General features: G+C 40.6%; 1 protein-coding gene across 3 annotated transcripts; it reads right to left on the reverse strand.

The window, feature by feature from the left end:
- Positions 1-18,095: 18,095 nt before the first annotated feature.
- On the reverse strand, positions 18,096-230,697 carry MEGF10 (multiple EGF like domains 10). Of its 3 annotated transcripts, XM_046000698.1 has the most exons (28): positions 230,647-230,697; positions 218,516-218,551; positions 192,896-192,997; positions 191,692-191,903; positions 150,274-150,406; positions 142,350-142,451; positions 140,523-140,623; positions 110,261-110,353; positions 89,254-89,500; positions 87,622-87,742; positions 83,466-83,602; positions 76,139-76,351; positions 68,514-68,688; positions 67,160-67,280; positions 66,266-66,429; positions 64,085-64,187; positions 50,532-50,678; positions 48,987-49,121; positions 48,329-48,457; positions 46,452-46,580; positions 43,682-43,810; positions 34,892-35,020; positions 32,506-32,742; positions 30,812-30,939; positions 29,367-29,490; positions 25,201-25,245; positions 23,988-24,194; positions 18,096-22,483 (listed from the first exon to the last, which is right to left on the reverse strand). In XM_046000698.1, the coding sequence occupies exons 5-28, from the start codon at positions 150,387-150,389 to the stop codon at positions 22,302-22,304; spliced, it is 3,414 nt and encodes a 1,137-aa protein (XP_045856654.1). In that variant the 5' UTR covers positions 150,390-150,406; positions 191,692-191,903; positions 192,896-192,997; positions 218,516-218,551; positions 230,647-230,697; the 3' UTR covers positions 18,096-22,301. The 3 variants fall into 3 exon arrangements, with proteins under 3 accessions (XP_045856654.1, XP_045856655.1, XP_045856653.1); XM_046000699.1 differs by lacking the exon at positions 191,692-191,903; XM_046000697.1 differs by lacking the exons at positions 192,896-192,997; positions 218,516-218,551; positions 230,647-230,697 and having other exon boundaries at positions 191,692-192,625.
- Between the last annotated feature and the right edge of the window lie 57,661 nt (positions 230,698-288,358).

Here is a 288,358-nt window from a genome sequence, read left to right on the forward strand (position 1 = left end):
GGAGGCGGTGAAATCTAAGAACCTGTTCTACTATTGCACGAAACTAAATAAATTTTTTAAAGATTTTTATTTTTACTTATTTAAGAGAGAGCAAGAGAGAGCAGAGTTAGAAAGCATGAGCAATGGGGGTGGGACAGAGGGAGAAGTAGACTCCCCATTGAGGAGGGAGCCCAACGCTGAGATCCCTGGACCCTGGGATCATGACTGGAGGCATGCACTTAACCAACTGAGCCAACCAGTACCCCCCAAAACACAAATTTAGACAAGATGTCGTATTTCATTTATCAGATTGGAAAAGGTAATCATGTTTAATGGTACACAGCACTAAGATGTGGGGAAAGTATCACACACCGTCATTGGATTTTGGAAATTTAACGTGCAGGCAAATTCACAGGAATTTGTTCCAATTTGTTCAAAGAAACAAGTAGGATGTCTGAGGTTTTGTTTGTAACAAAAATAGAAACAATGTAAATGGCTGTTCCTAAGACAGCAGTTAAATAAATATGTCGTATCTAGAAAAAGGAATGTCCTGCTGTTATTCAGAAGGAGGAGGTTAATCATAGGGTCATGTGGAAAACTTTTTGAAAATACTATTGGAGGGAAATAAATAATGCTCAGAGTAAGTTCTGTAACAGTGCCGTCTTGTTACAAATGTGTGTGTGCCCAGAAATCTCCTGAAGGACACACACAGAAAAACCGATCACGGTGGCTTCTGGTGAGCGGAGCACTGTTCCAGAGCAGGAACAAAGTTGTTTTTCATCATATGTACTTCTACTCTGATTTTTTTTAACCATGTCCAAATATTAAGTTTGCAAATTTTAAAATTTGCAATTTTAAAATAGAAAAAAATTTTAAAATAGAAAAAAAGAAACAAGAGGGACATCATAGTGCCACAAGGAGCTTACAGGTTACTGAAGGAGACAGACATTGGCTTTAAAATTACAACGTGGTATGAACACTGATAAAACAGATTTCGTGCAGATGGAGCAGAGAGGAAGCGCCTGACTGCAGTAGCTACTGCCTTAAAAAAAAAAAAAAAAAGGAGAAAGGATTGCATAATGGTACCCCCCACTTTTTCCTTCTTAGATCGTTTGCTTCCAACTTCTTTGGAAAAGAGGCCTCATTTTCCCATCTGAAACATGGAATTCTGTTGTGCCGGATTCTCATAAACAAAGGAAGCAAATGCAGAAAAAACCCAAGAGGAATTATTTCTGAATAGAATATGCCATTCTCTCCATGGGGAGGGATTATTCTTTGATACCGTCTTCTCTGATTATTTTTTCCTCCATTTGTCTTTTACTTATAACCATCTTGCAGGCAGGGTTGAGAATCATGTTCCTGGTTTGCAGCTATCTGTGAGCAAAATAAAATTTGTCCCAAGAATTCGGTCATGGACTGCATTTGTGTGGTAAGTGAATTCTCCATCCAGGGCAGTGTCCCTCAGTCCCCTGTGGCACTGGCTTTGCCTGCGTGTAACACCGTGGTGAGAGTGGTGACCGTTGGCACAGTGTGACCTGCCTCCTTGCTTTGTGCATTTCCAGGGCCTTTGATGATGTGGTCCATTGTTAGAAACAAGGGACCACTTCATCTTGACATGGACAAAAGGAGTGAATTACTGAAAAGCTTGAAGGAGTTAAGTTTCGCTCAATAAACGTACAGTCTGGGAAGCAATGGCAGCAATATAATCCTTTAGAGACACACTGATCTTTGGGTTTCTGTTCATTGTCTGCTGGAGTTCAGAATCCCATGCTTGGAGCAGAAAAAAAAAAGGAATGTTTAAATGTATGAAACAGAATAGCTTACATAAGGGGAGAAATACTGTGTGTGTTGGCCCCCATTGGACAGATTACCCTCAAAAGTTTTGGAAACGTCATGTTGAACTTCAAGGCCTTTAATTCTGAAACATACTTGCAACTCCAAAGTCACTGCACTTTTGCATCATCACACAAAGATGCTTGATTGGTTTTCATCTCCACATACTCTTTGTTTCTTTTCCTGCTTTCTTAGAAATGCTTGAGAGTGAATTTATTTTCTATCCTTAGAGCTTATCTCCATTGTTACTAAGAAAAATAATTTCGTGAATTGATCTAGTCAAAGTGAATAGGAAACCTATCCCACTGTCTGATAAATGAATTCTCCCACGACCCCTTGAAGCTTTATAGATGGTAAAAAGTGGCAAAACCTTTGAGCGGGCAATTCATAATGTTTCAGCATTATTGAGCAACCAGCTTGCAACAGAAGCCAAAGGAGAAAGGGAAATAAACAGGGATTTCCAAATTTTATCAGCATTACATTCCACACTTCCAAAGAGGTATGTCACTTAAAATGAAGGTTGTAACCTTTTGTTTTATTTCTCATCTTTTCTAATATTAGAAAGCTTCCATTTCAACATGAAACTTTAGCCCCTTGCTCCTTCTGGGTTCCACTGCTGACAGAATTTAGATGGTGTTAAAAAACCAAGTTACTGTAACATCGTTTTCGCATTGTAACTACCTTCTGAGAAGGCGTATTCCAACAGTACAAAGAATGTAACCTAACCCATGAGTGTTAAAGATAAATTTTAACTTCATATACATTAAGAATTTTGTTCAGCTAAATTTAACTTTAATTCCAAATATCACATGGCAACGACCTCTGAGAAACTCTTCAGACTCAACTACCTACAGATTTAATGCATTCCCTATCATAATTCCAATGGCATTTTTCACAGAAACAGAATCTAACAATCCTAAAATTTATAAACTACAAGAACTCTGAATAGCCAAAGCTATCTTGAGAAAGAAGAACAAAGCTAGAGGCATCACGCTGGCCAATTTCAAACTATATTACAAAGCTATCATCATCAAAACAATATGGTTTGGGCATTAAAAACAGGAGATTAATGCAATCAAATAGAGAGGCCAGAAATAAACCCATACATGTGTGGTCAATTAATTTACAACAAAGGAGCCGAGCACATATAACTGGGAAAGGACAGCCTCTTCAACAAATGGTGTCTAGAAACACCGGACAGTCACATGCAAAGGAATGAAACTGGACTACTTTCTTACACCACGCACAAAAATTAACTCAAAATGGATTAAAGACTCGAATGTTTGACCTGAAACCACAAAACTCCTAGAAGAAAACACAGGTGATAAGCTGCTCTTGACACTGGTCTTGGCAATAATTCTTTGGATTTGACACCAAAAGCAAAGTCAACAAAAACAAAAATAAACAAATGGAACTCCATCAAACTACTATGCCCCTTCTACGCCCCCATAAAGCAAGAACACCCTAACAAAATGAAAATGCAACTTACCAGGCAGAATAAAATATTTTAATCATATATTTGATAAGATGTTAATATCCAAAATATATCAAGAACTCCTACAACTCAATAGTCAAAAAAAGCCAAGTTGATTTTTTAAAAAAGGATCTCAATAAACATTCTTCCGAAGATGACATTTAAATGGTCAACACATGCATGAAAAGGTGCTTGACATCACTAGTCATCAAGAAAACCTGAATCAAAAGCACAATGAGGTATCACCTTCCATCTGTCCGAATGGCTGTTATCCAAAAGATAAGAAATAAGTGTTGGCAAGGATGTGGAGAAAAGGGAGCCTTTGTGCCCTGTTGGTGGGAATGTAAATATGAAGAGAGCATGGTGTTTGCTCAAAAAATTAAAAATAGAAGTGTGCACCCCATATTCAATACAGCATTATTTACCAGAGCCACAACATGGAAACAATCTAAGTGTCAAATGATGGATAAATTAATTAAAAAGCGTGATATATATTCACAATGGATTATTACTCTGCCATTAAAAAAAAAAAAAGTCTTGTCATCTGTAACAAATTGCATCGAGGGCATTATACTAAGTAAAATAAGCCAGAAAGAGAAAAACCAAAACCATGTGATCTTATTTATATGTGGAATTTAACCCTCCCCACCACAAAAAAACAAGTTCATGAAGACAGATGATAGGTTGGTGGCTGCCACAAGGGGACCAAAAGGTATGAACTGGAAAGTTATAAAATACATGAGTGGTGAGGATCTAATGCGGACATGGTAACTAGAGTTAATAATACTGTACTGTATATTGGACAGTTGTTAAGAGAGTAGATCTTTAGAGTTATTGTAAAAAGTGTGATAGATGTTAACTAGACTCATTGTAGTGATCATTCCACAACACATACAAATACTGAGTCATTATGTTGTACACCTGAAACTAATAAAGTGTTACGTGTCCATTATACCTCAATTAAAGGAATCTGGAAGAAAAAAGTGACTATCAGTATATCCAAATTATTTTTTCATAGTTAAACCTGTAACCTATAAAAGCTGTCAAAAGTATCTATGTACTTGCTGAAACATTATAATGAAATTGGAAATTAATCCCTAGGTGTTGTATGCAATAAAAAATGATGCATTATTAATTATATCAGCACTCGGGGCACTCAGAGAATAAAACATTCCTTACTGACATGTTCCCAAGGCCAGATATCTAAGAAACTCTTGAGACGGAAACGTCTCTTTACAATCCATTGCAGTTCAAATGTACGTGCTTGCAGCTGAGCCAGAACTGGCCTGAGCAGAGGCTCCAGGCAAATTGCCATCGCCCTCTCTGACACCTCTCTGACCAGGACCTCTACACATGGGAATGTTTGCTGGGTCACAGAACACGCTTTACATGTTCACAGGCTACCTCTGCAAATTGGGTTACTTATCCATGTGGAGTCTCCCGTTTGAATACAAATCTATGGCAGGAGCTCAGGCGCATCATTGCAAACTTGAAAGAATTCCTGCTCCTTCCTGAGGTTGTCCTGAGGCAGAATTCCACTTCTCATGGAACTCACTTGGTTTCTGACTGAAGCTTTGCTCCAGGAGAACTCAGAGCCCTCTATGGAAAATATCAAGTCATCAAGCACTTGGACTTTCTGCATTCATATTGGCTGCCTCACATAAACTTTAGGATGCTGAGAAAAAACAAATCACAAAGCCATGGGACGTTCTAGCCATGCAGATGTGATAAAGCCTCTCACTCCGGTGTAAGCTCTGAGCTGCAGACTGCTTGTTTCAAAGCCAAGCCCTATCTCACTGATGTGCTGAAGGACTGTGAAAAAATCTTGAGCTTTCAAAAGTGATAAATGACTATTCTCCACTTTCATTTAAGCCGTAGAAATACCTCAAACAAACAAACAAACAAACAAATCCTAGGATAGATCACATATGATGTGGAATCTGGACAAAATATTTTCTGATAGGAGGAACAGAGATGATAACAAGTATTGAAAAATAATGAGACCGCTGAACAAGGGATCCGAAAATAATTGCAACAAAATAGAAGGTTAACTGCAGTATCCAACCCTTATTTCTTTTAGGTTTGTCTTAGCAATTTATGCAACAGTTTGGGTGCCTTGATCATAGATAAATGAAATCACGTATTGCTTAAAATAGAAAGTGATTTATTGCCTGGCAATGTCTTGACAGGGAAGGATTCAGCCATTAATCCATACGTGTTTGGATGAGAAAAACAGAAGAAAAAAAAAAGCATGGAATTGGACAAGTTTGAATGAATTTTAGATCCTTTCAAGCAAATAGGCAGCAGTCAGACACGAATAGTGCAAAAACGCTTGCTTACATTTACATTAAAGACTATTTTAATATCACGAGACTTGTTCTTAGCATTTTAATATTTTAGAACTTTTTATGGATTCTAAGACTAACAAGTACTGACAAAAGGAAGTTGTACTTCTCCTCCTGGCTTTGCCATCACTCATGAGCACAGCTGGTGTGTACAAGGGAGAGAGTCCAGTTTGGACTAGAGGCTCCCAAAGGGTAATGGGGAGGTTTTTTACCACACAGTAGTCCCCACTGCACCCTATGTAGGAAAAACCATGATGGAAAGTAAGAAAAATGCAACTTTCAACGTGAATGTCTTGTGTTATTACAAGAAAACAGCTGACATGCTCATTGCTGACTATTTCCAGTAATACAAAGTCAGCCCACCTAGGTGCGGTTTTGAACCAAGGAGTCAATGTCTTTTGCTTCATCAAGGAGAAACAAAGAATTTGGTATGAATTCTGTGGTGCAACTTTGCACTCCTAATTTTCAGAAATCATCATTTACTTGGAATAAAAATGCTAGTTCTGACTTACCGTTTTGAGTCTGGCGTGTAAAGGGTTGAGACATCACCACTCCACCCGAACAACCACTAGAAAGCAGACATGTGGTCAGAACAACTCCTCTGAGATCCATCAGAGGCGGAGGTCACAGGACAGACCACTGCTCCCCGAGCCGACCAAGCCAGTGGATAAAGACAGTCACATCTTCCCAGTGCAGACACCTGTGCAGGAACCCGTGCCGAGGTAAACACACCTGAACGGCAAGGAGAGCATTGCTGCAGACTCGTGTGGACAAGTCAGAGAGTTTTTAACTCCCACGGACATGCAGTCACACACATCCTCATGCTTTGGTGAGTTTCGCCTCCAGGAGCTTAAACCAGTTTCTCTCAGGGAACCTCAGAGGCAAATCTCCTCCTGCTTAGAGCAAATGAGGGGAAAGAGAACCATTATGAAACGTGCCAGAACGCTTTCTTCTTAACAAGACTCGACCTCAGGGGAAACTCATGAAGTAGAGCCTAACCAGCTGGACTTTCATCAGAGACTAACTGACTTGGGGGAAGGGACATACCCAACACCACCCCCCCAGCCATCCTATCCCACCTAGAAGGAAGGGCAAGGACAGTGATAAGCACCTGTGAAATCCACAATCCAAGGGCACAGGCTCATGGAAAGCTGAGCCCAGTCACAGGACCACAGAACGCTTTCCTCCCCTTCACTCATCACTATGTTCCTGAAAGTCTGTTTACCCCAGTTCCTTTTACCGAATACATCACCTCCACCTTTCAACAAAAAAATTATAGAGCATAGCAGAAAGCCACAACAAAGTTTGAAAGACCGAGTGAGCATCGGAACTAGTCAGACAGGGCACACATGTTGGAATTACCAGACCAGAAATTTTTAAAAAGCTATGAAGAACATGCTAAGGGATTTAATGGAACAGTAAACAAGATGCATGGACAGGTGCATCATGTTAAGCAGAGAGATGGAAATTCTAAGAAAGAATAAAAAAGAAGCGGCAAAGATCAAGAACACTTTAAAAGAAATAAAATGTGCATTTGATGGGCTCATGGTAGGCTGGAGGAAAGCTAAGGAGAAAATCTCTGAGATTGAAGAGTGGACAATAGAAAATCCTAAAACTGAAAAGCAAAGAGAAAAAAGAGATACAAACCACAACAGGCTATAACAGAACTATGGGAGAACTGTAAAAAGTGCAAATATACATAATGGGAACAGCAGAAGACAAGGGAAAGAGAAAAGGGAACAAAACAATAGTTAAGCAACAATGACTGAGAATTTCCCCCAAATTAATGTCACATACTACACCACAGATTAAAAGTTGGGGAAACAATAGACAAGTCAATTGGAACAAGATAGAGATGCCAGAAATATCCCACATAAATAGAGCCACTGATCTTTGGTGAAGAAACAAAGGACGATATAATGATGCAAAGAGAGTCTTCAACAAATTCTGCTGGAAAAACTGGACAGCCACGTAAAATCAATCAATCAATCAATCAATCAATCAATCAATCTAGACACATGAGGGTTGCTGTGGAGTCCGGGGGTAGAGATAGGGTGGGTGGGTTATGAGCATTGGGGATATGTCCTATGGTGAGTGCTATGAATTGTGTAAGACTGATGATTCACAGACCTGTACCCCTGGGGCAAATAATACATTTTATGTAAATAAAAGTAATTTTAAAAAATCCAGACACAGACCTTATGCCCTTCACCAACATTAATTCAAAATGGATCACAGATCCAAAAATAAAATACGAGACTATAAAACTTGTAGAAGATAGCATAGGACGAACCCTTCATGACCATGGACATGATGACTTTTTACGTACATCACCATGGTCTAATCTGTGAAAGTGATCACTGATAAAAGACACATCTGGCAAAGGACTGTAGATCCAAACACACAAAGAACTCTTAAAACTAATCAGTAAGAAAACAAACACATGATTAAAAAATGGACCAAAGATCTTTTTTTTTTCCATCCTCTGACAAAGGCTTTACTGACAACTTTCCATACAGTTAGTCAAAAAATAAAAAAAAATACAGAACACAGCAGACAGTATCTTGACAGACGCCTTACCAAAGAAGATACGCAGATGGCAAATACGTGTCTTCTATTGAAGCAACAACCAGATAAGCACATCCCACTGTGGGATGAAACTGGAACACTGACACCAAATACTTGTGAGGATGTGGAGTAACAGGGACTTTCGTTCACTGTTGGTGACAATGCCAAATGGCACAGCCACTTTCAAAGACCGTTTGGCGGTTTCTTACAAAATGAAATATACTTGCCATACAATCCAGTGATTGCACTCCGTGGCATTCATCCAGATGAATCAGGGACTTATTTCCACACAACAACCTGCATCATGGATGTTTATTGGTAACTGATGTTTATTGGTAACTGACAAACCTTGGAAAGAACCAAGATGTTCTTCAGCCAGCAAATGGATAAACTGTGGTACATCCAGGTAATGCACTATGATTCCACATGAAAAGGAAATGAGCTATCAAGCCATGAAAAGAAATACTAGGTTCATATTACTAAGTGAAAGAAGACAATCTGAAAAAGCTACATGCTGTATCGTTCCAGCTGTATGATATTATGGAAAGGGCAAAACGATGGAGACATTAAAAGGGTCACCGGTTTCCAGGGGCTAGTGGGGAAGGAGGAATGACTGGGAAGAGCACAGAGGATTTTTTAGGGCAGTAAAACTGTTCTGTAGGAAGCTACAATGATGTATACGTGTCATTAAACACTAATCAAAACCCACAGAATGTACAGCACAGAGAGTGAACCCTCATGCACTCTATGGACTTTGGGTCAGAGCGATGTGTCATTGTAGGTTTGTCAGTTGTAACCAATAAATCACTTTGGTGCGGGATGTCAATACTGGATTGTGCATGTGGGGGGCAGGGAGTGTATGGGAACTGTACTTTCTGCTCAATTTTGCTGCCAGTGTAAAATTGCTTTAAAAAATAAGGTTTGTTCATTTATTAAAAGTAATATTTTACTTCCATGAAATTATTCCTGTTTTAAAAATATTTGCCATTTTTATAGCAACATTATTCCAAAAAGGTTAGAAATTTTCCAGAAATTGTATCATGGACATTTTCTTCCCCATCATTATTTCTCTGATGTGGTCATCTGCTGGAAACTCTTAGATGTTACTCATACAGTAGAAGGTACAGTGATTTAAACAGGGCTGCCTGGAAGGTTCATCAGTCGAGCGTGATTAAATCAGGATTGGAAATTACTAATTTATCCTTTCCATGGTTACACCCATGACCCTATCCTGTAAGAATCTACTGAATGGTGAGTCAGCCCAGCATTCTGGTGTCATTCTGCTAATCGTAGGAAATCGTCTCTATGGCTCTTCCTTCTTGATCCTTCTACAATGATAACTTTGATAAATTCATGCTTTGACAAAATATTTCAATGACTCTTAAAGCTGTTTTTATATTATTTTCCAATATTTGGGATTTTCAAATGTTTTACACATTACATGTTATGCCAGTTCTATGGGGAAGAACAGTGTCGATAGGTGTCAACATGTTTTGTTTTTGGGTGAATAAACTAGAGTCAAGTGAAATGAATTAATAACCTTGACCAAGATCACACAGGCATCAAAACTGGAAATCTGTCACCCATCTTGCCAACTCCATATTCCTTCTTGTTTCTATCATTCTCAAATAATATTGATTTAAAGGATGTTCCTCTCAATCCTAGATAGAATCTGTACTCATGATAATAACTTCTACAGCACTGCAAAAATAGACAAGGAAGATAGTAAGGTATAAAGAGAGAAGGTAAAATAAGTAAGTATGGAGATCAATAAAAAATAACTGGGACTCACCATAAAACTGAGATCAGAATTCCTTAAAAATGATAGCAAAATGGGCAGCCTGGGTGGCTCAGTCAGTTGAGCATCCTGCTCCTGGTTTCGACTCAGGTCATGATCCTGGGGTTGTGAGATCAAGCCCCACGATGGGTTTCATGCTCATTGCAGTCTGCTTGAGATTCTCTCTCTCCCTCTCCTTCTGCCTCTCTCCCTGCTCTCATGCTCTCTCAAATAAATCAAATCTTTTAAAAAAGTAGCGAAATGATCTTTGCCTCATAAAGCAATGTCACTTGGAAGAGATGGTGTGGTCTGCATGTGGTGGGATGTAGGGAGAGTGGATGAGTTCAAGGGAAGGTGAGAGGACCCTCACAGATCAGCAGAGAGAAATCAGATCAATAGCTTCACGTTCTATTTAAGAGAGCTACAAGACTTCTTTCCTCAAAGCAATGGCTGTGCATGAGCAACGGTCTCTCCACTTTTGCATACTTTAAGTAACAAGATGCTGTGTACACCTGTGAGTCAAATGTTTCAAAGAAATCCACCACGACCAGGGTATTTGGGTGCTGGCTGATCACACCCGTAAGAGCTGAGGTCACCAGTCAGCTCCGTCATGGGATAAGGGGCCCAGGTCCTCACCCCCTAGCAGGGCACTTGGTGGTTTTCCCAGGTTCCTTTGAGCTTTTCCTTGGACAACTTGTTTGCCCTTAGCCTCTGAACCAATTTATAGCAATCTAAAAGCTCTATTAAGTGGTGAGTCTAGTTTCTGAAAAAAATGAGTAATTCAGGATGTAAACACCCAAGCAAATGTTTTCCTTGAAGTAATCACCTTGGATGGTGACAAGATTATTTTAAGAGACGCTGTCTTGGATTAAGTCAGTCTGTCTATAGAAGCAGTAAAAGCCAAAGAGGAATTGTATTATTATCATCGTCTTGTATTATGTAATGTATAGAGTGACATGACAGTGTTTTAGTACATTATGCTTAGGCATTGAGCTTCTGTTTAATGGCACTGTGGCTTTGTATTTTATGTGCTATTTAAAACTGACTTTTGCTTTGAAAGTGTCTAAAGCATTTAATGAAGAACACGTTCTTGTATTTGTTCATTCAATCAAAATCGTTTCATGGAAACCTACTTTATATATACCAGGTGCTGAGCTCATCAAAGAATCAGATGCCTTCCTAAGAGAAAGGGCACTCTTTTAATAAACAAAAGGACATTTTCTAGTAATTAATTTGGCCAGATGGTTCCTCATTCCAGGTTAAATGGTATTCCCTGCCAGTTACCTTATACTTTTCTCTATGAGGGGAAATAGCAATATTTTGATCCTCTGGATCCTTTTTCCCTAGCCTTTCCCTCCTTTTCTCTAGTCCTTAAATAATCCATTCTCCCAGAGGTCAACATTTCAGCTTAGTCTGTCAAGGTTCTCTTTCAACATCTCAGGAAAGCACGGAAAACTCTGCATTTCCTCTCGCTGTTTTAAAATTACCTTTGTCAAGAGACTCAACCCTCGTTTGTTTTCTGCCAGAAATAAAATCTACCTGCAGTACAAATAAAATATTTGGGATCTTCTTTTTTTTTTTTTTAACTGAATTTGGTGCCACAATTCAAACATAAAGGTCAGCAATTGCTGTGTATCCGTCCCCCTCCCCCGCCCAGCTCCTTGGTGAGCAGAAATATGAAAGCATTTTTTTTTAATTTTTTTTTTAAGATTTTATTTATTTATTTGACAGAGAGAGATCACAAGTAGGCAGAGAGGCAGGCAGAGAGAGAGAGAGAAGGAAGCAGGCTCCCTGCTGAGCAGAGAGCCCGATGCGGGACTCGATCCCAGGGCCCTGAGATCATTACCTGAGCCGAAGGCAGCGGCTTAACCCACTGAGCCACCCAGGTGCCCCGAAAGCATTTCTTTTTAAATCTAGTGTGAGCTGTCCCTTTCTAATGGCCTCTGTTAGTTGGGCGTGCATCCAGAAGTCTCACATGGGTCCTGCTACCCACTTTCCGGGGGAAGGATGCCTGTCTGTGTAGAACTATAAACAATAGGGGTGACAGAGCTTTGTGCATCAGTGTGTTTTTCCTAAATGGCAATTCACAGATCTTCATGCTGAGAGTTCGTATATTACATGGAGCCCAAGACCTTTGAGTAAGGTCACCCCCTCATTCAGCGCTTCCCGCGAAACCTAAGAGAGAAGACCTTCACAGCCGAATAATCAGCCTGAAAATCTCCCAAGAAAGAAGGAATCTGGTTCCTATTGTCTTTCTCTGGTGAAATGAGTACAACAGAGATGTGTGTTAGAGGAGACCCAGCCTATGGTATTTTCAGTACACAGTGTTTACTTGAGCGTATAAACTTGCTAGACTTCGGTTTTTCCAGACGTGAAATGAAAATGGGGGAGAGAAATGTGCTCTGAGCTCCTCCCTTCCGGGCCCTACGTTGTACGCACCGGTGTCAATGTTTTGGTCAAGCTTGAGGACCCCTTGCTTGGATATTTGGAAGTCAGGGTTGTGGTAAAGCTGCACTGAAAGCATTTCATACAGGCTTGTGAGAGCCAGTTAATAAGTTTTCTAGAATTTTGTGAGCCAGCTGTTAGACTCAGCCATTTTTTTTTAAAGATTTTATTTATTTATTTGACAGACAGATCACAAGCAGGCAGAGAGGTAGGCAGGGAGAGAGAAGGGAGGAAGCAGGCTCCCTGCTGAGCAGAGAGCCCGACGCGGGGCTCGATCCCAGGACCCTGGGATCATGACCTGAGCCGAAGGCAGAGGTTTTAAACCACTGAGCCACCCAGGCGCCCCTCAGCCATTATTTTTTAAAAGACTTTATTGATTTGAGAGAGACAGAGAGAGCACAAGCAGGGGGAGGGGCAGGGGAGAAGCAGGCTCCCAGCTGAGCAGGGAGCCTGGGATCATGACCTGAGCCGAAGGCAGATGCTTAAAAACTGAGCCACCCAGGCACCCCAAACCCAGCCATTATTAAAATTGAAGTATATAGGGGCTCAGGTCATGGTCTCAGGGTCCTGGGATCGAGCCCTGCATCGGGCTCTCTGCTTGGCAGGGAGCCTGCTCCCCCCCCACCTCTGCCTGCCTCTCTGCCTACGTGTGATCTCTGTCTGTCAAATAAATAAATAAAATCTTTAAAAAATTGAAGTATATAAACTTACAGTTCAATAATTTCTATTTTTATAAGCAATAAATACTCAAAACTCAACCACCTTAATTATTTCACTATCTCTTACTATTAGTTATGATCTTGAGGACATTGACTTCTATTGTGTTTGTATTGTGGAAATTCTATACGATTTTGTAATAGGGAGCATCATTCCCCAAGTCCACATTCCGTGATGCCATGTTGGTAATTTCAAATCGGCCACAGGGGGAGTGTTTACACCACAGAAATGGAAAAATGCTACAAATCAATGCCTTTTAATTTTTTCAGAGAGCTGATTGTTCAACAGGCTGAGACCAAAGACAGAAGGGAGTCATGAATTTAAGTCACAGAATCAGAATTCTCCCATAAAGGAGACAGCACAGATGTTTCCACAGAGCACATTTCACAAGGCATATTTTTATGTAGGAGCACCTGGGTCATACATTCTCTTTAGCTCGATTCAAGTCTGGTCCTGTGAAGGTGAGAGAAGGAAGAGTCTACAAGGCAAGCACAATTCTAACAAAGTTTAGGTCAGGCCAATGGGGTTCTTTGAGCCAAAATCAACTGCCAAAGGAATCTCTCATGTCACAGAAAAAAAAGCTTTCTTGAGTTGCCCTCCTGCACTCAATCTCTGTGTGAGAGCAGCCTATCTGAAGCGTAGCCTTGGGGCCGATGTGGAGGTAGGCACAGAGACAAGGAGAGAGATGGGCAAGTGCAGGAAAGAAGATGGTGGAAGCTGGGGAGAAGACTGGAGGCCACCAAACGGTGTAACGTGGCTGTGATGCAGGGCTCAGTAGAAGCAAAGAGTGGGTGATGGTGATTATCACAGGTTTAATTAAAATCCACTCCTTTGCAACATCTATTAAAAAATACAATGATATTCTCTTGACATCCAAAATCTCCGGAGCTGGTACTCTCAGCTTTTTGGGTGAAATGTCAAAGACCTGACTCAGGCTTTGAAGGAAAGTAAGAAAATATTTTGCTAGATAGACCGGTTCTTGTCCTACATTCTTTCAGGTCACCAGCTTCCTGAACTTGAAGCTGTCATCATGAATGATGGCAGTGGCAAGATGCAATGGAAGGAGCAACATTTCCAAGTCACCCCAGAAGAATGTCGAGGAAGAGCAAAGCCAGACCCCATTGTCCAAGTAAACAGAAGCCATTTATTCATTTATTCAATCATTTTTAAAAGATTTATTTGTGAAAGAGAGAGAGAGACAGCACACACAGGGAGATGGGAGCAGAGGGAGAGGGAATCCCGATGAGTGCAGAGCCTGACATGGAACTTGATCTCATGATCCAGAGATCATGACCTGAGCCAAAACCAAGAGTCAGACACTCAACAGACTAAGCCACCCAGGCGCCCCGCAATCAATCAATCAATCAGTCAATCATTATTGGATCCCTGTCATCAGCTGGACATTAGTGTTCTCATGATACAGCAGTGAACCATTCAGAAAAGATCTTGCCCTCATGAAGCTTACATTCTAGCTGAACAGACAAACAATAAAGGAATAAACAAAGTGATTAAATAATAGGAAACTTCAGAGATCAAGTCTTGATGAAGGTAATCATCAAGGATGATGATACAGGATGATGATTTCATCCCACAAAAGTGGTTAGGAAAGGTCTTTCTCAAGAAGTAATGATTGAGCAACAACCGTGATTAGAGTTTTCCCTTTCCTGATGAAGACTATAATTCAACTCCAACTATTCTAGTTCCTTCTGGCTCAAAATAATCACATGTCAACTAACACAACACCCACTGATATTGACCTCATTCTCTATCTACCACCTGCTCAAGAGAGCTAATGGATATTACAGATAAATACATTGAAGCAGAATAGTCTTTGCTAGTTTCTTTGTTCCAAGGGCGATTGTTATTAAAAAAAAAAACCACTCTGTAATATTTTGGGGGAAAATAGTAAAGTTTTAAAAATAATGATAACTAGAATCCTATGAATATGTAAACAAGACCACAGGGATTCTTAAAATCTTTTTACTTTTTTTCTTTAAAAATAACAGTTACTCCTTTTATTTTCTCTCAAGACATAAAATGTGCAAAATAAAAAAGTTCTTGCACATTTAGTTTTCTACAATTTAAGCATTACTACCTTGAGTTATTCAATTCCACCCAATTTTGGATGATGCAAATGATGTTGAAAGGTAGTTCATATACAAAATATGAGAGGCCCAGAAAGAACCAACCCCCCCTTTTTTTAGTTACACCTAGGAATTAGATATTTCATCTGAAGCAAAATAATTAATCATTTTGGCTTTGATATATTGACTAAATTATTGTATCATATAAAAATATATTATTGTCAAACCAGATTTACGAGCCATCTATACAAAATGCATAATAAGAAAGATTATCTTTTTCTCATTAATTATAAAATCAGTTTTATAACATAGCTCCAATCATTGGAACATGATGACCAATACTAGCTCTGCTTTCTTTGTAATCCTCTGTAGCATGTCATGCTTCATAGAAGTCAAGCGCAGAGCCCCCAAACATGCCTGTGATAGGCAGTGACTACTGTGACAATCTATTTTGGCTTTCATCGACAATCATTCAGTTCTTTACCTGAATTTCAGGGAAGCAAAATGAAGTTCTATTGTAAACCCCTGGGAAGCTATGTCTCAAATCCTTGATCATGGCTGGAACTGCAGAGGGGACCCTGTTTCTGTCTGTTTTCCTAACAGTCCCCATGTCCAAGCTGCAGCTACAACAAAAGGTTCAAATGTTAGTCAAGCAGTATATTCTCTGTTCTGTGTGGTCTTTAGGAGAGGTTACAAGAAATCCGCTTTTAGGTATTTCAAGATCACTAGTTCTGTGAGCATCTCAATCCTCTGCTAATAAGTATACCACGGCAGATTGCCCGCTGGGTGGCATATGTGGATTTTTCCTTTGCTTTATCACCATTGAAGAGGTCCAGGCCGTAGCTACAGGAGGAAGAGCAGCCTTTCATAAGCCCACAGCCGCGCAAGTGGCAATTTTCTTCCTGATCGCACTTCAGTGATTCCTTCATAGCAAATTCAATGAAGGGTGCTAAACTGGCGTGTCAGTATTTTCAGCGAGTCCTGTGCCCGTCTATCACACAAGCTCCTTTCCCAAAGCCTGGGGCCCTGGGTCTTCCTGATCCATGCCTAGTCGGGGAAGAGGTTTCCCGCAGAATGGAAGGCAGGCTATTTAACGATCTGCTGGTGGGTATTTTTTATAAATATTTAATAAATGAATGAGTTTGGGCAGGTCACCAGGATTTCTCTCTCTCCATATAGTTTTACATCAGTTCTGTTTCATTAGCCCAGTAGGTCCTTTCACAAGTGAAAGAAAGATCTAAAGATCTAAAAGACTCACATTCTGGAAGGGCATCATTTCTAGAAGTTTTCTTTGATTATTTCTTTGATTACTACTCTGCCATGGGACCTTTTCCCCCTTCTGTATTAGCAACTTGTTTCGACGTGGGTGTCCTGGATGAGTTTTCCTGTTTTTCTTGTGGTTGTACTTCATTCTCTGAAACACAAATTCAGCCTTAACTGAATCTCACATTCCTCTACTGAATTTTTAAACGGGGGAACCACTGTTTTCAATTCCAAGAAACTCTCTCTGGTCCTCTAATTCCATCCCTACAAGAGTTTATATCGTATTCTATGAGGCTTTCCTCCGCTTTCCACGTTGGCTCTGCCTCTATAACAGAAGTTTCTTGTCTTTTTCCACACCAGCCTATCTTGCTTCCGTCTGAGCTGCAATGTTCCCATGAAGCGGTTGTGATGTTTCTCTGTCTCTTCATGTGACAGCGTGCTGTCTTTCTACACCTGTGCTTCTCTCTGGTTCTTTCCTGCGTACTGACAGCCAGGGGAGGGATTTTTCCTTTGGTGGTTACCAGTGATCCCCAAGGACATTTTGTGAAAGCCTCTCAGTTCACAAGTCCAAGGAGGGATAGGCTGACCTTAGCTCAACGTAGAAACTATCCCTCTTGAGATGCCATCAGACAAGGGACACTTAGCCTCTCACAACTGTGTCATGCAAACAGAAAATGCTTTTTTCCCTTCCCCCAGGTTGCCTGGCCCTTCCCATGCAGCCGCTCCCATAGCCCACTCCCATCAATTTCAGCAATCCCCATTTATATTTTGCCCCCATTTGCATCTTCTTTCAGGAACTTGGTATCTCACAGTGTGTGGAACTTCTTCAGGTTGCCAAGGTCAGCCCCTGACTTTTTCTGGATGGCCGTATTCTCTAAGATGGGGATGTGAAGCCAGGTCACCATCTTTCCAGAAACCCACATCCACACATTTAAAAAGCATTCTTGGTTCTGAGGAAGATAACATGCTCCTGGAAAATGAAATCATATTATTGCTTTCCTAAATCACCACTCTAGAAATAAAATATATACGGAAATGCATGATAGTACAAAAATAGATTGGGATAAGGTCACACAAATATGTAGCTTTTATAATATTCATTAAATGCTCACTTTTTATTTACCAGCCTCATCACTCATCTGGTTACTATAAAATGGCTCAGGTTATTAGCTAATTTTTCATAATAGTAATGATAGCTAACATTTACCAGCTATCTACTATGTGTCAGGCCCTGAAGTAAGTGTTATGTATGCGTAAAGTTATTAAATTCTCACGAACCCCCTATGAAATAGGTACTATTCTTTCTAACATATTATAATCTAGGAACCAAGGCCCTGGGAAGTTAAGTAACTTACCAAAGTCACACGGCTCATAAAATGATTTATTTCCCTAATTAAATAATAGGTTTAAAATAGCTCATGTATCATATTTTCCTGTATCCCCAACTGTGCTTGGCACTCGGGCCCTCAGTAAACAAACAGTAATTGAGAGAAGAAGCAATGTTTTATTCATATTTGATCTCTAGAACACAGCACTATAAAGTGGATGCTGCAGAAATGTTTTAATTATAAAGTAAGGAATTAACAAGCCACAGAGATTTAAGAAACAAATTCACATAAGATGACCTAAAGCTATTTACAGAGGACTTGACTCTCAGCCACTAACCTGGGTTGCTGGAATCCAAATATGTACAATACATTGCCTCTGTCCTTAAAGAACAAGCAGTCTGAAGGGAAAGTAGATGCTTGAGCAATTAAATATAATAAAATACAATGGTTGTTACATGTCTATATAAAGTGCTATGGGGCTACCAATGAAAAAATACTAATTTTTCAAGTGAGATCATAAGGTTTTTTTTCTTCTCATTAATTAACAATTGAATCACACATAGAAATAAACACCACTTTGAAGTTTTTTTATTAGAAAGTTTATTGCATTAATCTATACTCATTTGGTGATATAAATGACAACGAAAGCTAATACTGACCAGAATTTACCATCTTTGGAAAAGAGAGAGATTTTCACACTGAAAGCATTTTTTGTTTGCTACAATCAGGAAAATTCTTACGTAGTTGAATTTTTTCCTTTTAAAAATATATGTTGCGATTTGTTCATATCAAAAGGAAGCCTAAACTAAATACTGAATGAAAACAGGCAGACCCAGTGTCAGAAAACCCTAAAAGGGCAGTTTGCTGTACATCTTAGTGAAGAAATGAGCACTCATCCACACCTCGTGACTCACACTTGCCCATCTGTATACACTGCCATGACGTAAAGCTTTGAAGATCAAAATATCTATTAAATACTGAGTTGGAATAATAAAGACATTTCCTGAAGATAGAAGATTGGTTATCTAAAAAAAATAACCTTAAGACGCAATTTTTATGACTTCATCTTATTCTAAGTGGTAACTGGACTTCTAATATTGACATGAATTAATAATGTAATACTCCTATGCAACTTTTTCAATACTTATGGTTTAAAACTCCCCAGTAATTGTCAAGTACTGCTGTGGCTCTTTGGATGGTCCACATTTTCATAAAGTGGTTCACATTTCTCACAGCACATGGTGGTTGTGCTAATGGAGTTGGCCGGGACAGGTTATAACTATCTTACAAAATTCTACATTGGCTTTCCTAAAATTGGTGAATATAATTTACCATAGAGATAATGCTAAACATATTAAACTCTCTCTTGGCATAACTACTATAGCATGTGAGAGGAATTTATATCAAGCACTGTAAATAATTATGAAATATTCCTTATCATATAATTCACTATAAGTAACATATTCTCCATATTAAAGTTAATATATAAACTGTTAGTTGGGCCACTTTTGGTGTATTTATCTATAAATACAAACAGTTTATAAATTGTCTGCCATATCTCCCTCTAGGAAAAGAAGAGTTTGGCTGACATTCTGACGTGAATGGGTTTTCCTTGGTATTGCCAAGCATATTCACTGCTCTGACCGATGTAGGATATGAGGAAGAAATTAATCTTAGGGTCCCAAATGAATGAGCTCAAAGGTCATGAGAATAGATTCACGGTGTATGAAGAATGACATCGTCAATAAATTACATTTCATATATCTGCAAGGGTCCAAAAGGTGGCAATTTCGGGGGTGAGGGGCGGGGAACTTGCCAGGTCCTTTTGTCTTTTAATTTTCATTCTGACAAAAGAAGTTCTTTCCTTACCCAAATCTAGATCAAAATATCTAGGAAGTTTGGCTTCTCAACTAGACCTCTCCAAATACACCATGCTGTTTTTACAATCTCCAAAAGGCTCTATGTGTAATTGATGTTTTGAAAAATCTTGAGTGAGCTCTGGTGAGCAAGACTCACCTCTGATACAAATATGGTGTCAGGACAGCATCAATCCTGAGCAGCTGGTCTAGCAGAGAGAATGCACAGGGAGGGATGGCCACGCTCCTTCAGAGTCCACATCTGCTGTCCGGCTTTCTGCTTAAGATGCTCTTGTCTTTGCACAGGAAGCTTTCAGGATTTTGGTGTTTTTTGGGTAACATAATGAGGGAAAAAAAGGTTGTTGTTGTTGTTTTTTTTAACTATGTTGAGAGCATTATGGGGAAATTCAAATGTATCGTGGAGCAATGAAGAGATGCTTCTTAAAAAGAAGGGGGAAAAGATTTTTTTTCTTACCAGAAAGGACTTTTCGTGGCTATTGACCCACAAGTGTCTCAGTCAAATGCCTACTTACCCCCCTAGAGCCAACAGTCAGCCAAAGGGTAACTGTTGAAATGAACCAATTGTTTCCAAGGTGTGTTCCAGGTAATTCAAGATGTCCTTGAATTAACTTTGGGGCTCTTGGCAAGAAACAGCCATTAAAGGAGTGAATGTCCAAGGTGTGTATCATCTCCCTGACCAAACCGTCATCACAGGGGCAGGTATGTAATGTGAACTCACTGGATACCCCAACTTGATAACTGGCAGGGACAATGCCTAGCCGTATGGGTGCACAAAACATATTTGTCAACTGACTCACTGAGACACCACATAGGGTTTCATGTCTTTAAAGATTCACAGCCACTGTTTCGTCTCATGAAGTTGCTTCCTCATGCAGCTTTTCAGACCTTCTGCTCGCTCAGGAGAAACCGGCTTTCTTGCATCACGTTGGCATTCTCTTCAGACAACTACCTTGAAGTGAAAAATGTTAGTGCGTGACAGGTGTGCAAAGGATGAGCATCCGTTCTGGTTTGCTTGGGACAGTCCAGATTTACGCCCACTGTGGATTAAATATTCATAATGCCCTCATTTACACTCATAAGTGTCCCAGTTTGGAAGATCAATTGTGTGATCCTCCCAACGAAGGTCTTCAGTAAGACCAGTCTGTGGTACTCGTTCCATAATGAACAGCTCCTCACTCCCCTCACTCCCCTGGCTTAACCAAGATTCGGAACCCACAGATCAAAAGGAGCTCCATTAATATTAAAAAGCTTCTCTATTTCGATTATAAGCCACTCACCCACGGTTACTTTGCAATTTTAGTAATGACCAATTTTAATAGATTTGATTTATGGATTTTCATCTCCTCCCTCTAAAAGAAAAAAAAGGACAATGCATTTTATCAAGCAAAAAGATAAGTGGCAATAATACAAGAAACAATGAACATATAATATAATTTTTTTCATTAACAATCCAAGCACTACAAAACATAGAATATACAACTTAAAAACAGAAATACAAATTAATGAAAAATGGGGTACATGTCATATTAGCAATGCAAAAGACCAGCTTAAGCATAGTTTCTCTAAATCAACAATTAATAAAAGGAAAGTGCCCTTTTCTCAAATATGCACAAAAATATTCCGGTCACTTCTAGGGAAAAGTTAATCAAAACTTTCTGCTAATTCTATATTACAGCATGTGTTACTAATGGTTTACAAAACCGAAGCGTCTTCTTACACCTAAGATTTACAACCTTTTCCAATCATTATACACTCGTTTAATCCGGTCTGTCAAAAATAAAACTATTTCATTTCCATATTTATGAAATAATTGTTGATATGTTACGGACCTTCAGTGGTGAATATGTATGAAAGGGACAACGATCAGAATGACATCATGGATCAAAAGTGGGCCAAGGGTTCAAGTAGATAACCCTCTGCCAACCACACCTGTATACTGATTCCTGAAATACCTCTACTACTTCTAAAATAAGTCTAATTTTTCATTTCTTCATCCTAAAAAAAAGTCTAAAGTTTTCATATTTAAATGGGCTAACCAATTCTAGAGTTTACTCAAAGTCTCTCCAGGGATGCCACTTGACAGAACATTTCTTCCTGGGTTCCTATTATCCCTATAAGTCTGAGTCCAGCTGAAAAAAATAAACATAAGGACTCAATACTATGCCCCTTCTCTTCTACATGTTTAGTGATTCACACTAGATTTTATGATAACTGCACAATCCTCGGTACAGGTCTGCAATGCAAATGAGAAAGAGAATATTTAAATTTTAATTGTTCAAGCCATAATGCCAATAGCCACCGTACCCCATGACTCCCTCCCAAAGACCTCTGCGCAGTCATGCGTTCAGCCCAGATTTTATAGGAAGTCATGCTTCACGAGTGCAGTTCTAACGCTTAGAAGAATACGAAGTCACATTGATCTCTCCTTCCGAGCCACCTGTACAAGGTGGACCTACGGTCAGTCAGCCTTAGCTTTGAGCTTTCTGGTTCGTGTCCAACAGTTGCCTACCAAGTAGATTAACATTCACCTAAGGTGGCAAACTTGAGATGGAGAAGAACCGAACTGCAGTTCTGGAAACTGTTACAGCGGCTACCGAGCAGTCCTTTGGTGTCATTCACTGCTGCTGCTGCTGCCGCTGCCGCCATCCTCTCGCTTGGGGGAGGGTGAACTGTCTCGGACTGGCAGCAGGTCATAATGGCAAGGGATGTGACTGTTCTTTGGGAGGTCGTATGGATCCTGGGTGAGATGCCCATTATTGCTGAATATTCCTTGGACAACACTCACTGTAGGTTCTGTGACAACCAGGGACACATTAATTTATCAGCAATGGAAAATTTTAAAAAGAATAGAATGGCATTTCTTGCAAATCTCACACAGATAGGAGGAGCACTTCTAAAAATGTAAAGAAACGTTATTTTAATGAACAAAGGAGGGTTTTATAATGACATTGAGGTGGCTACTCTACATCTGTCAGACCAGCTGATGTGTACAGTGGAGTTCTGAACAAAAAGGTGCCCGCAGGGCTGGGATGAAGACGCCCAGGGTCTAGACAGAAACCCTGGCTGTGAATCGTTGTCTGAAAAGCACTTTGTAGAGAATCTAGTCCAAACCATTTACCCCATAGGTGAGAAGACTGAGGTCCTTCCAGGGTAACTCAATTCATGGAAATACTTAACAAGGTGACTTTAGGACTCAGGACCCTGGCTCTCAGTTGAGTTCCCATGTTAAAGTGGTAGGTTTACCAGACGGTGCAAAGGGGGATTGTAACTGACTTTAAAAAAATAAATTTGGGGGGGCACCTGGGTGGCTCAGCGGGTTAAAGCCTCTGCCTTCAGCTCAGGTCATGATCCCAGGGTCCTGGGATCGAGCCCCGCATCGGGCTCTCTGCTTAGCTGGGAGCCTGCTTCCTCCTCTCTCTCTCTCTCTGCCTGCCACTCTGCCTACTTGTAATCTCTATCTGTCAAATAAATAAATCTTTAAAAAAAAATAAAAAAATAAATTTGGGTCACTATATCTCCCATTAAAAAAAAAAAGCTGTCTTAATTCTTTAAGAAGTTATCTTTTCAAGACATGTCTGTGACATAAATTAATTACTAGCAATTGGAGCTAAATTAGCTACTTCATTTATAAGTTAATAAGTAATAGAGAATTTTTTAAAGTTTAAATCATAAACTTGAGAGAGACACAGAGGAAAAAAAAAAAAACTAAAATACATAGCCCTACTCTACCTACCCAGTGACAGCTCTGATGTGTTTCAACTTTCCCCAAATGGTATTTGTAAGGGGCAATCAAAATAATTCTAATTTTAAATTGAATTCTTATTAATTTCCATCCCATTCACATCCAAGAATATTACCAATATATCAGAGAAATTTAAAAGTAAAATGTTTCCATCCTGCTAAAAGCATTAATGTAATGAATATGCAACCAGGAAGTAGAAACACCTGTTTCATCCCCTTGAACTATTTGTTTAGGCTAACTCCACACAAGAGCTAATGTGAGACATACGCTATTCCACAGGTGTGCTCAAATAGTCACTATGGTTACAAAACAAAAGATGGACAGCCAAGTGAGAGATAAAGAAAATTTACTTAATTTTGCTAAATGCTATTTTCTTTTCCCTTAAAAATTTATTTGACACCAATTAATATGGTCACTGAAAACACAGGTTGCTTTGAAAATACAGACCAGTGTCTTCAATCATGTTTTTAAGAACTATTACTCTATGCTCAAGGACTTTAAAACTGTTTTTAAAAATTCCTATATTAGGTTCTTTCTTTGGTTAGGGGAACTCACCAACTTCATAGACATTCTTGTTGGCTGAAGTTGAGTTATTGATCTCTGCATAGGGGGAATCTCTCCGTGCTGGTGACTTCATCTCCACATAGCCACACTCTGAGTTTTTGGGGATAAGTACAGGTGGGTCTTTAATAGTGGCATATGGGTTTTCAGAACTGCTTAGGGAGCAGTTACTTGAATTATATTCAGAATTCTTTCCCAGATCTGTGAAGAGAGATGGGGGAGAAAAGCAAATGCTATTGCAGGGACATTAATTTTTCTCTAGGTGGTAATATACTCAGGTTACTTCTTTCTCTTTGTAGCTAGTTTTTTATAATTATATATACCAACAACAACACCATACATTTTCCACCTGTTTTGGAGACAATCTGCTTTAAAATTACCCATCCATAATTTTTAGTTCCTCTTTCAGGTGAGTATCAATGTAAAACATTGTGGATTTGATTTCGTTTTTGATTTTGTTTCACACTCAAAACTAATTCCATTCTAATTTACTAATAGGCTCTGAATTCTCAGAGGCTTCAATCAAGAAACCACCTGTGGATGTCCCTGGGAGCACAAGAAAGTTCTATCATCGTGGTGAGGGAGGCCTTTGTGACGTGCGTGAGACTTCCTTGTAAAACCTCAGGACTGGGGGGCGCCTGGGTGGCTCAGTGGGTTAAAGCCTCTGCCTTTCGCTCAGGTCATGATCCCAGGGTTCTGGGATCGAGCCCCGCATCGGGCTCTCTGCTTGGCAGGGAGCCTGCTTCCTCCTCTCTCTCTCTCCGCCTGCCTCGCTCCCTACTTGTGATCTCTATCTGTCAAATAAATAAATAAAAATCTAAAAAAAAATAAACCTCAGGACTGGGCACATGAAGTTATTCATGTAAAGATGCTGAGCTCTTGTTTTCCTTGCTATTTCCTTTTTCATACACTTCTCTCTCTCCGTAAGTCCTATATCTTTTCCAAAGAAATATGAGTGTTTTCCCAGCAAATGGAAACCTTTGTTCCCCCAGACTTATGCTCTAACACCACGCACCTAAGGTCACGCTCTTGACCTCAGTCAAACATGTCTGTGTATCTGGTGGTGTAATTAAACACACCGACAACTGACCATTTTCTCTACACTGCCACTCTTGCTTGTTTAACCAATTATTTCAGTCTCTGATATAAACTGTTTTTAAAATTATGATTCTGATAGATGTATTTCTTCCTTAAGTTTACACCATACCTTTCAAGGATTTTCCCATATAGCTTCTGTCAAGTCCAAAAGCTCCTGTGATAAAGAAGAAAAAAATCCCCAGTGAGATCTGGAAACAAGAGAAAACCCATCTAATATTCCAAGGTCCTAGATGGTTTGGGCACCTACGATCTCCCCACTGCAAGAAATAACCAAGAGTGCGGCTTTTCAAACCTTTGTTACCAGGTTGCTCATGCTTGATATTTTTAGCACTTAGAATTTAAAATACACATATATATCATTCAGATCATCCTCCTACTCATTTCCAGTGACTTTGGGAAAGGCTGATCAGTACAGGTAGGAAATAAGGCATGGGTGAATTGGTATACTTGATTCAAGGTCGCACTGTGGAAAGGACATAGCCAGGGCTAGAACTGAGACAAAGGACTTCAATTTCATCACTCGCTCACCATATGACTTTGAGCAAGATGTTCAGCTCCCTCTCTGTCAATTTTTTTTTTTATCTCTAAAATGAGGAAAACGAAACCTGCTTTCCAAACAGGGCTGGTGTGATCATTAGTGAACTAGACCGCGTGAAAAGGGGTCCTAAACTCTGAGGTGCTGTAAAAATGAATGGTAACACAGAATGTGTCCTACAACCCCCAGCTTCAGTTTACATGGAGGCATTCCAAGGTCTCTTCCATGATCTTTTAAAGAAATATTATAGCCTTACATTAGAAATAGAGAGTAATGACTAATGACAAATATTCAAATAAGTAGGAGAATGGCTAGGGGACGACCCCCTGCCACTTGTGCATGTGTCCCTTAGAGTGGTAGTTGACTCAAGTTCTGATGTCCTGGAGGACACACTTTTGTGAAGAAGGAGCATCCCTTAAAGGGAGTGGGTGTGTCTAATATCGTGGGACAGGACATAGGAATGTCCTCTTTTCTCAGAGAATATTTCCTCTCTCTTGGGTCTGGGTTGTGAAGCCTAGCCATGCTCCCAGCTGGTGGGAAAGGTGCCCAATTATGCAGGGAGGTAGGATGAGGATGAATAGTGATTTAACCTAATCAAAGTAAGCTCTGGCCTTTGCCCTTAGTTCCTGGGAGGGGATCTCTAAGTCCTTGGACTATCCCACCCAGTAACAGTGTTTTTGTTTACCTGGGGCCTAGGACTACACTGGGTAGTGTAACAAAGAGATTTATGGGAGGGGGTTTGGGCCACTTCATGTCAGCTCCATCTCCAGATGGGCTGGTCAAAAGGTCAACCACATGGGCGGTCAGCCATGTTGACCTTACCAAACTCTCATAAAAATTCTAGACACCAAGGCTGAAGTGAGTTTCCTTGGCTGGTAATAAACACTTCATGCATCTTGTATATACTGTAGCCAGGAAAAGTTAGCAATTTCCATGATTCCACTGGGAAAGGACAACTGGAAGCTTCTGGCTTGGAACTTTCCTTGACTCTGCCCACTGTGTCTCTTCCCTTGGCTGATTTTCACCTGTATCCTTTGGCTGTGATAAACTCTAACCATGAGTATAACAGCTCGCAGGGAGTTCTATCATTCTTTCTGCCAAATTATGGATCCTGAGGGTGGTCTTAGGGATTCCCAGATCTTTGTAAAGGGACCGCATGAAGAAGGGTAGGACCTGTGGCCTCTGAGAACTCCCTATGAAAGATTCACTTAGCTGTCTCCAGACTTTAGCAAAGTCTTGTTAGCTGTCCATCTTGATCTTAGCTGTGTAACGGCTAGCATTCCCCCAAGAGGCTCAGGAGAGGAGCAGCCTGAGGTGGAGAGTAAATTAGGGAACAAGAGTGGCACCGTGACACCAGCATGCCTGCCAGGTTCTCTCTGGAGGCTGTTTTAATAAGGGAGCAGGCGGGGTTCCTCATATAAACTCCCATTTGTTCCAATCCCTGGATAGATGCTTTCAAATGCTTGGCTTAATCTAATTCATACAACAAGTCACAACATGATCACTATCTCTATGCCACAAATGAATGGATCTTCTTCGTGGGGGTGATTAGCCCAGTGCCATATACAGAACCAGGAGTCGACCTCAGGGCTTTTTGTGCCAGGTTCAGAGCTCTTTCAGACAACATCACAACAACTTCTCCATCACGTCAAGCACATCCATAGTGTGCTTTTCAGCATCCATAGTGTGCCCTATCCTGTCCATTGTAAGGGAAGACCTTTTCTGGCCAACAACTATAAAGGGACATTAAATGTAGAATTGCTCTTGGATGGAAACTCATGAAGGAGACCCAGGATTTCCAATGAAGATGTTACATTCTCAGTCTGGTGGGTCTTAAGGAGACAAAAAGCAGAGAAGTTTGTATGTTACCACTGCAGGGACTGGGTCCTAGAGTTAGGACCACATGTAGCAGGTGAAAGTGGAGTAAGAGAACTTTTCCCTCATTAGTGCCAGCTAGTACTTTGCTGATATCAACTCACATATTCCTTGGAGCCACAAGAAATCCCTCTGATGTTAAATGATTTGACCGATAAGTATACTGTGAATCTGGTATCTAAATAATTTGACCATGTTCAGAAATGCACAGCTATTTGATAATGTGGATAGAGAATGCAGACAAAAGTTAAGAATTTGTATTTGTTTTCCTACTTTAACATTTACATTTCTACAGTAATAGGGGATTCCGGAGCACATACGGACTGGTTCCTCTATCCGGCTTAGGTAATTTGGCATATATGGTGTTCTCAGAAAGAGTGGAAGATGAACTTTGAGACCTGGCTTTACCCTCTTCCTTCCATGAAATCCTGCGCAAGAAGTTAACCTCTCTGTGCTTCCCAGTTTATTCCTCTAAAAAGCAAGATTCACAGAAGGGCCCATCCAGTAAGGTTGTCAGATTCAGCAAATAAAAACAAAGGAAGGACATTTCAATTTGAATTTCAGAGAAACAACAAATAATTTTTAGGGTAAGTATGCCCCCAGCAACTTTTGGGATATATTTATACTAAAAATATTTGTTGCTTACCTTAAATTCAAATTTAACTGGGTTTTCCTGGCCACTCCACCATCAAATAAATACAAAAAAAGGTTTGCTATCCATAAGGTGAGCACATATCAGTTACAGATTCATCAAGCACCTCCCTGAAATCAGGGGCAATGGCTTGGTAATGGCACAGTTCACTCAGTGGGGTATCACAGCAGCTCTTTAAGGCTGGCCCAGGAGGCCTCATCCCCTTTCCAGAAGGCCCACAAATCAAGACTGTTCTCATAATACATCGACATTATTTGCCTGTTTCACTCTTGTTCTCTCTCAAGTGCATGGTGGTTGTCTAAGAGCAGCACCAAGCGTGGGATCACCAATGACTGAATGGAGAAGCAGATATGAGAATCCATCTTCTCTGAAGCCAGATGTTAAAGAGATCCAACAAATGTAAAACAGTGCCACTCTTCTCACTAATTTGTTTTTGTTTCAGAAAATGTGGGGGTTTTTTCATAAAAATGTGTTTTACATTATCATGAAATTAATTACTGTTACTATAAACAAAGCAATAAATAACTCTTTTAAGTGGTCTCAGTTTTAATTTGTAATGTGGTATCAATAGATATAACCCATATTGAAAGAAGCTCTTCAGAGCTCCTGATAACTTTCAAGAGTATGAAGCGGGTCTGATTCCAAAATGTTTGAGTAGCACTGACTATATTCCTGTTGATATCTTCATTTCCTCACCTAAAGGGGAAGCAGCCCTCAAGTATGGGTACCCCATATTAAAAGACAGCAAAGGGGAACACACATCCTGGTACCAGCCTGACAGGATTCAGATCCCAGCTCTATCATTTAATAGGCTTTAAGACTTTTCTCAGGGGACTTAACCTCTTTTTGACTCAGTTTCTCAACTGTTACATGGACATGATGATGACACTAACAGTACCTACTTATCAGAGTACTTGCGAGAATCATGTAAATTAATATATGTAGAGTTAGAATGGGAGCTACAAGCAGGCAGAGATTCTCATCTCTCTTTATCAATTCCTGGCACACACTAGGACCTTAATAAATGTTTGTTGGGTAGATAAAGAACCCAGGACATTAATAAGCCCCACACAGGCATTAGGTATAATTCTATCATTCTGTTTTTTTCATGCATATTTCCAATAGATCTCTTTGGCACATCATAAATCTATGACTATCTGAGGGGACTAGAAGATAAGGGAGCTTGTTGAGGATGGATGTTGGGAGAACTTGCCAAGCTCATTGAGGTAGCCGCCATGTTTCCAGTCTGCTGGCAGTGTTCCCGTGCAGTCCGCCACTGGGCCTCTCTTCCCAGGATTCACATTTTTCAGATTTACAAATAGCTGATTGTTCTTCGACTGTTAAAAATATAAACCATCAAGATGTAAAAAGAGAACATAGCATAGCCCAGCGCAGTGTTACAGATGTGGGAAAGGACATCTGGGGCATGGATCAAGGGCTGGTTCTTCAAGGAGGCCACGCAAGGGAACAGAGGTCATCATGGGGTGGGAATTAGAGGGCAGTAGGAGTATCCGTCCCTCGGCACCAACTATTCCCCTACTGTCTCAAATTCTTCATCTCCCTTAGTCACTCTGTGCCCATTCAACTTTACTTGAGTTAAGGTACATGGAACTTTGAATTTAAAAAAGTTAAATTCTTGGTTGGAGCTCTCCTGTCAAACACTATGATTTTTTATGAGTCACCAGTGACTCTGAGCCATTTTCTTAGCAATAAACATGAGGATAAGATTATGTACTTCGCCTCCTTCCCTGAATATGTAGGAGAACAAATGCAATGATGAACATGGAAGTCTCAAGGGAATGGGAAGGGCTATTTAACTATTAGGGGCTATTTAACTATTAGGCGCCATAATTAAAATCCAGCAGCATTAATTTAATTGCAATGGAATTAATTTGACTAGCTTGGTTTTTGTCTAGCAGAGAGCCAGAATATGACAATGGAGATTATAAATATAATTTGGGAAGTCAGAAGGAAGAAATGCTTGGAATTTCCAAGCGTCCTCAAGGAGACTGGGGGTGAGGTGAGTGGTATGGGAGGAGCAGTCCTAGGCGTCCACCCTCTCTGTGTACTTATAAAATGAGGAAAACAATCACTCTTGAGTCATAGGATCGATGTGAAGATGAAATGAATTTATATTTGCAGATTGATTAGAAATGCTTGGCACATAGTTTCTATTTGATCATTTTTGACCCACAAAAAAGCAATTTCCTGTGGTTCAACCTAAATCAACACATGCAGCTGTTTTTGTGAAGAAAGGACGGGGGACCCGGCAGGGCACGGGAAGACAGGTGGTCTGAAAAGACAAAAGAAAGGACCCAGGATGGAGTCTGCTAAGGTCAGCTCTGAGACATCATTTTAAAACCTCAGGCAATATCAGAAACATTATTCCAAAGGCTTACACCGGAACCAGTACAAATTGGAGACAAGGAGACCATGACTCATGCTCCAACTGCCTCCCTCATGAACTGGGGAGCTCTGTTTCAAAGTGAATGTAACTCCCCACCACCCGGATTTGTCACCAGTAAACTTGAGATTCTAATATGCACTCAACCAGGTAAGAGATGTAAAGTGCCCAGAGCTGCAGCCCTCCCTCCATGCTCCCTCCTATCCTTTCTCTTCCCTGCCCCACTTCAGGGCCTAGGAGTCACTTCCTCTCACCTTAGTGATGGTCATCCTGTCCCTGTTGTTGACATGAGGGGATGTGGCGCACTGGGTAAGCGTGTGATAACTGGGGTTGGTGAAGTAATGACTGTTGGCGCTTCCCCCATTGCTGTGGGGAAGGGTTTCTGTAAGAAGAGAAGGAAACGGTTAAGGTGACAGGCTCCCCTAAGTCTGTGTGGATCAACGGGAAGCAAAATAATCAGAACAAATGTTTGTACCGCTTCTATATTACAGGCTGGGCTGAATCCCCTCCTGCCCAGCATATGCAGCAAAGCTTCTAGAAGCAGCAGGTGCCTGCCTTCCTACCTGCTTCCTGGAAAACCGTGCAAGTGTCCTCAGACAACTCCCCTTCGCCTGGGAAGCCATCACTTTGTAGCTATGTCTGCTGGAACTTGCCTCTTTTTTAAATCTTTTTTTAATCTTTTAGACCCTATAGTTCTTGCCATAATATTCTGTGCCAGAAATGCACTATGAAGCAAATAAGCTGCTTTAGGTATTTCCCCTAGAATCAGTGTATATATAAACATGTAACCCATCCTACAGTAATTGTCTAAAATAACAAATTACTTTAAGTGTATAAATTCCTTAATTTAAGTGGTTTCTTCTCCTTCTCCTCCTTCCCCTTCCTCCTCTTCTTCTTCCCCTTCCTCACTACCTCCTCTTCCTCCTTCTTCCTTTTTTTCTTCTCCTTCTCCTTCTTTGGAGAGAACAAGCATGGGCAGGAGTGGGCTGGGAGGAGGGGCAGAGAGAAAACCTTAAGCAGACTCCATGCTCAATGTGGAATCTGATGTGGGGCTCGATCTCCCAACCCTGAGATCACGAACTGAGCTGAAATCAGGAGTCACCTAACTGACTAAGCCACCCAAGCACCCCTAAGTGGTTACTTTCTCTGATGAAGGAGCATGTCACTTAAAAATTTACATTTCTGGGTACATGTGACAGAAAGATTTTATTTATTTATTTTTTTTCTTAAAGATTTATTTATTTGACAGATAGAGACCACAAGTAGGCAGAGAGGCAGGCAGAGAGAGAGAGAAGAGGAACCAGGTTCCCAGCCAAGCAGAGAGCCCGATGCAGGGCTCGATCCCAGGACCCTGGGATCATGACCTGAGCTGAAGGCAGAGGCTTTAACCCGCTGAGCCACCCAGGCGCCCCTAGAAAGATTTTAAAGAGTTTTCTTACAGAATAGCTTTGATTCTTGCTAATATGACAAAACTGTTTCTTATATAAGTTTGTTGCCATGTGATTAATGATTTGTATAGGCCCGGGGACAGGTTAGAAGGCACTCTTTTAAGTGCCCAGGTCCAGGGACAGAAGACCTGATTCTGTTCCCTGATAAGCTCCATGACCTTACCAAACTTATGGGTGCCTCCTCCTCTCCGCTCCCAATCCCCGACATATAACAAAAACTTAGGTGCCCAGCAAAGCTTCCTCCCGGTTGAAATTCCCAAAGTCTAAAGCAACTCCATAATGAATCCAGTTTAAAAACCCTCATGGAAGAAGACAGTGATGATTTTGCTACCATTGACCTCTACGGCACCTCCGTAACAATGTATCTTTTCCAAACACAATATTTGCTCAAGGCTACTGGACAACAACAACGGAGAGCCCAACCACATGCCCCAGTTTCAAAGAACCAGGATGAAACCTTCCTTCTCAAGGAGTAAGATGGCCCTAGGGACCAGTCTTACCTGAAATGGCATAGTCTGCATTCATGACCCTCAGAGCAGGGGTGTAGGTAACTGCTGGCATGCTCGATTCCTTTCCCTTCTGCTTCTGTCTATAAACAATGAACAAGGCCAGCAAGAAGAGCACCACCAGCACAAGAATGATGATGCCCACGATAGCCCCGATCTGGTAGGAGTCAGCAGGAAGAGCCGTACTGGTCCTGCTTAGGCTGTTCAGGTTTCCAACTATGATGACACCAGCTAGTGAAAGGAGAAGACAAGATCTGAGTAAGGACGACAAGGTGCCAGCCAAACGTCTGAACTCAATTTACAAACTTCTCCCAGTGGGCTCATGCTGGGACATTTTCAGTTCATGAAAGGTTAATTTGGAAACTTTAGAAGTTGCAGGAAGGAAAAATGAACATTCTTCATTTGCAGATGTTGTTGGCTGGTCTGTGCCCAGAAAAAGGCTGCTCTATGCCTCAAAAATGGGACTGGATTTCCAGAACCCAAAGACTTCACTGTAGGATTTGGGAGCTTCTCGCATAAACACTAAATAGACACTCAGACCAGACTAGGAATTCACTGGAGGTAATAATTTATCTAGTTTTGTTTTTTTTTTTACCATGCTTTATTTCTTAAGCAAGAGTAAGCTTATGAAAGGCTAACTTCTACATGCCTCAACCGCCTAAACTTAATTTTATGTCTATCCTTAGCATTTCTAAGAGTAATTGTCCTTCCAAGCAAGGATAACTCCATTATAAATCTGGTCCAAGATGAGAGTCCGCCTTATCCTAATTTCAGCGGGCTTTTTACCCCGGGAGATACTGCACTATGCAGTTATTTTCCATGACCAAAAGGTCTGTCCCAGTTAACACCTGACAACATCGCCCTAAAAGCTTACTTATTAAAATTTAAACTGTAGTTTTACATAATTCTTTCTTGAATTCAGCCTATTGAGGACAGAAAAGATATGAACCATGAGTCAAGAAACTGGGTGTCTAAAAAAAAAAAAAAAATTGATCCAGAGGGGCTAAATTTTTCTTTAAGCACTTTGGCTGGAGTTTTACCATCTAACTTTAGAGGAGGAAACTGGCCCCAAAGCAGGTGCTTCCAGCTCAAACATCCGTATAACTTTATGATTCTGAGGGTTACACTTCCTTATTAGACAGCCTGCCCCAGAACACAGAACACGGAGGCCAGGGACGTGTGATCACAAGCCATGTGTATTAATGATGTGATTGTGAAACACAACCTCCTATTATTAGGACAAATACAAATCGCGAGCATGTAGAAGTTACCTAATGAAAGGAAATGAATTAGGAATGCCTAGGTAGTGCACAATTTCAGGGGAGGGCACCTACAACGCTAGAGTCCCTGAGAGTGTTATCTCCTGAAGACAGCCACACAAACCAGGAGCTCTCTGGGCACCATGCTTCAGAACCATCAGAAGAAATTTCTCAAAGGCCCTGTAGTTTTTTTTTTTTTTTTAAAGTTAAGCATATGCCTATCATACGAGCCAATCGTTCTACACCTATTGATTTACCCAAGACAAATGGCACTGTATCTCCATACAAAGACTTGATACACTATTGTTCATAAGAACTTTACCTATAATAGCCCCAAACTGGAACCAATCCAAATGTCCACCCACAGGTGAATCAGTAAACAAATTATGATACACCCATGTAATGGAATGCTACTCAGTAATACAAAGAACTGAAGTACAGATATATACAACCATATGGTTCAGTCTCAAAATGGTTATGCTGAGCAAACGAAGTCAGACAAAAGAGAGAACGGTGCGATTCTATTTACATGAAATCCTAGCAATACAAACTCATCCGTAGTGACAGAAACTTGTTCAGGGGTTGTCTGGGGCCTCGGGGTCAGTGGTGGCAGGGAAGGGCATGAGGTAATATTGGGGGGCGATGGCTGCATTCACTATCTTTACTGTGGTTGGGTTTCATGGGTGGATATGTCAGATCTTATCAGGTTGTACATTTTATGTCATATACATTTTTGTGTGTGTGTGTATATCTATCTCTAATATAGTAGCATACACGTGTTGCTTTTCACAGATTAGTTATACCTCAAGAAAGGTGAAAACATTTGCAGGCACAGTGGAAAGCTCATGAACTTTGGAATCAGACAAACCTGGCATCTAAGCCCTGACCTACATATAGCTATGTACTCCATATTAGCTGTGCAACCTTGAGTAAATTACTCAGCCTCTCTGAGCTTTAGTTTCCTCACCTGTAGGACAGCAATGATAAGGCATCCATCTGGCAAGTAAATAACCAGCTGTGCCTTGCAGTGTCCCAAGCCCATTTACATCAGATAACGTAGGTGCAAATACTTAACACTGGCTACATGGTGGTTACACATTTCAAGGCATTAGTGTCCTTACCTTGATCACATCGTGCCCCCTTCCAGCCTGGGCTGCAGTAACAGGTGCCAGTGATGTGGTCACAGGTGGAGTTGTTCAGACAGTCACATATCTGGCGACAGCCATAGCCATACGTTCCTGCAGGGCACTCTGAGAAGGAGATGGAAGTCCAATGTAAGCTCGCCAGCCTTGGGCATCTGGGCAAAAGGCTGTCTCTTATTACATGATCCCATGTGTCTAGAGGGCAGAACTTCCAGGGGATCCTTGTGCAGGTAGAACTACCCAGGGAGTCCTAGAGCTGACAGGAATTCTCTGACTCATGGGGGGACTCACAGGCCAGGCTGCGCGGGGCCAGAGACTGAGCTCCTCGCCACAGCTCCTGACTCCTTCAGCATTTATGCACCCACTTCTCTTATGGGTAAGTAGACACTCTGTAGAACCCAACGGAACTGATGAAGACATCTGCCAGGGCAATCTGAGCTGACCCCACTGGGCAAAATGGTGGGACAGAAGACTGAAGAGTATAAACCAGAGCTGAATCCTTGAGAACATGAGCAGTTTACTGAAGGCTCAGCAATCCTCCTACCAGCACATTGTGACTTGGATTAGCTGGGAGCAGGGGACAAAGGAGGGGCAATTTTTGTTAATTTCTAGGTAAGAACTTCATTTACTATAGAATGGCTCAAAATTGGGATGTGCAGGTTGAAGCCTGAGAGACCAAAATGAAGAGATTTTTAGGATGCACTTTTAATAAGAGCTGGGTATAGGTTTCAAAAAAGAGTATAAGCATGTCAGGGGAGGAGTCAAGATGGCGGAGAAGTAGCAGCCTGAGACTACATCAGGTAGCAGGAGATCAGCTCGATAGCTTATCTAAACATTGCAAACACCTACAAATCCAACGGGAGAGCGAAGAGAAGAAGAACAGCAACTCTAGAAACAGAAAATCAACCACTTTCTGAAAGGTAGGACTGGCGGAGAAGTGAATCTAAAACGACGGGAAGATAGACCGCGGGGGGAGGGGCCGGCTCCCGGCAAGCGGCGGAGGAACGGAGCACAAAATCAGGACTTTTAAAAGTCTGTTCCACTGAGGGACATTGCTCCAGAGGCTAAACCAGGGTGAAGCCCACGCGGGGCCAGCGTGGCCCCAGGCCCCGCAGGGTCACAGAAGGATCGGGGGTGTCGGAGTGTCGGAGAGCTCGCAGGTATTAGAACGGAGAAGCCGGCTGCAGAGACAGAGCCGAGGACTGAACTCTCAGCTCGGGGTTACCTTGAACTGGTCGCAGGCTGGGTGAGCTCGGAGCGCGGCTGGAGGCTGGGGATACGGGAGTGATTGGGTGCTGTCCTCTGGGGGCGCACTGAGGAGTGGGGCCCCAGGCTCTCGGCTCCTCCGGGCCGGAGACTGGGAGGCCACCATTTTCATTCCCGTGTTCTGGAACTCTACGGAAAGCGTTCAGGGAACAGAAGCTCCCAAAAGCGAACCCGAGCCGATTACTTAGTCCGGCCGCCGGTAAGGGCGGTGCAATCCCGCCTCGGGCAAAGACACTTGAGAGTCACTACAACAGGCCCCTCCCCCAGAAGATCAACAAAATATCCAGCCAGGACGAAGTTCATCTATCAAGGAGAAAGCAGATTCAATTCCTAAGACAGCAGAGCAATTCCAGAGGAGGAGAAAGCAAAGCACGGAACTCATGGCTTTCTCCCCATGATTCTTTAGTCTTGCGGCTACTTCAATTTTTTTTTCTTTTTTCAATTTTTTTTTTCTTTTTTCAATTTTTTTTCTTTTTTCTTTTTTCTTCTTCTGCTGAATTTTTTAAAACTTTTACCCTTTTCTTTTTTTAACATTTTTTGACTAGTTCATCTAAATATATATATTTTTTCTTTCTTTTTTATATTTTTTTATTTGTTTTATTTTTAAAATTTTTTTCTTTTTTCTTTTTTTTTTCTTTTTTTTTTTTTTTCAGAACCTGTTTTTATCCCCGTTCTCCCCCCCACAATTTGGGGTCTCTTCTGATTTGGTTACAGTGCATTTTTCCGGGGTCTTTGCCACCCTTTTAGTAGTTTATTTGCTCCTTCATATCCTCTTATCTGGACAAAATGACAAGGCGGAAAAAATCACCACAAACAAAAGAACAAGAGACAGTACCGAAGGCTAGGGACCTAATCAACACAGACATGGGTAATATGTCAGATCAAGAGTTCAGAATGACAATTCTGAACATACTAGCCGGGCTCGAAAAAGGCATGGAAGATATTAGAGAAACCCTCTCTGGAGATATTAAAGCCCTTTCTGGAGAAATTAAAGAACTAAAATCTAACCAAGTTGAAATCAAAAAAGCTATTAATGAGGTGCAATCAAAAATGGAGGCTCTCACTGCTAGGATAAATGAGGCAGAAGAAAGAATTAGTGATATAGAAGACCAAATGACAGAGAATAAGGAAGCCGAGCAAAAGAGGGACAAACAGCTACTGGACCATGAGGGGAGAATTCGAGAGATAAGTGACACCATAAGACGAAACAACATTAGAATAATTGGGATTCCAGAAGAAGAAGAAACAGAGAGGGGAGCAGAAGGTCTATTGGAGAGAATCATTGGAGAGAATTTCCCTAATATGGCAAAGGGAACAAGCATCAAAATTCAGGAGATGCAGAGAACCCCCCTCAAAGTCAACAAGAATAGGTCCACACCCCGTCACCTAATAGTAAAATTTACAAGTCTTAGTGACAAAGAGAAAATCCTGAAAGCAGCCCGAGAAAAGAAGTCTGTAACATACAATGGTAAAAATATTAGATTGGCGGCAGACTTATCCACAGAGACCTGGCAGGCCAGAAAGAGCTGGCATGATATATTCAGAGCACTCAACGAGAAAAACATGCAGCCAAGAATACTCTATCCAGCTAGGCTATCATTGAAAATAGAAGGAGAGATCAAAAGCTTCCAGGACAAACAAAAACTGAAAGAATTTGCAAACACCAAACCAGCTCTACAGGAAATATTGAAAGGGGTCCTCTAAGCAAAGAGAGAGACTAAAAGTAATAGATCAGAAAGGTACAGAGACAATATACAGTAACAGTCACCTTACAGGCTAATAATGGCACTAAATTCATATCTCTCAATAGTTACCCTGAATGTTAATGGGCTAAATGCCCCAATCAAAAGACACAGGGTATCAGAATGGATAAAAAAACAAAACCCATCAGTATGTTGCCTACAAGAAACTCATTTTAGACGCGAAGACACCTCCAGATTTAAAGTGAGGGGGTGGAAAACAATTTACCATGCTAATGGGCATCAGAAGAAAGCTGGGGTGGCAATCCTTATATCAGATCAATTAGATTTTAAGCCAAAGACTATAATAAGAGATGAGGAAGGACACTATATCCTACTCAAAGGGTCTGCCCAACAAGAAGATCTAACAATTTTAAATATCTATGCCCCTAACGTGGGAGCAGCCAACTATATCAACCAATTAATAACAAAATCAAAGAAACACATCAATAATAATACAATAATAGTAGGGACTTTAACACTCCCCTCACTGAAATGGACAGATCATCCAAGCAAAAGATCAACAAGGAAATAAAGGCCTTAAATGACACACTGGACCAGATGGACATCACAGATATATTCAGAACATTTCATCCCAAAGCAACAGAATACACATTCTTCTCTAGTGCACATGGAACCTTCTCCAGAATAGATCACATCCTGGGTCACAAATCAGGTCTCAACCGGTATCAAAAGATTAGGATTATTCCCTGCATATTTTCAGACCACAATGCTCTGAAGCTAGAACTCAATCACAAGAGGAAAGCTGGAAAGAACCCAAATACATGGAGACTAAACAGCATCCTTCTAAAGAATGAATGGGTCAACCAGGAAATTAAAGAAGAATTGAAAAAATTCATGGAAACAAATGATAATGAAAACACAACAGTTCAAAATCTGTGGGACACAGCAAAGGCAGTCCTGAGAGGAAAATATATAGCGGTACAAGCCTTTCTCAAGAAACAAGAAAGGTCTCAAGTACACAACCTAACCCTACACGTAAAGGAGCTGGAGAAAGAACAAGAAAGAAACCCTAAACCCAGCAGGAGAAGAGAAATCATAAAGATCAGAGCAGAAATCAATGAAATAGAAACCAAAAAAACAATAGAAAAAATCAATGAAACTAGGAGCTGGTTCTTTGAAAGAATCAATAAGATTGATAAACCCCTGGCCAGACTCGTCAAAAAGAAAAGAGAAAGGACCCAAATAAATAAAATCATGAATGAAAGAGGAGAGATCACAACTAACACCAAAGAAATACAGAGAATTATAAGAACATACTATGAGCAACTCTACGCCAACAAATTGGACAATCTGGAAGAAATGGATGCATTCCTAGAGACATATAAACTACCACAACTGAACCAGGAAGAAATAGAAAACCTGAACAGGCCCATAACCAGTAAGGAGATTGAAACAGTCATCAAAAATCTCCAAACAAACAAAAGCCCAGGGCCAGACGGCTTCCCAGGGGAATTCTACCAAACATTTAAAGAAGAACTAATTCCTATTCTCCTGAAACTGTTCCAAAAAATAGAAATGGAAGGAAAACTTCCAAACTCATTTTATGAGGCCAGCATCACCTTGATCCCAAAACCAGACAAGGATCCCACCAAAAAAGAGAACTACAGACCAATATCCTTGATGAACACAGACGCAAAAATTCTCGCCAAAATACTAGCCAATAGGATTCAACAGTACATTAAAAGGATTATTCACCACGATCAAGTGGGATTTATTCCAGGGCTGCAGGGTTGGTTCAACATCCGCAAATCAATCAATGTGATAGAACACATTAATAAAAGAAAGAACAAGAACCATATGATACTCTCAATAGATGCTGAAAAAGCATTTGACAAAGTACAGCATCCCTTCCTGATCAAAACTCTTCAAAGTGTGGGGATAGAGGGCACATACCTCAATATTATCAAAGCCATCTATGAAAAACCCACCGCAAATATCATTCTCAATGGAGAAAAACTGAAAGCTTTTCCGTTAAGGTCAGGAACACGGCAGGGATGTCCATTATCACCACTGCTATTCAACATAGTACTAGAAGTCCTAGCCTCAGCAATCAGACAACAAAAAGAAATTAAAGGCATCCAAATTGGTAAAGAAGAAGTCAAACTATCACTCTTCACAGATGATATGATACTATATGTGGAAAACCCAAAAGACTCCACTCCAAAACTGCTAGAACTTGTACAGGAATTCAGTAAAGTGTCAGGATATAAAATCAATGCACAGAAATCAGTTGCATTTCTGTACACCAACAACAAGACTGAAGAAAGAGAAATTAAGGAGTCAATCCCATTTACAATTGTACCCAAAACTATAAGATACCTAGGAATAAACCTAACCAAAGAGACTAAGAATCTATACACAGAAAATTATAAAGTACTCATGAAAGAAATTGAGGAAGACACAAAGAAATGGAAAAATGTTCCATGCTCCTGGATTGGAAGAATAAATATTGTGAAAATGTCTATGCTACCTAAAGCAATCTACACATTTAATGCAATCCCTTTCAAAATACCATCCATTTTTTTCAAAGAAATGGAACAAATAATCCTAAAATTTATATGGAACCAGAAAAGACCTCGAATAGCCAAAGGAATATTGAAGAACAAAGCCAAAGTTGGTGGCATCACAATTCCGGACTTCAAGCTCTATTACAAAGCTGTCATCATCAAGACAGCATGGTACTGGCACAAAAACAGACACATAGATCAGTGGAACAGAATAGAGAGCCCAGAAATCGACCCTCAACTCTATGGTCAACTAATCTTCGACAAAGCAGGAAAGAATGTCCAATGGAAAAAAGACAGCCTCTTCAATAAATGGTGCTGGGAAAATTGGACAGCCACATGCAGAAAAATGAAATTGGACCACTTCCTTACACCACACACGAAAATAGACTCCAAATGGATGAAGAACCTCAATGTGAGAAAGGAATCCATCAAAATCCTTGAGGAGAATGCAGGCAGCAACCTCTTCGACCTCAGCCGTAGCAACATCTTCCTAGGAACAACGGCAAAGGCAAGGGAAGCAAGGGCAAAAATGAACTATTGGGATTTCATCAAGATCAAAAGCTTTTGCACAGCAAAGGAAACAGTTAACAAAACCAAAAGACAACTGACAGAATGGGAGAAGATATTTGCAAACGACATATCAGATAAAGGGCTAGTATCCAAAATCTATAAGGAACTTAGCAAACTCAACACCCAAAGAACAAACAATCCAATCAAGAAATGGGCAGAGGACATGAACAGACATTTCTGCAAAGAAGACATCCAGATGGCCAACAGACACATGAAAAAGTGCTCCACGTCACTCGGCATCAGGGAAATACAAATCAAAACCACAATGAGATATCACCTCACACCAGTCAGAATGGCTAAAATTAACAAGTCAGGAAATGACAGATGCTGGCGAGGATGTGGAGAAAGGGGAACCCTCCTCCACTGTTGGTGGGAATGCAAGCTGGTGCAACCACTCTGGAAAACAGCATGGAGGTTCCTCAAAATGTTGAAAATAGAATTACCCTATGACCCAGCAATTGCACTACTGGGTATTTACCCTAAAGATACAAACATAGTGATCCGAAGGGGCACGTGTACCCGAATGTTTATAGCAGCAATGTCTACAATAGCCAGACTATGGAAAGAACCTAGATGTCCATCAACAGATGAATGGATAAAGAAGATGTGGTATATATACACAATGGAATACTATGCAGCCATCAAAAGAAATGAAATCTTGCCATTTGCGACGACGTGGATGGAACTAGAGCGTATCATGCTTAGTGAAATAAGTCAATCGGAGAAAGACAACTATCATATGATCTCCCTGATATGAGGACATGGAGAAGCAACATGGGGGGGGGGGGGTAGGGGGATAGGAGAAGAATAAATGAAACAAGATGGGATTGGGAGGGAGACAAACCATAAATGACTCTTAATCTCACAAAAGAAACTGGGGGTTGCTGGAGGGAGGTGGGATTGGGAGAGGGGGAGCGGGCTATGGACATTGGGGAGGGGAGGCGAACCATAAGAGACTATGGACTCTGAAAAACAACCTGAGGGTTTTGAAGGGTCAGGGGTGGGAGGTTGGGGGAACAGGTGGTGGGTAATGGGGAGGGCACGTTTTGCATGGAGCACTGGGTGTTGTGCAAAAAGAATGAATACTGTTACGCTGAAAAAATAAATAAAATGGAAAAAAAAAAAGAGTATAAGCATGTCAAATTTAAAAATCATCCCCAAATACGAATGTTTTCTGCAAAGTGGGCAGCAGGGGGCAATGTGCTATTATTATTGGAGTTCTCAGTCAAACACAGTGTTTCTGTTTACAAATGAGCATCAGGAGGGGTCTCCAAAAATAGGAACATTCTGATTGGATGTTCTAAGTAATCACAGAGGGACTTAAGCAGCTTTTTAAAAATAAGACCATAACCAGTCTGGCTTCCAAGGGAAAGTCAGTTTAGAGCCTCTTCTGGTTTCTGTGCGTATATGTATGTGCACATACGCTTAGACATTTATACACACAGATGCACAATATTTACATACACAAGGGGTATGCAGGCAACTGTGTGACTCAGTATGGGTTTCAGGATGAGATGAATACCAGTAAAAAACTCAAATTGGGCCATTTCTGTCCAGGCTGATTCCAGAGGTCACTCCTGCTATGTACTAGATAGGAAAATATGCAAAAATATTCCTAGGGTTCAGCACACCAGACCAAGACAACCTTGCCGTCCAGGGGTGTTGTGAGATGCTGCTGGAGTGGAGAGAGGGTGATCGTTTATTGCCAAAGACCTGCTATGCTGATCCACCTTTCCAGGCCACACTGCTCCTACAGCCATGTAATCTTTGATGCATCCTTCCCAGGAATGCCTCCTCTGATAAGCCACAAAGGTCCTGCCCCCTTTCCTGCCATCTATGACACAAGGGTGAGCCCCATACAGCTCTAAGACCCTATTTATCCATTCAAAATATCGAGTGAAAGTCAGAGGAAAGGAACAATAGACTACTTTGAAATACTCAGTCTAACACTAATTTTCTTATAACCCTACAGATGCACAGCTGTAGGGGAAGAAATGGCAAGACGAGGATGTGTAATTGCAACAGAGCATGTTCTTCTGGAGTGGGAGTCTTTACAACAAGAAGTTTTAAGGCAATCTATTGTCTTGAAGGTCGGAAAGACTAAGATGAGAAGTTGCTGGGGGAAACAGTATAAAAATACCATGTAGAGAAGGCTATCAGAAGGGGGGGCCAACGTTTGCATGGACCTGGTTCTACACCCCCAGTGGGACTGGGAGCCCACCTCCCTCCTGTGCTCTCAGCCTGGCCCCAGAGAACGCACTCTCATCCAGGGTGCGACCCAGGCTCTGTGTCTGCCATGAAGAAAACCTGACTGGCTCGTAAAGTTCTGAGCAGCATCGTTCCAAAAATAAGCAGGACAGTGAGAGTGAGAGCCAGGGTGAACAGATGGAAAACTTGAATTCTGTCTTCATCCTTGGAGCCGCACCCCCTCCACCCAGAGCACTGATTACTTACCCAGAAGAAGTCTGAAGGAAAAGACAGTCAGCAAGGAACCCCAGGTGGCCAGGTCTCTGGGAGGGGAACGGTCAGCTGGGCTGGGAAGTGACCAGCCATCGGTTTAGACAACTTAAAAGTTGCAGGTCCTGCCTTCATATTCTTAGGCATGCAGGACAACTGGTTCTAGGGGGAAATACCACCTGGATGTGTCACACTCTCATACTCACTCTGTTCACAGTGCTTCCCCATGAAGCCAGTGCGGCACGTACACTGCCCGGAGATGTGGTCACAGTCAGCGCCATTTTGACACTGGCATATCAATGCACAGTCCTTTCCATAGAAGCCCAGAGGACATCCTGCGAGGGAAGGAAAGACAGCAGAGTCAGGAGGCTGCTGAGGGAACCAGAAAGATGCTCTTGCTTCCACCTGTTTGTGTTTAAACCTGAAGGATGCGGAGCCACTGGAGAGTGAATAAAGACAATAACACAGATCTCAGCTTGTCACAAAGGCTTCTGTGAAGTCCCAGGATGCTCCTGCAAGGAGGTCATAATTCATGAGCGGGAAGCAGAACAGATCCACACCTGACAGTTTAACCCTTACTGGTGCTCCCAGAGACGAGTGTCTTCTAGGAAAGCATGCTTTCAACCCCATGGAGGTATGGGGGCCTTTCCTTGTATTCCTTCCCTCAGCTACTAGACTCCCAGACTCAAGTGCCATGGACTAAAATGAATAATTTATATGAAAATCACACATATGCTTTTAGTTAATAGTACAGAGTCTCTAAGTCTGCTGTAGCTCTGTCCCCTGTATCTGTCACTAACTTAGACAATACTAGCTCCTTCATCAGAGGTGTATGTAGAATGCTAAACTTACAAAACAAAACTAAACCCCTACCCTTCATAGGGGTTTCATAGTGCCTTCGTAGGCACTTTGTAAAAAAGCAACAAACTTTCCATTGGTGCATGATTTGCAAGACACAAAGCCTGCAGGGCCTTTGGACTAAGGATAGGCGCTGGCCCTGCAGGCTGTCACAGGCCAGCAGCTGACACGCAGGGGGGTTTCAGGGATCCCTGGCAAGCTTCAATACAGCCTGCGTCTAGGGTCATTTCTAAGTACCACACGGGATTTTTACTTTCCCTTTTTCTCAAGAGAGGTTTTAATGAAAGTTCAGCTCTCAGGAAACAGAGGCACAGCACAGAGGTCAGCTTGCAGGGACAACGATCACTGCCACGTTTTTATTCAGCACCTATTCTGTGCCAGCTGCTGTTTTCCATGTGTCCGCTCACTGAATCTTTACGGTAGTCCCACCTATAAACCTACAAATGGGAACTAAGCCCCGAAGGTCCCCTCAGTCACAGAGCCAGCAAGCAGCATGCTGGCCGGGCCGTGATACAAACGCAGGCAAGACTGGCTCCAGACCCTGCGTTCTGCCCACCATCTTCTGCTACGTCCACTTAAAAAGCTCCTCTGATTGAGGTAGACCCAGATTTTGGAACGATAAATAATAACTTATAAGCACTTCTCCCTAACAAGCTTGAAACCCTTTCTGCATACAATCTTGGCAGACTATGCTCAAGATAAGCTCTCTCCTTGCCAGCTCTTCCTTTCGAATCATGGCTCAAGGTCTACACCCACTCCCATAAAGTTCCAAAACACTTTTTCGGCCTCTTCACTAATTATATCCCCTAATTAGTATTCAACAAGAAATGCCTAATTTCGGACCCATCTTTCCTTCTCAGCTCATTTCTGCAACTTAAAATTCTTTTATTATTAAAAATGTTTTAAAAGAATAAACTATACATTTTTATTAATAATAACCATAATATGTGCTTTCCTGTCTTGTTTCCTTCATTCATTTGAAGGCAAGAGGGCAGAGAAGAGTCTTTTTTCCCCCGACAGTGCTGAGCTGTGGAGTGCTTTGCACAGTACAGGCTATGAGGGCAAAAACCTCATACAAGAAGAAACAATTAGGACACTATGGGATATAAAATGGAAAAAAGAACTAGTGGCTCTTAGAGCAGCCTGGTGGCACCATGTGGAAAGTTGTCAGAAATGTGAATTCTCAGGTTCCACCCCCGCCCCGGTGACTCAGGCACTCTGGGAGCAGGGCCAGCTGTCTGCGTATTGAGCCCCCCGGTGATTCCGAAACTCACTCAAGGCAACCTTCTCCAAGAGCACGTGTTAGGTTAGGAAGGGAGGCTTGTCATCTTCACTGCCTTCTAGTCACTGTCACTTACCCTAACCTTTGTGCTGTTGGAATACATGACAGGGTATACATTCATGGAACCACTATCCCAATGTGAAGAATCATATAGAACATTTTCATCACTCTCCATGCACCTTCCTGATCAATTGACAGATCGATTTGTTTTTGATCTTCATATAAAAGGAATCACATGCTTGGCACCTGGGTGGCTCAGTCGTTAAGTGTCTGCCTTCAGCTCAGGCCATGATCCCAGGGTCCTGGGATCAAGCCCTGCATCTGGCTCCCTGCTCAGTGGGAAGCCTGCTTCTCCCTTCCCACTTCCCCTGCTTGTGTTCCCTCTCTCGCTGTGTCTCTCTCTGTCAAATAAATAAGAAAAATAAAATAATAAATAATAAATAAATAAATAAATAAAGGATCACATGGTAAAAACAGTAGATGTGTGTGCATACACATATACATGTATATGCACAGACATGAACATGTATGTACAAACGATAGGGAGCTGGGTGCCTATAAACAGGGTCTGGTTGAAGGAGAGTTGGGAAAGGAGCCACACACAGCCACATCCAGCAATGCTTCATCCTGACACAACACGCAGAGAAGACCTGGACCTTGACAGCATCTAAACACACAGAAACATTTAAACATCTAGCAGTCATCAGGGTAAGACCCTCCAACTCCAGAAGTCCCAGCTGAGCTCAGCTCAGGTGCATGGAGGGCGAGCTGGCATCCTCCTTGGGTGTGGCTCCCCCACCCCCACCCCCAAGAGCCTCAGAAGGCCGGTTGCTTACTCTGGGTGCAGTAGAGACCCGTCCAGCCAGGCGTGCATTTACATTCACCATCGTAGGCGCTGCAGAAGGCCCCGTTGTGGCAGTTGCATGTGTGGATGCAGTTTGGGCCCCAGTGCGCAGGTGGACAAGCTGAAACCACAGCACGCATGGAGAGTTCCGTTAGAGCCTGGGGGTCAGCACCCAGCAGAGAGAGCGCCATCCTCCCACCCCATCTCCTAGCATGTGAGACGTTAGCAGTGTGCATCAGGACTCAGCAAGCATGCTGCTCCGGATCCGCCTGATGCCCGGAGGGCAATGCTGACCGCAACAGCAACCGTCCCAATGGACACTGTATTTGTGGGCTGCCTGCACAGTAAGGTGGGCAGAGCAACAATCATCTTGAGGGCACAGATTTTATTCCTTAACAAATACATGCATATTGGGCTCTTATGCGCCCAGCACTGTTCTAGACACAGAAGAGATAGCAGAGGATAAGGGAAGACCCAGAACACCCTCTGAAACCTTATGTTTTAGTAGGGGAGGCAGGCAGGCCAACGAACCAGCTAACCAACCAACCAGCCAGCCAGTCAACAGAGAAAACAGTGGCAGCAAGTTCTATGAGAAAAAAAATAAAATGGGGTAACGAGGGAAGAATGGCCAGAGCTACTCCTTCAGGGAAGGCTTCTCTGAGAAGAGGACATTTAAGCAGAGGTCAGATGGGCTAATGATGGGACTTGAGAGAAACTAAGGGACCCACTGTCACATGAGTCATGAACTCACCCCTCTACTCTCTCTAGTGAGAGATTTGTTTTTAAACTGTACAGTTTAAGGTTTCAATTATATGTAAGCACCGGTTTATTCATAAAAACTCTTCATTGGATGATGCAGAAATAATAAAACAGAATCATTGGGGGTCACCGACCAATGAAGAGCAGTAAGAACTTCAGATAAAGTGTCTGTGAAATTGTATAACATATGGGGTAAAATGATTTGACTTACCAAAAACAAACAAAGCCCACAAAACCCCTTTTTGTTTATACTAATGCTTCAAGAAAATAAACTGCTTAAAATGAGGACCACCATTACGGGGCGCCTGGGTGGCTCAGTGGGTTAAAGCTTCTGCCTTCGGCTCAGGTCATGATCCCAGGGTCCTGGGATTGAGCCCCATGTCGGGCTCTCTGCTCGGCAGGAAGCCTGCTTCTCCCCCTCTCTCTGCCTGCCTCTCTGCCTGCTTGTGATCTCTCTCTCTCTGTCAAATAAGTAAATAAAAATCTTTAAAAAAAAAAATGAGGACCACCATTGGATCTACATGAGACAATGGATGTTAGCTGAGGCCACTGTGGTGATCATTTCACGATATGTACACAACAAACCATCAAGCTGTATGCCTTAAGCTTATTCAGTGATATATGTCAATTACTTCTCAATAAAACTGGAGGGGGAAAAAAGGAGGACCATCTAGAATTTAAATTTGGTTATCCAGTATGGAATATGGCCCAATAAAAATAATATGTCTGAAGTAATTTTACAAAATAGAAAAAAAAATCTCCCATGATTATGTGCATCATTTTTGCCCAAGAACAAGGAAAAATAAATAGCTGGAACTTGAGGCCTGATATAGAACTGAGAATGGACTTTCTGAGTACAATACCCGCATTTCATAGACAAAGAAGCACTGAAAAGTGAATAAGCAAAATGTTACCTATTTAGATTCTAAGACATCATTTGGATTTAACATTGCATAGAGCTCTTAATGGGGAATAAAGCCACTTAAAATTAAAATAAGGTATATTATAATTATTCATATATTATTTCCTGATTATAGAAACCCTCATACTTCCATCCTAAGGAATGTGGAAACAAACAGATACACATGGTTGTTCTCGAACAAGACTCACGTTGAGAGCAGTCACTGCCAATCCAACCTGGGTAACACTGACAAGATCGGTCAATGGGGTTACAGGTTCCATTGTTGGTACAGGTACAAACTCCAGCACAGTTTTTCCCAAATCTGCCACTGGGACACACTGTGAATAAGTTACAGGGTTAGTAATGCACAATTACATCTCAGCTCATGGAACTCCAGTTTTGGGGCAGGAAACAACTTTGAAGGTCATCCACCCAGCTTCCTATTTACTGGCTGCCTCCACTCAACAGCATCCCTCATCTTGAATGGGCTCATTTTAAGCAGACACATGAAGCCAAAGATTCTTAGGAAGGCATCCCAAACCAGGAGACATCACATTTCTACAAATCTGACTTCATGCCGGCTCACTCAGGGAGCCAAAACCCTTCTTCCCTCTGTTGATTTTGTATGGGAGGCTGTTTCCAGTTAATACCAAAGAGTAGCACAGCTCAGAGAATAAAGAGATTCTGCCGAAGCAGGAAGCCAGCTTTTCAGAAGTTCCTAGTCATATCTACAGAAGTTGCAGACACAGCGCACCAGAAGGCATGGAGAGCTAAGAGCGGAAAACGAGTCCTCAGGCTCCCCCAAGGGCAGACTGTATGTGGTTCGTCCACCACCGCACGCCTCTCCGAAACACTCGCACACCTTACCTTCATTGCAGAGGGCACCTGTGAAGCCAGGCAGGCAGTCACAGAGGCCCGTGATGTGGTGGCATGGCCCACTGCTGTGCACACACTGTGGGCATGTCTGGCTGCAGCGATGCCCATAGAAACCAGGGGAACAGACTGAAAATAGATCAGAAATCAACAGTTTATCATTCCTGGGATATGTGTCTCTCAAATTCCATATCAGCCTCCAGTTCCAATTAGAGGTAAAAAAAAATTTTTTTAAACAATATTGAGAATTTTCCAAGTATAAAATCACCACCATGGAAGGAAGAAGGGTACTCTCTAATAATGAAAAGAAACCACTAGACTGGATTGCTTGAGGGCAGGCAAATGTCTCCGTCCTCTCAATTTTCTCACTTATGGTCCTACTTAACTCAAGGCATGACACAGAATGGAGGCTTGAAGAATTTTTGTGGAAGAAACAAATGAAAGGAAACTCAATTCTAAAATACCCCCAAAATACTCTCAAGCCAAGTGTCAATCCTTTATTCTTTAAGAGTCATTACTGGCAATAAATAGATATCCGGTCTGCATTTATCTTTCTATCTATCTATCTATCTATCTATTTTAAAGATTTTATTTATTTGACAGACAGAGATCACAAGTGGGCAGAGAGGCAGGCAGAGAGAGAGGGGTAATCAGGCTCCCTGCTGAGCAGAGACCCCGATGCGGGCCTCGATGCCAGGACTCTGGGATCATGACCCAAGCCGAAGGCAGAGGTCCAACCCACTGAGCCACCCAGGCACCCCTCCAGTCTGCATTGAAAGGATTGTTCCTCCTCAATGTGATCCAGATAAATGATGGTGATTGAGAAGGGAGCAAGCAAAAAAAAAAAAAATGCTACATAACTAAGTCCTTCTCAAGACATTCCTTGAATTTAAATACAGGATGAATGCATACAGCGAAGAAAAAAAAAAGTTATTTAAAAAGTAGGATAAGGTATCTTAAAGTCAAATACTCTTTTCTTGATTACAATTACTAAAAAATGTAGTAAAATCTTATGGATCCCTTCCTAACTTCAAATCCTATTGACCTATGTCAACAGCCCCATTTTTAACTCCGCAGTGCTATTTTCCCCACAACACTGGCTGTAAGTCTAATAGCACGATGTATGATTTGCCGCTAGGTTTGGCTGATGTTGACTTCTGGTAATTGAGGTAAGGCCAATGCCAAAATTGCTGAATCAAATATTTACAGGTCAATGGATTTCTGGAACACCATTTGTAAGATTTAAGGCAGGATCGAGAGACATATCCCGATGATAATGCCAATGAGGCATTGAAATCATTACTGAGAAGGAATGGCTCTAGCCCCATCTGTTGGGCTCATCCTGAAGGCTGGAACAAATAAAGCTCTTGGGGAGTGCTATCAAGGACAGCCCTTCGAGAAACAGGGAGACCTAGTATCTCTCCTCTCCCTCGCCCTGACTGAAACAGAATGGCACCATGCGCTGAGAGGTAGGACAGAAACCGTAACTCCTGGGGCCTAAGAAGGGAAGGCAGACATCGCCCCTCATGAGACACTTACTTCTCTGACAAGTGGTGCCTCGGAACCCCGGCGCACACTCACAGATGCCGTCGTCTGGGGAGCACGAAGCCCCGTTTTTACAGTAGCAAGGCAGAGAGCAGTTGGGGCCCCAGCGCCCCTCAGCACACACGCTGTCACAGTGGACACCTGAAACAGCGCACACAAGCGAGGCTGAGTGAGAGGCAGTGTGGACAGGTGCCTCGGGGATGCAAAGTCCAGGACAAGGCGCACGGTTACGGTCCCCAAGCTGAGTGATCCCAGGCAACCATAAGCGGGCATGGCATAGGGTTTAAAATTCACTTACGTACATCAGTACATCATCATATTGTGTAATCATTCATTGCGTCACCATAACATTAAAATAATCACAGGATGATTTTCTATGGAGTCATAAAAGAGCATAAAACACCTTTGTTATACTGATTTTCCTCTTTTAGGAGGAGGGAACAAATGGGAAGCCCAAGAGTTCTATTAAAAGCAAAATTTATCAAAAGTATTTTATCATTGAAAACTTCCTCCCCCGCCCCATTCTTCATCTTTACAGAGAAATGAACAAAGCATAGAAAGAGAAAGAGAAGTAAAACAGTGGTTAAATTGTTTTACATAAAGAGAACCTTCCCCCTGGAGCAGACACCATCTTAAAACATTTTGATGATACATTGTACAGGATGGAAAGATACACTCATCTGTGCCACTAAATTCCTCTTTAAAAATTTCACCTTACACCAGGCAGATAAAGGCAGAATATCACAACTGATGCTATTTATAGCTGTTGTCTAAGTTATTGATTATTAGGATACTATATGTAGGTTTTTAACTCTCACCCTGGGAACAGAAACTCTAGAGCTGCTCATGAATGAACAAATGCCTAAAGAAAAAAAAAAAGACTGGGGGGAACCAAAGTCCCCCAAATAAAAAATAAAACCAGTTTTGTTTTTTTTTTGAGGTAAATAGAAGTCTCTTTGGTATGTTTGTCTTTGAAATACAACAGGCACCTCTTTCTTGTAAGTCAGAATTCTCCGCAATTCAAAGACATGCTCAGTCCTCGGCTCTGTCTTGGCAGCCGGCTTCTCCGTTCTAATAGCTGCGAGCTCTCCGACACTCCGACACCCCCGATCCTTCTGTGACCCTGCGGGGCCTGGAGCCACGCTGGCCCCGCGTGGGCTTCACCCCGGTTTAGCCCCTGGAGCAATGTCCCTCAGTGGAACAGACTTTTAAAAGTCCTGATTTTGTGCTCCGTTCCTCCGCCGCTTGCCGGGAGCCGGCCCCTCCCCCCGCGGTCTATCTTCCCGTCGTTTTAGATTCACTTCTCCGCCAGTTATCATATGATCTCCCTGATATGAGGACATGGAGAAGCAACATGGGGGGGTAGGAGATAGGAGAAGAATAAATGAAACAAGATGGGATTGGGAGGGAGACAAACCATAAATGACTCTTAATCTCACAAAACAAACTGGGGGTTGCTGCGGGGAGGTGGGATTGGGGGAGGGGGAGCGGGCTATGGACATTGGGGAGGGGAAGCGAACCATAAGAGACTATGGACTCTGAAAAACAACCTGAGGGTTTTGAAGGGTCAGGGGTGGGAGGTTGGGGCAACCTGAGGGTTTTGAAGGGTCAGGGGTGGGAGGTTGGGGGAACAGGTGGTGGGTAATGGAGAGGGCACGTTTTGCATGGAGCACTGGGTGTTGTGCAAAAAGAATGAATACTGTTACGCTGAAAAAAATAAAATGAGAAAAAAAAAAAGAGAAAAAAAAATAAATAACAACAAAAAGATATTGGAAAACCAAAAAAAAAAAAAAAAAAAAAAAAGACATGCTCTCTGCATTGAGAAGCAATGAGTTATAATTAGTAGTGAACCAGCGATGGCTGGCTTGAGACCAAGGGAAAACACAGGAAAAACAAGCACGTACACACTCAGGGACTCCAGAACGCTGTCAATACCCAGCACCAAGGAAGCTGAGAAAGGCATGTTTTGTATTACAGTTTTTGCTTCTGTGGCCCAAACCTTAAAACAGGTGCAGCCCCAAACTACAACGTGAACATGGCTAATTGGTACACAGTCATTTCTGCCGAGCCTTAACTCCGCTTTGGACAGTTCCTGTTTCTCTCCTTCCAAAAGTCTCCCCCTTAGTAAAGGCTGCTAAGTAGTCATGAAAGCGTACAGACCTCATTGTGTCTAGCTTGACCCAATAATCAAATAGATGATTATTTGAGCTTGCACTGCAGGCTGAAGGAGATCAGACCTGTTATAAGCTGACCAGGGTTTCGGGGTTCCCTATAGAATAAAATACAGAATTTGGGCCCATTGTGATTTTTTCCCTTGAGTTCACGAACATGTGATCTTTTTTTATTTCCCTAAAAACCCCTTTTGAAAAGCTAAGGTGGAATGACATGCAAATGCTCTGCTCACCAAATGTGATTCACCAGCTATAGGGTTGTATCTGGTGTTTTGGCTGACAAGGCAAAACATCAAACCTTCTGAAGAATACACCACTTCAAAAGGGGGCTGCAAACCTAAATTTTGTTTTGTGAGTCTGAAGGAGATATCAACAAGGGTAACCTGTTACAGGCTTCAGTCTGTTCAAATTCAGGTCCTGAGATCTGACCATAATGCAGAACTCCTATTTAATGGCAGCTAGGCTGGGGACACCCACTTCACAGATACTAAGACAACCCTGATGGTTTGGGTTTGGAGCCATTCATGCAAATCCCAGTTAGGATTTTTGAGATGCGGAAGCTGAATTAATCTGAAAATCATCCTGAAAATGAGTCCTCATTTTTGGCACATTGTTGTGGGGTGGGAGTTTGAGGAAGGGGGGGATTTAGCCATTCATGGTGATTTGGTTCATCAGCTCTTGCCAAATCTCCCCTTCATATCCAATAAATGCAGTGTAGCTGGAATGGAGCACACTTTAGGTCAAAATTATCTGTCACTTTTTTACATTATAGATGATCATAATTTATATATGACTTAGCACATTCTCAATCAGAGCATGTTAAGAGAAAATGACTCCAGGGCAGATTGGCAAATCTGAATAAAGTGATCCTTTATTTCATATCTGACTTGTCTTCCCTAATAGGTTTGTCCAGCTGGATAACATAACCATCTGTCATAATCAACTTTATCGAGGTAATTTTCATAGAGTAACAGGGCCCACGATATAGCAAAGATATCCATTACAATGATACGCTTGTTTCACATGATTTACCCATGATTTCATTTCCAGAGAATCACAGGGAATTCTAGAGATCATCTGTCAAATCTTCTGTCTCCAAATGTATAAGCATATTTCAACAGAACCCAGCGTACTTTTTAAAAATCTTTATTTCAGGATTGCAAATAAGTCTTTCCTTAAAAAGTAAATTATAATAATTCTATTACCAACTTCCCCTAAAAATCAATCCCTTTTCTTTTTCTCTACCATTGGTAAAAATAAATCATCATTAAAAAAAATAAAAAATAAATCATCATTTTTCAGATATTAATGCTTAATCTATTTGTAGACTTTGTATATTTGAAGCTGCAATTTTTCCTCTTGCTGTCCCATTTTCTCCCTTTGCTACTCATCCTCTTCAGAGCTCTGTGCCCTCCTGTTATCTTTCCCTTCATCTTACAGTCAAGAAAAGAGAAGATAAATTGATTATTGTTGTGTTGTTACCTTCTCCAGAGAATACTTATATTTTAAGGGAATATACATGTAAGGAGCCTAAGAAATAAATCTCTAATTGTGAAATATCTATCAAGCAGTGAGGCTCACAGGGGATGCAACTGGGTAAGTGCTTCTCTAGGTTACACTAGGTACACAGCTACTGATGTGATTTCTGTGTAAAGGTATTCCTGCAGTAAACTTTTTTTCAGGATAGGGAATTCTAAGTTTGCATTAACCATCTTTTTTTAGTGTGTGTGTTAATCCTAAATTATTTCCATCGATTTCACCTCAGTCTTTGCAAACTTGGCTGGTGTTCTACAAGACATTTTCCTGTTTCCTTTTTTAATCAAAGACAGAAAAAAAGAATTCAACTTAATCAACATTCAAGGGGTCCAGTGAGCTATTGGTTTACTGGTAATAGGTTCTCTAAGAAAGACCTCCAGCTGTAGAATGATAACGGCCCCAGAATAAGCCCGTTAACTCTGTCTGGGGATCACAGTCAGAAAAGGAAATGGCTTGTGAAGGTGGACAAGGGTTCCAAGCTAATGGAATGGTGTGTACAAGACCCTAAAGTCCAAGGAAGTACCCAAAGTTGAGGACAGCCAAAACGGGGGTTGGAAAGAATTGGAAGGTCTCTGGGAAGCCAGTTTGCGGCATGCAGAGAAAGCCAAGAACGCCATGCTGTGGAGTGTGAGTTTCCCCCTTGGGGGTGACAGGGACGAAACTGACAATTAAGTAGGAGAAGCACATAATTAAATTTGTGGTTGGCAGGAGGGCAGAAGACAGTATGAGGAGGATGAGCCTGGAAGAGAGAAGGCCTGTGTCAGGTGGCTGTTGTAGGTCACACAGGTTAAAAAAAAAAAAAAAAAAAAAAAAAAAGATATGCATGACAAGGTCTTAAACTAAGTCATTGGCATTTGGAATCCAGGGAGGATAAATTCCAGACAAACATAAGAGAAATTGGAGATGAAATATCTGTACCTGCCCCCCACCCCATATTCCATACAGGGCAATGAATGACTTCTGGCAGCTCCCTGAAAGCGAGATGGGGATTTTGCTCCCTACAGTGTTAAAGATGTTATTAAAGATGGTGTTAAAGATTTGTTGAATGCATCAATCAGCAGAGTTCCGCTTTCCACCATGATATTCAGAACCATTTTCCAAGTGGGTGGAGCAACCATACAATTCTCTCTTTCCCGAAAGAAGTGATGAGAAGCACAGGCAAACCAAGAAACCCAGCGTATTTCTATTCTGTGTGCCTAAAATGGTGACCTTTCCCATGGGGGGGGGGGGGTGGGGTGGGCGGTGGTGGTGGAAGTGTCTGCCTTGCTGATTTTGGAGAAGACAGACCTTCATGAGCTCAGGTCTGTGGTCCGTGTTTTTTAATGTTAGCACAGATTACAAAGCAGAAGAATTATGCAGGCATCTGGAAGAAATTCTTTTGGAAGGTTTACTAAAGAACAGATAAAGGCTCTAATAGGAATTACTTCATAAAGCACCTCCCTAAGGTATTTGGAAGAGGGGACAAAACGGGAAAGGGGTATCTTTAAATTTGCAGAAATCTCTGGTTCAATGGAAGCATTTTTTTTTTTCCTGATAAACCTTCTAACGCTGATAAGGCGATCTGTGAGGGACTGTTTTTGCCAGGACCAAGGACAAAGAGCTCTTTGATAGCCTTCCCAAGTTGCTAGGCAATGGCTGAATGATCGTGATAAACTTCAGCTAAGCAGCTCTAAAGAAATGTTCGTGCATTTCATGCCTGATGCATTATGCCGGCAGCCTCAGTGTGAAACCAGCATTCACAAGGCATTTGTGATCGCATGAATGCGGTAAAAGAAATCATCTGGGGTGTCAGTACTTCTCCCTCTCAGAGATAGAACCCAAACTCCTCATCTTGCTAATTGTTCATATTCCTTCTGCCAGCACTGCAACCTTTGGGGGCATGAGTGAACGAAGGACATGATTTCAATTCAGTGTCTGGTTCCTGAGCAACAAGCTATGAAACACATATTAGGATGAAGAGAGAGATTTGTTAATAATCATTGGGCTTGATGATTATAGAAGAGAAGAACCACAGTATAGAGTCATAAGACTTTTTCTGCTTTCCTAATCCCCTTGCTAACAAAGCGGCCACTTACTGTTGGCGTAGAGACGTTATTCATTGGCGTCTCCACCGGTGCCCATGCAGGGTCGGCCTGAGAGGACGTGAGCTTCTGCAGGCTGGGGGCTGGCAATGCTTCCCCGTCGTGTTCCCGGTACCACCCAGCACTGTGGCTGTGCACAACTCGGGAGACACTCGACAAAGGCTTGCTAAATTGTTCTATTTGGATGCATGAATTTTAAAGATGGATTTTTTTTTAAAAAAGGATCTGCTTTCTAGGGATGACCAGGTTGAAAAAAACATCTTGAAAAGTCCTAGAAAGCATCGATGTTTGGATTTGCAGCTGCAAGACAAAAGCACCAGAGAGCATGACCTGCCTCACCCTGGACCCCCAGATAAAAGCAAACAGGACAGACTGCTAGACAGATGGGGAACTCGGGGAGCTTTGGCTGTTTCTGCAGCCTTTCTTTTCAGAACACAAGCCCCTTCCTCCACCGTCACCTCAGGGACCCCACATTCTGCGTTTGCAGAACTCCCTCCCCACAAAATCACATAGACAGACCTACAAGGGCTCCTGCATGAATGCTGTCCACCCTTCAGTACCCTGGTTGACTGGGTACATGCGTGTTAATTAAAGCTCATTTGTGCCTGAATTTGGACTTTTATGTTACTGCACCATGAAAGGTAGTTTCCCCCCTTACTATAATAACTCAGGTGTTATTAAGCCACATGAGAGATCACTTTGGGACAGATCAGTACCTATGGTAGCAGTTCACTTGTTCACCTGGTCCTACTTGGAGTGTTTGGGGAAATGCACAGAGGGGGCCATCCTTTGGGAGAGGGGCTGGGACCACTACAGGCTTAGCTGTGCTTGCTGGGAAGAGCCAAAAAGCTGGGCTCAGGGTGCTTGGATAGCTCAGTGGGTTAAGCCTGTGCCTTCAGCTCAGGCTGTGATCTCAAGGTCCTGGGATCGAGCCCCACATTGGGTTCTCTGCTCAGTGAAGACCCTACTTCCTCCCCTCTCTCTCTGCCTGCCTCTCTGCCTACTTGAGATCTCTCTCTGTCAAATAAATAAATAAATTCTTAAAAAAAAAAAAAAAAGAAAGAAAGAAAAGAAAAGCTGGGCTCTTCTCAGAAACTTTCCTCCTTCTAACACACTCCTCCTGGTCAGACTCAGAGAATCACCCCACCTCTCCTGCTATTCTTCTTGCCCCTGCTACCCTCATCCATGGTTGCTAGTTCCTCTCCTTTTCCCACCACTCCTAGAGGTTGACTTGGTATCCTAATCTCTTTTCTCTTAGTTTAGCATTTAACTCCACCCCCCCACCCCCGGTATGAGTGTATCCCTAAGCCTTCTGCCACTGGTTACAAGGCTTCTGTCACAGAAATGCTCCCTGGGACCCCTCCACCTCTTCAATAGTGAGAGTAAAAAGGCATAGCAGAGGCCAGTCTACAGGCTGGTAACTATGCCCACGCATGGGTCACCAGTGCAGCTTTTGAAATGACAAACGAGGCCACCACGTAAAGTTGTGCAGGCTGTATACTGCACAAGAGCCCCGGGCCACAGAGCAAAGGGAAGACAAAATCCACCTTGCCCTTGACCTGCCAAGAAGTGCAACCTGAAAGATTTCCAAATCTTCTCCAAATTAGTACAAAAGGTGCTTTATGGGCTGGCAATGGCTCCATCCCCCTCCTCACTCACTCTCCAGGTTGTCATTCAGTAGGTGTGAGGTGGGGTCGGGGAACACACAAGTTAAAAATATTCCCAGGTGACAGTGATCTTAGCCAGGGCTGGGAACCAGGCTGGAGACGACCTATGTCCCCACACAGCTGGCATAAAATCTTGATTAGCTTTCAAGCTCAGTGAAGAGGTGTTCTGGCTGGCTGAAGTCAAGGCAGAAAGGAAGAAAAAACATCAGTGTGTTTCTACTGTTTTGGAAAAATATTTATAAAGCATATTACCTCACTACTCTGGAAATACACATTCACACACACACACAACTAATTACATTTCATTGACATCCAGGACTTTAGAATAATCATTTTGAAAAGCCAGTCTCATTTTATAGCAGTGTGCATGTGTGTGCATGTGTGTGCCTGCGTACATGCATGTGTGGGCTCATGTGTACATGGGGAGAGGTGTGGGAGAAGGCGCCCAGGACGCAGCCTATATTTTGGACAGTGTTTCATTTTCCCGAACATTTTTTTTAAACTGCAATCTGCCTCTTTTTGATAAAATACTCAAATGGCTAAAAATAGCTATATAGTAAGGTTTTAATAACTATATATAATAAAAGTGCCTCTCTTCTTTTAATGGTACATTTCTTTTGGAAATAGCACCTGGGATATCAGAGGCAACTTTTGCTTTGGGTAATCGGTATGGCAGTACCTTTTGAAAACCTGTTTTAGAACCAGGTAAAATGGAACAGTCGATGATAGAAATAGAGTCTCAGTTCCTTTAGTAGAGAAAGACAGTCCAACGTCAGAAAAGAGGGTAAAGTCAGGAGGAGTGGTGGATGAGCCCCACAGTGAGAAAACAAACTGATTTCCTTAGTGTATCAGGTTAGTAGATGATTTCCTCAGTTGAGGTGTGTCATTTGCTTTTCAAAGATTTTATTTATCTATTTGAGAGAGAGAGAGTGAGAGAGAGCATGAGAGGGGAGAAGGTCAGAGGGAGAAGCAGACTTCCCGAGGAGCTGGAGGCCCAACGCAGGACTCAATCCTGGGACTCCAGGATCATGACCTGAGTGGAAGGCAGTTGATTAACCAACTGAGCCACCCAGGTGCCCGAGGTGTGTCATTTTCTTTGTAAAGAGGAATAAAGCTCTCCCCACCCTTATCTCTGGTTCTAAAAACAGGTCTGATGAGCATCCCCCCCCTCACTGTCCTTCATGACCTTGCATTGTTGGTGACCCTGTGCCTTCTTATTGATTTGTCAGGGGAAGAGCCCCGTTAGACTCTTGTTGTTAGACTACACCAAAACCTCAGTGTTACCCCCAACGCTATTACCCTGTCCAGTGATACCGCACATTTCAGCTACAGCACCCTCAGCAACAGGGAGGAGAGGAAACGGAATCATTGACTTCCCCAGACTGATGCTATTTATCCACCCTGGCATCTGGTATCCAAATGCAAAGCCAAGGCTTTCTTATGTGGAGAAAGATTCTTCTGAGGTACTTCCTCAAAAACAAGTTCGCTGATGAAAAATTATGAGTCTATCCAGTGTTGACAATGAAATGGCGTTCTATGTAAATAACACAGAGTCCCCTCTTCTTTCCTCTTGGGAATATGAACCAGTTCTTGGTCCAATTGGTGGAGGGCTTTTTGGAATGTTCGTAACCTGCTTCTCCTTGATGTACGTTTGCATATACCTAGTGTGTACTGTGAATGTGGGGAATGATTTCTCTTTAAAAATTCTTGGGGTGGTCTTAGATCCTCAGAGATCAACAGCCTCCACAGAAGACCCAGAGAAATGAGACAATGGGGCCATGAAGCAAAGAGACAGGGGGCTGATAAGTAAAGAGCAGCTTGAAGCAGCAGAATGTCTTCCCCTTTGGAGAAGCAGACCAGTCACAGATGGACAGAGTATTACAAGATTATGCTGTGTGACAAAGTCACTGCATTCCCGCAGGAGCTCCATAGGTCTAAGGCCAGATGGGGTAATTTGTCTTACCCCACGACCCAGACTGTGGAATGCAACAAACACATTTTCTGGCTGGCTTCAGGCCAAATCATATCTCCTGCTTTTCTCATGTAGACGCGAGTATGCCTTTCACAGTCTGGCTCTAAATCATCAAAGCAGGTAGATACTTGAGCAGTGACTGGTGTGTTCAGGAACACCTCACATTTCCTCTATATTCATAAAACAAAAGGAGATTTGGTGGAGTGTGGTCCAAAACAAATGATAGGGCTTTTCTGTTAGAAAAGTTCTGAATTTGCCAGGGGGTTCAAAATGCTTTCACTTCATTGTGGTGATGGAGAACTTAGTACTGGTCATTTTATTTGAAGAGTTCAAGCATGCTAGGGAAGTCACAAAATATGGTTTACTCTTAGCGTGATGCAGTTTTAACATTTAGTAACTGAGAGCACATAGAAACATGGGGAGGTGGAATTTCATGCTGTGAGGTCAGAGTTATCTTAGCTTTGGCAGGTCAAGGAGAAACTGGAGGGCAGAAGAGTCTTTGTGTCTGTGGGTAACTCCTATTGACAGGAAATAAAGTCCATTACGCCAGGCTTGGTCTGCTTCCCAAGGTAGCTCTCAGACACAGGAAATCAAGCACATGACAGTTCATCTCAGTTTACTCCTGTCAGAAGCCAAAGCAGCTCTCAACAAATTCCAAAGGATTGAGAGACACTGACAAAGAGGTCACTGATGACATTTTCTATTCAAGGATCTGAAGACATATATTGCCAAGTTAGCAGTAATCCCCATATTGATCTGTAGACTCATTCCTCATTAAATCCACCTTGCTTCTTCATAGGAATTGATATGCTCACCCTAAAATTCATATAGAAATTCAAGGGACCCGGGATAGCCCAAACAATCTTGAAAAAGAAGACCAAATTGGAGGACTCACACTTCCCATATTTCAAAACTTTCTGTAAAGCTATAGTAATCAAAACAGTATGGTACTGGCATAAGGATATGTATCAGTGGAGCATAAGTGAGAGTCCAGATATAAATGCCCTCACACATGTGGTCAGTTGATTTTTTGCAAGAGTATCAAGACAATACAGGTGATGGGCGGGGATGAGGATGAATGATCTTCTCAGGACATGATGCTGGAACAAATGGAAATCAGCATGTGAAAGAATGAAGTTGGACCCTTATCTCACACCATATATAAAACCAAACTCAAAACGGATCAAAGACCTCAATGTAAAATCTAAAACTATAAAATGCTTAGAAGAATACACGGTACAAATCTTTGTGACCTTGGACTAGCCAATGGTTTCTTAGATTTGACACCAAAAACATTAGCAGCAAAAGAAAAAACAGATAAACTGAACTCCGTCAAAATAAAAACTTTTTTCTGTGGAAACAGACTCATGAAGAGAGTGAAAAAAGTAACATACAGAATGGGAGAAAATATTTGCAAATCATATATCTGATAAGGGACATACATATAAAATACATAAAGAAATATTCCAAGTCAATTATAAAAATACAAAGTGACCCAATTAAAAAATGAGCAAAGTCTCTGAGTAGATAGCAGAAATACAGATGGCTGGGAAAAGATATACAGATGGCCGAACTAAATACAGTAGATGTTTAACATCGTCCTTTATTAAGGGAATGCAAATCAAAAACTCAATGCAATAACATTTCACACCACTTGAATGGCCAGAATAAAAAAGACAGATAATAAAAATTTTTGGTGAGGAGACAGAAACCTCACACATTACTGGTGGGAGTGGAAAATGGTACAACTGCTTTGGGGAACAGTGTAGCAATTCTTTAAAAGATTAAACCTGGAGTTATCACACAACCCAGCAATTCCACCCCCAATTTATGTTCCAAACTTACACATCCACAAAAAACTTTGTACGTAAATGTCCTTAACAGGATTTTTCAAAATAGCCATTAAGTGGAAAAAACCTAAATGCCTATTAACTGATGAATGTACAAATAAAATGTGGTCTACCTGTACCATGGAATATTAGTCAGTGGTCAAAAGGAATAAAGTACTGATAAATCTCCAGTAGGAATGAACCTTGAAAACAAGCCAAGAGAAGGAAGCCAGTAGCCAAAGACCACATATTGCATGAATCTATACAGTTCAGAATAGGCAAATCTATAGAGACAGAAAATAAATTAATAGTTGCTTAGGGTGGGGTGGGGGAGGTTGTCCAGGTGAGTTGGGCGTAAATGGAGAATAACTGCTAATAAGTACAACTGGAATTTCTTTATGAGGTGATGAAAGTCTTCTAAAAATGATAGTCATGATGGTTGTACAATTCTTTGACTATACTAAAAACCACCGGATTATACAAATAGGTGTATACACCTATACAAATAGGTGGATCTATGGTATATCTTCCTCTCTCTCTCTGCCTCTGCCTGTCTCCTTATATACAAATGCATACATATAAACATATGCATATATACTCTCTCTCTCTCCCTAGGTATGTATAGACACACATAAACATACACATATACACATGTGTACATATATGAAGAGGTTGCAGGTTATCAGCACTTAGCACCACAGTCCTCTCATATAGTTCTCAGAAGTCCTCATCCATGCTCAGAATTAATCTCAGCCTAACCATCCTTTCTCTCAGCACATTTTGGAAGAAGTCTGCGCACAGTCTGGGCAGTCATGACGAGAGCTGGAGATGCAGTGGGAGGGCATTAGTGCAAACCCTGTCTCTCCCATTTACTGACCCTGGGGCCTTGATCGACACTCAACTTCTATGTGCCTCAGTTTCTTCATCTGCAAAAAGGACAGAATGATATTTTCTATCTCACAGAGTTGTTGCAAGCCTGCTGTAACCATTCAAAAAACACTATTTATTTTTATTTCTCTGTTCTTATTTTTATGCTTTTTTGCTAAGAGTTAAGATCACCCTGACTCCGTAATTTCCTAAATGTCCCATTTCTGGCATGGAGGCATAAGATTCTCCTCTGAAAGACACATCTTCTCAAAACATAAACCATCACTACAGAGGACGCTTGGCTTGTTACTACCAGTTTCTCTTAGAAGACACGTCAAAATAAAAACAACAACAAAAACAAAAAATAAACAAAAAAAGAAGGTAAGTCAAAAAAACATTTTGGGAGATAGGGAAGCACCATCAGTATGGAAATAGTTGTTTCCTACAAATCTCCCTCTCTTCTCTGAATATAGATACACGTATATTTAGATATAAATACAACATATACAAATACACAACCAAACACACACATACACAAATGACTAGGAATGAGAATCTTAAAAGGGAGTTTGGGTGCATTTAACCACCTTAAATGCACCCAAGTTTCACAGTACTTGACTCTCAATTGGCGTATTAGTAGCCAACATTTTCTTTTACTTTCGGAAGAAATCGCTCATAAATAGACCCAGTCTACTCATCCTCAAGTTCAATAACTTTCTTGGTGCATTTCCATTTGTAATTTTTCTAAATAAGTATTTAAAATTCCACTCACTTTGTAAGGTTTTGTTTTTGTTTTTTAGAATAGGCTTGACTTCATGAAAGACATGAAAAAAAAGCAGGACCCCAATTTGCCTGAGCATTCAGTGCCCTCTCCCGAGTCTGTTTATCATGAGCAAAAACAGGGTTCATTTTCTAGTCTGATAAACTTCCTAGCTGGAACCGTGAAGCCCTATAAATAAGGAGAAACCTCCACCTTGTAGCTACAAAATTGATATTCAATCATACTATGAATTTTTATGACCTAAGTATTATTGTAAGAAAAAGAAAGTTTTAAAACTTTCATGTCTAGCAATGAATATTTTAATATGGCATATTAACCATATTAATATTAATATTGAATATTTTTGCTTCACCAAGATGAACTTAGTTATGTCCTTATGGTTTCTTTCCATCATTCTTTCCTCAGTGCTCCAAAATGTCACAGAAGCCTTGTTAGGCCCTTCAAGCCATTCACACGTTCCCAGTTACTGAATTAGGTCTCGTACTGATATCTCTTGGGTAAAAATGTGACCATTTTCACCAGCGGTTTTACCATTTCTTCTTCCCTGAAAAGGTGACCTGTGTGTGCTTCTCTAAAGCAGCAAGGAACAGCACTGGGTATAAGGTGGCACGTTTCCCATTTCAAGTAGTGGTCTCTGGCTCACCTGACCATCCCGGGAGGCAGCGGCAGTGGCCCGTCGTGAAGTGACAGCCATCTGCGTGGCTACAGTCACAGCGCTCTGCACACTTCAGCCCGTACGTGCCATCCTGCGTGGAAGACAGCGACGAGGTCATGGAAACCCACAGTGAGAGATGATGGGGACCTCGGTCAGCAACCTCAGATCCAGGGCCCTCCTCTCCCAAGCACCTCTCAGCAACACACATTATAATCCCCTTTTGCCATCTCTGTCTTTCCCCAAATGCAGGCAGTGGTGTTTTAAAATCATTCAGACTGTAATTGATGTCTAAGGTAACGGTTGGTCCTATGAATGGTGAAACCAACTGATATGCACACATGCAAATATATGTAAACATACTCATTAATTAAGAGAATCTTTTGTGTCTTATCATAAGCCACCACTCATAATGAAATAGTCTTTTGCTCCTGAAGATTTTTATAACGTGTTCCTTGTAGGGCACGCTACTCATTAAGCTCTTAAAATTAAAAGAAAATCATAGCTCTAATTGAAGTTCATTTCTGCAAACTTCCAATGTGATACAAAGAACCATTAGGAGAAGTGAAAATCTTCAGTTGCTTTCCCCAGTCAATACCCTCTTTTCCATGAGGAAATGTCAAGGACATGAGTATCATGAGTATTCTGATTCGAGATTCCAAGGAAGGCTGGCGTACTTGCTGGCACGCACTCCCCCCTGGTCTGTTCCCAGGCCTGAACGTTTTCAGGTGCCCATCCGTTTCGGTCCAGCAGAGACGACACCCTTCATGCATGCAATCGTTTAGTTTGTGGGAAAGGAATGGAAAGCTCTGCACTTAGCAACACTGCCCTTTCATGCCAGGTCCTGATGAACTGAGGGAGGACGACACTATAAACCTTCAGAGGGTACATAGCTATCCAGGGCAATGAAGCTGAAAACCAGCATAAAACAGGTGGTGGGTATCTGAGAGCATCATCATTTGACTACAATTTACTAAAACTAAAAAAATCAAAAAATAAAAAAAATTAGGCTCCACTAATGTTTGCTGGGGCTTTGCCACCATATGAGCCACTTAAACCAGCAGTGGACTTCCGTGAATTTTCTAAAGCATCTTACATACACACACACACACAGGGCAAGATTGTGCCAGGTGCTTTGGTTTACCTACCATCAGATTGTGAGTGAAAGGTGCTCTTCGAGCCCGTCACAGAGCACTGATAATTTGTTCACTGGTGGATGAGAGGCAGCAAAGCTAACTGAACTCTTTCCCAGGGGTTTGGAGGGTACATGAGAGCCCAGGGTGGGATCCTCACTAGTTGGGAAATGGGTTGTACTTGATGAAGTGGAAGCCCAGGGGAAAACGGCTCCCACCACAAGGGGCCCAGTTCTGAGGGTCACAGTGTCATCTCGCCTTCTCTCCTGGGGGCGAGAACGCACATCACTGAGCGAACGCTTAATGGCTTAGGGGGAAAGAAATGAGATAGGAAGAAAGAGTCATGAAAAAGAGGGCAAGAAACAGGCCACGGGCTTCAGAGGAAGAAAGGGAAATCAGCACGTTACTACAGAACATGTGCCCCACTTGCAGCCTCTGTCGGCCTGCAGTGGGACAGGGTTTGAGATTTACAGTTACGACTGCCTCCAAAGTAGGTCAGGGCAGTGGAGCCCGCATAGAACGAGGGAAATCTTTAGAGATTCTTGTGACTCGAGATGCACTGGTGTTTAACAGATGGCTGTTTCTAAACTTCTCACCACCTCAATAAGCATTTCTGCGACACTGGTCACCAGCCCCTTTCAATCCTCTGCCATTTTCCCGCCCTAAGACGGAAGGATTTCCATGATAATGGAGATACAATATTTGGAGAGTTGACAGGCAGACGGCTGGGTGGTTGACTGGCTGCCACGGAGACATGGGGCTATAGGAACGGGGGAGGGGGGCGGCGGGGGGAAACCAGGCAGAGATGAAGGAAAAGAAGGGAGTGCTTCTTGCAGAGCTACCTAACCAATTTCCATGTCTATCCCTCTTCTGATCTTATGTCCAATTTGACTTCAAAGACCTCAGTTCTTCTGAGGGTTTCATTGGGTTCACACATGCATGCCAGACACTGGGGACATTTCAGCAGTGAGCAGACACTCTGCCCTCAGCAACCCCCCGACCCCATGCCTTCCCAGCTGGGGCGCTGGCTCTGTCGTACCTGGCAGGGGAGCTCACATTTCTCCCCACGCCAACCAGGTGCACACGTGCAGGTCCCATCTTGGGTGTTGCAGGCTCCGCCGTTGAGGCACTGGCAGGTCAGGTTACAGCTAAAGCCCCAAGTGCCGCTGGGACAGCTGATGGAGCAGTCCACACCGTGCCAGCCTGCAGCAACAAGAACGCCAGAGCGTGGAGGAAACAATGGTGCACATCAGGGCCCCCAGGCCCAGCACAGAGAGCAGGGGCGCTGCCGAGAGGCGCCTCCATCAGCAGCGACCCAAGTACCCAGAATCCATCTGTGCTGTATGATCGGTCAAGGATGCCAGGAGCAAGAGGCACTGCTGGGTACTGGGATAAGAGAGGGAGCAGGGGCACCTCCAATGTGTGGCGACAAGCCATGCAGAATGCCGAGTGTCGCTCTGGTCAGGAAAGTGAAATATTTATATGGGAGGTTAAAGGAAGGCTTGTGTTTGAAAGAGCAACCCTACATTTAAAGCAAACCCAGTGGACCATGGACATGAGTTTCCAGGACCCTGCCTGTTGCAGCAACTAGAGATAGACACATTTGCCCTTTGCCTAAAATTGGCGCTTGGCTGCATTTCTTGGTGTGACTCCAGGCCAATTTCGGGACATGGCTGTATTTCTGCTTGCTCACTTTAACCGAAAGCCCACAGACTCCCAGACTTTGGGAGCTGGCAGCAACTTCGGAGATCCTACATGAGTCCCTTTCCTTGGCTCACAAATGTAGGAGAGCCCACCCTGGATGAGGGGCTGGCTGAGATTAGGCGCTGAACGTTGGCATCGATGGAGCTAGAACCCTAGTGTACGTTTCTTCCCTGTGACTATAGAAGGTAACAGAATGAAGAGCAAAGAAAAGACTCATTCAGCCACTTACCTGCCTTGCAAGTACAAGACCCATCTACAGGTGAACAGAAAGCATCGTTCTTACAGCCACAGAGAGAGGAACAGTTTATTCCGTACGTTCCCAGCGGGCATGGGATAGAGCAGTCAATGCCCTAGACAGGCACAGAGAGGAAAAGGCATGCAATTTTACTGCATGAAATAAGGCCAATACAAACAAACAAAAATACATTTTGGCACTGCTAATTATATTCCCTGTCTAATTTTAACACTTGTATTTTTTTTAATTGTTAAATGTCCTCAGCATACAAATTTCAAAGATTCAAGGACAATGCTAGCTGGCCTGCTTAGGATTCAGTATTAAATGGGACTCAAAAAAGCCTGCTGCTTTCATGAGCTTCCCCTCCTAGCAAATACAAAAAACCCTTGTCCTTGCTCAGACAAGCAGATACAGAACAATAAACTATCAATTACAGCCAATAAATAAATAAGCATAAATATAAACTATACATTAAATTGCAATGCTTCCTAGCCTTCTTTGAATAATATGTAAAATGATTAGTGGGTGAGGGAAAGCAACACAACACATACCACCTACAGCATGATTCAATTTATTATCTGACAATAAGCCTAAAACATAGAAGTGGATTATCAAGGATGGCTGGAGGTCATCTTCTTTAAAAACAGAAGAGACTTGGGGTGCTGGGGTGGCTCAGTTGGTTAAGCATCTGCCTTCAGCTCAGGTCATGATCCCAGAGTCCTGGAATCAATCCTGCCTTGGGCTCCCTGCTCAGCGGGGAGTCTGCTTCTCTCTCTGACCCTCCCTCCTGCTCATGCACTCTCTCTCTCTCTCTCTCTCTCTCCCCCTCTCAAATGAATAGGTAAAATCTTTAAAAATAAATAAAAAGAAAAACAGAAGAGATTTAACACAGGCTAAACGAAGGGCTCCACCAAAGAATAGTGATATAGATTAGAAAAACCTGTAAAGATCCCCTCAACTCTGAGTCTTTATTACCTACTCACCCCACATTTAACACTCTGGAATAATTATCAACATCTTCATTGGTTAATCCTACCCTCTTTCAAAGGAGAGAAAATAATCAAGACTAACCCATTTTCCTTTATTTTTTTCCCCCATTTTCCTTTAAAACAAAAATTCCTAACCTGTAGTTCAGGAATCCTAGAAACTAGGTAAAAATCTGCTCGGTGGGCGCACGGGCAATAAGGTACTTCCTTATGTTTCTTATTGGTGCTTTTCATTCTCTATCTAGGTAATGATGTGACAGATCTCAGCACATTCCCTGTACTTGAGGAAAGGTCCTATATGGGACACGGTGTCATAACGCTCCTCATCGTACCCCGCGTCGCCTTCCTCCAGAGCCACTCACTTTGAATCCCGGGGCACAGGTGCACTTCCCAGTCACACTGTCACAGTCAGCCCCGTTTTGGCAGTTGCAGATCTGCTGGCAAGCTTCCCCAAAGAATCCAGGAGAACACGTCTCATTGCAGTAGAGTCCTGACCAGCCCGGCTTGCAGGCACACTCTCCAGACATGGGGTGACAGCTGAGAGACACGGATGAAAGGAGAAAGTCACTCCCGGGTGAACATGACACCCAGGGCCCATGCAAATGTTGCTTCAGCCATAAGCAATGAATGGGTGGGTAATTCCATGCACAATAATTTAAACTTCGTTCCCAGGCTTGCTATGATTTAATTAATTGGCTGAAACCCGACTGGTACCACAGAAATGCGGCGTGAAATCGGCATCATGCTCTAACCGGAAGACTATTACAATGGCCTCCTTTTGTCTGAAACTCATTATAATCTTCATAAGTTGAAAGCACTAATTCAGCAGTAGGTCCCCTAGATGAGAAGGTTTAAAGAACGATTCTGTCCGGTGCACGACACCAAAGTGATGAACCAGGGTTTTATGTCCAAGGAACTCCAAAAGCAGTGGACCTTCCTTGCCTGTTTCTGTTCTCCATACCTGCTGGCAGAGCAGCTGTCTCTACCTGAGGCAGCTGCCGCAGGGACTGGCCAGGCAGCCAGCTGTCACTCTGGAGCAAACGGACGCATCAGCTGCGCTGGGAGGCACGCGTTAGTGAGGCTGACACAATAGGACACTCTGTGGCAGGCAAAACACATGTGCTTCTCACCACAGGAACATCTCAACAATCAAACTGGCTCTGCTCACAATCGTAAGGCTGTGAAAGACCGTCTCTTCCTTCCCTGGTGGAGATAAACCCTTCCCGGTAACTATAGCCCACAGCAGAATCCACTGCCTCATCCAGAACTTTGGTAAGGGACTCTCATCTAGAGACAATCCATGGACTTTCAGTCTTAGAAAGAATGATTTGGGGGAGAGGAGGAGACTGAGATCGCACAACAGCTCTCGCACTGCCTGGGTACCTTAGTGAAAGCACACAGCCCCTCAGGCCTGAAGTCCTAGTCTGTCAGGGGCAGGTCTCAGCCACACCCCTGTGGGGAGGATGGCTTGTTCCTCAGCGGCAACTAACCGCCCACAGGCAAAAGACGAGGCATCCAGACAAGCGTTATTGAGGGAACACGCTATGAAGAAATACCCAAGTATCACTCCATATTTAACATGGTTTCTTGGGTATAGAAGATTTGGATTTGAGGGACACCTGGATGGCTCAGTTGGTTAAGTGTCTGCCATCAGCTCAGGTCATGATCGCAGGGTCCTGGGATGGAGACTAATGTTGGGCTTCCTGCTCAGCGGGGAGTCTGCTTCTCTCTCTCCCTCTCCCTCTGCCCTTTCCCTCTCATGCTCTCTCTTTCAGGCTCTCTCAAATAAAGAAATAAAATCCTTAAAAAAAGAAAAAGGTTTGGATTTGAAAGGCAAGGGTTTGTCTTGCATCTCCTTAGACCTATTCAGTTCTATTCGTCTGCTCCCAATCCTTGAGCAAACACTGGGCACCTTCATCTCAAACTTAGGCCTGTCAAATACCGTGTCTTAGTTCTTCTGGTCCTTTGTTCCTCCGTGTTTACTCTCAATCACCGCACTGGAGCAGTGGTACCACCAACCACTCAGCTGTTTAAACCAGAAACTTCAATAATTCCTGGGAACTCTTCCCTCATTTTCTATATCCTCTTTATCACTAGGACCTAAGAGCCGGCCTCCACCCCCATATCTCTGTCCACACCTTCACCACACTACCCGACACTGAGGCTGGGAAACCAGGCTGGCCTTCTGCCTTGCAGCCTCTGCAGTCACTCAAGCCTTATCACCTAAAAAGTAGATGCTCTCCTATAATTCTCATTAAAGATCTTCAAAAACTCCCCACTGCATTGGGAATAAAATCTGTGCTGTCTAACATAGCTATAGTGACTGTGTTATTTGTTGTCTAAACCAGGACATTTTAAAGAGTGAAGAGGGAGCTTTTAGGACTACAGTCCCTAATCCAAAGAGTCCCTGTGACCCTAGACATCAAGTTGCCCTAAATGCAGCCCACAGGCCATTGGTACCTGGCCACTGCCTGCTTCCCAACCTGTCCTCTAGTCATTAGTCTCTCTTTATTACCATGCTCAACAGCAATGGACTTCTTTTACTTGGGAAAAGAACTGAATGTTGCCAATATAAGGGCATCACGTGGGCTATCCCATACACCTAGAAGACTGCTTCCCCATTCTTCGCCTGGGCATCTTCATTTTACCCAGGTCTTCCTTCCATTCTAGACCTCGAGTTCCATGAAGACAAGAATTCGGCATGTTACCTGACCTGTCCCTGGCCCACAGTGGGCACACAGCAAACACTGAATGCGTGACAGAAAACGGCAGTTGAGGCACAGAAGATTCGGACTCTGAAGTCTTGCTTTCCCACGTGGATCTGCTTACCTCCCTGAGTCACCCAGCCACTCTGATGATAATCGGTACATCTGCACAGAAAGGCAAGATTCGCCCTAGATTTCGTTTTTATTTTTATCTTTTTAAAACATTTAATTTATTCATTTGAGAAAGAGAGAGAGAGAGCATGAGAGGGGAGAAGGTCAGAGGGAGAAGCAGGCTCCTGATGGAGCGGGAGCCCGATGTGGGACTCGATCCCGGGACTCTGGGATCATGACCTGAGCTGAAGGCAGTCCCTTAACTAACTGAGCCACCCAGGTGCCCTAGAATTCGTTTTTAAAATGTCAGAGTTGTGGCCGAAAGGGACCCACTCTGAATTACAAGGCATACTCACTGACGTGACTCTTCTGGTGCTACGGTAAGTCAACATAGGCGCAAGCAGCTAGCGTTGACCGAGCCCTGAGTATGTGTCAACGTTATGCTCAGGAATGTGTGTGCACATTATTTCATTTAATTCTCACAACCCATTCCAATTTTGGGGTATCATCCCACTTTATAAATCAGGCAAGAGGGGCCTAGAAAGAGTAATTTATTCAAAGCCCAACACAGGTAGTAGCAGAATCAAACCCGGACCTAGATTTATTGGTTTGTTTTTACACCAAAGAGAAAGGAGGCTTGGTCGCAGCCTGCTAGGAAGGCTAGATGTGAAGAAGAATGGCTAAAATATAGGACTTAGCATCGAGCAATGGGTTAGCAGGACCAATAAAAGCCTTTATTGTGAAAAAGCAGAGACAAATCTAAATTTATTTCAGGAAGGTCCTACATTTGAGAAAGGGAAAAGAAATTTTTTTAAAGAATTTATTTATTTATTTGACAGAGAGTGAGATCACAAGTAGGCAGAGAGGCAGGCAGAGAAAGATGGGAGAAGCAGGCTCCACGCTGAGCAGGGAGCTCGATGTGGGGCTCGATCCTAGGAGACCCTGAGATCATGACATGAGCCGAAGGCAGAGGCTTAACCCACTGAGCCACCCAGGTGCCCTGGGAAATGAAATATTTCAAGCGTGGATTGGTTAAAGTAGTTTGCCTTACTTTGACATACTATAAAAAAAAAAAAAGGACATCTTTTAGTAGAAAGTATTACTTTACATTAAAAAGGAGAAAATCCTATTCCCGGTGTAGACACAAATGTTAAACAAAACAGACAATCTGGAGATAGGGGAATTGACTAAGCTACAGGCAGACACAGAGATTGATATTCAACACCCCCCAGTGAGGATTAGTGCAGCACACTGGTTCTCTGATTGATTGGCACCGAAATTAGTATTCTGCAATTTGTAATTAGATATAGGAAGCCAGAGCACTTTGGAAGCATTTGATGGGTTCTCTTGCAGGCAGCTTAATTGGTAATGAGATTTACGTGTTGATGTTAGAGGCGGATTGGAGGTTGAAGGGTAACACACTCCTACTCATTTTCTTTCTAAAGAACAGATTGCTCTGTGTATATGAAAATAGGATTACATACACATAGGAACACCTATCACTTTGTACACATATACAACTAGATATAAACATTCAAGTCAGTTTTTCAGTTTAAGAGTTAAATTATTACATGAGTCTGATATTGGCTAAAATAGAACAAGTCATCGAACTTCCTTTTGTTCATTTCCTTAGGTGTTATTAATGCTCAAATGTAATGACAATTACATGGCATTTGCAAATAGGCACATCCTGATTGCCCACAGCTATTAAATGTCCTTATTAACAAGAGCTACGGTACATCTCCCATGTGGATCTTTTTTTTTTTTTTTTGAAGATATTATTTATTTATTTGACAGACGGAGATCGCAAGTATGCAGACAGGCAGGCAGAGAGAGAGAGGGGGAAACAGGCTCCCTGCTGAGCAGAGAGCCCGATGTGGGGCTTGACCCCAGGACCCTGGGATCATGCCCTGAGCCAAAGGCAGAGGCTTTAACCCACTGAGCCACCCAGGTGCCCCTCCCATGTGGATCTTAATAAATCTCCAATTTTATTTTGCTGTTCAAAACCATTTCCACTCTAAGAGTTAGTTTTTGGCTGAAAATTACAGATCACAGTGAAAGTCTTTAGGGTCGATAGTAATACTATGATCGAAGACATGAGGGTCACTTATAATTATATTTAAATTCATTTCAACCTTATGATAGATTGTAAAAGTAAAAATGGCTCCAAATTCTCCTATCAGAAGGTGGAGTGTTTTGAAACCATAGCTGGTTGTGTGACCTGCTTCGTCCACAGGGATGATAGCAAACACAACATAGCCAAAGGTTTGAAACGTGTTTGCATGTTGGCATTTTGCTCTGTGTCTTGCTGCTTTGGGGAGCCAGACATCCTGAAAAGAAGCCCAGGTTAACATGTTAGCTGCTAAAGACATGTGGCTCATGTGCCCATCATGACCAGCCAGATGCTGGACAAGTGAGAGGAATTCTAGAACCACTCTACCTCTAGCTGGTCCGCCAGCTGAATACAGGGAGGAAAGCGGAAGAACCACCAAGCTGGTTAGACTGTTAGCTCTAACAGTCAAGCAAAAAACCAACTGCTAATAAATAATCAACTTATACCACTGTCTGCGGTGTTTTAATTTGTTTTGTTTTAATGCAGCAAAAGCTAACAGATACAAATCACTAACCCAGATATGTGGTTCCATTATCTGTCAATATGTACACCCATATAACTAAATATTAACCCAAAGACAATATAAACTAATAGTCTGCATTGCATAAGTTATCTCAGTCATTAAAACGAAAAGTTTTAGGGTAAATACACATCACGAGTTACATAATAGCAAGCTCCACTTGCTTGATTAAATGGTGAAATGAACAAGCTGGATTTTCAATTAAAACAAAGATTTGGGCCACCTGGGTGGCTCAGTGGGTTAAGGTTCTGCCTTTGGCTCGGGTCATGATCTCAGGGTCCTGGGATTGAGCCACACATTAGGCTCTCTGCTCAGCAGGGAGCCTGCTTCCCCCCCACCCCCGCCACCTGCCTCTCTGCCTACTTGTGATCTTTGTCTCTGTCAACTAAATAAATAAAATCTTTAAGAAAAATACAAAAGTTCTATGCCTTTTGGTTCAAAGGAATCTTGTGTTTCTAGGAATTTCACATTTAAGTTTAGGGTACTTTAAGGTATAAGAACCAGGGGGATGGCTTCAATTATGAATTCAATAAGACAGAGTCATTTCATCAATACTGAACTAGTTTTAAGAGAAATCTGCAAAAGCTAATTTTTATTTTTTAATTTTTAAATATTTATTTATTCATTCATTTATTTACAAAAGCTACTTTTTATTTTTTTTTAAAGATTTTATTTATTTATTTGATAGAGAGAGATCACAAGTAGATAGAGAGGCAGGCAGAGAGAGAGAGAGGGAAGCAGGCTCCCTGCTGAGCAGAGAGCCCCATGAGGGACTCGATCCCAGGACCCTGAGATCATGCCCTGAGCCGAAGGCAGTGGCTTAACCCACTGAGCCACCCAGGCGCCCCCAAAAGCTACTTTTTAAAACTAGCTTTCAGGCAAGCATTTCCTAGGTTAATTGTTTTTAATCTGATTATTTGTTATACATTATTAGACAGATTTTAGTTTTCCTTTGATCCATGTGATTGCCAAATAATTTCCCATACTTCTTTGGTAAAGCATACATGCTTAGGGACATGTGACCTATGTCAAATATATCAGGTATTGGTATCAGTCAAGTCACTGTCCACGGGGCCCTTGCCAATATTGAACATGGTACCTAATTCTAACAAAACCCACATTCTCTCTGTGCCCCTAATACTTTCATAACACAGCTCCTTTCTGCAGGTTTATTAATCTATTTGATGTCAGGCTCATACAATGAAACAGCACTCTGATATTAAGAAGTTCTTAGCTGTCACTACGCAAGGCTTACCTTTTGCTGAGACAAGCCTTAAACACTTGCAGGAAAGGTAGCCAAACTCATGACTTATCCCTAATCCTGCCAGCTCCTTAAACACTGGAGAGTTAAAAAAAACAAACACAATCCTGCAGAGATGATTCATTTTCACTCCCCAAATGTTTACTTAACCTTGTCACATAAAGAGTGGCAATATTTTCCAATGAAGAAAACCAAAGTTGATTAAAGCAGCTTGCAAAGTTGCTTGAGATACATTAAGAATTCACTTCTTTGATATGTCCCAGTAAAATGTATTCCAAGCATGCACACATGGGCTTACGCACATGCATACATGTGTGTGCGCGCACACACACACAAAACCTCTCATAGTACAAAGTCCATTTTTTTGTTCCTAGCAATGGTTTAAAGAAGAGACCAACCACGGGCTTCTGTTTACATTTAACTTTTGTGCATTTGAGAATTGACAGGGCCACAAGTTTACCTTTTAGAAGCACAAATGAAGTAAGAGCTGTGCTGAATGCAATTAAGAAATTCTTGTAACATTTGAACTGCTATACAATGCACCATATTTTTGTCAGACCCAACTTTTCCAGCAGTCTGCAAATGAGGCCCAGAATTCTAAGTGATATGTATCTGGTCCTTGGGGGATGGAGAGGAAGAAAGGGGGTGGAAAGGTATTTTCAGGGGCAGACAAGGTACAGCAGGGTGGGTGGGAACCATAGTTTCCTGTTCTTAAATTCTTCAAGAGATTTTTGAGCTAAAAGACCCCTGTGAGTTTTATGTCAGAGTAATCAATTCTGAAAACATATTTGACATATGACAGCCACATGTGAAACACTTCTATAAAACTTCCACCGGTATATTTCCTCACTACACAGATGTGCTCTCAAGTCAGAGATGCTGCAGCGAGAATCCTTTTTTTGTGCTATTTTCACATATGAAATTGGCTTAACTCATGTCTCTCATTGCATCTTTGCTTCTGAGGGAATGTCACAGAATCCCTCTCTTAGGGCAATGTTCTACTAACCCCAGCAAATTTAATTTTTGGCAATGGCCATTCATCGAGACTAGAACTTAATATCCACACATGACCATCTGCCAGTTTTAATGTTTCTAACTTGGACCGTCACCCACGAAAGAAAGAAGTTGTCCATGTACTTGGTGGTTCCTCCAAAGGATGACCCAGGGGCAGAAAGGTCTCAGGGTGGGCATCTCTCTGGCAATCCATCCTTCCAAAGAGTGGACACTGACGTTCAAATGTTAATAGGGCACATCCTTCCAAGGTAGCTGACCCTCACCTGTGAGTGTGGTCCAAGTGGCAGGGACACCGCTTGTCACATTTGATGCCGTAGAGCCCTTCGGGACATAGGCGTGCCTCACAGCGCTCACCAGCAAAGCCTGCTTCGCAGAGGCACGAGCCGCTCACGTGATAGCATTTCCCTCCGTTGACACACTGGCAGGTCTCAGCACAGCGAACTCCATATGTGCCAACGGGACACTCGTCCTGGCACCTACCAAGCGGGGGTGGGAGCAGAAGACAGATTATGTAATGCCATGTACAAACACACAGTTGATTCCAACAGGCTTCGTAAAGTAGAAACTGAAGGTGCTTTATGCATTTGTTGTGTTTTTAGTGACGGCCCCAGTATAGGTATAAAAGCAGGAAGCTGCATTACTCTGGCCACAGGTAGTAGTAATAGCCACATGACCTATTCAAAGGAATAAACAAACAAAACAAAAACAAAAACAAAGTAAAATCATGAACTTGGCATAGGAAGCCTGTTTTATACCTAGTGTTTTGCTTGCTAAAGATATACATACATGCATGAATATACATGCTGGAAAGTTACCAGGAGATACCAGAAGAGAGAGAAGAGTGACTGCTCAGATGAGGAAATTAAAATGCCTGCTTTCCCTGTTTCAAAGAGAAAACTTTGTAGCAAATTTCAAGCAATGTTAATTCTCTTGGCTTTCATGGTGGCTTTAATATTTAATCTTAGCCACGTGGCTGCTTTTTTTCAAAGCTGAATGGAAATAATTGCTCCTCATTTAGAAAGTTATATATTTAATGAACAAAGTCCTCTTTAGATCTATTGCAACCAGGTTTCTTCAGTTCCACCTGGGGAACTCTTGCCAGGGGTTGTATGGACATGTGGAGTTTCCTAGTACAAAAAAAATTTTAAGGGGGTTACTATCCCCTGTTTATTAGAAGGATTGACAAATGGCAAGGAAAAAAAAATCAGGTCTCAAAAATTCACTTTATCTTTTAAAAAATGACATTAGAGTCATTTCTGGTGCCAGAGGAAGGACAGGCTCTGGATAAGCTGGATCATGTAGGCAGCTAAGTGGCTGGAAGGAACGGTGATGGAGAAGAGAAAATTATCATCACTCCATAGAATGCGTGACCAGTTGTCAGGCCAGCCAAGTTTCGTTTTGACCTGGCAAGGTGACTTCACAGAGCCTCCTGCAACAGAAGGAGCACTTCCTGCCAAGGGAGAGGGAGACGGGGTCTCATCTAGCCGAGCGCCTGCCATAAGGACGGTACACTTTGTGGGTGGGAATCAGCAGACACTTCCCATGTGGCTCTCAAGTCACGCCAGACCCATGGTCAGAAATGTAGGTCAGCACTGCATTTTTTCAGATCAGAATCATACAAGCAGCAAGTGCATAATAATGAATTCAAGGATATCTGAAGGCAAGAGCAAACAGGCTGAAAAGCAAACCTTTTCCACAAGGCTTGGCATATTTTTAATAATAGGGTGTGATTAGTAACAATATCAAGTTTGGATTGGATTCTACTTAAATGTAGAAGCTAAATCAGGTCTCCGTCTGCCCTCCAACCCCAGCTCTTTGACTCTTTGGCGGTCAACCCAGGCTGTAGCATATCCTTAATGTGATAGAGACAAGAAAAGGAGCCTCTTGTAAACTTGGTTTCACCCGATGCTTAAGACATCTTTAAGTGTGTTTGTCAAAAGGCAAAATCTTCAAATCCACTGCTCAACTAACCATTAGCAAAGTTCTGAAGTAACCGCCTACCATATAGCATAAAATCAGACGTGTGCTTTAAAATTACGCCGGAGTATACCTATTTTTAGACCAGAGTATTTTTAAAAGGTACTCTATTTTTAACTTGTAAGAAGTCTTAATAAGCCAAGTCACTTAGTTTATTCCTCAAGGACGTAAACTTTAGGGAAAGAAATGCCGAGGTGCAGTAATTGGGCCTCGTCATGGATTCTGTTAAAGGCTGGTAAGAACTCTGCAGCCTGTCTGTCCAGATTTTCTTGTGATTCAGTACCAAAAGGAAAAGATAAACAAGGTAAAATAACATTGCTTTCTCTCTCTTGCATGCATGGGAAAACAAATCCAATTGTTAAGCTTTGGGATCCACGATTTTAACTTAGTAAAAAGCTTAGCTCTAAAAGTGGGTGAACCGAGTATAGATCGGAAGCCTGGAAAACCGTCTGCTGCCAAATGACATGGAAGCGGTGTGTATATTTTATCCTATCTTGGCAGGGACTTCCTTTTCTTTGGGAAAACAAAATCCATAATAGCTGGTCCTGACCCATATTTACTTTTCAAACCTGTAATAAAACCTACTACTAGTTCATATTATAAATGGCAAAAAGCCATTTGAATTTGCCTTACTAAAGTAGCCACCGTGTAAAGCTTGGTTCATATTCTCATTTCTTTTTCACCAAAGTTGCACATGTAAGAAAACCCTGTTTATAATAGTTATGTCTACTTCCATCTACCAAACCAAGGTAGTAGGATATGGTTCTAGCAGTAGACTTTTTCTATCTCAAACATAAAAGCAGGGGCACCTGGGTGGCTCAGTTAAGCATCTGCCTTTGGCTCAGGTCATGATCCTGGGGGTCCTGGGTTTGAGTCCCACATTGGGCTCTCTGCTCAGTGGGGAGTCTGCTTCTCCCTCACCTTCTCCCTCTGCCCTCCACCTCCAGCTCATGCTCTCTCTTTGCACATGTCCACTCTCTCTCAAATAAGTAAAAAGAAAAAAGAAAAAAATAGCAATCATAAAGTAGCTTATAGATTTCAGGTTAGCGGACTTAAAGGCCTCTGTCAAACAGACTTATCTCCCTTTTTGGCCCCTTTATCCAAAAAGGGCATCATTTCTCCGTGAATTTTATACCTTAATGTTGTTTATGTGGTCCCAGGCAGAACGACAACAAAAAAGCTATCCTAGGAATTAGTAAAAGAGGTAACAGATTTTCTTACAAGTGAAGGCAGAGAGGCTGATAAAGATAGAGCAAAAAATATCAGCCACAGTGGAAATAAGGAAATTCAGAATATATGTATATATGTGTGTGTGTGTATACATTATATATAAAATTATATATATACATATGTATTTATCATATATATGAATATATATGTATATATCTCAAATATAAAATGTATATATATTTGTTTTCATTTATTATTCTTAAAAATTTTTGTTTTTGAATAATGCTCTGGAATTGGGAAAAAGATGGATAAGCTTTAAGTAGAGATAATAAAATATGACACCAATTCCCCAAACCTATGAGGTTCACAGGCTTGTTTTAATATCATTTCGACTACTATGATACATCTTATTACAAATGGATGGAGAAGGAAGTGAGTTAGCATATATAAGGGGTGGCAGCTCCTTCCTGCCTGGTCCTTCTGAGCATGTCCCTCCCCAGAGTGCCTGGAATAATTGGGCCAAACCATGATTTAGTGTGAAAGAATCGTATTCCTCATTAAACCTGGGATCATGGATCAGTTGCTTGCCTTTTGAGCATCTGGAAGTGCTGCTCTGGGGGAAATATACAAAGCACTGGAAAACAGCCAACTTTTCCACAATCCTAGACCCAGGAAAGTTCTCCCAGTGGAGACCAATGCTACGTCCCCCCAATTCCTGTCTGTCATTTCTGACTTTACCTCCTTTGACTCACTTTCCTTCTTCACTTGCAGGTTCTACGGAACACAGATGTGGCCAGACAGTCCCACCTTTGCTGGAACAGGGAGCATGACAGAGGCACAGATCTCTCCCTCTGGCTCACTCTTGGGGAACACTAGCTATGAGCATGGGCCCCAAAGGCCTGAGCAATTCCGTGGAATCAGCGTGGAGAACACTCTTTTAACTCTTTCAGAGGAATTTCTGGGAGGCTCTGGAAATCATCCTCTCTTCCTTCTTGCCTGGCCAGGCCACAGTACATTTTCCCACCACAATGTCCCCCCAACCTTTCCGCAAACCCCCAAGACTATTATGTGGGCATCCCCTGGGCTGCTCTGCCTGCTTACAAGGTGTCTGTTTTGTTTGTTCTGTCTTTACTCTGCCTGGGAAGGCATCCCACATCCTGGGAAGGCTTTGCTGGCGGCAGCCTGTGGTGGTACCTGCTCCTTCCGGCAGCAGAACTCTGGTTTAACCTCGGGGATCAAGTTCTGCTGACTTCTCAAAACAGGGAAATGCCAAGACCCCAGGCCCTCAAAGCTGCCTTCACCACACCTCTTGCCACAAACTGCCCCATAGCTACTCATTTTTCCCTACCATAGTGACAAATGTGCATGTTGTCAGTGTGTGTGTGTGTGTCTAGAACCCAGATGGAGATGGTATAATTGAAAACAGAAATCACATCATCAGTTCACTGGCAAAACAAAAGTTATCAGAACAACAACTCAAGGAGAAGTTCCCTCTTCACTTTCCCTTGTCTTTCTTTGGCTCCTTGCCCTCTTTGCCTTAATCTAAAATTCACCTGGAAATCAGCTGTTACTCCCCTTCCCTGCATTCTATATATTTTTTTAAATTTATTTGACAGAGAGAAATCACAACTAGGCAGAGAGGCAGGCAGAGAGAGAGGAGGAAGCAGGCTCCCCGAGGAGCAGAGAGCCTGACGCGGGGCTCGATCCCAGGACCCTGGGATCACGACCTGAGCTGAAGGCAGAGGCTTTAACCCACTGAGCCACCCAGGCGCCCCTAAGCTCGCCCAATATGTTTGTTGTTTCTGTGTTGCCTCAAAGTTGAGCCTTAAACTGTGAGGGGACAAGAAAAAAAATTAGACAGCTGATCCTTGAGTAACACGGTTTGGGAAGTACATGTCCACTTACAGATTTTTTTCTTCATACATACAGTACTGGAAATATATTTTCTCTTCCTTGTGATTCTCTTAACATTTTCTTTTCTCTAGCTCACTTCATTGTAAGAATACAATATATAACACATATAACATACAAAATACGTGTAAATTGACTGTTTATATTATCAGTGAGGCTTCCTAAATAGTAGGCTATTAGTAGTAAAGTTTTGGGGGAGCCCAAAGTTACATATGATTTTTAACGCACTGAGCCACACAGGTGCCCCCCAAAGTTACATATGATTTTTGACTGCATGAGGGGTCAGTGTCCCAAAGCACTGAGTTTTTCAAAGGTCAACTGTATTTAATTTTTTAGGGCCCTAAGATATTAGACAAAAGTATTATTTGGGATTCTGAATAAGATAGTAAGTTCAGAACTCATCTAAAAACATCTATCTAAAACACAACCGTAAGCCAAGATGTAGGTCACAAAAACTTTCTAAGAAGTCCTATAACATATTACATGGGGTGCCTCAGTGACTCAGTTGGTTAGGTGACTGCCTTTGACTCAGGTCATGATCCTGGAGTCTCAGGATTGAGTCCCACATTGGACTCCCTGCTCAGCAGGGAGTCTGTTTCTCCCACTGACCTCCCTCTCTTTCTCTCTCTCTCAAATAAATAAATACAATATTTTAAAAATATATTACAAAGACCAAGCTCTGAAGGGTGCTGTGATAATTTATAACATCCAAAAATTAAAGGTAAAATACATAACTAGATTAACAAAAGATGAAAAGTCTTAATGAAGTTAAACAAATACTACTAAGAGAAGTTCTTAAAAAAAACAGGGATTAAAAAAAACACTTAACAAGAAGTTCACTAAAAACCAGTAACAAACATGAAACTACACTGAAGCCATTTTCAATAAAATTAAGATAGGAGTTTCTGCTTTGACCTCTATTCGTCCTCACTGATTTAGAAGCTTAAATTAATGCAATCATTTCAAGAAAGGAAATAATCATTATAATACTGAAAAGCAGAGACAAGTACCTTTTTTGATAAATGATGAAATAACTGGTGTTTGCTAAACATAACATCAGAATTAATTAAAAATTTTGGTGGAGAGGCTAAATAAAAAACACTCAGGATCAAGTTTTTCTTTATCTTGAAGTAGCCAATTAGAAACAGAAATGACATTTTTCCAAAAAATACAAATTAGAGATAAAGTTAACAAGAAATTCTAAGTTGAGAGGTGGCGGGGGTGGGGGGAAACCATGCTACAGTATCTTAGTAAAAGTTAAAAAAAAAAAAAGATCAGAACTTTGGAAAGAAAAAAAAAAGGACGGAGGAAGGTTGAAGAAATACTTAGGTCACAGATCTCACTAAAAAATAATGATAGCTAATTTTTATTCATTTCCTAGACATCATTCAAATTGATAATCGCTGGTATTTACACGGTTCAGGGAAATTACTCAACTATAATAAGAACTAATGTTTGTAAGCTTCCACACTGCTCTAACTGCTTTAATGTACTTATTCAATCTTGATTCAACTCCAGAAGAGAGTAAAATTATTATTTGAGTATTAGCAATAAGGATGTGTCAAAGGACACAGGTTTCAAAAATCTTTGTTTTGAGCCAGCATAGTCCCCTACCTCTCCAAACTTTTTTCTCTAATTTTACACACACATCCACTAAGCCTGGTTAGCTGGTCTTTCAGGATGTAAGACATGAAAGAGCAAATTAGAAGGCGCAACATGAGCAAAACCATCTAGGGTAACACCCTATTATCTAATATGAAATATGTCAGTGTCTGGAAGAGACACACGAGTACAGCCACACATTTGCTCTTATTTCACGTGGGACTGGAGAGCACTAGCAATCCCATCGGATCTTCCGCAGTCACGCCGCCCAGGAAAATAACTGATATTCTTAATGGAATACTGAGTCATAAGACCATAACTCTATGCCCCACATACTTGCTAAAGACAACCAGGTACACGTCCAATTTTGAAATAAATCTACCAAAAAATGTTTAAAATGTATTTTGATCTTTGAAGTGGCTGTCCAATCGCTCGACTGTTGAACCTGACATACTCACCATAGATTCTGGATAGCTGATACTTTTTAATCTATGTTTTGAATGTTTCCTCTATATCTTCAATTCACTATCGTCTATGGCTCACTTTCTTTTTTTTTTCAAACATCTTTTTTTAAAGATTTTTTATTTGTTTATTTTATAGACAGAGATCACAGGTAGAAAGAGAGGGAGGCAGAGAGAGAAAGGGGGAAGTAGGCTCCCTGCTGAGCAGAGAGCCTGATGTAGGCTCGATCCCAGGACCCTGGAACCATGACCTGAGCCAAAGGCAGAGGCTTTAACCCACTGAGCCACCCAGGCACCCCTATGGCTCACTTTCTACACACTGAGTTGGGAAATAATATATCCAATGCACTGATACTTTATAGATATCTCTGGAATGCTATAGAATAGTCACAGAGGTGTTCCCTGGGCTCTTCGAGCTTTCCTTTCACGCCATTACGAGCAGTCAGAGAAAGATGAGACTATCCCTTACCGTTCCCCTGTGTATCCTGGACTGCAATGACATTGGCCTGTGGCAGCATCACACGTCCCTCCGTTATGGCACTGACATTCTTGTGAACAGTTCTTTCCGAAGCGACCCTCGGGGCAAGGCTGACCACACACTGTGCCCTGCATTCAGAGAGACTCGGAAAATTACATGGGCCTCCAGCCAGGGAAGAGCCAAAGGAGGAGGGAAAGAAGAGAGGAAACAGAAAGGAAGGAAGGTGTAGGGGAACAGGGCTGCAAGAGAATTAGATGAAGGGGATTTTAGAACACACGCGCTCTGTTCATTGTCTTTAAAATTTTCGAAATTTCAAATGAACTTATTTACATAGGAGGCCAAAACTCAAGATACATTTGAAGATGGCAGAATAATCTTAAGAAACACCCATATTAAAAAACTGAAGGTTAAGATAAAGTTACATGAAATTATTATGGTAACCTCAGGAATTTATAAATCCTCCTAACCGTTCTTCCGTGTGTCCTTACATGTATAATAAGTCAACAATACTTATCGAGCATCCATTACAGAAACAGCAACATCTGGTGCAAATGAAATATCCAAATGCTTTACCATATGTTCTAAAGAAAATATACATTATCAGTGGTTTTATGTCTTAAGGTATAATGGAGCATGAGATGGAAATTTTGTGTACCTGAATTAACAGTAACATCACCTAAGACAGTTGTCCTGTAAGAATGAACCCAGACATATTATTTCAGAAGAAAAACACTTTTATTTTCAGCAGGTTGAACAAACATTGCTGGGCCAAGATCAATAGGAAAGCTTATTTCCTGGGAAGAAAAATCAGAGAGTAACTTGGACATGTCTCCTCACCCTAGAAGCTGTCCATCTTGTCATGCGCTATCATTATATTTATTCCAATCCTATGTTTATAGGAATAAGTACCAATAGGTCAATGAAATACTATGATTTTCTACTTCACTTGGCTATATAACTTGGGCTTGTAGCTTATCATCTGTTTATTGGAGTTATTGTTAGCACAAACAACATATCCCAAATAACAGGGATTTTTAAACGGTTTTTTTTTTTTTTTAACTGTTGCAAGCTGTTGCTTTGTCCTCCTTCTCCCTAAAAAAAGGCAGACTGTGGGCACTCTGAAATTGGAGGCTAGTGAACACCAGATGGTTTTGTAAATGTTTATTCTGGATAGCGTAAGAAAATACATTTCCTCTAACTCCTGGCTACCCACAAAGGCAGTTGGTGTGCTAATTAAGTCTCCTCTGGTGGTTTTTAGCTATCTACAAACAGGGAAAGTTCTTCCACAGACTCTTGGAACCAAAAAAGCCTTTGAGAGATGATTCAGACCAATGCCTCACTGAGAATCATCTATGTGTCAGGCACAGAGCTAAGCTCTGAGAATCAACGATAAGGTCAAAACCTTTAATTTGTTCACAATGTGGTGGTGGGGGATAAATGCAAAAATAGCTCTAATCCCTCCATTCTAGCACAACTATCAACATGCCTGAAAAAATAGTGTGCCAAGAGTCAGTTTGCAATAAGCTGGTGTTCTGGTCAAAGTTCTCATTCTCTCAGGTACTGAGTCTGGCCGCATTTGTAAGGGTCCCACATCAGCTTCAGAAATGCTATGGAAATACTGTTTATGAATAAAGATTAATGTGAACAAATAGCTTTAAATGAGACATTCCTCTCCTGAGTTGAAATACACACATGTGTATGTGTAAAAGGAATATATATTCATCTTAGAAAAGCACCTAGAAAGACAGCACAAATAAAATGTTGTAGAGAGAAGTATAAGTTAGGAGCTAAGCTATGCAGATTGAGAAATGACCCGAAGCATTCAGTAAGAAACTTCTGTCCAGGTGGGGGGCCCGGAGTATAGAGAAAGCGGTAGAGAGGAGGCCCCAGTGGGCTGATGGGTCCATCCACCCAGTTACTGGGACTCACTGTCTGAGCCTGTGATTGCCACTATCCTGCATCATAACCACCCCAATCAAGAAGAACGCTTTGGTCTCAAGATGAGACAACTCTACCGACAATGTCTGTACACCAGTACTAAGAATGCTTACAGCTCTTCATCCAAACACAGAGCTCTCTGGACACTCTGCTGCCCCAACAAAAACCTTCCCTTGCCAAGGACCAAACAATGGCTAACATGGCAAAAGAGTGCCCACAACAAATGAAGAACAGAAGGAGTCAAATATAATTTAGTATTTCTACCTTGAGCAACTAAGAAAGAAATGCTGGTTTTAACTAAGACTTTTAAAAATCCAAAAAGGAGTAGCCTTAAGAAAGGCCTGGGTGTGTCACAAGTTTGTTTCTATTAACACTGACTTTGCTGGGTTTACACTCCTCAAGAGCTCCCTTGTCCGCCTATCTCAGGCACTCAATAAAAGGCCCCCTCACTCTGACTCCATTCCCTCATGGAGTTTCTCCAGGCTCTGCTTCTAGAACCAGACCTTGTCTCACCTGCTTACCTCTCTAACTCTCACCTTGGGTCTGGTATTTCTTTTCCACTTTTTTCCATGGCCCTCACACCTTGCGTGATCCCTTTCTTCCCATGATTCTTACCAGGAAGTGGACTCCTATTCTCCTTTGCTTCAGGACTACCACAAGGACATTAGCAGACCCATTCCATCCCAGACTTGGCTCCTAAGGCTCCAGTTTGGGTGGAGCCCCATCAGATTGTGGCTTTATGTGTACAGGTCATCTAGGTTGGGGGTCTAATAGGACAGTGACAAATATGTGTCTGGACTCAGGTGAGAGAAGGTCAAGATTTAGAAAAATCACAGGATGACTGTTAAAGGCATGAACTGGGTGAGAGTTCCAGAGATTTATAGGGAGAAAAGAGAAGAAGAATAAGACTGAAACCCAGGAAATACTGTAATAAATCAGTATGTAGAAGAAGGAGGTTAGGAAAAAGAGATCTTCAGTAACAGAGGTAGAGGGTTAGCAGAGGCACGGAAATATTATGAAGGAGGGAAATGGATGAGCAACGGGGTCGTATGTTTTGGCTTAATCAAGCAGTATGAGAACAGAAGGGTCATCACTGGATTTGGGAACTCAGCTTCACTACAGCTCCTGGAAATAGCAGATAATAGTGAAATTTCTTAAATTTTGTTTGTTAATGAAGGAAATCGTCATTGGTCATTCGTTCTCGTGCCTTCAAGCAGATGTACGCACAAACCAATGCCAGTAAGGATCAGCACCATTCCCAGGTTTCAGAGAAATCTGATTAGCAAATCAGCTTTGACACTGAGTGCGTCACATAACACCAAGGCTATGACATACTACATGAGGAAAGTGTGACATGGTCCAAGTTTGGGAAATGTGGTAAGTGACAGCTCCTCTTGGATTTTCATGCTGAAGGCTTTGAGAAACTCTGTAATACTTGGTAACTGGGTTTGCCTCAATGTGTCTCCAAATGCACATGACCAGATAATTTTTTCATATATGACCTATTCCTTTGAGACTAATGATTTCAAAGGACAACAATGACCCATGGAACTTAATTATAAAGACAGTTATAGACATATTTCATTTTATTCTGCTTTGCTTTACCGTGCTTCACAGATATATTGTTTCTTATTCTTTAAACAAATTGAAGGTCTGTGACAATCCTGAATCCAGCATGTCCACTGTCACCATTTTCTAACAACATGTATTCCTTTAGTGTATCTGTGTCGTATTTTGGTAACTCTTGTTGATATTTGAAAAAAGAATTCATTATTATTATGTTCATTGTGGTGATCTGTGATTAGTGATCTCTGATATTACTACAGTAATTATTTTGGTATGTACATTGGTTTTTTAGACATAATGCCATCATACTCTTCATAGATTACAGTACAGCACAGCATAAAACAACATTTATGTGTAAGGAGAAACCAAAAAATTAATTTGACTCACTTTGTTGTGATTCCACTTTATTGCCAAGGTTTGGAACATCATGTTTTCCATGAGGACACTTAGAGCATGTCAAGATTTAATCACCTTCTGCCTGAAGATTGACTGAAGGACACCAGCTTTGAAAAAGGTCAGCTATCTCCAATTTTGCAATCTATAACCATCAGGGTAACTTTCCTTTGTGCTAAAGTCCTCCATGTGCATTTTCACTTGAGCATCGTGAAACAGGTGACTTTGGGAGGGGAGGAAGGGAGCTTACCAGCCAGCCGGAAGGACAAGAGCATTCTCCAGTGACATGATGACAAACTCCTCCATTTTGGCAGGGGCATCTTTGCTCACACTGTGGACCATGCTTGCCAGGGGGACAAAGATCCTCACAGCTGAGGAATTGATGTGTGACAAAGGATATCGTTATTACCCAACCACAAGACCCTCAGGTTCACAGACTCAACAGCGCCCAGGGACCTGAAACAGACAAGCTTCCTCTGCTCAAAATTCTTCATTTCATTAACATCAAAGAATGAATCACATTGGCTGGAAAGGTCTTTGAGGGATGGTCTAGACCTTTCCTTTCTTTTGGGTTATTTTCTAATGAAACTATTCCTAATTTGAAGAGAATGTTTCCTATCTAAGAGCACCGAGGATGACTCTTCTCAGCCAAACATTCCTTGGTGACAGGAACTTTCCATGCAACTAGCCTAAAGCCTCTGTGTGATATCCGAGGTCTGCTTTTGTTTGTGGGTTTATTCCAACCTCAGAGGAGGCTGAAACATTTGCACATCCCCTGCTTTGTACACATATTCTTCACAATCAATTTTTAGCATTTCCTTCCTGAGCCTCATGATTTTCTGTGTCCTTAACTCCCACCCTTTTCCTATGAATGAACCTTCTTCTTTAAGCCATTAATTGCCTTGTTTGCGCTCTTATAAAACTGCTCCAAGTTTCCCAAAGCCGTATTCAATTGTGGCCTTGATTAAAACCCATAAAAGCAATATTAACAATTAAGTAGTTTGAGATGATCATTCATTCTTCTGAAAATGAGGGCTTTCTAGGCTAATGCAGTTTTTTTCTTAAGCTCTACTTTATAGCTGTTAATACTGTTGGCAGGAAGTATTTACCTAATCAGCCATATTTTTTCAAGTTTTAATTCCATGATTTACAAGTGTAATTTTCTCAGTAAGGGAGCAAGATTTCTCTATTTCCTTTTTTTTGGGCAAATTTTGCCTCTTATTCTGTTTACTGATACCAGCCAACTGAAGAAAGTCCCTCACACAAAATAAAGTAGTGGAGGTTAAGAAGTTGCATCAATTATATCCAGAAAAAATAAAACTATCTGTGTGCATGTATCCTACAAAGATCTGACACATTTCTTTTATGCTCACAGAGCAACGTATGTATCCACAGGCATTAAATAACCCAGTTAACCTTTTATCGTGGATTGTCTCAAACATCTTCCCCTTTTTCTCTTTTCTATGGCACTGAATCCACCCAGCTTTATTCGGCTAATTAGCTGCCACACAGAGCAGAACAACATGGACCATTAATAATAAATGTAATTGTGGGGTAATTAAAGCAGAACCTCAAATCTGCCCCAACTCCCCTCCCTCCCACCACCAATATTACCACTCAACATAAAGCCTGGTCCTCTCTATCTCTGCCTGGCCAGAAGGAAAACATGGATGGTGGCCATCAGACTTGGGCTGGAGTCTGAAGTTCAAGGAACATCTTAGAGCTGTCACTGCTGATCTCCCTGCTCTGTGCCCAGAGCCCGCCCTTTCAGTGACTTCAGGCAGCAAACAGAAACAGGAGCCCAGGAATAGGGAGGGGGAAGCAGCATGAATGGAGAAGGTGAGCAGGACTGTGCCCTGCTGCTTCTCGGCATGTCACTTACAAGGCTCCAGTGTACCCGGGTGGGCAGCGGCATTCCCCCGTGACGTGGTCGCACGTGGCGCCATTCTGACACTGGCATCTCTGGTGACAGTCATTACCGTAGGTGCCCTGCTCACAGCGGTCCTCGCAACGCCAGCCCCGGAAGCCTGCTGCGCAGTGGCAAGCCCCCGTGATGGGATTGCACAGGGCCCCGTTTTTGCACTGGCACCGGCTGCTGCAGTGGGGCCCCCAGTGATCACCATCACAGGCTGCAGGGGGAGAAATGAGAGAGGGCATCAGAGGATGGATGGGGCAACGGCAAGCTCTTCAAAACCAGCTTTCCTCTGCTCTTGATGAGAATGGCCTAGTGATCCCTTCATTGCCAGTCCATGGCTGGACAGCAGGGCCCTGGCACCAGCCCAGGTTAAGGCCTCTTAAATGTGTGCAGCACTAAACGGATCACTTCTAGTTACTCCATTGCTGAAGCAGGGCTATGATTTCCAGCTTGATGCCTTTGCTTAGCCTGTTTCCAGCACCTGGAGTGTTGAGTCTGATGTGGTGACAGGAGGATGTAAGAAGCATAGAGGGAGAGGAGGCTGGCTCCCCATATGGGAAGGTTCAGCTCAGGCAAGGGCTTGAATGCATACGGAGGAGTTGGAGTGCATCTTGTGAATAAGATATTGGTCATAAAGGATCTTTTTTTTTTTTAAATGATTTTATTTATTTATTTGACAGACAGAGATCACAAGTAGTCAGAGAGGCAGGCAGAGAGAGAGGAGGAAGCAGGCTCCCCACTGAGCAGAGAGCCCGATGTGGGGCTCGATCCCAGCACCCTGAGATCATGACCTGAGCCGAAGGCAGAGGCTTTAACCCACTGAGCCACCCAGGCGCCTTGGTCATAAAGGATCTTAAACAAGGAGAGACGATGTAGGTTTGCATCTTAGTAAGGTCAGTGGGCTATAGTCTGGGGAAGGGGCAGGAAGGAGCTCACAACAAAAGGCAGGGAGAAGGGCAGGAAAAATAGAGCAAATCAGGATGTAAATGAGATTCAGGGACCTGACCTTGGGCAGTGGTGGTGAAGACCAAGAGGGGTCATGCAGGCTGACCTACTGGGAAGCAGACTGACCCCGCTGTACGTCTAGACCAGAGCAATCCAAAGGAAAACTGCTGATCTGCTTTCAAGCTCAGTCAAAAGATGCATGGATTGGGAGGTAATCAGAAAAAAACGGAGAGTAATTGATTTGACCACTGAAATTCATTGACTTACTTAAAAAAATAAAACAAACACTTAGGTCAGCAAAGAAAAATGACAATAAACATGATTTCAGAGTTGTGAGATCAAGTCCTGTGTGGAGTTCGGCACTTCCTCTCCCTCTCCCTGCCCCCATCCCCCCACTCCTCCCTGTCTACCCACTCACACATGCAGGAACTCAAGCACACTCTCTCTTTCTCTCTCTCCCCAAAAACCAAAAAACCAAACAAAACCAAAAAAGCAATAGCAGGCATACGAAACCAGTAAGACAGTAACAGAAAAGAGCATTGAAGAGATAGATTTAAAAGTATAGTTCCAAAGGAGAGGAAGAATGGCTGCAATTCAAAATGAGCCGGAAGAGGGGAGAGGGAAAGGAAAACTCCTCTATCCCAAACATCCTAAAAATTATAAGGGGTGATGATAAGCCAAAACCAACTCTTAATATTCATTGCCTAGCCAGCTGCCTATTTATTTATTAATTAGATGCTATAAAAATCACAAGGGAAGATGCGCTCGGCCTGGAGCTCTTAGGATAAACTGCTTTTGTGCCTGCTTCCCTCTCTCTCTCTCTGCCTGCCTCTCTGTCTACTTGTGATCTCTCTCTGTCAAATAAATAAATAAAATCTTTAAAAAAAAAAAAAAAAACAGTTACATGTCATAAAAATTTTGTAACCTCAACATATCTAGAATGAACTATTGGGAAAAAAGAGAGAGTGAGAGAGAGAGAAATAAAACCAGGCACACAGGAAAGAACTTATTAGACATGCAGGATTCATCTTCCAACAGTAGAACCTACCTTCTATTTCATAATATCAAAAGGTTTAAGTGAATAATTTTGTTTTTAATCAGTAGGGTTTTGTTCTCATTAGCAATTTAATAAACATACTTTAACACAATTAAAAACAATGAGAGGATTAGGGGACCTAAACCAGATCAAGAAAGCAATTACCTGAGAACTCACAATCTTCTTTCACAGAATAAGATTAGGTAGTAGTTTAAGATTTAAGCCTAATTGTTATTCATATACTTGCTTCTTTATTGCCTATGGATGGGGTCAAAGAATTGTTTTTCAATTACAACTCTTTCAATTAGAATCTGTCCTTTTAAAAAAAAATTACACTGTATTTTTTTTTAAGATTATTTATTTATTTATTTATTTGACAGAGAGAAATCACAAGTAGAAATCACAACTCATCAGACTCCTGGCTGAGCAGAGAGTCTGATGCGGGACTCGATCCCAGGACCCTGAGATCATGACCTGAGCCGAAGGCAGAGGCATTAACCCACTGAGCCACCCAGGCGCCCACACTGTATGTTTCTTTAAGTGCCCTCAGATATCCCAGGTCGAGAAGAATTTCTCCTGTTTTTATGGGACACCCAAGTAAGTTACAGAGTCCTTCATAACTCGTTCCCTGATTCATCTGTCCTAAGAGTAAGGAAATCTTCATTCCATGTAAGCCAAATCTGTTATCGTGGAATCTGACCCTTTTTCATTCTGTCTTCCTCATGGTCTCTCGGACATGGTTCATCGCTGTTGTCTGTACTAGAAATGATCTTATTCCGAAAATGTGAATGCATCCTTGACCTTGCTCTTTGCAGGCTAACTACTCCCTCAATAATTTTTACTCAATTTTTTAAAAAGTCTGTTCAATTTCACTCATTTTCTTTGCTCAACTCTCCCTAAAGTTTTCATATTTCTCTCAACTTCTGGGAATCTCAGATATTAAATTAAATATTCATTTTTTCTTAATGTATCATGGCAGATTAATACAATCTTAGCTAATAAAACTACCTTGATAAGGACATCCAAATTGTGTCAGAAGCATTTAGAAAGCAACAACCAGGGGCGCCTGGGTGGCTCAGTGGGTTAAAGCCTCTGCCTTCAGCTCAGGTCATGGTCCCAGGGTCCTGGGATTGAACCCCGCATGGGGCTCTCTGCTTGGCAGGGAGCCTGCTTCCTCCTCTCTCTCTGCCTGCCTCTCTGCCTAGTTGTGATTTCTCTCTGTCAAAGAAATAAAAATTAAAAAAAAAAAAGAAAGCAACAACCATGATGGTATAGAGTTCCTTTTCCCCACAGTGACACTGGGATAAGGGTGGCCTGGAGCACATACATTTTATAGAATGTGTTTTACAATATCAGAAGAGTGGTGGGAAGAAGTCAAGGTACTAAGGGTACAGAACTTGTCTCTCTTCTTCTTTGTGCCACATTTCCACATCCCATTCAACAATTTCTCTCCCAGAGGAGCAGTCAGGCAGAGACCACTTCTATTTTCTTGGGGTTAGATAAATGCAAACTACAAAAAAACAAAAACCCTTAAGACACCTCCTTATGACAGAAACGAGTTCATAGCAGAAAATGATAACTCTCAGCATCAAAGAAAGTGTTTCAGGCTTTTAAGGAAATACTATCGTGCTGACATGGTTAATTTCCTGGCTCTGTCTAAGCACTGTGGCATGCTTTGAAGTGACAGCTTCTCTCCTTGGGGCTGCGTTTCTCTAACAGGCCACTGATACATGGGCCTCACAGTGTGAATACTGGGCATCAACATAAGCTGTGCTGAGGGAAAAATCCACATACAAAAGTATACAGACAAATAAGCAGGAAGTAGAACAAGTCAGACACGGAAGCCTGGCTTGAATTTAGGCATCACTGGGACTTCCTTTTCTTTCTTCGTGTGTCATATTTCACTACTGCAACACATCCATTTTTACAGCTTATGACACAAAAGCCTGATTACTCCAAACACTAGAATATGTTGACTGTCTAGACTAGAGGTAGAATTTGTTTCTTTGGAATGCCAAGGTTGACCAGTTATCCTGAATTCATGCACTGTGTTTGAAAAGACTGTTTGGAGACTCTGAGGTCAAATCAGTTCACATTTTTTACTTACTACCTCGATCTAATCTCAAGGGCCAAGTGGTTCACTCCCAAAGAAAAAGTGACTGGGTTGGTTACTCTCACTGACAAGTTAAAAAAAAAAAAAGTAGTTAATATTAACATGGCAATAGATGGGATATTCTAATAGGAAAAGGTATATGAGCAAACTTTTAGAACAAACTGAAAAGAATCCTAATACTCATAAGGGACTCGTTTTCAGCTTCTGGTTTCATCTCTTGTTGAGTTGTGCTAACAGCTACAAGTGCGCTCTAGACAGAGTGTACCCAGATTCATACAGCTGTTTCGGGGGTCTTAATGAGGGTCTCAGGCAGCACAGATAGCAAGCTCTAATAAGCTCTCACAATAAGATAGAAATAAAAGGAAGCTTAAACTACTGTGGTCAGAAGTACAGGGTCCATGCTACAACCCTCAGTGACAACTAGTGGAACACTGGGTCCTTGCAAGACAATGGGCTCACCCTAGATCCCTTATAGCAACAACTTCCAGTGACACCAGTAACCACAGTTTACATCTTCAGGCTGAGTACTGAAATTCACTCTGTTTATATCTCTCAAGGGCCCGCCATGTGCCAGCCATGGTACTAGGCTTAGAGTTCAAAGGAGAATGCTTCTAGAAGCTTACAGGTTACCAGCAGAGGCCTTAAGTTCTTAGACAATAAAATACCCCGTGAAAAGCCATCGAGTAGGAATATGGATGAGGTACAACAGAAAACACAGGGATGACCTGTAACCAGTGTTGTTGAACTGTGAAAGACTTTCCAACTAAAATGATGTCCAGGCTGAGACCTAAAGGCAGAGTGTGCCCTACTTAAGTAAGGGATGGGGGATTTGAACATAGGAAGAGGGGCAGTGGAAAGGGAGGAAGCTACAGGAGGTACTACATTCAGAGAGAATGATACATACAACAGTCACAAGGCTTTGAAATGGCAAATGCCCATGAATGCCTGCTTCTGCTACATCATGACCACTATCATCTTCCTGTGTACAACAAAAGTAGTAAGTATAGAAATAAGCAGACATGAAGAGATGCCCTCTCCTTTCATTGGCCCTCACCAGTTTTCCAAGCTCAGCCCAAAAACCTCTGTCCTTCAGGTACATTTTTTTCAGATCCAATCTGAGATGCTCTCTGAAAAAGACATCGGTATATATTTTCCATGAAACTCATCTTGCACTCAGATCGCAATTTTTATATATGTTTGCCCTGTTCCCTATCAAACTTGAATTTCACAGGTGTTAAGACACACTGACAGCTTTTCTTGATCTCAGTCATTGCCAACAGAAACCTTCACCCTGCCACATCATGGGAGCCACCCAGTTGATTCTGATGGTTAGAAGCATTCTGATTTCAGGGATATTAAACTAGGAAAAAACTGTGTAGCCTCAGTCAGGAAGTAAGGTGCCAACAAGGATAAGCCTGATATTTACTGGGATAGTGATAACCTCTCCCTTTTCTGAAAACTAGCACTCACATGCATATCTATGGGAGAGTAGATTACCACCTCTGTTCTACACCTTAATCTAGAATGATGTATCAAAAGCTCTTCAGTCATAAATTCCTCTTCAGAGACTTTTCCAACACCAATAAACATATGGGTGTAAACATAGTAACAATTCACAATAGTTCACTCATTAAAAATATTTACGATGTGCCCACAGATACCTATCTAAGCCTGAATACAGATGAACCCTTGCAATGGCCCTGTGAAGTAGATACTAATGTAGTCCCTATTTTACAGATGAAAAAATGGAGATCCAGGTGACTTTTGTTCACCTGGTACATGGGTAGTAAACAGTGAAGTCAGACCTCCTGTCTTCAGTCTCTTTACTAAACTACTATATTTTACTCCCTCCAAAACTATCATGATGTTTAATCGCAGTACTGTTTATATTTATAGTAATAAAACTGACAAAATCTAATTTTCTAGTAATAGAAAATAGTAAAAAGGAATTGGTAGAATCACATAATGGAATATGACGCATCAACTAAAAGTGACATTAGAGAAGAATATTTAAGGAACTTAAAAGACATTAGCAATATCTTAATTGCAAAAAGTAAATTTAAAATGATGGGCACCGTATGATCCAATTTTAGCGATACATTAGAATGAACCAGATGAAATTGCTATTAATTTAGGTTAAAAAAGGCCAAATATCAGCAATTTAATATGGCTGAACCTAATACCTGGGAAGGAGGGGAGAAGAGAGAGAGCATGACAAAGACAGAAAGAGAGGCAGACAGACAGATACTAAAAAGGCTCTATGGTCAAATGGTACCAGAGTACCAAATTATACTCTGGGTCTTAAGAATATGCTCGGTTTTTCTATTGCTCATTTAGATTAACCAGATTTTCTAAATTTTTTTTTGCAATCATTGGATATTCTTTTGTCAGTAAGAGAAGAGTATGCAGAAAAATCTTTTGAAAGGGTTCGACCCACTGAGCATTTCTATTGTGCGAGCTTCTGTGCTCCATGCTTTATCGCCTCTTTCTAGTCATCACAGCAATTACAACAGGGTTTGTATCATTATCACATTCAGCACACAGAGATATTTAGGACGAGACCATGTGGGTAAAATGTCCTCAAACACCTGGCTGGTCAAGTGGTGGCATCAGTATTAAAAAAATCCAGGACTTATCGTGAGTGCTGTGAAGTGTGTAAACCTGGCGATTCACAGACCTGTACCCCTGGTGATAAAAATACATTATATGTTTATAAAAAAAAAAATTGGAAGGAGAGGCGAACCATAAGAGACTATGGACTCTGAAAAACAACCTGAGGGTTTTGAAGGGTCGGGGGTGGGAGGAGGTTGGGGGAACAGGTGGTGGGTAATAGGGAGGGCACGTACTGCATGGAGCACTGGGTGTTATGCAAAAACAATGAATACTGTTACGCTGAAAAAAACAAATAAATTTAAATACTGAAAAAAAAAATCCAGGACTTTCTGTGAACAAAAGTCCAAGCATTTTTCATGCGGCCATGCAGCTCCTAAAGGAGTGAAATTACACATTTTGGTTAAACAGAATATCCCACAATTTCATCAAATATGATTCTTTGAAGCAGAGCAGCAAATGATAAGACCTTTCACTGAGCAAGCCTATGGGGTCAATAGGGGCACTGAAAATAGGAAATGAACTCAGTCGTGAGAACATAGGGCATTTCTTGAAGAGAGAATAAAATTAAGGAGATGTCAGATGTGAAGAGCTTCTGTGAGTTGATAATGACTCTATGCAAACAAAAAAGCCAATAAACTCACTGTGAAAACAGTGATGATATCATTCGCTTTAAGAGCACACCGGACTGAACACTAGACCCACATGGCGCATGGCCAGAGGTCAAGGTCTGTTTGGTGAACGAATGAAGATGATCATGAATGTGGAGCACTATGACTTTCACAGGCAAACAAACCTGTTAAACCATCTTAACACTTCTGGGAACATTCTTCCCCCCTGGCCCACTTTAAACCCTCAGTCCAATTTCCCATCGAAAGGACACTTAAGAGAATGAAGGGGTTGTAAGATACAACAAGCTGCAAACATTTGTCAGCATTATGCAGCTATTTTCTTCAAATATCACAATAACTCAATGAATAACTCATTCCAACATTTCATGTGCAAAATGGACTCAGTTGGTAAATTGCTAAGTCACTTACCACGCAAGTAGTGAACACAAGCGAATCACCCAAACCTGTCAATGCCTCCAAAGCTGTGATCTTGCCCCCAGACCACATGCACCGTCCCGAGCAACTGATGGCCATCAATTACAAAATCTGGTATCAGTCAGTGCACATTCACTGCATCTCCTGATTTTTAAAGGAGAACATTCTAAGACAAAAGTCTCACAGATGTTTGAAGGATAATTTTTTTTTTTTGCCTAAAAGTGGTATTTCTCAGGCTTTAAAGTGTTAACAGCAGCACCATCAGAATGGTTTTGATATGGAATGTCTCCACATGTCCACAGGCACACATGTGCTGACAAAAACAAGGCACTGGAACATTCTTTGAACAAATGGCAGACAGTTTAGTAAATCTCGTGTCTTTGTGTAGAGGAAGAATAAGAAAAGGAGCACAACGAGAGATAAACATAAATTCCAAGTTGAGAGATGCTCTGGAGGAAAGAACAAGGGCATATTAATATATTGCCTCAGCCTAAACACTCCTCAGTAAGAACAACAACAACAAAAAGGAAAGGATAAAGTCATTTTTCCCTTAGAGTAAGGAGTAACATTTACCATCAAGTTCACCTTGTTACAAAAGTCATCAATCACTGGCTGGCTCAAGGAAGAGCATAATCACCTAGCATCAGCAGACCTGAACCCTAGCAGACCACTGTCACTTCATAGCCATAGAACCTTGAGCAAGTCCCCAACCTCGGTTACACTTAATTTTCTCTTTGCCACACGGGAATGATAAAACATACTAATCGCACAAAAAGTACTTATTGGTATGTGTGACACAGCACAGATCTTGTATACCAGAAATTTTATTCCATGATTGGCACACTGGAACATCCCACCCTAAGAAAAAAGAACACCCTGGAAAAACATCCTCCAGCTGTACATAAAGCAAGAATAACAGGTCTGTTACTGGTTCATAGTATTTGTTTGTCTTGCATGAATCATTCATGACAAAAAGGACAACTTAGGTCTCACAATGTGAATTTCAAAAACAAATTGCCCACTAACTCTACAAAGTGAAAAACAAGCTCTGGTATCATCCCTTTCAATCGTTTCCCTAAAGCCAACTGGAAAAAGCTCAGCCCCACAGTGAAACCCAGTTGTTACGTGACATCCTATTCTTAACTGCCAACCAAGAACTGGATTTAGAAATTTCCCCCACTTGCAGATGATCAGTGTGTCCAGAGGAGTGGCCTGTACGTAAAGCCCAGAAATGTAAAAAGAGAAATTGAGAAAGAACACATGAACTCCTTAGTAATCCTCCCCTTAGCACGAAGAAAGAGGTGGTCACAAATAAAATCTGGACGATCTTGCCATATTAGGAGGCACCCATCCCACTGACTTGATTTTGCCTCAGCTTATCTATGCCCACTGAGACAAAAGAAGAAGCGTTCAAACGCACTTTGAACTTTAAGACACTTTAAGACTCTGAAGCAACCGGCTCTAAATTACCGAGAACCACAAAAGTGGCCAATTCTGTTGAACTTGTATTAGGTCTATAGAAATCCTAGATGAAATGAGCAGTCCGTGTTTGGTTTCATTTTATTTTGGTTTTGCTGGTCTTGGCTTAATACCTCCACCCAGTATTTCCTTAATACCTCTAAGGAGTCAAACTGTGGAACTATAAGAGGTTCGAGAAAGTTGTGGATACACCTCTACCAAACACTGACAGCAGGATAATATTGAATCTTGGAACCCAGCTTTATCAGAGGGAAAGTGATGTCAGCTTATAATACATAACGACCCTCACCAGGGTTGCTGTTCGAAGTAAGACTCTTTAAGCGTTCTTAACATTTAAATGTCAAGCACCTGTTAGGATACAGCAGTCAGCTACACTGACTTGAAAATATATTTTTATGTGTCATTTTGCTGTGACGTTCTCAACTGACTTTAAACTTAGGAAAATTTGGGACCACAGAAGAAATAAATAGGGAGGAAAATTCAGCCCTGTATATCCTAATATACAGACAAAGCACAAGGAAGTCACTTTCAGGAAAATCTCTCTACAGAACAAGTATCTTTCAGAAGGGACCAAAATAATCTTCCACAGTCTCAAAGCACAGAAAAACATGGTTCTTCTTGAAATATACACCCTTTCTTCCTAAGCTTCGGTGCCCCTCAGGGCCTTTTATCTCCCTGTGATTTCATTCCTTGTGCTTCAGGCTAACAAGGCGGTGGTGTGTCATTCCCTTTGTTAATGTAGAAGAAAAGATCCTCATTCAAAACATCAAGTGCTTCAAAAATAAAACAACTTTGTAAAGCTTCTCCATCCATGAAGAAGAACAATAAAAATGTATTTTCCAGATCCTCTGAAGGCACTAAAACCCCATGTCCTTCACATGTCAAAAACCCCACTGGAGAGCTGACAGAGTGCCAACCATCACTGTGGACAGCCACCCAGTGCTGTTGATATTAATATTACTCAGTGGCTGAGAGAAAACCTTTATTCTTCTTTTTAAAAAATGTTTGTTAAATGAATTTCCAAAGCATGAAATGTCATTTTAGAACTTCAGCGTATGCTTATCTCAAATGATGAAGCAGAAAAAAAGGCATGAATGTTTATTCTTTAACGTGTCTAAATATAAATGTTGATGGCTCTCAATGAGAGCCTGTTGATGACCCTATTCACGGTGCGGGAAAATCTCAGGGATATACATGGTAGGCTGGGATTAATTAAGTAAAGCATTTGGGGGGATTACATTTATTCACTGAAGTCAAAAGAATAGTAAGACCCAGGAGCCGTTGTGGGGTGTCTTGCTTTATCAAGTCTTGTCATGTTTTCGTTCTTTTGGTCACATATTTTTTTCATTAAAAATGGATGAAGCCTCTTCTACGGCTACTAAGTTCAGTTTGTTGAGCATGTACTACTTGCTCCTGCCTGACATGGTCTACAGCCAGATTTCTTTGTCTCCCAGGAGAGACTGGTCCATGGTGTGACTTATCACAAAGCACTGTGTTAAGTGTTGCAGTACCCAGGATGCTCAAGGAGCACAGAGGGTCTGTGTTATGTGTACTGCGCCTCTGGGCAGAGGAGAAAAGGGATGGGGAGAAGGCTTCCAGGCAAGGCGGCTTTAGGTAAGCACCACAGGCTAATTACTCGGGATCACCACTGTGCATCTAATTATCTTCATTATGGATGTGGGGGGTCAAAGGGTGGAAGCTCAAATGTTTGCTTAAAATCCCACAGTAAGGAAACTAGGCACCCAAATCATGCTACCTGGATGGTCTCAAAAATTGAATACAGATTTCTAGAAGAGAAAAATTTTTGACTATAGGAGACTACATGTAATACTATAACAAAGGATCATGACACACAACCTAGAATTAACTGTTGTGAACGTGGCCTCACCTCTGCTTTATCATTTGATGCAAGAAATAAAGCATGACAAATAAAGTCCCTTTTGCCTTCTTGTGTCTGGCTCCCAATTCTTTCCCTTACTCCATAACCCTGATCACGATTTTAATGTGCGTCCTTCTAGCCTCTGTGTATCCAGAAATAATACATTGTATCATTTTATGTATTCATTAGTTTAACATAAAATGTATATAACACTGTACATCTTGCTTTTTCCACCCAGTATTATGATATTGAAATCTATTAATATTACTACATCTGCTAATACAGAGGAATACTATATATCAATTTATAGCAAGGAACAGCTACACAGAATTCCTCTATATTAATATCCTCTAATAAATTGATCTTTTCCTTTAACCACAGCCATTTGCGGTTGTTGCCAAATGTCCACAGTTACAAAGATGCAAAGAATATATCCCCAGTACCTAAAATCAAAAGTTTCTAAAAGGTATATGAAACAAATTATGAAGAAGTAGAAGTAAAATTACTGGATCATATGGTGTATGCAATTTAAAATTTTACTCTAGATGCTGTGATGTGTGTAAACCTGGCAATTCACAGACCTGTACCCCTGGGGATAAAAGTACATTATATGTTTATAAAAAAATAAAAAATATTTAATAAAAAAATAAAATTTTACTCTAGAGACAAATTGCTCTGAAGTTATTCTGCCAATTTACCCTCATGAGAGCAGTGTATGGAATCTTGCTTTCACATCCTTGCCAACACATGGTATTGTCAGACTTCTTAACTTTGTCAATGTGATGGCAAAAAATGACATCTTGCTCATTTAGGATGCATGTCACTGATTATTACAAAGAGAATCATATTCTCATATGCTTATCATCCAATCAGATTTCCTTGCCTTTAAATTATTTTACTATATCCTTTGCCTAATCTAAAGTTGAAGGGTTTTTTTTTTTCTTATTGATTTGTGGAAATTCTTTACAAATTCTATATGCTAATCATTTGTTTTATAATTGCAAAAATCTTTTCCCATTCTTGCTTCTCTTTTAACTTTTACTTACAATATATTCTGTCTTGAAGTTTTAAACTTTAATGTAGTCTAATTATTTTAAGCACTAATTTGTAACATGGATAAATCTGATTTTCACAATACTAATTTAAAGCTCCTTGAACAAAGAGACAGAGCCTTTTTCATCTCTCATGTCTTGTTTTTATATCCATGACTATTCCTGAAATATTGATGCCTTCGTTCTTCCCTTCCACAAATATGTATTGAGCATTACGGTGTACCTAGCACTGTGTTGGATGTTAAGTGATAAATTAGCTAAATAGCAGTGAAAAAAAAAAAAGACAAAATTTTATGAGGCCGGCATCCTAGAAAGAAAGACAGAGCAAAAGCAAAAGAAAAAAAAACAAGTATTTTCATTAAGTGCCATAAAGAAGTTAAAAAGGAAATACAATCCAGAATAATGGAGAATCGCCTTCATATATGTATGTATGTGTATGTATGTATATATATATATATATATAGTTTGGAGCAAGCTTCTCTTGGTGGTGGTGGTTAGGCCAAGGCCTGAGTGACCCAGAGAAGCCAACCACGTCAAAATCTAGGGGGGAGAGGGGCGCCTGGGTGGCTCAGTGGATTAAGCCGCTGCCTTCGGCTCAGGTCATGATCTCAGGGTCCTGGGATCGAGCCCCGCATCGGGCTTGCTGCTCAGCAGGGAGCCTGCTTCCTCCTCTCTCTCTGCCTGCCTCTCTGCCTGCTTGTGATCTCTCTCTCTGTCAAAGAAATAAATAAAATCTTTAAAAAAAAAAAAATCTAGGGGGGAGAGTATTCCAGGCTGCAAAAAGTTCAAGTGTAAAGACAGAAATGAAATCAACATGTCCCATGAGAGGAAGGCAGAAGTCAGGCAGTATGATGCCTGGAAGGGGAGTGGGATGACAAGGGATTGGGGAGATAGGCTGGCACAGGTCCAAAAGGGCTTTGGCGATTATTCTATCATGGGAAATATGGGGAGTTCAGAAAACGGAGCAGTATTTGCAGTTTTCCAAGGTCACTCTGGTCTCACTGCAGAGAACGGATCCCAGTGGGGCCCAGTTAGATGTAGCAGCGAGGAGACTCTTGTGATCACCGACCAAAAGCAAGTAGTGATGTGCCTTGGAGAGGGAACAGCAGAGATGGTGAGAAAAGCTTAGATTTTGTTCAATTTTGAGGTTGAACCAAGATTTTCTGATAAACAGATGTAGGTGGATATTATACACAGTGAAAAAAGGAAAAGGAAAAGCAGACAAATGAATAAATGATGTAGAATGGAGTTAATGACATGATAGCCCAGCCTGGGGTTTACAGCTGCTGCATGAGAACTGACTGGCGCGTCAGTCAGTAATGTCGATAGTGTTCTCATTATGCTGCAAGCAACATAAACCAGACATGAATCACCTGGGAAGGACATCCAGGGTCGAAGGTTGGGAATAATGCAGAAAACTACACCAGGGCTCGTCTGGGGAGCCTCCTGCCAAGCAACCGTGGACAGAGAGAGGCTTCTGCTAAAGAGGGGGGTGGCCCCCAGGACTAAACAAGATGTCCACAATGAGCCTTCCCATCCACTGTCTGGTCCAAACACTGCACTGATTTGAAGAGGTCTGGGGCAAGCTGTGTTTGTCACACAAGGAATTGCAAGGGAGGACCATTTCCTGAGCCAGGCGTGGGGCTGAGCACATCACAGGTATGGTGCCAGTCAGTCCTCATGAGCATATGAAGTTAGATACTCTTAACTTTATAGAAGCCTGAGGACCATGAGACTCAGAAACAGCACAGAAAGGACTGCGGCAATTCAGTTCCAAGGGGGTTTGGAGGAAGCAGGTGGAGGAGGTTCTCTGGCCCTCCAGAGAGAAACCAAGAACAGCCTGGATTTCAGACTCCTTCGGAAAGGCAACATCAGCAGCTTGTGTTTGCGACCTCTATCAAAATATCTGGGCAGTCCATCAGTGAAATTGCCTTCAGGCGGCTGTGATGAACCATTCCCTGCCCAGTTCTTCCCACCTATCATCAACGCCTTGTCGCCCTCCCCCTTCCCCATGCCAGGGACCCCGAATGATTTTACTCTTGCTCTTGCTGCTCCATCAACCTGATCTCACAAGTAATTCTGACAGCGTGGTGGGTATATTAATGACTCTCTGTGAGCATTGGGTTCTGAGTGTCTTCTCTTGCCAGACACCATCAATCTGACTATTGTGTCCAGTCCATAGAGCTTTACAGTAGAACTTGCTGGGGAATAAGTCAGCTTTTTGTGTCTTATGATTTTTGGCTTGTAATATCCTTCAAATGGATTCCCCGATTGGAATATCCCGCAGGCAAAGTCTTATTACTTACCCTGTGCTGCACAGCGTGCATGCTTTATATAAAAGGTTATCAGTGTTCTTAATGCTGCACCTGAAAAGGTTTCAACTTGTCTTGCCTCCGAGGCATATTTTTACTACCTCCAAGTACATTTAACCAGAAATGTTACTGGTGACTAAAGAAGCCCCAGTTTGGAATTTTTTAAACCAAAATTAATTTCCATGTTTGCCTCTACTTGGTACTAAAGTCAAAAGCCTGCGGGACACGCTATTGAAAGCTATTTGCTGGCTGCTAGTTGATTTAGGGCTCCCTCTTGCATTCTGGAAGTGCCCTATAGCCAGAGGGGAAATATATTTCTTTATAGATGTTTAGAAAATCATCAACAGGATTATACAGGTTGAGAGAACAAATGTGTTACTGCTACTCATACAGAAGGTTTAAAGGGTTTAAAGACAAAGAAAGGTCTCAATGATTACAGGTATGAGTGAACAAACTCACATGGTAGAAAGGGATCGTGAACAGAATGTGCCCAACAGTCTGCATCATACAAATGAGGAAATTAAAAACTACAAACGAGTCCATCCAAATGGGTGCCATTTAAAATTCACCATCTCTGAGACAGTGCCCTCGATACCTCTCAGGATATGCATTCTAACATTTGTCTGGGGCTGTCAGCCCCTGCCTCCTGCTCTCATTCCCCCCAGGGCCCTGGACCCTGGTTACTTTCATTAAACCTCCCTTCCAATTGCAGGAGTCGCCATATCTTCATGGTTAAAATGACTGGCTATGAAGGGGATGCGAGTGTGTCTCCACCATTCAGTAGATGTCAAAATTCAGGCAAGTCATGTAATTGTTCTGCAGCTCTATTTCCTCATCAATAAAACTGGATCAAGAATTGCAATCATCTCACTGTCTGCTGTGAGTATTAAATGTAATGTCTATCAAACCCTTATAGGGAATCCAGGCACGTGCTTAGAGCTCATTAATGCAGAACTATTACTGTCATCGTCATCAACATGACCCAACTCCTGCTCCTCCTCGGTTCAGCACACTGTCTCTACTCCTGCGTTTACAAAGAGAAGAAAGGTCATATACGAGCTCCCTCGAGCTCTCCTTGCCTTTGCCCACTAGCACCCTGATACTAGAAACCTCTTGACATCCTGCTGGCCACTCTTTCCTCCTCCTGCTGTACCAGTTCTCACTCCCATACCCAGCTCCATTCTTGGCTTTCTCCATCCACCTCTTCTGCTGACACTGTGCTCTTCCTCAGGATGAGACATTTGCACTTCTGTCCACCTGTCTCAAAGCTGTGAGCTCTGTGAGGCCCCCACTGCTCCACGCGCGTTTCCTTATTGCCAGCATCCAGTACAGTTCCTGGCATCCAATAATCACTCAATGAAAGTTCACACCATGAACACGTGAATGACCTTCACAGAACCATGCAGTTCATTCAATCTAATTAAATAGAACAACCATTTACTCCGCTTCAACCACACACCAGCCACAATGGTGGCTAACGAGATTAATAACACACAATGCTTGCCTTCCATGAGTGGTTTATCATCCCCTGAAGGAGGAAGAGGAATAGGGGATTGATGGAGGGACAGAGAGATTGATGGGGGGAGGAAGAAAGACAGCAGGGAAGAGGAGGGTAGAGAGAGATGGAGGTAGGCGAGATTAATGGTATATAGGCTAGGGTATGCATTAGGCTGCCAATAAAAGTAAAATACGAGTGTGTGTGTTTTTTTTTAATCATTTAATCAAATTTAAAAAGAAGTAATACGTCTGAGTTTAGTGAAATAAATCATGATTTCACTCCAGGGGAACAAACATTGTACAGTCCTCTGACACACCTGAGAATTTTTTATACAGAGAATACACTGAGACCCAGGAAGACTGTATATCAAACCCAGGATTCCTTTCCTCCACAGACAAGGTAAACAGTCAAATCAAACCTCCAAGGGAAGTCTTTGTAGCCCTGTACATGTGAAAGTACCTGTTAGCCCATTTTTCTCCCATGTATATTAGGAAAGAAAAAAAAACCCAGAGAGATAGCTGTGGGCGACCGTCATCGATTTATTACCATCTGCTTATTTTAGGCTCTTAATAAAAATAAAAAGAGTTATTCCTTTTTTTTAATTAAAAGAGTTATTTTAAATAAAAAGAGTTATTCTTCTGGCTGAAGTGAATGGTCCTGATTATCGGGCAGAAACTGGGCTGTTACTACATGACAGAAAAAAGGAGAACCATGTCTGAAAGCCAAGAGACTCTGTGGGTTTCTAAGAAATACTTCCATGGCCGGAAGTCAACGGTCAACAGACAACAAAGTTGCAGCAAGTTTTTCCATGGTGGTTCCAAGTGCTAGCTCAAGAGACTGGTGCAGAGCAGGGGGCCTCTCTAGCTCCAGCTCCTGCCACACAAGCAGAGGGAGGGAGGGGCTTTTCCAGCATCTGGCCACAGAGCACCGCCATCTTGCATGCTGCCCAGTTCCTGCAACAGAACCAGCTTCTCCATCCCAGCTCATTCCAGGCTCCCGTAGCATGGGCAGCTTCCCAGCACCCCACTTCTCCATCAACAGGAAAGTCAGCAGCACCCATCAGTCAGCAGCTTCCCCTGGCAACCTTCTGGGGCTTTTCTGTAGCAGAGAGCTTCTGAACAGACACTCCTCCATGAAAAGCTTTCCCAAACACCTTATAGGGCAGAATTCTAGCAAGTTCCAGAGGGCAGATGTCCATCAAGTTCTGCTAGAGTAGTATTATGCAGCCTCTCGCTATTCAGTGAGCTGTGGTGTGCCTTCCCTAATGAATCAGAGCCTTAGGGGAGATTCCTTTTGGGTATCCAATCTCAGCCCCGGAAGTAGTGGCTGCTCCTTAAATCTGCTCTTCCTGTGTCCTTTCAAGTATTATGAATTCTACTAACCAGTTCTTCATTACTCCAGTCCCTTGGTACTGTTAATAATTGTTCATCAACTTTCCCTGTCCAAGTTACTGTGCGTCCCAGGAGCAATGAGCATACCTGGCAAGATTCTCCTTTCTAAATGCCATTCTCCAATGGAAGTCTAAGGCTGAGGCGGAAAAACACACTATGGCCTTGGAGTATCCTATAGTACCAGTAAAGGAAGGAAGCGCTCACTAAACAAAACAAATAAACAAAAAACAGACCAAAAAAGGATGGGGGCATATCAAAAGGACACAGAGGTGCAATCTCCAAAGCAGAAACAATCTGAACAACAAAATCACATATATTGGCCTATAACCCAAAATTTCATATAAATATCTCTGAGTCCATACTGACACAAAGGTTGAATAAATGGGAGTAAGACGAATCTTCCTTACAGAAGAATTCCAAATAACATATGTAAGGACTCCCCCTCAAAGACATGAACGTAATTCCTGCCCTTCACCCTTGAGGGTAGACTAGACCTAGACTTGCTTCCAAAGCATAGACTAGGAAAAGGGAAAACAGTAACTTTTGTGGCGAAACATGGTGTACACTATGCATCAGCTAATGATGAAGGTTAACCAAGTGATGACATCATCAGTGATGTCACATGAATATTATGATACCCTGATACGATGTGATAGCAGAGTATTTCAACTCAACAGTATTCTTTTCAAAACCTATAACCCTAGTCTAATGATGAAAAAAAACACTAGACAAACAGAGATCAGGGGACATTCAACAGGATACTTGGCCAGCACTCCTCAAGATTGTCAAGATCAGGAAAAGCCAAAGATGGAAATTGTCATAGACCATAGGAGACTGGGCAAACATGACAATGAAATGAAACATGGTGCCCTGGATTGGATCTTGGAACAGATAAGGGACATTAATGGAAAAAACAATGAAATCCAAGGTCTGAAGTTTAATTAATTATAATGTACTAATATTGGTTTCTCAATTTGACAAACTAATGGTAAGATGTTAACAAGAAGAAAACTGGATGCAGATATAGGATAACTCTCTGCTATCTGTGTAACTTTTCTATAAATCTAAAATTGTTCCAAAATAAAAGGTTTGATTGAAGAAAATTTATTGTGGTTTCTCTCTCTTGATGGAACCCTGACTGATGCAAGTACCTAGTCTGATTATCAAGGCAATCGTTCTATAGACCTAACAAACAGCATCCAATGTCTTCATAACCATAATCAGAGAAGGGGGGAGCAGAGAAAAGGAAACCTTGAAAATGAGGTCATTTATTTTGTTTAAAGATTTATTTTAGAGAGAGAGAGAGCCCGTGTGCTTGCATGAGTGAGGGGACAGGCAGAGGGACAGAGAGAGAGAATTTCAAGCAGACTCCCTGCTGAGCACAGAGTCCAATGGGGCTCGATCCCAGGACCTGAGTCGAAATCAAGACTCAGATGCTTGACTGACTGAGCCATCCAGGCACCCCGAAATGAGGTCATTTAAACTGTGCTCCCTAGTAGATTATTCAAGTATGCTTTTTGTTTCAAGAACTACTTGGTTTAGAGTAATTAAATGACACAACTTCTGATAAGTGGTATTAGAGGAACTGCTGCAGACAAAGCCAGGTAACCATATCCAGTGCTCCAGCTCAGAAGAGCATTTGCTTAGTTGTTTGAACAAAGTGTCAGAAATGTTTTTCTCAGAGCATCTTGAAAGACCTCAGTTATCAGCCTGTGTTTACTTATGCTTTGGGTCATTACAGACCCCAAGGTTGTAAAGAAGAGATAAAACACTGCATCAATATCGTATTCTAGGATGGAAAGAACACGTGTCTTCAGAATTCTAGAGGCTTCATTCAAAAATCAGTAAACTCTAAAAGCAAGCAACAAGTTATTTTCTAGAAAGTCCAAACTCCAAAAGAAAGCAACAGTTTGTTTTCTAGAAGGCCTGAATCAGTTCTGGACAGCCTGAAATTCATGTAGCATTTTGTTTTCTGCACATAAGCACTCAGCAGTCTGATTTCTCAGCTGGAGGTGGCTGCGGGCTCCTTGGGACACGAACTCTGAATGTGGCTACAACCATTCTATCCCACAGCTTACGTGCCCTGGCATTAGGAACAAACCTCACTTCTCAAATGAAGAATACATCCACTCCTTTCATTCCTGCGAGTTTTTAGAATAATGTTATTTTTCTTCAAAATGTGTAGGCGCAACTGATTTTTAAGGTGGAAAAGTTAATGAAAGAGACATTGCATTTGAGGTCAGCCAGCCAGAAAAATGGCTGTGAGCCAAATCCCACATCCCAAACATTTTGCCTCCACGGCCTGTGAACAAAATGCCCACTCTCCTCCTGATCTCCAGCAGAAGCAAAACAAAACCCCACAAGACAGTTATCCATTGGAATTGGAAGCCTTTCAGGGGCAGAAAGACACACACACACACACACACACACACACACACACACACACACTCCCTGTTTAAGACACAATAAAAAGGCTCTTTCACACAGAACATTCTGTGCACAGACAGCACAAGGACTACCCCTGGAGATGCTGTTTTTGGGATAGCCAAGAGATCACAAGCCTAAAACAAGCAGTTCTTACAAGATACACAGTAATCTACCTGGTTCCAAGTATAAGCAAGAAAAAATTCTTAAAGCCTGTTTATCTAGTCGGCTTGAAATCCCTTTGGACTAGTTGGGGAAAATTATGCAGTAGAAATGGGGATGAATTTGTATTGTCATGAGATCCTGCTGATTTCCTTTCTCTCAAGGTAACATTTCATGCATTAAAATTCAGTTGCACTCGGACTCCCCCTCACATTTTTCAAAGCAAAAAGCAGTACGAAGAAACAGGAAGTTTCCACAATTACACGCGCAGCAACGAGTTAGGCAGAAAACTAGTTTTAACTGTGAAATTCAGAAAAGCAACTGTATTACATGACATTCCACTGCTTAATCCTCTTAATAAAGAATATGAGGTTTTAAGTGCAAACTGTTTACAGTCCAAAATATTATGTTAGAATTATAATTATATACCATATATACAAATTATATACCATATTACAATTTGATTTAATATCAAAATGTTCATGAATTTTCAGTTATTACCAATATTTGTCCTCCATATTTTCTGAGTATCATTATTTGCATCTCAGAATTCAGAGGGAAATAAATATATTAAGCATTGACCATATCAATTTTACTTCTGACTTAAAGCCAACAAGTGATACATTTTAATCACCAAGGAAGAATGCTAGATAAATCAACATATAAACATAGCAGTTAGGACAGAATAGTTATGTAACCACAAAACTGCTTTACTGAACTAAAGAACCTCAAGTCTGGACCCTACTCTGGAAAACATATTCATGTTTACAGATGCATCAGCATCAGATTTTTAAAATCTCCTTCTTTCCAAGTACTTTTCTTTATCCTCAGTTAACAACATATACTGTTATATCAGTATAACACATATACTGATTTAATAGAAACTGTATTCCTGAGCCGGACTGGGAACCCACACCATATTCTGTACAGGGAACAAGAGGGAAACCAGTGGTTCAGGATAATCGGCAGACAAGGGAGCCCATACAGAAAAACACGCCAAGACAGACAAGAGCAGGTGGAAACTTACCACTGGAGCAGTTGGTCCCACCCCAGCCAGGCTCACACTGACAGGTGTTTGGAGCAATGCAGCGACCGTGGACACATTTATCAGCACAGTGGGCTGTCAGAGAGAAAATCAATCAAATAAGGAAAGTTGGCACAAGAAAAAAAAAAAAAAAGAAAAACCAACAACACAGCTGTTTCACATCCCAGTCTCAAGTATCACTTAAAAACAACATGCATGCTTGATAATTTCCTTCAATCCATTCCTTGGCCCTCTCCTAGTCTGCTGTGTGACCAAACAATTCCCCTTCTTATTTTGAGATCACCAAAAAAATTCCTTCATTTCTACTATCTAACTCTACTTCATGCCAAATTAAGAAAGAAGTTCCAAGAAAAACGGCCTAGCCCACATTTTAAAAAAATTGTCAGTGATTACCCAGTATACCCTCTTTGTTTCAGGAGAAGCATATGTGGATGTAGCAACAAACCCCAAAGCAAGATATGAAGACTTGAGAGGCAGAGTAAATAGAGGGGTCTTCCCCTCACATGACACCTTCACTGGAAACAAGAGTCAAATTTCTCTGAGCACATGTCCCTCACAACTATGACACGCAGAAATAGACACCCTTTTTCTATTCACAAAGATATTCAAAAAAGGTCACCGAGGTCTTTAGGAAGTAGTCAATCTCAACTTCTCTTTCATTGGTGAATATGTCGGGCGTGACCCACCCATGGAAGTCAGGTTTATCACTGCAAACGTGAGCGGATGAGTTGTCTGAGGATGTCTAAAGCAAAGGTCCAGAGCCCCACAGAAAGCAGCAACAAATACATACCTTGCTGAATGTTAGCACTGTCTTCAGTGTTAGCACCACTCACTTTAAGGACACAGTCTTTTAAGTACCCGGATATAAGAGTAATTGGGAGAGCCACAAGGCATAGTTGGGAGTTCAGCTATTCCAAAATTCGATGGAAGGATGGGATAAGGTATCCTATGCTTCACAGATAAGTTTTACTAATGCGTGTCTTATTACAAAAGTTAAACAAATTTATTGTCTACACGTGAAATTCCAAAAAACAAAATAAACGTTTCTCTGGTTCCATCAACTCAACATTTCTGTTACCTAGATCCTTTCAGGAAATTTTCCCTATATATTTCTCTCCTCAAGGAAAAAAAAGAATCACAATATTTTTCAATTTTCCTTTCCACTCACTCGATGTAATGGTAAAAATCTTCCCCTGCTGTTGAATATTCTTTTATGTGATTTAGGCAGTGTTGTATGAATACAGTTTATATTGTGTATCTATATTGTATCTATAATATATATACCATGATATATATTTTATGTACATATTTACATGTATGTACATATTTGTGTGTGCATTTTATATATTACATATTTTCTGGACCAAAAACAATAACCACTTCTAAGGACTTTATCAAAAATATTAGATATGAAGAGGGTGCCTGGGTGGCTCAGTGGGTTAAGCCTCTGCCTTCAGCTCAGGTCATAATCTCGGGGTCCTGGGATCGAGACCCTCATCGAGCTCTCTGCTTGGCAGGGAGCCTGCTTCCCCCTCTGTCTCTGCCTGCCACTCTGCCTACTTGTGATCTCTCTCTGTCAAATAAATAAATAAGATCTTTTAAAAATATATTAGATATGAAGAGATATAAGGGAAGGCATTTTAGATGAAAAGAAAGCACAAAGAAGGGGTAGAAAGAAGTCAAATGAGAATGAGAAGATCTGCTTGGGTGCAATGTTGGGAGCAATAGCTTTGAAAAGATACAGAGTTTGAAAACCAAACTAAGGTTTTAAGACTTTACTCCGAGAATTAACAGGGAGTACTCTAATGAAATATACAGAATTATTACAACAAACCATCAGGTAGAGGACACCACAAAAGAATAAACTGACCATAAACTTAAGGGAATTAAAGGCTCACTTCCTTCACCAGAATAATTATTTAGCCCCCAGGCCATTTGGTGAGGGATGCCAGGCCAAGTGAATTTGGGACCTTGGGCCATAGTAGAGGTTATGGACACTAGCATTCTAAGGAGATGCTTAGCAACTCCCCAGTAGTTGATTAAGACCATCATACATTGGGTTGTAATTAAAAGCAAGATCAGCCTGTAACATATGAACACACTGGCTTTGTAAAGCCTGACTCATGCAGTCAGTTTAAATCAATACGTGCCAACCTCAGGATCCACTGCCTCCTACCATCTCCATGCATGTGTTTGACACTGTAGATGTGCTATTCATTTGTAAGGTCATAGCTCCGTACTATTCCTTAAAGTGTAGCTATGCACATACAAGCCAGCAAACTACCACAAATGGAGCATGGAAGGGTCAACTAAATGCCACAAAAAGCTCAGGTCGATGGTACAGAGGGCATATTCTGGACCACACTATGTTCTATGGTAGCACGCACACCCCCAGGACACTCCCACCTTACCAAGAACATTGGTGTCCACTGTGATATGTAAATATGAAAGTGTTTTGTCTCACTTGTCTCATCTACTCATGGCATCTGTTTGCAACATAATTGCAAACATAAGTCTTCAGACCCAAATTTACCAATTTCTTCTCATTCAAGACACTAAAACTAAGTAAAACTCTGTTCACATATCTCGAGAAGTTTTTAAGAGTCGATATTATGAAAGAAGTTTTGTCTGATACTGTGCATTTAAAAGAAAACACAGAAATTGCATATGGTTGTTGAAGAAAAAAGTGTCCCCCATCTCCTCAAATTTCAAATTTTTGAGATTGCTGGGTCATCATACAAATGCTCTCATGTTTGATTCCTGATGGGACAAATTTTGTGTTTTATGAAATGAACACTGAGAAGTCCAGTCAATTAAAATAAATAAAACAAAAATCTTGTGACAGTAATTTATAAATCCAGATTACTTTTATAGAAGCCTCAAACTAACATTTAGCCAAAGTCTGGAGCAAACTGTCAATAGATAGTTAGCACCAAACAAATTCATCTGTAAATTAATGAGAAACTGGGAGGGAGACTCTGCTCTCCTAACGATTTTTTTCTTAATTAAAGCTAAAGCCAATGGAATTGCCTCTGAGCATTGAAGCCTCAAGTCAAGTAATTAACTAAGTGATGGGGAATATTGTTGGTATAGATTCCAAAGGGAAAGAACACAAATTCTACAGCCATACTGCAGAATCTTCCCACAACATTAGACTCTCACACAAGGGCCATGTGTGCTCCATGTCCTTCCTTATCCCACCAGCTTGGACTCCCACATCTAGCAATAGCCTTCACCAAGTAACAGCTAAACCAGCAGGAGCAAAGGGAGACATCAGAAGAAAAGAGAATAAGCCATAAAACTCTATGTCCTTTGGGGGAACCCTCTTACACTGTTGGTGGGAATGCAAGTTAGTGCAGCCACTTTGGAGAACAGTGTGGAGATTCCTCAAGAAATTAAGAATAGAGCTTCCCTATGACCCTGCAATTGCACTGCTGGGTATTTACCCCAAAGATACAGATGTAGTGAAAAGAAGAGCCATCTGTACCCCAATGTTTATTGCAGCAATGGCTACGGTCGCCAAACTGTGGAAAGAACCAAGATGCCCTTCAACGGATGAATGGATAAGGAAGATGTGGTCCATATACACAATGGAGTATTATGCCTCCATCAGAAAGGACGAATACCCAACTTTTGTAGCAACATGGACGGGACTGGAAGAAATTATGCTGAGTGAAATAAGTCAAGCAGAGAGAGTCAAGTATCATATGGTCTCACTTATTTGTGGAGCATAACAAATAACATGGAGGACATGGGGAGATGGAGAGGAGAGGGAGTTGAGGGAAACTGGAAGGGGAGATGAACCATGAGAGACTATGGACTCTGAAAAACAACCAGAGGGTTTTGAAGGGGCGGGGGGGTGGGGGTGGGAGGTTGAGGAACCAGGTGGTGGGTAATAGGGAGGGCACATACTGCATGGAGCACTGGGTGTGATGCCAAAACAATGAACACTGTTATGCTGTAAATAAACAAATAAAAAAAAAACAACTCTATGTCCTCAAATATCTCAATTTGCCAAATTGCAGGAACACTCACTATGGTATATGTATGGACAAACACAGACCCTCCCCCAAGGACATCAGTGGACCTCGATGCCTACCCTAGTCTCATCTTTCCTCATTTAGCTTCAGATGCCACCTACTCCAGGGTCCAAGCTTCCATAACTAACAAACTCCATGCGAGAAACCAAAGTAAGATAAAGACATTGATTCTTCCTGTAGAAAATCCCAAAGTGATTGAGAAAGAGAAAAGGAACAGAGGTCCCTCTTAACAAATGTTTAATCACTTATCACTTAGATTTCAAGAATAGGTACCAAAAAAAAAAGAATAGGAACAAAAGACCCATCGTAAGTGTGGTTCTTGCATCCATGGAAAACAGTCACTTTATTCCCTCTTGAGGTCTTTTCTTCTTATTTTTAAAAGGGCAGTTATAATCAGGAAAATGCTAGCAAAAATGACCTATCCAATATGATTTATTTTTCACACCTCCCTTCAAGAAAATCATCACATTTCATATTCTGAGTTTTGGGTCGTCTTTTTTAAAGACCAGATGTAAGCTGAATCTCTGCACCCCCACTAAATGCACTGCTGGAGACACATGACTTGTGAGTGGCAGCCAAGGCATCTTCTCGCTCAAGAACTGGCAGGCGGGAGACACTGATGAGAAGAACATGCCCCATCTTTGAAGTGAAAGCTGTGCACAGCCTGTCTGCCTGATGGACAGGTGAGGACTGACATGATGACCCCAGGATCTTCTCTAATTAGGCTCCTATTTCAGCCTTAGTTCCTAAATCCATTTAAATCCCATTACTAGTGCGATGGACCTCATTCCTTTCACTTGTAAATACTTGGCTTTAATACCAAGAGCTACTAAACTATACTCAATGGTTTTCTCTTCTGCCACATACATTTCACTTTGGATTTACACCTAGGGTATGGAAAAAAAAGTGGGCAGACTAAAGATTCCTTTATAAACCAATTATATCTCCTAATACAATAGTTACTGTTGTTCTAATGGACATAATGTCATCAGTTCATTTAATCTGAAAAATGTTTCCATGATCCAAGTATCTCTTAAAAATAACTGTCTGGTGGAAACACAAACCTTCCAGCTAACCTCACCTGAGAAATTCCTTTCATTCTAATATTATAAATGAATATCATAAGTCACAAATCTTGTTTTCAGTCTTTATTCTGAGTTGCTACAGAGGAACATACATTTTTAGAGGTAAAGGTGCCTTTACTGAACATAATCACCCCATTTTTTTCAGACAAAGAAACCAAGGGTAGGAATATGGGATGGTTTTTCCAACATTCATAGCTGGTGTTAGAGGCAAAAGAAGGATTAAACTCTAGTACCTGACTCGCAGTACACCAAAGCTTATGATGGGTCTTAAGAGAGGTGGGGGGCAGGGGTGGAAAGGATGGTAGAGGTAACGCTGGACCCCGTACTGGGGCAGCTGAACTAGACGGCTAGGAGTTGTAACTTAGAAGATTACAACAAGGAGAGTAGACTTCTAAGATAAACTTTATCTACACCATATTTTTGTTTGAGGCCAACTATATAGTCATTACAAAACTCTAATTACTATTACAGTGTTCAGGTGCAGACAGGAGTAATCTCATTTTCCTATATCTAAACATTACATTGCAACCTACCCCACTGTGTTTGTTTAGAAAGGGGAAGGGAATTCTCTTTCTTTCAGTTTAATGTTTACTGATGTTGCCGGCACACTGTAGGCACTACTCTGGATACAGAGACAGCAGACCAGGAACTCTCCCTCTGCAGAGGAAGTCAAATACAAGTGCCTCAAACTCAACGGACCCAGAGCAGAATGCAGGGGTATGAGCAAAATACTGTGAGACCATATTAAATGATTCCATTTACATGAAATGTCCTAAAGGTAAATCCATAAAGACAGTGCATTAGTTGCCTCGAGTGGGGAGGGATTGGGTGTGAATGTGGTTAACGGTTACAGGGTTTCTCCGAGGGCATGAAAATGTTCTAAAATTGATTGTGTGATGGTTACTCAACTCCGTGAATATACTAAGAACCACCAAATTGTATACTTTAAGTGGATGAAGTATAAGGCATGAGAATTATATCTCAATAAATCTGTCAAAAAAAAAAATACTACGAAGGCTGCAGGAAAGAGCAGTTAATTGCAACTGAAGTGAGATCAAGGAGGTTCTCCTTAAAGAACATCTTAAAGGAGGAAGTGGACAAGCTTGTATTACAGTTGCAGGAAAGAATGGCTAACAACAGCTGTTTCATACTCCCTTCTCCTTCCATCCATTCCCAAAGTTGCAAAACCCCACTGCTTGGGATCAGGTCTCTTGTCCCACAGCCACCACTGGTCCACAAATGACCTGCAGAGATGGCTGATAAGTCATGGAAAGTAAGAGAACATGGGGAGCCCAGAAATCTGCCTTTAATAAACATAATTAAAAAATACTTACCTCAAATTCCTGTTCCCTCCATTCCTAATAGGGCTTCCATGGCTCTTAAGGACAAGTACAATGAGTGCCTACTAGTAGTGTCTTTGGCAAACATCATGAATTGTATACCTAATGTCTGTTCTTCCTTCCATCCCACTTTCACCAGGGACAATGATGTGACCAGCAATAAACTACATTTCCCAGCCCTTTTTCTGGATTGAAGCATCCAGGTTGGGGAAGACAGTATAGGGGACAGATTTAATTAGTAAGTGTCATTCCCCTTCTTTTTCTCCATTCTGATGCCTGGGATGTGGACAAAATGGCTGAGTCTGCAAATATCATCATGATCTTGAAGGAAGGGCCCAGAGAATCATGGAACCCTTTGCTCTGTATTCCTTGTATGGATGAATACATGCCACGAGTCAACTACTTTCAGACTTCTCATTACATCAAGACAATAAACCCTTAGTATGTACATGTCTCTATTTTTCAGGTATCTATTTATTGTAGCCAAAAATGATTCCTAACTAAAACTGCCCTTTTGGGAGATTTATCAGGTGAGTCAGTTCTTCAATTAAAAAAGTAAAAATAAAAATAAGAGAGCAGAAAATGATTATCTCGAAAAAAGCTGAAAAAGCATTTGGCAAAACCCAATATCCATTTCTGATAAAAATTTTCTGTGGACTGGGAAGAAAAAAGGAGCTTTCTCAACCTGATAAAAGACAAATATGAAAAACCTACTACTAATACAATAAAATAATGGTAAAAGAATGAGTGCCCCCCCACACATATAAGATTAAGAAGACAAGGAAGTCAGCTCTTACAATATCTATTCAACATTACAGTAGAGACTCTAGTAAGTATAATAACACAATAAAAAAGAAATAAAATAAAAGAGGTAAAACTACCTTTATTTATAGATTATGTAAACATGTCTATGTATGTAGAATATCTGATGGAATCTACAAAAAAGTTAGTAAAAATAATAAGAGTTTAAAAAAGTTACAGATAAAAAAGTACAAAAATATATTTCTATATATTAGCTAGCAATAGACAAGTGGACATTGAAATTTTAAAAAACACAATAACACCAAAAAAAGGGTGAGTGACCAAAAATGTGAACATATACACTAAGAATTAACAACACTTCTGAAAGTAAAGAATTTAACAAAACCATCAATCAATTTGAACCTATTTGACATTTACAGAACTCACTCCACACAACAGCAGCAGAACATACATATTCTCTCCAGAGGTAGACCTTGTTTATAAGCCAGATGATTTAATATTTTTTAAAATATCAATTTTCTTCCAATAGGTCTATGGATTCAACACAGTAAAAACCCTAGCAGTTTTTCTTGTAAATATTGACAAGCTAATTTAAAATTTATATGTTAATACAAAGTGTCTACAGTGGCCAAACAACTTTGAAAAAGAAATACAATACTACTTGATCTAAAGATGTTGGTATAAAGATAGACAAATAGATCAGTGGAATGGAATTCTAAGTCCAGAAATTAATTTACACATGTATGAACAATTATCTCTTTACAGAGGCACAAAGTCTGTAAAAGGGCCTGTAGAAAGGCCTCAGTGAAAAAGAAACAACACTGGAAAGACTGAATATCCATAGACAAATAAATAAATGTGGGAAATTACACAGCATATACAAAAATTAACTCCAACTGAATCATAGACCTATATCTATAAAACCTGTAGAAGAAAACAGAGGAGTAAACTTTTGGGACCATGAGCTGGGCAAAGGTTTCTCAGATATAACACCAAAAACACAGTTTGCAAAAGAGCAGATTAATGAATTTGTCCAACAAAATTAAAATTTTTGCTCTTCAAAAAACATTATGAGAATGAAAAGATAAGTCATAGAATGAAACTAAGTTTTTAAAAAACTATTGTCAGATAAAAAGCTTGTATCCGGAATACATAAGGAGTACTAAGAAAATAATCAGTACAATGACAAATAAATAAATGGGCCAAAGATTTGAACACTTAATTCCAGAAGATGTATTAATGGCAAATAAGATCATGAAAAGATGCACATTATCATCACTCACCAGAACAGCGCAAATCAAAATGACAAGATAATACTGCACAGCTATTCAAACAACTGAAATTAACAGGACTGTGTTCACAGTTGGCAAAGCGGTGGAGGAACTGCAAGTCTCCTACATTGTTAGTGAGAAAGTACAATGGACAACCACTCTGGAAAAGTTGGGCATTTCCTTAAAATGTTATATGAATGTTTGGATTATTTGTAGTGTTTGGCAATTACAAATAAAGCATCTCCGAACATTTGTGTATAAGAACCAAATGATGCAACCACTCTGCTCCCAGATTTGAGACAAGAGAAATAAAGGTCTATGTCTATCCATACCAAGAGCTTGCGTTCTTTGTAATTGCCCAAAACAGTCTGTAAACACACAGAAAGATAAATAAATGGTGGTAGGTCCATACGGTAGAATACTACTCAGCAATAAAAAGGAATGAACTAATGAGACACATGACCATATGGATCAGCACCAATATGATTATGCTGAATGCGAGAGACCAGACATAAAACCGAACACAACATACTGTGTGATTCTATTTCTATAGTTCTCTAGAAAAAACAGACTAATCTAGAGTGACAGAAAGCAGATCAGTGGGTACCTGAGGAAGTGGGGGACAGGCAAAGTGGATGGAAAGAACTATAAAGGCGTGTGAGAAAATGTTTGTGTGTGATACATATGTTCACTATCAGGACTGAGATGGGTGGTTTCACAGTTGTAGACAAGAAATGCGTGCCAATATCTACCACATATACACTTCAATTTGTAGTTATTTTCTGTCAATATTACCTCGGTAAAGCTGTTAAAGACAACAACAAAACAGAACTAAAGTGTGAGAAGAACTACCAACGTAGGAGAGAAAGACCTCTCCACAGCAGGCAGGTTTTAAAAAACCTGAAGGAACACTAAAATAGTGTACATGCTTGGCAATTTCTGGAAGAATCTATGGTCATTGATGGCTGGGCTCTGTGAATGCTTATGAAGGTATTGGCTTAGAAGCTCCCAAGAAATAATTATTTGGAGGAACTTCTTACACTAAAAACTCACAATGTAATAGTCTACAAACTTTTCCTCTACCATGTGAATAACTTCTACAGGAAGAAAAAAACATTTGTGTTGAAATAGACTACTGTAATGGATCCCACACAAGGGACTGAAACGCCATCTGTGGAGTACATAATCCTATTCATTTGTTTGAAAGAGTTTTTAGCTCAATTCCACACACACACACAGGCATTATCTATTTTGGCCACGACCTCCCATTGTCTCTTTAGATTAAATCAGATTTAAGTCATATAAGTAACAGGATCCTAATGGATCATACTTTCAAGAAGTTAATAAGCACTGGAATAAACTCTAATTTTCCTAAGCATGAATTTACCACAACTCAGCCTACAACCAGTCTGATGAGACAAACTCCAACCTACTTCAATATGAGAAGGATTTCAAAATCATCAGCATACAGTTTAGAGAAGAAACCAGAAGGAGAGCACCTTCATTTGTGATCTATCATTTCCCTCCTGGTCCTGTCATGTGGATGTCTGTGGGGAAAGCAAGATGATTCTACAGGAAGTGCCATACCAGGCTCCTCTGTTTTTAGAAAGGCATTCCTCTTGCTTCGACCACTCTCCATGGAGCCACGGAATTTTTGCACAAATACTCTTTCCCACAGCATGTTTTCTGCCACATGGCATTTCCCCTAGTCCGCCCTATTTCATCTCAGTGTCACTCAGTTCCAGACACTTTGCTTCTGGTTAGCCAATACATCTGAATCACACGTTTGTAATAAAGGCCAGCTCTAGGCAGTTAAGAGGGCAATGGGTGTCAGAGTTATGGTAGCTGCTTTTCCCATTCAGTGTTCTCACTCCTCCTTTCTCCTTGGTGGCAGTCCCTGGACACTTACTTTTAGACTCTGGTGTCCTCATGTTCTTTCTACAGCCTTGTCTCCCCTAGCCTGGCAATAAATGGAGTCTTCATAGCCAAGGGTCGATGACTAATAATAATAACAAAGGTTATCTCCTTGTCAGGGACATATTTGCATTTCAGGATCGAAGACTTAAGCCAAATATATAAAATAAGTGGTGGAACTTCTTCAAAGAGAGGAGGATCAAGGAAGGGAAGAGAAAACTGGCAGCAGGACCTTTGCTACTAGAATGTCCCACGAAAACCAGGGACATGAACTCAAATGCCTCCTGAAGTCATGTGGGATCAATGAGGAGAGTAAGCAGGTCAAATAAGGCCCGAGAATATTGAGAGAGCATTTGTTCACGTAAAAGGAACAGTTCCAGGAGGTCAAAAGGAATACACTTCCTATTATAAAATAAGTGACAGCATGGTGACTCTACTAATAATATTGTATTGTATGTCTGAAGGTTGCTAAGAGTAAATCTTAGACATTCTCATCACAAGAAAAAAAATATTTGGCCCTTATGTGTGGTGATGGATGTTAACTAGACTTACTGTGGGGATCATTCTGATATATATATATAATAATGGTGTTATATACCTGAAACTAATATAATGTTATATGTCAATTATATCTCAATTAAAAATAATAAAAGGGCAATAATAAAAGGAGCAGCTCCTCCTCAATGGCTCTAGTCTCCTGCCACATAATAATATCAAGCCAATGTTACCAATTGCCTGTTTTTTCCACAGAAGAAGAAAGTCTCAAGTTTCATGTTAAATAAAAAAAAAAATGTAAAACACTCTGTGGGCCAAATCAAATATGATTATACATCAGGTCATCCAGCCTGCGGGTCTGCCCCCTCTGGCACAGACTACTGACCTGCTTTATGAAAAGAGCAGTGATGGTCCTAAAAGTGTTTGGAATAAACAGCTTTTAAGTTATTTAACAGACGGCATTTTTAACATAACTGTCCTTTTTTTCTTAGTTTTTGCTTTTGCCCTCGAATCAAATCTATCATTTATATAGCTATTTTGAATGTAATATCAAGATCAACTTCATAGGCATACTCACTGATGACTTTATATTCGGTGAACAATTGTTGGCCATGAAATGTCTGTGTTAGTAATCTTCAAAGCCTGGAGGAGAGGCCCCACGAATGCTGGCTCCGATGGTGAAGCCAGGAAATAAGTACATCTTCTATGTCATGGTAAAGGGTAGAAGGTCTGCTATATCCTCTCATGACTCAACCAAGTATTTCCCTTTCTTGAATTGTTAAAACAGATATTAAGATTATACTCTCCCTCAAAAGCAATTCAGCATCTCCCCCAGGGACATAAAAAGCACCTTTATGGGAGCTATGGGATTCAGCGCCATACTCCAAAGGACCCAGGTGTCTTGCCCACCCATGCATCAGTGAGTAGACATACAGACCTCAGCCCCAACTGTGGACCCTGCGGTGGCCCATGAACTGTCTCCAGTCCATCTTGGCCATGGTCCAGAAGCCCCTGAAGAACACTCTCTTCAACAATCACCCATGGATGAGACAGCCTTTGTGCGAGACCAGCTCCAGCACATCATTGAAGCAAAAAAACCCCAAAATGCAAGTGTGGACACAATGGAGAGGATAAGAGGAAGAGTTGTATTTTACTCATCACCCCTCCCCCAGGACAGCACAGCTCAGTGTCACAAGGGCCCTTCTCTGCCTGTGATTTCTCATGCCAGGGAAAGAGAGAGTGTGGGAGTGAGTGTGCAGCTCCCCCAAATATGTAGAACTTTGTCAGAGAGGCCCATTTCTGTCTTGTCATATCCAGAGTATAGAGTTGTGACCTACATGACTGGGGAGAGGGAAGAGGCTGGGAGAGCAGCAGATAGGAATCTTGGAGGACATTAAAGCAATGTGGATCCTACCATCAGCGTTTCACAGTTCACCAAGAAGCCCACCCATGAGCCACTAGGAATGCCCAGCCTGTGGATTCTCCTAACTGGCCCATGAACACTTCCAACACTTCATGTTCCTCAAACCACTCCCCACACAAACTCTGTGTCCAGCTCTCTGTGTATGCTCTCAACGGTGGTAAGAATGAGCTTTGGCAGCTGGCTAATGAACATATCCAGAAAGTCAGCCCAAATCTGTGGGCCAAGGAGAGACTGTAAGCTGGAGCTTTTTTTTTTTTTAATTTCTTTTCAGCATAACAGTATTCATTGTTTTTGCACCACACCCAGTGCTCCATGCAATATGTGTCCTCTCTAATACCCACCACCTGGTTCTCCCAACCTCCCACCCCCCCCCCCACCCCTTCAAAACTCTCAGGTTGTTTTTCAGTGTCCATAGTCTCTCATGATTCACCTCCTCTTCCAATTTCCCTCAATTCCCTTCTCCTCTCCATCTCCCCATGTCCTCCATGTTCTTCGTTATGCTCCACAAATAAGTGAAACTATATGATAATTGGCTCTCTCTGCTTGACTTATTTCACTCAGCATAATCTCTTCCAGTCCCATCCATGTTGCTACAAAAGTTGGGTATTCATTCTTTCTGATGGAGGCATAATACTCCATAGTGTATATGGACCACATCTTCCTTATCCATTCGTCTGTCGAAGGGCATCTTGGTTCTTTCCACAGTTTGGTGACTGTGGCCATTGCTGCTATAAACATTGGGGTACAGAGGTACAGATGGCCCTTCTTTTCACTACATCTGTATCTTTGGGGTAAATACCCAGCAGTGCAATTGCAGGGTCATAGGGAAGCTCTATTTTTAATTTCTTCACACTGTTCTCCAAAGTGGCCGCACCAACTTGCATTCCCACCAACCCTCTTACACTGTTGGTGGGAATGCAAGCTGGAGCTTTTGCTCTGCCTTGGGAAAGCAAAAGAGAGCACGTGGCCTGGTGTGTTCTAGAATAGAAGGCATGCAAGTTTAAGAATTCTACCACAAGAGGGAGCAAGAAGAGAGAAGCAAACACATCAATAGAGGGTCTGAGAAAGCCTCAGAATCTCTAGCAGGGCTGACAGAACACATTGTCTTCTAAAGTCAGTTAGTAAAGACTGGAGAAGGTGAAGGTACAAATGTGAAGGTAACAGTAACAAAGACTTCAAGGAACATTAAATATCAAGGGAACATGATGCCATCAAATGAACACAGGAATCTTCTGTAACCAACCTCAAAGACACAAGGAGAGCTGTGATTTACCAGATAAAGAATTCAAAATATCTGTTAAGGGAAGCTCAACTAGCTACATGAACAAAAGACGAATTCACTAAGATTAGGAAAACAATATGCAAACAAATAAGAAGTTTAACAAAAAATAATTGAGAAGAACCAAGTCGAAATTCTGACTCTGAAAAACATAATGAATGAAATGAAAAATACAAGAGGGCACAAAGAGATTATTATATCTATAATATATTTTATATAAGCCTCATGGTAATCACAAAGCAAAAACCTACAGAAGATACCCAAAGGGAACAGAATCAAAGGATACCACTATGGAAAATCATTAATTCACAAAGGAAAGCAGCAACAGATGGACAAACAGAGGGACAAAGGGACAAAGCAACTACCAAACAGTCAGAAAACAAGAAGACAGCATTATTAAGTCCTTACCTACTGAAAAGTACTCTAAATATAATGGATAAGTTCTCCAATGAAAAGGCACAGAATGGCTGATTTTATTTTAAAAGAAAGAAAGAAAGAACGATCAAACCATATGCTGCCCAGAACAGGCTCACTTCAGCTTTATGCATACATACAGGCTCAAAGTGAAGGGATGAAAAAAGATCTTCTAGCCAAATGAAAACCAAAAGAAAATAGGGGTACCTACCTATACTTGTATCCGAGAAAAGAGACTGTAAGCCAAAAGGGGTAACAAGAGAGAAAGAAGATTACTATATAATGTTAAAGAGGTCAGTTCATCAAGAGGATATACAATTGTAAATACATATGCACCCAACATAGGAGCATTTAAAGATATTAATCATATGCCAACAGATATGAGGGAGAAATAGACAATAATATAATAATAGTAGAAGAACTTCAAAATCCTACTTTCAACAGTGGATATATCAAAATCCTACTTTCAACTGAAAATCAATATGGAAACGCTGAATCTGAAGTAAACTTTAGACCAAATGGACCTGAAACAGACATATAAGACATGTTTGTCCCAATACAGCAAAATAATGTTCTTCCCAAAGGCATATGGAACATTCTCTAGGATATCAAATGATAAGGGTTACAAAAACTAGTCTTAGCAAATTTAAGAAGACTAGGATCATATCAAGTATCTTTTCCAACTTTAGTGGGTTGAAAGTAGAAATCACTAATAGGAGAAAAAGTAGAAAATTTGCAAATATGTGGAAATATAACAACATACTTCTGAACAGCCAATCAGTCAAAGAAATTTTTTAAAAAATTAAATTTCTTGAAACAAACCAAAGAGGAAACACAACATATCAGCACTTATGGGATGTAGCAAAAGGTGTTCTAAAGGATAAGTTTATAGTAATAAACACAGACATTAATAGAATATCTCAAAAAAACAACCTAACTCTACAAATCAAAGAACTAAGGAACTAGAAAAAAAAACAAAAATAAAAGGAACCAACTAAGCCCAAAGTTAACACAAGGAAGGAAGGGATAAAGAGCAGAAATAAAAGAAATAGAGACTGAAACACAGTAAAAAAGACTAACGAAGCTAAGGGCTGTTTTTTTTTTTTTAAGATTTTATTTATTTATTTGGCAGACAGAGATCACAAGTAGGAAAAGAGGCAGGCAGAGAGAGAGGAGGAAGCAGGCTCCCTGCTGAGCAGAGAGCCCCCATGTGGGGCTTGATCCCAGGACCCTGAGATCATGACCCGAGCTGAAGGCAGAGGCTTTAAGCCACTGAGCCACCCAGGTGCCCCAGGGCTGGTGTTTTGAAGAAAAGATTATCAAAATTGACAAATCTTTAGATAGACTACCTGGGAAAAAAGAGAAAAGCCTCAAATAAAATTAGAAATGAAAGAGGAGAATGCTTCAATTGGTAACACTGAAATAAAAAAGATCACAAGATGCTACTATGAACAATTATAAATCATCCAACTGGAGAACTGAGAAGAAATGGATAAACTCCTAGAAACATAAAACTTAACCAAAAGTGAATCACGAAGTGAATCTTTTTTTTTTAATATTTTATTCATTTATTTGACAGATAGAGATCACAAGTAGGCAGAGAGAGGGAGAAACAGGCTCCCAGCTGAGCAGAAAGCCCGATGCAGGGCTGGATCCCAGGACCCTGGGATCATGACCTGAGCCAAAGGCAGAGGTTTTAACCCACTGAGCCACCCAGGCACCCCTCATGAAGTGAATCTTAACAAACCAATCAGAGTAAGGAGATATAAAATTTTCCAACAAAGAAAAGCCCAGGACCAAAAGGTTACCCTGGTGAATTTACCAGACACTTAAAAAATTCATGCCAGTTTTCTCAAACTCTTCTCCAAATTTGAAGAAAACACTCCCAAACTCATTTTACAAAATCAGTGTTATCCTGATATCAATACCAGATAAGGACACTGCAAGAAAACTGAAGTATCAACCAATACCCTTGGTGAATATAGAAGTAAAAATTCTCAGCAAAATATTAGCAAGGCAAATTCAAGAACACATGACAAAGATCACATACACTGTGCAAAAGGGATTTATCCTTGAGATGCAAAGATGGTTCAACATTTAAAAAAATGTGATATACCACATTAATCTAATGAAAGGTAAGTTGAATGATCATCTCAATAGGTGCAGAAAGAGCATTTGCCAAAATAAAGCAGCCTTTCAGGATATAAACTCTCAACCAATTGGGTATGTAAGGAATGTAGGTCAACTTAAGAAAGGCCATATATGACAAGACCATGGCTAACACCACGCTCAATGGTAAAAAGTGACATCTTTTCCTCTAAGATCTTGAACGAGACAAGGGCACCCACTCTCACCACTTCTATTCAACTTAGTCCTGGAAGTGCCATCTAGAGCAGTCAGGTCAGGAAGAGGAAAAAAAGGCATCAATATTGGAAAGGAAAAAGCAAAACTGTCTCTGTAGATAATATAATCTTATATAAAGAAAAATCCTGAAGACGTCACCAAAAACAGAACTAATCAACAAATTCGGTAAAGTTACAGGATACAAAAAACCAACCACAGAGGAATCAGTTTCAGTTCTGTACGGTAATACAAAATATCTGAAAAAGAAAGAAAGAAAACAGTTCCATTCACAATTAGCACCAAAAACAATAAAGCACTTAGGAATAAATTTAACCAAGGAGCTGAAACTTTTGTACACTGAAAACTATGCAACTTTGATGAAAATAATTTTAGAAGACACAAATAAGTGGAAAGATGTCATGTTCATGGATTAGAAAGATTAATATTGTTAAAATGCCCATAGTACCCAAAGCCTATTCAATGCTCTCCTATAGCTTCCCAATAGCTTTGGAATTCTAATAGCATTTTTCACAGAAACAGAAACAACAATCTCAAAATTCTTCTAAAACCACCAACCACCCCTGAAGAGCCAACGCAGTCTTAAGAAATAAACACAAATCTGGAGGCATAATTCTTGCCGATTTCAACTTATATTACATAGTTATCATAACCAAAGTGGTATGGTACTGGGACATAGACCATTGCCACAGATTCGAGAGCCCATAAGGCATAGATGGTCAATTAATATTTGATGAGAGAGCCAAGAATACTCAGGGGGGTGGGGGAAGGAGAGTCTCTTAAATAAATGGTGCTAAGAAAACCAGAAAATTACATGCAGAAGAATGACATTGGACCCCTATCTTATGCTACTCACAAAAATTAATTCAAAATGGATTAAAGACTTAGACATAAAATCTGAAACCATAAAACTCCTAGAAGAAAGCACAGGGAGCGAGTGTTGTGATTTTTTTTTTTTTTTTTGACAGGATGCCGAAAGCAAAAACAATGAAAGCAAAAATAAGTAAGTGGGATTACATCAAAGTAAAATGCTTCTGCACAGCAAAAGAAACAATCAGCCAAATGAAAAGTCAACCTACAATATGAAAGATAGTATTTGCAAATCTTGTGTCTGATAAGGGGTCAATATCCAAAATATATAAAAACTCATACAACTCAATAGCAAAACCCAAACAATCCAAAGGGTACAAATTTGCAGAAACAAGTTCTGGGACTCTAAGGTACAGCATGACAACTATAGTTAATAATACTGTATCATATAAAGAAACTTGCCAAGAAAAGTAGGTCTTAAATGTTCTCACCATGTGCTCAAGCTATGATTTCAGGGTCGTAAGACCAAGCCCCACATCCGTCTCCATACTTAGTGCAGAGTCCGCTGGAGACGTTTTCTCTTTTCCCCCATGCACTCTCTCATGTCTTGCAAATAAATAAATCTTTTTAAAAAATCCTCCCATCACAAACAAGAAACAGTAATTCTGTAAGATGATGGAGGTGTTAACTAACCCTATTATAATCATCTTGTAGTACATGCAAGTGTGTCAAATTATAATGTTGTACACCTTAAACTTGCATGTCATATGTCAATTTCAGGGAGCTGGGAAGAAAACCCAAGAAATTAAAGATCCAAAGAGTCCCTGATAAGTTAAATATGTATAATTACCAGTCTAAGGTTATACAAAAGAACACCAAATTCCTTATAGCATTGTTTCCCAAATAAGTAGAGTCTGAGAACTATCAGTTCTATGAGGTTGTTGGGGAAGAAAAGTGGGAGTGGGGGTGGAATTTCATGGCCAAATAAACTTGAAACTTTACTCCAAGCATTTCCAGAGCCTTTACAAGACTGTCCTAAATCTTTGAGAAAGGGGACCAAACACAAGGCATTTCCCAAACTTACTGGATAATGCAACAGTGAGTACTACAGGGTGGGAATTTAGTAGCTCACACTAGGGGCATATAACTACAGATAACACCCAGGATCCAAATTTCTGGAAACCTACTCTCTTCCTTGGATCAACAGATGGACTTTACTTGAGGTGGCAGAGTTCTTTTGTTGCCCCCCAATTATATGTTAAGTACAATAGATCAATCTAGTTGCTTCTGAGCTTAAACATCAGTTTGGTGGCTGTGTTTTTAGACTTGCTCCTACAGCCTTTGTCCCTCCGATGTGCCCAAGAGGCCAGGGAAACTCATCTTCAAATCATGCTGTCCTCTGCGGTCTACCTAAGAAGGCTGTTTCTCTCTGCGGTGGTTCTCTTGGAGCTATAGCTGATTTCTTTCAACCCTTTCAGAATTACTCATCAAGACAAAAACCACCTCTGGAACTTGGGATATTGCTGCAGCTTATGGGAAGAATAGTGTTCATGCAATCCTGCTTATATTATTACATGACTCCCCCTCCTTTGGCAGCTCGGTGTGTGGCCCACAGGGATGTATTAGGTTTACTACTGGTTTATTTGTAAAAGTGTGGACAGCCACTATCCCAGAGAACAAAAATGCAAGTTCTGTCATCATCTGGCCAGGTCAATGTTTTGTGGTTGGTCATTTAAATCAATAATTGATTTAAATGTGTTTTTTCAATTATTTTAAAATGACTTTGCTATAAAAAGATCTGAGCCACAGTACAATAAAAATTGCTTCTCAGTTCTGAGATTTTTCTGTTAACTATTACCTATCCCTGTAAGGAGACCATGTAAATTGTTAGACCTATGAGAATTCCACCTGTTCTGCAAAGGCTAAAATTGCAGGAACTCATTTTCTAGAGATAAGGCAAGGATTTTTCATTGCTTCCCTTTGGCCCTGCCTCCATGGGACTCTAATGTCAGATTTTCTTAAGTAAAAATAAATGGGCAGCAGACATGATTTCCATCTGTTTGGGCAAAGGTTATCCTGAATTCATGGTTTATTATTATTATTACTATTATTATTAAATCCACGGTTCCTCCTTATGAAATCCTAACTAGTGAACAAACACTGACCATCAGTAAACCAATAAAGATTTCTCTGCATTGTTTATCAGGTCTGTTATCTTTACTACTAGCTGAGGCCAAAAACCAAAAGTGGAAAACTGAAGTTTAGGTTCCAGGAGATGTGTGGGAAAATTGGAATTTCTACTGGTGAAGAATGTGGACAAAGGACCTTTCCCAGTATTTAGTGATAGGTTCCTCTGCACCAAGTTGGGCTCCATAGCAACGGAATACAGGGTCCCTATGGAAACATGAAAAAATCCCCAGCCAGTGGCAGAAAGGGTATCATGAGTAGGTATATTTAGAAACATACCATCTGACTACTGTCAGTTCACGATCCCTTTGGCTAGCCTAACAGGATTGTCTTGCTTTTATCTGGACTCAGAAGGGTCTGCTTAAGGGTCTACCAGCCACAGTTGTTGGAAATATTTGACAAGATCACAACTTTATTATTAATCGAGTCTGTGAGAGTCTAGGAAATCCACAGTACAAGGCTCAAATAGCCTTCAGCATCAGGGAGCTGTTCCTCTCTCCTTAAGGTCTCACTCTGCCCCTCTAAATTCCCTATAGAAACACCCAGCTCATCAATAAACAGCCCTCTGTCAAAAGCAAAAACTTCACAGCCTGAACAAGGTATCTTGCCCTGTACTCTAGTTCTTCACATTTTGAAAAATCTGAGCCCAAAACTTTGCAGCAGCAAAAGACCGAAATGACATGAAGCCTGACTGAGGAGTTTCCTGTGTTCTTCCACAAACTCCAGGTGAAGGAAGTAAGGATCCACACAGCAGCTCTTCCCAAAAGCCTTGCCCATTAGGACAATTTGCCCAAGCCTGCATTCCCCTCTCCTCTCAGACCCTCCTACAGCTGACACCGGGCAGAATGTGGCTGCTGAGTCTCTTTTTCAATTCCGTAAATAAAATTGCTGACAACATAACCCTGAGTTAGTCTGGCAGATATTCCAGTGCATGAAGAGAAAGCTCGCTCTATTCCTGGGGACAATAGCAGAAACAATGGTATATGACTTCATGGTTCAAGGGGGAAGGTGGTATAACAGGAAGCTATGGCCAACTGCATGATTCAGGAACCATAAATGATATCCCCATGACTCCAGAAGTACAAAATGTCACAGAATGCTGCTTCGGTCTACTGCAGCTACGGCAAGTGTAAGGCACTCAGGCCACCCAATGACAATGACAGACATCACTGATGAGTCACTCTGTTCTCTCTTAGCACTTATGTGGCCTCGGAATCCTGTTTTTGTTTTGTTTTGTTTTTAAGATTTATTTGTTTATTTTAGAGAAAGGCCGGGGGAGGGACAGAGGGAGAGAGAATCTCTAGCAGACTCCTTGCTCAGCATGGAGCCCACGTGGCATTTGATCTCACGACCCTGAGATCACAACCTGAGCAAAACCAAAGTGTTGGATGCTTCCCCAACTGTGCCACTCAGGTACCCCCCGTCAGAATCCTTCTAAACACAGTGTTCCAGGTCACTGCTTCTAAAGGATGATGCCCTCTCCCAAAAGAGAAGGTTTTTGTTGATTTCAGTTTAGCATAATGTAATATTCTAGTACAAAGACAGAAAGAAAGAAAGAAGGAAGAAAAGAAAGAAAGGAAAGGAAAGAAAGGAAAGGAAAGGAAAGGAAAGGAAAAGAAAGGAAAGGAAAAGAAAGGAAAGGAAAGAGGGGAAATGTATGGGTTGTGTTAAGTGCCACCTATGTGGTCTATCTGCTTCCTGGAAGAAAAATAGTCCTGCATGAGTGAGCTATAGATGTCTTTAAGCCCTTAACCCCAAATTTGGTATAAAACCCATTGTTTACTGAAGCATGACATTCAAACAAGAATAAAGTACATTTGCAGTAATTATTTTTTTATATAAACAGCAACCACAGTTCTAGCCCCTTATTCCCCTACAACCAGTTCTGTTTTTCATAAAATTGGCCAAGTCAAAAATCAGCTGTGAATATTCATTCACTGCTATGGTAATCAATTGTCACACTGGTCTCTACTAAGAACAGGAAATCATATACTGTTCAGTGTGTGGGAGTTAAGGCTTCTTGTTTACAGTTCCAGAGTTCTCTTAATGAATGCCAAAGACATGCAGGGCACATCCATGGGAACTGATCTTCCACCATCAGGGTTGGTCTACGAGGCAATAGAGTGGATGACCCAGTCTTCCTAGGTCTTCCTCACAAGCCACACTGCCTATAATGCCCCCATTACAGCTTTAATTTGAACTTAGCACTTGACCTTCCCCATCTAACAAAAACAGAAAGGCAGAGTTAAGTCCCCCACAAAAGGAGACAGGTCTCAAGATAGTCCCTTCTTTTGCAGGAGCATCCAGCAGGACACTGGGCATCTGAGGCAAAAGCATGGGAGCCGGCCTGGAGAAGGGAACCCTGGCCATGTCCTTTGTCCATTCTCATGCTGCCCCAAGCAGCTCGGCTCAGTCCCTAATTGCAGTCCCTGTCATCAGTCAAGGTGAAACCTAGGACATGGGAGTGAGAACATAAGGCCAGCCTTGCCCTGGAATTAACCAATCCTTCCCACGGAGGGAGAAGCATCAACTTCCCACTCTGTGGCTGCTTTTCCTGTGGGATTTTCCTAGTATCATGAACTGAAATCTATAGGAGAGTCCTACTTGCTAAGAAGTCGGTTTCAAGTATGTGTTTGGAAATCAGTTGTATGTACTCCAAACACATCATCCTGAAATTCCAATGTTGGGAATAATGGTAAGACCCTTAGAGCTGTCTCAAACGCTCATTTATTCCACAACTGTGGCACCATAAACATCGTGAGTCTGGATCTCAGCTTCTTTCCACGGACCAGCACACCGCTGCATTTAGGCTTGGGCTGCTTCAAGCTGCCCTTCCTGCCAGAGGACCATAGACTATTCCTCTTTCCTCAGTGCTCATGGAGGGAGCTGCGGGGAGAAGGTAAAAGGCCACCCTGGCTCCACACCATCCCTGGAGCTGCCAACAGTTAAGGTCTTGGGAAAAGGGGGACCTGGGGAACTCTGGGGTGAGAAGGGAAAGGATGAACAAAACAGTCTCACTGTAGCCCCTAGACTATGCTCATCCTTGGAACCAAATTACAAATTGCTAATAAATGTATGTTTCTGGAGAGAACACCTTCACTGGTACTTATGGGAATGCATAAGAAGGCAGATACCATTTTCCCCCAACAAGCCGAAAGCAATAGTATTATCTAGTGTTGGTGAGGATATGGAGAAGAGGATATCTTCATATACTTTTAGTGGACAAGCAAGTTGTTACAACCTGTTTGGACAGCAATTTGGTAGTTTATATCATAAAATCTTAAAATGTGGCTCAGATGGCTCCTGTATCCTCATATCCATTATTTCCTTCCAACAAAAAAATATTTTTACTGGGTCCTTGACCATTCAGAATTAAAATGCTCTTGCAGGTCAGGGCATACTGTGACAAAGTGGAAATGGAATGTGCTTACTTTTCTTTAAAAGAACCTTCTTTAAAAGACAGCTGGAAATATTGGGTGGCTCAGTCAGTTAAGCGTCTGCCTTCAGCTAAGGTCACGATCCCAGGGTCCTGGGATTGAGCCCTGCATCGGGCTCCCTGCTCGTTGGGGAGTCTGCTTCTCCCTTTCCCTCTGCCTCCTCCCCCTGCTCATGCTTTCTCTCTCAAATAAATAAATAAGTAAAATCCTAAAAAAAAAACCAAAACAAAACAAAACAAAAACAAAAAACAGACAGCTGGCATTGCCATTTGCCCCTTCTCCCATCTCTTCCATCCATTGCTTTGGGACCAGGATAGATATGTGAAGATCCACAATGGTATATGAAGATGAAGCCTGCACCCTAGAGATGGTGGAGCAGAGAAGTAAACATTGCTTAAGACTCTACTCGGTTACCCAACTCTAGGCTCCAATGTGAGAAAGAAACAAACTGTTATCTTATAGCTGAACCTGATCCTTAGTGATACAACATGCATGCCTTTTGTCCCAGAATCCTATCTAATTTATCTTATGAATCACTCACAGGTACAAAGTGAGATACAAACTGATGCTCATGCATCCACTAACTTATTTCAGTGTCTAATAATCGGATGGGTGAATTGGTAGGTAGATAGGAAGGAAGGGAGAAAGGATCAATGAGGGAGGCAAAATAATGAGGGAGAAATAGATGTTAATACATAATCTTGGTCAATTACATTTGACCACTACATTTAGGTGAATTTGTGTTACTCATCTTTTCACTTTAGGAACAAGACCAAAATTCTAAATTAGGGAACCGCATGGAATATATATACATAGGGGTGGGGTGTTTGAGAAGATGGAAAATGCAAAGTATCTGGGGACTGCTGATCTATTTATAGAGGAAACTAATACCCTGGAAGAAGAGACACACAACTGCCACTCTTGTAAACTTCAGACTATATATGGGACCAGCATCAAGGCAAGATGGAAGAGCATGAACAAGATGACCTGAGAGGTTATGACTTCACATTCAAACATAGCCACAAGATTTGCAAGATGCAATCAGATATAATTTTAATATTTACAAGAGATAGGTGTCATAAAATATGAAAAAAAAATGAAAAGAAATAAATCATAATTGTAGCAATTACCATAGTAAAGTTAGGCCAAAAATACATTTATATATTTTAATGACTAAGTAATATGTCAAATTCAATCAAACAGGGACACCAACTGGGTTGATGGTTCTAACCTAACCTGAAAAATAGGACTAGGACTTGATAAGTCTCAAATTTCAGGAATATGGACAATGGGCTCAGTATCTTCTACCAAGGTAGTAATCAAGGACAATGTTGCCTGCTTTCAAAAACTTCAGAAAATAATACAAAGGAATATTATGTAGGCTTAGGAAAAGAATTTCTAACAAAGGGTACAACATGGATGAAGCTCGAGGACATGATACTCAGTGAAATAAGTCTGTCATAAAAGGACAAGACTATATAATTCCACTCACATAAAGTCTCTAAAGTAGCAAAACCCCAGCAACAGAAAGAAGTTAAAAGGTGGATGGCCAAGGGCTGGATAAGGGAAGAGGGGGAATTAAGATTTAATAAGTATAGAGTTTCAGTGTTAAAAGATGAAAAAGTTCTAGGGATCTGTTGCATAACAAAGTAAATAAACAATACCACTGAATAATACACTTAAAAATTAGGAAGATGGGAAATTTCATGCTATGCATTTTTTTTACTACAATTGAAGAAAACAAATTAATTAATTAAAAACTTAAGCAAACTGAGAAGATACACCAAAATTTTTTTGTAACGGTAAAGCAAAAACAAGAGATGACATAATTATTTTCTTAGGGGGTAACTAACTATATTTCAGCCTTGTGAATATTTTAAATTCAATAAAGAAATGTGTGAGACAATCAAACTCTATAATGTTTCTTCCATTTTAAAAGCATAAATTCAAAAAAAAGCATAAATTCCATTTTAAAAACTTGATAGTGTTTAAATTTGTAAAACATTAGTTAGAAGCCCTTCATTGTGTTTGTAAGAGTTTGTTAGACTGATGAATAGAACATCCATAGGCTGAATTTGGTATAAGAAACACCAGGTTTTTATATTCATAACTTTAATATATCAGATATCTCATGCTATGGATTAGAAAAATTAATATTATTTAAAAACCCAAAGCACCAAAGCCACCTACAGATTCAACACAATCCCTATCAAAATTCCAATGATATTTTTCATGGAAACAGAACAAACAATCCTGAAATTTGTGTGAAACCACAAAAGACCCCAAACAGCCAAAGCAATCTTGAGAAATGAGAACAAAGTTGGAGGCATTATGCTTCCTGATTTGGAACTAGAGTAATCAAATTAGTATGGTATTGGCATAAAAATAGACACACGAGATCAATGAAACAGAAGAGAGCCCAGAAATAAACCCATGCATACATGGTCAATTAATTTACGACAAAGGAGCCACAAATGTATAATGAGGAAAAGACAGTCTCTTTAATAAATGGTGTTGGGAACACTGGACAGCCACATGTAAAGAATGAAACCAGACAATTGTCTTTCATCACACACAAAAACAAACTCAAAATGGATTAAAGACTTGACCATGATACCGAAAGCATAAAACTCCTAGAAGAAAATACAGGCAGTAAGCTTCTTAACATCAATCGTAGTTGTAAGTTTATAGATATGATACCAAAAACAAAGGCAACAAAAATTAAAATAAACAAGTGGGACTCCATCAAATTAAGAAGGCTCTGCACCACAAAGGAAATCATCAAGAAAATGAAAAGCAACCTACTAATAAAAGAAAACATTTATAAATCATAAATCTGATAAGGGGTATCCCAAGTATATAAAGACTCATACAACTGAATAGAAAAAAAAAATCATATTAAAAAGTGGGCAGAGGATCAGAACAGACATTTCTCCAAAGAAGACATACAGGTGGCCAATATGAAAAAGTGCTCATCATCACTAATCAGTGGGGAAACACAAATCAAGACCACGAAAAGATATCATCTCCACTTGTTAAAATAGCTATTATCCTAAAGACCAGAAATAACAAGTGCTGGCGAGGATGTGGAGTAAAGGGAACCCGTGCACTATTGGTAGGAATGAAAGCTGAGAGAGCCACTGTGAAAAACAGCAGGGCGGTTCATCAGAAAATTAAAAATAGAAATACCATATGATTCAGCAATTCCCTTTCTGGGTATTTATTGGAAGGCAACAAAAACACCACCTCATAAAGGTATCTACACCCCTATGTATATAATAGCCTTAATTATAAAACCCAAGAGACAGAAACAACCTAGTGTCCATTGATGAACAAATGGATAAAAGAAATGTGATATATAAATACAATGGAATATTACTCAGCCACAAAAGGAATGAAATCTTTAAAAAAAAAGAGTGGATAAAGAAGATGGGGCACACATGCGCACACGCACACACACACACACACACACACACACACACACACACACAAGTACACACACAATGGAATATCATACAGCCAAAGAAAAGGACGAGATTTTGCCATTTATAACAACATGGATGGACCTACAGAGTATTGTGCTCAGTGAAATCAGTCAGAAAGAGAAAGATAAATACCAGAGATTTCACTGTGTATGGTATCTAAAAAACAAAATGAATGAATGAACAACAAAAAAGTAAAATCAGACCTATAAATACAGAGAACAAACTGATGGTTGCCAGAGGAAAGTGGGTGGAAGGACAGGCAAACGGGTGAAGGGGAAAGGGACATACAGGCTGCCAGTTATGGAGGGAATCAGTCACAGGAATAGAAGGCACAGCGCAGGAGATGTACTCAGTGATACTGGAATTGCATTCTATAGCGACAGATGGTGGCTAAGTTTGTGGTAAGCAGAGCATAACGTATAGAGAAGTTGAATCACTATGTGAATCACACCTGAAACTAACATAACACCATGTGTCAACTATACTCAAATTTGAAAAGTTAACAGATAACAAAAAATCATGTCTACACATACATGTTACACACACCACAAACCTATATACACATACAATGTACAGACAGACACACACGTACTAAATCCATTTCATTCCTCTGGGCATTTCTTCATTAACATTTTAATTTCTCTAAATCAAGAGTAATTAAACACAAGATTAGGCTAGAAGAGTAACCCTGGAAGTTGAATAAACGTAAAAAGTTTATTTTTAGGAACAGGTGAAAACCTCATCAAGAAATCATAGACATCATCACATCTAATGATATTTGCCTTATGGAAATTTTTCCAACCATTTTTCCCCACCCAGATTCCAACACCATACACTATATTTTCTGATTCGATTCTTCCTGCCTAATGACATAATCTATCTTCTGAACACACTCAGAGTATACTCTGCCAACCAGCAGCTTCTGTATAGTCTGAGTCTAGGAGATATGCTTTGTCGTTGGCAAGAGGAAGGAGGGGGTGGGAGGAAATGGGAGGATGGAGCTGGCTCTCCGGAAGGAGTTACTCCAGCTACCTGAAGGAAACTTCTTTTCAAATGCAAGTATGTAGTTGCATGAAATCGTCCTTTTTTGTCTTCTAGGAAAATTTACTACCAAAAATTAAACTAAAATTATTACTGATTCCTGTGTTTCTATTCCTTCTGGTAACTGAAAACAGTTAACAATGGTGACTACGCTAGGTGCCCAACAGCAAAACCTAACTGAAAAAAAGAGAATCCTGTGTTCTCTCCTCCTTCCCTATCCACAAGGGTGACTCACTGGTACTGGCTATTGAGGGCAGAGAAGATTGACCCGAGGCATCTCCAGGAACAAGGAAGTAAGGGAAGCTTGAGTGTCCTCTGGGGTTAAGCTATGAAATCAACACATCAGAGTGGAGAGATGCAAAATACCCTTAAAGAGACCAAATAACTCCCAGGCCTCTGAGACCAGACAGAGAGCTGCTTAAATATATTAACATATCTAAAAGAGAAATGTTTCAGTCTCCAGGGGCAGTTGATTGGTTGAAAGGCTTAGAAAAAGAAAAATTTTAGAAGCAAATGCTAGAGATAGCCATCCAAGCAGTCAGGAGGACATCTTGCAACCTGCGGCCTAGTTTGAGATACAGGAAAAGTTATTTTTACCATTATAATATTCGGGTATGATGGGGTTGAGGAATTGCCCGGCATCCTGAGATGGGCCGCAGTACTGAACGAAATGACAGAGGTGCTGGGTTCTGGAAGGCACGGACCATGAAGCTCTAAACACCGACCGACCCTGCTTGGATCCATGGTCTCACACCAGCTTGCCAGTAAAATCTAGCTTCCCATGTGCGAGCCTTCAAGGAAAGAAGGTATGACCAGAAGGTAGCCCTCCAGGCTCTGTGTCACTTCTTGACTTTATATGCGACTTCTGGCACATGGGTAATAGAAATGAACCTTGGGAGATAGAACCACTCCTTTACTGTACTGACCATTGTTCTTATAAGTTTGAGCCCCAGCATGGGCACCAAGATAATGCTACCCTGAAGCTTCTGGGTAAAGTGGCTGTCTGAGACAGCTGAGGTCCACCCCCTACCCCTGTGCTCCTGTGTGCACTCAGGGCTTTCCTTGGAAAATTCCCATCAGCCTGGGCCACAGAGATCAGTTAGTGATTATCCTCCAAGATGTTTGATTATAAACATGTAATTTTTCTTATTCAGCATCCTTATTAATCAAAGACATGCAATTAAGAAAATATTAGTAAAGGGAAAATTGGCACAGGGATAAGAAAAAGCAATCCCACATAAAGTGGAAACACACCAAACATCTGAAAAATACATGTATACCTCTGACCCAGCAATTTTACTTCTAGGAATTTATCCTTACCTATTCATTAAGGGGATGAACAAAGATTTAACCACAATAATGTCTTCTACAGCAGTTCATAATAGGTAAAACATGGAAATCACATAAATATTCAACAGCTGAAATTTGCTAATAATCTATAATTCAGTAACACACTGACATTTGCAATATGTTACAGAAGTACATTTACTGACCAAGAAAGATATTCACACTGTATTTTTCTTTTCTTTTCTTCTCTTTTTTCTTTTTTCCCTTTATTTTCTTTTCTCTTTTACTTTCTTTTCTTTTTCTTTCTTTTCTTTCCTTTTCACTTGTTACATTTTCTAGTTTTTTCTGTGAACATTTATTATGACATAGAGCCCCAGCTCTAAATCAAAGCTGAGGAACTGCACCCGTTCCTATAAAAAAAAGAATCCAGGGGCACCTGGGTGGCTCAGTCAGTTAAGTGGCCAACTCTTGATTTCAGCTTGGGACATCATCTCAGAGTCCTGGGATTGAGACTGGAGTCAAGTCCTGCATTAGGCTCTATGCTCAGCAGGGTGTCTGCTTGTGGATTCTCTCTCCCTCTCCCCCTTTCCCCTGTTCTCTCTCTCTCTCTAAAATACATAAATAAAATCTTAAAAAAAAAATAATAGAATCCAGTCATTGGAAGAAAGAGGACACATATACTATCCATTTAAGTCCTCTCTGCACTTGAGATCAAAGGAGTGTCAAAGAGGTATAAAGGGCTTCGCCAAAGTCACCCAGGGCTACATTACCCAGCTCTTTTAAGCCAGGATGTGTCCAACCATTCCTAATGTCTTCAGTTTAGAGCAGAACCTTGTCTCTCTCGATGCTACTCAACACCAGTGCCTCAGCTCGGAAAGCAATGCTGCCCCTCTAGCTGTGTGTGGAGCCAAAATATTTGAATACACCCCTTTCTATTGACCTCTCTTCTCTACATCCTAAACACAATGGAAAGAAACCTTAGTTGCAAACTTAATTGCACATGAAATTCCACAGTCTTCTAAAGTGCATCATAAAATCTCCAACTTCCCCTGAAACATTTCAGAATTAATTGGTGAGATGGGGGGGGAGACAGAAAATGACAAAGAAGAAGGTCTACTTTGTGACCCAGACTTAGAGCTGTTTCTTAGTGTGAAAGCTCCTCTGCTTTTTGTAAGCGTCATCATTCTGTGCACCAGAAAAGAACACAGTGGCCTCTCAGAAGCTGCCTCGGGACTCCGGTCAGCTGCTGCGGGGAAGTCCTGCCTCTGTTCTCTTCTGTGACCTGAGTCTAGTGACTCCTTGACCAGTTTCCAAAGAGACATTTATTGCAAAACGGTAATTAACACTGAGACATCCGGCCTTAAATCATCCTTCTATAACATCTATTTTCTCCTCAAGAGACACTCATACACTCATGTGGAGATTTTTGATAGGACAGAGGGACAAAGCAATGCTTCTCTCATTCCGTAGACCAGGAAAGTAGCAGCCAAGGGCGACAGGGAATGGTCCAAGCTGCCCCACCTACCCGGGCCTCCCTCTCAGCTGCCATTCACAAGTGCACACCAGCACTGGGAAACACAAGCTGCCCACAAGGGGATAAATGTCTTACTTACGGACACACATTTCCCTGCTTTCATAAAATCCAGGACAACACTGGGATTTGCGCCTATACATAGTCTTCTCCCCATGCCGGTAGGCTGTCCGATAACTGATTCTGCATGGAAGGAAAAAATCACATTGTTGCTTTTTTGGACGGGCAATTTGATTAGGAATAAGGAATTTATATTTTGATACAGAAGAGCTATTAAATATAATAAAGGTATGAAAAGCGAAGTATTCCAAAATAGGTAGAAGGAACAGGTATTACATGTCTTGACCAATATTACGCTCTTATCTTTTTGTTTAAGAATTTATTAAAATTGCCCATTTAGTCAACCTATACTTTATTTTAAGGGATCAGAAGTTTCGTGACTTTCCTATTTCACTTATCTTGAGATACCTTGGAAAGTATTGATTAATTTCAGATATGATGAGGACATGGGTGGCTCAGTCAGTTAAGTGTCTGCCTTTGGCTCAGGTCATGATCCCAGGGCCCTAGGATCGAGCCACATGCAGGGTTCCTTGCTCGGCAGGGAGCCTACTTCTCCATCTGCCCACCCCCCGCTCATGCTCTCATTCTCTCTTTCAAATAAATAAATAAAATCTTTAAAAATAATTTCAGATATGACACTGATCTAATTATCCTTTACTTACATATGTTTTAAAAGAAGAATTCAGAGAATTCCTTGAAAAATCTATGACAATGCAGTCTCATCCCACTATAAAATAGAAGGTTATAGACAAACGACCCTCATTTAACTAAAGCTTCATTCATTCACTGATTTATCTATACAACACATGTTTACTGAGCACTTACTCTATTCCAGGCACTACTCTGGGCACTGGGGAAATAACTCATGATGAGCAAAAATATAAAGCCTTGCCCTCAAGGAACTTATATTCTACTGGGGAAGACAGACCTACAGGACTTAAGTAAGATCCATATTAAACAAATAAATATGTCATACAATGACTGGTAATGATTATATGGTGTGATGAAAAATAAGGCCTGAGTAAGGGAAGAGAGTGGGCAGGAAGGGAATACTTGTTTAGATAAAGTAAATAAGGAATGTCTGAAAAAATAATATTAAGCCTAATGTTTAATGCAGCATAAACCAACAGGTGTCATATTTAGACCCATGACTCACACCACTGAAAGCATTTTACAAATAAAAGTAAGGTATTACAGTTCCCTTCCATAGTAACGTTAATACTTAAGGTGTTTTCCTTTTCTGTTTTCACATTTATAGAAAAAAATTATGTGCCTTACATTGAGGTCACATTTAAGTTGGTCTAAGGACAACTGGATGACTCAGTGGTTAAGCATCTGACACTTGATTTCAGCTCAGATCGAGCCCCTCATCAGGCTCTGTGCTGATGTGGATTCTGCTTAAGATTCTCTCTCTCCCTCTGCCTCTCCCCCCAACTCCCCAATGCATGTATGTGATGCACTCTCTCTCTCTCTCTTAAAAAACGATTAAGTCTAAATTGAGTCAGATAATCAAGTAGACACATATGCTGGAATTTGAGTGTCTCGGTACCTAGTGATGTCCATATTCAAGAGGGTCTCTCCCATTTATGCACCACACAAAAGCTGCATGAATTCTTGCTAACCAAAGGATGGTAACTAGTAGACACTGTCTCTGTAAGCTCCTCAAGGGCACAGAAACAATTTTGCTTTTTCTATATAACTCCTATGATTTGGAACAAGGCTAGGATAATAGCAAGCACTCAATAACTATTCATGAGACGAATGGACACATCGTATCAAATATTTAATTTTCCGCACTACAGTCCTTCCCAGTTAGCCAAACTCATAAATACACCTGAGCTTTGATTACCTGTGCCGTGTGCATTTAAACCAGTTCAGAATGTCAGTGCAGCTAGTGTAGTAGATCTGATCAAAGGGATGTGGGTAGGACTCCTGCACAGTCACTGAGTAGCTGAAAAAGAAGATAAGGAATCAATATTTCTTATTCTTACATTCATGATATACCACGTATATAAAAAAAAAAATCAGAGGCTAATTTGTCTTCATTTGTGACTCCACGCTGACTTTTAATAGAGAATGTTTCCAGGTTTCCATTTGAACCAGAGCACTGAAAGGACCAATATTAATGGTACACTTAAAAGACAAGAGTTCATGTTCTAAATTGCATAAAAGGAATTCTCTTTCCCATTCACCATAAACTCTGATAATTCTACATGATTTATAGACATGATTACAGACATGATTGCCACATATTGTTCTGTATTTAATTCCATCCCCTCATCCCAGACATGCAGGGTTAATCCAGACCTTTCACAGGAAGTTTTCCATCTAAGTCTGCATGCAAATAATAAGCACGGAGACCATGTGAATATTTATAGTGATACATTTTGGTACTGATTCCGGAAAACCAGAAAGAACATATTTCTCAGGTTGGAACTTGAATTAATTTGGTTTTGTGTGCCTGCCCTAATTCTCAGGCACTGGGAGAATATATGCAACCTTTAAGTAAAAACTACAAAGTCTCTAAACATATCACTGAAACAATTAGCCTGAAATATACATATCCACGGCCTGCTGCTACTTAGCCTGGTTTCGAATACCTTTTCACTAACAGCTTCTTGTTAAAGTAAAAACATGCAATCCTAAGGTTCTGAGAATGTAGGTGGAAAACATCCATAAAACATAAAGAGCATTCAGTGTTCAATGTCATCGTTCTTTATTTTAAAGCAGTCCATTACAGATTCAACGGCTTAGAGTTCCTGCCTACAGGAAAACCTGGAGAATCCTCTTGGCTGAATAAATTAATCCTCTTCTCTTGAACAGTCTCAAAGATTTTCATTAAAATCTTTAATTCACACTAGCAAACAGAACGGGCCACAATAAAGGACTCACTTGCAGCAAATCAATAGACCAACTTCATTACTAGGAGCTATCGACTAGAGGATGTACAGAAGGAAAGCGGCCGAAACGTCAGCATGAAGAATTCAGGTTAGTCACACAGTACAACCTTCTCATTTGAAAAGCTATGTGGTTAAAAAAAAAAAAAAAAAGGAAAAGAAAAGCTATGTGGTGCTGAGCTTCCCCACAGGGGGATTTCTTTCTCTAGGTAGCCTCTATTTGCTATTCCGCACTTAGGCTTCAAAAGGAAATCCATAAAATAATCATACTGTTCACACTTTTGTGTATTTCTTTCTTTGGATCATCGCAACTTGATTTGTAGGTTAATTTCAGGATGCTCCACAAATCTTACACAGATGCAACAGGCCCTACTGAAAAGATCACTGGATTAGCAGAAGACAGGGTTATCCTCATCGGGTGTGGAGAAATTCGACAGCCGTCAGCAGATAATTTTACTCCCTGGGTTTTGAGTATCACACTTTAAAACCAGAGAATCACAGATGGTCTTGAAGATCCCTTCCTACTTGGCATTCTGAATTTCTTACATACATTTTAGGTGACTATTTCCTTTTCTCTTATATGCCACCTGAGGCTACCCCAAGAGCATGTTCCAATGAGTATATGGGATGCAAATGAGAGGTCTCTATTAAAATATAAAGGTTCTTGGAATGAATTATCACAATAAGGTATTTTTTTGTTATATTAGTCACCATACAGTATATCATTCGTTTTTGATGTAGTGCTTCCATGAGTCTTCGTTTGTGTATAACACCCATGTGCCTGCCTTAATACCTACCCCACTCCCATCCAAAACCCTCAGTTTGTTTTTCGGAGTCCAGTTTCTCATGGTTCATCTCCCGCTCCAATTTTCCTCTCTTCACTTCTCCTTTCCTTCTCCTAATGTCCTCCATGTTATTCCTTATGTTCTACAAGTAGGTGAAACCATAGGATAATTGACTTTCTCTGCTTGACTTATTTCACTCAGCATAATCTCCTCCAGTCCCATTCATGTTGATGCAAAAGTTGGGTGTTCATCCTTTCTGATGGCTGTGTAACATTCCATTGTATATATGGACCCCAATGTCTTCTGACCTCTAGCATGGTTCTGAGGTTCAGATTAATGCAAATTCCAAGACTTTCTCACCAATTTCTTCCCTGCCTATCCAGCTTCTTGTAAATAACTGAATCTCGAGGCCTGGAGCGTTATTTCTCCATTCCATTTTCAGTGCAGAGCAAAGTGAATGAATGTTCTCTGCATATAGGTATAGTCCTGTATTACCCACGAACAAAGCAGCTACAGTCCACACATGCTAGAGGAGTGAAAAAGAAACCACCCGCAATCCAGGCCAATTGGGTGACAAAAATATTCTACCAGGCTCTACAGCACTAATTAAACAGAACTAAATTGGTTTGTTAGAACTAAACTTGATGCATTATTCCCATAAATTGGATTGTTAGAACTAAACTTGATGTATTATTCCCATAAATTGGTTTGTTGGAACTAAACTTGATGCATTATTCCCATAAAATTCAAAGGCCGTGTTATGATGGTTAAGGTCTGTCTGCCTTGGTGAGCAGAAGTGATAATCAACAAAGAGGTCCTGGCCAAACACATCCTATTTAATGTGGACAGAAGAATGGATTCCATTGGCCAATGCATTCCATAGGCAAACACGAGAAAAGCTTTCACTAATTTCTAGCGGTCTGGAGGATTGCTTAAAGGAGAGAAGATGCTGAAATATATGATTTTTTTTCTCTAGCCACTTGCTGCTCACTAATAGCACACATCTGAGGGAGGCTTCTCTGGTTTTAGGACAGAAAAAAAGCTCTTCTCTAGAAAAGGGTCATCAAACAATTTAGGATTCCAATTCAACAGTTATTTGAACATCTCTGCAATTCCCGCCCCCAAAGAGCTCTCAAGAGGGGCCAGCCCATAATGGTAGAAATAACACAACAGGGCTCTGATAGAGAAATACATAAACACGAAGACAAAATGTACTATGCTTTGTGCATTTCTCTTCTAGCTTGACTCCTCTGATTCAGAAGGGACTGAAAACTAATTTGCACGTTGGTCACAAACAGGCTTCTGGTGAAGTCTATGGAAGAAGGGCTTTAAGGCTTTTCACACCAAATTTCCTTCCTATTGGTTTTTTTTTTTTTTAAAGATTTATTTATTTGACAGATAGAGATTACAAGTAGGCAGAGAGACAGGCAGAGAGAGAGGAGGAAGCAGGCTCCCAGCCAAGCAGAGAGCCCAATGCGGGGCTCGATCCCAGCACCCCGGGATCATGACCTGAGCTGAAGGCAGAGGCTTTAACCCGCTGAGCCACCCAGGTGCCCCCTTCCTATTGGTTTTTATACATTCTTTTTCTTTTCCACACAATCTTGCTCTCCCCCACCCCTGCCTGCCATTTTTAATGGTATTCTAATCACACTACAGAATTTGGAAAACAATATTTTTAGGAGACAGAGAATTCTCTGACTCTTAAATAACCACCAACAGCATTTTGCTGGCTTTTCTATAGCCCCCAGGGGTTTTTTGGCTTTTTGTGTTGGTTTAGTTTTTCGGCTTTTATCATAACATAATCACACTATGCACATAATTCTGAAAATTACTTTTAAACTTGAGTGTATCCTAAGCAGGTTAGTAAATAGTGAATATTCTTCAAATTATGACTGCCAAATACTCTGTAACTGACTATACCTGATTTGCTCAATACCCACCTACGGTTGAAGAATTAAAATGTCACTTTTCAAGGGGCCACTTTGTGGAGGCTGTGTGCTTGCATTATGAAGGAAAAGATCTCTGAGGGCAGGCCAGCCTCCTCTGGGTCTTTATCACCACTTCCAAGCTGCTGTTTGAACATAATCAGTGCCTCCCTCTGCTAACCGTCCACACCTCTGGGTTCCTCATCAGCTGCTCTCAAGTCAGAGCAGGAAGGAGCCTTCTTGACTGTCTAGTCCGATCCTGTTTTTATCACAAATGTGCAACCCTGAGCTCCCTGTGCTAGCAGTCAGCCTAGAGCCAGCACTAACACCAGGTCCCCCAGACACCGTCCTGACCCATGTCACCTCTCAGATGTCATCAGAACATCTGAAGCTTCTGAAGCAGACAGCGGGTGCCAAACTGTGGTATAAAGGGAATCTGATCTCAATTCTACACTATTTTCACCATGGAGATGTGTAACTCTTCACCTCCTGCTTGTGTGCTTAATCTTCTCAAAGACACTGAAAACATATCATCACCAGGATTGAACCTATTAAATATCATCCAGGGAGAAGCCCCAGCAAGATTTAATTTAAGGTCAAAGAAGGGGGCAGGGGGAGGGAGAGGGAGGGCGGGGAGAAGCCATCATCACTTGGCCACATTCCAAAGTGGTTAATTACATTCTATCTGCCAAAATGATCTTGTTACTTTAATCAGATATGGTAATAATCATCATTCCTTATCTCTGCTCGCTTCAGGACTCGTTGCTTCAATTATTACCACTTCTGTGTGCCACCTCCCAAGGGAATGGGCCAAGAATGGCTTCTCTTCTCTTGTGCCTTCTTTACAGAAACCCCAGTAGATGCCGACACGTAAACTCACAGACCAGGGAAAGGGGATGTGGAGAGGGAACAGATAATTCATGGAATTATCAGTTTCTGAAAGGCTGCTGCATGGGATTCTTTTAATAACAAGCACCCCTTGTGTATTTTAAGTGATTTCATTTTCCTTAATTTCATTTTCTGTACGATGTCTAAGAACCATAATTGCGGCATTAAAACGAGGCCTACGGGGCGCCTGGGTGGCTCAGTGGGTTAAATCCTCTGCCTTCAGCTCAGGTCATGATCCTAGGGTCCTGGGATCGAGCCCCGCATCGGGCTATCTGCTCCACAGGGAGCCTGCTTCCTCCTCTCTCTCTGCCTGCCTTTCTGCCTAGTTGTGATTTCTCTCTGTCAAATAAATAAAATATTAAAAAAAAAACAAAAACAAAAACAAAAACAAAACGAGGCCTACTTTTATTTGAAAATAAATGATTCAGCAGGCCTGGGGCAGGGCCCGAGAGTCTGCATTTCTGACAGGCACCCAGGTAGGGCTCAAGTCACAGCCCCACAGACTACACTGGGAGAAGCAAGGCTCTGGTTGAGTCCATTTGGTACAGGTGGGGTTGAGATAAGGTAAGTCTCCAATAAGCCCTACTCAGCGCTACCACCAAAAATTCTGTCCTTGACATTCATCCTCTTCTCCCCATTTCCATTCAAGCCCCATTTCAGGTTTTGAAAATACAGAACTTGTCACCTTCACTCTTGTTTGATCATTTAAATTTATACTCCTTTCTCCATTCTTATCACAACCATCGTACTTTCTTTTACCTTTCTTCCAAGAATCATTACCTAGTGTTAAATAGGAAATGTATCAATAAGAAGAGTATGGCTGTCAATCCTTCTTTCTAGAAGGTCATAGAAAAAAATACAGTCGGGAGAAAAAAATCTCTATCATGTCCCTAACTCTTTCACCCTCATTTTCCCTTTAGTAAGTGTTTTAGAGGTCACTCTAATCACTTCTGCAACAGTGGAGATGTATGAGGTTTAAAGACTCCTGTGCCCCTTGTCCATCCCCTCCCATCCCGTTCCTCCACTGGTGTCCATATTTAGCCATTTCATTGTCTGTCAAAAGGTGAGTGAATTCAATCAACAGTTATTTATCCAGCACACGCCCTAAGCAAGGCAGGGTTTTAGACCCTAGAAATTATCCCTCGTGAACAAAACGTGCAATTATGTGTTGCTAAGTTTTGTTGAATAATGAGGAAGGAATCAGGATGAAATGTGCATGTATGAGTGGTTGCTGGGTTACCTGAAGCCTGGCTTCTTTTCTTTTTCTAGCTTTTTCCTCAGGGAGTTCACCTGCTTACGTCTCATCGTGCTGGAGACTCCCAATTCTGTGCTCCAAAACACTACCAGGCCCATTTCTCAAAGCGATCTTAGGAACATGACAAGGCAACTGCACTCATCTCTTCCCTCTCAAATCAGTATTCTTCCTTTTCTTTTTTGTATGTGCAATGACACCTCCAGGTTTTCGCAGAGCAGGTTTTTTTTTTTTTTAAGATTTTATTTATTTATTTGACAGAGATCACAAGGAGGCAGAGAGGTAGGCAGAGAGAGAGGAGGAAGCAGGCTCTCCGTGGAGCAGAGAGCCCGCTGGCTGCTGGGCTTGATCCTAGGACTCTGGGATCATGACCTGAGCTGAAGGCAGAGGCTTTAACCCACTGAGCCACCCAGGTTCTAAATCTCACCTCTGCTGACTCCTACCCATTCTACAATCCATGTATGACCAAGACGTGTTGATTCTTATCTCACAGTATCTTCCGAATATGATTGTTTCCTTCTATTCCAAAGGGTTCATCCTCCCACAAGTTCTACCACCAGTGGCCCTCTCCCTTTTTGAAATGTGATAGGTGCCCATTCTTATATTCACTGATTCACTTTTAATTGCTTCAATGGGCATTTATTATGCACTTGGTGGCTGAAATGTTTATGGGAGGTGCTATGATGACTGTAAAGATAATTAATAAAAGGTCCTTCCCCTTTGATTCTATATAATACAGTTAATACCGCAGATACATAGATCTTGATTACATGTACATATTTCCTCTACAGCTTAAAGTTTCCCAGTGATAAGTAACTCCATGGATGGATCAGAGAAGTGGGATTCTGTTACCCTGATTGTAAGCCTGCACCTAGACATGGGGAAGCTGTCACTGAAAAAAATAATGCTGTGAGTGAGGGACCAGAGTGCCCCTACAATAACATAGCTACTGGGCCTGAAAGGCTCTGGGTGTGCTCATTTGACCTGTGCTGATGACAGTGACAGGAATGTGTCCCCTGTGTTGTACTCCCGATGGTGCTGAAGAGAACAGGGGAAAGAGACAGAGAGTTTGATGAAATGGCTCATACAGCTATCAAAACTACCTATTACTCTAGAGTGCTCGAGCGGACTAAAAGGGTGCCACCTTCTCTCTGGAAAACTGATATTTGCAAGGTGACCTGTGGCTAAAGATGCTTCCAGAGAAATGCAAGTAGCACAGTAGAGCGGTATAGACTACACTTGACTATACTGCGGTAGCGCTAGATGGTTTGTCCTATTTCGTGTTCCAAACAGGACTCTAAGCTCTCTGACAATGACCTATTGTGTTGTCCTGCCTCTGCATCTCCCACTGCACATTGCCTTCATCTGCATACGACATCATCTGCTTTGATGTGATCTAGTCTGTCTTGCCTTCCTGCAGTACTGTGCTGACTCTAGATCTGTTGCTCAAGACCCTCGGCAGTCTGCACGGCACTGGCTTCAAGCCACCTTCCATTCCTAGAACTCCATTCAATCACTGCTATCCACTCCGTCTTATTCAGGTCTCTGAGAGCGTCTTAGCCAACACTACATCCATACACCCTCGCCAGTGCTTACAGAAATCGTGTCGCCCTTTTCAGGCCACATACAGCCCAAACTTTTTGCACTACACGTGCCACCCTTCAGTACATTATTTCATATTGTCCTTCACCACTCACCCATTGGTTCCCATGCATAAGTCCAGCTCCCCCAGATTATTGCAAAATAGACTGAGAGCAGGGAGATGTTTGGGAGATCATGTGAATGGAGCTAGTAATATTCTCCCTGTATGCTACAACTACTCCTGTGTTAGAATCAATAGATCAAAATTTTTTTACTTTATATGCCACAAGACAAGGTGAATAATACTAATTTATTATTATAACTACTGGTATTTACATAAAAGTAATTTCATAATCTCTTCTCCCAGAGATTATATCAGGTTGATAAGGCCAATATATAAAAAATAATCAGAAATTATTTCTCAGACTACTTTCAAAATGATTACCTTTCCCAGTGGCTGCACACGTTAGGGTCTTCAAGATTCAGTGATGATGCTGTCCTGCTCCAGAGGCATAACGAGAAACAGATAAAGCTCAGGCATGGGTTCAAAGAAATAACCATTTTGGGGGAAGAAAAACCTACAAGAAAACAAAAATCCAAATTAGAGAAGCATGAAAATGACCCAAACAGAATTCTTTTCAGTACAACAACCATTCAGAACCGGTTTGTCACTAAGGCTGAACCACAATCACAAGCCATGTGTTTAAATAGAAGGGTCACCAGATTTCATGGTCCAAGAGAGAGGTATTTCTTGTGTTGTACAGGGTGGTCACCATTTTGTAAATTACAAAAATGTGCAAATCATCATTAATTGCCACCACAACAAAAGCCCTTCTCATCCATGCCAACCAACATTAAAGGAATCTTCCCAAACAATTCGGAGCAATGCAGGCTTCCAGACTCTCTCACCAGGCATATTTCCCTTCTGGAAGAAGAGGGCTCACAGAAGAATCTGGCCTCATTTGTGCTGCAGGGTAAAGGATGAAACAGAAGCTCCATTGACTCGAGAGAGGCACCTCAGGCTCAAACTGAGATTCATTCAATAATCCATTCCCTGGGCACTGAACGTCTTCTAGGTCTGCTCTATCCTAGGCACTGTGCAAAAACTGGGCATCAAATACAGTATGGTTCCTGCCCCTGGCCATTAAGATGTGTTTAATTTCATAATCATGATGTTCATTTCTTACATTTAGTGCTTCCAATTCCCCATCTGCTCAACAGAAACAAAACCAGCTATCTTACAGAAGTTTGTTTGCAGGTGTACAGAAAAATGTGTAAGTCTGTTTAGAGGTCTGTGTTAGAGAAAACCAACCTGGTGTTCTTGAGAGAAAGAAGGAACACAATGGAAAAACAAACAGCAGCATTTTTGCCAAAGAGGCCCACAAAGGAGACACAAGATGAAGGAGAATGTTCCACGCAGAAGGAATCAGAGGGGAGGCAGGGTCAAGCACACTTTTGGGACCCCAAATTAATTCAGCTGAGAAAGAGACGGGCATATCACAAAGGTTTTGTACACCATTACCAAGTCCATGAACTTCACTGGGGGATAACGCAGATGCTGCAGGGAACAGAGCAAATCTGAGAGACTTTTCGGAGTTGGAATCAGTAGAACTTGGTGACTGAATATGGGAGTAAGGGAGAGGAGTGTTTGCTGGAAGAGCCCCATGGATGGAGTGTTGTGCCTTTCACTAAGATGAGAAGCACAGACACCCTCCCCTTTTGGGAGGAAGAAGCTTTAGTTCAGTTTTCAAGTTTGAGATTCCCAGGAAATACTCACATGAAGTCATCTGCGGCATTTACTGAACACCTACTATGTGCCAGGATTCACCAGCTCGGGTGTGTCACAGCAGGCATAACCTACGCCTGAAACTCACACCCATCTCCTCACCTCCAGGAACTTACCATTTAGTCAGAAGGAAATGCCTAATTGCCACACTTAAATAAAATGACTTTATGTAATCTTTGTAAAAATGGACATGGAAATACAAATAGCTGATCCATTTACTACTTAAAAGGAGAACAAGTACTAACCTGCCTAGGAAAACTAATAACAATAGGTCAGATTACATGACCGAAACAGTTATTTTCCAGATGAGAGCTGGCATTTTGAGAAGTTACACTAACTTTCTACACCACAAGGGGTGGAACCAAATGGGAGCAAAATTTATTCAATAATGACCTTGTAGTTTAAAAAGATAAGTATATTCAGATGCCTGGCTATTTCAGTTGGTGGAGCATGGGACTCCTACTTAAAAAAAAAGAAAGAAAAAGAAAAAGATTTATCTGAGAAAAAGAGAACGCACGTGTGCATGAGAGCTCTTACTCATGAGTCAGGGAAGTTGCAGAGGGAGAGGATCTCAAGCCGACTCCCCACTGAGCAGGACTCAAACTCAGGACCTTGAGGTCAAGAGCTGAGCTGAAACCAAGAGTCAGACACTTAACTGACTGAGCCATCCAGGCACTCCAGAGTGTGGGCCTCCTGATCTTGGGCTCATGAGTTCAAGTCCTACCCTGAGTATAGAGATTACTTTAAAAAGAGGGAGTTAAATTTATCTTCAAACAAACAATAAATGACAATACCAGCAAAAACCTAACCTTAGGAAATAGTTTATCGTTCAAATTCAAGACATTAGATCACGTGAAGAAGTACTCAGTCCTTTGGAATCATGGCTGTTTATAAGGATAAGTATATCAAGTATATCATGACAAGTCACCTGTCTCTAACTGCACAAAGGCTAAAACTAAAGACAACATTTGCTTTAGAATAGGGAAATAATATCATGAATGTGTAGGACAACGAAAAGATACTGCAAGCCACTAGGAGAGGTTGTGAAATCTTTAAAAAGGGGAGTTTCCATCATCACAAAATATATTCTAACACAAAAAGCATAAATGGGAGGCCAAAATAGGGCTTAAAAAGGAATTCAAATTATCGGTGTTTGTCATGAAGTTGTAAAAGCTGAAACTCAACATTATATAACCAAAGAAGTTTTTCCACCTAACAGGAGTGACCAAGAGTGATGATGATGATGGGAAATAATTTCCTGACTGATTGCTAGGAGCCAGGCCCAGGGTGGAACCTTTTATGTGCATGATCTGTCCAAACCTCACAGCCATTTACCAAAGAAAAAAGTGTTTTTATGATCCCCATTTCACAGTTGAAGACATGTAATATACTGCTAATATTTTCTTCATTCATCAAAAAAAGCAAACCTCTAATATACTTAGTTGTAACAAACAAGCATGGCAAATATCTGTCTCATTGCTTTATCTACCTCAGGATAAGCGTTTTGTTGCAGCGAAGTGTGAAACATGTATATTAACTTTCATTCTCTCCTCAAAGACAAAACGAGTGCTAGTCAGCAGTAATCTGCCATCTACTTACCAACAATTACCCCAAATTGGAAAGTTTATATCATGAGTCACCATCTTAGACTCAAACCATTCATTTTCCAATTAGAAATGTTTAGTCTGTAAAGTTAGAAATTGCTGCAAGCAATGAATCAAACTGCCAAGAAAAAGAAAAAAGGCTGTGTGTTTTTCTTTAATGTACAAATGTTAATGTTAATTTTTTCGAAGCCTTTCTTGCTTTGTACTTGATGTGAAACTCTATGAAGTCTTTGACCTCTCTATGAGGATGGCAGGAAAAAAAAAAAGCAAAGTTTAGTCATCTCCCCTGTGCTTTTGAAATTTGGCATAGAAAAAACCTAACTGCATTGCCAAGTTGCTGGAGGTGTTTACAGAAGGGAAAATATAAGGACACTTACAAAAATGTATATATACATCAGCGGGTCTTATTCCCAAAGGAATTTCCAAGTGAAAATAAAAAAATTAACCGAGTTCTAGAATAATCTGCATTAGAGCATAAAACATCAAAAGCAAAAAGAATTGCTAGACCCAGATGCAGGGATCATGCAACGTCACATGAACAGGTTAAAACCCTTTGAGAAAATAATTCAAATGTTATATACTGTGGAGGGATTCACAGACATGTCAACGAGCTGTAAAAGTCTATAAAATACAACATTTCGCTATACTCAAAAACACAGATGCTCCTTCCTTTTGTTCTGTCTTGTTGAATAAAAGACACTGAGAGACACAACCCAAATAAGAAGTATACGGGGCATTACATATACTCTTTCCGTCCTTTATTTGTTTTCTTCTATAGGTTTCACTGAGTAAAATGCACGTACCGTTTTTCCTTTGTATCTACCCTGAAGGAAGCAAGTTCGACACATTTTCCTCCCCACTTCTCTCTTTTAAGCTGTGCCATCTTGTCTTACACTATAATCTTCCACTTTGGAGCACAAATGAAAACAAAACACAATCTTTAAAAAATAGAATTATTTCCATTGGGAAAAAAGTAATACAGTGGTGATTTGCTTCATTGAAACAGACATTTGGAAAATATTCAAAACTCTAAATGGAGAGTTCTGCTACTCCCCACCCACTCAGTCTTCATCTTCAAATAACTTTCGTTATGGTTCCATTTAACAAAATTTAAAATGTTAAAAAAAAAAAAAGAGTCATTTGCATGAACCCCCTAGTGCCAAACTTGATTGCATTCCATATCATTCACTTAATTATTATGGAAAAATCAAAACAGAAAATCAGTACAACTGATTAGCATTGCTAAAGTGCTCCTATTAGAAAAAAGAAACACAGCAGGTAGAATTAACTCTTGCTGTCTACTAGGAAGAGAGGCTTTGCTTGGTCTCACAAAAACCGCAATAAATAATCAGGTTGAATACAGTCCTTACAGTGGATGAATCTGGGTTCTGATGATAGGGAGCAGTTGATCAGTGTATTAGGGAGAAATAAGTAACGGGGCGTTGACTTGCTAATTTATTTTTGCAACAACAGAGAAATAAATGATGCCAGACAATCCTTTCTGCCTTTCAAATCTATTTCCTTCCTAGAATCATTAAGAGCACTGATAGAAATAACTTGGGTGCCCTCACCCAGTTTTTTCTCAAACTCATTTCCCTAAAGTCATCTCACAGTTTTCTAAGCGAAAATAAATTTCACAATTAAGAACAGTCACATTTCGGGGCTCCTGGGTGGCTCAGTGGGTTAAAGCCTCTGCCCTGGGCTCAGGTCATGATCCCAGGGTCCTGGGATCAAGCCCCACATCTGGCTCTCTGCTCCTCAGAGAGCCTGCTTCCTCCTCTCTCTGCCTGCCTCCCTGCCTACCTGTGATCTCTCTCTCTGTGTCAAATAAATAAATAAATAAAATCTTTAAAAATTAAAAAAAAAAGAATAGTCACATTTCCACAACCCCCATCCCTAAATCACCCCATCACGTTATCAATAAATAATAGACTAGCTTTTCCTCAGAAAGGCCGCCCAAGTGGGGCAGAAGGTATGCTGTGTTCTTCCTGGAGCTTCAAGCCTATGAATAGAGTATCAGAGCTCCAGCTCAGGGGTACCAAAGATGTCAGTGCTTACTCATGTCACTCTTGATCTCAGAGTCCTGAGTTCAAGCTTCATACTGGCGGTAGAATTTACTTTAAAAAAGGCAGGGAGCACGTTTTGCATGGAGCACTGGGTGTTGTGCAAAAAGAATGAATACTGTTACGCTGAAAAAATAAATAAAAAGGGAAAAAAAAAATAAAAAAATAAAAAAGGCAGGGAGCACCTGGGCGGCTCAGTGGGTTAAGCCTCTGCCTTCAGCTCAGGTCACGATCTCAGGGTCCTGGGATGGAGCCCCGCATCGGCATCGGACCCTCTGCTCAGCGGGGACCCTGCTTCCTCCCCCCTCCCTTTCTCTGCCTGCCTCTCTTCCTACTTGTGATCTCTATCTGTCAAATAAAGAAAATCTTAAAAAAAGAAGAAGAAGAAGAAGAAGAAGAAGAAGAAGAAGAAGAAGAAGAAGAAGAAGAAGAATGCTACTGATTGTCCTGAGAACAACGCCAGATGAGAATTTCCACAGAAACACTACTTTGCAGATAAAAAGAATCCAGGAGGCACTGTTGTGACTTTTGTTTTCACGATCCAAAGCTAGTTACTCTAGTAGCATATGACTTAAAGCAAGCATAACTCTATCTGAAGCAATGCAAGTACTAGATATGTTGTGTGTGTGTAAAACCTTGTGTTATTTTGCTCACATCAAACACCATAACACAGATATTCTTCTGAGTCACATTGAGTCATCTTACATGAGCGGTCACACAGCATTCTTTAGGAGATTTTAAGGATATAAGATACATGAGTGTGGCTATTAACACCAAAAAAAAAATTATTAAATCCTATACTACAAACTTATAATGGTTTTATAAGCAACACACACACACACACACACACACACACACACACACACACACAGACATACACACACATCCCTAAATGTTAGCAGGAAGTTGAGTGTTTCATACCAGTTTTGGCATTCACTAGATACTTCACACCAAACAAGAACTAGACAAACCCCGAGGATGCCAGGCGCTGGGCACCCTGAGGAAGCTTACCAGCCACATGAAGAATGGCCACAAACAGACCATTTCAATACAGCACGATGCCGGCACAGTTAAGCCTAGAAGAGGCTGTTGTGGGAACAGAGAGGTACAGTCTCATAGACTTAACCTGCCGACTCCACATGTATTATCTAGGTGGCATTAAAGGGTAGTTTGAGGGGACACCCTGATCGCCCACATGTCCTCAACTTTTGGTAGTACTACAAAACACCCCTATGACTCCCGCCCCCAGGAATGGAAAATTCCACAAACAATACTCACTAAGGATTGAAGCTCAAGCAACTGTGGGGACCATGATGACTTATAAGGCATGGTCTCAGCCTCAACAGGTCCAAATCGACTAGGGAAGGAAAATTCTAAATAAGCTATTATTTGCCAAACGAGTTGACATAGAAATAGATGACCAGGGTTTTAAGAGGAGGAAAAAAACCAATGTGAGAAAGAAAGTTTCATAAAAGAGGCCGAATATGAACAGAAGCATTCAAAAGAAAAAGAACTAGAAATCACTGAGTATCTACCTCATGACTTGCACCTCACATATGTAATCTCATTGGCTGAGATTAAATGTTTCACTTGAAGACCAACAATTAGAACAGAAGAGATTTGAACCAATCTGGCTGATGACTACAACATCTGTGATCAGTTCTTGGCATCACATCCGGGTAAAAGGAAGCCTTGAGTAAATGAAAACCATGGCAAAGGGCCATGAGGCAAAGAGAGAAGTGGGAGCCAAGACTTGCAGTTGGAGAGCAGGGGGACTTGTAAGGAATCCTGAGAGGCAGGGCTAGAAAAGGAGGCAGAGCTCAGTGATAAGGGTCTTGAGCACCAGGCTAAGGAGCTCATATGGTTTTATCTTGCCTGCAGTGGGATACACTGAAGTCTTTGAGCAGGGCACATTATTAGATGAAAGAGATGTTTTGGAGATTAACACAGAGAGGGTGTGCAAAATCCAAAGAAGGGAACAGGGACTGGGGGCAAAGGAAGGGGTGCAGGTTTGTGCATTCAGGGGTGGGGTGGAACTGCCCTTGGAGGGTGGGTAGACTAAGGGAAGTATGTGAGAAACCAGTGGAAGAACTGGTGAGACTGGGAGAAGTTATAGAAAATAGAGTCAATTTCAAGGACAGCTGGTGGCACCTGGGTGCCTCAGTCAATTAAGTATCCAACTCTTGATCCCAGCTCAGGTCTTGATCTCAGGGTTGTTAGTTCAAGCCCCACATTCCTGCTCCAGGCTGGGCATGGAGCCTAATTAAAAGAATAATAATAATAATAATAATAAAATAAAATAATACAAAATAAAAATTAAAAATCTAAGAAAACAAACTTCTAATGTTGATCATGAAAAAAAGAAAGTAAAAATACCCAATATCAGAAATACAAAGAGAGACATAAGAACCGACTCAAAAAAGATGTTTGGGGTGCTTGGGTGGATCAGTCAGTTAAGCAACTGACTCCTAATTTCAGCTCAGGTCATGATCTCAAAGGTCCCAGGACCAAGCCCCACATCAGGCTCTGTACTCTATGTTGAGCATAAAGCCTGCTTAAGATTCTCTCTCTCCTTCTCTTTCTGTTCTTCCCCACCCCTCAGCTGGGCACTCTTTCTCATTTAAAAAAAAAAAAAAAAAGGACAGCTGCTGTGGCTTAAACCATTATGAACTGCACTTCTATTTGCTTGGTTCAGTCTACTTATCTCTTTTTGGTGAAACAATACCTCTCTTTTTTATAAGAAATTATAAGAAAAGAAATTTCAAACACCACTTCTTATTCCAGGGTTCAGTGAATCAAATCATCTTGATTTTCTTAAACTTCTCATGACTTAATATTCCTCAATAACATTCCCACTCATTCTTCTCAATCTGGAGTCCTAATTTATTTGGCCTGTCCACAAAAAAAAAAAAAAAAAAAAAAAAAAAAAAGTGCTCTATTAGCCCTATTATAAGATTTACCCTTTCTTTCTTTCCTTTTTCAACAACTATGCCTTGGCAACCCTAATTATACCCCAGGGTTGTAGCCAACCTCCAGGCTGACCTCCAACGATCCCTGCCTTGTGTCAGACCCTTTCTCGATGAACAGACTGTGAACCAATAGGATACGGCAAAAATGACAGTGTAACTTTCAGACCTACATCATCAGAGGCAACAAGGTTCCCTTCTTGCTTTTCGGACCGCCAGGAAGCCAGCTGCCATGTCATTAGGACACTCAAGCAGCAAGGCGAAACTCACGGAAGGTATCCCACCACCAGCCATGTGAGTGGATCCTGCAGCCCTGCCAAGCCTTCAGGTGACCGTAACCGCTCCTGACGCATACTATGGCCTCGTGAGATCCTGAGCCAGGCCACCAGCTGAGCTTCTCCCAATTTCCTGACACACAGAAACTGAGGTAATGCAGCAATAGAAAACCACTACATCTCTATTTTAATATGTCTATATCAAAATATCTTGTTGGACTTCCAAAACGCTCTCAATAATGCTCACAATTTTGTTGGTGTCTTCAGGAGCATCAAGCAGAAACCACCTGCAAAGATTCTAAAATCTTTTCTCTGCATTGTAACTCCTGGCAGGAGCCTCTTGACTTCTAATTACAGTTTCAGTTATTTTGCTCTGGGAGGCAAGACCTAGAGATGCCTGTGCTTTGAGGTGTAGCTGCTGCTTTTTCACACAATGTTGTGTCCTAGATTATCCTGCTGCTTGCCCTTAACCATTAGCATTTTACTACCTAGAAGAACTGACCTGCCTCATGATGACCAGGAGTTCATCATGTGCTCGGTGCTACTGGTCACTTACAAAATATTAAATGAACGGATTCTAAACTTTTCTCTGGGTTGCTTTTTCAGTTACAAATAAATGTTCTTTTTCCTTTCCTGCCTTTGAACTAGCTCTCCATGATTATCTCTGATAATATATATAAATTGTATCTGAAGTAAATACATAAAAATTTATTGATAGAAATAAAATATATGTAAAATAAATAAAATTTAATTATTGTTTTGCTTTTAGCTCTTTACTCTGAAACAATTTCAAATTTACTTGAAAGCTGTAAAAATAGAACAAGACTTCATCCAGACTCACTAGCTGCTAACATTTTGCCACATTTACTTTACTACCATCCACTTACACACACACAAACCTTTAACCATTTGAGAGTAATTTGTAGTTTGCCACTATCCATTTACAAACACACACACACACACACACAGTTAACCATTTGAGAGTAATCTATACATGAAATTTTGCCCCATGCCTCTAAATACTTTAATGTGCATTTCCTAAGAACAATTCATTCACACATGTAAATGCAGTACAATTACCTAAATGGAAAAAAGTTAACATTGATGCAATACAAATGGAAAAATTTAATATTGATGCACAATTACTATCTAATCTAGACCTGATTCAAATTTCATCAACTATCCTAATCATGTCATTATTTTAATCATCTTTCACACAGTCGTTTTTCAAAGGCTTTGCTGAAAAACAGACAACTGTTCTTTCAATCAGCAAACCCTGGCAAGGGCAGTCGTTGCCCTCAAAGAGTTTACAGTCGAACAGGAGAGTAGTATGATGTCTATGATAATGACAAAGCAACGTAAAATGGGATTAGGGTCAAAGAGGGTTACCAAATAAGTATGAAGAATTGAGAAAGTCTTCCCAACTGGTGCGTAGACATAAGAGAAAGCAATGTTGCAGGTTTTGCTGATTAGATGGAGCAAGGGAGGGTGTACCCAGAAGAACTACTAGGAACAAAGGCATAGAAAGAAACTTCCCAGAGGGAAAGGCAAATGGGCTAGATTGTCTGGAACATAGGGTGGAAAACCAAGTGAGTGAAAAGGAGTTTTAGAGCCATGTCAGGAATGGCGCTGAATATCATGGTTTAAGATTGACCTGAGGTAAAATATCCAAACACCTCATGAGGCCTCAGGGTTTGAGAGAAATGAACTAGAAAACAGAACTTGATCAGCCCCAAGAAGAAAGGGAGCCCTTCTGTGTTTTTCCTTCTTTTAACCAATAATATGGATTGAAGAAGCTGACCATCAGGTTTGACCAGTCCCCTGACATAATACTAGCAGGAAGAAAATCCAGTTGTAATAGAAGGATATTATCAGAATCTTAAGTCTTTTCTTGCACATGGTGTCAGAGGTGGATGGAGACAGGAATGGGAAGCCTATGTAGTTGCAGGGTCCCTCTCTTGGGAAGGTCCTTTGCAGTAATGCATAGAGCTATAGTAGGAAGGATGACGACACTCATTCTGCCCCTATCACTGGCATGACAAGGGCCACCCATATGTCACCTGGTCATCTCTGGGTCATTGTACTAACACTCAGTTCCTGAGATACTATTCAGGCACAGCTGAACAATTCAACTCAAGGCTTCCTTTACCTGAAGGATATTTCTTACATAAGAAAACACAGAGGAATGAAGACTCTATGAGGGAAAGAATATCTATGGGACCAAGATTTTAGAAAATTTTCCTATCAAATGCATCTGTCCAGTAAGGAGGGATACACACACACACACACACACACACACACACACACACACACACAGCATTCCTCTATTTTTAATATTTCATGAGAGACCAAATAATTTATATTTGTAACAGTCTTTGGCTTCCAAAAGTTTCCACGGCACTACACATATCTTAGGGTCCAGAGAGCTTTTTTACTAAAAAAGAGAACAGAAAGTTAGAGTTTAAGGACTTATGGGCTTCAACCAAAATCCTTTCATTTTTATGGAAGAAATAATTGGAGGCCCAAGTTGTGGTGACTCAGCTATATCACAAAGTAAGTTTGTGAATGGTCCAACACTAGAAACCAGAAGTCAGGCCTCCTAATTTCAGGCAAATCATCTTCATCCAGTGAAAATGCCACTTTTTTTCTAAAATAACACTCTACCTTTACAATGGAGCAAGAACTTCTCCTTAAATGCAAATTCATTAAAAACTAGATCCTCCAAGTGACTAAGCTATCTTCTGGCCAACACTGAGAACCTGAATTAGAACATACAAAAGGTAGGGGTGCCTGGGTGGCTCAGTCGGTTAAGAGTCTGACCTTGATCTCACTTCAGGTCTTGATCTCAGGGTCATGAGTTCAAGGGCCCTGCTGGGCTCCATGTTGGGCACGTCGCCTACTTAAAGGAAAAGAAAAGAAAAGAGAAAAGAAAAAGAAAGAAAGTACAAAAGGTATTTCCATATTCACACTGTACCAATGTTGAAAATAATTAGGAACAGCGGGACTCAACTGACATTCTTCCCAGGGTTGCTCAATTCAGAACCACAAATCCAGACCAGGATACAGAATGACCACAGACATGGCTCACAACAGGCATGGCCACAAAAGAGTCTGGACACTTTCATCCTCATGGTTTTAAGCCCACATGGTCAAAGGCTTTGAAGAGTTGAGGCAAAATGTGAGGAAATGGCTGAAGAAATGTAAGTAGGCGGAAGAACATAATTATTCGAAGTTGCGTTTGGCCCAGACATTAAGGAGAAAATACTTGGGCAGCCTTCCCTCCCACCTCAGCTTCCTCACCAACTGCATATATATGTAAATATGAGAAGCCACAACCCAAACCCCAACTTTATGACTCTTAAAATAGGGCTTTGTTTTAGTAGATAAAGTACCACATGCTGAAGTAGCAACACCACTTCCTGTGGTATCTAGACAGATCTTTTATTCACAAAGTGACCCTGTCTGACCCTGAATAATGGTTCAAGAACAATCTCATATTGATAGGAAATTAAGGGCCATCCCCCATACTACTTTCTTCATTCACATTATACATCATTCTCTCTTCTAATGTCCCTGCATCTCTGTACTTATCTTCCTCTGCCGTTTTTAGGGTAATTCAGGATCTGTATGCCATGGGGACAGGAAAGTACGGCAACCAAGGAAAATTCTAGTGTGTTTTGGCATCAGACTCTGATCAATGTCAGGTCATTTATCTTCTCTCTGCTTTACTTCCCTTTCATAAATATCAGCCAGGAAGGCAGCTTGAATGGCAAACAAACTTATAAAGAGAGTTATAGTTTCCCATTTGTTTTCTTTACAAAATTCCAGAATGCCTAAGTTTCATCAGCTTTTGTATGAACATAGCCTGTAGCAGGAAGGTGGTCCAATACTCTTAATTTTACAAATGGTGATACTGTGATCCAGAGAAATTCAGTGTATGCCCAAGGTCACAAATCTCTTTCATAAATAGCTTCTTCTTAGGCTAATTGGCCCAAAATTCAAGATCCTGTCAGTGTGCACAATATTATGAATTGCTGCCCACAAAGATAATCAAGACATAATTACACTTTTTTTCCTGTGGCTGACGCCAGTCTTAATAAAATATAAATATACAAATTATAAGTCCTAGAGTTCTTATAAAAGTTTAATACTAAAATATTGATGAAATGCCCAAGACTTTCATAAGGTAACTTACAAATGCTCCTCTTCATATCAAGGAGGAGGAGCTCACAATGAATTTTGTCTACTCAGTCTGTGCCTCGAAGGAGCAAATTAGACATGAGCTTCATGGTCGTTCTGCTGGGGGTATAGCTCAGTGGTAGAGCATTTGACTGCATAGTCGTTCTGCTAATGGCTGTCACAAAGGAGCTGATGAAAGATAAATGGACACCCCCAATTTCTTCACTGCAATGATGCTTTTTGGTTTTCTGTGGTATTTTGGTACCCAGAGCAATACCTAGCAGAGGGAGGCTAAATGGATGAATGAATGAATTTAATGAATATATATGTATAGACATATGTATAGACATATGTATATGTATAGAATAGAATGTATAAACAGGAGTCATATATGTGGACTTGAACAAAGAATTTTAAAAAATCTTGGATCTAGTAAGACCTCTCGAGTCTAGCAAGATCTGGAATTGGTAAATGTGACAAATAAAAATCTGGTGAAGAAATACATATTTCAAGTCATGAGTTTTCCAAGAATTAATCATTTTTATATACCATGAGGCAGTTGCGCATCCCTTGTGTACTTTAAATCACCCTAAAAATACTTATCTTTTTTTGTTTTTTGAAAGTTTCGGGGTAGGGAGACTTTGACCTTGTTAATTTGAAATAGGGCAAGTTTACAACTTTTATGGGCATTTTAGAGTTTTGTCTCTTATTCTCAGCCAATTACACTTGATCTGCTTTTTGGAAGTGTTTTTCAGTGCTTGCCTCAGCAGCACATGTACTAAAATTGGCAGTATTTTCCATTAATTTATTTTTCATAATTTTTCAGGCATCAGTCAATGTCCCAGTGGAAAAATTGTTGCAAGAGTTGTCATCTCTTACCTCCTTTATTTATCTTAAAGATTTGTATGTCTATTTTAGAGAGAGAAAGAAAGTGAGGAGAGGGGCAGAGGGAGAGGGAAAAAGAGAATCTCAAGGAGAATCCTTGTTGAGCATAGAGCCCTACAAGGGGCTCGATCCCATGACCCTGAGATCATGACCTGAGCTGAAATTAAGAGTCAGGAACTTAACCAACTGAGCCACCCAGATGCCCCTGACGTCATGCATTTATAAGCTTTGTATATTGTAGGATGATTTTACTTTTTTGGACATATCATTTGACCCCTTTATCTGCTTTCAAAAGTACTTTTAAAATCATTTTCAGTGAGTGATGCCAACTGTACCTACTAAGTATGATCGTACTCTTAAATGATCACTTCTATATTTTAGCAAAAACTTCTATTAGGAGTGAAGAAATGGCCAATTGTTGGTTGACTCTTCCTGAAAGGGACATTCAGTTTTTTTTTTTTAATATTTTATTTATTTGACAGAGAGAAATCACAACTAGGCAGAGAGGCAGGCAGAGAGAGAGAGGAGGAAGCAGGCTCCCCGCAGAGCAGAGAGCCCGATGTGAGGCTCGATCCCAGGACCCCGGGATCATGACCTGAGCCGAAGGCAGAGGCTTTAACCCACTGAGCCACCCAGGCGCCCCCGGGACATTCAGTTTTAAAATTTCATTTTAACACAGAAATATGAAATAAAAAGTTGAGAAATATATGCATCTGTCATTTATCATTCATCTACTTTACTCCCAGTTCTAACTGGAGCAATAAGCAGGTAGATAGCATTGGTCCTTTAGTTTGACTTTTTATTGTAAAGATAAAGTAGGTTTTATTAATAGCGAGCTTAAAACCAAAGTCTAAAAACACTAACTTCTGAATAGCTTTTCAGTTTGATTGATTTATTCTTTTTACCAATTCAGTTCCAGCTGGTCCTCCATGCTGCCCCCAATTCTGTCAAAACACAAATCAGAATATCACACATCTATACTTAAAAGTTTTTTTTAGAGATTTATTCATTTATTTTAGAGAGAGAGCAAGAACGGGGGTGGAGGGGTGGAAAGGCAGAGGGAGAAAGAATCTCAAGCAGACTCGATGCTGAACCCAACTCTGGCTCAGTCTCTTAACCATGAGATCATGACCTGAGTCGAAACCAAGAGCTGCATGCTGAACAGACTGTGCCACTCAGGTGCCCTTATACTTAAAAGTTTTTGCAAGCTTTCTTTTCAGGAAAGTCCAAACTGGCATTTCTTCACTCAAGATCCTCTGAGTCCAACCTTATATCCCAGAAAGTTCTGGCATGTACGTATCATTTCTATCACCTCAGCAGTGCCTGGTGCCTGACTTTACCAGTTACCCTTCAAGAAGCAAATGCCACCATAGAAGTGCTCCCAGGCCAATCTAAACATCCTTCCTTATTCCCATCCGCCTGGTGCATCCTGGGAGTAGATGACATCGACTTTTTCAGACTAGAAAAGCACGCTATTTTATTCAACATTGTCTTATTCATGTCTCTACCAGCTGGTAAATTCCTTCATGTCAAAACAATACATTGGTCACTCTACATGTTCCTACTACAGATGAGGGGCTCAATAATATTTCTTGTCTACTGACTGAATGAATGAATGAATGACCCATGGGAAAGACAAAGCTCAGAATACATAAACCAGTTGCTCTGGATTTTGAAATATTTTTCTCAATATATAGGTGGGAAAATGGAAGGTCAAGATTGTCCCATTTAATTGCTAAACAATACCACTGCAAAGGAAAATCCCAGAGTTGAAAAAAATGATGACAATACTGGGGATTATAAATATAGAAAAGCAACAAAAGCTTTGCTGGAAAAATATGTGGTTCAGTGAGAGAAAAAAACTGATGCTGTTTCATAAGAGAATTCTATGGATACTTTCAAGGGCTTAATTAGTAGTTATTCTGTACATTCACTGAAAACTGAAGGCTTTCTTTTCACTGGCATTCCTGTATTCTCATTAAGTGGCTCTCCTCTGATATGGCTACAGTTAGTCCTGTTTTTAGGGACCGTATTCATCTCAGCTATGGCCACAGGGAAGTGACCATGAGCATACACTGGTAGACCAAAGGGATGGTCCAGGATGGGCTGAGAGTCAGGCAACAGAAGTAACAAAGGACGGTACAGGAGTCAGGGAGAAAGGAGCAATGGAACAAACCTTGCAATAGCAATGTTTTACTATGCTAAGAAGAAAACTTTCAGCCTCACAGCTGAAAAGCACAATTCCTAGGGTGCATTGTGTATGCTAGTATAGGGACCCAGCTCTGCAAACTTCTCCAGAAAAACAATGTCTGGGAATACCCTAGAATGAGCCCCCACTTATTAGCAGATTATTATAGTCTACAGTTAACTACAGGACTGCCTTTCTTCATGTGTTCATGAAATGTAATATAAAAACAAGCTAGAAAAGGGCAAAGAATGTCTAAGGTTATTTAAAATATATTTTTGAAATATAGACAAAAGGAAAAGGAAGGGGTTCCTATAATTTTAAGGCTTAATTTTGAAAAACAACTAAGGTCTCTGATGGTCTTCGATGAAACTCACAATGTGATTGCAAATAAAGAATGTTTCAATGTATCCAAATATACGTAAATGTCTGTACATTACCTAAATGAGGCAAGAAAACAAAAAGCACAGGTAGCCATAAATACGTACGAAGTATAATGTTAAGAATAAATAAATAAATAAATGACATTAACATTAAATATTTAACATTAATGTTAAATAGCAAACATTAATATTAAAATAATATTAATTATTTATAACATTAATATTAAAGTAATTACAGGTTTCATGGTGAATAACATCTCTGCTTTTAAGCAAATGCTGGTTAACTTTTAAAGGGCAATCTGAACCAGAGAAGCTGAAAGTATCTGAACTAAAGGCATGAGCTCTGAAGTCTGCAGAAACACAGGCCTAATTTGCGACATTTTGTTTAATTTCTTTCCTTCTTCCATTCTTGCTCTTTTTAAAATGTCATTTCCCTTTTGCTTTTCTTATAAATCCTCTTCCTTGACACTTTTTTAAAATTTCAAAATCTCTAAGAGCTGCATCTTCACTTTATCATAAATAATGGAAACTACAGAGAACAGAAAGCAATCCAGTTTAAGCTGACCCCATCACACTGAATACATTCATTTCCTTCTTACGAAGAATCAGTTCCTATAAACTGTATCACTGTCATTTGTTCAAGGTTTTTAAACTCTCTAATCATTTCATTTAAAAAGGAAAACTAAAACCTAATGGACTTAAACTGCCCGTGAAGACCATCTCAATTGAAGAATCTATGGAGGGTGGAAATGGTTTCTTGCACAGATTATATTTTTCCTGCCCTGCTAACTTTCAAGGGTCTATGATTCATTTCTGTAATTCCCTTGGGTCAACATGTAAGCCTCACTAAGTGTTTGAAATTCAAACCATTACATAAGCTTCCTGTCAACTTATTTCTCTCTCTGCAATAATTTATGCTCTCATTAAGTATCTAGTTAATGATGTGTTGGTGTGTTGGGACCTGAGTAAAAATATCCTTTAGTCTTCTCCCTAAAAACTGCATAGAAACCTCCAATGGAACTAAAGCTGCACATTCTTCATCTGATGTGGATTTGTTACCCGCGGCTGCAGGTTCGTCTTCAGCGTAGCCCATCCCCCTCCTCAGCTATAAACACCTTGAAAGCAAAGCCCGAGTCTTGGTCTAGTCTTCTCCCGCACTCGTCCCTGATTACCACCTCTCTTCACATCTATAAGAATATAATAGATGCTCAATAAATGGTTGTTAACCAAGCTAGATCAAAACTTGGGGCTACAGAGCATAGAACACTCACATCATGGCGGGCAGTAGTCTGAGAGATTAAAGGGCAATCAGGGATCACCCTCTGTGAGTCATGGGCAGCTGACATGAGTCCAGAGGTTTGAGGTGAGAGACCGATAACTAAGGGTAGGAAGGGAAACAAACACCTCAACTGGGAGCTGGAGGGGGCTTTGAGAAACCTTGCCCCCCAGGAGATGGCACTTCTGCTCAGGGCTGCTCTGACTTGGCCAAGTTGCCACTTCCTCTAAAAGGCCTATCCACTAAGTTACAGAAATAGTTCCCCAACAAGAGAACTGAAACTAACAAATGAGCTCTATATTCCCAGAAGATCTTGCTGTTCTTAGGAAAAACAGAAGAAAACTAATCTGATTCTCATGTAAAGAAAAGCTTTGATTGGTCCACAACTGAATAATCCTGACCATAGCATCTTTGTTTGAACCTTGGGTCTTTCCTACTGTATCTTTGTTGTTGTGTTTTGGCTTTCTTTTCTCTTTTTATTTATTTATTTATTTATTTAGAGACAGAGAGCACATGAGCAGGGAGATTCGGGAAAGAGAGAATATCAAGCAGACTCAGAGCTGAGTGCAGAGCTGGAGGGGGAAGCCCCGATCTTACCACCCTGATATCATGACATGAGCTGAAATCAAGAATCCAGTGCTCAACCAACTGAACCACCCCGGCACCCCTGTATCATTGTTTCTTAAAACAAATTCTAATGTGGTAAAAATCTGACTCTAAACATGCCTGCTTTCATATTTGGTAAGAACATGTTTGACACCAATGATGGAGAATGTTGCCTTTATGGATAAAAGTGCATTACAAATATTCGGTGTCAGATGAGTCAACAAAGAGGAAGTAACATTCAAGTCAGTATACCTTTACATGTATATATATGTACAAATGTTAAATATATACAAATTACAAGTAGGTCACGTTTATGCTTCATTAATATACGAATTGAAATTAAATCTTGATTAGGCTCTACAAATCACCTGTTTCATGTGGGTCAGATTAAGAGCTACATTTACGAATACAGTCAACTAGAAATTCTCTTGGATATATCCTGAAAAACTCAAAATTATGCATCAGGAGTCAAGGAAATGAATCAATATCTTTAGAAAGTGGGAGCCAGAGCCTTTTGAAAATATTTAAAACAAAATGTCTGCCCAAATCTCTATGCCTATAGCCATTTTTTGGAAACAAAAAAATTATCTCCAGAATATAAATGCAGCTTCCAAATCTATACTACCCAATGGAGCCAAGTCAGAAATGGGCAGAGCACTTGGCTCTTTCCCAAGAGTGCCCCAATCACACAGAACCAGCTCTGAACAATTCAGAAGAGCTCAAGAGAATTTTTCGAGCCATGTTCTCTCACTATTAAGGACATATATTTTTTCTGCCTGTCCCAGGTCATTAAACTCTTAGATTCATTTTCTTTAATGATGAGCCAGACTCATGTTCATCATTAAAAAAAGAAAGAAGGAAAAACAACCTTAATGAAGACATTTGCCTTAGAAACTGTCACAATCAAAGACAGACCTTTTCAGATGTAATTAAACTTTTTTTCCCCGATAATTTATCCTATTAAAATATGGTAATTTACCATGGTTTCAGGTTATCTGAAACCTTTCTAGGATTGAAAACCAAAGTTAATTTCTTGCTCTAAGCAGTATAATTTGAACCTAAGAGAATCAGGGGCATTTTATATTCACACAAGCACATAGAAGCTAAACCTTTTTCTATGGAAGGTACTTGAAGGAATCTGATTGTGCCCCTGGAATCTTCACATGCTTTGGTGCCAGAGTGCAAAGGGCACTACAGAAAGAACAGAATCGTCCTCCCCCAAACTAATCCACCCCTTCCCTGGCGGCACCGTGGGCTGATAAGGACTTAGGAAGAAAGCCCTTGCAGCGATGTCATTTTTGACAATATCGGTGGGCCCAATTCAAAAATCAGCGTGATTGGAGGTTTAATGAGGCACTTTGTTATTCCCTGCAATAAAAAACAGAAAAATAGAGACAGAGTTCTTCAGGCTTAATTACCACATCTGTTATTAGGCACTTTCCCGTGATTGACTGGAGTGTATGTCGGACACCGTGCCAAAAAAGCCTCCCCATAAAAGCAGCTTCCCGCTCACTGCATGAATGGCACCGGTCTCTGTTACAACCAGGATTTCCATGGCAAACAAGCAAAGCTTGGAGCACACAAGCCCCCGTGCCAGCTGAAGGCACTTTTTCCCGGTGCCAAGGAAACTGGTCACAGGGCCTAGTCGGCTTGCCCTGACTTCTGCTCCTCTCCCTCCTTCCCTCCACCCCACTTCCCTGCAGCTTGTGACATACGGGGCACTGCTGGGGAGGCAAAGGAGCCAGGGAAGGCGATCAGGGTCTGGGCTTTCGTTTTGTTGGAATGCCTACTTGCAGACACTAAAGTTGGGGATGATCACTCAGTTAGTTACACTGCAGGAGGAAAGTACTTCCCAGCTTCTGATGTCATGATGACATTAAAACACACAGCGCACAGGCAGCACCAAGAAGCGGGTATCTCAGGATCCCTGGCCCTAGGAAAAAACCACCAAATTTGGCTTTTAGGAGCATCTTGTTCTGTAGCATGCAAATCAGAGGAACTTATTGCCCTCCTTCCTTGTCCCCAGGAAAGCTCATCACGGATATCTTCCAGTCTGAGCATACAGGCAAGTGTGATCTACTCATGAAACTGTGGCTCCTTTGAAAAGGGTTGCACTTTTAAAAAGTTCCATGTTTTAAAGGTGCAAAAATCCAGACACCCACAACTCAAGTGACTGTGCAGGCAGCAGCAGTGTGGGGAGAGTGACTAGCACAGATAAGCCCTCTTCAGACCAGACCACAGGACAGCCAGGAATGTCAGAGCAACCTCTACCCTGAGCACGCACCAGGTAGGGACACACAACCAACGCCTAGAGTAAACAACAGCCCAGTGCTCCAGAAAATGTGACATGTGGTTGCAGCAGAAGTCAGGGGAAAATACTAGAACACAGATATCCTGTAAAAACATTCTTCTGGAACAGACAAGTGAAAAGAAGAAGGCCCAGGAGGCGTTCTCTCTCCGGATGGAATTTGCTCCTCGAGGATGAGATTGTATAAATGTACGATGCACTTCCCAGTTGCTGTTTTCTACCAAGCAAGATCGGTGGCATTTTGGATGCATGGCTCCTGTTAATGGTGATTTGTGCACAGAATATAACCCCAAAATAATAACAAGTAAAGTGTGAGAAATGAGCAAGCAGGGAAAGGATTTTTCTGAGCTATTAGAAGAGTCTTACCAGCATTTAATAAGAATAAAAGGAACATACAGTGTTTTCTAAAGAGAATGAACACTGATAAAAGCCATTATCTATACACTTGGAGAAGTGTCTATGGAACAAGTTTTTCAGTCCTCGGGATACAGACTGGAAGCCAGTTCCCTAGAGGTTTGCCTCTAGAGCCTGCCTTATTTTCAAATAATCTTTCCAGCCTGAGGAAGGCAAAAAGAGCTTCAGAAAATAGAATTCAGCCTTCTCAGACAAACGGCTGTCCAGTTTGTTGTCATACACTTCCTGCCGGCCATGGTTACCACAGGGCCCTCTCATATTCCCCAGACTTCTTAAATCTGGACTTTCTCTCCTCAGCCCATATAATATACATGACTGAGGCTTTTTTCAAACTAAGCCTCACTCTCTTTTTTCTTTATCCACAAGTGAGCCTTTGTGATCCGTTGAGAAGAGAAAAGAGATGGGTAGAGCATGGCGGAAGTGAAGTCAACCAATTCTGAAATTATATTAAGGCCCACTGCAAACAAAAGAAGAGCTATTTCCAAGCAAAATTCCCTCAAAAGAAAAATTTCCACAAGTCATGGTTTTTGTGGTATTAGAGAAAAAGGAGCTATATGTTAAAATATCTAAAAGCAAATTGGCAATGATCTCTTGGGTATGATACCAAAAGCACAAGCAACAAAAGGAAAAAAAAAAAAAAACAGACACATCAGGCTTTGTAAAACAACAACAACAACAAAAACTTTGTGTGTCAAAGGGCACTACTGATGGAGTGAAGAGGCAACCCACACACACTATTTGCAAATCATATATCTGATAAAACTCTAGAACATTAAAAAAAGACACCTATACTCAACAACAATAAAATAAGCAGCCTAATTAAAGGCAAAGGGCTTGAACAGTTATTTCCTTAAAGAAGATACTGGAATGGTCAATATACACAGGAAAAGATGTTCAGCTCCCCTAATTATTAGGGAAAGGCAAACCAAAATCACGAAAAGACAGCAGTTCCCTCCCATGGGTATGGCTTATGATCAAAACACAAAACAAATAAAACCCCTAAAATGACAAGTGTTGGTGAGCATGTGGAGAACCTGGAACCCTGTGCTTTGCGGGTGAACATGTGAAATACTGCAGCTGCTGTGGAAAACAGTACAGCCGGTCCTCAAAAACCTTAAAACATGGGATTACCACATGATGCAATAATTCTACCTGTGGGCATATATTCCAAAAGAATGGAAAGCAAAGACTCAAACAGATTTGTACATCAAGGGTCACAGCAGCATTATTCTTAATACCCCCAATGTGGAAATAATGCAGATGTCTACGAGGGGATAAATGTATCAATAAAATGTGGTTATATACATATGATGCCACATTACTGAGCCTTAAAAAGGAAGGAGATTCTGACATGTGCTGCGACATGGATGGACCTTGAGGACATTATGCTAAGTGAACTAAGTCAAAAGGACAAATATTGTGGGGCCCCTGGGGGCTCAGTTGGTTGAGACACTGACTCTTGATTTCGGCTCAGGTCATGATCTCAGGGCCATGAGATGGAGCCCAGTGGCGGGCTCTGTGTTGGGGGTGGAGTCTGCTTGGGATTCTCCCTCTCCCTCTGCTCCTCCCCCTGCTCATGCTCTCTCTTTCTCTCTCAAAATAAATAAATAAAATCTTGAACAAAAACCGACAAATAATGTATGATTCTACTTATATGAGATATCCATAATGGTCGGAATCATAGAGTCAGAAAATGGAAGTGTGGTTGCCAGGGTGGGAGGCAAAGGGGAAAAAAATGGAGAGTTGCTGTCTAGTGGGTACAGAGTTTCAGTTCGGGAAAATGCAAAAGTTCTGGAGAGGGAGGGTGGTGAGGGTTGCATGCTGTGTGAATAGGCTTAACACTGGAGAACCCTACCCTTAAAAAGGGTTACACGTTAATTTACCACAATAAAAAAAAAAAAAAGGGAAAAGAAATATCTAGAGTCAGCCAAGTACTAAGAAGTTACAGATGTCTGCCGAAGAGATAGGGGGCTCCTGTTTGCTTCTTTTTATTACCCATCTGCATGATTAAAACAAACATTCACACATTCTTCCACGGGCTCATGCTCGGACCTGTAATCTGGTAGAGAGAACCCGAGGCAAATGTCAGCAAGAGTAATGACAACAGTGTAATCCTCTCTTGGCCCCAGACCCATCCCCGGGGGAGGGAATATCACCTCTCCTGCTCTCCCCGAGAGCTGTAACACATACAAAAATTTCTCCAGAACCCAGACTCAGAAACTCAAAAAGCGCCATCTCACTATGTCTCAACTTGAGGCAAAGAGAAACCAAAGGGCACCAAACATCCCAAAGCCACTGCACCAGGTCAGAGTTCTGGCTCTCTGCGACTTGTTGGCCTGAATTCTGAATTGATTGTTTGACTTGGAACGAAGGCACGTAGAGGGCTTGACTTGTGTGTACTTCTTACTTTCCTAGAGATGCTCTAAGGAATTTGAGGTTTGGGAGGAACTTGCCTTCCTCGATTTCAGTTCTGAATTCCTCACCTTGGATTTTCTGGGTCACAGTAAAATGTCTTTGCTTTGGGGTTTGAGTCTCCCACCCCTCTCACGGCTGAAGAAGTTAAGGTTACACAAAACAACGCCTTCTGGAGTACAGAATGCAGCTCTCAATCCCCCCTCTGGCAGGTACTCCCTCGGACCAGTTGTTATTTATAATACCTATAAGGAGAAAGGGGCTTAAAAGATCAAGTTTAATCAGCACGCTGCACTTGCCCACAAAGCAGGCCACAGCTGTACCCCGGCTTCTGAGCAACTGCTCCACAAGGAGACAGCAAGACCTCTGTTGTCCTGCGGGGTCCACTCAGGTCACAGCATGTGGTGCGGATTAGAGAGTCCCAGTCCTCTAGGACCCAGTGGGGCAGAACCCTCCCCAACCAAGGCTCTGTGCCATCACCTGACTCTCTTCACGGCCTCTTGGGGACCAGGAGCAGATACCAGATTTCTCAAAATGTATAAAAGCTAATGATTTCTTTCTTTCTTTCTTTTAACGTGTGTGTCAATTTTTAAAAAGAGAGAGAGAACACTTCATTTTTACCCGTTCCCCCAAAGACCTGTCATAAAGGAGTAGAAGCAAATGTATCCAGAGGAGAAGGTTTGGACTCGGTCTGAAGTTAGCTAAATTTTGAGACTTCAATGAAGTTACGATTTAAGAGGCAAGAGTCCCACACGTTGGTTGGAGGCTGTGCCCTAACCAGGAGCCGACAGAGAGGAGGAACCCGCAGGACAACAGCTGTCCCAAAGTTTGTCCTCAGCTCCTGCAGTCCACAGAAGGGAGCAGTAAGGGTAAGCTCTCTCTGTCACAGTTGTGCTTCTTGCATTTGGTGTTTAGCTCCTCCGTCCAGCTCCGTGGCGAAGCTGTGGCTCTGCTCTAGGGGCGCTAGGCAGTGAACCCTCACGATACAGGAACACTGAAGGGAATCCACTTTGGAAAGCTCTCTTCCCATTTCAAGGGGAAGCATAAAAGTTAAATATTCTCTGAGTTTTGTCCTAGGCTGCAAATACCACCAAAAACCAGATCCCAACTGTGTTCCAAGATGCCAGCTTCAAAGAAACCTTGGCCAATGCTGGCATCAAGATCCCTACCTTTGGTAATTCACAGAGTAATACCTATTGTTCACCTAACACTCACCTTTTATTGGACCCTACAGTGGAAGCCTGGGGGATCATGTACCCTAGATCCTTCTCTAATGTAAACTCCGAGCCCCAAATGGAGACAAGACTCATTCTCCTTTCCTTTCTGAGTCTCCCAGATACTCCGTCTGCTGTTCCCTGCCTGTCACTGACACTATGCAATAAACTCTGTTTCTATTTTCTCCGGCTTGCACCTGATTTCCATCCTAGGTGAAGCCAGGGACCCTCTTGGCTGCTTTTGGGGGACCCTCCCTGGTTCCTGGACCCAGCCTGTCTGCATCACTCACCTACCCTATTCTCACTTGCCCACTCAGTGGCACCCACACACTGCAGACACAGCCCAAGAGACTTCCTAGTCAAGTTCAAGCAGTCCAAACAGGACTTTCTAATTTCCTCGTCTTATAAATAAGGAAACACACACAAAAGAGTATTTTTTTTTAAGCTGCCAAAGATCAAACAGAGGAACAGCTAGATCTCAAGACAAGATTTTTAATCTTCAGATAAGATATTCATTTCACCACTGGGACTACCTAACAGAGTTCTAGTGGGAAAGTATGCTCCCTCACTCAAAAAACGTTTATTTCTTTCACTGAAGAGTATGCTAAAAAATTAAAAATTTTATGGATTAGCGACACTGACCTTAACGTCTGCATCACTTCTTTTTTTTTTTTTTTTAAGATTTTGTTTATTTATTTGACAGAGAGAGAGATCACAAGCAGAGACGCAGGCAGAGGCAGCGGAGCGGGGTGGTGGGGGGGAGCAGACTCCCTGCTGAGCAGAGAGCCCGACTCGGGGCTCGATCTCAGGACCCTGAGATCATGACCTGAGCCGAAGGCAGAGGCTTTAACCCACTGAGCCACCCAGGTGCCCCTGAATCACTTCTAATGCTTTTCATTGGCACCAGATTAGAAAACACAAACATTTACCTGACATTGATACAATTTTAAAAGTGGGCAGCTACACTCATGGGTAGTACTGGAATTTCATGCTTGGGGGATTCCATCAACCTCCCAGAACTCAGCATAAAGCACACTGAATGAAAGACTTGAACTGGATCAGGGGTTCCTGGGTGGCTCAGTCAGTTAAGCATCTCCCTTTAGGTCAGGTCATAATCTCAGACTCGTGAGGTCAAGCCCTACATCAGGCTCCCTGCTCAGCGGGGAGTCTGCTTCTCCCTCTCCCTCTGCCTCTGTGCTCACTCTCTCTCTCTCTCTCTCAAATAAATAAATAAAATCTTAAAACAAACAAACAAACAAACAAACAAAAAACCAACTTGAACTGAACCAATGGAGTGAAATGTCCCAAAAGTCACTCTCTCCTTAAATCATTTTCTTCATCTGGACTTCTTTTCCCTAACCATAGGCTCCCCACTGGGCCTTGGGGATCCTTCTGAGGTGTGACACACTGACCGCCCACAAGCATCTTCACTTTCCTGAGCTGCTCAGCTGCCAACAATGGCTGGGCAAAGAAAAAGAATGGATGGGATTGCCATTGTGCATGGCTTACTTTCTGTGGGCATAGCCACCAGAGCCAGACAGAGGCCTGGTCATCTCCCCACATACCAGGGAGCACACCATGGAAGAAATGGCTACAGTATACCCTGAAGGGGTTTTGCGCTGCTTGGGGTCTGAGTTGTGATAGGTCCAACTCCTAGGCAGAGATTGGGAAGCTGCTTTTGTTTTAAAGAATGGGTTCTCAGAAGTCAATGACAAAACTTACCTGGTTTCCACAGCCCTTTCTTTACTCACTGACACTTTGCCCTGAAAATCTGCCTGTCAGGCCATGGTTGCCCTGCTTCTCAGCAGTGGAGCCTGACACATTCACCATCAAAGGAAAGAGCGAGAACATGTCAGCCCCTAACACATAAAAACACTGTGGTCTCTCGTGTGTGCCAGTGAATGAAACTACATGTTGCTGGACTCTAATCTCATGGTTCCATTTTTACAAATAGTTACAACGGCGCCAAAAAATGAAAAATGCTCTTCCAAATTCTCTGGCTAGACAGGAGTTTCCTTAGGTCAAGCTATAAGAAATCCTTCTTGGATAGAGACTTAATATCTCTCTGTCTGCCACACCTGAACTCAGACAAATTGAGAAAGATTGGAGTTTGGTCCTCTAGAGAGAAGGCGACCCATAAGCACATGTTTGAAATTCTAAAAGCAAATTGAGGGGATCGCTTTCAGAAGATCTCTGGACTTCGTAACAATGCAGTATCCTCAGCCAAAAACAGCTATGCTGGGAGGTGACAACTGAACCCAGAGGGTTAGCTTATGGGATGATCACAACCATAAAAATTAAACTCTCCAGAAGTGATGGGCTGCAGGGAGGCCCTCTGAATGGTCCCCAGAGGTTGTACAAACAAAACTACAAGGCATCATTTACATATTGCCTTGAAAGGAAGGCAAGGATTTTTTTTTGCCCCCAGCCCTAGCTTGGCAGAGCTTGACATCATAAGCTTTTTTGTTTTTGTACTGAAGGCGGAAGTAAATTGCCTTTGTTCTAGGCAGGTCTTCACCAAAATAAAAGTAGACCATCTGGCCAGCTCTTCTGAGGAACCCTCTGGACCTGAACCCATGGCTGGGCTCAGATGCAATCATGGTCCTTCCTGGCGGAGGACCTCCACTCCTTGGTGTGAGGAACTGCCTCGTCTTTCCTAGTTGAGGCCAGGGGCTGCTTTGCTGGCACGTCCTCCATTATTCACCCTCCCTCATAGCCTCTACCCTTCAGTCCTGCTGCATTCTATTAAAGAGTAGCTAGGGGGTCAGTGGTTCAAAACCCGAAAATCTAATGGAGAAATTGTGTGGGCTATTCCCTTGCCTCCTGTTCTCCTAACAACAGTGTGCACTCCTCATTGACTATTTCCCTGCTGATAAGGGGAAAGACTGGGTGTCTTGGGGAAGTTTTAATCAAGCAGTGATGCTCCCTTGCCATCTTGCTGGTATATGGCAGGTGACAAAGTCAAGATTATCCACTGGAATGAAGATTAGGACTGTGGGTCAGGTTCACTTTTTCATGTGAACATCCCTGTTCTGTACAGTCCTGTTCATGTAGTTCTGAATAATTTTGAAATTAATCAGGCCCACAAGGATTTAAGTTCTTAGTCTTTTTTTTTTTTTTTAAGAAAAAAAAGAAAAAGTCAGCATGTCCAGGGTCTGCTCAGACTGCCTTAACAAAACACCACAGACTGGGTGACTTACCAGAAATGTATTTCTCACAGTTGTGCAGGATGGGAAGTCCAAGGAGAAGGTGCTGGCCACCTCAGTTTCCAGTGAGAGCTCCCCTCCTGACTCCCAGATGACCTCCTCCCTGTGTTCTTAGAGGATGGGAATGAGCTCTGATCTCTCTTCTTCTTTCTCTATGCTATCAGCTCTACTGGTTAGGGCTCCACATTATAACCCCATTTAGCCTTTATCACCTCCTCATGGGCCTTAGGTCCAAATATGGTCATACTGAAGGATAAAGCTTCCATATATGAATTCAGTCCATAGAATTATACTTGACCACTTGGGGACTGAAAGGTAATTAATACAGTTCTTATGGGCTCAAGGAGCTTAAAAGCTAGAATTCATTTATTCTAGAAATAGAAGGGCCTTCAAGGTCTATGCCGTCTCTTCCCATAAGCTCCAAGGATTCCTTCTAGACATACTCCAAGAATGTGTCTCCTGAAAGGTGGTTGGCTATTTCAGTCTGCTTCTCAGAGGGAGGCACAGAGGAACAGAGACCTGAGGTGGTCTGTGGCACTTGTCAAATTAAATCCAAACTCTGGTGGAGTCTCCAAAAGGAGACCTGAGGTGCTCAGGTCTGCAACAGCAACCACATTCTGCATCACCAGACTCCTAATGCTGACAGGGGAGCACCGCTCAGACCAACAATGTTCCTAAAGGCTTCTTAATCTAGAATGTAGGAAAGCATTATCTGGAATATTGTGCCCAAGCCAAGATCAAGATTGTAGTTTGTTAGAGGGAGGAACTTTGTTGTTTTCCTGAAGTATGAATGTAGGGTTTGTATACTAAGTAATTTGACAAAGTCAACCTCCAAGATAGTATGGCATCTTAAAGACCTTAGACCTGAGATGTCCCACAGCAGGTCTCTGCAAGACCCTCTCTGGAATTAAAAAGAGACATGACCTCAACAAATCCTTGAGTTGAAACTAATCAGATACAAATAAACAAATAAAACTTACTGAGCATCTACTATATGCCAGATAGAGTCCTTTACATTCATTATGTCAGTAGACCCTCATAACGGGTCTATGAGAAAGCTAGCATTATTACCCCCACTTAACTGATAAAGAAACTGAAGTCTGGAGTAAGTGGTTCAGGGTCATATATCTAGTAGACATTGGGACAAACCAGTACTTAAATCCAGGAAATATGGTTGTAGAACCCACACTCAAAACCACTCCATGACCTGGGCATTAACTTTCCAAGTATGTTCATCCACAGGATGTAGCAGTCAGGGCTTGAAATGTATACCAGAGTGCAAATCCAAGAGGGCAGGGACCTTGTTTATCTTGGGTATCATCCCATTCTGACCAAGGGAAATCACATGGAAGGAAACAGGTGCTCAATAAATACTTACTAAATAAAAAAAGAACAGATTATGTGAGATTTCATGAAATTACTGTACTATCCTCTCCCACTGTCTTCTAATTTTTATATGATTTTCTCCTCCTATCATCACTGGTAATCTTTTGCTATCCACTGCCAGATGAATTTAAGCTGGTTTCAAAGATTTTCAAACTTGTCTCCAACATACACCTCCGACCTCATGTGTTGATACTCCAGTATAAGACACTCCCCTCTGGGCACCTCTGCCAGCCCTCACCCCTGCCCCTCCCGCTCTCACCCTGGCCACGTGCGTTTCTACCAACTGGGGTACTTTCTCAATCTTTGCGGATTATATGAAGCTCATTCATCACCTTCTCTCAGGTGAAGGTGTGAAGCCTTCTCTCATCACCCAAGTCACAGTGCTCTCTCACTCTCCTAAGAAGAATTCACCTGGAACCTATCACCTGCTTCTTCTTCCTTCCCTGTCTTCACAGATGGAGGGTAGGGGCCATGTCTGCCTATCAGAATTAGAGCCCTGCCCCAAAGAAGACTTCTGAAATGCAGACATGGCTGTGTTTAATCTGGGTGTCAGTTACATGTGGGTGTTCATTTGGTGAAAATGTGTTAAGCTGTTCAATTCTGTTTGCATTCTTTTTTGTATGGATTTTATACTTAACGGGCTCAAAAAATTTGTACAGCCTATATTCTAAATCTAAAGTTTACCATAGAATTAAAGCTGTAGCACTGATAGAGAACAGTAGACTTTGGGAATGCCAACTGTGTATAATTTAGATCTTGGTATTCTCCCCAACACACAAAAGGCTTAACTCAGACACATCAAGAGCAGAGACTGACAGACTGATGCAGATACATCTCATTTAAATGCAAAACACCTACTGATGTGTGTATTTTTTTAATGAAAGTCAAAAAGATTTCATTGAGTTAAAATACACGTGACAGGGGCACCTGGGTGGCTCAGTGGGTTAAGCCTCTACCTTCGGCTCAGGTCATGATCTCAGGGTCCTGGGATTGAGCCCCACATGGGGCTCTCTGCTCAGCAGGGAGCCTGCTTCCTCCTCTCTCTCTGCCTGCCTCTCTGCCTACTTGTCATCTCTCTCTGTCAAATAAATAAATAAAATCTTAAAAAATTAAAAAAAACCACACGTGACATAGAACTCACCATTTTAAATACACTGTGCAAACATTACCATTACCTAATTTCAGAACATTTTCATCACCCCAGAAGAAAACCCCATATCCATGATACAATCACTCCCCATTTCCTCCTCCCCAGGCCCCTGGCAACCACTAACCTACTTTCTGTCTCTATGGATTTGCCAATTCTGGACATTTCGTATAAATAGGAGTATACAGTATGTGGTCATTTGTGTCTGGTGTCTTTAGCTTAGCATCACGTTTTCCAGGTTCATCCATGTCCTTGATAGCATGTATCAGATTTCACTCCTCTTAAAGGAATGAGTAATATTTCACTGTATACATACATGACGTTTTGTTCATCCAGTCTCCAGTCAATAGTCAGTGAAAATGTGGGTTGTTTTCATCTTGTAGTTACTGTGATTAATGATGATACAAACATTTGTGCACACATTTTTGTTGGAATGCATTTTTTAAAGATTTATTTATTTATTTTAGAGAGTGAATGTGCACAGTGGGGAGGGGCAAAGGGAGAGGGAGAGAGAGTCTGAAGAAGCTCCCTCACAACCCTGAGATCATGACCTGAGCTGAAACCAAGAGGCTCAGTCAACTCTGCCATCCAGGCGCACCTGGAACATTTTCATTCTGCTGATCTCCTACTATAAGATAATACTATCTTCATGAAAAAAACATTGATGCCTGTGGATAAATTTAACTGTTGCATTCCAGAATATTTTAAATTTCTTATAGCTTATATTTTGGGTCAGAAACTATTTTCTAATGTCCATATTTAATTAAGGGGATCTTACTTAAGCCCTTGGATGATTCTTTCATAAAAGGTATATGCAAACCTTATTCCTATTAGTTATTCTTCCCTCTTTAAGATTATTTGGTGTTAAATAGTGATAACTGATATTGACGGAGAGCTTACTATGTGCCTACCACTATGCTAAACATAACTGTCTTCGAAGTACATACTGTTTGTCCTTCCCAGGTGATGGAAGGAGGCTTGGAGAGCGTAAGTAGCCTGCCCAGGGTCATGAAGGTCCAAGGGGTGGACATGGGAACCTGAGCCAGGTTGTCACATGTCATATGGTAAATGAGACCAGCCAGGACTAGATTCAGACCATCAAAATCTTGTCTCTTAACTCATGACTTTAATCACACATTTGTGTAAGTCCATAGTTAACCTTCAAGTCCAATACCTAAAGGAAGTGTACAGAATGGATACGTACACATCTCACAGATGTACTAGAACCATTTCAAAGCCAAGAACTCCAAGTTCTCCTTAAAAACAAAACAAAACAAAACAAAACGAAAAACTCCTGTTTTCTCTGTTTGAGTATACTAGCTCCCTATTGTAACAGCAAGCTAGAATGTTCTACAGGCATGATGACCCACACTGGTGATGGTTGATGTCCTCTAAATGGAACAAGGACCACAGGCTGTTCTTGTCCAGAAGTGTCCCCTTGCTTATGGCAATGCTCCTTTAACGGTATTGCTCCCGGAGCTCACTGTGGTGCTCAGGAGGAGGTGCTCAGAATAAGCAGAGAGAGGAGCCCAAGGCCCCACACCTCCTACCACTAAGTCTCAGCAAAATGGGAGAAAAAAAATAAAAGCATTTCAATATTAGACTTCAGGGAAGATGTTATCTAAAGACTCAGAAAAAAATGAATAATGTATAGAGTCTTCTTTGATTTTTCCTGACAGATTACAATGAAGGAGGTGAGTAATGGGAGTGAGATTTTGTAGTTGGCCAACTTGGAGGGATGCTCGTGTTTTAGATTCTCAAGAGCGGGGCTCCGCTGACACTTTTGATTTCTTAGGCACTGGATTTGCTGCCTAGAAAGGTAAAAAAACCAACTGGGTTGGTTTTTTTAAAAAAATCAACTGGGGCTGGTCCATTGCTTTCTGACACTGGGCTCTACCAACTGTGGAAGGAAGGGAAAATTCATGGATGTTTAAAGCTCCAGGCCTTCCCAGCTCCACCAAGATCCAAATTATACAACAGCTGGGGTTCCCAAAGTCCACACTTCTCTATCACTGCTACAGCTTTAATTCTACAGTAAACGTTAGAATTTAGAATATAGGCTTTAAAATTTTTTTGAGCTTTTTAAGTATAAAATCCATACAAAAAAAGAACACAAACAGAATTGAACAGCTCAACACATTTCCACTAAATGAACACCCACATGCAACTGACACCCAGAATAAACACAACCATGTCTGCATTTCAGAAGTCTTCATTGGGGCAGGGCTGTAATTCTGATAGAAAACGAAGCCCCATGCAAACACCTCATGCCTAAAAAAGCATTGAGTGCAACCTGGGACATAACCACAATAAAAGACGACCGTATCGCCTCCCTATTTTTTCCAAAAGTTGTGTCCACGACGTTCAAGCAGAGCACTGTACTCATCCCTCAGAGCACTGAGGAATGAGCCTTTCCAAATCACAGGAATGGAGCCAAATGAACAGCCTAATGACAACAAAGTGAAAATTAATTAACTCATCAGCAGCATGTTTAACACAATCCTTTTGCCACCTACAAAGAACAGTCTTGTCTTCCCCTTCAACACTTCAAAGGCACCTATCTCACTGGTAAAAGCAAATATCCACTCAGTAAAGTATAAACAAACTGCAAGGGGAGCAGAGGGGAAGTCTAATGAAGAAAATAAAGCCACTTGTCTCTCTGCAATCCACTTGCTTCTCCTTCTTTAATGGATTTACAATGATAGTCTACCATCAAGGTGCAATGATAGACTTAATTACAAGGAGCTCTAAGTGACCTCAAGGAAAATCATATATGGCCCTCTCCTGGGTACAAACCTCCTTCAGCCTTATCCTCCCAGTAAGGAAACCTCTTATCTCAGAGACGAAAGGATCCCTACTGGCCAATGAGTACCAACTGCCTGAACACTCTTTGTAAATGGGCTCTCCACAGCCCACTATATCCAAAAAAGGCTTTCCCCATTTTTGCCCCACTCAAGGCTATATCCCCTGCCTAACTGGAAAAAAAGAGAGAGAAAGAAAGAGAGAGAACAAGGAAGAAAAAATAGCCACCTACAAATATGCATAGGAACCAGGGAATAAGTTCCCTTTTGAAGGAAACTTAGAGTCAAAGGCTGAATGAATAACATACTTTTTCATAAAGGGAGTAATCAGACTAAATGAACGACCCTGTGCGAAAAAGACTGTGACCTTTGCTGAGGCTATGACCTTGAATTTGAATCCCAGGATACAAAGAATGTAGCCAATTGTTGAGCTCTGGATTAGATCTTTACAGGAAGTTTGCAAGCCTTTTCCTCCAGGGCTAGAATCCAGTTTGGAAGTTGGGGGTGGGGGGTGGTATTGAAGTGATTTCTAGGGAATCCCCCAACATCATAACTGTCTAAATAGATCCATAATTTGCTAATGGAATTAACTGTATTTTAACCTCAAAAAAAACAAAAACAAAAACAAAAACCACAAAATTTCTCTGCTTCAAATCTTAATCTGAATCTAGATTTGGAAGGATTAGGAACACATCATGATATACACAGTAACCATACCCTGGAACAAAGAATCATTCTATGAGGTCATAGGCCTTATGGCCTTGTACTTTCAGACCAAACACCTGTCTTTGATGAACCTGGGGAGAACAGGCAGTGAAAATGTGGACAGAGAGGTCTTTTTTATTTTTTCAAATCAATAATAAAACCCTGCAGTAAGCCAGTGGAACGTACTCAGAAACAATACCTCATTGGCCAAAGATCAACTGGGAGTTCTAACAGACTTATTCCCCTAACGCCACCTCTCACGCTCCCAAGCCAGATTAATGGTGCTTCCACAGAATTACTTTCTTCCTTCCCAAATCCTACCTCGGACACATTGCTGCAAGTAGTTTAACTGTGAAAGGCCTTGACCTCCTTTCTTTGTCTCTCTGATTCAAGTGTGTCTGTTTCCTTGGGGCTACCAAGCTCAGTTGGATGGCTGGCCAGAGCTGAATGTAGCATCAGCCAACCGCAGAACAATGGGCCCCTTTCTCTGGCTGTCACATGAACAGCGTTATGTTACAGCCATTGTCCCTGCAAGCAGAGAGGGAGAGGCACGGGTTCTCACAGACCAGCTATTCTCCCTGACCCCCTCTGACCAAGTCACTAAAATATCTTACAAGAAGAAGAAAGAAAAAGCAAAAAGACTTGGGCCTGCTGAACGGAGCAACAGAGCCCTAACAGAGATTTCAGGGCTGTCCATGGACCACCTGGTTCAGAATACCTTGTCAAAAATACACCTCCCGGGGCCCCACAACACACCTACCAAGTCCAAATCGTGATAGGCGGGCCAGTATTTGCTGGTGAGTCTCAGGCCTCTGTTTGAAAACAGGCTGCACAGACCTTGCTAACCTCACTCATGGCCTGAGTGTGCATGTCTCTCTGCTCAGGAAAGGCACAGAAGATGGGAGATAGCTGATAGCATGTGTACCAGATTTCAGGGTGGGGGACACATCAGGAGAAGACGGGTGAGAAGGATCAGAATGATCACGGCATGGAAGAACGTGGAAAATGAGACTGGAACTTTAAAAAAAAAAAAATCACTGGTCAAAAGGGAATAGGCATTGGAGGGGAGGGCCAGCAACAAGAACAAAGAGGGAGGGGCAGCAGAAGTTGCAGGAAGACCCGGAAGCCATCTAGCAGAGGCTGGAGCCTTCAGAAAAAAGATGGACAGGAAAAAAGCTCCCTGGGTGGTACAGACAGACATAGGGGTTTTGTATTTTTCATTTTAAATAATTTAATTGTTAAATAGTAACCAATTAAGGCATATAAAATGGTTATAGGTAATATATGATAGTTAAAACAATAATTAATAATCTAAATGGTTTAATGGCTTTAAGTTTTAAGATGGGAACTTCCTTCACAGTCCCAGGCCTTAAAGATCAGCCACTCAGAGCGACACGTTGGATGATATTTTACGAAGTGAAAGAGAGAAGTGATATCTGGATTTCTGTGGACAACTTCACGTGAAAAGAGATAGTACAAGAGTGGGGCAAGGGAATCACTAAACTGAAGATCTTAAGGGAAAGTATGAATTCAGATCCAGGTGATGCTAGAAAAACCATATCCCCTGACCCCACCCTCCACCCCCAAGAAGCCCCAGAGTTTTTAACTGAATTCCATTTCCTCATTTTGCACCTTCTCATGGAACAGGGCTCCATTTTTTATATGAATCCCAGAGATGCCCTAAAGCACATCTGCTTTATGTAATGAAATGGTAGCATCGTAACCTGAGGGCTCCTCTTGCGTACCTTGTGCCGTGGGAGCAAGCAGAATCTTGCCCTAGAGCCCCTGTGTGGCTACCACGAAATGATTCTTGTTATGAATCATTCATTGTTATGAATGTTATCTCACCACTCCTGTAGAATGGTTTAGCCACTATTGCTTGAAGATGTCTTGCGAATGTCAAGCCACTATTGCTTGAAGATGTCTTGCGAATGTCTGCAGCCACATGTTTGCTGAGCTCATTTCCCTGTCTAAAATGTGCCATAACCCAAATCCTCTCTCTTCGAGGCCCCACCATGCCAGGAAACCTTTGGTGAACACAACGAGCCCTCTCTGTCTCCCAAATGAACTTGCAAAGAAGCTCTCAGAACTGCCCACTGGCCCCTTCTACACCCAGCCTCACCCAGTCAGTTGTATTTTTTTTTTTATCTTGTTTATTTTTAAGGCAAGAATCTCGGTAATTCCATATAATAATCATCCCTATGCCCTATACACCTAATAAATAATGGATGGGCAAAAATAAAACTCAAACCCATTTCTTTTTTTAAAGGACACCAAAGTCACATCTTGTCATTAATTCCTTGTCCAAAAACATAAAGTACCCTTCTGAAGCTACCAGTGGAGGTAGATATTTTAAATTCCTCATTTTCATTGCAGAATTAACCCCCTGGGCCCAAAACAAAGAGTTTATACTTCTGTTTTGCTCCCAAAGGAAAAAGGTAAATTTGTGTTTTGGTTTTCAATTTGCCATCAAAAAAATTTTTTTTTCAAGATTTTATTTATTTATTTGACAGACAGAGATCACAAGTAGGCAGAGGGGCAGGCAGAGAGAGAGAGGAGGAAGCAGGTTCCCCACTGAGCAGAGAGCCTGATGCGGGGCTCGATCCCAGACCCCTGAGATCATGACCCGAGCTGAAGGCGGAGGCCCAACCCACTGAGCCACCCAGACACCCCCGGCAAAAAAATTTTTTTAAGGAAGACAAGAAAGTCTTCACCAGAAGGTGTTTAAAGGTACATCGTGGGATGATCACCTGTGATGAGGTCTGAGAACAAACCAGATCTGTGCCACTCATCCAGACCAGCCAGGATGTTCATGACAAAGCGCGCAGTCAGCCTCTAGGATGGGGCCTCCTTGCTTTCAAAGATAAGATGTTTTCAACAGATGCTAATATCCTGCACATGTACCTGTCAAGATGAGGCTTCCCATGCTGAAATACCGTTTTCTTTGTTTTCGAAGTGGGGGGAAGAGTACAATTTATTGCCCTCTGAGTAGGAAATTGAGGTAGTGAAAATGCTTTACATAGTTTCTTTATCTAAGAGCATAAGTCACGAGAAACAAGACAAGAGAGGTAATCACTCGACATGAAGCTCCATTGCAGCAGGATACATGATCACATTCACACTTTCCAGACTAGCTAATGGCAGAGTACGCATTATCAAATGACATCCTTATGATGACCCAGAATTTTGCAAATAAAGTTGTATAAAGTAAAACAACACCAGTTTCTACTTATTTTCTCCCTCATCATATGAGAAATCTTCTGATCAAGTGCTATAAATTAATCTTCTAATTAATTAATTAAACCGTTTTTTAAAAGAGTTAGAAAGGCCACCATGAAAAATCATCTTAAATTGTGAAGAAAGGAGAGACTAGAGATAAATACAAAACCTTGGGAAATTCAGATCAAATGAATGATTCAGACCAAGTGTACTTACAGAGAAGTACACTCAGCTGCAAGCTTAAACTCAGGTAGAAAAAGTTCACTTTGGAAACAGAACGGAAAAAGAAGACACATCAACAACAGACAATGAATTTTAGTTCATTCTTAAAATTTAGCTAATTTTGAATACCGAATACTAGTTACACCTCCTCGAGAAATAAAGAGCATGGGCAGGTCTTATACTATTGCTTTATCTGAAGTCCAAAAATCTGGATGTTGATACTCCGCGTGCTGATGCTGCTACCTCACTGCCCTACCTCACTGGAACTTTCATGCAACAGCCTATGAATGAATACGTTCTGTGGTTTATTTTATGGTGAAGCTGTCCATGAGCTAAAACTTCAACTTTTGCAACAACCATCACTGTCACCACCCCGTGATGTTTATTCACTCGTTGAAATTATTTCTATTATTTATTTCTATTATCACAAAAATGAGTGGGAAATGAAACAACTAAAAACCTCAAATAACAAAGCTAAGTTTAGGGTCTCGTAAAACTTAACGTGAGACAAAAATGCAGGTTATTAGGCATGCCAAAAATGGCAAATATTTAATCTGAATCAAGACATTTATTGAATTTAAACAGATCAACAGTTGTTCCAATGAGAAGGAAATCACCAAAATTACAGAGATTTCAAAGAAAGAAAAATTAAAGAAAGGAGTGAACACTGAAAGCAGAATATAAATGGCTAAGTAGAATGAGATATTTGGTAATATACATAGCACATAGGGCCAGCATCCCTATAAAATGTAGGGTTTTGCACCATCAATATCTGGACCGTTTTTAAGAGTGCACCCTGTACTAAAGTAGGAAAAATAGTACTAAGTCAGTCACCACATTTATGATCAAATATAAAAACAAAGACAGAGGTATGTAAAAATTGACAAGCACAGGGCAAAAGTTCTTTATTTTATTGGCATTAGCACTTCCATCCCAGTGCGCCAACACTGTCATACACGACCAGAACCATCCCAAAGGTATAATAAAATCAGCTCTTGGATTACAGTGCTGCCATAGTGTTGAACATGTAACATTAATTCAGTGGCACAGAGTGTTTCATAAATCTTAGGATAATCTATCTTACCCATTTAGCTCTCTTACTAACTTTGCACACTATGTCTAGCCAAATTGTAAATTCTTGACTGGCTTCTCCACAGCCCTGAGTGCACATATCCAGACCATCCCAAACACTTCGTGTGCTCGGGAAAGTCAGCTAGTGTTCATTCATTCCATCTTCCCTGCCATTCTTTAGGCATTTATCATGTAACTATGATGTGCCAGCCATGCAGATGAAGGCTTAAAATAAGGAATGGTAAATTCACCAATCAGTTGCCCAAACATCCAGATCACAAATACAGCTGACATAATATAATAGATGTCATATGAAAGCCATCTGCAAAGTAGAGTAGCAATCACAAGAAATAGCACTAAGTTTATCAGAGAGAACTGCAAAAAGCTTCAGAGGGTGGGTCTTATTTGACCATGTCTTGGAGGATAAATGGGTAGGAAGTTGATTGGACTGAAAAGAGGAGCAAAGACATCTCTGGCAGAGAAAATAGCACACAAATAGGAAGTAAAGGCAGGTAATGCATGCTTTTAGGAAAAGGAACCAGATCAAGATTACCTGGAGGCCAGAGGAAGAAGAAAGTAGAAGAAACAACCCAGAGAAGATGTGCTGTCTTGTGCATCATGATAAAGAGGTTAGGCTTTATGGTGTTAGGCCAATTGTGATCTCCACCAGATTCATTTAGGGATCTGCTTCAGTGCAGATATCGGGCCCTTGCATCTCGGGTGGACCCTTGGAATCTGTATTTTCAGTAGGTACCCAGTGACACTGTTGGTCACCATCTGAGAGCTGCCAAAGATGTTTAAACAAGGTGAAGACATGATGAGACTTGTATCTTAGAAAGATGCTATTAGACCAAACAGACAATCGCAAGGAAGGTAGATTCAGTGCTACTACATGAGCCTGTGACTTGGGTTTGCAATAGGGAACTTGCAATACCGCACACTTTCCCATAGCCCCCAAGACTTACTGGATCTGAATCAAAGTGAAGGGGGCCAGGATTTATATTAGATTGAACTGTATGAAATTGCCATTTTCTGTAGGTCAAAAATGGTCAAATTTTGGCAATTTCTCACAGTTTAATGAAAGCTAAAAATTACTAATGAAATACAAGCAGAGCTAAATACTTTTCCTTCTTTTTATTAATTATCAGTGCCATTACCCACTTGATTAATATGCAATGATGGAAGTGACAGAATTTATATACCTAAGACAATGTTAAAAGAAAAAAAGGTTAAAAAGCAATAACTGATGAACTAAGGCAGTTAATCTAAGGATTGTTAGAGACAGAAGGAACCCTGGAGATTATCCAGCTCATTCAACCTCCCTCCCCACAAATTTACACATGATGAAACTAATGGGAGAAGTAACTGTGCTGGAGGTTATACTGAATATTTTGTTCAATTCCTCAGTGGTATGTTCTCCTCATTTTAACAGATCTTGAAATCATTATAGCTAAAAAGTATTTGGGATTTAATTCATGGAGAGCTAGTGTCACGTGATGCCCTCAAATGCTTGGGGTGGGGGGAAGGGGAGACAAAAGGCAAATACTTATGCATTTTAAAAATGAAGCCAACGGGGGCGCTTGGGTGGCTCAGTGGATTAAGCAGCTGCCTTCGGCTCGGCTCAGGTCATGATCTCAGGGTCCTGGGATCGAGCCCCGCATCGGGCTCTCTGCTCCGCAGGGAGCCTGCTTCCTCCTCTCTCTCTGCCTGCCTCTCTGCCTACTTGTGATCTCTCTCTCTCTCTCTGTCAAATAAATGAATAAAATCTTTAAAAAAAAAAAAATGAAGCCAACGAACTTAAATAACATGGAACCTAGATCAGTGCTTGAAATGCCATAGATGCTTAATAAATATTTATTGAACAAATTAATGATGGACCTCTAAGACATAGGTTAAAGGAGGTATATTAATGCAGGGCATTTCTAAGGCAGTATGCAGGGTGTAAAGTGAGTGTAGATTTCCCACCTGCCAGTCTGTCTCAAGCACCTGTTGGCACCCAACCATCACCCCTTCCGTAAAACCCCAGTCCTGACGCATGCACCCTTCTTTCTTCTGAAAGGATCCTAGCAGAAAGCAATACAAAGATCATGTGTGAGATAAATCTGGCAACACATCTTGTCCTGGCGGGACTGAAGCCCACATGAGCACAGCCTTCAAAGCTCAGCTCAACACAGATAACAGCTAACACTTAGCTATATTACAGTGATGCAGTGGTTGATAATGTTAGCTATTTCCTCATCAGAGTAATAGCTAACTACCTGCCAGGCTTTTAGCACTCTATGGGCATTGACTCATTGAATCTTCTTCACAATTCTGACAATAAGAAGGATTATTATTATCATTCAGATTCTACAGATGCAGAGAGAGAGATCAAGCAACTTGCCCCAGATCACACAAGTGGAAAGTGGCAGGGTTGAAGCTGACCTCAGGTTGCCTGCTCCCAGAGTTCACCCTCTACAAAACTCTTTGATCTTAGAGCTGCAAAAAAAAAAAAAAAAAAAAAAATACTCTGCAATGGGACCCTTTGGAGCAGTAGTGTCAGGAAGATGGCACTTTTGTATAGAAAAGATCAGATCCTAATCTTTTCATCCATATGGAATGAAAAGTCATCTTTAGTTGAGAAGACCATATACAAAGTGAGACCCAGGATATAAAGGAGAAAGACAAGAAGAGTCAGCAAGGAATGTGATTTTCCTCTGCCTAGGAGCAGCACAGATTTCACTGCCTAAGAAATTTTTGGCTAATAAAACCCCAAACTTTAAATTTCCCCTAAGAATTTGGGTCCTCCTATGATGATATTATCTAAAGAAACATCAAATAAATGAGGACACTTCATGCACTGGGGGTACCATCCTTAATTCCAGAAAGAACTAGAGAGACAAAAGGTTTCTCTTAAGCCAGGGCTAAAAGTCCTAGATCAAAGTTATTTAAAGGACTAACACAAGATAGATCTTTCTATGACTTGAAGAATGTCCCCTCCCAACATTCCCTGAGGAGCGTGGCATTGCAACTAGGAAAGATCCTTCTGATCTAAATCACTAGACTTGCTCCCCACACCGTTAAAGGACCCTGAGAACACAGGAAGGGGGAGCATCCCAAGTCTGTGCACAATGTGAATATCAAGTACTGGAAAAAGAAAAGTTTGGAAAACAAGTTAAGATCCCAGAGAAGTAAAGCTGGTCTGGAAGAAAGGGTCCTGCTGAAACTGCTTTTCATTCTCAGTCTGATTCCACTCTCCTCACCTCCCTACATCCAGCTTTGACACCGTCAATACAGAAAAAACACAGAGGAGGCAATGCAAAATAAAATGTCTCTCCAGGAAAAATACTCCAAGAAGTTCCTATGCATCCCCAAATAACAAGACCAAATATAAACAGTAACAATAAACCATTGAGAAAACGTAAACAACCCAGCCTGAGCCCATCCCGCCTCACCTCACGCTGCCCCCGTCTCCCGACAGAAGGAAGAAAATGCCCCCAACCCATAACAAACCGGGCAGCATCCGGCCAAGGTCCCCTGGCTGCCAGAACTGAGTTTGCTCAACTCTTACCCAGGTCCCAGGATCCTGAGATTTGTAGCGCAACCCTTTCTGCTCGGTTTTCAACACCACGCCAGCCAGCCAGCCAAGAAGCAAAATTTGTTCCAACAGCGCAGTTAGCCTCCAAGTAGCGTCCCAGAAGAGAGCGATACCTGGGGGTCTCCGTTCAGGTTCCAATGTGCACAGGCGGGAAAGAAGGCCGGTCTCGGCTTGTTTCCAGACCCCTAGTTTTGCGCACGGGAAGAGTACTCGCTGAAAACTTGAAGAACGTTTTCCTGGTCTGGCTGGAGATGCTGGAGGAGGAGCGGAGTAACCCGAGCTGGGGCTGGGATGCGAGCAGTTGCCGCTGCTGCAGCTGCTGCCACCGGGGCAGTGACCGAAGGGGGGTGTCGCTTGGCGCCGCGCACTCCCTAGTGCCACCGACAGGATCCTACCCGCCCGACTCCTAAGCCCCGATCGCAGGTCGCCCCTGCCCGGAGCGGCTTCCACCGCCCAGAAGTGATCCCAGCAAATAGCCCGGTCACGAAGTTGGCAAACTGTGAGGTCACCGCAAGAAATGAACCAAGGAGTGGTGGAGAGAGTGCCCCCGCCTGCCTTTAGTGAACGCCCCCGCGCCAAAGTCCCTGGGAGGTGTTCTAGACCCTCTCTGAGGACTTGGGGTACTGGGGACAGCGCCGGAGTGGCCAGCTGGATGGACGGCACGTCCCAGGTGGTGCCAGGAAAAGGAAAGCGAATGTGGGACGGAGAAGGGGTGGGTGACCTAGTGGTGCCAGAGTGTGCGATGGCAACAAAGTGGTTGGGAAGGTGGAGCGAGGAACTCGCGGGGAGAGGGGGGGAAGTGAGGGAGCCTGCTTTACTGAGGCGGGGCAAAGGGAACTCCCAGGACCGTCAGAGAATCTTTCCAGGCCCTCCACCAGGCCTCGCGCAGAGATTTCTTGGGGAATGGCTCCCTCTGCCGACTAGCCAAGGAGGCCCCGGGAGACAAATCACAGAAAGAATAATGAAAAGGTTTTTCTCCATTTGTGGGTTGGCCAAGACATGAATTCTGCAATCTGCTTCTCCAACTGTCCACCTTCTTCTCTACCAAAGAATTTCCCCGCTCCCAAACAACTGAAGCAGCACAATCTCAAACTCCTGGACAATTCTTATAGTCAGCTGAATTCTGTTACCTCCCACCACCACCACCCTCCAGAAAAGGCTTTTGCGCCATACTCACGTCAGACGATCTCCTACCAGGCTTCTCTTGCTTACATGAATATGAACTCTTTCTTTTTGGAGAAACCTCAAATACGTATGTGTCTCCAGTCAGTAACAGCATCTGCAAATAGTCCATACTCAAGATTATGCTTGAATGAATGGCATAAGCATACATACATCACCATCCTCCCAGGTCACCCCTGGAAATTCCCAGGGGAAGTGTGCATTTGTTTGTTTGTTTGATTGTTTGCCAGACATTATTGCCACTTCTTCTGGCTAAGGGCTGCTCCATTTTTCCTTGGGGGACACTCCTGCCACACTTAGTTCAGTCTGGATGAGAAGGTCTGTTGGAAAGGTTCATCTTTTCCAGGTTCAAGAACCAGCACCTGGCCTAAGCTTGTCCCTTTAGACCTTCTCTGCAGGAATGTGAATTTTGATCAGAACGGCTCAAGGACCAATAAATCTAGAGCTGATGGACCAGATGACAGGGTTCTAAAGATTGGCCATTAGCTCAAGTCACTTAATCCCCAAAGCTACCCTGCTTTATGTTTTAGGAAACCTGGTTGCTTCACTGCCTCTTTTTTTTTTTTTTAATCAACTATATTGAGACATGATTTACATTCAATGTGTTGTGCTCATATTAAGTATATGGCTTGATGAGTTTTGAGTAATATGTACATGCATGGAGCCACAGTCAAAATAATGAATGATCCCATTATGCCAGAAAGCTCCTTTGGGCCTTTTTGAAGTCAGTTTCCCACACACCACATCATCCCAGTCCCCTGAGCTGCTTTCTGTAACTACATATTAATTTTGTCTTTTCTAGAGTTTCTAGAATGGAATCACATAATATGTATTTCTTTGTGTCTGGCTTCCTTCACTGAGCATAATGTTTCTGAGAGTCACTGATCTTGACTAAATCAGCAGATTGTTTCTTTTTATCGCTGAGCATCATTCCATTGTATGGGTAGACCACGATTTGTCTGCCCATTCACCAAATGTTGATGGACATTTGAGTTGTTTCGAGTTTAGGCTCATTATGAATAAAGCTGCTAGGAACACTGCTGTACAAGTCCTTTTGCAGACATATGTCCTTTTCCTTATTTCACAGCAGTGGAATTACTGGTTTATACAGTAAGTGTATAATGACATAACAGTTATCCAAAGTAAATTTATCACCTTACATTCACACCAGCAATGTATGACAGTTGTTTTACATCAACAGTTGGTACCGTCAGTCTTTTTATTTCAGCATTCTCCTGGCTATACAGTGGTATCTCGTTATGGTTTTAATTTACATATTCCTAACGACTAATGGCGGAATATTGATCTGTATTATTATTTTCTCATGATCGCTCTGTCTGGCAGGAGGTTCATCAATGTTTTTAAATTGATCTAAGTATTTTCCAAGCCTCTCAACCAAGAAACTAGTGCCCTGAAGGTCTTTGGCACAAATTATCACTCCAAAGCCTCCTGCCCACACTGGCATTCCAATTCCCTCTTTACTACCTTGGCCACAGCTTGTGGGCAGCCTGGAAGTTTCCTGTTGAGTCCCTGTGTACTCTACACCTCCCCACCCAGGTTGCCTGTGAACTAAAGGGTGTCTACTGAAACTCTGCTCCCTCTCCAGGACCCTCTGTGGCTCATCTGTGGTCCAGAGCATTCCTCGGTGCTATTCCAGTGCTATTCCTCTCTCTGCATGCTCACACTACCTGTTACTAGTCACCAGGGTTTTGCCTGCTCTCCAGAGGGTTGCTTCCTGATGGCTAAGAGACTTCAGAGCAGCTCTAGCAAACCAGCAAACTTCTTTGCTATCCAGTATATACTGAAATATACCTTCTCCAATGAAGTCTAAACCCTTTCCAATTTTATCCTTCCTTAAGCGCTTTCCTGGCTCTAGAGTAACATGCAGAATTGTCGTATCATCAGTCGCTTTTCATCAGAGTCAATAAGTCTCCATATTAAAATGCCCCTGTTTAACTGACAGTGTGGCTTCTATTTTCTGATCCGACTCAGACTGATGCACTGTAATAAGGCTTGACCTTTTGGGGTCTCTTTTTGGATGTTCACTGAAGACTATTCTCTCTCCACTCTGCTTATCAGTCTGGCAAGGGCTCTGGGAATTGTTCCGCTTTCAGTTTCCTGATTGGTATGTACTTACTCTCACACCGTTTTATCCCATTCATCATGGCTTATTATTCAGCAATAGAAGGACCCTATGCAAATTTCTGTAAGTCTTTCTTTGTATAAATCTTTCCTCTTTGGTGCACTGCCCTCCAAAATCCAGTCATGTCAACCTCCCTGAATTCCACTCTCTTGTGCTCCCCTGCACTGTAGGCCAGGAAGCAGCTCGTCAGAAAGCCAGAATGATTCTGGGGTTCGTTGCATTTGCTTACCATTTCTCAGGATCACAGTCCTCTGGCCCAATGTCTGAAAGCAGGTTGTTTTCTTGTTTGTTTTTGTTTTGTTGTTTTTTGTATTGTGTCTAATTTTTATTTGTTTAAAGCTGGAGCCTAAGTCCAGCCAGGCTAGTCCTTTATAGCCAGAAAAGAAAGTTCTTTTCCTTTACTTTTAGGAGCTATTCTTAGAAAAAAAAATCTTCCATCTGTTTTCTGTGTTTTTCTATGTTTTTACTTATTTTGCTTGAGTTGGATAGAACTGGTTTTTACTGCTTTCATCCAAAGACCTTCGAATGATACATGTGCACTATCCAGAATGAACACACAAAGCATTTCAGACCAAGCCTTGAACAACCTGGATTACAGCAAGACTTTTACTGACCTTTATTCTGAACTCTATAGCATTATTAACAGTATTAACAGAAGTTTTATAGACTTTTGGTGGTGGTGGTGGTGGTAACTATACTATTCTGTTAACAGAATTTATAATCTACTAAAATTCCAATTATGATTCCTATTTGCTATTAAACCTGACTTTTAAAAATATTATTTATACAATTAGTTGGGACTTTCATAGTAATTTTATAGGACTACTCATTTTGTCCTTTGAAATTCCATTTTTCTATATACTGTCAATCTTTAGAATTCGAAATCTTGATGGGGTTAATTATTATCCTAGAATGTTAGCTAACCAGCTCAAAATCATGAAATTTGAAATTTGATCAACAAGCCACAATACTCTTTAGCAAATACTGATTAAACATAAGAAAAAAGGTAAAATTCAAAGACATACTCTAACAGAGATGCTATTCTCTGTTTATATTTATTCTCATCTTGTAGTATGTCATTCAACCACTTATAAACACTAAACTCTATTATATCCAGACCCTTTTCTTCATCAGATACACAAGGACTTCACATGATTTTTTTTATTACCTTATAATTGCGGATGTATTCTCATTCCTTTAATTTATTTGTCTGGTAATACTTCCCATAAAGGAAATCAAGTCAACCTAGTAGTTTTACCTCTTAGCAGACAAGCTTCTTATACTCATGACTTCCGTTCTGTAGTGCTCTCAATCATGTCTTTAAATCTATGATTTAAAAGCTTCCTCAGTTACAGCAATAGAATAGAGGTCATAGAATTACTTCCTTCCCATTAAAAAAGAAGAAGAAAAAGAAGAGGGCACGTTACAGAGCATTAATTTATAGATACAGCACAACACATTTTTTTACTTCACCCAATCCTAACAACAGGAAGTATGTCTCATAATTGCTGTTCTACAGAAAATGAAGACTCAGAAAAATCAGTTAACTTATTCATGCTCACCTAGCTAGTAAATGGCAAAAGCAGGTCTGATTTCAAACACCATGGTCTCTCTACTGTTCAGCCTGCCTCTAACTACATCTACCTCTTCTAGTCTCCTGATAGCCCACTGCAGCTCTCCTCATCTTGCCAGTGTGCTATGTTTACTTACTTTCACCCCAACGGACTTCATAGGGTTGATTTCGAGTCTTTGCTCAGGAGTCTTAGATCTTGGGTATATAGAGCTTCATTCCCCTCTCCCCAGTACCAATACAAGCCAGATGGAAATAGATTGTACCTTTAATCCTAAGACTCAGCCAAAGGATGAGGAGAAACAGCAAAGTGGAGTTCTGGTCTGATGAGAGTTCCCTCAGACTCCCTCTCTTCAGTCTCTTCCTGTTGACCTAGATTTTCTTTACACTTTTTTTTTTTAAAGATTTTTTATTCATTTGACAGAGAGAGAGAGAGATCACAAGTAGGCAGAGAGGCAGGCAGAGAGAGAGGGGGAAGCAGGCTCCCTGCTGAGCAGAGAGCCCGATGCGGGGCTTGATCCCAGGACCCTGAGATTATGACCTGAGCCGAAGGCAGAGGCTTAACCCACTGAGCCACCCAGGCGCCCCTTCTTTACACTTCTTTATGGAGGATGACCCCTGTTCATCTTTTTAAAAAGATTACTCTCCTGGGGTGCCTGGTTGGTTCAGTTGGCTAAGTGGCTGACTCTTGATTTTGGCTCAATCATGTTCTCAGGGTTGTGGGATTGAGCCCTGTGTTGGGCTCCATCCTGAGCAGGGAGTCTGCTTGGGATTCTCTCTCTTCCTCTCCCTCTGTCCCTCTCCCCACTCCCATGTGCTCTGTCTCTCTCTCACTAAAATGAATAAATAAGGGTTGCCTGGGTGGCTCAGTCAGTTGAGTATCAGACCTAATATTGGCTCAGGTCATGGTCTTGGGTCATGGGATCCAGTCTCATGTCGGGCTCTGGGCTCAGCAAAGAGTCTGCTTGTCCCTCTCCCTCTTTCCCCCATCCACCTGCTCTATCTCTCTTAAAATAAATAAATACAATCTTTAAAAATAAAATAAAATGGGGGTGCCTGGGTGGCTCAGTGGGTTAAGCCTCTGCCTTCAGCTCAGGTCATGATCTCGGAGTCCACGGAGTCCACGGAGTCCTCGTGATCTAGGAGTCCTGGGACCAAGCCCCGCATCCGGCTCTCTGCTCAGCAGGGAACCTGCTTTGCCCTATCTCTTTCTGCCTGCCTCTCTGCCTGCTTGTGATCTCTCTCTCTCTCTGAAATAAATAAATAAAATCTTTTTAAAAATTTAAAAAATGAATAAATCTTTTTAAAAAATTACTCTCTTTTTAAGATATTGGTGGGAAGAAGGGATGAGACGGGACAATACACAGGAAAACTGTATCTGCAGCCCTTGACCATGAATTAGAAGTTAGGGGCACTTTTCTTTCTCCCCTTATGTAAGATGTCTCCACAGATGTGAAGGATCTTGGTATTCTTAAGGAGATGGGAACAGTGGGATTAAAATTCCACCTGCGTATTCCCTTAGCTTAGTGTTTTTCAATTTTTTTGTTTTCACTTTTTTAAAACTTTGCCTGTTATGCCTAAAAATCACTTTTCAGCTTTATTGAGCTATAAAACCTATAACACTGTCCAAATTTAAGGTATAGAACCTGATCATTTGAGACACTTTTACATTGTGAAATGATTACCACAGTAGGGTTATTTAACACATCCATCATGTCACATAATTACCATTTCTTTTTTGTGGTGAGAACATTTAAGATTTACTTTCAGCAACTTTCAAATATATAATACAGTATTGTTACCTATACTCACCATGCTGTACATTAGTTACCCAGAACTTATTCATATTATAACTGGAATTTGTTTCCTTTGACCACATATCCCCCACTTCCCTTACCTCCTAGCCCTTGGCAACCACCATTCTATTATCTATTTGTATGAGTTCACCTTAATTAGAATCCACATCTAAGTGATATCATACAGTATTTGTCTTTCTCAGGCGCCTGGGTGGCTCAGAGGGTTAAAGCCTCTGCCTTCGGCTTGGGTCATGATCCCAGGGTCCTGGGATGGAGCCCTGCATCGGGCTCTCTGCTCACTGGGGAGTCTGCTTCCCCCTCTCTCTCTGCCTACTTGTGATCTCTGTCAAGTATTTGTCTTTCTCTGACTTATTTCCTTAGCATTGATGCCCTCTAGGTCCATCCATGTTGTGGCAATTGCCAGGAATTCCTTCTTCTTAGTGGCTAAATAATATTCCATTTTATAGATATACTACATGTTCTTTATCCATTCATTTCTCAAAGGACATTGAAGCTGGTTCCATATCTTGGTTACTGTGACCAAAGCTACAGTGAATGTGGGGGTGTAGATATCAGGGTCCCAATATCACTTCATCTGGATATATACCAAGAAGTGAGTTTGATCAATCATACACTAGCTCTACTTTTAATCTTTTGAGGGAACTCCTTACTATTTTCATAATGACTAAACCAATTTACCGTCCACAAATAGTGTACCTGCCTCTCGTCCACATCCTCACCAACATGTGTTGTGTCTTAACTTTATAATAAAAGCCATTCTGACAGGTGTGAAATGATAGCTCATTGTGGTTTTGAAATGCATTTGCATTTCCCTGATGTTAAGTGATGTTGAGTACCTTTTCACATCTGTTGGCCATTTGTATGTATTCTTCAGAAAAAAGTCTATTCAGGTCCTCTCCTCATTCTTAATGAGATTATTTGGTTGTTTTGTTTTTTGTTTTGTTTTGTTTTGTTTTGTTTGCTTGCTCGTGAGCTGTGTAAGTTCCTTATATATATTGGACATTAACTCTTCCTGAGATATGTTTGCAAATGTTTTCTCATAGTCTGTGGGTTGCCTTTTTATTTTGTTGACTGTTCCTTTTGCTGTGCAGATTTTTAGTTTGATGTAGTCCCACTTATTTTCATTTTTGTTGCTTATGACTTTGGTGTCATATCAGAAAAATCATTGCCAAGACCAATGTCAAGGAGTCTTTTCCCTGTGTTTTATTTTACGAGTTTTATGGTTTTGGATCTTATATTCAAGCCTTTAATCCATTTTGAGTTAATTTTTGTGAGTAGTCTGTTATGGGGGTCCAATTTCATTCACTTGTGTGTGATTATCCAGTTTTCCCAACACAACTTATTGAACAGACTGTGCTTTCCCCCCTTTTAGTACTTCTTGGATCCTTTGCCAAATGTGAGTTAACCAAATATTCATGGATTTATTTCTGGTCTCTTCTGTTCCACTGGCTTATGTGTCTTTTTACGCCAATACTATACTGTTTTGATGACTTTATGATATAAATTGAAAAAAATCAGTAAGTGCGATGCCTTCAGTTCTTTCTCAAAAATGCTTTGACTATTCATGGTCTTTTATAGTTCCATACAAATTTTAGGATTTTTTTTCTATTTCTTTGAAAAATTCCATAGGAATTTTGGTGCAGATTGCACTGAGTCTAGACGGTTCGGGCAGTACAGACAGTTAAACAATATTAATTCTTCCAATCCACGAACATACATTTACTTGTATCTTCTTCAATTTCCTTCATCAGAGCTTTAGTTTTTAGTGAACCAATCTTTCACCTCTTTGGTTGAATTTTTTCTTAAGTATCTTATTGTTTTTAATGTTGTTGTAAAGGCAATTATTTTTACATTTCATTTCCAGCCATTTCATCATTAGTGTATAGAAACACAACTGATTTTTGTATGTTGATTTTGTATCCTGCAACTTTACTGAATTTGTTAATTAATTCTAAGTTTTCTGGTGGAGTCTTAAGGACTTTCAATATAAGGTTATTTTATCTGCAAACTTTATTACATGATTTTATTACTTTCTGACTGGATGTCTTTTATTTGTCTTGCATAACTACTCTAGCTAGAAATTCCAGTGTTCTGTTTAGTAGGAGTGGTAAGAGTAAGCACGTTTTTCTTGTTCCTGATCTTGGAGGAAAAACTTTGAACCTTTCACCTTTGAGTATGATTTTAGCTGTGGCCTTGTGATATATGGTCTTCAGGTTGAGAATTTTTATCATGAAAGGATGTTGCATATGGTCAAATGCCTTTTCTGAATCTACTGAGATTATCAAATGATTTTTATCTTCATTCTATTAATGTGAGAGATCACATTTATTAATTGCATATGTTGTAACATCCTTGTATCCCAGTGATAAACCCCCCTTGCTCATGGTGTATAGTCCCTTTAATGTGCTGCTGAACTTGGTTTCATAATATTTTATTGGGAATGTTCACATTTATTTTCATCAGGGATATTGGTCCATAGAATTCTTGTCCTTATCTAGCTTTGGTATCAGGGTAATGCTGATCTTGTAAAAGGAGTTTGAGAGTGTTCACCCTCTTCAATTTTTTTGGAAGAATTTGAGAAAGATTAGAATTAATTCTTGAAATGTTTTGCTTAAATGTTTAGAAGAACCCACCAGATAGTCCTGGGTTTTCTTAGGAAAGTTTTGATCACTAAATCAATCTCCTTACAGAATATTGGCATGTTTGGTGTTATTTCTTCATGATTCAATCTAGGTAGGGTGTACATTTTAGGAATTTATCCATTTTTTCCGGGTCATCTCAATTGTTGGCATATAATTGTTCATAGTACCTTCTTATAATCCTCTGTATTTCTGTGGTATCAGTTGTAATATCTTTTATTTCTGATTTATTTTTAAGTCTTCTCTCTTTTTTTTCCACAATATGCTAACTAAAAGCTTGTCAATTTTATCTTTTTAAAAAGCTAGCTCCTAGCTTCACTGATCTTTTCTATTCTTTTCTGGTGTCTATTTTATTTATTTCTGCTCTGCTATTTGTCATTTCCTTTCTACCATTAACTTTGGGCTCAGTTTGTTCCTTTTTCCAGTTCCTTGAGATGAAAAGTTAGATTAAAAATTTTCTTTTTTCTTAATGTAAGTAAGCATCTATCACTATAAATTTCCCTTTAGAACTGCTCTTGCTGCTTCCCATAAAGTTTAGTATGATGTGTTTCCATTTTTGCATTTCAAGATTTTTTTTAATTTCCCTTTTGATTTCTTCTTTGACCCATTTGTTGTTCAGGAGTGTGTTGTTTGATTTCCACACACGTGAATTTTCTAGTTTTCCTCCTGTTACTGATTTCTAGTTTCAAACCACTGTGATAACAAAAGATATTTGCTATGATTTCAATCTTAAATTTACCAAGACTTGCTTTGTGACTTATCATATGACCCACATGCACTTGAGAAAAATATGTAGTCACTGCTAATAGATCGTATATATATATATATATTTTTTTTTTTTTCCTTTATGTCTCTTTAACAGTAGGCTGGAACTTCTCCAAAGGACTCTTCTGGACTTCCCAAGGACTTTCTCATCTGTGGGTGACTGTCTAAATCAGTCACCTGGACCATGGCTGTGTGGGGCTAATACAAGTTCATGGGTCACCTGACAGTCCACATTCAGGGCCAAGGTCTGCCTATTACCTGATGCACAGGTGGGCAAGACTCTTCACTGGTCCTTCATGATATGGTGCTGGACCCTACAGCTCCCACAGTAACTTTTTCCCATGGATCGATGCCAAAATTTTGTTGATGGTGGGCACATGATGAGGAGGGTCATACTGGCCATCTTGCTGACATTTCTCTCTCCAATTTTTTGTACGGTGATCCACAGTAAGAAACACATTTTTCATGATGACCAAATTCATATTTTCATATACTTGGAATAAGTTTCACGAAACAACACTGACTCACTGTATGCAAGGTCCTCTGACATTCTCTATTTTAGTGCTTCTCAAACTTTTTGTTTTTAAAGATTTTATTTATTTTTTTGTCAGACAGAGAGAGTACACAAGCAGGGAGAGCAGCAGGCAGATGGAGAGGAAGAAGCAGGTCCTGCTGAGCAAGGATCCCCGATGTGGGATTCAATCCCAGGACCCTGGCATCATGACCTGAACCGAAGGCAGATGCTTAACCAACTGAGCCACCCAGGCACCCCGTGCTTCTCAAACTTTAATGTGCATGTTAATCAGCTAGATATTTTATGAACATATGATTCTGATTCAATATTTTGGGCAGGCCTACATTTTAACCAACTCCTATGTGGATGTTTCTGTTTCTCAGACACACCTTGAGGACCAAACATCAATTTCATTTTATTTAAATGTGAAATTACTTTTATGACTCTTGGATGTATCTGGACTGCTTCTGAAAGCACTGCTGGTCTATTTCCTGATATAATACTATATTTTCAGAAGCTCTTGAAACAATATGCCTATCTGGGATATTCTCGTAAAAGTAGACTTCGTGTGGGGTGGTATTGCACTTGGAAGTAGTTCAACAGGAAATCTGCTTCACCTTTCACACACCAAAATCAGAAAATGTTAGAAGACGTGGGTATCCTTCTGACACTGCTTTTTAAAATTATAACATTTAGCACAATAAATGCACCTAATTCTGAATAAATAAATCTATGCAATCTGCATGAGTACTCTCATCTCTGTATGCAAAAGGAAAGTTAGAGAAGATGATCAGAAGGGACTGTGGCAATGATAGGAGTATTTTCTGACCTGCCCCCTTGCCATTTCCTGTGGTGTGATCTCCTTTTGTTTGCAGTATGAATGCTTGCTGTGTCAGACAAGATTCTTGTCCTCAAGCAATAAAAGTCAACTCTGACTAACCTAATAAAACAAAACTGGGGGGAGGCCATTAAGGGGGTCCAAAACAGATGGGAAACAGTGAGACCTAACGGCAGAAGCCTGTGGAACTGGAGTCCCAGCAAGGCCTCAGGAAGAGCCCAGATGCTGGAGGTCTCATCACCAACACCTCCAGCCCTGGATCCTGATGAGGCAATTACCACTCCATGGAATGGGATGTTGCTGCCTCCCCTAGTTGCAACAAGAAATCTCTACTGTCGCAGTTTCCGAATCAAAGTCTAGGGCACGTGCCCCTCATTGGCTGAGCCTAAGTCACATGTCCAAAGTCCGGTTGCAAAAGTGTCTGAAGAAGCAAGTGGTTGTCCTTTGTGTTTCTATCCTGAAAGGAAGCCTCTTCCTAAAATCAAGTCTCATAAGCTGGATTACTAATAGCCCCTTGATGCTTTGTACAACTGAGGAAAATGCACACCTCTAGTCAACAAAATTAGTCTTCCCCTTCTCCAGTGATTCCAGGCCACTGTCAGGGTTTGGGAGCAGAGCATGCTTGACTTTTAGCTCCAATGGACCACTCTGTGGGAGTCTTTGTGCAGAGCACACAAAGAACGCTTGTATGCAGTAGCACTGTTAAGGTGAATGTTCATCCAACACAGAAAGGGGGTGTAGCTGAGATAACGGACATATACTAAAGGAATATACCCAGCTTAGAAATATGGCTAAGTGGTCATGTGCATGTAGCTTGATGAAGACCAGTGGAGAAATGCTCTCATGAAACCAAGACAAGTGAACAAAATCGAGGCAAAAATTGGACTATGGTGAGTCATGACTTAATGGAAACTGAATCACCATCACTAGGAGAGTCTCTCTTCACCATGTATGGAATTTGGCTTCCAAGGAATGGAAACACAAAGCAATATTGGCCCAGGGTGGGCATATCTGATTCATAATGCAGAATTACTAGGAACCATTAAAAATTTAAATTGATATAATATATTGAGATTGACATCAACTCCCCTCCTGGTTCATGAAATAACTATCTTACACTTAACACAAGAGGAGAATATTTATGAGAAAAAGTTGTATATTTTCATGCTAAAACAAATAATCATTTGTTCACAGTTAAAATAATTGAATATCTGAAAGAAAAGGTATTATTTTAATACTATATAATAATCTATATAAAAAGCTTTTTAGCCAATTTCCATTATGAAATTAAAAGTAGATATTCTTAAGTTATTCCTATTTTTTATCCTGAAAATTACAGAAATAGTAAAAATAAGAAAACTCATCAGGTCATTCCATACTGATTAATCAGGCCAGGGGGGAGTAGATGTGATTCAATTAAACCCTCCTGCCTCAGATCAATTCCACATGCATGTATTACACAATGAGTGCTGCTAGGCTGGTAGATTTTACACATAATTATGTCAGGAGTGCCCTTCTACAGTGGAGTAGTGGATTGAACGTCTATTTGGAGACAAATGACGACAGACTAGAAAGAGGCATCTGACACAGAGTATTGACAACTTTTCCAAACTGTGTTCTAAACTGCAACAGAAAAATGAGACCATAGTCACGCAGGATCAAAGAAAGGTTTTCTAAAGTGGGAGGTATTACTGTTTTTGTACCTTGTTGGCAATTACCCAGTGGAAAATAGTGCCCCACTAGAGAAAAAGTGCCTCTCTCTCTCACTAAGAGTTCCTGGCTATTAATTAATTAATTAATTAGTTATTTTAGGGAGAACATGTGTGCGAGTTGGGGGTAGGGGGTGAAGGGCAGAGAGAGAGAAAGAGAATCTTGAGCCGGCTCTACACCCAGTGCTGGTGGGGCTCCACACAGGGCTCCATCTCACAACTCTGAGATCATGACCTGATTGTCTGAGGCAATGGAGCCACTTAGGCGACCCTGGCTATTTTAGCCACCATCCATCATGAGAACTTTTCATCCAGCAAAAGAGAGACTCTGTACCCATTAAATATTAACTCCCCCATTTCCCTTTCTCTTAGCCTCTGGCAAATACCATTCTTTCTTCTCTCTATCAAAGTAACCATTCTCGATACACAGGTAGAATCACATAGTACTTGTCTTTTGGGGACTGGTGTATTTCACTTAGCATAATATCCTCAAGGTTCATCCATATTGTGGGATGTGTCAGGATGTCCTTCCTTTTTAAGGCTGAATGGTATTGCACTGTATAGATTTCCATACCTGATAACCACTCATTTGTGGATGGAAATTTGAATGAAATCTATCTTTTAGCTCTTTTAAATAACACTACTATGAACATAGGTTTACACATATTTTTTAGAGACTCTGCTTTCAATTTTTCAGGATAATTACCCAAAGGTGGAATTGCTGGATTATATGGTAATTCTATTTTTACTTTTCCTAAGAACAGCAATCTTGTTTTCCATGTGACTGCACCATTTTACATTCCTACCAATGGTTCAAAAGGGTTCCAATATCTCCACATCCTGCCAACACCTGTTATTCCTGCCCCACCCATTTTTTGATAGTAGCTATGTGAGGCGGTTTGTCACTGTGGTTTTGATTTGCATTTTTTTGACATTGGGTATCTCTGCATGTGCTGTTGGTAATCTGCATCTTCTTTGGAGAAATGTCTATTAAAGTTCTTCACCCAGCTTTTTCCCCCCCAAAATTGGTTGTTCTTCTTAAGTTGCAAGGGTTCTTTGTATAGTCTGCTATCTTCTTGCTCACTCCATTCTAGACATACTAATCTCCTTTCTTTTCTTCAAAACACCAAGGATCATTCCCCCTTAGGTCCCCTGCTACTCCCTCTCACTGACAGTTGTGGCTTGTTGTTTCATCTCTGTCATTTCTAACTCAAATAGTGCCTTCTCCTATCAAATATTTCAACTCATCCTTGCCCCTGCAACATACCTAATCCCCCTTTAAAATGTTCCACATTTTAGGGCACCTGGGTGACTCAGTCGGTTAAGCATCTGCCTTTGGCTTGGGTCATGATCCCAGGGTCTTGGGATCAAGCCCCACATCAGGCTCCCCGCTTAGTGGAAAGCCTGCCTCTCCCTCTCCCTGCTGCTCCCCCACTTTGCCGCTTGTGCTCTTTCTGTCAAAAAGGTAATAAAATCTTTAAAAAAAAAAAAAGACTACACATTTTTCTATTCCTTCTAATATCCTATATAATCTACTTACTCATTATGTTTATAGTTTGCTGTCTTTCCCCCATTAGAATATAAGCTTTTCGAGGGCAGGGATATCTATTTTGTTTACTGATATATCTCAAGCACCAAGAGATGTCCTTGTGCATACTAATGTCTCAAAAATAGTGAATACATTTTAAACATAAGTTTTGTAAATCAGTAGAGCATTTTTATTTTCCACTTGGAACTTATCTTTTTTAAGTAGAAAATTATTTTAAGAGCAGAGACTCCTCAACATGAATTTCTTTTCATTCATTTTACACATCTGCCCAAACCACAGAGTTGCACAAATACAGCTCTCAGTAGATTCTGTCTTATCTCTCAGATTATAACTATCTCACTCTTGCAAGAAAGGAAAAGGAGGAGGAGATGAAGATAAAGAATTAATTAATCAAAGCCTTTAACTTTTCTGAAAACCCAGGGAATTTTTATCAGCCTCCTCTGTTATTTATCTAACATAACTCTCTGGAATATTAATATTAAATCCTGAGATTTGCAGCTTTACATGGCCATGAGGTATTCACACAAGGAAGTGCCCCAAAAGAGTCTTTCCTGATACTTGTTGTACACTAATTCACTTCAGAGCTTTCACATTCAGGAACAACATTCACATTAAATCAAGAGAGGACCCTTTCACTAAAATGCAGCACTTTATAGCTTTTTCCATGATACCTTAAGAGGACAGCTACATTTATATGGCATATTGGGATCAACAAGGGATCAGAGCCCTTTGCAAGGCTCCTCTGGTGACCCAGCCTGCTTAGTCACCCTTAGAGCAGTGGGAAACCCACTGGGGGAGGAGCTCTGCTAGGCAACGTGATATCATAAGAAGTTAATTCTTAGCAATGGTAAGTGAAATCAATCCTTTATGATAAACAATTTCAAATTATTTCCTTCACCAGATACTCTAACAAACATACCGTACTCTCAAACTTTCAAATCAACAATCCTTTAAATTTTTAAAATAAACATTTCAATCTAATGAGAAAGCTCCTCACCTCTTCTGCGGTATTTGTCTGGTGACACCCAGCACCCATTCCCCACTGCCCCACCGATCTTTGAAAACTTTTCTATCTCCCTTACATTGCAGAAGCTGAAAGCCTGAGAGGTAGGTTTCTCTGACACCCTCGCCAGCATTCTGAATGCATTTTTAGGCTCTGCCTTCAAAAATAAACTCAGATAATCCTGAAAGACTGCAAGGCGGCCCAAGTCATTTTTCCTCTTTCTCTGGAGCAGTAGAAGGCATAGCATGGGCCTTTCCAATGTGAGTTTCTGAAGCAGCTTCTGTTTCCCTTCCCATTCCCTCCATCTTGGATCTATGAAGTACCAGAAGATGTACAGGAGGTTCCTACATGTTCAAGACTCTGGCAAACAGATCTTCCATGGTCATGCACCAAAAAGTTAGTGGTGGCCCGTTGCCTAGGCTTCTTCAGCCTCTGTAATAGGGCGGTGAGCACCTGAGTCCTTGTACAAAGGCCTCTTAATACAGCATTTTATGTTCTTCCCTGAGCCATGAGTGAAACATCCTCCTAAGGAAATCTAGATGCTCCACTTTTTGATATAAGACATTTAACAAACATACAACTTTCACTTTTGTTTTTGGTAACAGATATGTTAATATTCTCTAAACTTTTTTCTGATCTATTAAGTAGGATGTAGTGGCTAGCAAAGGGTTCTCTGCTCATGTTTTAACAGGCTCCCATGCTTTAAACTGCCTATATACTAACAAAAGGACTATGGTTTCTGCCCCAAGGGCTTTTTAGCTGAGAGTAAATTAAAGAATACCAGGTTTTAATGTTCTGTTTCTGCATTACCCAAAACATATAAGCAGAAAGTGAAAGGTGGTGGGGGGTGAAACTCTATATGAAAAATCAGGCTGACAGAATGGGAGAAGATATTTGCAAACGACATATCAGATAAAGGGCTAGTATCCAAAATCTATAAGGAACTTAGCAAACTCAACACCCAAAGAACAAACAATCCAATCAAGAAATGGGCAGAGGACATGAACAGACATTTCTGCAAAGAAGACATCCAGATGGCCAACAGACACATGAAAAAGTGCTCCACGTCACTCGGCATCAGGGAAATACAAATCAAAACCACAATGAGATATCACCTCACACCAGTCAGAATGGCTAAAATTAACAAGTCAGCAAATGACAGATGCTGGCGAGGATGTGGAGAAAGGGGAACCCTCCTCCACTGTTGGTGGGAATGCAAGCTGGTCCAACCACTCTGGAAAACAGCATGGAGGTTCCTCAAAATGTTGAAAATAGAACTACCCTATGACCCAGCAATTGCACTACTGGGTATTTACCCTAAAGATACAAACATAGTGATCCGAAGGGGCACGTGTACCCGAATGTTTATAGCAGCAATGTCTACAATAGCCAGACTATGGAAAGAACCTAGATGTCCATCAACAGATGAATGGATCAAGAAGATGTGGTATATATACACAATGGAATACTATGCAGCCATCAAAAGAAATGAAATCTTGCCATTTGCGACGACGTGGATGGAACTAGAGCGTATCATGCTTAGTGAAATAAGTCAATCGGAGAAAGACAACTATCATATGATCTCCCTGATATGAGGACATGGAGAAGCAACATGGGGGGGTAGGGGGATAGGAGAAGAATAAATGAAACAAGATGGGATTGGGAGGGAGACAAACCATAAATGACTCTTAATCTCACAAAACAAACTGGGGGTTGCTGGGGGGAGGTGGGATTGGGAGAGGGGGAGCGGGCTATGGACATTGGGGAGGGGAGGCGAACCATAAGAGACTATGGACTCTGAAAAACAATCTGAGGGTTTTGAAGGGTCAGGGGTGGGAGGTTGGGGGAACAGGTGGTGGGTGATGGGGAGGGCACGTTTTGCATGGAGCACTGGGTGTTGTGCAAAAAGAATGAATACTGTTATGCTGAAAAAAAAAATAAATATTATTAGTATATTAAAAAAAAAAAGAAAAATCAGGGGCTCTTTCTAGAAAAAAAATTGTCAATGAATTTAAAAGGGAAGCAAATATTCACTACCATTTAACTATGTAAAAACAAAAGCAATCTTTAATGTGGCCATTACACCAAAACAAATTACAAACAGATAAAAGATTTAAGCTTTTAAAGAAATGATCCATTAAAATTCTAGAAGATTGCCTCAGTAACTATTTTTAAAAGTCTAGTTTAAGAAAACATTTTCTGAGTGTGACATCAAAGGCCAAAATTGTTAAAAGAAAGTTGGGTTTTTCAAAACTATTTTCATTCTGTTTCAAATTAGAAACAATAGCACCGATTAGATAGATAGATTTAACTATTGTTTACATTGTGTCATTGTTGCTTTAGCTCTCTGTTTTTTATTCTGTCATTCCAGTGTAAAAGAAAAACGTCAAAATTTTCCTCCTAAATGCTTCAGCACAGATCTCCAAAGAGCTGGACTCTAGTCTAACAAGACCACAATATCTTGATTACACCAAACAAATCTGACAATAATTCCATCATGTCATTTAATGTCTAGTATCTAATATCTCTCCCCCTTCTTTTTTGGCCTATGACACTGGCTTTTCTGAGTTCGGAGTGGTTTTCGTACAGAAGATACACATGCTACACTGACGATTTCTTTTTTTTTTTTTTAAGATTTTATTTATTTATTTGACAGAGAGGTCACAAGCAGGCAGAGAGGCAGGCAGAGAGAGGAGGAAGCAGTCTCCCTGCTGAGCAGAGAGAGCCCGACGTGGGGCTCGATCCCAAGGTCCCGGGATCATGACCTGAGCAGAAGGCAGAGGCTTTAACCCACTGAGCCACCCAGGCGCCCCTACCCTGACTATTTCTTAATAGTCTTATCTCATATGACTTAAGATTGTTAGATTCCATTCTGACAAAAGGGGGAAATTGAGGTGGATAGTCAGAGCTGTCCAACAGAACTTTCTACAATGACAGACATGTTCTATGGCTATGCTGTTCATCATGGAAGCCACGGTCATGTGGATATTCAGCAGTGAAAGTACAGCTCCTGTGACCGAGGAACTAAATTTTAATTTAATTTTAATTAGTCACTTTAAGTTTTAAATTTAAGCAGCCACATGTGGCTAGTGCCCACCAAATCATTTGTCTAACATAAAAGTGGATACGACATGGGGCACCTGGGTGGTGCAGTCAGTTGGGCATCTGACTGGATTTCAGCTTGGGTCTGACCTTGGGGTCATGAGATTGAGCCTCATGTGGAGCTCGTACTCTGCATGGAGTCTGTTTGGGTTTCTCTTTCTGTGTCCCTCTGCCCTTCCCCCACACTCTCTCTCTAAAATAAATAAATCTTTTTAAAAAAATAGGTATGATGTACCTATGTCCTGCCTGTACATAGCAGTTATTTAATAAACATTGGTCTTCTTCCCCTTCAAATACATACTTTTCCCCATATTTTCATTTTTCCCAATATTTTCATATTGACTTAAATGAGGCTGTATGTTTGACTTTATGGTGTGAATAAAACCTTTTCAATAGCAGAGAAGTAAAGGCTTTTGTTGACTTCAGGAAGCTTCATGATCAGCACCAACTGCTATAGTTACCTGATATATTCATGATCCACATTTTTTAAAAATCTCAGAAATAGTGGAGTCATTCAGCCACCTATATCTGCTTCTTTAACTTATATACATAAGGCTTAAGAGTTACAAGTCACATTTCCTGATATAGCCAACCCTGTACATTCACGTTCCTTCCAAGTTGGTCATAGTGTGGTTAAGATTAGTTAGGCCAAAAAAGGATAGTAGAATTCAACACCAAAACTCTTACCCCAACTTAGAAAAGGGATCTCTTTTTCCATGGGATTAAAGCTTTAAAGGCTGAAGCCAGAGCTCCTGAGAGCCTGCCTGACAGCGAGCACAATATAGAGAAAGGTAGAAATGAAACCTAGAGAGAGAGAGTTCCTCTTGGTTCCTGAATGCAACCACGCCTGTAGCAGGCAATGTTGAATGAGGAGGATCTGGTCTCTATGTGACAGTTTGTGAGCTGATAAATTACTTGGTTTTCCTAAGCCAATTATAATAGTATTTCTTTTGGTCTTTTGTACCTGAAAGGGTGCTGTCAAAATTTAACAACCATGAGAGCATAGAATTTAGAATCAGACAAACTGGATTCTAATATATCTGTGATCCAGTGTACCCAACTAGAGATCCTGGGATAATTATGCCTTCCTCTTAGGCCTGTCATGAACACTAGATGAGACAGTATGATGGGCATGTGAAAGACCTTCTGAATACGCTAGTTTCCATTTTTTTAATTTCTCCCAGGACTGCAACAACATCATACTCTTGAATCCTCACACACTGTTTCCCTTTTCTCTCCATCACTTAGAACTTTTCCATTTATGCCCAGATATAATGTGAACATTAATTAAGAACTAATTTTAATTTGATTAAAATTAGAGAGGGTCATTTCCTACAATAGGTGATGGAATGTTCCCTGTCTAGTTTTATGACAATCAGTTCAGGAAGTGATCATATTTGTCTTTGAAGGTAAGATGGACTCAAAATGATGGCTGTGAATTTGTGTTGCTCTTCAAACTCTATTCTTTTCTAGTTTCTGTCATCCAGATAATGGGGATTTAATCTTGCACAGGCTTTGCTCATATGGTGGTTTCCTTTGCCTTCTTAAATGTAACCATGTGTAGAATCTCCTCTATTGGCATGGAAGATTTACTCCCCTTTTATAATCATACTGGATTTAAGTTAAGTAGTTTGATAATCAGACAGAATATAATTAGCTAATCATTTACAGGATTACCTAGGCTAAAAATTGACACAGTAAAATACAGTAAGCATGTTTATGCCCATCTGAATCCGTGCATTAATAAAGGTGATCAGATTATACAATTCAAATGAATTTCTAAGAAAATATCCCTGGCACAGAGGATTAGAAATATATTTAAGCAAAATTTAGAATTCAGGAAAAGCAATCCCACAGCTTACTTTCCATTATTTTTTTCCCTTCAACTAAGCTCTTAAGCTGAATAAATTAAAGTCTCCAAGATGTTTAAACAGTTCAGTCTATATTAGTATACTACAGTTTATTGCAGAATACAGTTGTAAAACCATTGCCAAGTTGCCCCTAATACCTGTATGGTCATAACTGGAAATCTCTGCAAAGGCATCAATGTCCTACTTACCTATTAATTTTAGGTCCTTATCTATAATTACTTATCTCCTCCTTAAGAATCTGTCTCCCTTCCCCAAAGTCTCATCACTGTCTCTGGAGCTCTGCATCACATTCGTGAAACCATATTCCCAATCTGTCAGACAAAATGCTGCTTTCTATAGTCTAATAGTGTATCTAAAATAATCTCTTGTACCTTTAAGATTTTTTTCACTTTTAAAAAGCAAAATGTAGCTCTTCAGAACAAAAGCACATGAAACAGAACTATCTGGAAAAGTATATGGCTGGGTTTCTCTTAGACTCAATTTTAGAATTGTGTGGACTGGGAAGAAAGAGGAACACAGAAGAGGAAAATAGAATAAAGTGAGTTGAGCCCTATATTCTCTATACTTCTCAAGTTATAAGGGTGTCAAAATGATTCTAGACAGGTTTAGGATCTTTGAATCAAAGGATACTTGTAGCCTGCTTTTCCATCTAGACACCAAAGAGACAGCAAATCCTCAGAAAGGCTGATGTTAAGTTATTTGCTGCATACTATGGGCTAGTTCCCACCTGTCTAAGTTCTCCTTCTCCCAGGGGCTACATTTCCCAGTCTCCTCTTGTAGGAAGATTTCAGTTCAGGACCTGCCAGTGGAAAGAATCTGCATAAGATTAAAGTAAGATACTGGGACAGCTGGGTAGTCACATGCAAGAAAATGAAGTGGGGCTCCTACCTCAAACCATATGCCAGAATTAACTCAAAAAGGATGTAAGACCTAAGGCTATGAACTAAAACCATAAAATTCTTAGAAGACTACATAGGGGTAAATCATCATAATCTCAAATTCCACATTTTTATATATGACACCAAAAGCACAAGTAGCAAAAGAAAAAAGGAACAGATAAATTAGACTTCATCAAAATGTAAAACCCTTATGCACCAATGAACATTATCAAAATGTGAAAAAACAATCCACAATTTGAGTGAAAACATTTGCAAATCGTGTATCTACTAAGAGACTTGTAGCTAGAATATATTTAAAACTGCTACAGCTCAATAATAAAAAGACAAATAATCCAATTAAAAATGGGCAAAGGCTCTGAGGAGAGATTTCTCCAAGAAGATACACAAATGGCCAGTAAGTACAAGAAAAGATGCTCAACATCATTAACCATCAGGGAAATGCAAATGAAAACCACAATAGGCTACCACTTCCGACTCAGTAGGAAAGCTTATCATCAAAAAACAAAACAAAATAAAACAAAACAAAAACCCATAATCACAAGCACTGGTGAGGATATAGAGAAATGATGGAAACCTCATTGGGTTGGTGCTGGTGGGGATACAAAATAGTGCAGCCACTTTGGAAAACAGGTTAGCAGTTCTTCAAAAGGTGAAACTTAGATTTACCACCTGACCTAGCAATTCCACTCCAAAGTCTCTGCCCAACATATATACATTCATCAAAAACTTGTACATGAATGTTCATGGCAGCATAATTAACAGCTAAAAAGTAGAAACAACTCAAATGTCCACTGACTGACGAATAGACAGATAAGATGTGGTCTATTCATACTGTGGAAGAATATTCAGCAATAAAAACAAATGAAGTCCGGATACAACATGAATGAGCCTTGAAAATGTTATACTAAGTGAAAGAATCCAATCACAAAAGAACACACATTATAAAAATCTATATAAAATGTCCAGAAGAGGCAAATCTACAGAGACAAAAAGGAGATTAGTTTATGTGCAGAGTAGGGGAAGGATGGGGGAGGGAGGGGAGGATGACTAGAGGGATTGGGAGTGGGGTGAGGGGGTGATGCCTGAGGAGAAAACATTTCTTCAGGAATAATGAAAATGTTCTAAAATTAATTATGGTGGTGGATGCCCAACTCTGTGAATATACTAAAGCCAATGAATTATATACTTCGCACACTTAAAATTGTTCAACTGCATGGTATATAAATAAGTAATCTTTTTTTTTTTTTTTTTTTTTTTTTTTTTTTTTAAGATTGAAGAGAAGAAAGAAGCCAGAGCCACACCAGGCTTTGGCTGTAGAAGCAGCATGACCTTGCAACAAGGGCGCTGGGTCTGCAGGGGCAGAAGACCAGCTCAGAGCAGAGCAATTCGGGCTTAGACAGGTGAGCTCTCCTACAGGGGCAGGGGCAGCTTCCTGGAATTCCTGAACATTGACTAATTCCATCTAACCCCCTTGTTTTTCTCTCTCCTACTCCTTCAAATTATTTTTGCTGCTTAATTCCCTATGTTAATCTTGTTCTGCTTGAAATTTCTAGAGGCGTTTCTTTTCCTAACTAAATCCTGGCTGATATTATTTCCTAGAGAGAAGCTATCCTCCTCATTCTCTCCTTAAAAAATTCCAAATTTCTTCAGGTACTCACCCCTTCTCCACATAGTACCTTAGGAGACTCATTTCTAATCTCATCTTCTGGGTTCAACCTGATTTTGGTCTAGCAGTAATCCCATTCCTTTTGCTAAAAAATAATTCAAAAATAAGCGTGTGATTATAGCACTCAATGTTAACTAACTGGAATTAAAACAAAAATTTCAATTAAAAAAGGGGAGGGGGGAAGAGGCATGTGATCCAGCCACACCAATAAGAGGAAGAAGATTTTATCTGAGACTTCTAGGAATGCTGTAGTTCATTCTGAAGAAAGAAGCCTGATACGTCAATTACATACAAAAGACAAAGCAGTAATTTCTGCAAGCGGCAATCATACAACCAAGACACGAATCCATTTCAACATGAAGATCACAGGCAGAGGGCAGATAGAGAGACAGAGAGAACCCAAGCCTTTGATTGCATTTTTAAACTGTTGGATCAGCACACTTTGAAGCTCACCTCACCTCTTGACTCCTTATATGAGCTAATAAGTTGTCTTAAGGCAATTTGAGATAAGTTTCCTATTGCTGGAGGGAGCATCTTAATTTATGTTCTGAGACACCGTGAAGTGGCAGTCCCTCTATGGAGATAGGGCTTGAGGTAACTCCCCAGTCTCCCACAGCCCCAGAGTGGCAAGAGATATCATCTAGATGGTATCTCCAAACCCTGAGAAATTTAGCTGAGAGGCGGCTGTTAGACTGGGAGGGGCCTTGCAGCCTGAAGAGGAGATAAAGCAGCATGACCATGTAAAACCAGAAATGCCATAGGAATGTGAACATCATGACAGGAGGGTGATGACAACCAGGACCCAGATGGGTTGCTCCATCACAGTGAATACCAGACAGGCTAGAAGACAACATGCAGTTACACCTTGTCCACTTGACAACTCAGTGTAACTTTAAGCCTTTCGCCAAAGCCCTGAAAGGATAATGCATTGCATAAGTTAGTTTTCCACCACCAAAGAGGACAGAAGCTCAAAACAGAGACTGTTGGATCATAGAAAAATGAAAGAAGTTATGGGTGGCGAAAAATCATAACCCTAAACGGGTACATTTCAATTATGCAGAACTCATTCTTCGGCCAGTGGGTGGCAGGAGTAGCATGATTATATAGATTCCCATCCTTATCTTGGATTTATCAACCTTACCCACCATGGAGGATCACGATCAACCTTAATCAAGTCCTCTTTCCACTGCCTCCTCTCATCTGCAATTGTTCAGAGCTCAAACTCACATCCTCGCAAATGGAATTTTATTGCAGTGGCTCTTAGGTACAATCCTGACCAGAAGGCTTATGGTAGAACATTGACCATTGGTCACTCTCTAGGGGCCCTCAGCCCCACTTTGTCTAAAATATATATATGTATGTGTGTGTGTGTGTGTGTGTATACACATATATAAAACAAGGTAAGAGAAACTCAGAAAAATGGCCATAATTTGCAGCCTTATCCCTTCTTCCTTGCATGTCTTTCAAAGTCATATTGTTCCAAATTTGAGGCAAAGAATAAATTTTTAAGAATTCCTGATGGATAATAATCAAGTTGAAGTTGCTCTAACTTGGAACATGAATGTACTTACAACTCTTTCTTCTGATTAATTTTGTGCATTTAAATGCCACAAGGCTTGTAAGAAGCCGTTATTATGATTTCACTTCTTGTTTCTTAACTTTCTTCTTCCTCACTTCCATTCCAGTCCCTTAAAACCAATCTCATTTCCTCAACGTTGCCATAGATTACCCCAAGGAGAGATGATTGATGTCAACACAAATGTCATTTGGTCCCTATGCTGAGATGAAGAAAATTTTCCAGTTTTCATTCCAGAGAAAAGGAAATTCGCTGTGCAAAGCAAGAATGCTGAACACAACTGGAAAAGGAAAGTTAAATAGCATATCAATGGGTTTCTGATTCCTGTTATCAACCTTCTATTAAAAACAAATTTAAACCCACTGACTTGCAGAAAATAATTCCATCTTCGTATTTCACGACTATGTTAATGATATTCTTTAGGGAAACATTTGATTGGAAATGTTACTGGAATAGCAGAAACAGATCTAATTTTTCAATGAATTCTTAAAAAGTCCTTTTACTTTATGTGCTGGTTCTTACAGCTTTAAAAATTGATGAATAATATATAGCAATTATGTACGTACCTATTACTGATAAATTTAAATGAGAACTATAGTTATTCTGTACCTTGTCACCAAAAACTTGAGTTTCTGCCTAAGTCTGTTTATTAAATACAAATCTTTCATGTAATATTTGAAGGTTTATTTTTAATATTTCTACCAAATGTCGGCTTACAATCTTGGAATTAGACCATGTGTTATGGGTTACCATGTTAGCTAAAATGTTTGCTATAAAAAACTGTGCATGTTTATTTAAAATTACAAACCAGATTTGTCAAACAGATTGGTTTTACCCACCAACTTAATGAGCATGAACCCTCTGGGGCACTACCTGATGTAGCTTGAATTATTTCAACCTGTGTAGAAGGACTGGAGGAGATTTTCTTAGCACTAACATTTCTTAACTTTTAGAAACGGGCTTGTAAAGACGGATTTGAAGAAAGGGTCTAACAGATTAATATCAAAACACAATGCCAGTGAGAGTTTCTAAATGGCAGGAATGGATGGCCACAGAGTCTTCTGGGCATCACTGGGGGGAGGGGAAGTCAAACACATCTCCCACGGGATGCCAGTGGTTGGTGTGAGGTGGAGTGGCCAAGGTGACAGCAGTTTCCTCTAGTGCCACGTAGTCAGTGGCAGTAGCATTTCTTCCCTAGGTGATTTCCAGGGCACAGTTCCCTGGAACCTACTAGAGGAAGTGCTCCCCCCAAACAAGAGTGTAAACCATGACAGTGGAAGGCACGGCATCCAGCAAGCAGGAGCTCCAAAGTCAGCACCAGGAAAAGGAATGTTCCTAGGATGACCATGAAGGGGAAGCAGCTTTGCTGTTCTGGCAAAGCTGAGCAGCAAGTTCAGAGAGAAACTGGTCCACTGTGATGTGGAAGGATGATCCAGAATACAGTTTCAAGCAAAACTTAAATTCTCAGGCTTTTCTCAAGTGTGTGATGGAGTTGAGAAGTTTTTTGTTTTTGTTGTTTTTTGTTTCTTCCTCCTCTCTCTCTCCTCTCCCTTGTTCTCTTAATTCTGTCCATTGTATCAATAACAAAGCAAATTTAAAAGTAGACAATTATTGGAGCACCTGGCTGACTCAGTCGGTAGAAGCATGCAACTCTTGATCTCAGGAATCTGAGTGTAGAGTTTACATCGTCATCATCATCATAGTAATAATAATGAGGAGGAGGGGAGAAGAAAAGCAGTGATTAACTTCCAGAAAAGCAAGTTGTTCATGAAGGGAAAGCATAGAATACTGTGAGACTCAGACATACTGCTTATAACATTGAACATTGATGGAATCAAAAATATTGTTGGGGGGAAGAGAAGCTGAAACATGTACACATTTGTAGGATGAATATGTGTCTGTGGGAGAGAGTCTGATTGAGGTTTGAAAAGTAGATCAGAGAAGTGATTATTACCTTTTGCAGTAAGAAGAGAATCGATCATCTCCAAAACTGAAAAAGGAAAAAGAAACTTGATTAGCAGAAAAATCCTCTTGTTGAAAAATAAGAAAGATACAAACACCAGTAAAAACTGCACAAACGGGGCCCCCTGGGTGGCTCAGTTGGTTGAGCAACTGCCTTCAGCTCAGGTCATGATCCGGGAGTCGGGGAATGGAGTCCCACATCGCATCAGGCTCCCTGCTTGATGCGAAGTCTGCTCTCCCTCTGACCTCTCCCCTCTCACACACACACTCTCTCTCTCTCTCAAATAAATAAATAAATATATATATATTATATATATATATATATTTTTTTTTTTTTTTAAACTGCACAAGCATTGGGTACTATTGACTTGGAGAGTGTGAATCAAAAGCTGGGAAGAGTAAAGCTGAGGATTGCTGTTATAAGCTAGCAGAACTCATCATACTTAAAGTAAATATGTATAACTTTGACAAAAATAAAGACTACAATTTTAAATAAGAACAATTTCTAAATCTCAAAATTATACCACTATTTTCACTAGAATTCCATTGAGCTTATAAGTGAGTTAGAGATAAATGACATCTTTATAATTCCACATATTTCTTTCTGCAAAGATGGTTGGACTTTTTCATTTTTTTTTAAAGATTTTATTTATTTATTTGATAGACAGAGATTGTAACCAGTCAGAGAGGCAGGCAGGGAGAGAGAGGAGGAAGCAGGCTCCCTGCTGAGCAGAGAGCCCGATGCGGGCCTCAATCCCAGGACCCTGGGATCATGACCTGAGCTGAAGGCAGAGGCTTTAACCCACTGAGCCACCCAGGCGCCCCAGGACTTTTTCATTTTTATCTTCAGAGTTTTATCATTTTCTTGTAATGGGTCTTGTGCGTTTTCTGTCATTGGTATCAAGGCATGTTACAGTGTCATTTGTTGGTATGAATGACATGTTTTCCCATTGTGTAACTCTTGCTAATAGATTTTTTAAAAGTGCTCTATATTTTTTGTAGCTTACTTTACTACACACTTCTCTAGTATTTTTTTCAACTGACTATCTTTAGTAATTATCATTGGATATTCCAATTTTCCTTCCCCATGCAGAGGACTCATTTGTTTCACCAATTTATCGCATGGGCTCTAACTTGTTGAGTGCAGCTTTAATAATGGAGTGAGGAGGTGTATTGCTTTCAAGTGGAATAAAAAGACTTCTAGTGTTTCCTAACATGAATAATGTTTTCTACTGATTTCAGACAGAAATTTTATCATCTTTTTATTCTCTTCCTAATACTTCCCCTGTCTAAATACTCCTTCATACCTTAGCAAATAGCATTTGTTTACTTGTCTGTTTTCCCCCCTACAATGCGTGTTTCTGATGATACGGATGAGCGTCTGATTTTATCCCAGAACAGAGAATAATGCCTGACTCTACAAATTTGTTGAATGAATGTATCAATCCATGATGTACGGGTCACCCCCCTACATAGTCAGATGTTGCTTTGTCTCTTTTAGCCTACGAGAAAGATTAATATCTGCCATACGGTTAAACCACTTTTGCATTTATGGACTACACATTACTTCATTGTGGTGTACTAACTGGATTTCCTGGTATTTTATTTTAAATGTCTGCATCTATGCCTGTAAGTATGAAATGTAGGTTTGTTATGGGTTGTCTTTATTGGGTTTGGTTTCAGGATGCTGGCCATACTTAAATAATTAAAATACTGCATGTGTTTGCTCTATAATTGTTTTAAAGTAATATGGATTAGCTCCTAAATCAAGAGTACCTGCCCAGAAAATACTCTGCATCCTGGTGCTTGAACTTCTTCAGTCATTAGCGTTCTATTATGTTTCATTGTTCTTTTTTATTCAAGATGCGTGGGAGCATGTTTTCATTATAAAATGTTAAAACTGTACCTAAGTGTAAAGACTGAAAATGTGAGGTTCTATGTACCTTTCCAACACAAGCCCAGAGATATACTTTTTTTTTAACCTTCCTTGAAACGTTTCCACTAATATGTTGTAAAAGACATAAAATATACAGGGGCATATAGCTAGCTCCACTGGCAGAGCATGTGACTCTTGATCTTCAGGTTGTGAGTTCAAGCCCCATGTTAGGTGCAGAGATTACTTAAAAATAAAATCTTTAAAAAATATGAAATATATACTTCATCCTTTTTAGTAGTTGTGTGATATTCAACATTATGGCTTTACCAGAAATTATTTAACTGCTCTTCTAACGATCAGTATTTGGCAGTTGCCCCTTTTTCACTATTATAAACAATCCTGCTATGATCATTTTCACACAAACCTTTAGTCCATGCTGATTCTCTAAAATAAAATCCTCAACATGGAATTGCTAAGATGGACAGCTTTTATGTTAGTAGATACTGGAAAAATTGCCCTCCAAAGAATGTTTTGTCATCTTAACCTCCTACCAGCAGAGTATCATTTGCCACATCCTTACTAACCTTAGGTATTATCAAGCTTTTAGATTTTTGCTTAATTTGATAAGTAAAAATTCCTTAAAATGTATCACATTACTTTACATTTCTCTGATTACCAATGAGGCTGAACATTTTTGTAGAGCTTGTTGAATATCTATACTATTTTTCTTATCCATTACTTATTTTTTTTAAAGTAAACTCTAAAAAAATAAAAAATAATAAAAAGTAAACTCAATGTTCAGTGTAGGGCTTGAACTCACAACCCTGAGATCAAGAGTTGCATGCTCTACTAAGTCGGCCAGGTGCCCCCACTGCTTATTCTTCTATTAGAGTGTTTATATTTTCCCTATTGATTCGCACTGATAATAATCCCTTATCAGCATCATGTAAACATATTCCCAGGCTGCATGTTATCTGTTAATGTTGTTTTTATTTCTTTTTAATTTTTGTGTATTTATTTTATTTTTTTAAATTTCCTAAATGTTGTTTATTTATTTGTGAATTATTTTTTTTTATTAACATAGAATGTATTATTTGCTTCGGGGGTACAGGTCTGTGATTCATCAGTCTTACACAATTCACAGTGCTCATCATAGCACAAACCTACCCAATGTCCATCACCCAGCCACCCCTCCCTCCCACCCTAAATATATCATTATCTTCCTTTATGACTCTCATGTTTTATATCTTGCTGAAACAGGATTTCTTCATCCCATGCTTATGAATTCTTTTTTATACCTTCATCTAATCCCTTTATGTTTATTTTTTTGGATATTGGGCAACATGTGTGTGTAAGTATATTTCTTCCAAAACAAACAACTCATCACCCAACTCATCACCCCAGGTGTATTTCTTTCAAAATTGATAACCAAACTTCACCTTGATTTGAGAAGTAAATCATCTTTTTCCTACTAATTTGTTTACCATCTTCATTATTAATAGCAGCTAATATTTACATAGGTCTGACCATATTCCAAGCTCTTTTAAGTGCTTTTTCTTTTTTAAAAGATTTTATTTATTTATTTGACAGACAGAGATCACAAGTAGGTAGAGGAAGGCAGAGAGAGAGAGAGGGGGACGCAGGCTTCCCGCTGAGCAGAGAGCCCGATGCGGGACTCGATCCCAGGACCCTGGGATCATGACCTGAGCTGAAGGCAGAGGCTTAACCCACTGAGCCACCCAGGCGCCCCTTAAGTGCTTTTTCTTATTTAATCTTCTCAACAACCCTACGATATGGGCGGTAAAATGGTCCCCATTTTACACAGAAGCCAACTACGACAGAGTTTGAGTAACTTAACCAAGAATGCATAGCAAATATGTCTTGGCTTGGGATTCAGTGCTCTTAACTACAATGCCAAATGCCAGTGTACAGACTCCTGTTTCTAAATTCTACACAATCTTTATTCATCACTATTTCTGCCTATACCTGCACCAACCCTATACTTCTACAACTATATTTTCAAATGTGTTTCAATTTCTGAAAGAGAAGTTAGTACAATTTCTTTCTTCTCAAAGTTTTGCGGGCCATTACTTGCCATTTTTTTCCTGTCATGTAACCTATAGAATCAGCTAGTTAAGTTTCATATATAATGAAAACAACCTGAGGGTTTTGAAGGGTCAGGGGTGGGAGGTTGGGGGAACAGGTGGTGGGTAATGGGGAGGGCACGTTTTGCATGGAGCACTGGGTGTTGTGCAAAAACAATGAATACTGTTACGCTAAAAAAATAAATAAAATGGGAAAAAAAAAGAATTGCATTACATTTCTAAATTAACTTGAGAAGATTTATATCTCAAAAATAGTGGCTTTCCATTTAGGAAGGGACTATCTGCATTTGCTGGATCATTTTCTTTTCTAGAGCTTTATAATTTTCCACCCATGAATCTTATATTTTTGTTAGGCATTTTGTAATTTTTCTTTTCATTGAGAATAGGTTCCTTTTTTCTCTGTTTTATTCTTTAACACATTATTGATAATATATAGGAAAGCATTGATTTTGCTATGCTAATTTTGTATCTAAACCTCATATTGAATTCTTTATTGATTCTACTAATTTTTTCTTGATTTCTAAGACAATTTCTTACTTGCAAATAACTATACCTGTGTCTTTCCTTTATAATATTTATATACATTATTCTTTTCTGTCTTACTGCATTAGTTAGACTCTCCATTTTAAGTTTCAATAGCAACAATGCTGGGAACAAATTTATCTTATTTCTAACATTAGGACAAATGACTATAATGTTTTATACCAAGTATTTGCTTTTGGTTTATGCTAACCTTTATCAATTCAAAAAACTTTCCTTCTATTGCTAGCTTGCCAAGAGTTATTGTTTACTTGTTTTTATTCAAGAGTGATGATAGAATTTTAGCAAATGCGTTTTTGCCCATATTGAAATGTCATGAGTTCTATCCCCTTTGATCTATTTATATAATGAATCACATTAATGGATTTCCTTGTGTTGAGTCATCTTGCATTAATAATAGTTCTATGTGCCAGGAGCTATGTTAAACACAGTGATTAGATGAATACGCATTTAAGACTGTTGTATCTTCTTGATGAACTGACCTTTTTTTTATTACGAAATGTATTATTAACTAGAATATTTAGTGCATTGTCAGTCAATGTAACTATTAACATGGTTGCATTTAATTCTACCATCCTGTAATTTTCTTTTTATTTGTCCCATCTCATGTGTGTTTCTTTGTTAGTACCTTTCTGCCTTCTTGGTCCCATAAAATATTTTTTAATACTCCATTTTATTGCTTCTTTGGTTTCCTCTGTGTGTGTGTGTGTATGTGTGTGTTTTAGTGATTGCTATAGTGATTCTAGTATACATTCTTAAGCTTAGCACAGTCTACTTCTACTTATTATAACATCTCATGTAGAATATAAGAAACTTCCAAGTGAAGAATTACATTTAAACCCCCTGCAACTCTTAATGCTATGGTCATTTGCTACCATTACATATGCTAAAAATACAACAGTGCATTATTATGTTTGCTTGAATCAGTCAATTATGTTTAAAGGAAGTTCAAAGATAAGAAAATAAAATTCTTATTTATGCACATATTTATGATTCCCAATTGTCTTTATTCCTTCATCCTATCCCAATTGTCTTTATTCCTTCATCCTATCATTCTAAATTTTATCTTTAGCCCAACAAGCTTTCTTTGGCATTCCTTTTAGTGTCATGACTACTATCAGGCTATATTCTATCAGGTTATATTTCTTTCAAAATATTTTTTGACCTTCATTCTTTTTTTTTCCCCCTTTATTTGTTTATTTACAGCATAACAGTGTTCATTGTTTTGGCATCACACCCAGTGCTCCATGCAGTACGTGCCCTCCCTATTACCCACCACCTGGTTCCTCAACCTCCCACCACCCCACCCCCCCCCGCCCCTTCAAAACTCTCTGGTTGTTTTTCAGAGTCCATAGTCTCTCATGGTTCATCTCCCCTTCCAGTTTCCCTCAACTCCCTCTCCTCTCCATCTCCCCATGTCCTCCATGTTATTTGTTATGCTCCACAAATAAGTGAGACCATATGATACTTGACTCTCTCTGCTTGACTTATTTCGCTCCGCATAATTTCTTCCAGTCCCGTCCATGTTGCTACAAAAGTTGGGTATTCATTCTTTCTAATGGAGGCATAATACTCCATTGTGTATATGGACCACATCTTCCTTATCCATTCATCCGTTGAAGGGCATCTTAGTTCTTTCCACAGTTTGGCGACCATAGCCATTGCTGCAATAAACATTGGGGTACAGATGGCCCTTCTTTTCACTACATCTGTATCTTTGGGGTAAATACCCAGCAGTGCAATTGCAGGGTCATAGGGAAGCTCTATTCTTAATTTCTTCAGGAGTCTCCACACTGTTCTCCAAAGTGGCTGCACTAACTTGCATTCCCAACAACAGTGTAAGAGGGTTCCCCTTTCTCCACATCCTCTCCAACACACATTGTTTCCTGTCTTGCTAATTTTGGCCATTCTAACTGGTGTCAGGTGGTATCTCAACGTTGTTTTAATTTGAATCTCCCTGATGGCTAGTGATGATGAACATGTTTTCATGTGTCTGATAGCCATTTGTATGTCTTCGTTGGAGAAGTGTCTGTTCATATCTTCTGCCCATTTTTCGATATGATTATCTGTTTTGTGTGTGTTGAGTTTGAGGAGTTCTTTAAAGATCCTGGATATCAACCTTTTGTCTGTACTGTCATTTGCAAATATCTTCTCCCATTCCGTGGGTTGCCTTTTTGTTTTGTTGACTGTTTCCTTTGCTGTGCAGAAACTTTTGATCTTGATGAAGTCCCAAAAGTTCATTTTTGCTTTTGTTTCCTTGGCCTTTGGAGACATATCTTGAAAGAAGTTGCTGTGGCTGATATCGAAGAGGTTACTGCCTATGTTCTCCTCTAGTATTCTGATAGATTCCTGTCTCACGTTGAGGTCTTTTATCCATTTCGAGTTTATCTTTGTATACGGTGTAAGAGAATGGTCGAGTTTCATTCTTCTATATATCGCTGTCCAGTTTTCCCAGCACCATTTATTGAAGAGACTGTCTTTTTTCCATTGAATATTTTTCCTGTTTTGTCGAAGATTATTTCACCATAGAGTTGAGGGTCCATATCTGGGCTCTCCACTCTATTCCACTGGTCTATGTGTCTGTTTTTATGCCAGTACCACGCTGTCTTGGTGATCACAGCTTTGTAGTAAAGCTTGAAATCGGGTAACGTGATGGCGCCAGTTTTGTTTTTGTTTTTCAACATTTCCTTAGCAATTCGGGGTCTCTTCTGATTCCATACACATTTTAGGATTATTTGCTCCAGCTCTTTGAAAAATACGGGTGGAATTTTGATCGGAATGGCATTAAAAGTATAGATTGCTCTAGGCAGTATAGACATTTTAACAATGTTTATTCTTCCAATCCAAGAGCATGGAACAGTCTTCCATCTTTTTGTGTCTTCTTCAATTTCTTTCATGAGTGTTCTGTAGTTACTCAAGTACAGGTCCTTTACCTCTTTGGTTAGGTTTATTCCCAGGTATCTTATGGTTCTTGGTGCTATAGTAAATGGAATCGAGTCTCTAATTTCCCTTTCTGTATTTTCATTGTTAGTGTATAAGAAAGCCACTGATTTCTGTACATTGACTTTGTATCCTGAATTGCTGTATGAGTTCTAGTAGTTTGGGGGTGGAGTCTTTGGGGTTTTCCATATCAAGAATCATGTCATCTGCGAAGAGAGAGAGTTTGACTTCTTCCTTGCCAATTTGGATACCTTTTATTTCTCTTTGTTGTCTGATTGCCATTGCTAGAACTTCTAATACTATGTTGAACAAGAGTGGTGAGAGTGGGCATCCTTGTCGTGTTCCTGATCTCAACGGCAAGGCTGCAAGCTTTTTCCCATTGAGGATGATATTTGCTGTGGGTCTTTCATAGATAGATTTTATGAAGTTCAGGAATGTCCCCTCTATCCCTATACTTTGAAGCGTTTTCATCAGGAACGGATGCTGGATTTTGGCAAATGCTTTTTCTGCATCAATTGAGAGGACCATGTGGTTCTTCTCTCTTCTCTTATTGATTTGTTCTATCACATTGATTGATTTGCGAATGTTGAACCAACCTTGTAACCCAGGGATGAATCCCACCTGGTCATGGTGGATAATCTTTTTAATGTGCTGCTGGATCCTGTTTGCTAGGATCTTGTTGAGAATCTTAGCATCCATATTCATCAGTGATATTGGTCTGAAATTCTCCTTTTTGGTAGGGTCTTTGCCTGATTTGGGGATCAGGGTAATGCTGGCTTCATAAAAAGAGTCTGGAAGTTTTCCTTCTGCTTCAATTTTTTGGAACAGCTTCAGGAGAATTGGTGTTATTTCTTCTTTAAAAGTTTGGTAGAATTCCCCAGGGAATCCGTCAGGTCCTGGGCTCTTGTTTTTTGGGAGGTTTTTGATCACTGCTTCAATCTCATTACTAGATATCGGTCTATTCGGGTTGTCAATTTCTTCCTGGTTCAATTTTGGGAGTTTGTAGTTTTCCAGGAATGCATCTATTTCATCTAGGTTGCTTAGCTTATTGGCATATAACTGTTGGTAATAATTTCTGATGATTGTTTCTATTTCCTTGGTGTTAGTTGTGATCTCTCCCTTTTCATTCATAATTTTATTTTTTTTGAAAATTAAATTTATTTGTTTATTTTTTCAGCATAATAGTATTCATTGTTTTTGCACAACACCCAGTGCTCCACGCAATACGTGCCTTCCCTATTACCCACCACCTGGTTCCCCCAACCTCCCACCCCCGCCTCTTCAAAACCCTCAGGTTGTCTTTCAGAGTCCATAGTCTCTTATGGTTCGCCTCCCCTTCCAATTTCCCTCAACTTCCTTCTCCTCTCCATCTCCCAATGTCCTCCCTGTCATCTGTTATGCTCCACAAATACATTCATAATTTTATTAATTTGGACTTTCTCTCTTTTCTTTTGGATCAGCGTGGCCAATGGTTTATCGATCTTACTGATTCTTTCAAAAAACCAGCTTCTAGTTTCATTGATATGTTCTACTGTATCTCTGGTTTCTACCCTATTGACCTCTACTCTAATCTTGATTATTTCCCTTCTTGTGTGTGGAGTTGGTTTGATTTGTTGTTGATTCTCCAGTTCTTTAAGGTGTAGAGACAGCTGGTGTATTCTGGATTTTTCAATTTTTTTGAGGGAGGTATAAATGTGTTCTAACTCCAAAATCTGAGTCATTCTCAGGATTGCCTTTGATTGTCTTTTTACTTTCTTTCTTTTTTTTTTTTTTTTTTAGTAGGCTCCATACTCAGCATGGAACCCAATGTGGGGGACTTGAACTTACAACCCTGAGATCAAGATGTGAGCTGGGATCAAGAGTCTGACACTCAACTGACTAAGCCACCCAGGTACCCTCAATTGTCTGCTTTTTAAAATCTTGATTATGCATTCAATTTTCCTGCTTCTTTGCATATGTAGTGATTTTTTAAATTGTATGCTGCATGTTATAGGTGATATATTGTAGAGCATCTGGATCATCTTGTTTCTCATTTAAAGGTGTAATGTTTGGTTCTGGTCAGCAACTGCATAAATGCTTCACTCTCTTCATCTTTCAGGCCTCATTTTATGCTCTGTTTGGGCAAATCAACATTGATTTTTGACCTTAATCCTAGGATATGTTCTTACTCTTTACTCTAAAAGACTGGCCTTTCTGTGGTCTCAACTGAAGGTCCGGTGGGCTCAGTAAAGTCTTTCTACCATAGCTGGATCGCAATTTCAATTTATTTTGGCATGGCACGGCATGACTTCTGGCATTTCCATTCATTTCTTAGCACCACAGGAGCTGCTGTCTTGCAGAATCATGAGGTCTTACAAAACCTTAACCTATACAGGCAAAGCCCAGAGTAGCTCCTAGCCAAAGAGCTGAGAAGAATCCATACATAGACTTGGGAAACCTCTCTTCTGTAGATCTCATTTGTCTCTGTCGTTCTATACTGTGAATGTCACCTGCCTTTTCATCCCCTCTGTTGCAATTTTTGCCACCCTTCTATATGACTTGATGTTGTTCACTTGGGGTCCACTTTGTGGCAAATTCAGGAAACTGCCCCCAGACATAAAATCAGATTGAATATGGCACTCACCTCATTTATTCCCTGTCTTGCTGAGACAATAGTCTTGCACGGTCTGTCTTCCAATGCCTAAAAGTAACCACCTCACAAGTTTGGTTCGGTTTTATAGAACAGTAAATCCAACAGCAGCTACTCCACCCTGGGCTTGAAATAAACTTGTGATAGAGCAGGACACCTGGGTGGTTCTGTCAGTTGAGTGTCTGCTTTTGGCTCAGGTCATGATCACAGGGTCCTGGGATTGAGCCCCATGTCAGGCTCCCTGCTCAGTGGGGAGTCTGCTTCTCCTTCTCTCTCTGCCAGCTGCTCCCCCTGCTTGTGCTTTCTCTCTTTGTCAAATACATAAATGAAATTAAAAACAAAAACAAAAATGCCACACTTGTAATAGAGAAACCTCATTGGTATTTCTCTATCTCTCACTCTTAGGCTCTTATTTCCTCTCTCTCTCTCTCTCTCTCTCTCACGTGAGCACACACACACACACACACACACACACACACACTTTGCCGTCCTTTGGAATAATAATGTTTCCCTTTTTTTTCTTTCTTCTCCAATGGCCTTATTTTAATCTGGTTTTAATTTTTTAGAACATGTTCTAATTTATTCTCCATCAGTATCAAGAACGAAGTTACTGATATGGACCCTCCTTGTTCAATATAAAAACTTCATCACACTTCACTCCCTCCTCCACCTTTCTCTTCACCCCATGTCTCCAGGTGGTTTTAAAAATTATATACATTTTCTCTTTAAAATTCTTTATTATATAATAGGGAGGGCACGTTTTGCATGGAGCACTGGGTGTTGTGCAAAAACAATGAATACTGTTATGCTGAAAAAAATAAATAAAATGGGAAAAAAAAAAAGCGCTGTCTCGAGCCCCAGCCCAGACCTACTAAACCAGAAAGTGGGCTGGCATGGGGCAGTCCTCCAGGGCATGCGGTGCAGCCCAGGTTTCCCAGCCACTGGCTTACTGCGGGGGAGTGGGGGTGAAACTCCCATTTGCATCATTCGTCAATGTGCACACACGCACACACACACACACAAAAAAAATTCTTTATTATAAATTGTACAGTTTCACAACACTTTACAAGCAATTCTTTAGATTTACATCTAAGTTTTTCTTGCTCACTGCTCTTTTTTCCTAAAACATGTCTTTGTCTTTATTAAATTCTTTATTTTGATTAGTTTTTGCTTGAAGGTCTAGTTTAAGTTGTAGTTTTCAAAAAGCATACGTGAGTCATATAACTTCTGAATTCTTTTAAATCTGAGCCAGGCTTTCATTTGCTTTTGCATTAAGATAATAGGTAGGCTCAGAATATAATTCTTGGAACATAATGCTTTTTTTCCCAGAAGGCTATACATTTTCTCTGAGCTTTTCTAACACTAGTGTTATAAATAAGGAGTCTAATGCTATTTGAACTTTTTCCCCCTCTTTGGTGACTTTTATCTCCCAGCTGACTACTTCCAGCCAAAACCACCTGGGTACCATTCCTTCTCATTATACCCATCTAATCTTTGCTAACCCTGCTCCATGTACAACGCTGAGCATTTCAATTCAGAGAAGTTGCCTTTTTCTGTTTGATTATTGTTTTTCATTCATCTGCTACTTTCTCCTTCTGGAATCCATATAATCATGATATTAATTCTACTGCTTCAACATTTTCTGCCTCTTGATTTTTCTCTTGAATTCCCAAAGCTTAAAGTTTGTGCTGTGCATTCTGAAACAATGTTCCTCAGTTACTCTTCTTTTTATTCCTGACTTGTTTTTCACCTCTCAATTTATACATTTTTGTAGAAGTTGGCACTTAAAAAAATAATAATATATGATCCCTTTAAATCTAATTAAGAAAATTAGATCCCCAATCCCTACATTCTTCTCTCTATTGTATGGGAAGTCTGTTTTACTACGGATGATTTGATCTGAATGTTCGCATTTGATGCCCCTCATTTGAATTACTGTATTTCTTAATTTATCTGGAAATTTTTCTCTTAACCTTACAGAAAAATTAGTTTTTCCAATAGTGGCTCATCAGTGCTCCCTTATTCACTCCTACCTGCTCCATTTCCAGTTAAAATTCTTCACCTTCATAGACAGGTTTCCAACAGTAATACACACATATTCTTATATTCCCTGAATTGTTTCTTTCTGAAATGGGAAAAAGGGATCAAACATGTGATTAGGATATCATCTTTGTCATAGAAATTTATTTTTCTTAGACTACGACAAAACGAATTTTCCACTGTATTGTATTATATTAAGAATAGTAAAATTCTTTAAAAGAAAAAATGGCTATACACATTCTTTTCAGAGAAACAGGGACATTACCTTGTTGCCAACATTCTCACTAAAGGGGGGATGAAACCTTACGTTACTTTCCCACCACTAAAAGCATTTTGAAATACTTTCCTTGAAACCACATTTAGAATCTTGAAACTACTATGGACTTCTGTGTCCAACTGCCCAAACAAGGACGGAAATATGCCCATGAAAGTTAACCTCTGCTGAATACTACCATGAGGTAGAAGAAACACTGGGAACATCTGCATTTTATCCTGCCAATATGTTCTCTCTTATTCTAGAAGCACAGGATGTCTTTACTGTGTCAGCTGCAAAAATATTATCTCTCTGCAGGAATGAAACAAGTGTGGAATATATATTATGCTACCACATTACATGCATACCTAAGCAGAAAACAAAGAAAATAGCCATTTAATATATAACTCAATTTTGCCTCCAGGGACAGATAAAAATTTTTATTATAATACCCAAATGGTACAGTACATAAATATACATGGGAAATGTGATAGGACTAAGTCAGGCTCTTTTGGCTAGAGGCTGGTGGCTAAAAATTTATCATCTGACACCCATTCTAATCTTGCCTTCCCATAGACATGAAGTAGGCTATATTTTTTATGAGGGCCAGGAATTTGGGGCAAGGGAGACCAAACCCATCACCATTTTTCAGCAGATCATTAATTTCTAAATGTGTGTGGAAAATAACTATTGGCTGATATCTTCCACTTTCATTTCAAACATTATACCTTATAAAGTTTGCTTAATAAATAACCAAGATAGTAAAAAAAAATAATGACAGTAACTAAATTGGTAATTTAATAACTTCAGATGATTCTAGAGGCTTAGTAGTGTTTATCCTTCTTGAAATCAATAACTTTTCATTTGGAATCTTAAATCCACTTTAATGAGCATTCTGCTGGCAGCAGTTTTATTTAGGGTGTGAGCTTATACAAACAGAAGTAATGGAGGCTTTTTCCTAGATAACAATTTACAGTTAACTTTGCAGATCACGTGGTTGATTTGAAAGTATAAATCTCTGCAATCCCATTATATATACTCCTCAAACATTTTAAATGCTTTTAACCAGAGAAGAGGTTACACAGGAAGAGCATTCTCCATGTGGGGAAACCTTCATGCTTCTCAGTTAGTGGCAACATGTCTGGAATGGCCCTTCTAATATTAATTCTATTTTTGAAAGCCCATACAGAGCAATAACACAACTTTCTTACAGGCAGCAAATGGAAAACATCCTGTGATGATGCCCCTAGCTTACTATATAAATTGCATTAATTATCAAAGTGAAATATTTATCAACACAAAATAACCTATTCCTTCGTATCTTCTCACGTACTTAAGTCTAACTCTGACAACGTCTTCCACAATGTTTTCCCTCTGCAGAAAACCTTTGGGGTCATGGAATCTACCATATAAAACTAATTCAAAATACTCTCCACAGAACATGGGGTTAACTCTATTGTTATTGTAGCCCACATTACTCTGCCTCTGTGCCCCAGAGACTCAAGTATCTGTGGAAGTCTCCAGAGGGTGTTCAGGAATGAAGCTAAAGCTTTTGCACACGTCATTGTTTTCTGTGAGATGTTGTCCTCTGTTGCACTAATATCCCCTGGAAGCTTTTCAAAGCTCTCATGCCCTAAAAACACCAAAACTGTGCTGCATTCCCTTCAGAATTTAAAAAATCCTTTATAAAAACAGTGATTTCACCTTCTGTTATAATTCTGCCTTTCACAGAGGCTCAAAAACTAGTAAGGTTTCCCCACTTTGCCCCTCTCACAGGGGCCTTCTAACAAAATCCCTCCTTTCTCCATAAGCCTAAATAAATAAATAAATAAATAAATAAATAAATAAAATGCAGATTAAATTAACAGATATCCAGGCCGACTCCAAATCCCAGTTCGCACTGGAGCCCTTTCCTCATTTGTAAATATCTGAAGGTCACCCTGTATCAATGAACGACCTACTGTTGCTTCACACACGTTCCCTTGCCAGGTGTTAATAAGGCCCTTACCTGAGAATGAAGCTAACACAGAAGAAAGCAAGTTGGGAGTTGAGGAGAGATGTCTACCCACCTCATCTGAGCTTGTGAAACCAGCATCCACCTTTGGTCTCCCCAGTTATGTGTCCCAATAAATTCCCCTTTCTGCTTAAGTCAGTTTGAGTTTGGTTTTATGTCACTTCTAACTGAAGCAATTTTTACTAATATACTAATAAGTACCAAATTTTATTGGGTTATATAAATATCATCGCCTCAAGAACTTGAAATAACATACCCCAGAGATTTCCAACTGTGAAAACTATAGCCTGATGAGTGATTTAATTAAACATGTACATATGGATCACTCCCCAAACTGCATATACAGAAATGAGGAGAGAGAAATCTGAAGAAGAAAGAAAAAAAAGTTGGCATGTGAAAGGATGGATTAAGGAGAAGACATCTGCCCAATGTTTAGGACTGGGAAGATAAATGATTCCATTTTATGTTGTTATTAAATTGTATTACTCTTCATTAAAGTTAAATGCATTTAGAGGAATTAAGCTTATCAAAAACTTGGCAGTGCAATATAAGCGATGATTCTTTGTTTATTTGACGACATCCTCCTGTGAGTTGATTCACAATTTTAATTTTGGAAAACAATATTTCCTTCACAGGGACTGACAGAATGATGTGAACTGCTGCATCATTTTGCATGAAGTCATATCGATTATGGAAGCAAACAGAAGCCAAGTGACTTAACCCATTTTTCAAGGAGCATTATGACAATAATGTTTCTATATTGTCAGAGGGGATCACATCAACTTAAGAACTGAAATTAGCCTCAGTTAAGGGGGGGGAAAAAGACCTGGAATAGAGAGTTTCAGGAAACAATCATCTATCCATTTTAAGGTAAGAATGATGGAACTCGATAAAGACAAAAATTCTAAATATTTTTAGTGGGAAAAAAACTATTTTGGAAGGTACACATTAAAAATATGTATCAGAAAAATAAATATGTATCAGTATTGAGATCCGACTATGGACACCATGGTAAGCAAAACAAATACACAAGAGAGCTTTTAACCTGGTGACAGTAGAAAGCATTAATGCAATCACAGAGAACCGTCATTCCTGTTGGTAAATATTACCAGAGAAATGTGCCTACTTCCCTAAAAAGCCCATACTAGGCCTTTGTCCTAAGCAGATAGACCCAGAAAGGGTTTCACAAAGAACTGATGTTTGAAGAATGAATACACACCTAAGTAAATAACGAGGGAAAAGAGCATTCCAGTGAGAGGGAGGAGCCATGAGTGTAGAGAAGAATGGGCTAGGAAGCAGAGATCTGAAACAGCACTGAGCCCAGGACACAGGGAGATGAGGGGGAGCATAAAAGAGGGCCAGGTTGGGTAGAAGTGGGCAGTCTCCTTTAAAAATGGTGGGCAGAACTTGAAGGGCTTTTGGTAGGGCTTGGTAAGATTAAAAAAAAAAAAATCACTTTGGCTTCAAGCTGGATAAGAAATGAGTGGGGTAGGGGTGGAGGGGGTAGAGTCAGGATCCAGGCAAGGGAAAATGGTAGCTAGGGTAGGCAGGAGTAGGGGTGAGGGCAAGATACAGAAAAGTAGAGAATCTTCATGGCAGTTTATCCTTATCCTTTCTTGAGAATCAGCATCGTGAAACATGACTGAATCTTTCTGATTTTCATAATTTTGCATTAGGGAAAATTCCAAACCTATGAACAAGTAGAATAATGTGATGAACTCTACAAACTTGACACCGAGCTTCAAGCATGTCCAACTCAAGGCGAATCCTGTTTAATCTATATGTATCCCCACTTACTTCCCCTTTCCTGTATCCCATTTTTAAAGCATTTATCAACATATCAAACCCTCCAAAAAGTTCTGAGAATAGTACAATAATCACCAATTTATCATTCATATAGATTCCCTGTTAACATTGTATTAACTTATCTATCTGTGTGGATATGTGTATATTTATACACACACACACACACACATTATATCTGTCTTCTAAGAGCAATGGCATTCTCTTACACAAGTATCACACTCAGGAGACTCAACAGCATCAAAAATGTGATCCAGATTCACAATTACTGGTTTTTCCCAACGATGTCCTCTACAGCCTTTATTCCTCCTGATCCAGAACCCAAATGAGGTCCACGCATTGCATTTCATTTTCCTGTCTCTTTAGTCTCCATCAATCTTCAAGAGTTCCTCATCCTTTCTGTCTTTCATGACATTGATGCCTTTGAAGAGTACAGGTCAGCTCATGTGCAGGATGTCCTTAAATGTGTGGTGGCCTGATTGTTTCCTCATGATTAGATTCAGGTGAAACATTTTGGCAGTACCAGCACATAGATGATGTTGTGTCCTTCTTCGTGTGTCACATCAGGAGTGGTATGATGTCAGCTGGCCCGTTATTAATGATGATTCTTTCAGCTTTTCCACAGGTTGAATACATATCCTGTAGACATAATCCATTACTGAGGAAACCAGACAAGGGCTGCAAAATATAATTTCTATTTCCCCATGAGCCATCTTAATGCCAAGAGACATTAACACAGGTCATTTATACAGACAAAGCTCTGTCGGTTTTATTCACAAAAGGTGAATATAGATCATAAATAGACTGTGACAAGGAAGGAATATCCTACAGAGATGAGAGGAAATTGGCATACATGGGAATTAGAATCGTGAGCAGAAGTAAATCATGTGGTACAGTAAAGCCCATAGCCTCAGACGCCAGACTGTAGGGGATGTCATCCTGGCTCTACCCTTCCTGTGTGACCTTGAGAGAGTTACCTATCCTGTCTGTCTCTGTAACATGGGAAATCATAGAACTCATCTAACGTGGTTGACGTGAGCACTGAGCTGCTACACACATCTGGTACAAAACAAGGTGTGATGATGATGATGATGTTTCCAGGGAAGGATGACTGGCCTCCATCGGTTGACTAAAAAAGACATTAGGTCTTCCTTATTACAAAAAAAAAAAAAATTTACATATATATATATATATATATATATATATATATATTATCTGAGGGGCATCTGGGTGGCTCAGTCGGTTAGGCATCTACCTTTAGCTCAGGTCATAATCTCAGAGTCCTGTGATTGAGCCCTGCATCAGGCTCCCTGCTCAACAGGGAGTCTACTTCTCCCTCTGCCTGTGCCTCTACCCCCACCCCCTACACACACTCATACGCTCAGTCTCTCTCTCTCTCTCAAATAAGTAAAAATCTTTTTTAAAAAAATCTGAAATTTGAACCCTATTAGTAATATAACCTGGTAAAATATAATGGTTGCATAAAATCATGAACACCATCTAATTAGAACTGCTCAGGACAGAAGAATATTGATTTTAATGATCAGATGACAATTTTTAATATTTCTCAAATCATAAGCAATAATATTTCTTTAATATTTTATTTATTTGACAGAGAGAAATCACAACTAGGCAGAGAGGCAGGCAGAAAGAGAGCAGGAAGCAGCTCCCTGCAGAACAGAGAGCCCGATGTGGGGCTCGATCCCAGGACCCTGGGATCATGACCTGAGCCGAAGGCAGAGGCTTTAAACCAGTGAGCCACCCAGGCGCCCCATAAGCAATAATCTTCACAATAAAATGTGTCCAGTGTTGTTTCCTGTGGAGGATCTGATTACTTCCTGTTCCTTAGTAATGTATATGTGACCTGTGTTTGGTATAAAAGCACATATATAATACTGAAATTCCCAGAGCAGGATATAAATCACATACAGAAAAGCTCAGAGAATGACTCAAGAATCTAGTCTAGTCTTAAGATCACTCATAAGTCTTAAAATGGCAACTTGGTTTTCAAATTTCAAAGACATTTTTCTGAATAGGCAATTCAGCCACAGTATCTTTACTTCACCATCTTGTTTATGTATATTTGTGTGCATGTTGGTGCTAGTGCTGGCAGTCCAGACATTCTCCCTGATCTTATCCCATTACCCTTTTTTGAAAAAATTACTTTATTTTCCATATAGTATTTTCACTGCTAGTCAGACATGGCTTAATTACTTAATTTTTAATATATTTTCCCCTTTAGTGTAATAATTATATTATCAAATAGGATAAAAGAATTATCCTTAACTTTGTATTTTTAGGATTTGAGTTTCTCCTAAAATGTGTGACCATAGTAGAGATCTTTTTCTTTTTCCTGAACAAGTAATATAGAAAAAATTAAAATTTCTAAAAGTTGAGTGGCTTGAGTTGTTACTATTTTAAGCAAAAGGAGATCAGTTGACCTACATCAACACTTTCAAACAGAGAAAGGAATTTTAAAAATTTAAATTCAATTAATTAACATGTAATGTATTAGGGGCACCTGGGTGGCTCAGTGGGTTAAGCCTCTCTCTTCAGCTCAGATCATGGTCTCAGGGTCTTGGGATCAAGCCCCACATTGGGCTCTCTGCTCGGCAGGGAGCTTGCTTCCCCCTTTCTCTCTGCCTGCTTCTCTGCCTACTTGTGATCTCTCTGTCAAATAAATAAATAAAATCTTTAAAAAAAAACCATATAATGTATTATTAGTGTCAGAGGTAGAGTTCAGGGATTCATTAATCTTATATAATACCCAGTATACATTATATCACGTGCCCTCCCTAATGTCCATTACCCAGTTACCCCAACCCTTCACCCTCCTCCCTTCCAGCAACCCTCAGTTTGTTTTCTATGATTAAGAGTCTCTTATGGTTTGTCTCCCTCTCTCATTTTTTCTTGTTTTATTTTTCCCTCTCTTCCCCTATGATCCTTTTTTGTTTCTTAAATTCCACATATGAATGAGATCATATGGTAATTAACTTTCTCTGATTGACTTATTTTGCTTAGTGTAATACCATCTAGTTTCATCCACATTGTTGCAAATGGCAAGACTTCATTTTGGATGATTGAGTAATATTCCATCATATATATATATACACCACATCTTCTTTATCCATTCATCTGTAGATGGACATCTGGGCTCTTTCCTTAGTTTGGCTATTGTACATTGTTGCTATAAACATTGGGAGCAGATGGCCCTTTGGATCACATCTGTATCTTTGGGGTATGGTATTGCAATTGCTGGGTCTTAGGGTGTAAGAAAAGAAAACTTTAAATGAGTAATACAATATTTACTTTGATACCATACTATAGTTTGTTCAGAAGAATACAAGGTAAGGTAGAAACATCTAGAGGAAACAGAAAGAGAGGAAGGGAGCAGAGAGAAGGAGAGGCAAAGGGACAGAACCAATATTGCTGATGTCTGATTCCCCAAATCTCCCTCTTCCCTGGGGTTGCTGCTCCCATCCTCTTCATCACTCTCAAGCCTGCTTCCCTCAACAGCCCTTTCTGAGCTCCCCCCTGCTCAAAATCCAGACTTAACATCTCCAACTCAGTTTACCTACCTACACCCCAAACACACATGAAAGGTTTTCCTCTTTTTCTTCTTGTCTTTTATTTTTCAACTGTTTTCCTCCATTTGTCATGGTGAACTTTTGTCCCAGGCATCGATTTGCAGTAACGAAGCCCATATGTACAAACATAAAACTTCCTTTACTCCTTCAAAACTGACAAAGCTCACAAACTCCCACTCCCACAGATGGAAGAATACCTGACTTTGCCTATTTCAGGAAAACGTGGGTATTTCTGAGTTTTGTTGGGTAAATACATCATTGATGTGACATTCCTCCTCATTTCCTTCTGTTCTCTCCATCAATCCTCTAAATTTGGGTGCTGGGAATAATAATTGTAAGGATGGAACAGCATTTTCTACAGAGAAAAGGGAGTTCAGCCTGGATGAGAAGACAGCAAACTAGTTAAATAAGTGTCCAGTTACAATACAGATGAGTTTCTTAAAAATGTTATGGGAGCACAGAGTGAATTTAAAGAAGCCCAGAGGGGCTGACAGAAGCATCAACTCAGCCACAAGGGGCCACAGACATCTTCTGAGAGGAAGCACATTTTAAGTTTCATCTTCAAGGGTGAGGAGGAGTTAGTTGGTTTAAGGTAAGAAAGGAAGTGTCAGGGCACATGAGCTGAGGCACGGAACCAAGGGAGAGCGTGACACGCTTGGGAGATGAAGCAGCTCTGTTCTGGCTGGAACACAGCGAGTCTTCAGAAGAGTGGGTGGGAGAGGAGTCAAGAGAAAGAAACAGACCTATGTCAAGCCAAGGAACTGGGATCATACTCTCTAGCCCTGGAGTCGGTGCACAAGACAGGAAGTCCATATCAGTCACCTGCCTGGTTTTGTAAATAAAGTCTTACTAGACATAGCGATGCTCATATGTTTCACATATTATCTGTGGCTGCTTTCATGCCACCATATCAGAGTGAAGCAGTTTTGACAGAGACTGTATAGCCACCAATCCCTGAAGTATTTACCACCCAGCCCTTTACATGAAAAGTTTGCTAACCCTGCTCTAGACCGCCTGAGTGATAGACTCACCCTAAAGGGCGCATAGACCTCAAGTGCCATTGGATATCGTTAGCATATTACTATTTAGATTTGTACAAAACTAAACTATGTGTGAGCATCTTACATCTAGAGTTCTTATGCAAGGATAAACATCTATACATTAAATCTAAACTAACAAAAATAATAACACTCAAATTAATGATATTCAATGTGACCGATGATACGAGTGGTATCAACTGGAATGAAGATACCAATGGTATGGAAACAGATTTCCATCCTAACACAGACTCACTGTCCCAGTATAGGTTTTTGTGAATTCAGCAACTTATACCTTTGGGGCCATTGTTTTACTTATTTAAACTAGGGTAAAATCTTTGTTAAAATAACAAAAGACAGCGATTTCATTGAACTTTATATTTCCCAAATGCCTCATATTGGAATACAAAGTCCCTCTGCCTTCTTTTCTTCGGTAGGCTATTGATAATTATAGTAATGCCCATTGCTACCATAAAAACACAAAAGCCTGTGCAGGCACTGAAGTCAATTGTCAGCACTCACTTTTAAGGCAGCCATCCGGGTGATCCAAAATTGCTTAGATTTTTTAAATGTCATCTAAATGAAAGCACACTAAATGTGAAAATATCACAGAGAGCTGCACATCCTGGATGGCACACAAAGCTATTCACAAAATGAAATCTAACATGAGATACTTATTGTGGCAACAACAAAACAGCTAAAAACAGCTGGTCCAAACTGGGTGAGCCCAAGACATGGCAAGGAAGAAGAGGGAAGAGGAAAGATAGGAGAATATGGAGTGTACTACCTGGACAAGATTCTTACATGAGATGGTTGTGGGAAGGAAAGAATGTGAAGGGGGATTCAGGAAAGACTCCCAGATTTCTGACCTGGGCAGGTACACTCATTGAGGTGAGTGACACAGAAGAGGGAAAACCTTGGGAGGCAAAGACAATGAGTTTACTTGGGCATGTTGAAATGAAGGTTCCCGGGAGACTAAATCTTGAACCTGAATGAAGGTAGGTATGTTGGACTGCAGAGTCATGAGTGAAGACTGGCTTGGATATCAAGATTTGGGAGCTGCGGGGCGCCTGGGTGGCTCAGTGGGTTAAGCTGCTGCTTTCGGCTCAGGTCATGATCTCGGGTCCTGGGATCGAGTCCCGCATTGGGCTCTCTGCTCAGCAGCGAGCCTGCTTCCCTCTCTCTCTCTCTCTGCCTGCCTATCTGTCTACTTGTGATCTCTCTCTGTCAAATAAATAAATAAAATCTTAAGAAAAAAAAAGATTTGGGAGCTGGAAAGAAATAGTGGTTGAAGTATCCACATAGAGAATAAGAAAGTGAGAGTTGGAAAGGTACTAAAAAATGCTTAATCACCAGAGGCAGCTGTATAAATAACTACACATATGCACCCATAAATATACTCAATTCAGGATGATCTATACCACTGGAGCAAAATTGTAACATGCATCATAGGAAATAACAGAACAAAAATCACTTCTATGCCTTTGGATGGGTACATAGAGAAGAGATGAGTTTATAGAAGATTTACTTTTGTTTGCTAAAGCTTGGTTTGTTCTCCTAGAAGGCACATTAACTTGAATAAAGTGCCAAAATGGTATGTAATGTGGAACTCACTGCTCAGTGCCTACTCAATAACCATTCTCCTTTCTTCTTTACTAACAGAACCTTGATTTTTGTCAGGGTAGCAATGAGCCCAGGTGAAAGCTATAATTCCCAGCCTCCTTTGCATCTATGAATGGCCATGTAACACAGTTCAGGCCAATGAAATATAACTGAAAGTCACCAGATACAACTTGTGGGAAGGCCCTTTGAAAGGCAGGTGGACTCCAATGACCAGATCCTTTGTCCTTACCCTAATTCCTGCCTGGATTCATAATGTTACACAGGGAGTGACCATATTATGACCTTGATGCCCCAAGAACAGTGTAAGGATTACTGAGTAGAAACATAGAAGGGAACCTAGGGACTTCATGGAGCCCTAGTCTCAGCCCTAGACCTCCAACTTCCAAATATAAGAATAACCATCTAATTTTTTAAATCACTATTTTCTGGATTCCTGCTCCTTAAGACCCAGTACAATTTGAACTTACTAGAAACATAAAATAGCAAGAACGATTTTAAAGTATGCTTTAATCTTTTCCATTCTGAAATCAGGTAAGTAAGACCATTTTTATTTTCAAGGCAAATGTGCAAATAAAAATGTTATTACCCCTTATGTGAAATCCATAGAAAGTACTGAGATGAAGGAACTGCTTACCAAAAGCTACTTTCTCTTCTCAGGAATTGCTTCTTTAGCCTTTCATGCTTTCCTGCTGTCACTGCTGCTTTGGAATTTGCTGTTATGTGTAATAAGACTCCATCACAAATGTTTGTGGAGGAATCAAGAAATACTCACTGGTGATCTTGGCAGAGACCACAGTCAAGACTCAGTCTCTGATCTCCCTTCCCACACTCCCCATCTGTGTTCAGGCTCTCTTTCTTCTTCCCAGTTATCCATTCTCCTGACTCTACTAGCTGTTGGGTGCTCTTGAGTACGTCACAAAGCTTATGTATTAAGGGCTAGGGAAGGAAGGAACTCTGACCTAAGAATCATGAAGCCTGAGTTTATTTGGTCATTTATTCAATCCACAAATATGTTTAAGCATTTTTGACATTTCAGTCACTGGGTTAAGCTTTAGAAAACAGAGATGAATATGGCAGGAAATCCTGTTCTTCAAGACGCTTACATTCTAATGGAGAAAAACAGTAGATTCACAGATAACTAGAAAAATTACAGATTCTGAAAAATGCTGTGAAAATAATACATGGGGAAGTGTGGCAGATAGTATCTGTTGGGGACGTCCTTGGGATATGGCTCTCAGGAAGTCTTTTCTGATACGTAAGCAGACCTGGCAGAGGGAAGGTACTGACCAGATTCCATGGAAGAGCATTTCAGGCATCTCATTCTGAGATGAGAAATTTCCTATGTCCAAGGCCAGTGTAGCAAGGCCAGTGTAGCAAGAGACAGCTTGCAGGATGGAGAGTGACCCTAAGTGAGCCCGGTAGAAAAAGAGTAGCTCCTAGAGAGCCTCATAGCTAGAGTGAGGAGATGAGATTTTAATCTAAAAGTACAGGAAGTATTTGATACACTTTAAGCAGAGGAGTGACAGACTCCTTTTTTTTTTTTTAATCACTATGGCTTGTGAGTAGAATATGGATTTTAAAATACTGATGAGGAGACTAGTGTATAAATTCGGGAGAGAAAAGGGGAAGGAATGGATACTTTAGAGATGGATCCCATATGTGAGGGGAGAGAGAGTCAGCAAGATGGCACCCAGGTTTTTGGCTAAAAGGCTTGAATAGATGGTGGCTCCCCTTTCTGAGATGAGAAAGCACCCGCAGCCCACCTTGCCTGACCCTGGTCAATGTGATCTCTTCAATTCAGAAACGCAGATATTGACCAAGATAGAATAGATAGCCTCAGATAGTTCTTCAGCACTACAGTATCCTATCATAGTTCAGTTGGGTTATTAGGACATGATCTATTTCCTTGCTTCCAGTTACGGGAATAATACAAACTTAGGAACAATGGAGAATGGGAACTCCATTAAGCCGCCAGAATGCTCCACAAAACCATGTGGCTTTGGCAAAGAGACTCTGTGCCTCAGTTCCCTCGTATGCACAGTGGGATTATAAAACTGACTTGCTTCACTGGACTGCTGTCAGAGACAAGAAATATCATTATTCAAGATAGCTAGAATATACTAGTAGTCACACATTCTCCTTTCCTGACAGATGCAACCCTTGTTCCTTCTCTTCTTTCAATCACTTCACTTAGCAAATCTCTTGACTCAGAGATTTTCTTTTTCTGAGAGTGAAGCATCTCCAACGCTGGGGATTCCCAGAGCAGAATTTCACGTGTGTCCTTTCCTGTGAGAGCCACTCAGCCCTGGACCTCTGTAACTTCTCACCTGGAAGGTGAGCATTGCCAGAGGAGGGCAACACAGCCGGCTTCAAGCCTATGGGCTCCAGGTTACCAACCCTAGAGTTTCAACCTTAACGCTGACTTACTCACCTTTCCCTGCCCTCTAGCTCACCCTCTGCCTGATGAATGGGACTTCAAGAACTGGGTCTGAGAAGAGAGTGTGATGGAATGTTTCTGGCTACTGGTAAGGGAACGCTCATGCCCTGACCCGCCAGCCATACGCCATCTGCTGCTCTGGTCCTATTACCTGACACTGGGGAATGAGATGGGCACACTACAGGAGGGGAGATGATAGTCTTACATGCTGCCCTCAACACATGTTTAGTTAACAACAACTAAAATGTTAACCATGAAAATTCACTAATAAGTAAGCCTGGTCCTTTTTTAAAATATGCTTTTCTTTTTTCACTTCTCTCATTTGTCTTTTTTTTTTTTTCCTTCCAGGAAAACGCCAAAATAATAGGATTGCCCAAATGTCATGTTTTTCAAAGGTTTCTTGTTCCAGACAGAGCCTGGTTGTTGCCGTCATTTCTGCTGTGGCAGCTGGAGGGCAGTGCAATTCTCTCTCTCCCTAACTGAACCCTCACATTTCCTCCCATTCCCCCTCCTGGCTAAGTTCAGAGGGGAAGAGACACAATGGAGGGAAATGTGCACACAGGGCCCAGGAGCAGCAGGGGGGAAATGACTTGAAAAGAAACAAGCAACATCAAGTTCACAGATGGCACATCCTGGTCTTCTTGCTTCCTCTTCACTCACACAGCATTAGCTGCCTTCACACCCATTGGACACAGGCTTCCCCTTGCCTCATCCTGTTCTATGTCTTCTCCCTACACCCAATTCTTCAAATTCTTCACATGTGAGCTCAGCCTGGCCTCACCCTTGCACACTCACACACAAACTCACTCAACACCTCCCTGTCTTTCCTCATCTCCAGCTCAGGGCGGGCTCCCAGACCTTGTGACCTGGGACTGGGAGGTGGTGACTGTGCTCTGACAAGGTCTCAGTGTGTGACAACAAGGCAGACGATGAGGCAGAGCCTGACTGCCAAGAGTCTGGCTGCTGGAATGCTGCCTAGCCTCCCAGGCAGGGAGGACATAATCAGTGAATGACCTGAGTGACTACTGGCAGACACTGACCAAGCCCAATGCATGAGTGCCCACGATGCCACCACAGGTCACAGAAGACTGCTGGGTTTTGTGGGCAGGGCCAGGCATGGAACTGGAACAGGAAAGAGGGAAGCCATGGTATCAGAATCTTATATTTGCAGTGAGTTTTGTGCCTTCCAAAACTGAGGCACCTCTGTGTACCTGTTACTTCATGTAAGACAGGCCTACATGACAATCCCCTCTTGAGAGCTGAGAAACTGAGCCCATGTGAAGGGTAAGCAGACTGCTCTCATCAGACAGATGGTCATGACAGAGCTGGGTTAGATTCTACTGCTGGGGTGAGAGATTTACCCAAAACATCACTGACCTGCATAAAAGTACATATCGGGAGCAAAGTTATCATGTAGGATAGCATCTCTGATAGGGCTTTGCAAGGTAAAGGTCGGATTTCTCACCATCTCAAAATCAAACACATTAGGCCCATACTATGGCTCTTTAATATGTCCAGGTCCTCTAGTGAAGGACAGGGAAGAGATGACAGCTAAGGCCCAACAGAAAAACAGGTGATCAACATGAGGTCCTCACCACCTTCCCACCTACAGAACATACTGGGCACGAACCTCTCACAAGAGGTTTCAAAGCTGGGATGCCCTCCCTCTCTTCCATTCTCTCCTCATTGAATACAGAGTCCTTATTGATGGAATTATAACTGTATGAGCCCATGGTGAGAAGACTGTAGGCCATCCACTAGAAAAATTTGTTTGCAGGAAGATTCTTTCTCTGCAATGGAAACACAGAATATTTTTAATACCATTCCTTTTCTCTGCTCCCTATAATTTTAATGAAGAGAAAGAGAAGACCAAAAATCAAAGATATCTCAGTGGTAATGTATGGTTTAGAAGGAGAAATGGGTGCTTTGTTTTTGTTTTTAAATTAACTCTATTTTTCTAAAGCTTCCCCCCCTCCACCACCAAAGAAAAGTAGTGGGAAGCAAGGTGAGTCATTGTAGATCCTGTATTTTTTTATTCACTTTAGTAGATTTCAATATAATGCTCTGACTCTCTTTTAAATTTCTTTATGACCTAGATCAAGCTGACCTGTTTCAGGTTCCACATCATAAATTATAGCTTCCGTCTATATCACAAACATGTTATGTGGGCTGGTGAAGTAACCTACTCTAAGGCCATATTTGTAGTATGGTGAAAACTAAACTATACTTGTCTAAGATGCCAATACATAAGCATCTTTGGGGTGCTTCGTGAAACTGTGAGTCTGATCATTTTTCTTTTAATTAAGATTTTATTTCCTTTTACTTAAAAATCAATCAATAAATGACTCTAATGTTGAAAGCCAAAGTACATACTAACAGTAATGTGAGTCGTGAAGCCTATTCACTGGTACAGACCACATTTCCTCTTTTACCTGAAATGTTTCATCTGAGAAGACATTTAAGAAATTTGTCTCCTTGCTGATCTCTCGGATATATCATAGAATTCCATGAATCGGTCTCTTGAAGACTTGCACTTCAAGATGACACACCAAGCATGTGTTTACTTCCATTCTTTCACGGAAGTCACATGGCACATATGATAAAGAAATGCAGCTGGAATAAAGTCATAACACCATTGTGATTAGGAGGAAGAATAGCAGTAAGAAATATATTTCAATAAATTTCTTGGCAAAGAAGAAGAAGGGACTGTATTACTGGATAAACCAGAATGAAGGAATTTGAGACCCAGATCACAGCTGCAAGAAGGCCACCACGGAGGTGGGAGCCATTCTTCATAGGAGACACCTAGGAGCCCCTAAATGTGTAGTTGTCAAGAAACAGGAGCAGAAATAGGAGGTCAAGCAATAATCAATGTAATTAATTAAAGGACTATTTCTGAAATATCAGGTCCAAGTAGCACTTCCCACTCCACTCCTATCCCCTTGCATCAAAAGAACTACATACTGTGGAATTTGAGCCAAAGACTTGCTGGTTACCCACTCCGGACTCACACGCCCTAAAGGAAGACCTTTCTGTCCCACCCACAAAGTTCACAGTCAGATCACTGGTTCTGCTGGTTAGTAGAGACTCTTGTAAGAGAAGGATAACCACACAGGAGCAAGGGGAAGCAGTCACAGTAATCTATAGGACTGAGTCTTACTAACACTCAAAGAAATCCAAAGCTAAGATGAAAGATTTGAGAAGGGACCCAAGGGAAACTTCTGGATTGATGAAGCTATTCTCTGTCTTGATTATGATGGTAGTAACACGACTGTATATACTTAGCAAAACTCACCACTAAATATCTTTAAAGGCTGAAACTTGCTGAATGTAAATTATGCCCCCAAAAACCTAAACTTAAGAAAAGAAGCACAAACCCACAAAAGGAAGGAAGGCTGAGGTTGTTGACATCTGACTTGGTCTGAAGCTGTCCTGGACATTTTATCCACTTATCTAACAACACAGAGTTGTGACAAATGGAAGGCTCCATCTCAGCCAAGGCATTAAGCTGGTCAGAAACAGAAGGGAGAGAAAATCCTATGTACACCAAGTACACACCAAGACCAGACAGTCTAAGGCACCTTATTTTATTTAATTCACAACAAAGTGATAGGACTATTTGGGGACATCTTACATCAGCGTAGGACATCTAGGTAGATGCTCAATAAATGGGAACTAAAGGTCATATAAACAAAAACAAAAGAGGCTTCTTATTTTAAAAAAAGAACAAAAAATAAGAAAGAATTATTATAAATTTAAAATATGCTTGCTAAAGATTTTTACATGTAATAGAAGGGTTGAAAAATAAAATCAAGGAAATCTTCTAAAATGTTTAACAAAAAGAAAGAAATCAAAGATTTGGGGGGGAAAAGTTAAAATCATAAGGGATCAATATAAAAAGTCCTACAACCCAACTAACAAATCTGAAGGACAAAACTAAGAAAACATAGGGTAAAAAATAACTAAAGAAAGAGTGGTTAATAAGTAAAAACAGTAAAATGTGGATTACAGATAAATATATTATCTATCCATAAAAATAAATGGGGTACTGATAGATGCTACAATATGGATGAATCTTGAAAACATTCCACTAAGTGAAAGAAACCCATATAAAAGACTATATATTATATGATTCCATTTATATGAAATATCCAGAAAGACAGTCATAGAAAAAGAAAGTAGATTGGAGTTTGTCATGGGTTGGGGGAAGGGTGAATGGGGAATGATGGATGATAGGTATGGGGTTTCTTTCCAGGATGATGTAAAGATTCTAAAACTAGATAGTAGTTATGATTGCAAACCTTTGTGAATATGCAAAAAACCACTTACATGTGCTTTAAAACAGTGAATCCTATGACATATGAATTAGATACAATCTTTTTTAAAAAAAGAACTAATTTTAAAAATCCCAGAACTCAAAAAAAGCAAACCAATGAGATTTAAGACTGAATATTAAGTAAAGCAAATATATAGATGCTCAGTCCCCAAACCATCTTACAGAATTGAACACCAGAAGAAAAAGAAAGCAAAAAAAAAAAAAAAAAAAAAAAAAAAAAAAAAAATCGCAAAAAAAAAAAAAAAAAAATCAAGAAGAAGTTATTTACAGAAAAACTGAAATAAAATTGCTAAACTTCTCATCTGCAATACTGCTAGAAGACAATGGAACAATGGCTCTTCATAGTTCTGCAGAAGTATGTTATTGATAAAATTAAAATGGGAAGTCAGACACCTATGAGTGTATCTTCTAAAAGAGTACTTCCCATTGAACATATATAGTATGATTAGTAAGTTGATATCTAAGAGTTTAAAGTAATTATCATAACTCAGTAATGGTCTCTGAACTCAGGATAAAGATGAACACAGCAAGAACTTTAACACAGAGATAGAAAATATGTAAGTCAGTTAAAAAATATAACAAATGAAATGAAAAAACACTACACAGAATCAACAGCAGATAAAATAATGGAGAAAAATGAATCAGTAATCTGAAAATAAGATCCTAGAAATAATCAAATCAGAAAAACAAAAAGAAAAAAGAATTTTAAAAAGCAAGGACAGCTTAGGGGACCTCTAGAACATCAAGCATACTAACATTCACCTTATAGGGATCCCATGAGAAAAGACAGAAAGGAAAAAAAAAAAAACCTGCTTGAAGAAATAGTGGCTAAAAACTTTCCCTAACCTGGTGAAGGAAACAGACATCCAAATCTTAAAAGCAAAGAGAATCCTGGGGCCTCTGGGTGGCTCAATCGATTAAGTGCCTGCCTTCAGCACAGGTCATGATCCCAGGGCCCTGGTACCCAAGGACCACTTCAGACTACCTGCTCAGCAGAGAGTCTACTTCTCCTTCTCCCTTTGTCTGTTCATGCTTTCTCTCTTATTTTTCTCTCTCTCTCTCAAATAAATAAAATCTAAAAAAGAAAAATAATAAAAAAGAGGCAAAGAGAAACAAGATAAAAAAGAAAGATAAACAAGATAAAAAAGAAAACAAGAAAGCAAGATAAACCCAAACATATCCACACCAAGACACATTATAATAAAGTGTCAACCGTTAAAGATAAAGAGAGAATCTTAAAAGCAGCAAGAGAAAAAAAACTAGTTATGTACAAGGGAACTCCTCATAAAACTATCGGCTGGTTTTTCAGCAGAAACTGCAGACCCGAAGAGAGTGGCACAATATATTCAAAGTGATGAAAAGAAGAAACTTTTAAGTAAGAATATCTACTCAGCAAGATTCTAACTCAGAACTGAAGAAGACATAAACAGTATCCTAGACAAGCAAAAGCTTAAGGAGTTCATCAACACCAAATGGCATTACAAGACATGTTAAAAGCACTTCATTAAATGGATAAGACAAGGCCATAATTAGAAATAAGAAAAATATGAAAAAAAATCTCAACGGTAAAGCTACATATATAATAAATATATTTGATCAATCCCCTGTAGCCTGTATGCAAGCTAAAAGACAGTGTAGTAAAATCATCTAGTCAAGGAATACACAAACTAATAAGAAGTAAAATATGATCTTAAAAACATAAAATGTGGGGGAGAACAAATATAGTGCTTTTAGAACATAATGGAACTTAAGACTGCTATATACATAGGAAGTTTTATGAACCTCATGGTAACCTCGAACTCAGTATCTATAAGAAATACATATACACAAATGAGAAAGGAATACAAACATAACTCTAAAAAAAGTCACCAAATCACAAGGCAAGAGAGCGAGAGAAGAAGAAAGGAATGGATAACTATAAAAACAGCCAGAAAACAACAAAACAAACATAAGTGCATAACTAGCAATAATTTCTTTAAGTGTGAGCAGACTAAATTCTCCAATTAAAAGACAAAGAGTGGCAGAATGGATAAAAAACAAAACAAAACAAAAGCATTTATTTGCTGCCTACAAGAGACTCATTTCAGAACTAAAGACATGAACAGACAGAAAATGAAAATATGGAAAAAGATATTCCATGCAAATGGAAGCAAAAAGAAAGCCTGTGTAGCAACACTAATACAAGATTCTAAAAACAGATTTTAAAACAAAGATTTTTCTGCCAAACATTTAAAGAAGAACTAATTCCTATTCTCCTGAAACTCTTCCAAAAATAGAAATGGAAGGAAAACTTCCAAACTCATTTTATGAGGCCAGCATCTCCTTGATCCCAAAACCAGACAAGGATCCCACCAAAAAAAGAGAACTACAGACCAATATCCTTGATGAACACAGATGCAAAAATTCTCACCAAAATACTAGCCAATAGGATTCAACAGTACATTAAAAGGATTATTCACCACGATCAAGTGGGATTTATTCCAGGGCTGCAGGGTTGGTTCAACATCCGCAAATCAATCAATGTGATAGAACACATTAATAAAAGAAAGAACAGAACCATATGATACTCTCAATAGATGCTGAAAAAGCATTTGACAAAGTACAGCATCCCTTCCTGATCAAAACTCTTCAAAGTGTAGGGATAGAGGGCACATACCTCAATATTATCAAAGCCATCTATGAAAAACCCACCGCAAATATCATTCTCAATGGAGAAAAACTGAAAGCTTTTCCACTAAGGTCAAGAACACGGCAGGGATGTCCATTATCACCACTGCTATTCAACATAGTACTAGAAGTCCTAGCCTCAGCAATCAGACAACAAAAAGAAATTAAAGGCATCCAAATCGGCAAAGAAGAAGTCAAACTATCACTCTTCGCAGATGATATGATACTATATGTGGAAAATCCAAAAGACTCCACTCCAAAACTGCTAGAACTTGTACAGGAATTCAGTAAAGTGTCAGGATAAAAAATCAATGCACAGAAATCAGTTGCATTTCTCTACACCAACAACAAAACAGAAGAAAGAGAAATTAAGGAGTCAATCCCATTTACAATTGCACCCAAAACTATAAGATACCTAGGAATAAACCTAACCAAAGAGACTAAGAATCTATATGCAGAAAACTGTAAAGTACTCGTGAAAGAAATTGAGGAAGACACAAAGAAATGGAAAAATGTTCCATGCTCCTGGATTGGAAGAATAAATATTGTGAAAATGTCTATGCTACCTAAAGCAATCTACACATTTAATGCAATCCCTATCAAAATACCATCCATTTTTTTCAAAGCAATGGAACAAATAATCCTAAAATTTATATGGAACCAGAAAAGACCTCGAATAGCCAAAGGAATATTGAAGAACAAAGCCAAAGTTGGTGGCATCACAATTCCGGACTTCAAGCTCTATTACAAAGCTGTCATCATCAAGACAGCATGGTACTGGCACAAAAACAGACACATAGATCAATGGAACAGAATAGAGAGCCCAGAAATAGACCCTCAACTCTATGGTCAACTAATCTTCGACAAAGCAGGAAAGAATGTCCAATGAAAAAAAGACAGCCTCTTCAGTAAATGGTGCTGGGAAAATTGGACAGCCACATGCAGAAAAATGAAATTGGACCACTTCCTTACACCACACACGAAAATAGACTCCAAATGGATGAAGGACCTCAATGTGAGAAAGGAATCCATCAAAATCCTTGAGGAGAACGCAGGCAGCAACCTCTTCGACCTCAGCCGCAGCAACATCTTCCTAGGAACATCGCCAAAGGCAAGGGAAGCAAGGGCAAAAATGAACTATTGGGATTTCATCAAGATCAAAAGCTTTTGCACAGCAAAGGAAACAGTTAATAAAACCAAAAGACAACTGACAGAATGGGAGAAGATATTTGCAAACGACATATCAGATAAAGGGCTAGTATCCAAAATTTATAAGGAACTTAGCAAACTCAACACCCAAAGAACAAACAATCCAATCAGGAAATGGGCAGAGGACATGAACAGACATTTCTGCAAAGAAGACATCCAGATGGCCAACAGACACATGAAAAAGTGCTCCACATCACTCAGCATCAGGGAAATACAAATCAAAACCACAATGAGATATCACCTCACACCAGTCAGAATGGCTAAAATTAACAAGTCAGGAAATGACAGATGCTGGCGAGGATGTGGAGAAAGGGGAACCCTCCTCCACTGTTGGTGGGAATGCAAGCTGGTGCAACCACTCTGGAAAACAGCATGGAGTTTCCTCAAAATGTTGAAAATAGAACTACCCTATGACCCAGCAATTGCACTACTGGGTATTTACCCTAAAGATGCAAACGCAGTGATCCGAAGGGGCACGTGTACCCGAATGTTTATAGCAGCAATGTCTATAATAGCCAAACTATGGAAAGAACCTAGATGTCCATCAACAGATGAATGGATAAAGAAGATGTGGTATATATACACAATGGAATACTATGCAGCCATCAAAAGAAATGAAATCTTGCCATTTGGATGGAACAAGAGGGTATCATGCTTAGTGAAATAAGTCAATCGGAGAAAGACAACTATCATATGATCTCCCTGATATGAGGACATGGAGATGCAACGTGGGGGGTTAGGGGGATAGGAAAATAATAAATGAAACAAGATGGGATTGGGAGGGAGACAAACCATAAATGACTCTTAATCTCACAGAACAAACTGGGGTTTGCTGGGAGAAGGTGGGGTTGGGAGACGGGGAGGGGGTTATGGACATTGGGGAGGGTATGTGCTATGGTGAGTGCTGTGAAGTGTGTAAACCTGGCGATTCACAGACCTGTACCCCTGGGGATAAAAATACATTATATGTTTATTAAAAAAAAAAAAATTGGAAGGGGAGGTGAACCATAAGAGACTATGGACTCTGAAACACAACCTGAGGGTTTTGAAGGGTCGGGGGTGGGAGGTTGGGGGAACAGGTGGTGGGTAATAGGGAGGGCACGTATTGCATGGAGCACTGGGTGTTGTGCAAAAACAATGAATACTGTTACGCTGAACAAAATAAATAAATTAAAAAAAAAACAAAAAAACAAAGATTTTAACAAAAGACAAAAAAGGACATTATATAATGATAAAGGACTCAATGCAACAAGAGGATATAACACATATAAATACCTATCTATCCAATATAGAGGCAACTAAATAAATCACACAAATATTAACAGACATAGAGGGAGAAATTAACAATAATACAATAATAGTAGGGGACTCTGACAACCCACTTACATCAATGGGTAGATCATGCAGATATAAGAAAATCAATAAAGAAACACTGGACTTAAATAACACATTAGAACAGGTGGGTTTAATAGATATATACAAAGCATCCAATGTCAAACATCAAATACACATTCTTTTCAAGTGCGCATGGAACATTCTCCAACACAGATCATGTTAGGACACAAAACATACTATCAATAAATTTAAGACTGAAATCATATCAAGCACCTTTTCCAACTACAATGGTCTGAAATTAGAAATCAGTTCAAGAGAAAACTGGAAAAAATATGAGCATATGGAGGCTAACCAACATGCTATTATAAAAGCAAAGAGCCAGTACACCTAAGTGGCTCAGTCGGTTAAGCATCTGACTCTTGATTTGAGCTCAGGTCATGATCAGAGTTGTGAGATGGAGCCCCACACCAGGCTGGGGCTGGAGCCTGCATAAGATTCTCTCTCTTGCTTCCTCCTGCACTCTCCCTATTCTCTGTCTCAAAAAATAAAAAAAAATAAAAAAATAAAAACCAAAGGGCCAATTAAAAAGAAGAAGAAGAAATTTTTTAAAAATGCCTTGAGACTGGAGAAAAACTGAAAGCTTTTCCATTAAGGTCAGGAACACGGCAGGGATGTCCATTATCACCACTGCTATTCAACATAGTACTAGAAGTCCTAGCCTCAGCAATCAGACAACAAAAAGAAATTAAAGGCATCCAAATTGGTAAAGAAGAAGTCAAACTATCACTCTTCGCAGATGATATGATACTATATGTGGAAAACCCAAAAGACTCCACTCCAAAACTGCTAGAACTTGTACAGGAATTCAGTAAAGTGTCAGGATATAAAATCAATGCACAGAAATCAGTTGCATTTCTGTACACCAACAACAAGGCTGAAGAAAGAGAAATTAAGGAGTCAATCCCATTCACAATTGTACCCAAAACTATAAGATACCTAGGAATAAACCTAACCAAAGAGACTAAGAATCTATACACAGAAAATTATAAAGTACTCATGAAAGAAATTGAGGAAGACACAAAAAAATGGAAAAATGTTCCATGCTCCTGGATTGGAAGAATAAATATTGTGAAAATGTCTATGCTACCTAAAGCAATCTACACATTTAATGCAATCCCTATCAAAATACCATCCATTTTTTTCAAAGCAATGGAACAAATAATCCTAAAATTTATATGGAACCAGAAAAGACCTCGAATAGCCAAAGGAATATTGAAGAACAAAGCCAAAGTTGGTGGCATCACAATTCCGGACTTCAAGCTCTATTACAAAGCTGTCATCATCAAGACAGCATGGTACTGGCACAAAAACAGACCCATAGATCAGTGGAACAGAATAGAGAGCCCAGAAATCGACCCTCAACTCTATGGCCAACTCATCTTCGACAAAGCAGGAAAGAATGTCCAATGGAAAAAAGACACCCTCTTCAATAAATGGTGCTGGGAAAATTGGACAGCCACATGCAGAAAAATGAAATTGGACCACTTCCTTACACCACACACGAAAATAGACTCCAAATGGATGAAGGACCTCAATGTGAGAAAGGAATCCATCAAAATCCTTGAGGAGAATGCAGGCAGCAACCTCTTCGACCTCAGCCGTAGCAACATCTTCCTAGGAACAACGGCAAAGGCAAGGGAAGCAAGGGCAAAAATGAACTATTGGGATTTCATCAAGATCAAAAGCTTTTGCACAGCAAAGGAAACAGTTAACAAAACCAAAAGACAGCTGACAGAATGGGAGAAGATATTTGCAAACGACATATCAGATAAAGGGCTAGTATCCAAAATCTATAAGGAACTTAGCAAACTCAACACCCAAAGAACAAACAATCCAATCAGGAAATGGGCAGAGGACATGAACAGACATTTCTGCAAAGAAGACATCCAGATGGCCAACAGACACATGAAAAAGTGCTCCACGTCACTCGGCATCAGGGAAATACAAATCAAAACCACAATGAGATATCACCTCACACCAGTCAGAACGGCTAAAATTAACAAGTCAGGAAATGACAGATGCTGGAGAGGATGTGGAGAAAGGGGAACCCTCCTCCACTGTTGGTGGGAATGCAAGCTGGTCCAACCACTCTGGAAAACAGCATGGAGGTTCCTCAAAATGTTGAAAATAGAACTACCCTATGACCCAGCAATTGCACTACTGGGTATTTACCCTAAAGATACAAACATAGTGATCCGAAGGGGCACGTGTACCCGAATGTTTATAGCAGCAATGTCTACAATAGCCAGACTATGGAAAGAACCTAGATGTCCATCAACAGATGAATGGATAAAGAAGATGTGGTATATATACACAATGGAATACTATGCAGCCATCAAAAGAAATGAAATCTTGCCATTTGCGACGACGTGGATGGAACTAGAGCGTATCATGCTTAGTGAAATAAGTCAATTGGAGAAAGACAACTATCATATGATCTCCCTGATATGAGGACATGGAGAAGCAACATGGGGGGGTAGGGGGATAGGAGAAGAATAAATGAAACAAGATGGGATTGGGAGGGAGACAAACCATAAATGACTCTTAATCTCACAAAACAAACTGGGGGTTGCTGGGGGGAGGTGGGATTGGGAGAGGGGGAGTGGGCTATGGACATTGGGGAGGGGAGGGGAACCATAAGAGACTATGGACTCTGAAAAACAACCTGAGGGTTTTGAAGGGTCAGGGGTGGGAGGTTGGGGGAACAGGTGGTGGGTAATGGGGAGGGCACGTTTTGCATGGAGCACTGGGTGTTGTGCAAAAAGAATGAATACTGTTACGCTGAAAAAATAAATAAAATGGAAAAAAAAATGCCTTGAGACAAATGAAAATGGAAATGTAACAGTCCAAAATCTACTGGACATAGGAAAAGCAGTTCTAAGAGGGAAGTTCCTAGCAATACAGGCTCATCAAAACAAATAAGAAAAATCTCAAAGAAACAATCTAACCTTACACCTAGAAGCTAGAAAAAAGAACAAACAAAGCTCAAAGTTAATACAAGGAAGGAAATAATACAGATTAGAGTGGAAATTAATGAAACAAAGACCCCTAAAGTGGAAAAGATCAATGAAAGTGAGACCTGGTTCTTTGAAAAGACACATAAAATTGATAAACCATCCAAAAAAATAAATAAATAAAAGAGAGAGAGAGAGAGGGACTCCAAATAAAATCAGAAACAAAAGAGAAGTTACAACCAATACTACAGAGATACAAAGGATCCTAAGAGACTAACATAATTATATGCCAAGAAATAGGACAACCTAGAAGAAATAGATAATTTCTTAGAAACATAGAATCTCTCACAACTAAATAAAAGAAATAGAAAATCTAAACAGACTGATAACACAACAAAATTAGTTTTGCACACGCAAAAGTCCAAAACCAGCCATCTTCACCAGTAAAATTCTACCAAGCATTTAAAGAAAAATTAATAGCTCTCCTTTTCAAACTATTACAAAAAACTGAAGAAACGTTTCCAAACTTATTCAATGAGACCAGCATTAACCTGATACCAAAACCAAAGACTACACACATACACACACAAATTATAGGCCAATATCCCTAATAAACATATGTGCAAAAATCTTCAACAAAATATTAGCAAACCAAATCCAACAATACATTAAATGGACACTATATCATGATCGAGTAGGATTTATTCCAGGGATATAAGGAAGATTCACCATCTGCAAATCAATGTGATACAACACATCAAAAAAGGGTAAAAATCATATGATCATCTCAATAGATACAGAAAAAGCATGTGACAAAATTCAACATTAATTTATTATAAAAAAATCTCAACAAAGTCAGTCTAGAAGGGACACAACTCAACATAGTAAAGGCCATATATGACAAACCCACAACTAACATCATACTCAATGGTGAAAAGCTAAATGCTATCCCTCTCAGGTCAGAAACAAGGAAAAGATGTCCATTCTCACCACTTTTATTCAGCATACTATTGGATCTCAGCCACAGCAAACAGAAAAGAAAAAGAAAGAAAAGGTACCCAAACTGGAAAGGTAAAAATTTAACTGTTTGCAGACAATAAGATACTATATATAGAAAATCCTAAAGACTCCAAAAAAAAAAAAAAAGCCTATTAGAACTAAAAAATGAATTCTGTATACTTGCAGTAATACAAAATTAATAAACAGAAATCTGTCACATTTCTATACACTAATAATGAGCTATTAGAAATAGAAATGAAGGAAGTAATTCCATTTACAAGTGCATTAAAAAAATAAAATACCTAGAAATAAATTTAGCCAAGGAGGTGTGACACTGGTACTCTGAAAACTGTAAGACAGTGATGAAAGAAATTGAAGATAACACAAATAAATGGAAATATATACTATGCTCATGGGTGGAAGAATTAACATTGTTAAAATGTCCATACTACCCAAAGCAATCTACAGATTCAGTGCAATCTCTATCACAATACCAATGGAATTTTTCACAGAACTAGAGCAAATAATACTAAAATTTGCATGGAACCACAAAAAAGCCCAAATGGTAAAAGTGATCTTGAAGGAAAAACAAAACAAAACAAATCAAAAACCCAAAGCTGGAGGTATTAAACGCCTTGATTTCAAACTATACTACAAAGCCACAGTAATCAAAACAGTATGGTACTGGCATCAAAAAAAACCAGATACATAGATCAAAGGAACAGAACAGAAAGCCCAGAAAAATACCATACTTATATGATCATTTAATGAGACAAAGGCAAAAATATACAATGGGAAAAAGATCATCTATTCAGCAAATGGTGCTGGGAAAACTGGGCAACCATAAGCAAAGAATGAAACTAGACCATGACATACAAAAGAATGAAACTAGACAACTTTCTTATACCATATACAAAATTAAACTCAAAATGATTGGAGACTTAAATGTAAGACTAGAAACCATAAAACTCCTAGAAGAAAATACAGGTAATAACCTCTTAGACATATGTCTTAGCAATATATATATATATATATATATATATATATATATATATATTTTTTTTTTTTAATCTGTTTCCTTAGGCAAGGTCAGTAAAAGTAAAAATAAACAAATGAGACTACATCAATCTAAAATGTTTTTTCACAGCCAAGGAAACAATCAACAAAATGAAAAGTTAATGAGAGAAGGTATTTGCAGATGATATAAATGATAAAACATTAATATCCAAAACATATAAAGAACATACAATAGCAAAAAAAATTATCCACTTAAAAAATGGGCAGAGGACCTGCATAGACATTTCTCCAAAGAAGACTTGGAGATGGCCAAAATACACATGAAAAATGTGCATCAGGGAAACACAAATGAAAACCACCATGAGGTATCACCTCATACCTTTCACAACAGCTAGTATCAAAAAGACAAGAAATAACAAGTGTTGGTGAGAATATGGAGAAAAGGGAACCCTCATGAATTATTGGTGGTAATGCAAATGGTACAACCTCTCGAATCTTCCACTATGGAGGTTCCTCAAAACAGTAAAAATAAAATTACCATATGATCCAGCAATTCTACCTTTGGTTATTTATTCTAAATCACTAATTCAAAAAATATATATATATGTGTGTGTGTATATACACACACACATATATATATATATGCACTCCTATGTTTACTGCAGCATTATATATATTATACAATTATAAACATATATTATATATATTGTATAATGATATATATATGCATATGTGTGTGTATATTTATACACACATATATATATTATTCAGAGAATGGAATCTTGCCATTCACAACAACATATTTGGACTTACAGAGTATCAAGCTAAATGAAATAAGTCACACAAAGATAAATACTACATAATTTCACTTATATGTGGAATCTAAAAAACAAAACAAACAAAACAAAACAGAAATAGACTCATAGATATAGAGAACAATCTGGTGCTTGCCAGAGGGGAAAGGATGGGAGGATGAGAGGGGATTAAAGGTACAAATTTCTAGTTATAAAACAAATAAGACAAGGGGATGCAATATACAGCATAGCGAATATAGTTAATAATATAACCGCACGGTATGGTGACAGATGGTAGCTAGATTTATCTCGGTGATCACTTTGCAAAGTACATAAGTGTTGAATCTCTATGTTGCATACCTGAAACTAAAAAAGGGGGGGATGTTATCTCAGTGGTATAATGTAAACATTTGCATTTCCATTTTCCTCAAGAAAAAGGTAAAGCAATTAGCAACTTAGGATAAAAGAAAAACAAAAATAGTTGTTCAAGAAACCAATGTACAGATATGAACTAAAGTGCAGCATGATTTTGAAGAATGTGAGTGTGAAGCAAGAGAATCCAATGCCTTCAACATACTCCCTTGAATAGTTTTGTATCACAGAACTGCATTCTATATGGTAAGAATGTGGAAAGTGATATTTGTTGATTTAAAGCTACAAATGTAAACAATAGAGAAAATGTAATAAATATGGGAGGGAGTAGAAGTTGAAGATAAATTCCTCATCTTTTAGAGTAGGAGGCAATAGATATTGTCTAAGTAGTATATTCAGAATGGAAAAATGGGCAAATTAAATTATAGTCATAACCATCAAGGACTAAAAGGAGCAGTAATTAAAAGCAGAGCGATTTCCTCTGAGGAGGGTACTGGGGGCTGGGATAATAGACATTCACTTGTTATTTAATGCCTTTATATAGTGTTCAATGTTTTGTTCTACTATACACAAGTATGACATTTATAAATTAAAAAAACAAAGCAAGAACAATTCCCATGCCTGCCAACCTAACTGTAATTGTTAGTGATATACAGAAAACATGACTAACTGGCTTATATCATGACACGTGTTACTTGTTTGAAAAGGGATCCAGAGGTAGGCCAAGGTTTAGTGGCTTGATGACATGAGAAAAAGCCCAGCTCTTTCTATGTTTCTCTTCTGCCACCCACAACACTGGCCATGGTCTCGACTCATGATTCCAATATGAGTTTTCTCACAATCACACCCAAAATTGAGAAGGAAATTAGCAGAGACACAAGGGACTAACTCCCACATGATAATCTGTTCTCATTTCTTTTCCAGAAACCATCATCCTTTCTTCCTCGAGTCCATTCAAACTCTACCTCTTTTCCATCTTTTTGGCTAGAAATAGGTCACCTCCTTGACCCTATACCACTCACAGGCAAAAGCATAGTTTACTTTTATTGGCTTATACCAATCATATCTCATTACCTGAGACAGAGCACACTGCTTCCTGAACAGAACCATCAGTGTTCTTTAACAAGGAAGAAGAACTGGCTCTTAGATAGGCAACAACAGGGTCTACCAGGCGAGTGACCGATTAACTTAAAAACTACTATTCCTCAGTGAAGAGATGGCTGCCAATATATCTGTCAGAATCACAAAATCTGGACTCTCTCATATAAAAGGCAATAAAATATGAGTCCTTAGTCCTGTGTTGATTTAATGTGTACTAATCTTTTGAGATAAAACCATTAGTCATGTGTTGGCATCTGCAAATTAAAACTGGCTTCTGGGAAGAAACTGTTGAGAGAGAAAAAAATCACATTACCGCATTTTTCAAAGGTTTAACATCAAAAATTTTTCAAGTGTAACAATCCAGTCTGTTTGATACTGTTGAAATGATTAATTTTACAAAAAGCTAGTAGAAACAAGGCACATCTGACAACCAGAAGAATTAGAAGACAAGGCAAACATTTTCCTTTCTGAGTTTAAAAAAAAAAGTTCCATCATTTCCATTTTCCCTCCTTTGTAGCATTTTATCGTCTCTGGCACATCTCTTAAGTCAAAGACTTTCCTGAAGATTCCATATATCAGACACTTATTGGCTTGTTTTTCAGCAACTCTATCATGGCTGATTTACTAATAGATCCTATAGACTTTTCTGTGAAATCTACACAGAGAAAGCCCATCGTGCCTCATAATTCCCACCTCTTTTAAGTTAAAGACTTAATGTATAGATAGGATCTGACATACGAGTGCTGCTCACCAGTTCGCTGTCAGTGCCCGTCTGAATAATTAGCACCAGCAGCTCTTCTCTCCAGATATTAATCCCTTATATCATAAATGTCAAGCATAGCACAAAGATGCAACTGGAAAACCTCTGAAGGGAAGGGAGCCCATAAATCATGGAGGTTTCACTCTATTTTCCTTCCATTTTACTATCAGAAAATAAACCCAGGACGGTGAGATTTAAAATCTTGACCTCTTCTTATTTATTACAAACCACTGTGCTTTCCCTGAAGAGGTACCCTGGAGGGAGAGCTGAGAGGAGGAAGACTGCTCAGCTGGGGAAGGATCATGAAGCATTCAGGGGTAAGAGAGGTCAGAGAGAAAACAAAACCTCACAGCAGCACTCCAGGGCAATTCTGTGCCCTTGACCCACAACAACGCTGCGCTGTGTGTACTTGGGACATTGACGCTGTCCTGTTGCAGAATGGGGGCTCAAGTGAGGAAGATGTTTCTATCTAAAAAACCTGCAGCCCCTGACCTACTCCTGCCTCTTCCCTAGTGGAGAAAACAATCTCTTTTATGGTTAGAGAACAAATGTGAGAACGAATGCTGTAATAAAAATTTTAACGAGCTTGCTAAGGACACCAGGCCCTAAATAAACACCCTGTTCAAACGAGGCGCTCATTCCAACCCCACCTCCAACAATAGCTGTGACTCTTCCAGCTGCAATCATAGGATCTCTAATGCAGAAAGGAGGAAGTCCTCCTTCCAGAAAAACAAACTATTCTAACTTTAGAGAATCTTGACTATCAACAGGTTCCCACAATAATAAGCTGAGGTCAGTCTCCCTAAAACTCTTTGTCAGTTTATCCTATTTTTATCCTCCAGGGACCCACTGGGCAATTCTATCTCCTTTTTCTTCTGGAAACTTTTTGTCTAATTATAAATTACTGTCTCAAACCTCCAGTGTATGAAGCTCGCCAGCCCCAAGCTCTTTAACAGTTCTTCGGGTGACAAAGTTGCACATTTCAGTATCTCATCTAAATAATCCCCAATTTATAATGAAGAAACCAAAACTGAGAGACTTAAGGCTCTCCCAGTCTGCACAGAGCAGAGCCAGAGCTCTTTGCCCCTGCACCATCTTATACTCCAGAGCCACAATTGTCACTTTCTGTATTCTTGGGCTCCCTACTTTTAGAACTATGGCCAAAGACCAAATTTTTTTTTTCTTTTTCTTTTTTTTCTTTTTCTTTTCTCTCTCTCTCTCTCTCTTTCTTTTCTTTTTTTTTTTTTTTTTGATTGAGTTTGTTCCTAAATCTGTATCATTAGCCCAAATCTCTCTCTTGGCTTCCAAATTCTTATCCATCTGCCTGCTGGACATCACCATTTGGATAACACCTTATCATCTCAAATTCAACATGTCCAATTTGAATACACCACTTTCTCTCCCAAATATGCCCCTTTCCCCCTCTTTCCCAAATCAAATAATGCTTTCACTATTCATTCCGTTTTCCCAAGGTAAAAGCCCAAGTGTCACTCTTGAAACTTCTGTTGCTTCCACACCCAAACCAACACCAGGTCCGGATTCCTCTTCCATCTATATTTCAGCTCTGCCCACTTGGTTTCATCTGAACTGTCACTAGAGGAGGCCACCAACATTTCTCACCTCAATGAATGCAACACCCTCAAAACAGGTCACTGGGCACCCAGTTGTGTTCCTTCCACTTCTTCCCTTCTTTACACTAAAGCTGGTGGGAAACTTCTAACATGAAAATCTGATTAAGTCACTTCCTTGCTTCAGCCTTTTCCACGCTTTCTCAACCCCACCTGTTGTCTCCCCCATACACAAACCATCTAAATTGAGTAAGTCACAAGGATGAAAGGTACAGCTTAGGGAACAGTCCATGGCATTTTAATAATGTTCTATGGTGACAGATGGTAGCTACACTGGTGGTCAGCAGAGCATAACACACAGAGTTGTTGAATCACAATGATGTACACCTGAAACTAATGCAACATTGTGTATCAACTAAACTTCAATTAAAAAGAAAAAAGAAAGAACCTATCCAAGTTCTTTTACCTGATTTGCAAAACCCTTCCAGATCTACCCTAGTGCTCCATCTCCAATTTCATCTCTCATTATTTCTTCCAACCTTTATGTTATAGTCTTAATAAACCTCCCCTTCTGTCACTGTTTTATGTCATATTGCCTCCTAGCCATTACCCATGCTGTTCCCTCTTACTAGATCATTCTCTCCCTGTTGCCTGGGAAGCCAACTCCTACTCATTCTCCAGATTTCAGCTTTAATGTCATTTTCTCAAAATGAACTTCCCTTAGTATTAAAGCTATGCACTCGCTAGGATACTGCTTTTATTCTACCATTGCATACATCATCCTTTATTTTTCTTTCTTATTTACTTGCTTCCATAAGGAAAGGAATTATATCTATCTTGATTATCTTCAAATCCCCATCACTGAACCAAGAAGGAGTTGAGAAATATTTGTTGAATGAATGAATAAAGGAATGAATGACAGTTAAAATGTTGCTCAAATGCAGTGGATCTAAGCATGTCCCCTTCAACATATATGCATAAAGTTCATAGTTTGGATACTAGAGAGGATAGCACATGTATTCCTCACTCATCTTCATGCTGTTAAGTTCATTTCATCACTTCAGATGTTGAGATGGTTTTGGATCACCAGTCTCTCTGACTCATTATCTAGCATGTTAGCTATCACTGCTAATTTAATGTTACCTGAAAACTTGTTTGGCACGCCTCTGTATCTTCATCAAACAAGGACAGAGCCTCGTTACACCCATTAGACACCCACCTTCAGGGGCGCCTGGGTAGTTTAGTGGGTTGAGCCTCTGCCTTTGGCTCCGGTCATGATCTCAGGGTTGTGGGATCGAGTCCCACATCGGCCTCCCTGCTCAGCAGGAAGCCCGCTTCCCCACCTCTCTGTCTGCCTCTCTGCCTACTTGTGATCTCTCTCTCAGTCAAATAAATAAATAAATAAATTCTTAAAAAAAAAACTCACTTTCATTAATAAGCACCCATCAGATGTGCTCGCTTCAGCAGCACATATAGTAAGCACCCATCAGATATGGTAACTCAATCAGGCTCAAATATATTGCATTTTTTCTGTCAAATTCAAGAATGTCATGGGTAAACTGATCAAAGAGCTTGGAGAGGTCCAAATAAGGACTACTGGAATTCTCTAATCCCATGATTTTCAATTCTTTTTTTGCCTGCCACACTCACAGATAACATTCAGGTAATATCCCCTGGGCATACTCAAGTTTTTTTGAAACTCCCAGAAGCACAGCTAGAACTCCACCTCTTGCTCTCTCATTAAAGAAATCACACTGAAGAGCAACTCAATGAGATGTAAAAACAGATCTGGCAGGGGACCTGGCTCTTCTGGAACTGAGGCTTGGATCTGTGCCTGGAAGCTAGCCACCGAGCGTTCACTCCCACTTCCATGGCATTCGGGTTATGGCATTCTGGCCCTAACTCTGCACTCTTCTTCCCATATAATACTCTATTTCTTCCTGACCCAGTCTCCTGCTGGTCTCCAAATGTACTGGGATGAAAAGAAACAGGTGGTTAAACTGACTATTAAAGTCAGCAGAGACCAAAGAGTGTAGGGAAATTTTACCTAGGAAACGAAATATTCCACCAAAACAATTGTACTATGGAAAGATGCATCAGCCTCACCGCTCTGGCTGGCAACCTCTGAAGACCTAAAATTCACAACGTGATGAACATCTTGTGGACCACGTCCATAAATGAAGCCAAGGTCAGTGAGAGAGACTCCATTTACAGCACAGCCTTCTGGTTGCAGGGGCATCAAAGCATGTGAAGGAGAAGAGGTTTATGTCTGTTCTGCTACAAAGATGCTACTTGAATTGTTGGCATTAAGTAAGGTCTCTGGGCCTTTCCTCAAAGAAAGCCAGAAGCTAACTTCTGTAAGAGGATGGGTACACATAGTGGGATATTGTGGCATCCCACTTCTAATATATCAGGCTTTATGGACTAAAGGTCTATCAATACACTGCAATCAGATCAGTAGCAAACGATGGTTGGAAAGTACACAGAGAAAAAGAGCAAGAGCAAGGGATGCCAGGTGTCCAGGCAGGGAAGGGAGGTAAATTTGAGACTGGTACGAGGAAGGGCCAAGGCCTGGTCATCTGATGATGGGGTCTTTTGATCTAAAAAACACAACTAAGGAAAACTGTAATCCAAGAGCTCATGAGATAGGAAAATATGACAGTTACCTAGTTATGGCAGACACTGCCAGCTATCTCTCCATACCTATACCCTCTACCTCCTCATAAAAGAACTCTGAATTTTTTAAAAGGAGGATACATTGCTTTTCACTGAAAAGAATTTTTCCCAGCTTCCTTTTCAGTCAGCTTAGGACATAATGAGTTTTGGCCAACAGACTGAATGAAGAAGCATTATGTTAAAAGGTCAGGAAATCTTGTAAGGGAGGGGTGCATATTTTCTCTCCCCTTGCTCTACCCTGCTGTTTGGGATGAGGATATAACGGCTAGATTCAAGCAGCCATCTTGGACTGTGAGAAGGCCCTGAGAATGAAAAACACACAGAATACAGCAAAACAAGAACAGTTTCCCGGCACTACTGCTGCCACACCACCCCTGAATAGCCTTATCTCCAGGTTTCTTTTATATGAGATATAAATTATATGAGATATATATGAGATTTATATGAGATTAAAAAAAAGAGAGATATAAACTATTTTGTTTAAGATATTATTTCTCAGGACATTGTTACTTGCAGCCAAATGTCTAAATCTAAATCATTACTGCTCCCTCTTCTAAGCTTAGCCACCCTGTCTAGCTGCCCAGGGTTTTTGCAGAGGGATCCAGGCCAGTTAGGTCATATTTAACTCTTACAAGGGACACCAAATGTAGACTTTCAATATTTTCTTCAAATGAGATTATAAAGTCTTTCAAGGTTTCTGACGTTAAAAAGATTGGTTTGCATGATGTAACCAAAATGGGCCACAATGCTTAGAAACTTGTTTTGCCAAATGCTTTTTTTTTTTTTCTATTGCTAACAGCAGCTCCTTCTGAGAATCTTTTTTTGTTTGTTTATTTACAGCATAACAGTGTTCATTGTTTTGGCATCACACCCAGTGCTCCATGCAGTACGTGCCCTCCCTATTACCCACCACCTAGTTCCTCAACCTCCCACACACACCCCCCACCCCTTCAAAACCCTCAGGTTGTCTTTCAGAGTCCATAGTCTCTCATGGTTCATCTCCCCTTCCAGTTTCCCTCAACTCCCTCTCCTCTCCATCTCCCCATGTCCTCCATGTTATTTGTTATGCTCCACAAATAAGTGAGACCATATGATATTTGACTCTCTCCGCTTGACTTATTTTGCTCAGCATAATCTCTTCCAGTCCCGTCCATGTTGCTCCAAAAGTTGGGTATTCATCCTTTCTGATGGAGGCATAATACTCCATTGTGTATATGGACCACATCTTCCTTATCCATTCATCCGTTGAAGGGCATCTTGGTTCTTTCCACAGTTTGGCAACCGTACCCATTGCTGCAATAAACATTGGGGTACAGATGGCCCTTCTTTTCACTACATCTGTATCTTTGGGGTAAATACCCAGCAGTGCAATTGCAGGGTCATAGGGAAGCTCTATTCTTAATTTCTTCAGGAATCTCCACACTGTTCTCCAAAGTGGCTGCACTAACTTGCATTCCCACCAACAGTGTAAGAGGGTTCCCCTTTCTCCACATCCTCTCCAACACACGTTGTTTCCTGTGTTGCTAATTTTGGCCATTCTAACTGGTGTCAGGTGGTATCTCAATGTTGTTTTAATTTGAATCTCCCTGATGGCTAGTGATGATGAACATTTTTTCATGTGTCTGATGCCAAATGCTTTTTTTTTAAAAGATTTTATTTATTTATTTGACAGAGAGAGATCACAAGTAGGCAGAGAGGCAGGCAGAGAGAGAGGGGAGGAAGCAGGCTCCCTGCCAAGCAGAGAGCCCGATGCGGGACTCGATCCCAGGACCCTGAGATCATGACTTGAGCCAAAGGCAGAGGCTTAACCCACTGAGCCACCCAGGCGCCCCAAATGCTTTTTAATCCCAGGAAACCTACATAACGAGAAGGGACTCAGTTCAAGGGCAACTTCGCTTGTTGCTCTCAGCATCCTATCATTAGTGCTGCTGGAACCTGTCTGAGACTTTTATACTTATGTGCTCCCCCAGCTCTCCCCTGAACAGAGGGTTTTAACACCTGTGGTACTGGGCAAGTTCAGGTCTGATCACATAAACCCTTCTGCTTAAGGAAAGAGAGGATAGCAGAGATCTGCACAATGGTCCAGTTCTAGTGGTGAGTAGTGGTGGTGAGCCTGTGCCTTTGGTGGAATTTAAGGTAAATGGGAAGAGGCCATGTGAGAAGAGTTGGACCCCATGCTCAGCCCTCATTCAGGACCCTCAATGCCATCACCAGCCTTTGTTGAGATGCCTCTTACTTATCAGTACTGACAAACACAGCCTTCTTGGGCTAGGGAGCCAGGATCATGCTCAAGGGTGATGCTCTGTGCAAAGAGGTCCCACAGAAACTAGAGCTGTGCTACCATCTATGGGGGAAAAATGTGTGATCACTGTATAGCGAGACCCTCCTCCAGTTCCTGATGAGTTCCTACCCCCCAGCACAGGGAATGATTTAACCCAAAAGACTTTCAACCCCATATTTCTTACTCTAACCCTATGGGAAGGAAAGACTGCCTGCCCTGGTATTAGAGAGACAAAAGGTACACCTCCCCAAATACTTTAGTTCCCCTTACTAACACATTTACTTCTGTCATTATCAATGGAAATGTGCTAAAAATCTTTAGCTCCAATTTCTCTCTTCTTGGGACAAGTTTCATGGTTTTATAATCTATAATGTAAAGGACCTGGTAGTTCCACTGACTTGTTCTAAACTCATTCATCATTTTCAAGCTCAAATATTGCACCTTTTTAGTCAAGTCAGTTCAGCTGTCAGGTCACCATATCTACCAGCGAGAGGGTCACTACTGAACTTGAACTAGAATCAAGCTCACACTCTCAAAACATGGCAAGCCTGGCTTTAAGGACTGAATGGCACTCATTCCTTTCTACCTTTTCAAGAACTCTAGAGAGCCACTGTCTGGGCCCCTGAACTCAGCTAGCTTTCCATCACCTGAATATAAATGTGGGGGTTCTGTATCTCAAGAAATCATTGGGCAATCATTTGGTACCACCTTCAATAAAGGAAGATCGATGGCTTCTGTTCTTCTTCAGCGTCACTGCAACACTCGCCGGGTATCTGCCCTGTTTCCAAAGCAAAAGTTACACTCTGCATCTTCAAATCAAGAAGCAAGTTCTCTTCATCCAAACAGAATAAACCAAGCTCAGGGGCCACAATGGAGCCACTCCAACTGTCATGTGCAGAACTGAAATCTCTCCTGGCATGAACATTTATCCTTTCTGACGCATCTCAAGCTTTTGCTTTTCTATGAACTTGAGCAATGTTATCATTTCTTTGGGGGATGTTTGAACCCAAACAGATAAATTTCTGTATCCAAAAAGAAGAGAGCAGCATTACACTGAGTGGAAGTATCTCCACGAGGTTCCTGGATACTAAGTGTATCTCAGCTCTCCATATTTGAGCTTCATTCCTTTCTTTCAGATATCTTAACTGGAAAGTTACAGGAAGTATATTAAAGGGAAAAAAATATTGTGTTTGGAATTTATGTATGTAAGTAAAATATTTTTTCCTCTGGCTCCCTGGTCCTCACCTAACTGTAAATAGGTTTTTCTTCAGCTCTTAGCAGTTCTTATCTGATAAACATTACAATCAGAAGCTTGGGCTGTTAGGGGACTGCTCTAACTGTTCGGGAAAGAGTCAATGTTATTCCTCTGGAAAAAATGGTCTCTCAAAGATCAAGCAGGCATTGGTTGGTCATACATTCAATTCGGTCTGTCTGAAAAACAACAATATTATCGCTAGTCCCTGAGTGTTGCCAACTAGTTTCAAGCCATGTGCTGGAAGCCTCATCATTTGATCTACAGAGGCTTAGGACAGATTAATTGCTCCGAGTTAGTGAGTTTGCTGTTAGCACTTTCCACATATAAAGTCACCTATGTCATCAAACATTTTGATTTTTTATTTGCTAAAATACACTCAACATGGGTTCATGAGTTTGGAGAAGCCATGCAACTCAAGCCTACAATGAATCTGAAGCACAGGTGACCATTAGAGCTGCCTATCTTCTGGAATTGCTGAGCAGTCTTTGATGTAAAGTGCTGTGCCAGAGATTAAGGTCCCACCTTCAACTTTGGACAGGAAAACCTATATAGGGTGACATCTTAGGACCTGCTGCTAACAACACTGTTTAACAAGCTCAGAGAATCAATGGAACATAATATGGGCTCCTTAACATGCTGCCTTCCTAGGAAGGTATTTCTAATCTTTATCAGGAAGGCTTTTTCTCTGATGTATATAAACTTCTTCTGCAATTTATAATTAGCCTCCCCCACCTTGCAAGGAACATTTTAGAAGCAGACATCTGACTTAACTGTAAACCCATACTTCTTCCTCTATGGAGCATCTAGAAAATATTAGGTACCATAAGTACTGTCATTTTAAATCAAGTCTTTTAAAGAAAATAGTTAATTCACAGAAATATCTGTGTTGTTAATTTCACAGAAATATCCATGTTGCTTTTTCAATTTCATTTTGAATATTAGAAAAGTCCTTTTACTTCGTTCCTTCTTAAAAAGGAACAAGAAACAAAACAAGCCAAAAAAATTCTCAACTGTAAGAAAACAAACAACCAAATTAAATAATGGGCCAAAGACTTGAACAGGTACTTCACAAAGAAGATAAACTGATGACAAATAAGCCTATGAAAAGATGCTCCACATTACCTCTAATCGGAGAAATGCAAATTAAAACAATAATGAGATAACATTACACGCCTATTAGAAAAACCAAAATCCATAACACTGATAACACCAAATGCTGGTGAGGATGCAGAAGAACAGGAATTCTCATTCATTGCTACTGGGAATGCAAAACAGTATGGCCACTTTGGAAGACAGTTTGGTGGTTTCTTAAAAAAAAACAAACATATACTTAACATACGATCCAGCAGTCACACTCCTTGGTATTTACCCAAAGGAACTGGAAACTTACATACACACAAAAACCTGCACAAGGATATTTACAGCAGCTGTATTTATCATTGCTAACACCTGGAAGAAGCCAAGATGCCCTTTAACAGCTGAATGAAGAGATACACTGTGGTCATCCAGACAATGGACTGGTAGTCAGGGCTAAAAATAAATGAGCTATCAAATCATGAAAAGGCATGGAGGAAACTTAAATGCATACTACTAAGTGAAAGAAGCCAGTCGGAAAAGGCTATGATTCCAGCTATACGACGTTCTGGATAAGGCAGACTAGGCGAAGGTAGAAGAGTGGATGCCAGGGATGAGGGCGAAGGAAGGGACGAATGGACAAAACACAGAGGATTCTTCAGGCAGTGAAACTACTACGTGTGAGACTATAATGCTGAATATAGGCCATCATACATTTCCCAAACCTGGAAGATCTACAAGAATGAAACCCAATGTAAACTATGGACTTTGGGTGATGATGATGTGTCAGAATAGGTTTATCAACTGTAACAAATGTACCGCTCAGGTGGGGAATATTGACTATAGGGGAGGCTGTGCATGTGTAGGGGCAGGGCATACACGGGAAATCTCTAGATCTGCCTCTCAATTTTATGTGAACAGAAACTGCTCTAAAAAAAATTATCTTTACCCCCAAAACCGACAAAAACAAAGAAAGCAGTCAAAAGATGGCTGAAGATGGATGTGTCGGAAAGAACAGGAAAAGGAAACATACAGACTGAAAATTCTGAGGTCCTCCTGCGTGTCTCCGCATGCAACGGCAAGCAACCATTTGGTGAAATCCTCCTGGTTTTCAGTTTTTACTGTCTTTTTACGAGCAGAGCCCACTCACTCCCGGCCCATGAGATGAGTGCTTAGGGAGGTGTCAAGTGGAGAAATGCTGCCAAGCCTTACAAATGAGTTTGTAGTTAATGCCGATGCCGGTTACTTTCCAGACGCTTTCAAACATATGAAGGACGCTCTGTGAATGACGAGCTTTTAACCTTGCAGCTGGTCATTTATTTTTCTGATTAGGACGTGCCACTGTCTCAGCTTCCAGGTGGTTTGTTCACTGAAGGCAGTGGAGGTCTCTTGTTTACTCATCTTTACTGTGCTGTGTGCTGCAGGCTGATTGTCGTGCGTGATCCCGCCTCTGTGTGGCCAACAATAGTGGATAATCACTTTTGATCCTTCACACTTTATTATGTTAGAGAAAACCATAGAATATTTTAAACTCTAGCATTTACTGAGGGAACCAAAAATTGAGTGTGTGTCTTAAGAAAGCAAATGGAGGGTGCCTGAGTGGCTCAGTGGGTTAAGCCTCTGTCTTCGGCTCAGGTCATGATCTCAGGGTCCTGGAATCGAGTCCCGCATTGGGCTCTCTGCTTGGCAGGGGGCCTGTTTCCTCCTCTCTCTCTCTCCCTGCCTGCCTCTCTGCCTATTTGTGATCTCTCTCTGTCAAATAAATAAATAAAATCTTTGAAAGAAAGAAAGAAAGAAAGAAAGAAAGAAAGAAAGCAAGCAAGCGAATGGAATCATGTAGCTCCAAAACACAATGCACTTCCCGAAGGAAAATAAGGAATGATGAAATCCCAGATAAAAACTACTCCTCAGAAATGTTTCATGTTAGCCAACTGAACTCTCAGGACCACACACTCCTACTTAACAATTCATCATTTCATTTGTTGCGTTTATAATTTACTTAATTTCCACACCTCCCTTCATGTAAACTTTAATAAAATCAGGGATTTAAACAAAATCCCTAGTGGTGTGTACTTTCAGAATTGGGCAAAATCCCTTTATTATGGTAGACTCAGAATAATTGTTTCATTCTCTCCTTGAGAGAAAGCCAGGATTGCTAAGCCTACAGTGGTGTATAATATGGTAAATCAGCTTAATGATGTGTGAATAAAACTATGTTAAGAAAAAGGGGGTTTGTTTTCCTAGATTCAAAAGGGCAGAGAAAAAAACAATTCTGGGTGCTTCAGGGAGACTGAAAAATCTATACCACAGAGTTCTAGGATTTTTTTTTTCTACAAAGCCTTAGAACAACACAAGAAAACTGAAGTATCTTGGACAAAAGGCAAGCATACAAATAACCCACTGGGAAAGAGACCTCAGCTTGGTTTCATATTTACACATTATCTCCAGAAGTTAAAATTTTAAAATCCACCAAAGACTTAACCTTGGTTTGAAGGGATGGGCTTAGGGGTTGGAGGGAGAGCACTCTTTTTTCCCCCCCAACAACACAAAATCCCAGTGTTTGCTGCAGTTGTCATAACAACTCTTTTTTAAATAAAATTTGTAGTAATTTTAAAAAATTTGTAGTATTCATCAAATACTGGCATCCAAAAATAAATTTTAAATAAAATTTGTAGTATTCATCAAATACTGGCATCCAAAACACGGTGCTACCTAAACATTATTAGCTATTCTCATCTCCATAAAGCTAACTTGTGTGGCAAAGGGGAGAAAGAAGGTGGGATTTGAGGTCACAGCAGAGAATTGTCAGTGAAGGAGGTAAGGTTTCCAAGAATGCCCACTGTTCCCATTTGCTCCTCTAATTTCTCTCATGAGCCATTTCCCACCTGGGCAGTAGAAGAGACAGGCGAGACAGAGCTGAGATGCTGGAACAACTGTAAATGGTGCAAGGTGCTGTACACTAAATTAGAAACCCCAGGAGCTGTGATTAAGAGATTTGATTTCAGGGAAACGCGTCTCTTCAGGGAAAAATCCTCTCTCATAGAGGTTTTTTCCTAACGATTTAAGATAAGTTTTTAAGCATTACAATTCTTGTACATGAAGAATTCAAACAATACAAAAAGACTGTTCAGTGAATCATAAGCTCCTTTCCCATCCCAAGTTCCCTCCAAAGCTAACCTTGATACTAAGTTTTATTCATGTGCAAGCATATATTTTTATTTTCATTCAAATATTTGTAGTAGTATGCATACTGTTCTGTACCTGGCTCTTTTCACTTAACAGATCTCAGAGAATATTCCAAGTATGTCAAGGGAATGGCTTTATTCTTTTTCACAGCTACGGAGCTCCATTCCCGATAGTTGATATTTAGATTGTTTCGCATGTTTTGTCCCTATAAATAGTGAAGCAACAAATATCTCTGTCCTTCTTAATTGCTCTAGTCTTATCATGGACCCCCTTGTCTTCTATATTAATCCTCACTAGCTTTCTGATCCCCATATTTCTGCCCAACTAATCTATCTCCGTGGCAGGATTGATCTTGTCACACCTTTACATTAACCAAACAGTTCTCCCACCATACACACAGAACACATCCAAATTCCTCAGCATATAAAAATGTACCATGGGTAGGGTGCCTGGGTGGCTCAGTCATTAAGTGTGTGCCTTCGGCTCAGGTCATGATCCCAGGGTCCTGGGATCAAGCCACTCATCAGGCTCTCTGCTCGGCAGGAAGCCTGCTTCTCCCTCTCTGCTTGTGTTCCCTTTTGCTGTGTCTCTATCTGTCAAATAAATAAATAAAATCTTTAAAAAAAAATTACCATGGGGTCCCGTCTGACATTTTGGTCAGACCGCCACCACCCCAACCCCACCAAAATATGATGCTCTTGCCAAAACACGAGTTCTTAGAATATTTTTAGCTTTTGCGTGGATCCATGCCCTTGGGATTACTTACCATTATTCTATCCACAACGTAGAACTCTTCTGCTAAGAGTAAAGTTAGTTTTTACAGTTAGCTCTGAGCTAGGATCCTTCCGGGAAGCCATATCTAATCTGCTTGCTGCCATAGGTTTTCACCTGCTGGTCCCAGATGAGACTCACCCCAGACATTAGCAATTAGCACACCTGCAGCTGTTTGTATGAAGTTGGAATTGATGTGGAGCTAACATTTGCCTCCTGACACCTTGCCTGAATCTCTGATCTTACTTTGCTATGGCCCCTGCAACTCAAGAGATACCATAATCAAACTACCTGGCACATAAAGGAATGTTCAGATAAAGGTTCTTCCCCAAGGCCACTCTGCTTCCTACTTCACTGCCTCGCTCTGATTAAAGATGCAGCCTCATTCTCTGACTCTCAGAAGTTAGCCTTCTAGCCCACTTTCATTCAGTCTGACAATATCTGGCATTTCCATTCTCACTGGTCAGCAAATTTCCTTCCTCCAAACACCTTCCCTGGTATTATTTTACCTAAGTTAACTATCATATTTCAATTCTAAAGTAAGATGATATCGTCCAGCTGATGAAATGCCATTTCAACCCTACAAAGTTATTGGCACAAGAAAAATTCACATTTGTTCATTGAGAAATGTTCTGACAAATACTTGTAACAGAAATATGCAAGTAGGGGATGGCTCTTTGTTCCTTTTCCAAAGTCTAACATCACCAGGTGCCACAGATAACTGAATAGAGGAGCACAAATTTTAAAACGTGATTGTGGCTAACTGGTATACCAGTCACGCATTGCGTTCAAAGGGTGCAGCTGACATTGACACAATGCCGAGCATAAGGAGAAAAGTCTTGAATCAATGCCATTTAAAATGAATATTGAGTCTGATTCCTCCTTTCTCTCCACAAACACTCATCAGGAAAGAAAGGGTAATATTTGCTTTAGAGCAAGGACACTTTTACAGGCAAATGGATGGACAGACTATGTGTCATAATGAAAATAATGAGTGAACTCTGTTTTAAAATGTCCCCCATGGGACCAACTGTTAGATTTATTTGCTTGTAAAAAGGCATTCTCTACAAAAGAGCAATATTAAAATACAAACATCTCTCTTGGCAGGGGCAACAACACATTCAAGCAAAGAAAAAAATCTCTATACGTTTGTATTTAGCAATTGCTGTTCTGTTCAAGATAATTTAAGGTAGATGTTTAAATAAGGAAAAATAAGATATAACTCCTTTAAGAAATAAACTGTTGTAGAAAAGAATATCAATCAGATACTGTTATATGAAAGAAAGCAGAATATAAATGAGCATTTTTAACATGATCTCATTTTTATAAATGAAAAAATATGCAAATGCCAGACTTTCCTTCCTCCCCCAAAACTAAAAAAACAGGCTCTACAATGTTCATAGTGCTGATATCTGAGCCATGGAATGTGGGAGACTTATAAATCTTCTTTTCAATTCTTTTTCAAAAAAATTTTTATGAACATACATTTCTATAAGAAAATGTCCATAGAAGTTATAATTATATGTATACATCTGCACTTTTCTGTATGTGTCTTTTTGGGAGTTAGGTTTTTCCATTTCTAAATGTTGCTACGTTTAATTAAAGTGCACTCTCAGTGGAGATGAGCATTTAATGTGAAGGAGAATGAATAAATGGGATTTGAAAGGGAGACGTATTGTACAGATACTTTCTCTCCTGATAGCTGAACCATGTGGCCTAAGGGAATTTTTTTTTTCTTGGAGCCAGATGAATTCAGGGCAGGTGGAGTGAGCAGAGAAGATTCTGGGAATGCTCAGGGTATGTGGGCATCCCTTGCTTTCTTCCTGAGGAAACCCATGAAGGTAATAAAATTAGAGAAAAACTGCCTACCTGGGTTTTGACATCTAAGCAAAAAAACTTCCCCAGTCATGGGAGTGGCTATGTAGGTTTTTGAACAGCTGAAATATTGACGGAAAAACAAAAGTTCTCTCCAAGAAGAAAAAGGAGGGGGGGAGATTAAATAGTAATCATTTCAATTGCACATATACTTCATTTGTTTAAAAAAAAAATCAATATTGGGCGCCTGGGTGGCTCCAGTGGGTTAAGCCTCTGCTTTCGGCTCAGGTCATGATCTCAAGGTCCTGGGATCGAGGCCCGCATCGGCCTCTCTGGTCAGCAGGGAGCCTGCTTCCCAACACCTCCCACCCCGCCTCTTTGCCTACTTGTGACCTCTCCCTCTCTGTCAAATAAATAAATAAAATCTTTTAAAAAATCAATATTTACTTTTTTAAATGAAGTGTGATGTTTGAAGAGGGGAAAGCACATTTAGATGACCACAGATCTTTCTTGATATGCAAGGTTATCCAGCCCCTCTCCCCTCTCCTGACTGTCTCCATGATTCTCTCTCCCATACCGCCGACAGAAAACAAAGAATATACCACAGCTGTCTTGCCCCAGTGAGGCTGTGCTGGCTTAATTGCATTGGTTTATACTGAGCGATCTAACCAAATCAAAGTGCAGGCTTTTAAAGCCTTTCATTTCTAAACTCTGAGTGCAGCAGTACATCAATTAATAAAAGGGAAGTATTTTTTTAACTGCACAGTACTTTTTTAGTTTATAAAATGCTTTTATATTTTCTCATTTCATCTTCAAACCAACTCAATTTAAGTAGGTATTTCAAGTGTCCATCCCTACTTTTTCCGTGCTCAGAATCCATTCCTCCTACTTCTTCTGGTAACATACCTCAATTTTCCTTTCATGGGGCATGCCTCTCCCACTTGCACGTGATTCAGACAAGCCTGACCTTATCTTATCCCTAAATTCAAGTGTGACAGGTGACTAGGGCTTAAACTGTGTATTCTACCACCCTGGCCATGGGGATTGGTTCACGGGAAGACAAATGACTTAACTCCGTCCCATAGACTAAATTCTGGGTTATTCCTGAAGTTTCTAAACCAAGAAGCTCTAAGTTGAAAGCTCCCAGCAATCACTGTGACCCGAAAGGCTGTCTCTAATGGTACCAACCCACAGGAAAGCAGAGCTGAGAGACGGAGGGGCACAATATCCTGATGAAGCTTTTTTTTTTTTTAAAGATTTTATTTATTTGACAGAGACCACAAGTAGGCAGAGAGGCAGGCAGAGAGAGAGAGGAGAGAGAGGAAGGGAAGCAGGCTCCCCGCTGAGCAGAGAGCCCGACGTGGGGCTTGCTCCCAGGACCCCGAGATCATGACCTGAGCCGAAGGCAGAGGCTTTAACCCACTGAGCCACCCAGGCGCCCCTGATGAAGCTTTTAATTCCCTAATCAGTCACAGTTGAAGCCAAAGACACCCTGATACTTTTCAGTTACAAAATCCAGTAAGTCACTCTTTGATTTTTTTTTTTTTAAGATTTTATTTATTTGAGAGAGAGAGTGAGAGAAGGAGAGCAGGAGATAGGGGAGAAGCAGACTCCCAGCTGAGCAAGGAGCCCCATGCAGGACTCGATCCCAGGATCCTAGGGTCAAGACCCGAGCCAGAGGCAGACACTCAATGGACTGAGCCACCCAGGAGCCTCAGTAAGCCACTCTTATCCTTCATCCTGTGTGAGTTGAGTTTGTGTCACTCACAATCAAGAGTTCCAGCAGAGTCATCATCAAGACAGCATGGTACTGGCACAAAAACAGACACATAGATCAATGGAACAGAATAGAGAGCCCAGAAATCGACCCTCAACTCTATGGTCAACTAATCTTCGACAAAGCAGGAAAGAATGTCCAATGGAAAAAAGACAGCCTCTTCAATAAATGGTGCTGGGAAAATTGGACAGCCACATGCAGAAAAATGAAATTGGACCACTTCCTTACACCACACACGAAAATAGACTCCAAATGGATGAAGGACCTCAATGTGAGAAAGGAATCCATCAAAATCCTTGAGGAGAATGCAGGCAGCAACCTCTTCGACCTCAGCCGTAGCAACATCTTCCTAGGAACAACGGCAAAGGCAAGGGAAGCAAGGGCAAAAATGAATTATTGGGATTTCATCAAGATCAAAAGCTTTTGCACAGCAAAGGAAACAGTTAACAAAACCAAAAGACAGCTGACAGAATGGGAGAAGATATTTGCAAACGACATATCAGATAAAGGGCTAGTATCCAAAATCTATAAGGAACTTAGCAAACTCAACACCCAAAGAACAAACAATCCAATCAAGAAATGGGCAGAGGACATGAACAGACATTTCTGCAAAGAAGACATCCAGATGGCCAACAGACACATGAAAAAGTGCTCCACGTCACTCGGCATCAGGGAAATACAAATCAAAACCACAATGAGATATCACCTCACACCAGTCAGAACGGCTAAAATTAACAAGTCAGGAAATGACAGATGCTGGAGAGGATGTGGAGAAAGGGGAACCCTCCTCCACTGTTGGTGGGAATGCAAGCTGGTGCAACCACTCTGGAAAACAGCATGGAGGTTCCTCAAAATGTTGAAAATAGAACTACCCTACGACCCAGCAATTGCACTACTGGGTATTTACCCTAAAGATACAAACATAGTGATCTGAAGGGGCACGTGTACCCGAATGTTTATAGCAGCAATGTCTATAATAGCCAAACTATGGAAAGAACCTAGATGTCCATCAACAGATGAATGGATAAAGAAGATGTGGTATATATACACAATGGAATACTATGCAGCCATCAAAAGAAATGAAATCATGCCATTTGCGACGACGTGGATGGAACTAGAGCGTATCATGCTTAGTGAAATAAGTCAACCGGAGAAAGACAACTATCATATGATCTCCCTGATATGAGGACATGGAGAAGCAACATGGGGGGGTAGGGGGATAGGAGAAGAATAAATGAAACAAGATGGGATTGGGAGGGAGACAAACCATAAATGACTCTTAATCTCACAAAACAAACTGGGGGTTGCTGGGGGGAGGTGGGATTGGGAGAGGGGGAGGGGGCTATGGACATTGGGGAGGGTAAGTGCTATCGTGAGTGCTGTGAAGTGTGTAAACCTGGCGATTCACAGACCTGTACCCCTGGGGATAAAAATACATTATATGTTTATTAAAAAAAAAAAATTTGGAAGGGGAGGCGAACCATAAGAGACTATGGACTCTGAAAAACAACCTGAGGGTTTTGAAGGGTCAGGGGTGGGAGGTTGGGGGAACAGGTGGTGGGTAATGGGGAGGGCACGTTTTGCATGGAGCACTGGGTGTTGTGCAAAAAGAATGAATACTGTTACGCTGAAAAAATAAATAAAATGGGGAAAAAAAAAAGAGTTCCGGCAGATATAGTCCCTACTCTTTACCAACCCTAGGAAAAATAGAGCCACTTGGTCTACACAGCCCTACTCTGAGACACTGCTGGTCCCCTGAAGGCAGCTACCTGAATTGTCTTTAGTGCTTAAAAGAAAATGAGTATTCTAGAAAGAGGGGGCTGATAAGTCATAATTCATGAAGTACGAGTTATCACAAACATAATAGCATCTATTAGCAGAGATCCACTCACTGAAGCCCTAAGTATTAGGAGGCAATCTGTAAGGGGACGAATTCTGATTAGGCAAAATCCATAGGTGTGAGAATACAGTTTCCAATGGTCAGTTCTGAGATCTTTGTCTAATTTCTTAATCTTCTGAATCTGCGTGTCCTTATAAGCAGCAAGTATTAAGAAAATCAATATTTATTTTTTAAATAAAGCATGATGTTTCAAGAGGGGAAAACACATTTTGTTGACCATACACCTTTCTTGATATGTAAGGCTAATGTTCATGATAACGCTCTCCTCCTCAAAGTGATTCTGTAAAGACCTATGATACTATAATACAAAATACTTAGCACACTCCTGGGCACAAAATAGATTCTCAGTAAAGAGTAGTTTTTATTAATAATTTGGGATGTTTTTAATAATGTGGAAGAGTAGATACTCCTTGAGGACAGTCTGATAGGACATCCTGACCAACGTGAGGAGGTATAAAGCCACTGAAAAAGTCAAGAACGGAGTGACTGCAGTTCACAGAAATTAAGTAAGAAGGCTCTAAAGATGAATATGTTAGAATCCACCATTTTTCCTGGGGCCAGTACTGTCAAAGAATATTCTTTTAGATTCAGGGACAAGTCTGGATTAACCAACCATCCCAGTTTACCTAGATCAATGTATTTCCTGGAACTTGAGACTTTCAGTGCTAAAACTAAAAAAGTCCTGGATAATTGGGAAGGAACTGGTCACCTTATTAGCTACCACATGGCTACGTTCCCTGAGCAGTGAAAGCTTCACAGCCTGGAAGGGGAACTATCTACCAAGAAGGGCGTCTGAATGCTCCGTTGTCACCACGGAAGACCAAAGGTTATCACCCTACCACACTCCAGGAGAACCAGTGCCCAGAGTGCCAGGCAGGAATTTTAGAGAGACCATTAGTTCCCTTATTCCATCTAATCCCTAAATGATTCACAACAACAAAATAACCTAAAATCATTTTAACAGGCTCCTATTTCAGTTATCAAGTGCTGAATTAAAATGGAATGCAAACGCTAAAATTTAACACACTGCTAAAAATGAACAAGTCTAAAATATTAATGGCAACTTTCAATGATTTATAATGCCCTCTTGGGCATATTTTATGATTTATGTATGTCATTTTAGCTGCTCCATGGGTGACAGAGTCACCTCACTGTGTGTGTGCTCTGGTGGCTTTCTAGGCTGGTTCTTCAGAAAACCACACTCTCAGACCTTTACTGCACGTGCCAGGCTACAGGTGACACAGAAAAAAGCAAAGATTTCATTTTTCCCAAAAGTCAGAGAATTGTGGGGCTAAAAGGACTTTAAAACTGGTTGCTTCTTGTTTTCTCAACTTCATGCGGGGTCATACTGGCGCTATCTTCAATGAATATGAATTTCACAACCTCCCTTATTAATTTATAATGTCAGTCTTTGTTGACAAGAAATTCTACTTTAGACCTAACCCCATTACCCTTTCTGCATCAAGCGAAGCCCACTTTCTGGAGAAAAAACTCATGATTTTGTTGAAAGTTCACTTCCCTTCTTTGGCCTAATAATCCATTTTTTTTTTTTTTCAAATCTTTCTGCCTGTCCCACAGATATTACCGCCCAGCCCTCCACTTTATGAGTTACTTCTAGTCCCTCAATAGGTTTTCAAGCACTCTTTTTTGGTACCCAGTCTACTCTAATCAAAGTTGAATTTGTCTTTTATTTTTTTCTTCCCTGACACTGTCCCCATCTCTCAGCTGCTTCTCCCTCTCCAGAGACTGAAAGATCCCATCCTGTCCCCTGGAACAGCTGGCCTTTGTTGTCATCACCTCTCCAATGACACATGTCTAGACCACATCTAAACAGTGATGACACAGGCCTATAATTGTGGGAAGTGCCCCAGGTTTAATAATGACCATGCCCCCCTTCAAAACTCCAAACCCCTCAAAATAGGGATGCTGGGATATGGGGAGCTTTCTGAGAGCCCATGAAATTAAATCACGTTGACAACTGCCTGTCTCCCAATTTGAAATCATAAGCCAGACTCGGTACTCTGTGTAGTATTAATAAACTAGAAAATAAACAAGCAAGCCAACAGAAACAATAACAACAAAACCCAACCCTCAGAGTCTTTTACTCTGTGTTTATTTTTCTAGATCCAGCCCGTGATTTACTTTGTGAACTCTAGTTCATTGTTGCTGACTCATGGTCACTGTATTTTTCTTCGCCACAGACATAGCCAATTCTTATCTTATTTTGATGACATCTGTTTTTCCTCACTCTGTTACAACCTTATAATTATGTAGGCAGGACCCAATGATCCTAAAATACAGTATGTAATTGCTCAAGTTAAAACTCTGGCCAACAATTCACTGCAGGAACCAAAGGCTACATAGAGGCATGGTATATAAATTTGCCACATTTCTTCTTTATCTCAGACATTGAGAAGAGGGATCACGTTTATGAAGGTGTAAGTACACCATGGTTACTCAATATGCACCTGTTTATTGAGTGACTATATGTAATTAAACACCAGTGAGTACCCAGCCAGGCCTGGTTGTGAGTATCAAGCACAGTTGAAGGTTGGTAGCTTGAATTAGGTTGACTGGGATCTCTCCCTTGAGTCATAGGAGGTGTCAATTGGGACCCCTGGAAAGAGGCTCTGAATGGTTAGGAGTACAAAATGTTTACTGTACTGGTGAGTAACATTTGTGTGAACAAAAAGAGAGAGTGGCATTGGGTGTGGGAAGCTGTCACACTGGGACACCTACCTGACAAAATCTCTGCCAGCCGGATGAGGAGCTCTGAGCAAAGAGAGGTCTCAGAGGGACCAGCATTGGTGGGGGTGGCCAGGCCTGGGGGCCTGAGAAGGGTTTGGCCTGGGCCCCAAAGCTGAAGCGGACCTGAAGGAGTTAACAGCTGGAAATGTCAGCTAAGCCCAGTCCTTGACAGTGTGCAGCACGTTCTTTCTTCAGAGGGAGTCTGAGAGATGTATCTCTGTGTCTGCTGCATAGGCCAAGACAAAAAAAGTACAGGAGAGCCATGGATCCAAATTAAGTACATGGAGCCAAGAATTCTAAACTTGGTGAAATGGGTTCGAACCAAATGGTCAGGATTTAAAAAGGTGGGAGCCCATCTTATAGCTCAGGAACGACCTGAGCATTAGGTCTGACACCAGCTGGAGTTTAAGACTTTCTTTTATGCAAGAAAAGCCACAGGCATGGACAGGTCATTCTGTCCAAAACTGTCAGGGCTGTGATGTAGAATTAAAACCACATAAAACATTCCATAGCTAACTCTGCTTTAAGTAGGGACATGACTTGAAAACTTTGGGGAACATATGCCATTTGTTCCACATTCTGTTGCTTCATAGGAAAAGCCAAATGGGCATAGATACCACAGTCACACACATGAATGAAGTCGGGTGTGGTGGCTGAGGAGGCAGGTTCTGGAATGAGCTAAGCAGTCCAAGGACTTACTGCAGTGTTTGGCCTATAGGAACTGCATAAGAGATATTAATTGTTATTACTTCTGTTATTGTAATTGTTGTTATTTTCATCTTGAATCATCTTGGGCAGGCACATCACTTGAGAACATGAGGTTTCTAATCTGTAAAATGGGAATCATGACTATCCAACTGCCTGAAGGCCAGATCATCTTTCAAAGTCCTTCTGAACTTGGGAGACGTCTATGACTCCATCATGATCACAGAAGGGTAATGGCCAGGACTTGACCAGCATTTCCTGTGTGTCTGGTGCTATTCTCGGTACTTGATGTGTTTCATCTTATTTAATCATCCAACAACGCTATAAGATGGATACTATTTTCAATGTCTATTTTATAGATGAATAAACTGAAGCATGGAGGGACCAAATAACTTGCTCAATAAAGCACCCTGGGGTAGAGTCAGAATTTGAACTTTGGCATTCTGACGTGACAGTTCACACTCTTCTGCTTGCCACTGTTCTGTCCCCATAGCCAGGCCATCAAAGAGAGAGTTAAATGAAACTAAATTAACTCCAACACAATCAGAGTGATCAGATGCAGCATTTAACACATCATGGCTACCACAGGCAATATTCAGGCTGTGGGTTCTCAAACCTGCCTGCACATTAGAGTATTTTTTAAAGACTGGAGATTTTTTAAAAATACAGACTTCTTAAGTCTCATGCCCACAAACTCTGTCTCAGTAGTTTAGAAGTGGGGCTCAAATATCTTCTCCCCACCCCCCAAGCTGTTAGAGACTAATCTGATGCAGTCAAGATTGAGAATGTGTGGGAACATGGGTTAACAAGCCACCACTCCTGCGTCTAGCATGTAGTAAGTCAAACTTCTTTCCAAAGTAATTGGAAGGAATAAGGAGGCAAGGAAGGAAGAAGGCAAGGGCAAGATAGACAGAGGGGAGGAGAAAGGTTGGTTGGTGATGGAGAGACAAGCAATTCTCCCTAAATCCCACAACACACATCCTTGGTCTAAGTGGTTTCCTTGCTTGAGTTGTAGGATGGAATCATACATCTCCCAAGCCACTATTATTTAGGGGGTTGTTTAATGACACTTGAGTAGGAAATATCTTAGAACCACTCAATGGAGGAATGAATTTATTTCATTGTACTTCCATGGGGAGAAAACTCTTTCAGCCAAAAGAAGGTGAACAGAACCGTCCACATCCCCTGGGACAACAGAGGGAGGACTGCAGCACAGCTAGAAGAGAGAAGGTGGATGTGGGACAGTGCTCGGATGAGAAGGAGAGAATGGAGCGATGGGCACAGAACCCAGAGTTGCTCCCAGGTATGCAGGTAGAGGAGGAGATTCATATTTTCTAGAGCGCTCCACACTCAAGCAGATCTACAGAAACAACTGGTAAGGACTGGACCTGAAGCAAAATTAGCCATGACATACATACATAGAGCCAGAGAACAGTCTGAAAATAGCAATATGGACCTATCCTGTCACAGAAAGCCCAGGGCACTGAAGAGCATGAACTGTGGTTGAGGAAAAGAGGAACCCAGAACAGATACCCTAACAGAAAATATTCCCTGAGCCATATGTGTAGAGGAGGGAGAGAATTAGGTTAAATTCCACTTTAAAATAGCGGGAAGTTTATCGTCTGTTTTGGTGCTAAACTTGATCATTAGTTTTAATTCCAGGGTTTGGTTTCAATCAGTCCCAAAAACTTATTTTATTATCTTTGTAAAGACCTTGGTTAAAAAGATTCTCAAAAATACCATACCTGGGAAAAATAAACCCAAGCTGAACATTATGATAGAGTTCTGCTGTGCAGCTTTAGTAAACAAAGACACCTAGAAAACAATGCCTAGAGCTTTAATTTGCTGTGAGTGTAACACATTGAAAAAGATGGCGTAATGTACCAGATGACAACAGACACGTGAAGAACCCTGGGTTTGAATGAAGTGAAATCAATAGTTGAAATGAGGAAGAATTTAAGAACAAACAGATGATCATTTTTAAATAAAGCTCTAATTAACATTTATCCTTAAATAAAATATCTCAAATTTTACTTTCCTTGTTACTTCACATCCCAGAACTCTTCAGGGATGCACCAGCTAAAAGGGACTAACCACAGCAGTGAATAATTCATGTGGAATATAGAGCCATAGATAAAAAAGAGAAGAGCAGTTGATTGGTTTTTTTTCCCAAGAAATTGTTAATGTTGCATTACATTTTATTGAACCAACCTCAAAAAATAACAGAGCCTGAACATTATTATCCCTGTTATTACCTTTCCTTTCCAAGTGCCATATCTTGTTCTCTCTTGAGTTGATACATTATGATTACTTTTGCTTACTTTAGAGATTTGCTTTTTCTAGTGAAAAATGCTTGACTAGAACCTCTCATATTCGAATTTCTTCACGTTATAACCACTTGCTATCAAACTTAAATAATCTCCCTTATCTTATTGGAATCCATTTGTTCATTTCCAACCTACACCTTCCATTTAAATTATGGAAGTGTTCTTTAGTGCCCTTTCTCCCTGCCTACAAAGGACAAATGTGTCTTTCATTAGTCACAGTCATGGTGACACCCCCACGTCACCCAAGGAATCAGGACAGCTGGCACAATGTCTGCAAATACGGCTACAGAAGAATTGAGTGTGACCGGAAAGATTCCGAGGGTCCAGTTCACCTTGGATTAAGCTAGGGAACTGATTTCCAGGACCTTGAAAACAGCTGTGATGGAGCAGACAGTCCATTTAGTAAGAGTCACAGATGTGGGGACTGGTTTGGGCTATTTGCCTCTTTTCATTTCCAGAAAATCTTCAGCAGCCAATTCCGCCCCGCGTTTCCTATCAGGCTTATTATTGTCTGTTGAAACTGTGTCATGCACCCCGGTGTATGAATCCAGCAATGCACCAAGTGTTTCTTTCATTTGGGTTTTTGTTTTATGGTTTGGGTTTTGTTTTTGAGGTTTTTACTTTTGTTTTTGTTTTTGAAGTCCATTTTTGTTTTGCTTTGTCTTTGGCTATTGTTCAGAGATCCTTATGTCAGAGATCCTTATGTCCAGCCTTAAGCGTCTATGCTTTTCTTCCCTATATTTGATTTAAAAAACAAAACATAAAAAAACCAACATATTCCAAAAGACCAGTTTATGTCTTTATGTCTTTGTCAGTTGTGGAAACTGCTTTGGTTCAATAGGGAAAACGTGGGAAGGGCTTTAGGCAAGGAAAGTCATGTCAGGTCGTCCCTCCCACTTTGTGCTCCTTCTCTCCCTCACCTTTCATCATGAGGTGCTTAAAAATATACAAACATATATATATATATATATATATATATATATATATATATATATACACACACACACACACACACATACAAACAGCAAGCAAGCAAGCACTGATCTCTTCATCCATTCAAGCTGCTATAGTAAAAATACTGTGGGGCGCCTGGGTGGCTCAGTGGGTTAGGCCTCTGCCTTCGGCTCAGGTCATGATCTCAGGGTCCTGGGATCGAGCCCCACGTCGGGCTCTCTGCTTGGTGGGGAGCCTGCTTCCTCCTCTCTCTCTGCCTGCTTATGCTCTCTCTCTGTCAAATAAATAAAATTCTTTAAAAAAAAAATACTGTGGATAGGATGGCTTAAACATCAAACATTAATTTCTCTTAATTCCAGAGGCTGAGAAGTCCAAGATCAAGGTGCCTACAGAAGTGGTGTTTGGTGAGAGTCCACTTCCTGCTTCATAGATGATCATCTTTTCACTGTATCCTCACAGGGCAGCAGGGGCAAAAGTTCTCTGAGGTCTCTTTGATGAAGACACTAATCCCATTCATAACCATAACCTAATCACCTGCCAAAGGCCTGCCGCCTAATACCATCACACTGTGAGTTAGAATTCCAACATAGGAATTGGGGGAGGGTCGGGGCCACAAACATTCTGTCCATAACAACAGAGATGCTAGTGTCTGATTTCATAGATTGTTTCTTGATTTGCAGCCAGTCTTGTCCCAGGAGGTTTCCTGATGCCACACTCAATGTCCTTTTGGCAGGAAATCAGTATATCTATTGGATTCTGTGGCCCACCTCTATAAATACAGAAATTCCAGGATTCTAAATAGTCTCAGGAGGGAATCCTGCTTGTTCCTATTATCACTATTTTCCAGCTCTGGAACTAGATGTACTCTCTTAAAGCCAAAGCAATTCGTGACATTTTCTAAAGCTCACTGGCATAGAACAAGGAGGCATACCAAAGGCATACAGAGCTGTAGCTGAGGCCTGGACAGCCTGGAATGGCTTCCTCTGCCCGATGTTGCTATTTCTGCTGGTGCTTAAGTAGAGTCCCAAGGGCTGGGCTGAGGCTGGCCTCTGCCAGTATACCTCCCTACCTAGGTTACAGTGGTTTTTGTAGATTCCATGGAGGGAGAGTCCAAACTCTTAGTGCTCAGCTCAGCCAAGAAGCTCCATACCAACTTTCCTGGGCTTCCTATTTCAGCTCTTTAGATTTCACTCCCCAGCCTTTTCCCCATGTCAGGAGTCTTATCCCAGATGCTGGTGCCAGGAACTTAATGGACCCGAAACACCAGACCTCTTACTTGTTACCCCCTAGAAGTAGAGCCTCTTTGTATTTTCAGGTCCCAGCCTGGGTTCAGATCCTACTACCAAATGAGTGAAAGGAGAGGAAAAACTAACCAACTGCTATTATAGAATCTCCAACCCCTACACCTTAAAGTCCGTCTAAGTACGAAGCAGTGACTTACTTTTATGTATAATGTTTTTTGAAAAGATGAGTAGCAAGCCAAATGCGACAATTTTGAAAGACTTTCTGGGATCCATTACATGTGTGCTAAAAATGCATTTAATTGTATTCATATATGCTAGGGATGAAAGTCTTTGCTTCTAATGGTAAGGAAATGAGGGGGGCAATGTCAGAAAACAGTTGTTTTTCATAAGACAACACACAGAACTGACTCTTTAAAATATGACCATGTGTAGATTTCAAAATATAAAAACAAAAAAAAGTAAGAATAAACACTACTGTGAGATCAAACAAAAAACTTTGTAGAGAAGAAGTAAATCACATACAAACTCAGAAAAAGAAGGGCTTCAGAATTTTCAGCAACAACACTAGAAGCCAGAGGCAATGGAGAAATGTTTTCTGGCTTTTGAGAAAACTAGTTTCCAAATTAGAAATCTGCTCTCAATCAAACTCATATATCTTGCTGTAGAACCAAGATACCTTTAGGCATACAAGGCACATTGGCCAGGTTAAGCTAATACAACAGAAGTTATTCTAGACAGTTGCGATGGTTAAATATTTGTGTTTCCTCTGCCCCCAAATTCGAATGCTGAAATTCTCACCCCCAATGGATGGTATTAGAAGAGAATGCATTTGGGGGTACTGAGGTCATGAGGTGGTGAATGAGTCTCACGAATGAGACCAATGCCCTTCTAGAAGAGACCCAAGAAGCCTCTCCTGTCCCTTGCACCATCGGAGGCCACACGGAGAAGTCAGCAGACTGCCAGCTGGAAGAGGACATGCACCAGAACCTGGCCATGCTGGCACCCTGATCTTGGACTTCCAGCATCCAGAACTTCGAGAAATAAATGTGTGTTGGCTTAGGTTTGT

Source organism: Meles meles, chromosome 3 (assembly GCF_922984935.1).
Source record: "Meles meles chromosome 3, mMelMel3.1 paternal haplotype, whole genome shotgun sequence".
Lineage (NCBI taxonomy): Eukaryota > Metazoa > Chordata > Mammalia > Carnivora > Mustelidae > Meles > Meles meles.

Coding starts and splice junctions, on each gene's coding strand:
- MEGF10 (XM_046000699.1), bottom strand. CDS start 150,389: ATGGTTATTTCTTTGAACCCATGCCTGAGCTTTATCTGTTTCTCGTTA. Junction 140,624..142,349: donor TTTAAATGCACACGGCACAG/GTAATCAAAGCT, acceptor CCTTCCATGCAG/AATCAGTTATCGGACAGCCT. Junction 89,501..110,260: donor TGGGACCAACTGCTCCAGTG/GTAAGTTTCCAC, acceptor CTCCCCCTGCAG/CCTGTGATGGTGATCACTGG.